Source organism: Oncorhynchus tshawytscha, linkage group LG11, assembly GCF_018296145.1.
Source record: "Oncorhynchus tshawytscha isolate Ot180627B linkage group LG11, Otsh_v2.0, whole genome shotgun sequence".
Classification (NCBI taxonomy): Eukaryota; Metazoa; Chordata; class Actinopteri; order Salmoniformes; family Salmonidae; genus Oncorhynchus; species Oncorhynchus tshawytscha.
In genome coordinates, this window is record NC_056439.1 from 35,590,888 (window position 1) to 35,810,488 (window position 219,601).

The 219,601-nt window shown below is 41.6% G+C and overlaps 9 protein-coding genes, 1 long non-coding RNA gene and 1 pseudogene across 18 annotated transcripts; 5 read left to right on the forward strand and 6 right to left on the reverse strand.

Annotated features, from left to right (window-relative positions):
- Nucleotides 1–14,113: 14,113 nt before the first annotated feature.
- Nucleotides 14,114–14,817, reverse strand: LOC112262175 (coiled-coil domain-containing protein 28B-like). The gene is made up of 3 exons (XM_042330427.1): nucleotides 14,802–14,817; nucleotides 14,515–14,709; nucleotides 14,114–14,352 (listed from the first exon to the last, which is right to left on the reverse strand). Exons 1-3 carry the CDS (start codon nucleotides 14,815–14,817, stop codon nucleotides 14,114–14,116), a joined length of 450 nt encoding a protein of 149 aa, XP_042186361.1.
- A 5,562-nt stretch (nucleotides 14,818–20,379) lies between these two features.
- On the reverse strand, nucleotides 20,380–25,645 carry LOC112261859 (transmembrane protein 39B). Its single transcript, XM_024437488.2, is given in 10 exon segments — nucleotides 20,380–20,760; nucleotides 20,899–21,019; nucleotides 21,232–21,419; nucleotides 21,857–22,190; nucleotides 22,515–22,669; nucleotides 22,924–23,007; nucleotides 23,690–23,708; nucleotides 23,710–23,907; nucleotides 24,409–24,626; nucleotides 25,462–25,645. Coding segments are annotated over 9 exon segments (1,464 nt in total). The 5' UTR covers nucleotides 24,540–24,626; nucleotides 25,462–25,645; the 3' UTR covers nucleotides 20,380–20,526.
- A 16,635-nt stretch (nucleotides 25,646–42,280) lies between these two features.
- On the reverse strand, nucleotides 42,281–52,550 carry LOC112261861 (KH domain-containing, RNA-binding, signal transduction-associated protein 1). Of its 4 annotated transcripts, XR_006084570.1 has the most exons (12): nucleotides 52,202–52,549; nucleotides 49,877–50,004; nucleotides 47,612–47,728; nucleotides 47,094–47,240; nucleotides 46,784–46,926; nucleotides 46,431–46,695; nucleotides 45,709–45,785; nucleotides 45,496–45,554; nucleotides 45,108–45,279; nucleotides 43,236–43,303; nucleotides 42,778–42,812; nucleotides 42,281–42,654 (listed from the first exon to the last, which is right to left on the reverse strand). XR_006084570.1 is itself a non-coding variant. In XM_024437490.2 (9 exons), exons 1-9 carry the CDS (start codon nucleotides 52,359–52,361, stop codon nucleotides 45,173–45,175), a joined length of 1,200 nt encoding a protein of 399 aa, XP_024293258.1. In that variant the 5' UTR covers nucleotides 52,362–52,550; the 3' UTR covers nucleotides 44,241–45,172. The 4 variants fall into 4 exon arrangements, 2 of the variants coding, with proteins under 2 accessions (XP_024293258.1, XP_024293257.1); XR_002955231.2 differs by having other exon boundaries at nucleotides 42,281–42,812; XM_024437490.2 differs by lacking the exons at nucleotides 42,281–42,654; nucleotides 42,778–42,812; nucleotides 43,236–43,303 and having other exon boundaries at nucleotides 44,241–45,279; nucleotides 46,784–46,923; nucleotides 52,202–52,550.
- Nucleotides 52,551–84,234: 31,684 nt separating this feature from the next.
- LOC112261862 (histone-binding protein RBBP4) lies at nucleotides 84,235–89,061 on the forward strand. The gene is made up of 10 exons (XM_024437491.2): nucleotides 84,235–84,373; nucleotides 84,853–85,000; nucleotides 86,526–86,671; nucleotides 86,807–86,980; nucleotides 87,066–87,181; nucleotides 87,280–87,440; nucleotides 87,588–87,714; nucleotides 87,829–87,906; nucleotides 88,038–88,283; nucleotides 88,481–89,061. Exons 1-10 carry the CDS (start codon nucleotides 84,358–84,360, stop codon nucleotides 88,541–88,543), a joined length of 1,275 nt encoding a protein of 424 aa, XP_024293259.1. The 5' UTR covers nucleotides 84,235–84,357; the 3' UTR covers nucleotides 88,544–89,061.
- A 117-nt stretch (nucleotides 89,062–89,178) lies between these two features.
- On the reverse strand, nucleotides 89,179–98,342 carry LOC112261863 (syncoilin). Of its 2 annotated transcripts, none has more exons than XM_024437492.2 (5): nucleotides 98,166–98,342; nucleotides 92,419–92,980; nucleotides 91,693–92,103; nucleotides 91,486–91,610; nucleotides 89,179–89,324 (listed from the first exon to the last, which is right to left on the reverse strand). In XM_024437492.2, the coding sequence occupies exons 1-5, from the start codon at nucleotides 98,264–98,266 to the stop codon at nucleotides 89,279–89,281; spliced, it is 1,245 nt and encodes a 414-aa protein (XP_024293260.1). In that variant the 5' UTR covers nucleotides 98,267–98,342; the 3' UTR covers nucleotides 89,179–89,278. The 2 variants fall into 2 exon arrangements, with proteins under 2 accessions (XP_024293260.1, XP_024293261.1); XM_024437493.2 differs by lacking the exon at nucleotides 98,166–98,342 and adding an exon at nucleotides 97,992–98,159.
- A 4,527-nt stretch (nucleotides 98,343–102,869) lies between these two features.
- LOC112261864 (uncharacterized protein KIAA1522 homolog) lies at nucleotides 102,870–151,205 on the forward strand. 5 transcript variants are annotated; one of them, XM_042330059.1, is made up of 9 exons: nucleotides 102,870–103,196; nucleotides 119,180–119,438; nucleotides 142,714–142,854; nucleotides 144,615–144,658; nucleotides 144,804–144,960; nucleotides 145,143–145,256; nucleotides 145,415–148,209; nucleotides 148,300–148,939; nucleotides 149,044–151,205. In XM_042330059.1, the coding sequence occupies exons 2-9, from the start codon at nucleotides 119,204–119,206 to the stop codon at nucleotides 149,109–149,111; spliced, it is 4,194 nt and encodes a 1,397-aa protein (XP_042185993.1). In that variant the 5' UTR covers nucleotides 102,870–103,196; nucleotides 119,180–119,203; the 3' UTR covers nucleotides 149,112–151,205. The 5 variants fall into 5 exon arrangements, with proteins under 5 accessions (XP_042185993.1, XP_024293265.2, XP_024293264.2 ...); XM_024437497.2 differs by having other exon boundaries at nucleotides 102,871–103,196; nucleotides 145,415–148,389; nucleotides 148,420–148,939; XM_024437496.2 differs by having other exon boundaries at nucleotides 102,871–103,196; nucleotides 142,717–142,854; nucleotides 145,415–148,939.
- A 622-nt stretch (nucleotides 151,206–151,827) lies between these two features.
- LOC112261868 lies at nucleotides 151,828–153,329 on the forward strand (annotated as a pseudogene).
- Nucleotides 153,330–153,338: 9 nt separating this feature from the next.
- On the reverse strand, nucleotides 153,339–157,246 carry LOC112261867. Its single transcript, XM_024437498.2, has 8 exons — nucleotides 156,648–157,246; nucleotides 156,444–156,553; nucleotides 156,255–156,358; nucleotides 155,949–156,123; nucleotides 155,709–155,826; nucleotides 155,442–155,521; nucleotides 155,079–155,167; nucleotides 153,339–154,941 (listed from the first exon to the last, which is right to left on the reverse strand). Exons 1-8 carry the CDS (start codon nucleotides 157,161–157,163, stop codon nucleotides 154,199–154,201), a joined length of 1,935 nt encoding a protein of 644 aa, XP_024293266.1. The 5' UTR covers nucleotides 157,164–157,246; the 3' UTR covers nucleotides 153,339–154,198.
- A 396-nt stretch (nucleotides 157,247–157,642) lies between these two features.
- On the reverse strand, nucleotides 157,643–180,923 carry LOC112261869 (sodium-dependent lysophosphatidylcholine symporter 1-B). Its single transcript, XM_024437499.2, has 14 exons — nucleotides 180,457–180,923; nucleotides 178,256–178,384; nucleotides 177,467–177,591; nucleotides 173,251–173,374; nucleotides 173,022–173,100; nucleotides 172,745–172,914; nucleotides 172,543–172,633; nucleotides 172,098–172,216; nucleotides 171,849–171,932; nucleotides 171,080–171,163; nucleotides 170,872–170,984; nucleotides 170,596–170,739; nucleotides 160,630–160,806; nucleotides 157,643–160,299 (listed from the first exon to the last, which is right to left on the reverse strand). The coding sequence occupies exons 1-14, from the start codon at nucleotides 180,544–180,546 to the stop codon at nucleotides 160,245–160,247; spliced, it is 1,584 nt and encodes a 527-aa protein (XP_024293267.1). The 5' UTR covers nucleotides 180,547–180,923; the 3' UTR covers nucleotides 157,643–160,244.
- Nucleotides 180,924–182,487: 1,564 nt separating this feature from the next.
- Nucleotides 182,488–184,776, forward strand: LOC112261870. Its single transcript, XR_002955234.2, has 2 exons — nucleotides 182,488–183,272; nucleotides 184,028–184,776. It is a non-coding gene; the product is annotated as an uncharacterized LOC112261870 (long non-coding RNA).
- Nucleotides 184,777–208,628: 23,852 nt separating this feature from the next.
- On the forward strand, nucleotides 208,629–212,284 carry LOC112261871 (protein L-Myc-1b). The gene is made up of 3 exons (XM_024437500.2): nucleotides 208,629–208,901; nucleotides 209,553–210,187; nucleotides 210,908–212,284. Exons 2-3 carry the CDS (start codon nucleotides 209,599–209,601, stop codon nucleotides 211,489–211,491), a joined length of 1,173 nt encoding a protein of 390 aa, XP_024293268.1. The 5' UTR covers nucleotides 208,629–208,901; nucleotides 209,553–209,598; the 3' UTR covers nucleotides 211,492–212,284.
- The last annotated feature ends 7,317 nt before the right edge of the window (nucleotides 212,285–219,601 follow it).

Consider the following 219,601-nt stretch of genomic DNA (forward strand, 5'->3'; position numbering starts at 1 on the left):
ACAAAAGTTTATCTCAATACTTTGTTATATACCCTTTGTTGGCAATGACAGAGGTCAAACGTTTTCTGTAAGTCTTCACAAGGTTTTCACACACTGTTGCTGGTATTTTGGCCCATTCCTCCATGCAGATCTCCTCTAGAGCAGTGATGTTTTGGGGCTGTTGCTGGGCAACACGGACTTTCAACTCCCTCCAAAGATTTTCGATGGGGTTGAGATCTGGAGACTGGCTAGGCCACTCCAGGACCTTGAAATGCTTCTTACGAAGCCACTCATTCGTTGCCCGCGCGGTGTGTTTGGGATCATTGTCATGCTGAAAGACCCAGCCACGTTTCATCTTCAATGCCCTTGCTGATGGAAGGAGGTTTTCACTCAAAATCTCACGATACATGGCCCCATTCATTCTTTCCTTTACACGGATCAGTCGTCCTGGTCCCTTTGCAGAAAAACAGCCCCAAATCATGATGTTTCCACCCCCATGCTTCAGAGTAGGTATGGTGTTCTTTGGATGCAACTCAGCATTCTTTGTCCTCCAAACACAACGAGTTGAGTTTTTACCAAAAGGTTATATTTTGGTTTTATCTGACCATATGACATTCTCCCAATCTTCTTCTGGATCATCCAAATGCTCTCTAGCAAACTTCAGACGGGCCTGAACATGTACTGGCTTAAGCAGGGGGACACGTCTGGCACTGCAGGATTTGAGTCCCTGGCTGCGTAGTGTGTTACTGATGGTAGGCTTTGTTACTTTGGTCTCAGCTCTCTGCAGGTCATTCACTAGGTCCCCCCGTGTGGTTCTGGGATTTTTGCTCACCGTTCTTGTGATCATTTTGATCCCACGGGGTGAGATCTTGCGTGGAGCCCCAGACCGAGGGAGATTATCAGTGGTCTTGTATGTCTTCCATTTCCTAATAATTGCTCCCACAGTTGATTTCTTCAAACCAAGCTGCTTACCTATTGCAGATTCAGTCTTCCCAGCCTGGTGCAGGTCTACAATTTTGTTTCTGGTGTACTTTGACAGCTCTTTGGTCTTGGCCATAGTGGAGTTTGGAGTGTGACTGTTGTGGACAGGTGTCTTTTATACTGATAACTAGTTCAAACAGGTGCCATTAATACAGGTAACGAGTGGAGGACAGAGGAGCCTCTTAAAGAAGTTACAGGTCTGTGAGAGCCAGAAATCTTGCTTGTTTGTAGGTGACCAAATACTTATTTTCCATCATAATTTGCAAATAAATCAATTAAAAATCCTACAATGTGATTTTCTGGAGAGAAAAAAATCTCATTTTGTCTGTCATAGTTGAAGTGTACCTATGATGAAAATTACAGGCCTCTCATCTTTTTAAGTGGGAGAACATGCACAATTGGTGGCTGACTAAATACTTTTTTGCCCCACTATATATATGTATGTGTGTACACCAATGCCTAGCTCAACTTTGGGTGTAAACCAATGATACTGGCTGAGTGTAACATTGAAACCAATTATCTTTAAACTAACGACTGATACAGAGACGGTGAAGCCCAGATCTGTGATTCTGTTTCAGTATAGTGCCAGTCTTAACGTAGCCTTTCACTATTCTATGTTTAAATTATATTGAAATAGTTTGTTAACGAGATGAAAGACCGACTGATATTTAAAGTGTTTATTTCTATAAACTATATGCTTTGTTTTTTTATTTATGTACTTTATTGCTTCACATCTTTGTTGTAAAGAGAACTTTCCTATGCTATCATTGTAATGCCTCAGCTTGTTGCCTTGTGTCGCCTAAAGGGGGAAAAGATGTGTGCTCCTGGTCTTTAACTGTCTTGAGGAAGAGGGGGCTGTAAGGTAAGGATCTATTTCCAATTAGTTGGATTAGACATACAAGATTGAGCAACTGAGTCGGTTATTAAAACAAGACAACTGTCACTGATTTACACGATTTGCTTTTATTTACATGTAAATAAATACAAAAATCAGTTTAGTTACATGACAAATAATAGCAAAGCAAAAGATTGTAGAAAATGTTAAGTTCCTTGAGAAGCTAGTTCTCATTGACATACAGTACCAGTCAAATGTTTGGACACCTACTCATTCCAGGGTTTTTCAAAAATGTTACTATTTTGTGAAGACATCAACTGAAATAACAAGAAACCAAGAAAGTGTTAAACAAATCAAAATAAATGTTATATTTGAGATTCTTCAAAGTACCACCCGTTGCCTTGATGACAGCCCTGCACACTTGCAACCAGCTGGAATACAGAAGATGGCCCTATTTAGTAAAAGTCCATATTATGACAAGAACAGCTAAAATAAGCAAAGAGAAACAACAGCCCATCATCATTACTTTAAGACATGAATGTCAGTCAATGAGGAAAATTTCAAGAACTTTGAAAGTTTCTTCAAGTGCAATCGCAAAAACAATCAAGCGCTTTGATGTAACTGGTTCTCATGAGGAACGCCACAAGAAAGGAAGACCCAGAGTTACCTCTGCTGCAGAGGAGAAGTTCATTAGAGTTTCCAGCATCAGAAATTGCAGCCCAAATAATTGTTTCACAGAGTTAAAGTAACAGACACATCTCAACATCAACTGTTCAGAGGAGACTGTGTGAATCAGGCCTTCATGGTCGAATTGCTGCAAAGAAACCAGTACTAAAGTACAACAACAACAAGAAGATACTTGCTTGTGCCAAGAAACTCTAGCAATGGACATTTGACCAGTGGACATCTACCCTTTGGTCTGAAGAGTCCAAATGTAAGATTTTTGGTTCCAACCTCCGTGTCTTTGTGAGATGCAGAGTAGGTGAACGGATGATCTCTGCATGTGTAGTTCCCACTGTGAAGTATGGAGGAGGAGGTGTGGGGGTGCTTTGCTGGTGACACTGATTTATTTCGAATTCAAGGCACACTTAACCAGCATGGCTACCTCAGCATTCTGCAGCGATATGCCACCCATCTGGTTTGCGCTTAGTGGGACTATCATTTGTTTTTCAACAGGACAATGACCCAACACACCCCCAGGCTGTGTAAGGGCTATTTGACCAGGAAGGAGAGTGATGGAGTGCTGCATCAGATGACCTGGCCTCCACAATTACCTGACATCAACCCAATTTGTTTAACACTTTTTTGGTTACTATATGATTCCATATGTGTTTTTTTTCATAGGTTTGATGTCTTCACTTTTATTCTACAATGTAGAAAATAGTCAAATAAAGAAAAACCCTTGAATGAGGTGTTCTAAAACCTTTGACCGGTAGTGTATTTTGATTTGTTTAACACATTTTTGTTTACTACATGATTCCATATGTGTTATTTTATAGTTTTCATGTCTTCACAAAAGAAAAACCCTTGAATGAGTAGGTGTGTCCAAACTTTTGACTGGTACTACCCAATTCACAAAAATGGTTCGCTCCTACAGATAGTGAGTCAGGTGCGCAGGTTTCATTATGCGCCAGTAATAGCCAGCCTCCTGGGCTTTTCACGCACGACAGTGTCTAGGGAGGTGATCACCAAGGCATTTGTAGATGATCACCAAACATTTCTGTAAAAACTACGATAAAGCCTTGTGTTTTGTGCTGTTGGTGTTAGGTGCACTTGATTCAGCAGCCATAGCAGCGGGAAGGCAAAGTGTCAGCATTTTGAACTATTGAATGTGTCTGCTTATTGCTTAGATCACTGTGTCTGCACAGTTTCCTCGAAAAAGAAGCCTCGAGCGCACAGCATAGTTGATGACTTGAGACTCAATGAATACAGCAAAGAGCTTCTAAGTACGTTCATGTTAAATTGTTATTCAGCACGGTCAACATTTTGTTCAACACTTTTAGGCCTATAAGCGTGTTCCTGATTTTGTGTCCCAAAGCTAGCGTTCCCACTACTTCCACTCACACTACAACCAGCACTGCAGCTGTAATGAATGAGTACAGCAAAGTGTTTCCAAAGCTTGCGTTGTTATTATTAGCGGCTTGTCCTTTTTAATATCGAGGAATATTTCACTGTCTCTGATCGGTCATCGGAGTGATAACATGAATCGCCATCAGCTGGAAGACTGTGTCCTCTTTTCTCAGCGGAGGGAGGGAGAGAGGAGGGAAGGTGAGTCAGGTGAGAGGCAACCTCACCAGTGCTATCGCCATCCCCTATCTGACATCAGATGCAGGCCATCAATTCAGTAAAAAAAGAAAAGGTAATGATTATGCTCACTCAGCTGTGCCTCACAAGTAATACAACAAAATATATATTACCGGTGTAATGGTCTGAGAAGAACTACATTGTCAGGGCAATTCAGGCGTTGCTGATATGCAATGATAATGTATTGGGCCTATAGCCTACTGCACAAACATTGCTACAGGACTGTTTTTAATAGGTTAATTCTGCATAGGCTTATTTTGCATAGGTTTTTTATGTAATTTGAAAACAAATCTGTGCGGTAGATCTCGGCTTGCTTTTGGACTCAGAAGGTGATCTTGACTCAGAGAAGGTTGGTAACCACTGGTCTAGGGTTTACCGTCAAGGATGCGACAAACAAAAAACATCCAATCAGCGGCAGTCCTGTGGGCGAAAACAGCTAGTTGATGAGAGAGGTCAAAGGAGAATGGCAAGAATCGTGCAAAATAACAGGCGGACCACAAACAGGCAAATAACGTTGCAGTGCTTTTTTAAAACTTTATACAGGTGTTATTAGGAACTTGTTGCAACATTTTCATTTTTATAGTGCCATGTTGGGGTAATCAGAGTAAAACATAATTAGATGGAAGTATAGGCTAACAGAACAATAGCCTACAGAATGCTAGCTCAATACATGACATCTCACAACATCAATCACTGTATCACTGTTCGTAAACCCTAGATCAGCCCAAATTAGTAAATTCTACTAGCTAACATACACAGTACAAAATTAATTTCACAGCCCATCTGTTTTGCTGCTACATTATTGCTTGCTGCTATGGCTACAGAGTATTCTTGGCACCCATATCTCTAATGAGCTGAAGGGCTTTCGCACCACACTCACACATACTGTACACTCACACATACCACACCAGAGCAGTGGATGCTAGAAATCAAACTAACAATGGACACATTTCACATTTCGGGCCTGAGGTCAAACTTTCTGGTCTGTCAGTGTATGCTGCCTCTCCACAGCCAACTACTGCGTGCCTGGATAGGATGTGAAAAGCATGCATTATCACATTTGTTGACTGGATGTTGTCCAAAAGACGTCAGTGTGATAGATTTTTTTTTTTATTCAAGAGCATCTGCTAAGGATGTAAACATGAATGTGTGGGAACAACCACACTCTGCTTATTTACAGACAGCATGTAAATAACCATTGCCCTTTTAAAAATATATATATATATTGAACCTTTATTTAACTAGGCAAGTCAGTTAAGAACAAATTCTTAATTACAATGATGACCTAGCAGAAGGCAAAAGGCGCGAAGCAGCCACAACTGTCAGTAAGAGTGTCCATGATTAAATCTTTGAATGAAAAGATGTAAATAAAACTGTCTAGTTTGAGTGTTTTTGAAGCTCATTCCAGTCACTAGCTGCAGCGAACTGAAAAGAGGAGCGACACTTGGATGTGTGTGCTTTGGGAACCTTTAACAGAATGTGACTGGCGGAACAGGTGTTGTATGTGGAAGATGAGGGCTGAGTGAGGCCTAAGAGGGTTTTATAAATAAGCATCAACCAGTGGGATTACATGTATACAGAGATGACCAGTTTACAGAGGAGTATAGCGTACAGTGAGTGATGTGTCCTATAAGGAGCATTGGTGGCAAATCTGATGGCCGTATGGTAAAGAACATCTGGCCGCTCGAGAGCACCCTTACCTGCTGATAAAAATTACCCTTACCTGCCGATATAAATTACTTCTCTGAAATCTAGCATGGGTAAGATGGTCAACTGAATCAGGGTTCGTTTGGCAGCTGGGGTGAAAGAGGAATGATTACGATAGAGCAGGTATTTCCAAACTGGGGTACGACAAATAAAAATGTGATTCACATTTCTTTTTTTATATATACAGTGAGGGGAAAAAGTATTTGATCCCCTGCTGATTTTGTATGTTTGCCCACTGACAAATAAATGATCAGTCTATAATTTTAATGGTAGGTTTATTTTAACAGTGAGAGACAGAATAACAACAACAAAAATCCAGAAAAACACATGTCAAACATTTTATAAATTGATTTGCATTTTAATGAGGGAAATAAGTATTTGACCCCCTCTCAATCAGAAAGATTTCTGGCTCCCAGGTGTCTTTTATACAGGTAACGAGCTGAGATTAGGAACACACTCTTAAAGGGAGTGCTCCTAATCTCAGTTTGTTACCTGTATAAAAGACACCTGTCCACAGAAGCAATCAATCAATCAGATTCCAAACTCTCCACCATGGCCAAGACCAAAGAGCTCTCCAAGGATGACAGGGACAAGATTGGAGACCTACACAAGGCTGGAATGGGCTACAAGACCATTGCCAAGCAGCTTGGTGAGAAGGTGATAACAGTTGGTGCGATTATTCGCAAATGGAAGAAACACAAAAGAACTGTCAAACTCCCTCGGCCTGGCGCTCCATGCAAGATCTCACCTCGTGGAGTTGCAATGATCATGAGAACGGTGAGGAATCAGCCCAGAACTACACGGGCGGATCTTGTCAATGATCTCAAGGCAGCTGGGACCATAGTCACCAAGAAAACAATTGGTAACACACCATGCCGTGAAGGACTGAAATTCTGCAGTGCCCGCAAGGTCCCCCTGCTCAAGAAGCACATATACATGCCCGCCTGAAGTTTGCCAATGAACATCTGAATGATTCAGAGGACAACTGGGTGAAAGTGTTGTGGTCAGAAGAGACCAAAATGGAGCTCTTTGGCATCAATTCAACTCGCCATGTTTGGAGGAGGAGGAATGCTGCCTATGACCCCAAGGACACCATCCCCACCGTCAAACATGGAGGTGAAAACATTATGCTTTGGGGGTGTTTTTCTGCTAAGGGGACAGGACAACTTCACCGCATCAAAGGGACGATGGACGGGGCCATGTACCGTCAAATCTTCGGTGAGAATCTCCTTCCCTCAGCCAGGGCATTGAAAATGCATTGTCGATGGGTATTCCAGCATGACAATGACCCAAAACACACGGCCAAAGCAACAAAGGTGTGGCTCAAGAAGATGCACATTAAGGTCCTGGAGTGGCCTAGCCAGTCTCCAGACCTTAATCCCATAGAAAATCTGTGGAGGGAGCTGAAGGTTCGAGTTGCCAAACGTCAGCCTCGAAACCTTAATGACTTGGAGAAGATCTGCAAAGAGGAGTGGGACAAAATCCCTCCTGAGATGTGTGCAAACCTGGTGGCCAACTACAAGAAACGTCTGACCTCTGTGATTGCCAACAAGGGTTTTGCCACCAAGTACTAAGTCATGTTTTGCAGAGGGGTCAAATACTTATTTCCCTCATTAAAATGCAAATCAATTTATAACATTTTTGACATGCGTTTCTCTGGATTTTTTTGTTGTTATTCTGTCTCTCACTGTTCAAATAAACCTACCATTAAAATTATAGACTGATCATTTCTTTGTCAGTGGGCAAACGTACAAAATCAGCAGGGGATCGAATGCTTTTTTCCCTCACTGTATATATATTTAATTTTTTTACATTTTCAAACAGTCCATTTCTATTTTCCAACTGGGCTATACATTTGGGTGAGATTTCTTTCTTGCCTGAGTAGCCTCGTTTCACTGCCAAAAATAAAATGAAACCATCTAGTGTTCAGTGAAATAACAACACAATGCCAAATACAGGAAGCCTAGTCAAATAATTAACATCCAATCACATTAACCGTTACTTTCTGGCAGGAATTCCAATAACGGTCCGTATGTAGCAAAATGTAGCTGCTGCTCATGTTAGTATCTGTACTGATGGCGCAAAAGCCATGACAGGGAGACATAGTGGAGTGGTAACGAACTTCACGTGGGTACACTGCAGCATCCATCAACAGGCTTTTGCTTCCAAGGGAATGCTTGACAGCTTGAAAGAAGTTTTGGACACAACAGTGAAAATGGTTAACTTTGTTAAAGCAAGGCCCCTGAACTCTCATATATTTTCTGCAATATGCAATGATATGAGCAATGAACATGTAACGCTTTTACTACATACAGAAGTGCGCTGGTTATCAAGGAGAAGAAGTTTGGTGCTCTTCTCTGTCTGCATTAACAGGGACAACACACAGGTCTTTCCATCATTGTATGATTTTTTTTGTGTGCAAATGAACTCAAGCGTACGGACAATGTCAAATGTGATATAAAGAAGCACCTGAGTGAGTTGGGTGCGCAATTACGCAGGTACTTTCCCGAAATGGACGACACAAACAACTGGATTCGTTATCCCTTTCAGTCCACTTACCAATATCTGAACAAGAGAGCCTCATCAAATTGCAACAAGCGGTTCTGTGAAAATGTCATTTAATCAGAAGCTACTGCCAGATTTCTGGAGTATCCTGCCTTGGCAAATCATGCTGTTAGGACACTGATGCCCTTTGCAACCAGGTACCTATGTGAGAGTGGATTCTCGGCCCTCACTAGCATGAAAATTAAATACAGGCACAGATTATGTGTGGAAAATGATTTAAGACTGAGACTCTCTCCAATACAACACACCATTGCAGAGTTATGTGCATCCCTTCAAGCACACCCTTCTCATTATTGAGTTATTCACAATTATTTTCGATGAACAAATAAGGTTTTATATGTAAGATGGTTAAATAAAGAGCAAAATGATTGATTATTATAATATTATTATTTGTGCCCTGGTCCTATCAGAGCTCTTTGTCACTTCCCACGACCTGGGTTGTGACAAAAACTCCCACTCATTCTTATGTTTAATAAATGTATCGTATAGTATGTGTATGGCAAGCTTACAAAAAACAACATTTGAGAGTACGCTGACCCTGGTGCTAGAGGGGTATGCAGCTGGAGGTTGAATGTTTGAAGGGGTACGGGATTATAAAAAGTTTGGGAACCACCCCCTTGGGTTGTGCCGTGGCGGAGATCTTTGTGGGCTATACTCGGCCTTGTCTCAGGATGGTAAATTGCTGGTTGAAGATATCCCTCTAGTGGTGTGGGGGCTGTGCTTTGGCAAAGTGGGTGGGGTTATATCCTTCCTGTTTGGCCCTGTCCGGGGGTGTCATCGGATGGGGCCACAGTGTCTCCTGACCCCTCCTGTCTCAGCCTCCAGTATTTATGCTGCAGTAATTTATGTGTCGGGGGGCTAGGGTCAGTTTGTTATATCTGGAGTACTTCTCCTGTCCTATCCGGTGTCCTGTGTGAATTTAAGTATGCTCTCTCTAATTCTCTCTTTCTCTCTTTCTTTCTCTCTCTCGGAGGACCTGAGCCCTAAGACCATGCCTCAGGACTACCTGACATGATGACTCCTTGCTGTCCCCAGACCACCTGGCCGTGCTGCTGCTCCAGTTTCAACTGTTCTGCCTGTGATTATTATTATTTGACCATGCTGGTCATTTATGAACATTTGAACATCTAGGCCATGTTCTGTTATAATCTCCACCCGGCACAGCCAGAAGAAGACTGGCCACCCCACATAACCTGGTTCCTCTCTAGGTTTCTTCCTATGTTTTGGCCTTTCTAGGGAGTTTTTCCTAGCCACCGTGCTTCTACACCTGCATTGCTTGCTGTTTGGGGTTTTAGGCTGGGTTTCTGTACAGCACTTTGAGATATCAGCTGATGTACGAAGGGCTATATAAATACATTTTATTTGATTTGATGTGCTGAAAGAAGGACAGTGTACCATCTAGCCATACTCCCAAGTACTTGTATGAGGTGAATACCTCAATCTCTAAACCCTCAGAGGTAGTAATCACACCGGTGGGGAGAGGGGCATTCTTCTTACCAAACCACATGACCTATGTTTTGAAGCTGTACAGAACAAGGTTAAGGGCAGAGAGAGCTTGTTGGACACTAAGAAATCTTTGTTGTAGAGCATTTAGCACAAAATCTGGAGAGGGGCCAGCTGAGTAAAAGACTGTATCATCTGCATACAAATGGATGAGAGAGCTTCCTACGGCTTTCAGCTATGATGTTCATGTAATTTGAGAAGGGAGTGGGGCCTAGGATCGAACCGTGGGGTACTCCCTTGATGACAAGCAGTGGCTAAGACAGCAGATGTTCTGACTTTATAAACTGAGAGAGGTAGTTAGCAAACCAGGCCAAAGACCCCTCCAAGACACCAATACTCCTTAGCTGGCCCACAGGAATGGAATGGTCTACCGTATCAAAAGCTTTGGCCAAGTCAATAAAAATAGCAGCACAATATTGCTTAGAATCAAGGGCAATGGTGACATAATTTAGAACCTTTAAGGTTGCAGTGACACATCCATAACCTGAGCGGAAACCAGATTGCATACCCGAGAGAATACTATAGACATCAAGAAAGCCAGTCAGTTGATTATTGACAAGTTTTTTCAACACTTTTGATAAACAGGGCAAAATAGAAATTGTCCATAAATAGTTAGGATCAGCTTGATCTCTCCATTTAAATAAAGGACACACCGTGGCTGCCTTCCAATCAATGGGAACCTCCCCAAAGAGGAGAGACAGGTTAAAAGGGTTAGAGATAGGCTTGGCTGTAACGGATATCGTCCTCTTCTGAGGAGGAGGAGGAGTAAGGATCGGACCAAAATGCAGCGTGGTAAGTGTCCATTATGTTTAATACAAAAAAACAACAGAACACTGGAACAAAACAAAATAACGTGCATCAACGAAACAGTTCCGTGTGGCGACAAACACTGACACGGAAGACAAACACCCACGAAAACACAGGTGGAATAAGGCTACCTAAGTATGATTCTCAATCAGAGACAACTGCCTCTGATTGAGAACCATACTAGGCCGAACACAGAAACCAAACATAGAAAAACAAACATAGACTGCCCACCCCAACTCACGCCCTGACCATATAAACAAAGACAAAACAAAAGAACTAAGGTCAGAACGTGACATTGGCGATGATAGGGGCCGCAATCTTAAAGAAGAAAGGGTCTAAACCTTCTGAACCAAATAATATTTGGGGGTCAAGTTTAAGGAGCTCCTTTAGCACCTTGGACTCAGTGACTGCCTGCAGGGACAAACTTTGTAGCGGGCAGGGGGAAAAGAGGGAGGAGCATTGGGGATAGTCGCATTAGAAGGGGTGGGAGATGAGGAAATATTGGACGGACAAGGAGGCATGTCAGAGTCAAATAGGAATCCTGACTTAATGAAGTGGTGGTTAAAGAGCTCAGCCATGTGCTCCTTGTCAGTAACAACCACATCATCAACATTAAGGGACATAGGCAGCTGTGAGGAGGAGGGTTTATTCTCCAGGTTTTTAACCGTTTTCTAGAATTTCTTGGGGTTAGACCCACAGAGCGAGAACTGCTCCTTAAAGTAACTTTGGCCTTCCGGATAGCCAGACTGCACTTATTTCTAATTTGCCTGAACGAGAGCCAGTCAGCCTGAGTATGCGTGTGCCGAGCGATTTGCCAAATGGAATTTTCGAGGTGGAGTAACGATCACGGTCGAACCAGGGGCTGAACCTGTTTTTAATTCTGATTTTCTTTATGGCCGCGTATTTGTTAACAATACTACTGAAAATATAAAAAGAAGGTCCAAGCAACAGAGGGGATCAAGCTGATTCTATACCAATTTACAGCAGCCAGATCATGAAGGAAGGCTTACTCGTTAAAGTTTTTTAGCAAGAGTCTATGACAAGTCAGGACAGGTCGTTTCACTGAGCAGCCATTACGAACACAGGCTGTAAAACAGTGATCACGAAGGTCATCACAGAAAACACCAGACTGATACCTATCAGGATTATATGTAAGGATAACATTAAGGAGAGTAGCCTTTTCTGGGTGTTTGGAGTCATACCTTTCGGGATTGGTAATAATCTGAGAAATATTTAGGGAGTGTGACGACCCTCCCACTCTGTCTGCCGTATTATGTCTTTGTTCTTGTTTCCTTATTAGGATGCCGGTGGGCAGAGTTGGGAGGGTCGTCAGCTTCATGGGAAACACCTGGGCCAGGTGTCTCCCAGGATAAATACACCTCTTCCACATTCATGGGGGAGACTCTCTCCATGCAGACGCCTTTGTAGATTGTGTTGTGGTTCTTGGTGGCCTTTTGTTTGTTTGCTTTGGCACCTTTCAACACCCTGCATTATCACATTCATGCATGCAAAACACTCACTTATACTACTGATTACTGATTACACACACCATTGTATATTTTCCTTAGTTGCTTTAGTTAATAAATATATATTTTGTTACTCCTTATCTCCACGTTGTCTCCCTTTGTTACGGGCTTTGAGCCGGTTCGTGACAGGAGTCCCATTGCTTTAGGACTTGGTCAGGTGGTTTAAGCATGTCCCAGTTTAGGTCACCTAACAGGACACATTCAGACTTAGTGTAAGGGGCCAGGAGAGAGCTTAGGGTACAGGCCGGTGCTGATGGTGGCCGATACCACCCAGCAACAGTCAACAAAGAGTTATTTGAAAGTTTGATGCGTAAAACCAGAAAATCTAATGGTTTGGGGACAGACTTGGTGGAGATAACCGAGCACTGAAGGTGTTCCTTGGTAAAGATTGCCACTCCACCGCCTTTGGAAGATCTGTCTTGCCGAAAAAGGTTAGAACCAGAAAGGTTCAAATCAGTGTTCAAAACACTCTTTCTTAACCACATCTCAGTAATGACCAACACATCTGGATTGGAGCTGTGAACCCACACTGTCCATTGATCCATTTTAGGTAATAAGCTTCTAGTGTCAACGTGCAGAAAACCCAGGCTTTTACGAGAGCAGAAGTCAGTGAAGCAGATATCAGAGCACAAATCAGAATTGGGGTGAGCAACAGTAGACGGGCCAGGGTGTATATGCACATTTCCAGATATAATCAGCAGTAATACAATTAGGGCACGACAGAGGACAGGGAGAGCGAGAGAGAGTTAATTTATAACATTTGAATGTGCATTAGATGGCAACAAGATCATATTGTACAGCAATTTCATCAGGTAATATGAATACAAAGCCGGCGAGAGGTGGTTAAAATAGAATGGGAGGCCAAGAGTCTGTGTAACCAATAGAGAGTCAGAGTCTCGAGTGTGGGAACAAAACATAGACTGTCCCACGGTTGGGTAAACAAGCAAGTTAGTCAACAAAGCACGCAGGAGTCATGAGGCAAATAGCATAAGGCACAAGCGAAAAATATAAGAACTTGGGGCTAGCCATTGTAAGTTCAGAGTCACTCGCTTCAACAGTGCGTGTGTGCTGGAGGTGAGCAAAATCTCAGAAGAGATGGGGGATAGTGACGGGGGTACCTATACCAGACAGGGGAGACAGGCCAGGGTAGATGGTGAACAGATAAACAGGTGGCATCCAAGCAGCAGTGCAGCAGGCAACGGGTGTAGGTGTCACACCCACTTGGGAGAAGCTTTTTTCAGGAGGCAGATTCCTTGTAGAAAATCCCAGCTGCTAGCAAGTCTCTGTCTGTCTTTTCCACATGGAAAGGGGGGTCATTAGCTAGCTATCTTTTCAGTATCCAAACAAAGTTGTCCTGTGGCTGTTGTATTTTGGGGATTCTGTGGAGGATATATTCTCTGCACAGATGGAGGAGTCTGTGAAACTCTCCTGCCATTGTTAGGCTCAAGAGTTTTCACACCTCTCACTTCACACTTCAGTGCTAATTTCAGTCAGATTATTTCCTAGCAGCTTGGTAGTTTAGTAGTATTATTTATTAAGCTTTATATAACAAAATTATAGAGATTATTGTCTTTTTCTTTTTGGCTTCTGTAAGTAGGTTCAGACTGAACACTACTCACTCAATTTTGTGTTGGATGGTATTTCCAGGTTCCGCTGTGTTTCTGCAAATGTTGTGTTTTTTCTTGATAGTTCTTGGTAGTAATAATCTATTCAGGTAATTTTGTCCAAAATCAAGGTTTTATATACGGAAATGTGGATTGGAATGAAGGTTTTGATATTGAGGTTAGTTTCCTGTATAAGTCCTTGCAAAAAAAATCAAGTTTATCTACATTTGTTCAACTCTAATTCTATATTTTGGAAGAAGAACTCAGGAGTCCATGCTCTCTGTGTCTATTCTCTCTCTCTTTTAGCAGTCCCCTTGACTACAGTGTGGTTCAACATGACTATGATCTGGGTAAGGACAGAAATGTGGTGAGCTGTGTACTGCAGTGGTGCTTATGTTGCAGAGCAGGTGCTCCAGGTTGTGGTCAGAGGTACACTTCCGCTGGTCCTCTAACATCTCCTCCACATGACTGTCCAGACTGAAATGTAGCCATGCAAGCTTCTCTTGTATCTCACGCATGTGCTCAAAGGAGCACACCTTCCCTGAGACGACACAGCAAAGGTTATTCACACCTTTACATACCTGTATAAAATACAGAACTTCCTATGTAACCATTGCACTATGGTATAATGTAAAACAAATGGCCACATTTCCACTGAATAACTGGGTCTCAGTATTCACAGGGATGTCCATGGTTATCTTACCAAAAGCCTGCAATTTTATGGAGTGGAAGTCATTGAGCAGGTTGAGGAGGCCTCCCTCCATCTCTCTCACATCAGAGATGTCCGTAAAGAAGGAGTGCTGCAGTGTAGGGTACTGGGCCAACTTACTGGTGGGCCCTGCTGGCTGGGGAGTCATGGCCTTCTCGTTATTGGGCCTGGTGAAAAGAAGCCAGACAACTGGAATCAACAGAAAACAGGAGTATAGCAAACATTAAGCTGGTCAAACCTGTACCCTAATACAACATTTATACAACCTCCATTTGACTGACCTGTAAAATTAGACATTGTGACTGTTCCAAAACTTGTTTGGTGTAGCTGCTATGTAGCTGCTATGACCACATATTTGACAGTCCTGCTACTCTGATGGACCTCTTGAGCTTGCCTCTGTTTTTTGGGGAGAGGGGGTTGGGGGAGGCTAAGGGAAAATGTGGCTGGAGGGGAGGACAGAGCTTGCGGGGGTTTACCAGGGGAGGAGGGGGCTGGAGGAGAAACACTTTGGGGCTCCACTTATTGCGATTGTCCTCCATGGCTTGTCAGTGTGAAGCCCTCTGGATAAGATGAGTGGCCCCTGCAAAAGCTTCAGGACGTCCTGTAACAACAACAAAGGTAGGAAGTCAGGATCTAGCGCTTCCCATCCCTGACAAGACTGGAGAGGGATTGGAGGATGAACATGGTGTGAGCTAAGGAAATGCATGTAAAGTACAATCATAACAGTTTCTCTATGGATTTTAAGCTAGGAAAACGGAAAATCAGACCTAAGAGGCCAAAAGTAATGAGTGAACCACCAGCCAACAGACATTTGACTTGGTAGACCTGCTGAATGTCAACTCAATGTAATTATCTCATTTTAAAAGGTAATACTTGCTGTATCTTGAATTCTGCCAGTCAATGTAGGCTGCTACATTAAAGTAGCCTCTTGTATCACTGACACACAATCCTCTGGAAACCAACACAGGGGTTAACTGCAGGAGGTTCATGGCTGGATGGCTGCCAGGGTGAAAGTACATGACCTAATACCCCCACCTGAGCTTTAGCTATATTCTCACATATTCAGCATTTTGACTAGCTTTGTACATTTTCAAGGTGAACAAGCTCACGCATCCAGGTAATAATATATGCTTGTGTGAAAAACGTCCAATGGGGAGGATTTAGAATGCCTGTCCCTGTACAACAGGCTTGTGCAAACAGTTCCACTGAGAGGTATTTTTAGAATGCATAATTTCCTTGTAATTGGTCTGACAACACATTGCAAACAAGTCTATCAACTTCTGTAGCTGAAAACCTGTGGACAATCATGCAGGTGTAATGATTTTACATACAGTGCATTCAGAAAGTATTCAGACCCCTTGACTTTTTCCACATTTTGTTAATTTACAGCCTTATTCTAAATTTGATCAAACCGTTTTTCCCCCTCATCAATCTACACACAATACCCCATTATGACAATGCAAAAACAGGTTTTTATACATTTTTGCACATTTATAAAAATAAAAAAATAAAATGAAATATCACATTTAAATAAGTATTCAGCTTCTTTACTCAGTCTTTGTTGAAGCAGTGATTACAATATTCTTGGGTATGACACTACAAGCTTGGCACACCTGTATTTGGGGAGTTTATCCCATTCTTCTTTATAGATCCTCTCAAGCTCTGTCAGGTTGGATGGGGAGCGTCGCTGCACAGCTATTTTCAGGTCTCTCCAGAGATTTTTTTCAAGTCCGGGCTCTGACTGGGCCACTCAAGGACATTTAGAGACTTGTCCCGAAGCCACTCCTGCATTAGGAGTTTTTCCTAGTCACCGTGCTTCTACACCTGCATTGCTTGCTGTTTGGGGTTTTAGGCTGGGTTTCTGTACAGCACTTTGAGATATCAGCTGATGTACGAAGGGCTATATAAATACATTTGATTTGATTAGATTATCTTGGCTGTGTGCTTAGGGTCGTTGTCCTTTTGGAAAGTGAACCTTCACCCCAGTCTGAAGTCCTGAGCGCTCTGGAGCAGATTTTCATCAAGGATATCTCTGTACTTTGCTCCGTTCATCTTTCCCTCGATCCTGACTAGTCTCCCAGTCCGTGCCACTGAAAAGTCTCCACAGCATGATGCTGCCATCACCATGCTTCACTGTATGGATGGTGTCAGATTTCAGCCAGACGTGATGCTTGGCATTCAGGCCAAAGAGTTCAATATTGGTTTCATCTGACCAGATAATCTTGTTTACCATGGTCTGAGAGTCCTTCAGGTACCTTTGGCCAACTCCAAGCGGGCTGTCTTGTGCCTTTCACTGAGAAGTGGCTTCCGTCTGGCCACTCTACCATAGAGACCTGATTGGTGGAGTGCTGGAGAGATCTTCAGAGTGACCATCAGGTTCTTGGTGACCTCCCTGACCAATTCCCTTCTACCCCGATTGCTCAGTTTGGCCAGGCAGCCAACTCTAGGAAGAATCTTGGTGGTTCCAAACTTCTTACATTTTAAAATGAATGAGGCCACTGTGTTCTTGGGGACCTTCAATGCTGAATACTTATGTAAACAAGCTATTTTTTAATATTTTTTTTAATACATTTGCTAACATTTCTAAAAACCTGTTTTCACTTTGTCATTATGGGGTATTGTGTGTTGATTGAATGTAATACATTTTAGAATATGGCTGTAACAACATAATGTCGGAAAAATCAAGGGGTCTGAATAGTTTATATTACCTGTAAGTGATGTGTGACATCTTGTAGGCCTACATTTCACTGGTACCAAGGTTCTTTATAATTTCAAGAAATCAAATAGATATAGATCGATCCCACGAACACATTGCTTTACATTTATTAAAAGGGCTAACACTTTCTGACAGATGGCTGCGTGGGTAAGCGGAGTCAGAGATGACAGTGGATTGGATCAGACACCAATGTGGATGTCCAATTACTTGACGTGTTTATTCTAGGACTTTGATTCGCACCGTTCTTCGTTTTATTATAGTCTACTCTAGCCCAGATACTAGACACTATTATATTTGGGTTTTTTTGTATTACAATGGTTAATTCATTTTATCTTTCATACACTAGTTATTACGGATACAGAATGGGCTATATAGCCATCCTCCAACAGAACTTGAATCAGTGGACTACTATGGTCCAAAGATGGTCACTAACCACACTGTCAACTTGTTCACCACCACGCTGTAAAATACATTAACTCACTCGCAATATTGTAAACTAGAAGTAAGAAAAAGAAGTGCATAATATAAATAAATATAAATGTCAATGGCGCATTTGCAGTAAACCATGTCAATGACATGAACAAATGAATGCGTCTATCGGAAGACAATGGATCACTTACCGAATGTATAACGCACAAAATAATCTGTTGAATGAACGCCTAGTCAGTTTTCCCAATAAAATGTTTCTCATTGAGGTTGTCTAATTGGGAAAAAACGACAGTAGACTTGTGTACAAGAGCCCCATAGAACACCTTAAATATACTGAACACAAATATAAACGCAACATTCAACAATTTCAACGACTTTACTGACTTACAGTTCATACACATTTCTGCTGTCCGGGTGGTCAGTCACAGAGGTGAAGAAGCCGAATGTGGAGGTCCTGGGCTGGCGTGGTTACACAAGGTTTGCGGTTGTGTGGCTGGTTGGACATACTGTCAAATTCTCTAAAACGACATTGGAGATGGCTTATGGTAGAGAAATTAACATTACATTTTCTGGCAACAACTCTGGTGGACAATTCTTCAGTCAGCATGCCAATTGCACACTCCCTCAAAACTGAGACAACTGTTGCATTGTGTTGTGACAAAACTGCACATTTCAGAGTTGCTTTTTATTGTCCCCAGCACAAGGTGCACCTGTGTAATGATCATGCTGTTTAATCAGCTTCTTGATATGCCACACCTGTCAGATGGATGGATTGTCTTGGCAAAGGAGAAAAGCTCACTAACAGGGATGTAAACCAATTTGAGCACACAATTTGAGAAAAACAAGCAATTGGTGCGTATGGAACATTTCTGGGATCTTTTATTTCAGCTCATGAAACATCGGACCAACACGTTACATGTTGCGATTATATTTTTGTTCAGTATCGAATCCCAAGCGGGGTACATGGAGCGCACTGAGACATCTTTATCTTGCATTTAAAGTCGCAATATGTAACTTTTTGGGCGACCGACCAATTCACATGGAAAGTTAATTTATAGATCTGCCATTCTCATTGAATGCAAGACTAAGAAGCGGTAGAACTGTTCTATTTGTGCTATTTCTATGCTTCCCGTTCATAAGTTTAGTTTACTTTCAGTTTTGTACACCAGCTTCAAACAGCTGATAATACAATATTTTTGGTTATTAAAAAAAATATTTCACAGCTGTCTAGATGGTACCTTTAAAAGGCGAAATATACAGAAATACACTCTACCATTTCCTGGTTGCTAAAATTCGAATAGTTCGCCTAATATCAGGTTATGTGACAAAACAAGCAACAAGTGTAGAGAATCATTGTACCATTTAAACCATGGTGAAATATATGTTCAATAACCCAAAATGTTGTATTTTCAGTTGTTTGAAGCTGGCATACAAAACTGAAAGTAACAGACAGGAAGCATAGAAATAGTACACATAGATCTACCACTTCTTAGACTTGTTTTCAATGATAATATATCTATAATACACATTTTTATGTGAATTTGGTGGGGTCACCCAAAAAGGTACATATTGCAGCTTTTAAAGGGCCAGATACTACATTTTCCCCAATTGGAATGGGATCCAATGAGTGGGAACATACACTATAATTGAGGGGATTCTGATTGTTTTGATCCAGGTGCCCAGGTAGGCGTGTTTTGCAACGGTTGAAAGTTGATTGCATTTGGAACCAGGCTGCCTCCCGGCATGAGCCAGATGCCCCTTTCAAAGCCCATGGTGAAGTTGTCTCAAAACAAAAGTGATGTAATTAAGCACATGGACTAATGAGTAGGATTCTGTTTTCACATGCAAAACTGATTGCTTTTGATAAAAACGCTTTATCTGGCTTCCTAATTAAAACTAATTTGAAAATGTAAAAACATTAATTTTATGGAAAAGAGATATTGAATGTTTCTGGACAATGTAACATAATGCCTTGTTGATATGGCCGGCAACGAATATTACTGTTCGGTTTGAGAAGGGTGCTTCTCGCTCACCACTTTTGCCCGTTCATGTCGTGGGCCATAGACTGGTGCCCTGCGGTTCAGCATAATCAAATCTACCCATTGTCATATTATTCTAAGGGTCTCACAAGTCTGAGTGGTCAAGCCCTGGATGGAGTGCAAGCCAGGTAATTGAGGTCCCATGGGATTGTTGTTGGAGGATGCTCAAGTGCATTCAATGTGGCTCAGTCAGGTAGACCTGCTTGCCAAGAAAAAGGGGTGAATTGAAGATTATTTTGCAAGATACCCTTGGGAAAATACCAAAACTCTTTTGAGAAAAATGTCACCCGCCTGTAGTAGAGAGTTGAGGCCCCTGAAGAAATTGTAAAATGTTTGAATTGTTCACTTAAGTTATTAGCAGCTTCAGGGAGCCCTGTCTTCTGCGAATAGGCAAAAAAATGTTAAAGAAAAAAAAGAAACACAGCCTAGCTATATATAGGGGCCCTTGGGGCCACACTTTCTTTGTCAATTGTTCACTCTTTGAATATATTGAAATGCTGCATATCTAATATCTATATTGAGAAAATAATTATATTGACATCTGTTGGTGAAAAGAAGTATAGAGTTGTAGGGAGTGGTACTGTAAAGAGCCCTCTAGTGGAAAACAGATCATGGAGACACCAGAGAGCACAGTTAACTCAAGAGTTCAACTATAAAATAATCACAGGCACAACCTTGAAAGGAATACAAAAATATGTTTATTTTTATTATGGCAGATCAGAACAAAAACAACAGTGACACAAAATGCAGTTGTAGAAAAAATACAAAGCTTTCATGCGTGTTTTTCTTGTTCCATAATAAATGACCAACAATAGCTTATCTTTAACTTATCTTCTGGTCAGATGAGCTGTTTGTATATGAGTATGCCTTGCCTAAGACTATTCTGTCTCTGAGAAGCTTGAAGAAGGCGTAGTAGTTGCTGAAGAGAATTAAAGCCAAGGATATCGTCTGATGCCACTTTTCTGAGCATATCAACGAGTAGAGCTGGTAGAATATCATAGCACCTTCCAAGATGATGAGGATGTTCAATATTCGTAAGGGCTTGTTGAAGAAAAACTAAAGGATAAAAATAGAAGAAGAAAAAAAAGGAGGCATGTTGTTATTAAACAAACAATGTCTGGAAGTGCAACCAGTCCTTTAGCGGTGGCTGCCTGATGCTCAAACAAGAACCGTCTTGCAGTTGGTGTTACTTACATAGAAGCGATAGTGGGAGACGTCTGAGGGGACAGCCACATTGTAGTGCCCCATGGCCTTGTAAACATTCTTATTGTGTTTGACCAGGACACCCTGGGGCCACATGTACTCTTCCGTCCATCTGTAGGAGAGAAAGGGTTCAAATACCAGATTAATGATTTATATTCAGTTGTTATACCGGTGTCATAGCATTGTAATAACTGTAGTAATATACAACAATTACTAACATGTTATTACTAGAGTAATTAGTGTTATAGTCCCTCCCAAAACACTGAGGAACACCTATCATTACTGCTCCTCGGGCCGTGATGCCACCTCACTAGTGGTACTTACATGTGCTGCAGGACGTTGGAGCAGAGAGAAGGGTCTACTTTGTGCCAGCAGCCCAAGTGTGCTGCGGCCTTGTGGAGCAGGTCACAATATCGCGGGGGCAGTAGGTGCCTCATGAGGATGACTGAGGTACTGACAGACACCAGGATGAAGAGCTCACAGGACCAGCGCTTGTCCACGTACTGTGTGCTCTTCAGAGGACCAGCACACAACCAGAATCCGAAGACAGAAAAACACAGCACCTCAGACATACATTACATTATTATTTGTTTAACCTTTATTAAACTAGGAAAGTCAGTTAAGAACAAATTCTTATTTACAATGACAACCCATCCCGGCCAAACCCTCCCCTAACCCGGACGATGCTGAGCCAATTGTGCACCGCCCATTACAACTGCAGGCATTAAGAAATGCAAGTATTCCATCTAATGATGTTGACATAACTCGTTGGCAACATATAACGCTGCCCTATGGTGCAAAACAAACAGCTCTGACTACAGACCATCATTTCTGAAATCTCAGTCAGCGCAGCACACAACTTCATAGGGAATTGGACTAGCGCATCCTGCAACATACATAACATGAGGCTTCTAAGTTGTAACAGTGGAAGTCAGTTATAGGTACTCACCTTAACAAACCATACAGGTACGAAGGCCACGTAGTAGGCACTGAGCATGGAGCTGACCAGCACCTCCTTCATCCTCCAGTTGAAGTCCATCTTCAGGTACTCCACCTCCTTGCGGATGAGGTCTGGGGAGAGGCAGCAGGCGTGTGTGGGCATGGCCTGGACCCCGTACAGCTGGCTGGTGTGCTGCTTCCACGTCTCCTTCAGCACCGTCAGGTAGTCCCGCCCGCGCCCCACGCTGCCCACCTCCTTCGACCCGATGCTGGTGATGGGTGAGAGCGGCCCCACCCGGCGGAAGTCGCAGTTCAACCGGAAAAAGGGAATGTACATACCGAACCTATGGAAACAGGGGATTTCAGAAATTTCAGGTCCCAATCTATTCCAAACTGACAGGGGTATATAATAGTCTATTCAGATCATAGGAATCTAATCTGGAGTTAGTCGGTACTGTGATGACTAACTTTGAACTGTATAGGGAACATCACATACTGTGGCTCTGAAAAATTGTGGAGCTTGACAAATGCTCTGAGCTCTAGTGAAGGTTGATACTAGTGATGTGGTTGTTTGGCAAGTAGTACGCTATGTATGACTCTCTCGGAGTCATTGTGAAGTCTGGCTTGAATGGTTGTGATACTGAGGTCTGACGGCTGACCATACTCACGGGTAACAGAGGAAAAGCAGGCTGAGGACAGAGTAGGTCCTGAATAGGTATATGAGGGAGCGACACAGACTCCAGCCCGTCAGTGTGAGCACAGCAAACCGTGCCATCACTAGGAAGATGGAGTGAGGGAACGAGAGCTTCCCACTCTGGGATGCCTGGAGAGGCAGAGAGAGAGAGGCAGAGTCAGACAGACATGATGTTTGTTATGCCAATAAGGTACTATTCACCTGAGAGACAGAAACAGACCTGAGCGGTTTGAGAAAAACAGAAAGAGATAGAGGTGCCGGAAAAAATCCTACATTGACAAATATCACACAATAACACTTGCATTATTAAAGAGATGCACATTGGTGGAATTGTTTACAACAAATCTATAATATCAAACTTGCCAAGTGGTGTGAATTCCTACCTCTTTTACAATCGCTGCAATCAGCCTGCGAGCCAGTATGATGACTGTGAACACCAGCATGTTATAGTCGATGAGGTGGAAGTTCTGCATTAGACAAAACAAAATATTTTATAATGATGTATTACTTACTGGAAATGAAGTTAGCATGCCATGAGAAGTGAAATCATTTATAACAGTATAGTGACAACATTTGGAAAGGAATCCCTTTTCAGATGTCATTTGTAAGATGTCGAAGTACAAAGAATGGAGACGGCAAATATGCACACCTGGACCTTCTCCTAAACAGGACAGTTATAAAATCTGCAAGGAACATTATCAAAAATGATACTATCTCCATTATACTTTTATTTAACTAGGCACGTCAGTTAAGAACAAATTCTTATTTACAGTGACTGTCTTACTCGGCCAAACCCTAACCCGGAAGACGCTGGGCCAATTGTGCGCCACCCTATAGGACTCCCAATCACGGCCAGTTGTGATACAGTCTGGAATCGAACCAGGGTCTGTAGTGACGCCTCTAGCACTGAGATGTAGTGCCTTAGACCGCTGCGCCACTCGGGAGACCAATGTGGTCAAATACAATCAAACCCTCACACAATGGCAATGAAATCACCACACAACCAAACAAACAAACTCACACAAAATCCAATTACCTCCCAAAGTGAGCCACAAACAAACCCTAACAGACAGATTACAGACAGACAGCAAACCGCAACACAGTCAGATAACATCATCAGTCAGTGACAGTCTGAGTGGGGGGACTCACCAGCGAGGTGTGTGAGGGGGTGTGAGGGGGGGTACCACCAGACAGTCTTGTAGATGTTGACATAGTGGACAAAAAGGGCGATGAGGTGGCAGAAGAACAAGTGCAGCTCAAACAGCACATTCCTGTCCATGGATAACTCTGGGATCTTACAGTGCTTCAGAGGAACCACCGTATGGGCTGCCAAGGGGGGGCTAGAGATGCCCGTTCCTGAGCCATTCCTAGAACACACACATGATCAGGGGCTTACAGAAATACTTTGTGTTACTACATGTTCATACCTAAAGACTTAATAGCCTTTAGCTATTATCACCCTCCATAATGACATGACTGTGGTATAGGCCTACACACTGGGACAGTAGTTAGCCTGGCAGGTAGGAGCATTGGGCCAGTAACCGAAAGGTTGCTGGATCGAATTCCTGAGCTGACAAGGTAAAAATCTGCCGTTCTGCCCCAGAACAAGGCAGTTAACCCACGGTTCCCGGGTGCCGAAGACGTGGATGCCGATTAAGGCAGCCCTCCGCATCAATCTGATTCAGTGGGGTTGGGTTAAACGCGGAACACACATTTTAGTTATATGCAATCAGTTGTACAACTAGGTATCCCCCTTATCCTTTCCCTATGCAACATAAACAAATTACTCTCACAACAACATTACAACCACATATCACAGTGCTCTACACAGAACCCAGACACCCCATACTATGCCCTTGTCCTCTCACCTTGTCCGAGACCGCACCCCTGTAACTGGGGAGCTGGTAGAGTGGTTGCCATTGCCGACCGAGCCTGGCTCACTGCTCAGTGGAGACCTGCAGTAAGCAGTGCGGTTCGCCCCTCTTCGTCCGCCTGCCATCGCAGAGACTCCCAACGTTTCTTTGTCTTGTGAGTTTAAGTTTGTCTGAGCGCTCCTCTTTCTCTGATCACAGTGAAGGAAACCACCCTGATGATTTGAAAAGTTGGTTAATTTTCTTAGTTCTATAGGCACCACTGCTCAAAAGTTATGCTAAGTCAGCTAAATGTATGATATACTCCAAACTGGTGATGACATGAACGGTAGTCAATCCAGATTGGGGCTTTACATTTCAATCATAAAAGGTTATTATGCATTTATAATGCTCAAATAACAGATCATGTTTATATATGACACTATTAAGGAAAACATGTACAGTGACAGATCATGAATGAATGTCAGTGACAGAAACAATATCTCCATTTGAAATGTAGATGAGCAATTTATTCATTCCAACCTGACCTGATAATAACGTGGCCTGAGTACAATGTGACCAAAATACTACACAAATCTTGAAATATCTGCTAACCCATGCATCTCCTATAAGACAAGCTAAACTACAGCTAGTTAAACACATTTTTTTTGTAGTTGGTAGCTATTGCGATGCATGTTTTGGGTTTTGTATGTAAACAGCTAGTTGATTCCATGTGCTCCTTCCCAATGCAGCTAACTAACTAGTTAAACAAGTTTGCTGAATTGTATTGGCATCAACTAACTAAACACATTTACTGAGCAAAGACCAACACCTTTTGCGGAAGCTGACATACAAAACAGATAGTTGCATCATTATGAAGTGACAGGTCATAAATATATTTAAAAATGTAATGCATCTTATCGTTGCGTGTACCCGATAAAACGTGTATTTTCCGCCAAGACGGCAAATGCATGCTCGACGAAATACAAAAGACTGCGGCCTAACGTAACCACATAAACAGGCTAGCTGATAGCTAGCTAGCAACCCAAATCATACAACATTTAGGCTTACCGGAGTTTGGACAGCGATTTTATCTTAGATGCGGTTGCAGTATATGAAGTAGCAAGTTACACAACACAGATTTTCTGAGCCTTTGTTGAAAAAAATGCGCGTTTTCCATTATAATAAACGAGGTTGATCATTGTGTTGACGTGATACTACCGCTGTGTGATAGAGATGGGACGCGGACGTGATTGAGGACATCACGAGGGAGGGGGAGTGTTTCTTTACTTTAAAGAGATCATGTAATACCAAAGATTTGTATAGCTCATTGTTCTATCGGTGATAATACTACATTTACGTAATACATCCTGATAATTTACATCTGGAGATGCAGGAGTTAACAATTTTACCACATTGCTATGATATAAAAGCTTTTATATTTTAATCAAAATATGTTTTATATAACTATATAACTTATTGTGTTTTTGCAAGTGGTACCAGAGTAAATTAATTTAATCCATACATTTTACAGTGCAGTATGAACACTGCTTTGCTTTCATGATTAGATCAACATAATATGTAGTCTATATTGTTCAATGCATGAATTGGCAAAGACCTTACTGTAAATCCCATTCTCATCAACCGAAAGATGCTTCATTGCGTTTCTGCATCCCCTTTCATTTATTTCTGGTAGGACAGGACAGGTGGATGGCTCCTGGAAATTTGTTTTCGCTTGTCAAACTCTTTGACATCTATCAATATGATTGGACAAGAACCCACTATGTGAAAAGCTATGTTATTGTAATTATTTTCTTACCACTAAGTGTCAGCATTTAGTTAGCTGTGTTCTAGGAAAAAGTTATACTGTATATAGGAACATGTCTGAAAAACGGGAATTTGATTGGTAATGGGAAAGGCAACATTTTTAAAATTTGAATTATGTATTTTATGAATCTCCAGATACATATGCTTTTGATCCGAAGCATAATAAACTAATCCTCAAATGTAATCTTGAAAGATCTAACCTAATCAGCAGCATGTCCCTAGAGCCATTTGTACTTTTACTGAACCCTTCCACTTCTACCTCACATTTTAGGTTGTCAAATTGATGAACTTAAATAATCAGCATTTCACCATGCATGTGCAATTCTTTGCAGGTAATAAGTATGGTAATGAGTTAACTGCCTGCAGTTTTCTAATAGGGCACATATTGGTGAGAAAAAAAGGTGTGTCATCACTGTGGAAAAAGCAGTATATTGTTTCTGACAATGCGCCTCAGAAGATCAAATGGCTGATAATGCCTTCATCCATTCTGAGACAGATATCGTGCATGCTTGCAGTTTTTTTGATGGCTGATTATGTCACAGGGGGAAAGGGTACAAGGTGTGAGAAATGATAAGAACCTTTGAGAGATATAGCATTATTGTTGATATGCATTTGGAGGCAGGTTGGGCTCAGAGGAAAATATATGTACATATTTTCATTCCTTTCAAAGGTCACAGATGATTCCCCAATATATTTATTCAAAAATGATCTATTATATTTACAAGATAGTCGCGTGAGTCGTGTTTCTGAAAGTTTCCAGAATACCACATGCATTCACTTATGTCAGTACATTTGTAACAGACTACACATTACGAAACTTGTATTAGATAAAATAAACATCACGTAATTCGGGACTCTCACAAACCATACAAAAAAGGCTTATCTCACGGGGACAGAATTTGGGCAGGGTAAATCCTCTCACTTCCTCTCTGATTTATTTCCATCCAGCTGAAGTGCCCTCCAGTTGAGGAAGGTTTCCATTAGTTACCACAGCCACAGAGTCGGAATGGCAAATCGAAAACATTGATGAAAAGAAAAATGTGCTTTTTGGTCTCAATTTAAGGTGAGGGTTAGCAGTGTGGTTAAGGTTAGGTTCAAAATCACATTTTAAGAAGATGCATTGTAGAAATAGACGGGGTTTATGACTTCGTGGCTGTGGTAACTAGTGACGACTGTTCAGGCATCTGAGGAACTGCTTAGCCCCAGACAACAGGAGCTTTATAAAACGTTTTTTATTAAACCTTTATTTAACAAGGAAAGTCAGTTAAAAGAAGTCTTATTTACAATGACGGCCTACCGAAAGGCAAAAGGCCTCCTGCGGGACGGGGGCTGGGATTAAAAATACACATCATGACAAGAGAGACACCACAACACTACATAAAGAGAGACCTAAGACAACAATATAACATGGCAGTAACACTTGATGACACAGCATGGTAGCAACACAACATGACAACAACATGGTAACAACACAACATGGCAGCAGCAAAACATGGTAGAAACACAAAACATGGTACAAACATTATTGGGCACAGACAAGAGCACAAAAGGTAGAGAGAACAATACATCACGTGAAGCAGCCACAATTGTCAGTAAGAGTGTCCATGATTGAATCTTTGAATGAAAAGATGGAGATAAAACTGTCTAGTTTGAGTGTTTTTTGCAGCTCGTTCCGAACTGCTGCAGCAAACTGAAAAGAGGAGCGACCCAGGGATCTGTGTGCTTTGGGGACCTATGTGACTGGCAGAACGGATGTTGTATGTGGAGGATGAGCGCTGCAGTAGGTATCTCAGATAAGGTCGAGTGAGATCTAAGAGGGTTTTATAAATAAGCATCAACCAGTGGTTCTTGCGACGAGTATATTTAGAGATGACCAGTTTACAGAGGAGTATAGAGTGCAGTGATATGTCCTATATGAAGTATTGGTGACAAATCTGATGGCTGAATGGTAATGAACATTTAGCCGCTCGAGAGCACTGTTACTTGCCGATCTATAAATTACATCTCCGTAATCTAGCATGGCTAGGACGGTGATCTGAATCAGGTTTAGTTTGGCAGCTGGGGGGAAAGAGGAGCGATTACTATAGAGGAAACCAAGCCTAGATTTAACCTTAGGCTGCAGCTTTGATACGTGCTGAGAGAAGGACAGTGTACCATCTAGCCATACTCCCAAGTACTTGTATGAGGTAACTACCATATTTCCTCCAACATTATAATGAAAAGGTGCCTCTCGGTTCCAAAACACATGTTTTCTGGAGACTTGTGGGAGGAGTACTGATGAGGTCGCTCACTGTATGCACTTTCGGTAGAGTGACTCTGTTCAGACTGAGGAGAAATCTGCACACAAATTATACATCCCAGACCACCTCCTGAAGTGGTCAGCCAGATCTGAACACAATCAGACCACAAAGTGTTCTTTGTATTCTGATAGGGAGTCTCACTTACATGCGACTTCTACTATGTACAAAAGGCTGTGAAGTATTTGTAGTTAATCATATCAGTAATTTTAGCTTATCATATCAGAGCTGTAGCTCCACCCACCGGTCAAGTGGAGCAGAACATGCTGGGCGATCTCAAACTCAAGAGAAGAAGATCAAGAGGAGTCAAGTGAGAGAAAGTTCCAGCCATCCTTGTTTTTATATCAGTTAGCGTTCATTGTGTTAGCCAAGGCCAGTGTGCGTCCTTGTTGATATATAAATACATATTTCATATCTTTCAGGTGTTTATGTCTGAAGATGCACTCTGTGACAATAATTACATATTTATGATAATACTACTTAGTAGTTTCTACTGCGAGCTAGCTATTGTAACTTGGCCAGGTCTGTTTTGGTTGTCATATAATTTTGTACATTTAACCCTGTATTTGTATAGGATAATGTCCCCCAGTGCTTTGTTTATATGCCCTGTAATTGTATAAGTAAAGTAGGGCAAAAAAGTATTTAGTCAGCCACCAATTGTGCAAGTTCTCAGACAAATTGAGGAAAAAAAATCCTGAAAATCACATTGTAGGATTTTTAATTAATTAATTTGCAAATTATGGTGGAAAATAAGTATTTGGTCAATAACAAAAGTTTATCTCAATACTTTGTTATATACCCTTTGTTGGCAATGACCGAGGTCAAACGTTTTCTGTAAGTCTTCACAAGGTTTTCACACACTGTTGCTGGTATTTTGGCCCATTCCTCCATGCAGATCTCCTCTTGAGCAGTGATGTTTTGGGGCTGTTGCTGGGCAACACGGACTTTCAACTCCCTCCAAAGATTTTCTATGGGGGTGAGATCTGGAGACTGGCTAGGCCACTCCAGGACCTTGAAATGCTTCTTACGAAGACACTCCTTCGTTGCCCGGGCGTTGTGTTTGGGATCATTGTCATGCTGAAAGAACCAGGCACGTTTCATCTTCAATGCCCTTGCTGATGGAAGGAGGTTTTCACTCAAAATCTCACAATACATGGCCCAAATCATTCTTTCCTTTACATGGATCAGTCGTCCTGGTCCTTTTGTAGAAAAACAGCCCCAAAGCATGATGTTTCCACCCCCATGCTTCACAGTAGGTATGGTGTTCTTTGGATGCAACTCAGCATTCTTTGTCCTCCAAACACGACGAGTTGAGTTTTTACCAAAAAGTTATATTTTGGTTTCATCTGACCATATGACATTCTCCCAATCTTCTTCTGGATCATCTAGCAAACTTCAGACGGGCCTGGACATGTACTGGCTTAAGCAGGGGGACACGTCTGGCACTGCAGGATTTGAGTCCCTGGCGGCGTAGTGTGTTACTGATGGTAGGCTTTGTTACTTTGGTCCCAGCTCTCTGCAGGTAATTCACTAGGTCCCCCCGTGTGGTTCTGGGATTTTTACTCACCGTTCTTGTGATCATTTTGACCCCACGGGGTGAGATCTTGCGTGGAGCCCCAGATCGAGGGAGATTATCAGTGGTCTTGTATGTCTTCCATTTCCTACTAATTGCTCCCACAGTTGATTTCTTCAAACCAAGCTGCTTACCTATTGCAGATTCAATCTTCCCAGCCTGGTGCAGGTCTACAATTTTGTTTCTGGTGTCCTTTGACAGCTCTTTGGTCTTGGCCATAGTGGAGTTTGGAGTGTGACTGTTTGAGGTTGTGGACAGGTGTCTTTTATACTGATAACAAGTTCAAACAGGTGCCATTAATACAGGTAACGAGTGGAGGACAGAGGAGCCTCTTAAAGAAGAAGTTACAGGTCTGTGAGAGCCAGAAATCTTGCTTGTTTGTAGGCGATCAAATACTTATTTTCCACCATAATTTGCAAATAAATTCATTAAAAATCCTACAATGTGATTTTCTGGATTTTTTTTCCTCATTTTGTCTGTCATAGTTGAAGTGTACCTATGATGAAAATTGCACAATTGGTGGCGGACTAAATATTTTTTTGCCCCACTGTATTTGGTACATCATTATATGAGTATTACATCAGTGGCATCCTGTCCTTCAGGGCAGGTGGGACCGAGCCACATCTGTTTTGAGGCCCACATTTTTAGGTAAAAAACAACAAAGGGGTTTACCTGTTTCACATGTTATTTTGGCATTAATAAGTTGGCATTTATCATTGAAACGATCTGCAAAAATCACTGAAGCTGGAGACTCATATCTCCCTCACTAACTTTAAGCACCAGTTGTCAGAACAGCTCACAGATCACTGCTCCTGTACATAGCCCATCTGTAAATAGCCCATCCAACTACCTTATCCCACATACTGTTATTTATTTTGCTCCTTTGCACCCCAGTATCTCTACTTGCACACTCATCTTCTGCAAATCTATCACTCCAGTGTTTAATTGCTATATTGTAATTATTTCGCCACTAATGGCCTATTTATTTCCTTACCTCCCTCATCCTACCTCATTTGCACACACTGTATATAGACTTTTTCTATTGTATTATTGACTGTATGTTTGTTTATTCCATGTGTAACTGTGTTGTTGTTTGTGTCGCACTGCTTTGCGTTATCTTGGCCAGGTCGCAGTTGTAAATGAGAACTTGTTCTCCACTAGCTTACCTGGTTAAATAAAGGTGAAATAAAAAAAAATAAAAAATGTAGGTAATAAAGCCGCATACAAACATGGTCTATTTTTTGATTTCTTGAGTAAGGCAGCTCCAAAAGGCAGGTGTTTCAGCCTAGCTCAGTGCTTTCTGTGGCGGTGGGACAGCCAGAGGAAAATACAGAGTGTAGGTGTTGGTAATGTTCACAAGTTGCGCCATGATTAGCTCAGTGTTCTGTCACTCCTGGCGACAGTAAGTCACTGCCAAGTCTAAGGGTAGACTTAGACGAAAATTCAAGCCCCTTGGGTGCTGCCATAGAGTTACATTAGAAGTGCCTATCCAATAAGGCTCAAGGTCATTGGCCACAGATAAAATTGTCATATCACGTTATATCTACAGTAGCTTTGATTGGACTGATCATGTCAAGATCATACTTTCAAAATTCAAAAGCCCCTCGCACATCTGAGCTATCTTTTTTGCAGGTGCATGGTAACAGTTGAATAACATGAGAAAAAAGAAAACCGCACACCGCTCTTAATAGTAAAGATCATTCAAGAACATTGATACTATCGGCCACAGGCCTTCGTCAGAGCTTTGTGAGTTTAAAAAAAAATGAGCACCCTTATGTAGACATAATCGAATGGGGTTAGAGTCGAGGGAAAACAAGTGCGACCAAATATAACAATGTGCATTTCATAAATATTCGAATAAAGTGTGTACATAAAACGCATGTAAAACCCCAATGAGTACATCGACCTACCAAATAGGTTTTCATAAAACATTGGGTACAGCGCAAGAAAAACGTGAAATGGGGGCATAATTCATGTTCACATTTACAACATAACATACATAGGCATTTCATCATTAAGACCTCTAGGAAATGAGTGTGAAAATCCCAAAACATTATCTTTTGCTCAGAGTATTTTTATATCACCTCTCCTGTCTGATATCTTAACTTTCTCTATGCCACAAAATCTAAATCTTTGCCACAAAATCTAAAGGTCTAATCTAATCTAAAGGTAAAAATGTAATGTTTAACTCATTAAAATGTACTGCGACGATAATCCCTGTTGTTTCTCCTGATTGAACTTTTATGTAAACACATTCTCTGTTTGAGAGAACGAGATGTTTTATCTACATAACACAGCCCACGTGGACATTTAATCATGTAGATAACATGGGCGTTGGAGCACGTAATAATGCAATTTATTTGGAACCGTTTTCCTGTATGTGGGTGGCAGAAATATTCACACTTCATCACATTGCACTGTGCGCAACCTCTGCATTTATATCTACCATTCGGAAGAGGGCGTAAAAGAGCCTGGCTGATTTTCTTTTGTGCCTAGCAGTTCGCTTCGACCAATTTATCGCGTAAATTGCGACCTCTCCTATATACACGTGGTGCATACTTAAATTCTGCTGGCAAAGCTCGGTCCGATGTTATGACATGACAGTGTTTCTTGACAGCATATCCCACTTTTCGCGAGTTCGAAGTATATGTGGTGGCGAACATTACAGTGTTCTTTAGCTCTAATGGGTCTTTTTGTAGCAGTTAATCTCGTGTTTTCCCCAATGCCAAATTAAGAGCTTCATCCACACATTGTGGAGAATAGTCTCTATTGCGTGTCTCCGCTGCTTTTCTAGATAGTCCTCTGTGGAGTGGCATATACGACTCAATGAAAAACTAGCTCCTTCAAAGTCCTCAATGTATCGATACCACTTCAGGATTTTATTCAAAAATAGATTTTCGTTTTCATTGTTAACAAAACGTTATTAAAAAAGACCCACATAAAGGTCAGCATAGCTCGGAGCGAATCATCATCACACCTGAAATACTTATATGTCAAATCATATTCAGCCAGCTCTAGTATAACATTTGTTGGTGGGTATTCGTTAGGGCTGCCAACCCCCGTATGGGGAATGCTGGTATATAGACTCTCGACATCTAATGTGACCAAATTGCAGTGTCCTGTTAATCCCGTCATTTTTGAGATCTTGTTTATGAAGTTTATAGAATCTTTCACATATGATGGTAATTCTTGCCCATGAGATTTAATAAAGGAGTCTACGAAGGAAAGACAATGGCTATAGTACTGAGCCTATTCCTGCAACCACTGGTCTGTCTGGATAATTGCCTTGTGTTTTAGGTTTGTGTAATTTCGGCAGAATGTACAGGCATGGATTTATGGGACATTTGCAGCAAAGGTATTCATATTCAGGTTTTGAGATAAGGTTATTTAATAGGGCTCCAGATTCGAGCAAATATCCCTTTGGAACACCTGTGTGGGATCAACACTCAATTTTCTATAGAAACATTAATTACTGAGTTGTCTCTGAATCTATTCTTTGTATTTTTCATAGTCTAAAACGACCACAGCCCCCCTTATGTGCAGGTTTGATAACCAAAGCTGACTCTTTCATTAGTTCATGAAGTGGCTGTTCTTCTGTCCTAGTGAGGTTCTTCTGAATGTGGTTTGTTTTTCTCCTATATGGCTTCTTGTTCGACTAACCTAATCGAAAAGTTTTTAACTATAGGGCAGAATTTGCTTTTGGGCTTAAAATGGGTACCAGTTCTTTGTTGGGTTTCTAGGCCTGAAACAGTGTTTTCAGAAAACATGTGCTTTAGTTTAATGCTGTGAAATAATTTAAACAGATCTACTTTCATATCAAATGGTTTGGGCGTCAGTGATCTCTTTTTTTAAAAGTTTCATTACCGCGTCCTGCTGTAGCTTTCAAAGTCTTACGCTTCGAACACACCGATTGTGTTTTTGCGTTTTGTTACACCAGGGGTACATTCATTTCCAATGGAACGCTGCGTTTACCTTTCTGCATTGCGTTGCAGAGTCAGTTGCTGGACGTTCTGTGTGGTGCATATGGTGAATTTATCGAATGTATGCATCAAATTGTATGGTAGACTTGACAGAAAGTAGCAAAATGTGAATGCTGAATATGTGTTACACACATATCCAGTAAAAAAATGTGGGATAACATAATAAAACAAGTTTTACTGTAGAATTTCTTTACATGTTTTATTAATTTATTTGCCAAGTATATTATTTTTCGATGACATCCACATATTCATTGTGAGAGCCTATAATATAATTTCCCTCCAAAATGCAATAAATAGTCAAGATAGCAGTAGGCACTTTCAACAATGAGACCAACGTTGAGGAAGGGGGTCTTGATCGCGTTGTTGGGCCGGGACCAGCCCCGCCGAAAGCGCAGGTCTGTGTGGTTCCAGAGATGGTTAAAGTCCCGAAAGCAGACAGGGGAGTTCCACCGTCTCATTCAAGAGCTTCGAATGTTTGGAGAGGAATTCCGAAGTTACTTTCGTCTGGACCGAAGCCAGTTCAATCACCTGCTCCAGATGGTTGGAGCCAGGATCGCCCGGATGGATACCAACTACCGAGAGTCCATCAGCCCAGTTGAACGCCTGCCGATTTGTCTCCGGTAAGATTTGTCTCTAGTACATTTTTAAAGCCTTTGATACCATAATTGATTGATATTTGAAATGTTTTTTTTATGTGCAACCTAGCTAGCTAAAGGGCTCTCTGGTTAATAGTCTCTATTTGATCAGATGCACTTTTACAGAATGTTCATTAGGCCTATAACTTTTCCCAAAGTTGGTTTATAATCATTTTTTAATTATGCAATGTTACCAAATGAAAAGAAAGGTGCCTTCTGCCCTGATGAAGGTAGGCTAGTCTTCTCCAGGACCCATTGTTGTTCAAGACAGTTACAGTCATTCATTACATTCTTATTGGACTCACATACATTCTTGGAGAAAAAGGTTCCAAAAGTGTCCTTCTGCTTTCCCCATTCTGGTTCCAGGTATAACCCTTTGGGGAAAAGGTTATACATGGAACCCAATAGGGTTCTACTTGGAACCAAAAGGGTTCTACCTGAAACCAAAAAGGGTACTACCTGGGACAGCCGGAGAACCTTTTTAAGTAGATAGTACCATTCTTTCTAAGAGTAGAGTTGACCTGTGCTACAGTTTAATGATATAGTCATAGACTGAATTGTACTGTTTCAAGGCATTGTTAATGACGGTTACAATATAATTAGTAGAGCATAATAAACAGTAATGAGGTAGCTATATGAGTATATATAATATGTGGGTGGAATTCAAGTTACACACAATATTGATAATTATATTTCAGATTCTTGGCGACAGGGGACTCCTACAGGACCATCAGATTCAGCTTCCGAGTTGGTCGGTCCACGGTGGCAGGCATTGTGTCAAGGTGTGGGTGTAGCATTGGAAGTCAGGCGCAGGAGAGCAGAGATGAGTGGACAAGGCACTTTACTGAGGCAATATATGAATAGAACGCAACCGCGTCACAAAAACAAATGCCCTTAGAACAGGTGAGGAAGCACGAAGTACAAAATAACAAGGTACAAAGTACAGGCTGTCAAAAAGCATGGGTGTAAAATAGAACCCACGCAAACCAGCCAGAAGAGTGCCAACCTGACAAACAATTACACACACAGACATGGGGGGAACAGAGGGTTAAATACACAACATGTAATGAGGGAATGAATACCAGGTGTGTGGGAAAACAAGACAAAACAAATGGAAAATGAAAGGTGGATTGGCGATGGCTAGAAGACCGGTGATGTCAACCGCCGAACACCGTCCGAACAAGGAGAGGGACAGACTTCAGCGGAAGTCGTGACACACTGTCCCCTCTGTGGCACAAGCCATTTGGGACTGTCTGGTTGGTGAATACATGCCTGTCCCCAAGGAGGAAGACTGGAGGGCCATTGCTGCCGAGTTCCTGGAGAGGTAGAACTTCCCCAACTGTCTTGGCTCCATTGAAGGGAAACCTGTAGTAATCCAGGCTCCACCATGCTCGAGTTTGCAATTCTACATCTAAAAGGGTACATATTCAGTTGTACTCCTGGCTGTAGTAGATGCCATCTACTGTTTCCGTGTTGTCGATGTTGGTGCTTACGGCAAGGGAAGTGATGGCGGGACCCTCCGGGACTCTGCATTCGGCCGGGCACTTCAGGATGGCACCCTGGAGATTCCACCACCTACATCACTCCCTGGGGTTGAAGACCTAGGACCCGTTCCCCACGTCTTCGTCGGCGACCAGCCCTTCCCTTTGAGAACCAACCTCATAAGGCTCTACGCTGGATGCCAGCTGCCTTTGCCAAAGCCTGTAAGGATCTTTACCAAATGACTGTCCAGGACAAAGTTAGTTACTGAATGTGCCTTTGGGAATCTGGTAGCCCGGTGGAGAATGTATCGGAGAGTGCTTGGTCTCAGCCCCTCAAATGTCAATGCCTGCGTGAAGGCCATATGTGTTCTCCACAACTACCTGCAGAGGTCATTCCAGGAGCCACTCCGGATGGAGATGGGCACACCAAATGGTCACACCAAATGGTCACCTACCTGATGTCACCAGGGCAGGTGCCAACAACGCCCCCAGACAGGCACTCCAGGTGAGGGAGAAGCTGACCACCGGCTTCTTATCGCCAGCAGGTGAAGTCCTATGGCAGTATGCCGTGGAGTGAAACAGCTCTTTTAAGAACCATCCACCATTGTCCATAAAATTGCATTTTTCCCCCAGATTACTTTATGTATCATTGTCTCTCTTCATTTGGAAGTTATATTTAAGTAACATTTGGGAGTAAAGACCACATCTTAACCCCTTTCCTCTCCCATTAATGTCAGTATTATACACACCTGGCATGGTACATCAGATGAGCTGGAGCACTAATTAAGGTTATACGACATACAGTTAGTATGATAAAAGGGAAAGGCTAACCTAGGGTCCATACAAATAGTACAGTTTACCACCATGTTCACTGGCCTGACAAAATACAGGTGGAACTAATTAAAAAGAGAATGTGTTTTTACTTTCATCTGGTCTTAGATCGGCAAAGGTGTAGGGAAGAAATAAGCAGATGAAGTCTAAATGAGATATTAAGTACAGGAAAGAACATTACAGGAATGTGTGCTGTAAAAATGTCTTAAAAATTAATTGAACTATTGAAGGTGGTGTGTGTGTGTGTGTGTGTCTCTGAAAAAAAGAAAATAATAGCCATAACACAGCTAAACAAACAAATGGCCCCTGGACTTCATGGATGCACCAGTGGTGACAACACTTGTGGATGACGTAGTAGAGGGTCTGGCTGTAAAATTGCCACTCGTTGCTCTAGGCACAATAAATGGATCCAGAAAAGAAAGAATGTGGCAGAAGCGCCAAGGCTGCTGACCTGAAGCTGCTGACCCAGACCTCTTCTTCTCTTTCTCTGCCCTTCTCTCTCATACCTGTCCCTGAGTCCTCACCACTTCCTCCTACAGTCTTCTTCTACATAGACATGAACATGATAAGCCAAACCATTAGATAGCAATCATGGACATGTCACCTACTGTACACATAGACACACACGGTTATCTGACCAAATTATCAGGGATACAACGAAGCTCAAAACAACTTTTAACCCAGAACTGCAGTCTTGAACTCACTGAAGTCAAGTTAACTGGGAATTCTGAAAAAAAACAAGCTCCAACTGAGAAATACATTTTGAATGGTCATCCAACTCAAAATTGTAAAATAGGGAACTCGGGCTTCTTTCTGGAGCTACGACCTGAAGATCAATGACGTAATCGTTATTCAACCTTGTTTTTTCCGAGTTACCAGTTGTCTTGAAAGCACCATAAATCCAGAGAATGCCAGACTTTGATGATAAAATTTGACCACGAAGGACTGCCGTGCCATCTTCCTGTTCAAGTGAGCACAGCACAAGGAGAGTGCAAAAATGTATTATATGCTGCTGCATAAATTATGTAATATGTCAGGGAGATATGTATACTGTAGCTAAGAAAGTATTACTAAGTGTATGTTGTGTAGTAAGCCGTTAGTATCCCATGTGCCTCACCCTAACAATTTGGTCTATTTACCCCTCTTAATTTAATCTACTGTTCTGATTTAGTGGTGCACATGTAGCCTATAACCTGTTTTAGAGAAATGTAATCATTGAATATTGTAAGAGCTTGCATTGTCTGCTTATATGCCCCCTTTATTTAACATACAGTTCTGACTTGGTGTACAGGGAGAGCACTTTAAGAACAGCCCATGTTCTGAATTCTGTTGATGTACATTTCAAAAGTGCTAAACAAATAATTATATTGACTATGTCCATCCTAGCTCACTAATTAGTCTTAATTGAAATTACAAATGGCCTCTTATTCACTTGTTGTCCCCTCATGCTATAGTTTGTACATCTCAATTGTCATTAGAAACCACATTTGTTTAAGCAAGTAAGCCATGGGGCGGCAGCGTAGCCTAGTGGTTAGAGCGTTGGACTAGTAACCGGAAGTTCAAACCCCCGAGCTGACAAGGTACAAGTCTGTCGTTCACCCCTGAACAGGCAGTTAACCCACTGTTCCTAGGCTGTCATTGAAAATAAGAATTTGTTCTTGCCTAGTTAAATAAAGAAAAAATACATATCAACTATGTTTTTTTTAAAGGCAGTAAATGAGGCTGAATGAACTGCTGCCAGACAAAGCTCCGCTGATAACGAGGTGCAGCAGTGGTAAGATATTGGGACAGCTTTATGTAGGCCCTAACAGTTTGTGGGCACTGTTATAGTGCAATTAATGTATTGTTTAGTGTTGTGTAGTGGCTCTGCTGGCATGCATCCCACTTATTGTTTAATTTTTTTTGCCCCTCCACGATTTGCATGCTAAAATCACCACTGTTTTACATCGTATTTCACAGTTGAGGTTTTCAAGTTAATTGTGCAATTGTATCCCTTTACTGAAGATGGTACTATTCTTTGTAGTACACGTGCTGCAGCACCCCTTTGATCTCACATTAGTGCAGTCACAGTCACATTTTATTGCGCTGTATGGTCCAGTATAGCATTGTCATCATATTCATGTTAAAGCCATGCACATTGTTTATAAGAGATGTCAATTGGAGATTGTATTCTGTCATTCACTATTGTATCTTTAGCTCTCTTTACTTGCAGACCACACACACTTACTTTGGTTGAAGGAAGATGCCAAACCACTAAGTGCCTTAGCCCATCCAGACTACATACACAGTGCCTGTGCATTTTCAAAGTTATCAAACCACCTCAACTGGAATCTTACCTGTCTGTCATCTGTGCCCTTACCAATACACTGGAGTAAACACAAAAACCCAATTTAAATAATATACAGCCCAAGTCATCACTTAATCCCTATGTGATTACTGACTGTATTAAATAAATCATCCAATGCCAAACAAATAATTCTGGATTCTGTAATTTATAGACAACGGTTGTTCCCAGTCAGACAATTACTATTAAAAATCTGTTCCTCAGTGCAATGTTTGGTGAATGTATGGTGTTGTTTTGTCCTCAGCCCTCTTTTGAATGTGGTGTACTGATTCAGTTCTAAAATTACCATCAAGTCCATCCTTCTCTTCCATCACTGTAACGGATTGTCCGGGCTGCTGAGGGTCATTGCCTGCCACCTGCCCTCCATCAAGGTTCTGCACAACTGCAGGGCAAGGAAGCATGCAGGAAAGATCACCGCCGACCCCATTCACCTCCCCTTCCTTGGCAAACGGTTCAGGTCAATCACGACCAAAACCTACCGTCACCTGAACAGTTTCTTGTGCTGTGGCCCTCACCAACCATCCTCTCCTCCATGGACTTTGCATTCTGCACTACTCATCCACAGACTCTGCAAACTAACAGTGTGGAAAGTGAATAGGGACACGCAGAAAATCTTAAATTAAATAAATACAATATTTGCAGAGAATTTAACTTGGACTATAAAACAATGAAAGATTGTAAATATGTAATTACTAAGGCCTTTTGGAATCCACATTTTACACTAAATAAGTGATATATCCTGGGGACATAAAGGCACCACTTTGTAGGAATAACTCGGCAATCTTTCACTGTCCAAAATCCGATGAGCACTCAAGTCGTGATTGGTACAGAAAAAAAACGGACCAATCGCGTTTCAGTAGACTGTTACGTTCATTGGCTAGCATTTCCTCAGATATAAATGTATATATAGTATGCAGTTGCGAGCGCAAAATAGATTTGAGAGCAAACTGAAAAATTGGTGAGGTGAAGAAAATGCATTCGTGTGGGGACGCTCCTTATTTGTGAGTGCGACAATTTGATTCTTAATAACATGTAAGAACTTCAGGCAAACACTTCTACTCTCAAATTAATGTAAGGCTACTGCGAGCAGAATTGCAGTTCTGCTCGATCACAAACTCAAGTTTAATTTTCGCTTGCGGCACCCGTCCTCTGCTCGCTCGACCACATTTCTTCTCTCGACTCAAGCGCCATTTCGTGCCCGCTCGATTTTTGAATCCTACGGTAAACTACGTATATCCTCAGTGGTCACCAACCGGTCGATCTTCAATGCATTCCTAGTCGATTACCAAACATTTTAGAAAAGCCAACGATAAAGGAATACGCTCATACTAAAGGGAGTGTATACATTTTCATATACTGGTCTGCCGTGGGAATCGAACCCATTACCCTAACATTGTAAGCGCCATGAGCTACCAACTGAGCCTGATATCACAAACCACTTGTTCAATGTACTCAATTACTGTATTGTACATTGTTTCCTCTTCCTGGTGATAAATTATACAGGTACAAACCTAATGACCAGCCTATGTACAATACAGTAATATAAATGTACATTAAGTGGTTTGTAAGGATACATTAACTGTACAAATTAGCGGTTGTTTTCCATGTTATATCGTCAAGAAAAATATTACATTTTATATGGAAGTTGCGTCTTTGCCCATAACTTGGCACAGGACTGTGTTCGTTCTTGACTATTTGAATGACAACCGCAGAGGGCAACAACTCTTACAATTCAAATTATTGGATCCTGCAAGATACTGTTCTTAATTATAACTACCTTTCTTGCCAAAGTGGAGGTGTTGGAAAAAAATTGCCTGCTCTAGACGTTTATATCGTTCCGATAATACTAATAAATACCCAGTGCACTAACTGAAAATTTTTGTGTTTCTGAGCACCCCTACTTCCCACTGCTTTGCCTTTGTCAATATTCAGCCTTCCCATCCTCCTGACAGAATGGGGCCAGACATCTCCCAGCATAAGACAGTGGAGGGAAGTGAGATCTTGAAAGAGAAACCAGACCAGAGCAGCTGCTCTCACAATACTGCCATTAGATACCTGGTCCACAGAAATATGCTGTTTATTTATTTAGAGTGAGAAAATAGATGGGACAAGGGAGCATGATACAAGAGCTGTGTAGTCAATGTTGAGTAACCAAGTTCATATTTATATTGAACAAAAATAAAACGTGTAAAGTGTTGGTTTCATGAGCTGAAATACAAGATCACAGAATAATCCAGTCACCTGACAGGTGTGGAATATCAAGAAACTGATTAACAGCATGATCATTACACCGGTACACCTTGCACTGGGGACAATAAAAGGCATCAGGCCTCTAAAATGTGCAGTTGTCACAACACAATGCCACAGTCTCTCAAGTTGAGGGAGTGTGCAATTGGCATGATGAATATAGGAATGTCCAACAGAGCTGTTAATTTCTCTACCATAAGTCTCTCAAATTATTTTTTACGAATTTGGCAGTATGTCCAACCGGCCTCAACCCCAGAACACATGTAGCCACGGCAGCCCAGGACCTCCACATCCAGCCCTGGCTCCCAAGTGGGTGGGACAATGCACTCCCATGGCTGCGCCTCTACCCAGTCATGTGAAATCCATAGATTAGGGCCTAATGAATATTTAAATTGACTGATTTCCTGTAAGTCAGTAAAAGGGTTGCATTTATATTTTCTATCAGTATAAATAAGGGAGGCAGCTGAAGGGTTGAACTTATATACAAGCCTCAAAGCAGCAGGTTGAGCCCATTGGGCCAGTGACCTAGTTTGCTGGTTTGAATCTGAGCAGACTGAAAAGTCAGTCAATATGCCATTGAACAGAGCACTGAACCCCAATTGCTCATGTAAATTGCTCTGGATAAGTATCTGCTAAATGACTAAAATGTAAAACATAATTTGACAAAAAGATAGCTTAATCAGAATATTGGGATTTATTTAAGAAAGGAAAGTTATTCTGCACAGAAATGATTCAAGACCTTCCTGAGGCAACTACAATTTTACAATCACAAAAAAAACAAGTAAAACAAGGTAAAAATAAAGTCAAGGAAATGTAGCAATTATCATTTTAGGGGTAAGATAAGTTTTGATATTGCAGATTGTGCCTTCTATCAATGTAATTGTCTGCATCATTTCCCAGAATACGACTCAGTTCCTTTTACTCCAAGCTGCTTTGTCAGGAACCAGTGCATTTACTTCATCCTCTCAAGTTGAATGCACTGTAAGCCTCATGTTCTTTCTCTGGAGACTTGCAGACATTAAGCAGCCATGTGCCATTATCCATAAGTGCTGGAGCGAACACACATCCTCATTTATAGCAAACTGATGGGCATATCTTGTGTAAGAAAAGCCTTGTGGCAATCCTGACAGTTAAACCCCAAACAAAACATGGGGCTGCCAGGCTTAAGTTACCTGTGCAGTCTTCAAGGCCTTTCACTGGATTAAACCTGTTGAAATGATAAATTCACAAGTCACCCTGTTGCGCAACTAAAAACGGAGCACTTCCCAAAACCTGATTGAGAACAAAATTGGAGATCACCAACATTTCCACCCGCCTTCCTCCAGTCTAGCAGTAAGTACTTTGTCACAACACTGGTTTGATCTTCTACTACAGCTGGTAAAGACCGACAAAATTCAGCTTGAGGGTCCATTACAAAAACATTGCAGTTAGTTATGAAGAGGACTAGGAGCTTTCTGGCCAACTTCAACAAGCACACGCAAAATGAGGAATACTCAGGTGGATGGCAGACTTTGTTCACTCATCGTTTCATCAGTTTTCCTCAATTTAAGTAATAGTAAAACCTAAAATACTATAGCAGCTTTAGCCAGTCAAATTCCATGACATTGCTGAAGAGTAATGGACAACTTACCCAGAGGACTTTATTCAGCTCAAGTCCGATGCCTTTCTCAAACCCAGAGAGGGACTTACTCGGAATACCTGGGGACAGAAATACAATGAGACCCCTGCGCAAGTGCTGTTGACAACTAACATGTACTTGAAAACGATCATTCATGCAAGACTAATATTTCACTGCAAATGTCATGCAACTCAAGCGGAGGTTGTAAGTCTTTATAACCACGACTTATTGAATTATTTTAACATTATTCTAAAAATAACAAACAAAAAAAGCCAGGGAGGGCAGTTGAAATGATTGGACCATTAACTGTTTTCAAATTTTAGCAAGAGTTGCATTACAATCATTTCTAATAATTTTGTACAGCTATTTTGTTTGAAACAGGTCATCATAGCATATTATGCAGGTATGTATTTTTGGACAACTGGTTTTGGATGACTAGCAGGTTCTAGCATTTTGTGCATAAGACAAAAAAATATCTAACAAATGACAGTTGGGGTTTGTTTTACCTTCTTGACGTGATCTTTAGGCTTTTAGCATCCTCTCCCCTGCGATATTTTTCTTTGATGCAAAGTCATGCTGGCTGGTTTTATTAAAGTCAAGTAAGAATCCTGCAAGCTTGACTTGAAATACTGTTGAAAATCAGTTATTTCAAATGACTAAAAATACATGGATCATTGGAAGCTTGAGGAAGTGGGCTGTCGTAACAATTGACTTCAAATAATACAAGTCCAGGCACTATCATTGTCAGGCGAAGTATTTGGAAATACATTACCTTAAGGAACCATTGTTATTTTACGTGACATAATGGGTCTCTTCTAGATCCTCTATTAAAGAGAGAGATGAAGAGGATGTGCTCTTTATCAAAATAGAGCAATGTTCTTTTTGGTTGCTTTTGTCTTCTATGTACATGCAATAATCTGGTGATTGTTTTTGAGTTTTGTGAAGAACCTCAAAATGAGGATCAGTTTTATTAGTGGAAGGCATTACTATACAACAAAAGCAAAATACCAGGTTTAGTTGGATAAAAAACAAAAACAAATGAGGCTTTATTGATACAACGCACTGCAGCAAAACATTTGTGGATATATTTAGTATCCTATTTAGGCAAGAGTACACATATAGCACTATGCATTTTGGAGACTGCACAACTTTAGATAGCAATACAATTGTCCTTAGTTTATGTACATAATATTGAGTTGGCTGCAGTTCTTACATAAAGACCATGTCCAAATCTTGGTAGGACACAAAATAGAGTAATTCACCAGAATTTCCATCAGTCAGCCCAATAAGATGTAGACTAAAGTAAGCCAATCGCAAAAGATATCTATAGTAGAATGTACTACACAATCAAGTCAAATTGAAATGACTCGAGATATTTTAGGACATACCGTCTCAAGTGTCTAATAAGGATGGATTTCAAAACTCAATAAGAAAAATAAAAAAATTGAACCTATGGAATTTTAGATTATACAAAAAAAAAAAGTCCAGAAATGTATTTAGGTTCTTCCCCATTCATTCTAAATTGCCGATGTTACATTGACGTCATTGATCAAGTTTATTAGCTAAAAATACTTTTGAAATGCAGCCTAAATGAGACTGCAACTGCCACTGAATCCTCTCATGACAGACAAACTGAAATAACATTTTTGAACATTAAACTACACAAGGTATCAAGTTTTTTTTTTTTTTTTTTTTTTTTTTTTTTTTTAAATCTTCAAGCAACCATTAAATGAGCTCTTAACTCAAAGATGCAGTGGAAACAAACATTGAATGAAACGTTTTATCAAAATCCTTGCATTTGCTTGCTACGCCCACTCGATGCGATACATCCAATTACCCTGCTCTCAAACCATTTTTAAAAAATTAAAGAAAGAGGGAAATTACTTCAGAGAGTTAAAAGTGATTTACAACGGGAGACAGTTGCCAGGGCAACCCTCTACCCGAGCCGTTCAGTATCTTCCGTATGGATGCTCTCTGTAGGACCCCCGCTTATCCTGCCTTGCAGGAGGGGCTTTGCCTCCAGTGGTGGGCCACGAACCCTCCCAATCGTCCTGGGCTACGAGAGAAAATGCACACAAAAGTCCCAAACAAAGGTCAATGATTGGATACACGCAGTGTGGCAATAAAGAGCAATGGTCAATTCATTCAGTACAAAACATTGACAGATGACCAGTTTGGCCCAATTATGTAATTTCAATATCTGAGAATGTATGTGAAAATAAGAACATTGGTTATACCAACTTTCACCACCATTAATTTACTATCATCTTACCATAGGGTTCAAAGGCCTCCTGAGCCTCTCCATGTCCATAGTCATAGTACTCTGTATCCCTGAGAAGAGAAGGTCAAACAGTCTTCCACCATTTTGACACTACATTGAATATTGTGAGAGGAAATGTCTGCGCTCCTACACTGTCCTGAGGATTGGCCACTTCATTGTTTAAAAACTCACAATGAACCATTATACTATGAGATAGAAACTTACGCTTGTGGAGGTTGTTGACTGTAATAACTGTCATAACCTTCATATGCAGGCTCAGCATAGCTTTCTTCGTAGGCAGGCTGGGGAAAAGACAACATAAGCAATTAACCACAGAATGACACGGTACATGTACAACGCTAGAGTAATGTCAGAACAAACACCTCAAGTGTACTAGAAAGGTTCCATTGGGCTGATACCAATGATTTCTATAAACCCTGGATTGCTGATGCTATACATTGGGCATTGAGACTGAAGCAGCTGCACTCCCCAGTAGTAGCAATCCTCCTTAATAAATGGGATTTTACAGTAGTTCAATAAATTCTCAAGGACACAAGCAGTTGTATTTAAGTTTGTGGGGTCTAATATTACTAATCGAAAATTAAAATGCAAGGAAAATTTGTTTATGTGTAAGCTCACATATGCACCACAGTGTACAAAAGAACAAGTGTGGCAAAAACAAATGTAGACAATAATTTAATGCGCCCAAAATATTTTACAATGTTAGGAATGCCAAGATGGAGGCAGTTGATTCAACACAGCACCCCCTATCAGTGATCCAGTGTAGAAAAAAATCAATGGTAGCTAACCATGAATGAAGAGGTGACATGTCAGCCGTGATAAATAGACCTATAATAAATACGACCTTAAACTGACAGCTCCTCTTTAGTTCTGAAAGAGACTAGGTACACAACACAATGACTTAACAATTGAGTGGTTTGACGTACATATTCATCATAGGCCTCAGCCTTGGGTGGTTGCGCATGTTGGTGCTGCTGATGGTGCTGCTGGTGCGAGTGGGCTGGGGACGGGAGCATCCTTTGCGTCCCTTGTGCGGGGGGTCTGGAACGTTGTGCTGTGCCTCCTCTAGCGGGTGTGGAGGGGGGTCCACCCCGACCAGCTGGAGCCCCTCTGGTGGACCCACCCCTGGGTGGCCCTCCTCGGGAAGCTCCACCACGAGGGACTCCTCCACGAGGTGGCATTCCTCGCCCCCTGAAGAAAAACAAAATATTTGTAAATTTAAAGTTGGAAAGATTGTGGTCTTGTAAAATAAGGGGTTGCCAAAGGCACTGAATCCTACCTGGCTCCTGCAGAGTTGGGTGGGGGTGCTCCCCTGCCCCTGCCTGGGGGGCCCCCTCTTCCCCTGGATTGTGAGTCCTGACCTCCATTTAGGTAGCCAATCTCCATGAACTGATCCTGGCAGATACCATCCATGGTGTCCTGCTTATAAGTAAAGAAAGTAGGAGCTACATTAACATGGCAGGTCCGTGATTAGAACATGGCAGCAGCATGGAAAATCTTGGGCCATTGCTAAGCCATCATAAATCAACCCATAGATCACAACTTTAAAATGTCTGTGGCTGAAGCAGGATGCTCTCTGGGATACTTACAGGGATGAGGAACTTCTTGACCTCGTCCATTGCATGAGCCATGCGCAGGTATGCCTCAGGTATGGGGGCAAACACCTCTATGAAGACATGCAGTTCCATGCCCAGATGAGCATATTTGGGCTCACCGCCCTTTCTCAGCTCTTCCTCCTGAAATTAACGTACAAAATTACATAAACTAGGTGGTTCGAGCCCTGAAAGCCGTATACCACGGGCATGACAAAACCTTTAGTGCTTTAATCACATTGGTAATCAGTTTATAATAGCAATAAGACACCTCAGGGGTTTGTGATGTATGGCCAATATACCACAGCTAAGGACTGTGTCAAAGCGCACCGCGTTGCGTCGTGCCTAAGAACAGCCCTTAGCTGTTGGTCATATTTCACAACCCCTCAGGCCTTATTGCTTAAATTAAGTCCAATGCTACTCAGTAGATTTCCCACATATATATTTGATTGCTAAATGTTTGTTTCAAAGGGACTCCACGCATGTACCTGGTCAGCTCCTCCTGACATTCTTACCTTCGCCTTGTCTCTCATGGAACCTTTGCCCAACACAGAGATCTTTGCTCCAGTTTCCTCCTGGAGTCGCTTGATCGTGTTCCCCTGGGGTCCCAGAATCTTACCAACAAAGTTGAACTGAAAAAAATAATTTGAAAAGAGATGACAAATAGCCTCTGTTGATGCAGATTGTTTAATTCAGAGTCATATATCATGTTGCTAGGCTGAGGAAGATATCGTAGCACAGCCTATCCAACCTATAGTGTGATGCACGCCTTTCCCACCCTAGCTAAGGGAGATCAGGGACAGTCAGTCTGCTGCCCGAGACAGTCATTAACATTAATAGATTAATTTGTCACTCAGGCACTCTAACGTGATAGCTAGGGCCATTTGGTTTCTCCTAACCCTTTTTCCTTACTCAAATGAAAAAGAGGGCGAGAGCCTGCCGAGGAGACTGAGATCGGTCCATGTTTAATGGCGGTAGATATGAGAGCTGTTTCATCGAAATTAAGAAGAATGAATTTGAATTATCAGATGGTCAAACCAACACCGCTCTTTCTGCAATTGCCCATTTATGTGGGACATTTTGTATTAATTCATATCTAGACGCCTTAAGCCTTGCACATGTGTCAGACAAATTCTGCTAGGTGAACAAGCGAGCTTGCAAAACGACAATAGTACCACTTGTCCATCTTGAAACGCAATAGCCAGTAAACACACCCTCGAAATAGATTAATTTACCATAACTCAACATCTGTCATTAATTGACATTTTTGCAGAAGAGATCTTCAAATTTGACATCCAACTAAGATGTTTGGTATTTCTCAAGTGAAAATTTGCACAAATGACAATGCTTCATTGAACAATCTCCATTGTTGACCAATCACCAACAAAGAGACATGTCATAGTCATAATATATGCACGAAGGTCCAGAATGGAATGATGTGGATGTCTTTATTCTGCATATCTGAATGAGCACTGTGACATATCATTTCAACTTCACTCCCCTGAAATTAAAAAGCATCATTCCACTACATGCAGTCATATCCATTAAAGTTGGTCACTGAAAAGCCTGAGGGGTGGAAGTTCATTCCACGTCAGTGACGAGTCCCTTGTCAGTAAAGGCGAACCAGACGAAGTAGAGCAGGGTTGCCCCACTGGCGGACAATTTTATTTGGCTTTTCAAGTTCTGAGCAAACCCCCCCCCAAATTGGGGGGACAACGACATGAAACCAGCACCAAGTGATTTCAATTTTGGAAATCTGTTCTAAATTATTCCCACGCATAGAGATATACACCAGTTAAGGTACACCACCAAATTCATGAAAACAGTTCACACCTACGGAGTGAGTCACATGGCCTGCTATATAAAGCAGGCAGACAGGCATCCAGTTACTGTTCTATTGAACATTAGAATGGGCAAAGCGAGTGACCTAAGCAACTTTGTGTCGTATAATAGTCAGTGCCATCTGCGCTGGTTCCAGCATCTCAGAAAAGTCCAGCCTCCTGCTATTTTCACATACAACCGTGTCCAGGGTTTACCGAGAATGGTGAGAAAGTGTGCTTTCCGCTGACTGGAAAACATCCAGTCAGCGGCAGTCCTGTGGGCAAAGACAGCTTGTTGATGGGAGGTTGAAGGAGAATGGCAAGAATCCGCAAGCTAACAGGAGGGCCACAAAGAGCGCAGTACAAAAGTGGTGCGCAGAATGGCATCTCAGAACACACAACTCATCGGTCTTTGTCGCAGATGGGCTATTGCAGCAGACGACCACACTGGGTTCCACTCCTATCAGCTAAAAACAAGAAGCGGCTCCAGTGGGCACGCAATCACCAACAGTGGACAATCGAGCATGAGTCTATGGCCCCATCCTGCCTGGTGTCAACAGTACTGGCGGCAATGGTGTAAGAAATGTTTTCCTGGCACACGTTAGGTCCCTTGACAACTGAGCAACGTATCCATGCCCTGAAGAATTCCAGCTGTTCAGGAGGCAAAGTGCGATCCGACCCACTACTAGATGGGTGTACCTAGTGAACTGGTCACTGAGTGTATGTAACCATATACAAACAAGGTTTGAGATGATGTTCTAGTACAATATTATATCCATTTGGGCTTCCTGCAGTCTACAAATGTGTAATTATGCCCCCCCAAAAGTAATCACATTTTACACACAATGGCCCAAACTGCATGATTCTATCATAAATCTTTCAGATGTTAGGCTAAAGATTGAGGGAAAAAAAATAAAATTACAGACTTTCGTTGGAGACCAAGAAAAAAACTTTACTCACCCTTGGGTACTGCTTGACGGGAATTAGCACACGTTCTTTGACCTTGATGTTCTTTGTGGTAAACAGGTCCAAGTATGTTTCTCTTTCTGCCTCTTTCTTTGACTCTCCTTTCTGAATCCTTTCAATCTCTACAGACAGGAAACATGGGTTTTTAGTTTGACTAAATCATTACTGTACCTTTGATAATGATTGAACGTATTGCAAGTGCTTCATTAAATGTTCATAATTCACAAGCAATTAGCAGAGCTTGGTCAAATCCAAGTATAAATAACTAAAGTAGCGACATCTGAGCATTGCCCTACTAGAGAACATCCCGGAGTCACGACAAAAGCCAACTGATCTAGACATTTTAGCACCTGCATTTCCTCAAAGACAACTGGCATAGAACAGACAGTTGTGTGACAATTGGTCTCTAATCCTCTACAACACAGATGCCCCAACAGTGAAATGCTGCAGGCATTAGACATTGCACAACCGCCAACATCCCAAAACATTATGGGGAAACTGAGCTCCGCTCACTAGATAAACACCCGTATAATTATGAAAGCCTCAGAACTGGCAAACAGGCCTCAAAATCCTACTGAAAATGACAAGTTGGCCTTTTGTCTTCAACCCTGATGCTGTAATTGTTACAATGGGGTGCAGTGGGGCTGTTAAGGTGAGTCTCAAGAATCAGAGGCACCATTAATTTGACATAATTAACAAAAATGGCTGATCAGACTGTATAATCCAAACTTGTAATGCACACTCCTGTTTAGTTTGAGACAGACAGGTAATGGGGAACTGTCTGGTAGAAATTGGTGCTAGGGGTGAGGCAAGCTGCGATAACGCAGTTAACTAGCACTGGAGCAGGATGAAGCCGTTTATAACCTGGTCTGACACTTAGCCATGACATTGCTGGCAGAGGTCCCAACATACGTAACAATTTCCTGCCTAAAGAATTGTACAGTAACTTTGCAGCAGATATCAAATTGCAGATGTGCACACTAGCTGGTGTCTACTATCAATTTCAAATATCTGCCAGAAATTCAGGAATCGAACTGTAAATGCTGGATTTACATAAGTCATTTAGTAGACTCCCTTATTCAAAGCAGCTTACAGTTAAGTGCATTCATTCTAGATGAGACAACCAGTCATGGTTAACTAAGTCGAGAAAAAAAGTGATAGCTACTAAGGTTCGTTATTAACTACACATTTTTACAGCACTAACAAATAAGCAGCCACATTTCGTATAATGTCAGCCAACTAGCTACTGTTCCAAACAAAAACTGCAAGCCACGGCCAGTTGTGATACAGCCAGGGATCAAACCAGTGTCTGTAGTGCCGCCTCTAACGTTGAGATGCAGTGCCTCAGAAGCCCAATTTGCGAGCAGTCGGAAAAAATGGCAGGGATGTGTATTGTCTTAAAACAACTTCCCCACTATTTTCAGACAATTTAGGATATTGCACACCCTTGGCTGAAGGTGGGGGCAATTGTGTTTAATGAAGGCGATACACGTTTCCCGTTTTTCCCCTGTGGTTCGCCATTAGATGGCTGAGGGAAAGTATGCCTTGCAGTCTGAATGAAGGATGCTTTTGTCTGAGCGGGTCTACACGCGTACTACCGGGAATGCACAATCCTAGATGCGCAGATCTAGCGCCAACTATATGTTGCCTCAGCAACATTCAATCTGGCCGGCAGGTTGGAGTAAAAAAAATTTTTTTTTTTTAAATGTGCACATTGTTCCGGAAGAATGAGAACATCGGTGCAGCCCTCTGGATATTTTTTAATCCCCATGTGGTCCTCTAGACAAAATTATGGCCCAGCCCTGCCATAGAGATGTTCACATGCTGCTACCAACCTTATATTTTTTATATATCGTTCAATTGTTACTTTACACAATAAATCACAGAAATCAGTGGTTTAGGGTAGATTATCCCGTTAACGTTAGTTACATCACTACACCCCCCACTTGGTGCCATGCCTCTACCTTAGAACCTCGTGCCAACATGCCTCTTTCCATATCAACCATTGTCCAAGGGAATACTTAAAAATAAAAAATATAACTATACAGTACAGAGCGGTGTGTTTAACCAAAGCCGTTTCATTTATGACAAATATGAACGAGATGTCAACGTTTAACAAATAATTTGTGCAGTAATCAATGGGTTAACGTTACAAACCAGAACGGTTTGACTACTAGCTAACGTAAGCTACAGTACGTTAGCTAGCCATCGTCATTCTTTCAACTAACGTTACCCCAGAGATAGCCTACTATAACTAACAAACAAATTCAGGAGTCACTGCGAATGTGCATTTCAACCAAAATATTTGTGATATATTACCTGCAGATATCAGTTTCATTGCGTGAGTAAATGACGAATCCAGGCTGTCTTTTTCTGCCAGAAGCTCGGGGAGATATTTGCTTTCATTCTCCATTTTGCCTTTTTTAGGCTCGGGCTTAGCGTCGGAACTCATGTCGCTCACGTTCTGCAAAGCTTTCATTCACTTAGTTTCAAAGCAGTCGGCAGTACCCCAAAACAACACACTGTATGACGTTTACTAGCTTTATGTTATTCCCCGGTAACTAGCTAGATACACGTTGTCCGTATTTTAGCGGTAACCGAGAGCGGGCCGTGAACAAAAGAGGTTGGTAGAACAGACGACGTTCTTCTTGTGCAACAAAAAACAATTACGTCACATGTTTTATAAATCGGAAACGAGGCTGCCTAGTGGATTTAAAGAGGCAGTGTTTTTTAGTTGATGGCCAGTGAGTCGGCAAAGTTCAAATTTTGCCGAAGATTTATGTCAAGAAAGCAAGAATAGAAGCTACTTATTTTGTTGTTTGTGCCCTAATTTGTGGTTGGCCTGTACAGGAAAAACAACGGTTTATTAGCTGATACCTAACCGAACAACTCTTTGCAGAAGGCTAAGTGCATCCTTGTTAGTTGAAAAAAAATCACAGATCTTCTTAGGCAGAATATTAGTTAGTTAACCTCAAACTGACAGTCCCCGAAATCAGGCACTAGAATTACTTAAACATATATGTATATGTTTACATTACTTGTTTTATAGATTTCCCACCGTTTTATAATTCAGAAGACAACCATCCAGACTTTCCTATGTCTCTGTCAGCGTCCTCTGTCGAATGAACGGGTATTTGCCTCCCTCTGGTGGTCGGCTGAATCATTAAGTCCCTTTATATCGCTTCACTGCAACGTTACGTCTACGGGAGTTTTTTTTAATGTATTTTTATTTATCCAGCTCGAATTCTTCACTGCACAAGACATGTCAAAGCAACTTGCTGAATAGATATTGAGCAGGTGAAAATAGATACACTACTTTCATAGCTCTAAGATAAAGAGAGAGAGCTCTCTTCTTTCAATCTAAAATAATTAAATAAGTAATTTTGAGTGGAAGTCAAACATTCGTTTTTATGTCGGAGGCAGACACATTGCATATGGTCAGAATGTCAAAATCAAAACCCTTTACATAGCCCTTCTCCCCGTGTATATGGGTAGGATGCAAGCTGTTTAAATGGCCTAAAACAGATTATAACTATATATGGACATACTATAAAATATGAAAAGGCTTATTCATTCACATTTTTCTTGCCCTCTTGCTAGATTAAAACCACAGCGAAACAGTGCAAGACTGAGGGTTTAGAGCTTGAGGTAGTCACCTCATACAAGTACTTGGGGGTATGGCTAGACTGTGCACTGTCCTTCTCTCAGTGATGCCAACTCAGCAATTTTGTTGCTAGATTTAGCAACTTTTTAGACTACCCTGGCAACTTCTTTTTCAAACAGCACCTAGCAACAAATTTAGCTACTTTTAAATATTTATTTGGAGCTTTTAGCAACTTTTGAAAGGTGACTCAAACGCTAAAATGCACGCATTTTCCCTCTAAATGACACACAAAAAAATTATTCTCTGTCACACACTCAGTCACAACACACGTGCCTGGCAGCAAAAGTGCATTGTGAGTGACGTCAGCACCAGGCGCTCAGCTCGTGCACAGGCAGCCAGTGTTGCCAACTTAACGACTTTGTTGCTATATTTAGCGAGTATTCATACCCCTTTAGCAACACATTTTCAAAAAAATCGACTAGCGACAAATCTAGCAACTTTTTCTGGTGTTATTGGAGACTTTTGGAGTCTCTGACGGTGTCGTTCTTACTCTTCTCAACGAGCAGCGGGTGCTGCCGTGGGCCCCATCCCCGTCCCAAAGCACTCACAGGCGGCCCAGTCCTCACGCAGCAGTCCCTCCCAGCTGCAGTCAGATCAGGAGATGTTCACCCTTCCGCGTGTCCAGACTGCAAATTAATCGAGCATGCGGGAAGCCGCAGTAAATGTAAAATGTTCTTTGTCTAAAATAAATCACTGCACAAAAATAAATCACTGGGGGATCACGTGACCCTTGAACGAGATGGCCGCATGAACTAAGAGCTCCGCACAAGTAGTTTCCAATTCCTACTCTTACCTCCACTCCAAGTTCAAACTCATTTAGCTTTAGTAAAAAAAAGTAATGGCGGCTACTAAAGGCGACACAGGTGACATTTTTACCCGGACTCGAGCATTAGCGACGGAAAAGGCCTCCAAGAAGAAGCTAGCTTCAGAAAAAGCTAGCGCCATTAGCCAGGAGCAAGAGGACCCGCTCCCCCCCCCGAGGCCCAACGAATGCCAACCTCGCACTCTGTCAAAGACATCCTTTCTGAGTTGAGTTCCCAACGTACAGAACTAAACACTAAATTAGATGCCATTAATTCTCAGCTCAGTGCGTGCGATAGGGGGCAAGGTGACAATCCTGGAAAAGCTTTGCCTGATATCAACAACAAGATAACCATAAACCCGGGACGCCTGGACGAGGCAGAGGGGCGAATCCTATCCATGGAAAACTTATTGACAGAAGCCATGGAAACAATAGCATATGCGAAAAAGAACATAGAGCATCTGGAAGAGAAAACAGGGGGCGAAGGAATAATTGTGTTCTATTCAATCTGGGCGCAAAAACAGAGGGAAACATGCCACTGATACGCTACCTGCAAGACAAAATTCCTGAGTGGCTCCACCTGTCCACCGACAGGCCCATAGAACTCGAAAGAGCTCACCGAGCACTGAGGCACCCACCAGCAGCCAGACAACCACCGCGCCCAATCACCATACGTTTCCTGAGATTCACCGACAAGGAACGAGTCCTACAGGCGGCGAAAAACAACACAATCACAGTGGGAAACGCCAAACTCACTTTACACCAGGACCTGTCAGCTGGAATACGCCGAAAGCACAGAGAGTTTGACGAAGTGAAGAAATACTCAATTGACAGAGGCATCTTCAGGGGATTCAAATACCCAAACGAGCTCAGGATTCTTCAACAAGGAGCCTTGCGACACTTCAAAACTCCCGAAGAGGCAAAACGTTTTTTGAAAGACAATCCTGGTCAATGAGAAATGGACCAATGACTAAATGCGATTAATGCTATTACTAAAGGAGGTAAGACAACATATAGCCGATATCCAAAGACCCACCCGCCCCGCTAAATGTCATTATACCGTCCAAATTATATTTATTTTCCTTTAGCTGAGGGATCCAACGGGATGTGTCGAGTTGTTTGGGAACTCGGCTGGGGTGTTCAGAGATTGTTATTTTATGTACAACATTTATTTTCCTTTTATGTGAACACAGCTGTAACTACTATCCACTTTTACCCAGCGATGACTTGCACTAAAGTTAGATTACTGTTCGATGACGATGACTAGTACCTTAAATCTATTGACATGGAACTGCCATGGTCTAGGGCATGCAATAAAACGGAAAAAGATACTATGTGCTCTAAAAAAGGAAAAAGCAGACATTGCGCTATTACAAGAGACACACCTCTATAGATTACATTTTTATCCCAAAGAGTTTCATAAATTCAGCCACATGTACAATCGGATCCATAGCACTTTCAGATCACTCCTTCGTCCACCTCCGCTTTGACCTCTGCAAAAACATCCCGAGGTCAAAGAGCTGGAAATTCAACACCTCCATGCTATCAAACGAAGCGTTCCATACATTGGTAACTACATGGATAGACAACTACACACAAGACAACAAAGATTCTCCTGTTTCTCCGACCACAATGTGGGACGCTGCTAAAGCCACACTAAGAGGTCATCTAATTGCATATGCTTCCTCTAAGAAAAAAGTAATGGAAGCACACAGGCTAGATCTTGAGAGGGAGCTGGAATGCTGTGAAAAAATACATAAACAATCCCCAGACAGCACATCCTGGAGTCACCTTAAAGCAGCCAAAGCTAAACTGAATTTGGACTATACTCGGGAGATTAAAAAAAAAGTTTTCTTTACTAAACAGAAATACCATGAGTATAGCAATAGGCCCAGTAGATTGCTTGCTTACCAATTAAAAAAGGAGCAGTCAGAGCGTACAATCATGGCTATCCGAACAGCAGAGGACGAGGTCACATATGACCCCAAAAATATCAATTGAACTTTTCATGATTTTTACTGCAAACTATATACCTCTGAGAAAAAACACACGGAGGCAGAACTCCACTCTTTCCTAGAGGGAATCTCGCTACCTAAACTATCAGAGACCGACCAAGAAGATCTCAACTCCCCCTTCACTCCTGAGGAGATCCTAGAGGCAATTACCTCCAGGCCCAGATGGATTCCCCAGAGAGTTCTACAAAGCTTTTTGTCCCGAGCTTAGCCCTATCTTCATGCTAATGCTGGAGGATTTTTGCAAAAACGGAGTTCTCCCAGACTCAATGCACACAGCTCGCATTACAGTGTTGCTCAAAAAGGACAAGGACCCCCTATCCTGCTCGTCCTTCCGGCCCATAAACTTGTTGGATTTCGACTATAAAATAATTACCAAATTGCTCGCCAAAAGACTAAACACTCTTCTTCCCAAAATAATAAAAGCGGACCAAACTGGATTTATTAGAGACAGATACTCTTCTGATAACATTCGCTGTCTTTTTGATATTATTGATCAAGTAAACGCACAGAAGACCCCTGTCCTGCTGGCTTCACTGGATGCTGAGAAGGCGTTTGACAGGATGGAGTGGAGCTTTCTGTTTTCAGTCTTAGAAAAGTTCAATATGGGCCCAAATTGTATTAAATGGATTAAATCACTGTACTCTCATCCAAATGCCATGGTGACTACTAATGAACTGAACTCTGACAGATTCCCTCTGGAACGGGGCACAAGACAAGGGTGCTCGCTGTCCCCCCTGCTCTACTTGTTCGGGGCGGAGCCTCTGGCAGAGCTGATAAGGAGCAATCCAAGTGGCATAGCAGTTCAGACGTCTTTTGTCCTCGTCTTGTCGTGTCCTGTATATATATATATTTACAACTTTTTTCACATACATTTTATTTTTATTTTCCATCAACTCATCTTCAAAACACTCTCCTGCAACCCGCCTCACCAATTTATATTTATAAAAAAGTATTATTTACCTCAAATCTGTAATCCTCCAAGAAGCTAGCCAGAAACTCCAAGAAGCTAGCCTGAAACTAGCCAGAAGCTAATCCAGAAGCTAATCAGAAGCTAGTTCAGAAGCTAGTTAGCTTCTTTACTGGCAAATCGTTAGTATTCAGCTAACCACGGTTTGTTATCATCAGCTATCCTTTAGCTCGAAAATCTATCGCCAGTTCTGTACGGTCAGCGTGGAACGGAACATACCGGACCAATTTTTCTCCATGTCCCTGGGGCACTGCTCTCTGGACATTCATACCCGGATCTCACAGCTAGCTAGCTGCTATCCGTGTGACTATCGGCCTTCATCGATTCCGGAGCAAACATCAATTATTCCGGAGCTAGCCAGCTCAGCTCCGAAATCACTCCTGAGTTCCATCAATCACTCCTGGGCTGCAGTCACCTATCCGGACCCGTTTTACTGCCTACGCTAGCCCCACCGGGCCTTCACAACTGGACTGCCGAGTTATCTACCCGAAGGAGATCCGGCTGGCTCCTCCGTCGCGACACCCCAGACGTTACCTGAACGCCCATCTGCGGCCTGCTAAAGTTAGCTGTCTTACCGGCTGCTATCTGAATAGGCAATCGGACAATTTATTTATTTTTATTATTATTATGTTTTCTTCTTGGGCCTCTATAACTATATCTATTGTTTTTATTTTTGTTGTTGTTGTGTGATTTGGATTAATCCCCTCTACCACACGGAACCCCACTAATCTACTGAATCAACGCAAGAGGTGGCTAACAACAGACCTCCATCCTATGCTAGCTTGCTACCGATGGCCTGGCTAGCTGTCTAAATCGCCGTGTCCCCCAACCAACCTCTCCACTCACTGGACCCTTTTGATCACGGTTAGAGGCAGAGAATCCCAGTGGAAGAGGGGAACCGGCCAACTAAGCATGCCTCTCCTTAATGTCAATATGTCTTGTCCATTGCTGTTCTGGTTAGTGTTTATTGGCTTATTTCACTGTAGAGCCTCTAGTCCTGCTCACTATACCTTATCCAACCTATTAGTTCCACCACCCACACATGCAATGACATCTCCTGGTTTCAATGATGTTTCTAGAGACAATATCTCTCTCTTCATCACTCAATACCTAGGTTTACCTCCACTGTATTCACATACTACCATACCTTTGTCTGTACATTATACCTTGATGCTATTTTACCGCCCCCAGAAACCTCCTTTTACTCTATGTTCCAGACGTTCTAGACGACCAATTCTCATAGCTTTTAGCCGTACCCTTATTCTACTCCTCCTATGTTCCTCTGGCGATGTAGAGGTGAATCCAGGCCCTGCAGTGCCTAGCTCCACTCCTATTCCCCAGGCGCTCTCTTTTGACGACTTCTGTAACCGTAATAGACTTGGTTTCATGCATGTTAACATTAGAAGGCTCCTCCCTAAGTTTGTTCTATTCACTGCTTTAGCACACTCTGCCAACCCGGATGTTGTAGCTGTGTCTGAATCCTGGCTTAGGAAGACCACCAAAAATTCAGACATTTTAATTCCAAACTACAACATTTTCAGACAAGATAGAACTGCCAAAGGGGGCGGTGTTGCAATCTACTGCAAAGATAGCCTGCAGAGTTCTGTCCTACTATCCAGGTCTGTACCCAAACAATTTGAACTTCTACTTTTAAAAATCCACCTCTCTAAAAACAAGTCTCTCACCGTTGCCGCCTGCTATAGACCACCCTCTGCCCCCAGCTGTGCTCTGGACACCATATGTGAACTGATTGCCCCCCATCTATCTTCAGAGTTCGTGCTGCTAGGCGACCTAAACTGGAACATGCTTAACACCCCAGCCATCCTACAATCTAAACTTGATGCCCTCAATCTCACACAAATTATCAATGAACCTACCAGGTACCTCCCCAAAGCCTTAAACACGGGCACCCTCATAGATATCATCCTAACCAACTTCCCCTCTAAATACACCTCTGCTGTCTTCAACCAAGATCTCAGCGATCACTGCCTCATTGCCTGCATCTGTAATGGGTCAGCGGTCAAACGACCTCCACTCATCACTGTAAAACGCTCCCTGAAACACTTCTGCGAGCAGGCCTTTCTAATCGACCTGGCCGGGGTATCCTGGAAGGATATTGATCTCATCCCGTCAGTAGAGGATGCCTGGATATTTTTTTTTTAAATGCCTTCCTAACCATCTTAAATAAACATGCCCCATTCAAGACATTTAGAACCAGGAACAGATATAGCCCTTGGTTCTCCCCAGACCTGACTGCCCTTAACCAACACAAAAACATCCTATGGCGTTCTGCATTAGCATCGAACAGCCCCGTGATATGCAGCTGTTCAGGGAAGCTAGAAACCATTATACACAGGCAGTTAGAAAAGCCAAGGCTAGCTTTTTCAAGCAGAATTTGCTTCCTGCAACACTAACTCAAAAAAGTTCTGGGACACTGTAAAGTCCATGGAGAATACGAACACCTCCTCCCAGCTGCCCACTGCACTGAAGATAGGAAACACTGTCACCACTGATAAATCCACCATAATTGAGAATTTAAATAAGCATTTTTCTACGGCTGGCCATGCTTTCCACCTGGCTACTCCTACCCCGGTCAACAGCACTGCACCCCCAACAGCAACTCGCCCAAGCCTTCCCCATTTCTCCTTCTCCCAAATCCATTCAGCTGATGTTCTGGAAGAGCTGCAAAATCTGGACCCCTACAAATCCCCTATAAAAAATCCCCCTATAAAATTATCTGCCGAAATTGTTGCCACCCCTATTACTAGCCTGTTCAACCTCTCTTTCGTCTCGTCTGAGATTCCCAAAGATTGGAAAGCAGCTGTGGTCATCCCCCTCTTCAAAGGGGGGGACACTCTTGACCCAAACTGCTACAGACCTATATCTATCCTACCGTGCCTTTCTAAGGTCTTCGAAAGCCAAGTCAACAAACAGATTACCGACCAATTCGAATCTCACCATACCTTCTCTGCTATGCAATCTGGTTTCAGAGCTGGTCATGGGTGCACCTCAGCCACGCTTAAGGTCCTAAACGATATCTTAACCGCCATCGATAAGAAACATTACTGTGCAGCCGTATTCATTGATCTGGCCAAGGCTTTCGACTCTGTCAATCACCACATCCTCATCGGCAGACTTTAACAGCCTTGGTTTCTCAAATGATTGCCTCGCCTGGTTCACCAACTACTTCTCTGATAGAGTTCAGTGTGTCAAATCGGAGGGTCTGCTGTCCGGACCTCTGGCAGTCTCTATGGGGGTGCCACAGGGTTCAATTCTTGGACCGACTCTCTTCTCTGTATCAATCAATGAGGTCGCTCTTGCTGCTGGTGAGTCTCTGATCCACCTCTACGCAGACGACACCATTCTGTATACTTCCGGCCCTTCTTTGGACACTGTGTTAACAACCCTCCAGGTAAGCTTCAATGCCATACAACTCTCCTTCCGTGGCCTCCAATTGCTCTTAAATACAAGTAAAACTAAATGCATGCTCTTCAACCGATCGCTACCTGCACCTACCCGCCTGTCCAACATCACTACTCTGGACGGCTCTGACTTAGAATACGTGGACAACTACAAATACTTAGGTGTCTGGTTAGACTGTAAACTCTCCTTCCAGACCCATATCAAACATCTCCAATCCAAAGTTAAATCTAGAATTGGCTTCCTATTTCGCAACAAAGCATCCTTCACTCATGCTGCCAAACATACCCTTGTAAAACTGACCATCCTACCAATCCTCGACTTTGGCGATGTCATTTACAAAATAGCCTCCAATACCCTACTCAACAAATTGGATGCAGTCTATCACAGTGCAATCCGTTTTGTCACCAAAGCCCCATATACTACCCACCATTGCGACCTGTACGCTCTCGTTGGCTGGCCCTTCATACTCGTCGCCAAACCCACTGGCTCCATGTCATCTACAAGACCCTGCTAGGTAAAGTCCCCCTTATCTCAGCTCGCTGGTCACCATAGCATCTCCCACCTGTAGCACACGCTCCAGCAGGTATATCTCTCTAGTCACCCCCAAAACCAATTCTTTCTTTGGCCGCCTTCCTTCCAGTTCTCTGCTGCCTGTTAATGACTGCGCAACAGCATCTTTCTAAAAATAAAATTTGAAAATGGAAACACTTATCTCCCTCATTAGCTTTAAGCACCAACTGTCAGAGCAGCTCACAGATTACTGCACCTGTACATAGCCCACCTATAATTTAGCCCAAACAACTACCTCTTTCCCAACTGTATTTAATTGTAATTTATTTATTTATTTTGCTCCTTTGCACCCCATTATTTTTATTTCTACTTTGCACATTCTTCCATTGCAAAACTAGATTCCAGTGTTTTTTGCTATATTGTATTTACTTTGCCACCATGGCCTTTTTTTCCTGGGAGAGTTGTGCCTCCCTTCTCACCTCATTTGCTCACATTGTATATAGACTTGTTTATACTGTATTATTGACTGTATGTTTGTTTTACTCCATGTGTAACTCTGTGTCGTTGTATCTGTCGAACTGCTTTGCTTTATCTTGGCCAGGTCGCAATTGTAAATGAGAACTTGTTCTCAACTTGCCTACCTGGTTAAATAAAGGTAAAATAAATAAATAAATAAAAAAAGTATTATGGGTGTTTCTGCAGGCGGCCTGCAGCACAAGATTTCGCTTTACGCGGATGATGTCTTGCTCTACATATCCAACCCTGAGAAATCCCTCCCTCTCATTTTACACACAATTGCTCAGTATGGCAAGTTTTCAGGTTATAAGATCAATTTGAACAAATCCACTGTCTGCCCTCTCAATATTACACTCACCAGCTCTATGAAGACACGGTGTCCTTTCCAATGGTAAACACAGGGGTTTCAATACCTCAGGATCTTCATAACACCAGATCTGAATTTCCTTTTCAATTAAAATTATCTTCCACTCCTGGATCGAATCAAGAATGATCTACAAACCTGGATCTCCCTCCCAATTAGCTTAGTAGGAAGAATGAATGTCATCCGTATGAACGTCCTCCCAAGATTGAACTACTTATTTTAGATGCTCCCATGCTATCTTCCAGTCTCCTTTTTCAAAACAACTAACCAAAGCATCACCAAATTTATATGGGGCAATAAAAAACCTAGGATCAAGTTTTCCACTCTATCGAAACCTGAATCTAAGGGTGGTCTTGCCCTTCCCTCCCTTCAATTGTACTACTGGTCTGCCCAAATCCGCAACATGCTAACATGGATCACAAACAGACAAGAGTCAACGTGGATTCAGATAGAAGCCCATCCTGTGGTTCATTGCCCTTAAGCTCAATTATATTCATTAATAAATTTAGTGAAGTGGGCAACATAGCCAAAACCTTTGTGATTTACAGTACCCTACTAGCGTGGAGGGACTGTAAGAAATACCTGGGCATTTCCTCCTAAATATGTTCTCACTCGCCTATAGTAGGCAACCCAGACTTGCCAAAAGCCCTGAGGGATGCCAACTTTAATCTTTGGCATACTCTAGGAATCAGGACCTTTTCAGACCTATTTCAGCAGAAAGCCACTACACTGAAATCCTTTCAAGAGCTTTGCAGTGAATTCAATGTGCCAAGATCCCTTTTTTTATATCTTCAAATTAGACATGTCATTTCCTCATTTACCTCCAAGAGGAGGTTTAGAACTCAGTTGAAACCCTTCTTGTCACAGGACAATCCATTAAAGGCTAAATATCTTACATCTATAGACTCCTTTCTGAGAAAGGAGGCTCCTCCTTTACTCCTCTGAAAATAATCTGGGAAAAGGACCTTGGTTTGACTATCAGTGATGAGTTATGGGCGGAGGTTTGCAACAGTGTTAACTGCACCTCTACTAATGTAAAAATGAAAGAATCTAATTACACATTTTTGTACAAATTTTATTACACTCCTTTGAGACTCCATAAAAGATGTCCCTCTGAAAGTGGAACCTATATGCATGTATTTTGGAGCTGTAGAGAGAATGCCAGATTCTGGCAATCTATACATACTGCTGCACAGAAAATACTAGATGTACAGCTTGATATGACCCCGTGTATCTATCTTCTTAATGCCCAGCAGGACTTTGTTCTTGATCCTGACAGAGAACATTTGCTTATGACTATTACATACTTTGCTAATAAATGTATTCTTCTATTGTGGGCCTCTAATACCCCTCCTACATTTAAAATGTGGATTGACCAGATTGCTGACTTTCTCCCTCTTGAAAAGCTCACTTATGACCTCCACAAGAGACAGCCCAAGTTTGATAGACTCTGGTCTCCACTATTCAACTATATTTCAAACTGGACAGAGTGAACGGGGTGACTAGGGAAATGTCCAGATACATGTTGTGTAAGGTGCTGTAAAATCTAAAAACGAATTATTGGCTTGTCGTCTCAGCGAAGGCTAGAAATGGCTGATAAGAACCTTGATAGTGCTGCTGCAAGTTTTATATATGTTTTTTGCATGTTTTAAAAAACATCTTTGTGAGTACGTGTAGGTATGTAGGATATGTGGTTGTGTATGGGTGTGAATGTATTTATGTACAGTATGTGTATATATGTATGTATGTATATATATATATATGTGTGTGTGTGTGTATGTATATATGTGTGTGTGTATGTGTACATATGTATATATATACACCAACAAAAAAACAACTTTTATTATTTTTCTTAATCTTTTATTTTAATTGGATTTTTACATTTTTATTCATTATTATTATATATTTTAACTTCTTTTTTTTCCTTCTTTTTTTTAAGCCTGTCACATCTGTGAATGTGGAATGTGTTTTGTTGGTTGATTGAAAAACAAGAAAACTTAATAAAACTTTAAATTGAAAAAAATAAAAAATAGCCTCAGACACCTAGTCCACTGTGTGTGTGCCTCTCTGTGACATAAGCTGACATCTAGCTGGCTAGCTCATCATGTCTCAGTCTAAACTGTACACTTAAAAATACACAAAGGAGTGGGAATCGAACCCTGAATTCAAAGGCTGGTTGAAGCCGTTTATTGCAGATGATACACGGGCATACTGCCTGTATTGTAAGTCTGATTTCTACGCCAAACTTAGTGATGTAAAAAAACACATGACAACTCAAAAACATATTCAAAAGGCAAGAGGCCTTATAACAGTTCCACGCCATTTATGGTAAAAAAAAATGACTCTGCAAAAAAGGCTGAGGCCACCATGGCATTAGCTATCGCTGAACACTGTTCTATGCTGCCATGTGATCACATTGGAGAAGCATGCAGAGCTGCTTTCTCAGACTCCACTGCTGCTACCCACTTCAAAATGCACAGAACAGAGTGCACAGAAATGATTAATGCTGTTCTAGCACCATACTTTCTGAAAAAGTTGGTTGCAGATGTGGGTGACCAGCGTTTCAGCCTCCTCCCCGATGAGTCCATGGATGTGGGTGACCAGCGTTTCAGCCTCCTCCCCGATGAGTCCATGGATGTGGGTGACCAGTGTTTCAGCCTCCTCCCCGATGAGTCCACGGATGTAAGTGTTTCTAAGTACCTGGGGGTTGTGATAAGGTACTTTGGTGACATCAAGCAGACAATTGTATCAGCATTTCTGGGGCTTGTTGAGTTGGAGGGAGGAGATGCCAAATCTATAGCCCGTGCTGTTGTGGCTTTCCTCGAGAAGTGTTGTCTTAAAAAAGAGAATCTCCTGGGGATAGGGATTGACAATGCCTCTGTTATGACGGGGATTAACAATGGGGTCAATAAAGTGCTGAAGGAGGAGTATGGCCTAAAATATCTGGTTCTCATTCGCTGTGTGTGCCACTCTCTGCAGCTTGCTCATTTGTAGTTCTAAACATATTTAGAGTGTTTTTTACTCACTTTTTGTCTCTCCCACAATGTTATTCCTCTCTCCTACAGCGTCCATCACAATTACATGCGCATGGTCAATTATGCAAATTAGGCGATGACGTCATTTAGCGACTTTTAGGACAGCCAATAGCTACTTTCCTTACTGAGGAGTTGGCAACACTGCTGGCATCAGCAGGCCAGCAGCAATTTCAGCAAATTGCAAATCATTGTTGGCTGACTGCAGCAGCAGTAGTATGCGTTTTACGTGACAAACCCAATGAATATAGTTGGTCCCGAATGTTTGATCTTGAACAGAACTTACAACATCAATTAACATGTCTCAATCAAAATTGTACAGTCAGAAGTACAGAAAACAGTGGGAGTCTGTACTTGAATTTAAATTGTGGCTGAAGCCAGCAATTGGGGATGATTGTCGAAAATACTGTGTGTACTGCAAATCATATATGCTTGCAAAAATGTATGACATCAAAAAACGTGCTACAGCAAAGAAAATAAATAAATCAAAACCGTACAACCCTGCAACACAGTCTACATTACCACAGTTGGTTAAGAAAGTGGATAACTGCAAAAGCGCAGAAGCTACTATGGCAACGGCCATTGCGGACCATTGTACGCTGCTAGCATGCAACCATTTAAAGTATGGCTTGCAAAGCTGCCTTTTCAGATTCTGTGGCAACAAACTTCCAAATGCACCACACAAAGTGCACAGAAATTATTAGGGGAATACTGGCTCCTTTTTTTTCTCAAAAGGGTAACATCAGATGTGGGGGATGAGAAGTTCAGTCTCCTTTTGGATGAGTCCATTGATGTCAGTGTCTCGAAATACCTGGGTGTGTTGATTCTGTATTTCAGTGCTAAAACAATTACCGTTGTGTCCACATTTCTCTGGCTGGTTGAATTGGAGGGGGGCAATGTCAGATCAATATCAAAGGCGGTAGTTGAGTGTCTTGAGAAGTGTAACCTTAAAAAGAGAATCTTCAGGGTATTGGCACTGATAATGCATGGGGTGCACAATGGGTGCACAAGATTTTAAAGCAAGAATGTGCATTGCCCAATTTGGTACTCATTCGCTGTGTGTGCCATTCTTTACAATTGGCTGACAGTGCAGCATCCAAAGAAACCATCCCTATGAGTGTTGAGTACTTAATCAGGGAAACCTACAACTGGTTTTCGATTTCCCCAAAATGGCACGAGGCATACAAAGCAGTGTATTCCACCATTAATTGTGGCCAGAAACTCCTGCAGATCACCAAAGTGTGTGCCACACGTTGGCTATCGATTGAGCCTCCAGTAACTCGTATATTGAGCCAGTGGGAAGAACTGAAGCTCCACTTTGAGTTGACAAAAGACAGTGAGCATTGATACATGGCGGATGTGCTCCACGCCATGTACATGGATAAGACCAACTATGTCTACCTGACATTCTTGAAATCAACCCTGTCCGACGTACAAGTTGCAGTGAAGTCATTTGAGGGAGAGCAAACAGATCGTGTCAAGCTTTTGGACAATCTGGTACACCTCTTAACATCGATTTGCAGCAGAGTAGTCAACCCTATGGCAAAAATTGATGTCCTGAAGGATACCATTGATGGACATCTCAGTCCATCACCATACCTTGGGTATCTTTTAGAGAGCACGGTGTACCAACTCAGTCTTGTGCCAGAGGACTAAAAGGTCATTCATAGACAGTGTATCAACTACATTGTTGCTTTAAGCAAGGAGCTGCAAGCAAGGCTACCAGACAACCTAGAAGCCTTTTGAAACATGGCCTTGTTCAGGTGTTAAGGAAACGCTAAAGCACAATAAAGGCACCACTAAAATGTTTAAAGTAGCTGAGCTACTGAGATACCAGACCCAAACAATTGATAAAATTGTTTCCCAATGGAGAAACATCCATCTGTTTAGGTGGGACTCAACTGAAAATACAGTCAAGTTTTGGAGTGAAGTGAATGACTACATGGACTCTTCTGGGTCAAATCCATTTGAAGAACTGTGCAAAGCTGTGCAAACTGTGCAAAGCTGCACTCGCTGCCCTCTCCTTGCCACACTCAAATGCGGAGGTTGAACGGCTGTTCAGCCAAATGAGTGTGGTCAAGTTAAGAAATAGAATGTCACTGCACATTCTCAACTCCATACTCCTGGTGCGGTATGGACTGAAGCTCGCCGATGATGCCTGTCACCAGCATAATCTACCAAATGATGTTCTGCAGCAGTTTGGCACCACAGCAGCTTTAAGGCCACTCCATCCTCTTCTGCTGGTTCCAGCTCCGTGACAATTCAGTTGGACAGTGAAGATGAAGAGGATTTCCTTGCCAATCTATGATTCATCATATTTACAGTACGTATGCAAGGAGTGGACTTTCTGGAACTTGCGGAAACACACAGCTGATGGTGGCAGTGTGCACTGCAGTGTCAGTGAGAACAGTGGCAATATCTGGAGGATACCATTGAGCAGCTAGCCAGGAAAGCAGCACAACAACCTTGAGAAAGCTGGAGAGAGATGCCTCATTTTTTGAGTTAAGTTGCTTGTTCAATAAGATAGCATATGTTGTTATTAACTTGTACCTATAATTGTTGATCAGTTAGGTAGCATGTTAACTAACTACCAATACACTGCTTCAAACTATAATTGTTCAGAATGTGTAGGTTTATTAGTTAAAAAGCAAATAAATAAAATGGAATTGTTCAATAATGTGTAATGTGTAAATGTTCAATAATTCAATGTGTTGTGTTTAAAAATGTAAATATATGATCATATAAAACGTGTTGTGTTTATATTACTTTTACAAATACAAATGTGATAATAAACAAACAAATCTAAACGAACAAATGTCAAATCATATTTTTCGCAGAGATGGCCAGTCAATTTGAGTAACGTTATTGTGTATTCTACGTAATGACACAGTTTTCCGTTATAACGTAATGACGTCATCACGCAATAACATTACAATGTAATTTAGCTACTTTTTAGCAACAAATCGACCTGCCTCTAGCAACTTCCCCTGAAAATTAGTTGGCAACACTGATCTCAGCACATATCAAAGCTGCAGGCTAAAGTTAAATCTAGATTTAGTTTCCTCTATGGTAATCGCTCCTCTTTCACCTCAGCTGCCAAACTAACCCTGATTAAGATGACCATCCTACCCATGCTAGATTACGGAGACATAATTTATAGATCGGCAGGTAAGGGTGATCCCGAGAGGCTAAATGTGCTTTACCATACGGCCATCAGATTTGCCACCAATGCTCCTTATAGGACATATCACTGCACTCTATACTCCTCTGTAAACTGGTCATCTCTGTATTCCCATCGCAAGACCCACTGGTTGATGCTTATTTATAAAACCCTCTTAGGCCTCACTCCCGCTATCTGAGATATCTACTGCATACAACACCCGTTCTGCCAGTCACATTCTGTTAAAGGTCCCCAAAGCACACACATCCCTGGGTCGCTCCTCTTTTCAGTTCGCTGCAGCTAGTGACTGGAACGTGCTGCAAAAAACTCTCAAACTGGACAGTTTTATTTCAATTCAGACTAAATCATGGACACTCTTACTTACAGTTGGTGCTGCTTTGTATGATGTATTGTTGTCTCTACCTTCTTGACCTTTGTCCAATAATGTTTGTACCATGTTTTTGTGCTGCTACCATGCTGCGTTGTCATGTTTTGCTGCCTTGTTATGTTGTCTTAGATCTCTCTTTATGTAGTGTTGTGCCTCTCTTGTTGTGATGTGTGTTTTGTCCTATATTCATATTGTATTTATTCTTATTTATGTTTTCATCCCAGGCCCCGTCCCCACAGGAGGCCCTTTGGTAGGCCATCATTGTAAATAAGAATTTGTTCTTAACTGACTTGCCTAGTTAAATAAAGGCTAAATAAAAATACATGCAAAAAAGATGGCTATCAGCTCAACTGGTTTTAATAGTCCTGGTTGAATCCCCAAAAGAAAGTCCTTATCCAGTAAAGAGCAAACTTACTGTAGTGAGCAAGAATGCTAAAAGTATCCCATGATAATTCAGATCACTGCAGCAGCTTTGGTAAGTTATTAGGATGCATTCTCACATTATCCTTCCGGTAGTACTAATATAGTCTGTCCCTGGAAGAATTACACACGATGGATCATGTTGGAGATGACTAATCAATTCTTACAAAGGAACCTGAAACCAATTATTTGTTTCTGACTTTGCTAAGTGAATGGGAAAATAGCAGTGTTCTCAACAGCAGCTCTGGTAATAATCTGGCATGCCTCTTTAGCTGGATGGATTTCTCAAAAGCCAAACTCAACCAAAACAGCACATAAAGGCCAACAATGGTCAGAGTAAAATAGAGATGGAAACAGACGAGTAAGCAGTCTTTAGACTAGATGTGTAAAGTAAAGGAGATTATATTTCTCCACATCTTTTACACTGAGTAGCATAATTTTCGTTCTCGAAAATGGCACATTGATGGATGCCTGCTCGGAGTATCAACAAAGAGGCCGTAACTTGACCTCAAATTGTTGTGCTCTGGACAGACTGTGCCAGTGGTGGTGAGCTTTTGTGGCTCTCACCAAACAATGCCTGGTCTCCCTAAGGTTGGTTAAACAGTGATATTTCACCACAGCTCAGCCCTGTGAGACATAATGGTGTCTATGGATGGATGTACCTTCCCATTAGGGTTACAGTTTTAGCCCTTAAGATCAGCCCTGAGGACAGACTGATTGAATCGTGTCACAGAGAACCAACAAATGACACTATTGATGGCACGCAAACAGATTTGTGCACTAGATGATCAGAGGGATTTGTGCTGTTGATCTGAAAGGAGAAGCCTAATGGTGAGAAAATGTACTCTAGAATGTTTCCACTGTTTCAGTATTATATACAGCAATGATCTCTGCCAGTTGTTACAGTAGATATTGAATTAACTATTCATAGAGTCTGATACCAGTTTGAGATTATAACTTTATTCCCAGGCTCTGGAATGTTCATCTAAAGTGAACAGCAGACAAGACAAATGCCTAAATACACTTAATTAAATAGGCTTTGTGGGAGCTGGAAGCACAAAGGTGGAGTGTATTGAGACGACACTAAAAGATACACAGAACCAGTATCCAACATGTAATGTATTCGCAGGGAGTCAGAAAGCAGGTGCAGAAGGTGTGTTTAATATGGAATAGATACACAAACATGGACCGCATACTGAACGTGCAAGAAAACCAATAACAACCAAAAACTGATCACAACGGAAGGCTAAATAAAGGGGGAGTAATCAGGGTAATGATGAAGTCCAGGTGTGTCTAATAATGGGGCGCAGGTGTGCATAATGATGGTTGCCAGGTGTGCATAATGATGGGTTGCCAGGATGAGTAGTTAGTAGACTGGCAACGTTGAGCGCCGGAGTGGGGGAGCGGGAAATTTGCACTATTGTATTTACACACCTCACAGGGCGCAGACGTCAGTGCAACGATTTTGATTTAGATTTGATTGAGTTGTCAACTAACATGAATTCAACATGAAATCAAGAAATGTTAACCATGTCATTAGATTTTGGTTAAAAGCTGGGTGAAAAAAAGAAAAAAAATCCATTATTATTAAAAGATCTTGTCACTTGATTTGAATGAACAAAAACCCACCGGCCCACACGGGACCGAGAGGGCGATTAAAAGCTTCCTGTCACACTGTGCTCTGCTCCCTCTTCCACTACTACAGGCAGGAACAAGCTCCTCTGGTCTCCATATTGATTTGACTAATGCCCTTTTAGAGTGCATGCCTATGTTAGGGAATTTTAAAGGGTTTAAAAAGGGAAAAAAAGATGCACACATAAGTTACGTTTTGAGGTAATGCAATGTAAATATTGATTGCAGTGCATTATCTGTTGAGGAATTGACATCAATGCTTGGGATATCATTGGCATATAAATAATTGAGCTATACATAATTAATGGCACAAGAGGCTAATGGAATAGTTGGTATAATCAATGCTATAATCAATGTTTCGCATTACTGTATAATGCAGCAATGTACAAGGTAACTATTTTTTCTTTGATGGTAAAGTGACTGCACCCTTGATTCAGCAAAGTATCTACGTTTCTCTCTCTTTCACATGCACATGCACACATACACACAGAGACACACACAGGGAAAGGCATCTGCATCTTCCAGATTATGGGAAGATCTTGAATCTCAGGGGGAGGGAGCATTCACATTGAAATGGGGAATAGAAGCTCAATCAATATCACAGCGCACCAGCTCTAAGCTTTAATGACTAAACAAAACAACATGTCTCGATGCTCACTAAACAGTCATATTGTTCATCTCAGAGAACAGAGCATTCCGAGACTGACTTATGTAAAAAAGGGGAAGAAGAACAAACACTCATTTTGTTCTTTGATTCATCATTGATAACAGCCTGACTACAGTAATAACAGTGCAATCAAGACAGAACATGTCATGGAAAATATTTACAGGGAAGAGAAGTTCTTTGTGCTATTTTGAGTTTCATTAGAATGGGCGCTGTAAAAATTCAGTCAGTTTATCTTGGACTCGTTTATCTTTGTTTTTGTATATCCATTCCTCTCCACAGAGTAGGATGTCAGAGGATCCTACAGTATGTAAATAGTACAGTCAAATAGCAGCACATCATCAGTACAGTGATGTGCAAGGACAATGCCATTTTGGTGTGCTCGTTTCAATCTACTTCATCCACATGTAACTGGCTAGACCTATGTGCAGGCCTAATTGATTCTCCATGCACGTAGTGTACTGTCTATTTGTTATTGTGAAGCAGAGCAGGACTTTGATTAGCAGGATTCTCCTTAACTCTAATGGTCAGAGAGGCTAATTCCCAGAATATGAATGAATGAAAGACTGTTGGGCTCTGGGAGTGACAAGACAATAATTGGGCAGCACAGTACACCACCTCTTCCTCTGTTTAAGAGTTGAAAGAGTGGAATATTCTTAAGCAAAGCCTCACAATGATACATTACCTTTATTTTGATGGGGCCCATCAATCACCAAGTAGTGTTGTGCTACCATAAAGCTCTCTGAAATAGTACTCTTCTGCCCTGTAGTGGACAGAAATGTATACCGCAAATTAAGGTTGTGAAGGTAAAGAATAATAAATATCTCTAATACAGCAAAAAAAAGGAAGATAAAGAACTTAATACCAAAACATACATTCATACTTGTTAATTTATGTGTGAGATTTGCACATAATCCACAGTACATCTCCATCAACTAGTTATTCCAGTTCCTCCACTTCAATTCAGCCCTCTCCTCAATTAGGACATTGGTAGGAGAATAAATAGCAATGGTTTTGGAATAGTAATTTCAGATCTTATTTGCCAAAAATAATATTTCCTGTACATATTCTTAGAATTCTTCCCCAGGTAGAAAGACAGTCTTCTAATCCAGTGTTTGATTCACTAAAATGTTCTGATACACTCCCATAACACTATGTAAATATCACTCCCTCCATAGATAAGAGTTCATCACTGGGGATGGAGCTGCATGGGGAAGTGTCTACGTTTGTTCTTCTCCTAGGGGAGGACTTAGCGAAAGAAACTTCAGTCTAGCAGGTAGCATCAGATGTTTCAAGTTTTTCACCATTTTGAAATGGAGCAGCCAAATCAAACGTTTATTTTTCTGTCGTTAGATTTGCGTTTGACAGTTCATCCACTCGGAAAAATGGACAAAGGTTCAAATACGGAAGCTGTTATTGCACTTACTGTGTGTGGACTCTATTTCTATTGGATTCATTGCATTGTGTTTCATTTATGTTAAACCCCATTAAAACATTGTGTCATAGATTCAACAAAATTCAGAAAACCTGTGTGACATAAAATAGCATTCAATGATGGTCCAATGGGGTTGAACATGTCATGTCCGTAAAGTACTCGTCTTCCAATGGTCTGTATGATTAACATTAAAAGTCAAGCATGCATTGAAAACATTCACAATATACTGTATGTCTGATGCTTAGATACAGATAAATAAACATGTTAAGTTCTTTAAATATCTAGCAACACAATACCATTGATTGGATAACACACTCATATAGAAAGAAGCCTGTTAAATGTCAAAATAGGCAACACCCATGTTTTACTAACCTCTCTCGAGGGTATTTTAGGATGTCGTTTACCTCACACTGTGGTGATCCCAAGCACCAGCAGACTGAAATGACTGAAAACATGCACCTTGTAGTGTGGAAAATAATTTTATTATAAAACGAATTGCTTAATTGCAAACAGATACACTTATTTAACTAAAGTATCCAAAGATCACTTGTGATTTGACTATTTACAATGAGTAGTGCCCAGCATGAATCCTTTAAGTATCTGTACCACTGAGAGGTGGCAATTGAAATGCGTAAATAAATATCAACCTGTAAAAAACACAGTACATAATACCAAAAATATGTATTAGTCAACAAGAAGGGGTATACGTTCATGTTTAAGTTCCATAGTAGTAGGCAAACTGGATTTATTGTGATGATTCTGTCTCATCTTGAAAATTCTGAGATTAATTTGGGATACATAAAAATTCTAACAAAAATCTTAATTATTGGCATTCCTCAGTAAACTCTAGTCAGACAGCTAGATTACTATGAGCAGCTATAATCAGCATGTATTAGGACCGGGTTTGCTTTCTGACGGGGAAAACATCACACTTCACAAGGTCATTATCAAAACCCATGCTGTTGCCCTTAATCCAATGTCCATTCACACAGGCATGCTCTGATAGTCCTGTTCCCGTCAGACAGCTTCTCTGTAGAAAAATCTCAGATATCGATGATGGCAAAGATCTCAGGCTTGTCGATGTCATGGACCTGCATGGCTGAGTAAGTGATGGCCTTCACCTCTGTCCCCTGGAGAGAAACAGATGGTTAAGTGACACTTTCAAAAACACTAAAATACAAAAACATTTGTATTCAGAAATGACTTGTCTCAATCAATGAAAACAGTCATCATGTATCTTGTTTTAGTAATAGAACACAAATCTCAAAACAAACTGTTTTGGATACACATTTTCATCAGGGCATAACAGTAATTATGTCTTATGTTCAGGATAGTCAGACAGCAGACCTCTGTGTGGTCAGTTCACGCTAGAGAAGTTGAAATATATCAGGATTATCTCCCATTTGCTTACCTGTGGATGCTTGACCAAGCTGAACTCTTCTCCCCACCTACAACAGCAGAGGAAAACTGAATGATAGGCATGGAGGGAAGCTGAGAATGAAACAGAACTCCAGGCATAGAAACTAAGGGAGGGATTAATGATAATATGCAACCCATGTCTTTCTCAGGGGTAGAAGAAAGTCAAATAACCTAAAACCAACCCACTATATACCCTCACACAGTTTAACCTAGGAGTAATGTAAGTGGCTCAAAAGAGGACCAATCACAAGCAAGTGTAAATTAGTAACACCCAGTGAGAAAAAACGGTGAAAACTAAATCCTGACGTGTGTAACTTTAGATCAACTTACCTAATAGAGTGGATTTTAAAATGTGCAAAACTTTTACTTCCTAGAAGACAGAATTTATGTTAGGTAATACCTTATTATTGTAACTTCTAAATTAAATTGATAGTTGCCATGATGTCTTTTTTAAAGCGTATTACATTTGAAGCAGGAGATATTTGAAACAAACAATGGCTCATTGGTAATTAAATTATCTGTGAGGAGGGATACAAGATAAATGCACACTTGTGGTGAATGTAATAACATGTTACCTTCCAGTTGTAATTATGTTTCGAACCTGAAAAATGTTTTTGCAATGCAATTATACAGACAGGCACCAAGAAAGCTAAACATCTATTGATGGGGGTAGGAGAGAGAGCGAGCTCCATGAAGTCCCACTGGCTAACATGACTAATCATTATTATGTTGAAGGCCCTTACTCTGGGAATGAAGAATATATCTGCACTTAATTTGAATAACTAGTCATCAAGGAAGTGGAAGAGATTCCATGTCATCACCTGGTCAAGAAATAGAGATAAATTATAAGAATGTATTGAATGCAATGGTATTTAATACATTGTTTCATTTATGGGTCAATCTGCTTCATGAACTCCCCCTATGAGTATTATGCCTGTTTTTAATCCATCTGTAAATCCATCACACCTTCTGACTCCACTTCTACTGTGTCAATAGGCTCAACTGTCTCTGTCATGTACCCAAACGTTGCCATGGCACACTGCTCAAAGGCCTCCTCCAGCAAGTCTCCCCAAGAGTGGAGCCTAGGAACATACATAAGAGTGATGACACACATGCAAGACAAAGCTGCGGAATAGGGTAAAGTTACAGATCACTGATCTAAGGTGCTCTGCATTATCAGGTAGGCTTTGTGAATTTCACAATAAAGGTGTTGCCAGTAGCCACCTTACACTGTTTAAGGGTAGTAGCAGCAGTTGCTGTAGTTCAGGTAATGTAATCAACTTACTGTACATCATCAGTGTGGTCCAAATCTAGAGAGAAACCAAATGAGTACATAAATAACTCATGTTTTGGCGCCGATGACGTGGATGTCGACACGGAACACAAACCGGCTGCGCGTTTGCGCCATCGTGCATACATTTATTTTGTCCCCCTACACCAGTGCTTCTCAATTATTTTCTGTTACGCCACTCCTAGGAAGTAAACATTTTGCGCCCCCCAACTCTCCGCCGTGACTATAAATAGTATAATTTGTCTATAAAATTGTTATAAGTACACCTCTGCATAACATTGTATCCTTATTAACATTAAAGAAAAGAAAAAAAGAAAGAAATATAGATCAACCTACAACAAAGAATTTAATTTAATATTTATTTAACTAGGCAAGGCAGTTAAGAACAAATTCTTATTTTCAATGACGGCCTAGGAACAGTGGGTTAACTGCCTGTTCAGGGGCAGAACGACAGATTTGTACCTCGTCAGCTCAGGAATTTGAACTCGCAACCTTCCGGTTACTAGTCCAACGCTCTAACCACTAGGCTACCCTGCCGCCCCTAACTTTATTTACATTGTTTTTTAGTCTGTAACAGAAAAGACTTAAAGTGCATCAATTTTCCTTGAAAAAATTAATAAGAAATCAAACCTTATTTAAACTGTAAACATTTTTTTTACCATTTGATACTGAAAAATAAAATATAATAATAAATTCAAATTGATCAGCAACATTAACTCAGGAGCACAATATATTAAACACTTTGACCTATAAAACAAAAATGAATAAAACTATTTGTGATGATTTAAAAAAATCTAAATTAGGAAGTCAGGATTAATGGCTACAATGAGCACGTTTTGCAGAGCACAGCTTTTTGAAGCGGAGTTTGAAGCATGATACTGCAACTCTCAGCTCCTGCTCAATGTTTAGCTGGGACGTGTACTTGGTCTTCAGTGCAGCAACAGCAGAGAAGCCAGTCTCACAAAGATAAAATGTTGCAAAAGGAAGAAGAATGCCCATGGCCCTCTGCCCTAAGAGTGGATACTGCCTCTCTACACTCAGACAGAATTCACTCAGTGTCTGTGATGTGAACCTCAGTCTCAATGTGGAGTCAGACGTCATATCAATGAACTGGTCCTCCTCTGCAGAGCTGAAACCAGTTGGAGCTGGTGCATTGAAAGGATCTCTCACCCAGTCATATTGGGAACTGTTTTCAGGGAAGTACTTTTTAAAGAATCCCATCAGTGATGAAATATGCTCCTTAATATATGGAATCACTGAGGTGGCATCATAGTCAGTAGTGTCAACAAATTCATGCAGGTTCTCGAATGAATCAGTATTTCCTTCATCAAGTCGACTGCCTCCCATTTTAAGCTTTTGAGTGAAAGAGCTGATCTTGTCTGTGACCTGAGGGAGGTGTTTATCTTTCCCTTGAAGCTGTAGATTTAGTTCATTTAGCGACCAGTTTTGCCAGGAAGTTCTCATCACTAAATTTTTCTGCAAAGTCATACTTGTGCTCCTGCTCCGAAAACATTCTTATCTGGTCTCTGAGCTCAAAAACTCGGGACAAGACTTTTCCTCGTGACAGCCACCTTGTTTCACTGTGAAACAGCACAGCTTGATGTTCACCTCCCAACTCCTCACAGATAGCAGAGAAGACTCTTGTTTTTGTGGTCTGGTCATTATAAAATTGACTACACCTACAATATCAGTCATAACCTCACTTAATTCAGAGGAAAGGTGCCTTGATGCCTGTGCTTCTCTGTGTATAACACAGTGTGTCCACTCAGCATTAGGTGAGGCCTTCTTGATGAGTGCCCGAAGTCCTTTTCTCATCCCTGCCATGGTCTGTGCACCATCACTGCAAACACCAATGCAGTTCTCCCACTTTAGCCCATTCTCAGTCAGGAAGCAGTCCAGCATTTTGAATAGCTCTTCAGCTGTGGCTCTGTCTCTGACATATTTACAAAACAGTAGATCCTCACACAGGGAGTTTGTCATGTCAAAACATATATAAGTGATAAACAAACAGTCTTTGTTGCTGTCAGTTGCTTCATCGAACTGTAAGGCAAAACGTTTGTCTTTGAGTTTATCTACCAGCTGTTCTTTAAGATCGTTAGCAATGTCATGTATACGTCTGGCGACAGTGTCATTGGACAGAGGGATATTTTTTATTTTTGCAGCACTTGCGTCATCCAGCATGACAGAGACCATGTCTAATGCTGCAGGCAGTATCAGCTCCTCTGCTATTGAGTGGTTTTTTTTGCACTGAGCAATTTGGTACGCCACCTTATATGATGCTAACAGTGCTCGCTGGTTTACTGAAGTAGCATTCACAAAGCGGGACGATTGTTGGCAATATTCGGCACGTTTTCGCTGAAAAAACTCAAGCGGCTTATCAGCGTGATTGGGGTGTAATGTCTTTAAGTGATGCCTTAATTTATTTGGCTTCATGCTGTCCGCTGCCAACATTTTTAGACACAGTAAACATACCGGTCTTTCCACGTCTCCCACCGTAGTCACAGTGAAGCGAAGCGCTACATAGGCGTCGTCATATTTCCTCGTCTTAGCTTTCAGGAGACTTACGTTTGTCTCATTATCTCCGTCTCTCTCCGCCTTTCTTTTCATCCCTGTTAAATATTTTTCCATGGTGTCCCTTAAGGGTTTGTTATCTGCACTTCATATCTCCTGCTCTGTGCTGTGTGCTCTTCTTTCTTTTCTATTTGAAACACCCCAGGAGTGGATGTAACATCGTGTGTTCTCATGAATTCTGGATAATCATATAGTTGTCCATCATTATTCAGTAATTCTTTAACCCAGGTAATGCTGTTGTCAAACCAGATCTAGAAAAATAGACTTGTTTTTGTATTTTATGTCTTTATTATTCCAGATTGTATATTTATATATATATATCCGACGATCGCAAATGCAAGATATATTTGTTACTTCCTGAAATGTTGTTTCAACAGCAAGTACAGTGGTGATTTCAAGACAACTGGAATCTCGGGGAAAAACTAGGTCAAATCCTGACGTCGGTGATTTTCAGGTCGGAAGGTTGGAGCTCTATAAAGATGCCCCAATTTCCGACTTGAAATTTAGAGTTGGATGAATATTCAAAACGATTTATCACAGTCGGAGCTATTTTTTTTCCAAGTTCAGTGGTCTTGAATGCCTTGAAATCTGAGTTTTCTGAGTTCCCAGTTATTTTGAATGCGGCATACCTTTCAGTAGCCTGGCTGACACGCGACCCATGTGACTACACAGCGATGTGATGTTGCTGCATTCAAGTGCTAGTCTGAACTAGTAAACTCGGAATTTCCGACCTGCTAGTTAGTTGTAGTTATACACATGCGTGTTAAAATATCAAAACAAACTCTGAACCAATTACATTAATTTGGGGACAGGTTGAGAAGCATTAAACATTTATGGCAATTTAGCTAGTTAGCTTGCACTTGCTAGCTACTTTGTCCTATTTAGCTAGCTTGCTGTTGCTAGGTAATATGTCCTGGGATATAAACATTGAGTTGTTATTTTACCTGAAATGCACAAGGTCCTCTACTTCGCCAATTAATCCACACATAAAACAGTCAACCAAATCGTTTCTAGTCATCTCTCTTCCTTCCAGGCTTTTTCTTCTCTTGACTTTATTTAGCGATTGGCAACTCATAAATTAGGTGCATCACCGCCACTGACCTCGTTTGTCTTTCAGTCACCCACGTGGGTATAACCAATGAGGAGAAGATGGTTAGTTAGTGAGGAGATGCTAGTTAGTTGTAGTTATACACATGCCACGTTCAACCACTTTTAGCGACTCGGACATGTCGGGTTTCTTAGTTCCAACTTGCACATGAACGCGGCATACGACTCATACGGATCAAATCAACTAAAGAAGTCGACAATGAATGATCGTGAACTTGATCTCAGAGTCACAGAAAGCTACCAAGTCAAAATACCCGGCGATCAACAAAAAGTATGAATGGGAGTTGTGTAGCTAGCTAATGTTAAGAACATGCATGGTGGTTAATTGAACTATACTTTAGCTAGCTAACGTTAGTCTGATTTGTTCACCGACATAAATGGGTTTCTGTTAAAACGTACAATGGAAGAGAATCTTTAGCGGAGGAGACACTCACTTGCCGACCACCAGAAATTGCTTAATTGACACATTGATATTGTAGGCCTAGTAGATGAATACCCTGGGATATTGAATTGAATGTTTACCTTAGCCCACTCTTGTTAGAGTTGTGTCAATTCGAATCTGGTATCAGGATAAATATGACAATGAGTCACCGATTGTACAGTGCCTTGCGAAAGTATTCGGCCCCCTTGAACTTTGCGACCTTTTGCCACATTTCAGACTTCAAACATAAAGATATAAAACTGTATTTTTCTGTGAAGAATCAACAACAAGTGGGACACAATCATGAAGTGGAACGACATTTATTGGATATGTCAAACTTTTTTAACAAATCAAAAACTGAAAAATTGGGCGTGCAAAACTAATGATGATAAATACAATCCACCTGTGTGTAATCAAGTCTCCGTATAAATGCACCTGCACTGTGATAGTCTCAGAGGTCCGTTAAAAGCACAGAGAGCATCATGAAGAACAAGGAACACACCAGGCAGGTCCGAGATACTGTTGTGAAGAAGTTTAAAGCCGGATTTGGATACAAAAAGATTTCCCAAGCTTTAAACATCCCAAGGAGCACTGTGCAAGCGATAATATTGAAATGGAAGGAGTATCAGACCACTGCAAATCTACCAAGACCTGGCCGTCCCTCTAAACTTTCAGCTCATACAAGGAGAAGACTGATCAGAGATGCAGCCAAGAGGCCCATGATCACTCTGGATGAACTGCAGAGATCTACAGCTGAGGTGGGAGACTCTGTCCATAGGACAACAATCAGTCGTATATTGCACAAATCTGGCCTTTATGGAAGAGTGGCAAGAAGAAAGCCATTTCTTAAAGATATCCATAAAGTGTTGTTTAAAGTTTGCCACAAGCCACCTGGGAGACACACCAAACATGTGGAAGAAGGTGCTCTGGTCAGATGAAACCAAAATTGAACTTTTTGGCAACAATGCAAAACATTATGTTTGGCATAAAAGCAACACAGCTCATCACCCTGAACACACCATCCCCACTGTCAAACATGGTGGTGGCTGCATCATGGTTTGGGCCTGCTTTTCTTCAGCAGGGACAGGGAAGATGGTTAAAATTGATGGGAAGATGGATGGAGCCAAATACAGGGCCATTCTGGAAGAAAACCTGATGGAGTCTGCAAAAGACCTGAGACTGGGACGGAGATTTGTCTTCCAACAAGACAATGATCCAAAACATAAAGCAAAATCTACAATGGAATGGTTCAAAAATAAACATATCCAGGTGTTAGAATGGCCAAGTCAAAGTCCAGACCTGAATCCAATCGAGAATCTGTGGAAAGAACTGAAAACTGCTGTTCACAAATGCTCTCCATCCAACCTCACTGAGCTCGAGCTGTTTTGCGGAATGGAGGAATGGGAAAAAATTCAGCCTCTCGATGTGCAAAACTGATAGAGACATACCCCAAGCGACTTACAGCTGTAATCGCAGCAAAAGGTGGCGCTACAAAGTATTAACTTAAGGGGGCTGAATAATTTTGCACGCCCAATTTTTCAGTTTTTGATTTGTTAAAAAAGTTTGAAATATCCAATAAATGTCATTCCACTTCATGATTGTGTCCCACTTGTTGTTGATTCTTCACAAAAAAATACAGTTTTATATCTTTATGTTTGAAGCCTGAAATGTGGCAAAAGGTCGTAAAGTTCAAGGGGGCCGAATACTTTCGCAAGGCACTGTATACTATGTATTTTTTATTAGCTAAGCAATAAGTGGTAAATGCAATTTTCATATATACGGGCTCTCTGTCCCACCTCGCAGGGCAAACAGAGAACTGACTTGTTCTTGACAAAGATATTATAAATATACCCTGACAGAAAAAGTTCCTGCTTCCGAGCCGGCCTGTCAGAGTATAGACTGGGCGTGGTTTAGACTCACCCAGCATATCGTTGATTGTTGTCGTACGAGCTGGTACCAGCCCCTGGGCGTTCCAGTTGATAGATGTAACTTGCTGTGTTGAGTATCTATGCGCTCATGCTCGATACCGTTATCTCGCACCTGGCTCCTGTTATCTAACAAATGACCGTTTGTTCTCGCAACACTACGTTCTGAATGTGCCCCCCCCAACTCATTGCACAGTTCCTGTCTTCATGTTATTCTGTATTTTTCCATCATGAGAAAGGCCCAGGTCCCTGAAAATGTTAACAATGTTTCAAGTCAGCTATGTTGCAAAACACATACATACATCCACACAAGCCAACAGCAGGTAATATTCAATCACATATATGATAACGGGCTATTGTGCATAACACAGAATCCTCATACTCTACTGTATTGCAGTACAGTAAAAACGGAAAGGAGGATACCTAGTTAGTTGTACAACTGAAGGCATTCAACTGAAATGTGCCTTCCGTATTTAACCCAACCCGTCTTAATCAGAGAGGTGCAAGGAACCCTAAACCGCTTGTGCCATCGTGTATACATTTTGTCCCCCCACACCAAACGCGATCACGACATGCAGGTTATAATATTAATAAATGAGGAGATGGCACGTGGGTACCTGCTTCTATAAACCAATGAGGAGATTGGGAGATTTATTTTGCAATGCACGCGACGGGAGCGGTGTGGTCAGCCTGTTATACCCGACACGAGCGTTGCAAAATACATGTAGAAATCTGTTATTCAATTATTGCACCCACACTGCTCGAGCATGCCAACAAGCGTCTGCCTTGCCGCTCATGTCACATGCCTGAGCGTTGCAAAATAAATTTAGAAATCAATGTTATTCAATTATTGCACCCACACTGCTCACGTGCGCCAACGAGCGTCTGCATTGCCAAGGGCTAAAATAGAAATCAGTTCTATTTCTGACGCAGATCGCTCTGCAAGTCCTGCCTCTCCTATCTCATTGGTTTATAGAAGCAGGTACCCACGTGCCATCTCCTCATTGGTTATACCTATGTGGGTGACTAAAAGACAAACGAGGTCAGTGGCGCTAATGCACCTAATTTATGAGTTGCCAATCGCTATATAAAGTCAAGAGAAGAAAAAGCCTGGAAGGAAGAGAGATGACTAGAAACGATTTGGTTGACCGGTTTATGTGTGGATTAATTGGCGAAGTAGAGGACCTTGTGCATTTCAGGTAAAATAACAACTCAATGTTTATATCCCAGGACAAATTACCTAGCAACAGCAAGCTAGCTAAATAGGACAAAGTAGCTAGCAAGTGCAAGCTAACTAGCTAAATTGCCATAAATGTTTAATGCTTCTCAACCTGTCCCCAAATTAATGTAATTGGTTCAGAGTTTGTTTTGATATTTTAACACGCATGTGTATAACTACAACTAACTAGCAGGTCGGAAATTCCGAGTTTACTAGTTCAGACTAGCACTTAAATGCAGCAACATCACATCGCTGTGTAGTCACGTGGGTCGCGCGTCAGCCAGGCTACTGAAAGGTATGCCGCATTCAAAATAACTGGGAACTCAGAAAACTCAGATTTCAAGGCATTGAAGACCACTGAACTTGGAAAAAAACAGATCCGACTGTGATAAATCGTTTTGAACATTCATCCAACTCTATAATTTCAAGTCGGAAATTGGGGCATCTTTATACAGCTCCAACTTTCCGACCTGAAAATCACCGACGTCAGGATTTGACCTAGTTTTTCCCCGAGATTCCAGTTGTCTTGAAATCACCACTGTACTTGCTGTTGAAACAACATTTCAGGAAGTAACAAATATATCTTGCATTTGTATATATCTTGCACTTGCACTTTATTTTTGATCCAAATGACCCCAAATGAACTTTTATTGTTAATTTGTTTATTTTTCGTGGAAGATTCTTTATCCATCGAATGAAATGGGCGGAGAACAAACCCTTCTTCACATTGTTTAAGATAGAATTGAAATTCTCAGTAAGTGTAAAAAAAAAAGCAATTTCTCGACATTTAATACCACTGTATATTAGGATAAGTACTCTTGTTTGTATATTTCTGTTTTATTGTTCATAATAATACAAGTAATACAATAATAATAATAATAAATAAAACAGTTTTGCGGTCGTCACTAGTTACCACAGCAAGTCATAAACCCCACGCATTTCTACCATTTATTATTTTCAACCAACCCCTAACTTCAATCCTAATCTTAACCACACTGCTAACCTTATTCCTAACCTTAACCTTCAATTAAGACCAAAAGGCATTTTTTGTTAGAATTTTTACGATATAGCCAATTTTTACTTTATGCTGTGGTCAGCGCAACCCGGGATCCTTGGGACCTACATACCTCTAACCTTACCGTAAACTGTACCTTAATTATTTTAAAACGTAGTGTAGGTTAGTGACGTCCCAAGGATCCCGGATAGCAAGATTTTGGATAACTAGAAGGGATTTGTCATATTCACGTCGGATTTGCCTTTCGTAGCAGGTTAGGATAATTATGTTAAGGTGTTGAAAAGGCTTAGGGTTAAGGTTAGCTAAAATGCAACATTAAAAAAAAAAAAAAATTTGACAAAAGCTTCAGACTCCAGTTTTTCTTTAAAAAACGCAAATACTACGTTTTCCGGTTTAGTTGACGCTGATTGGCTATTGGATCACTACGGAGTTCCCGCCAAGGTAGTCCAGCTGCCTTGTTTGCTCTCAACAGAACCCTAATCCTGAAAACATACTTTCGTAATATTATCAACGCCATGGCTGATAAAGAAGGTAATTCGGTGAAACGTTACGTCACAATTTACTTCAACAAGAATAGCGCCCAGACCACTTGGGAAAACTAGCTAGCTACCAAGGTAGGCCAGGGTGGAAGGACAGGTTCTCCCGGCTTATCAATTGTGAAGATACTTAATTCATTATTTTATACAAATGAGCTCGCTAGTACTAGTAGCCCACTAACGTTAGCTAGTAAGCTAGTTAGATACTAACTTTAGCTTTGTTCTATGTCAGAGACACAACCCCTTTTTGCGGGAGTAATGAGCTAGCTAGCTCGGTTGATCAATGCTAACACAACTGTGAAACCCTGTCAGTGTTAACGGAACGTAGCTACCTAGCTAACTTTACCGAACACTTGCTCAATGTTAATAGGGTTCCCCTTCTCAATCACACCTATATTTCCTTACAATGGGTTACTTCTAATATACTTTACATTTAAACCTCCTGTCTCACATGACTTTCATACTATTTTATAGCAGCGTTTGATGATGCTGTGGAGGAGAGGGTGATAAATGAGGAGTACAAGATATGGAAGAAGAATACACCCTTCCTCTATGACCTGGTGATGACCCACGCCCTGGAGTGGCCCAGCCTCACTGCACAGTGGCTACCCGATGTCAACAGGTGGGGTTCACTGTCTGGGCACCTTTATAGGAATACAAAGCTACAGGAGCAGTGGAAGTAGGCGTGGGGCAGGTGCGGCTGCAGCCCTTGGTTTGCGCACCTTTTGATGTTCAAATTAGTTTCATTGAATAGTAACTGGAGACTGACTGTAACTCCCACATGTAGTCTTATATAATATAAATTCCTGCAGAATTATTTATTGCTGTAAAAGTATACACCCAATGGAATTATATTTTAAACGTTTTAAATTTGACTAGGCAAGTCAGTCAAGAACAAATTCTTATTTACAATTACGGCCTACCAGGGAACAGTGGGTTAACTGCCTTTTTCAGGGGCCGTTTACTAGCCCAACGCTCTAACCACTAGGCTACCTGTCTTGGGAACAGGAATGGAGTAATTATTTATTGCAGACTCTTGAGAGAATGGAATGCGCAGTAGGTTGTTTTAACCACAAAAAAATATGTATCCAAGACAAACTGAAATCATGTTGGATTGTTTTCACAGCTTTTATTTCCTTAACCTTTGAAACGGATGTTAATTGGACATTTTGCCAGGGAAATATGTCTGCTGTTTTAGGCCATTGCATTTTCTCCCCGGTCTCTACACATCCTCGCTCTGCGAGCAGAAATGAAAGAACTTTACTGATGTCAACTACTAGATTATTGTTGATGCTTTCATTCTATCGATTAATGGCTTTCTGCTTTATTTAGTCTTCAAGGTCAACAAGTAATTACAGAAGAGAAGCTGGATGTATCTACTTATTAACAAGTTGACAAACAAATAGTCTAACAAATGTTGGAAATTATAAGCAGAAAAATATCTAAATAAGGGGTGAAAGTAAGCTGGTTCAGAGTGCTGGCAAAATAAATGGTGGGGGTAAAACATGAGCCTATCACAATTAAAACAAAGATGGCAAGAAAACTAGGCTATTACACCACAATGTGTCATTACTGCCTGTCAACCACATGCAAAACATTAACAGATTTACTTAAAAATGGGTGGTATATGCTCCAAAATGGGGTGTGGTTCGACATGAACACTAAATGTTTTACTTATATACTCATCTAACCTGAGCACTAACATTTTGCCATGGCAGAGTTGACTGGACCGTGACGCTCGCAGATCACAGTGGATGCATCAATCAATTCAGGCTGCAAGTGTGCCTAATGACGAATGCTGAATGTCATTACACATATATATTTATTTTTGTCATTACACTATTATATGCATTTTATTTTTTACACCCCATGTCCAATTTTTTTTATGTTATCCCAGCATATCTAGCTATAATTCCCAAGAATACCAGATACTTGTGCCGATCAAAGATTAGCCTGCCTTTGCAACATTACTGGGAGTGGGAAGGTTTCTTCAGGAAAATTGTTTTCAGTCTCCATATGTGTTGTTGCAAAGAATAATCCTTGTATGTACCACATTGAGTTTCTAGCTAATGCCCCCTACATATCACAAAAGTGTTTATTTAAATGGACCTATTTGTCTTGTAACATATTTCTTTCTATCCTTTTAGACCTGAAGGGAAGGATTTCAGCGTACACAGGTTGGTTCTTGGCACACACACCTCAGATGAACAGAATCACCTGGTCATCGCCAGCGTGCAACTGCCTAATGACGATGCCCAGTTTGATGCCTCTCACTACGACAGTGAGAAAGGTGGTGAGGGACAATGTTTTTGCATCAATTACAACCTTTCTACATGTTTTCAGTCTTTGGATCATTCAAAATATTTTAACTGGTGATATATGTTGGTCCTTATCCCTGTAGCTAATTTCTCTGCCTCTCTCCCTTCAGAATTTGGAGGCTTTGGCTCAGTCAGTGGTAAGATAGAGATTGAAATCAAGATCAACCATGAGGGAGAGGTGAACAGAGCCCGCCACATGCCCCAGAACCCCTGCATCATTGCCACCAAAACCCCAACCAGCGACGTGCTCGTCTTTGACTACACCAAACATCCCTCCAAACCAGGTGGGTATTTAGAGGTTGGTCAGGAAGTCCCAGTCTTCCTTTCTCATTTCTTTTGAAATAACATGCTATTACCTCTGTATTACAGATCCATCTGGAGAGTGTACCCCAGATCTGCGTTTGAGGGGACACCAGAAAGAGGGCTACGGTCTCTCCTGGAACCCCAACCTGAGTGGCTGCCTCCTCAGTGCTTCTGATGACCATGTCAGTGACTTGTCACTTGACCCAAAGCATGTGCTTGAATAGTCTTCTTCCCTCCATGTCTTTCCTCTCACCTTCCCTTGTTTCCCATCTGTCTGCAGACTATCTGTATGTGGGACATCAGTGCCGTTCCTAAGGAGGGAAAGGTTGTAGATGCAAAGACTATCTTTACTGGACACACAGCTGTAGTGGAGGACGTCTCCTGGCATCTACTGCATGAGTCACTCTTTGGATCTGTAGCTGATGACCAGAAACTCATGATGTAAGGCTCCCTGAGATGAGCAACTCCCGCAGTGGATAATGGATTTGAGTAGAAAAACAATTTACTAAGCTCGTGTGACTAAAATTAGTTGCACCATCCACATTGTTCAATAAGCAACACCAAACAATAACATTGTTTACTGTGCAGTTGGGACACGCGATCCAACAACACGTCCAAACCTAGCCATGCTGTGGACGCCCACACTGCTGAGGTCAACTGTCTGTCCTTCAACCCCTACAGCGAGTTCATCCTGGCCTCGGGCTCAGCAGACAAGGTAGTCTGGATCTCTTACTGCTCTTAATTTTCCCAAGATTATCTTTCATAATGTAGTGTTGATCTAACTGGTTGTTGTGGTGGTGGTTGTAATTGATTGGTTCTCCCAATTCAGACTGTAGCCCTTTGGGACCTGAGGAACCTGAAACTGAAACTGCATTCGTTTGAGTCTCACAAAGATGAGATCTTCCAGGTATGTTAAGTCAATAAGCTGTCAATTATTCCCTATGAAGTTTGTTTTGCAAAAGCTGTATGTTTTGAACCAGATTTTGTATCTATTACTAGGCCTCGTCAAACCCACCTCACCTCCTTTCCTCCCTTTAGGTCCAGTGGTCTCCTCATAATGAAACCATCCTGGCCTCCAGTGGCACAGACAGGCGACTCAACGTGTGGGACCTCAGTAAAATCGGAGAGGAGCAGTCGCCAGAGGATGCTGAGGATGGTCCACCTGAACTGCTGTTCATTCATGGCGGTCACACGGCTAAGATCTCTGACTTCTCATGGAACCCCAACGAACCCTGGGTCATCTGCTCTGTGTCCGAGGACAACATCATGCAAGTTTGGCAGATGGTGAGACCCCAGGACAGACTGGGCTCTGTCATACAGTGGGAGGCTATAGAGAATAGTTAAATGTATTCTGTTCATATTTATTCATTTCATGAGGCATAAGTAAGTTTTGAAAGCTTGGCAGAAGTGTTCTACTGTAATATGTAGAATCACAATTATTTCTAAGGAGGAGTACTAAGAATGTCTTTCCATTTTTTAAGGCTGAGAACATCTACAATGACGAGGACCCAGAGGGAGCAGCAGACACTGAGGTCCAGGCATGAGTGACATCTGTCAATCACACAACACCCCTCCCTTGATCACATCCTCAAAACAACATTCATATGTCTTTTTTTTTTATGCATAAGAGTCAGTTGTTATTTTGCAGTTTTGTAGAGGGAAACATTAAGTGCTTGTTTCACTATCATGGCATCAAGGTTTTGCATATATTTATATAAGAAAGGATCCTACTCTTTGATATGGTGATAATGGTAGCTACGCCATTCTTTGGTCAAATTTTTACCAGGGAGACAAGCACCACAGTTGAGTAGGCACCCAATTATTGTTTTTCATGTTAAATTATGCTCATATTCTTAGAAACATGAGTCATTTAAACTAATTTCCAGTTTCATTTTATAAGAAATTGTACATAGATTTTATTCCCATGATATCTGAATTGTAGATTTCCACAATCAGCTTTCAAGCTGTATGTATATCATCCCTATGTGTCTGTTTTCTTTGTATGCTGCATCGGATTCCCATGTTTTGTAAGTGTATTCATAATAAAAATGTATTTACGGTAGACCTTAAATGTACAGTTAAGACAGGCTGCTCTCATAGTTGAGGTCAACTGTCATAACACCATTGTTGATGCACTAAGAGCAGATTAAGTATACCAATAGATGACATTGGCTAAATGCACCATCAAGGATACTCGCAAACACAGTAAAACATGTTTGGTCTGAGGGGTCCTGGATATTTTGTCAATTGTTCTACTTCCATTGATAAGTATGGAAAAGTTAGGACTCCCTTTCAGCAGTTGTTTCGCTCACTTCAATACAGCCCCTGTAAGTAAAAAAAAAAAAACAGCATGTTGAGACTCCCTCGGATATTTATTCTACATGTTTGTCTATATATACTGAACAAAAATATAAATGCAATATGCAACCATTTCAGATTTTACTGCATTAGTTAATATTAGGAAATTAGTCAATTTAAACCAATTCAGCCTTAATCTATGGATTTCACATGACTAGGCAGGCGTGCAGCCATGGATGGGCCCTCCCTTCAGCCAATCCTACAGGTGGAGAAGCTGGATGTGGAGGTCTTGGGCTGGCGTGGTCACACGTGGTCTGCAGTTGTGAGGTCGGTTGGATGTACTGCCAAATTCTCTAAAATGACATTGGAGGCAGCTTGTGGTAGAGAAATTAACATATCTCTGGCAACAGCTCTTGTGGGCTTCCTGAGGTCAGCATACAAATTGCACGCTCAACTTCTGTGGCATTGTGTTGTGTGACAAAACTGCAAATATTAAAGTGACCTTTTATTGTCCCAGCACAAGGGGCACCTGTGTAATGATCATGCTGTTTAATCAGGTTCTTGATATGTCACACCTGTCAGGTGGTTGGAATGTCTTGGCGAAGAGAAAGGCTCACTAATGGATGTAAACAAATTTGGGCACAACATTTTAGAGAAATACACTTTTTGTGCATATGGAACATTTCTGGGATTTTTTATTTCAGTTTATGAAACATGGGATCAACACTACATGTTGCGTATATATTTTTGTTCAGTGTTTAATGGCAATTGTAAGTAGTCCAGACATCAAATATTAATTTAATGTATTCAATGAAAACTGTCAGATTCCTTAGGGTCAAAATGGATGATCTCTACTTCTCATGGCCAGATACAGTGCATTCGGAAAGTATTCAGACCCCTTGATTTTTTTCCCACATTTTGTTACTTTACAGCCTTAATCTAAAATGTATTGAATTGCCCACTCACCAATCTACATGCAATACCCCATTATGACAAAGCAAAAACAGGTTTTTAGAAATGTATGAAAAAAAGGTGAAAGACCACAATTTATCTAAGTATTCAGACCCTTTACTCTGTACATTTGATGAAGCACCTTTGGCAGCAATTACAGCCTTGAGTTTTATTGGGTATGACGCTACATGCTTGGCACACCTGTATTTGGGGAGTTTTTCCCATTCTTCTCTGCAGATCCCCTCAAGCTCTGTCAGGTTGGATGGGGAGCGTCGCTGCACAGCTATTTTCACGGTCTCTCCAGAGATGTTCGATCGGGTTGAAGTCCAGGCTTCGGTTGAGCCACTCAAGGACATTCAGAGACTTGTCCCAAAGCCACTCCTGCGTTGTCTTGGCTGTGAGCTTAGACGATTTGTCGTGTTGGAAGGTGAACCTTCATCCCAGTCTAAGGTCCCTAGCACTCTGGAGCAGTTTTTTATCAAGGATCTCTCTGTACTTTGCTCCGTTCATCTTTCCCTCGATCCTGCGGGTGAAAAACCACCACAGCATGATGCTGCCACCACCTTGCTTCACCATAGGGATGGTGCCAGGCTTCCTCTAGACGTGATGCTTTGCATTCAGGCCAAAGGGATAAATCTTGGTTTCATCAGACCAGAGAATCTTGTTTCTCAAGGTCTGAGAGTCCTTTCGGTGCCTTTTGGCAAACTCCAAGCGGGCTGTCATGTACCTTTTACTGAGGAGTGCTTCTATCTGGCCACACTACCATAAAGGCCTGATTGGTGGAGTGCTGCAGTGATGGTTGTTCTTCTGGAAGGTTCTCCCATCTTCACAGAGGAACTCTTGTCAGAGTGACCATCGGGTTCTTGGTCACCGCCCTGACCAAGGCCCTTCTCCACCAATTGCTCAGGTTGGCCTGGCGGCCAGCTCTAGGAAGAGTCTTGGTGGTTCCAAACTTCTTCCGATCTAAGAATGATGGAGGCCACTGTGTTCTTGGGGACCTACAATGCAGCAGAAATGTTTTGGTACCCTTCCCCAGATCTGTGCCTTGACACAATCCTGTCTTGGTGCTCTACGGATAACTCCTTCGACCTCATGGCTTGGTTTTTGCTCTGATATGCACTGTCAACTGTGGGACCGTATCAATTTTAGAATAAGGCTGTAATGTAACAAAATGTGGAAAAAGGGATGGGGTCTGAATACTTTCCGAATGCACTGTAAGTAGCATACAACACCCTACCTGTCATAGTTCAGCTCACTCAAAAGTCCCTTCTTCAATTCTTCCAATTGTCTGTTTGCCTTTTTCTGAATGCAAAGCTCCAACTTCAGCTTCCTCATGGTCTCCTCAAGCGAGTCCACAGTCTCCTGATGAGAAGAAATTAGAACAATTACAATCACCACACCTTTACGGGCTACAAAACAGCACATGTTCCTAATCCCCCTGTACCTTATACTGTGCCACTCTCTCCACCCTCTCCCTCTCCATCAGAGCAATCCTCTCCTCTAGACAAGCTCTCTGCAGCTCCAGCCTCTGGGTCTGCTCCTTCAGGGGCCCCAGTCTGGCCTTAAGGTCTCGGCCCACATCCCTGCTCCTTCTCAGGGTCTCTTTCCCAGCCTGCCTCCTCCGGAGGAGGGCTAGCAGGCGTGGCTCATACCAGCCTTCTAGATTCCTCATGCTGCCACTGAGGCGCTTCTGCAGGTCCAGGGATGCTCGTCGGCAGTGAGTGACATCGCTCATAGCCCGGGGACGGGATGGTTGTCTGGCCCGGTCCTTTAGGGTGTTCAGCTGGTTGTGCTGGGCTTCCTGAAGCTGGGCTACCTCCTCTGTAAGATTCTGGACGTGGGCCCGGAGCTCCTCCTAGGGGCAGAAAAAGCAATGACAGCATAGTTGGCCCTCATACTAACACAATGATGTGTGATTAACCCTGGATGACAAACAGCCATGAATACAGCAATAACAATTATGTGGTAGCACCCATCAACAATATAACATGTCAACACTGAAACATTACAACAAAGGGAAGACAAAGAACACACAAAAAAATAGCACAAATCACAGGAAAATGTCAACACCCCTCATACTGTTACCCCTCACTCAGTATGTTAATGGTACATTAACTGCATTCTCACAAAAGCTTATATGCAATGCTGTGGGGTTTCCACTCTACCTTACCTGCGTGATTGCAGCCTGGGCCACCTCATACTGCCGTGCAGCCAGCGCTAGCTGGCTCTGGATACAGTCCCTGGCTGTGACAAACAGCTTACTCTTTACTTGTCCCACCTCTATTTGCAGATGAATAAACTCCAATTGGACACTGGTGAGAACTCTACGTGCCTCTAACAACTGTCCCCTCAAGGCCACAGTAGCTTGCAGCATGGGCTGCTCTAGCTGCAACAGCTCCAGTATCAATTCATCCCTTTGACTTTCTAGATGGCCCACCTTCTTGATGCACTCCTCAAAGAGCAGCCCCACACTGTCCATGGTCCCCTGCATCTGGACAAAGGTATATTCCACACACCTCTCCATGGGGCTTACTACCTCAGTGATGTGTGCTTGAGCCGCAAATCCGGCACCGTACATGCTTCTCTCATGGTGGGTTAGTGCTGCCATTAGGCTGCTCTCCACAGAATGTGCCTCCTCCATGGAGTCCTCTCCAGAGTGCAAGTTCTCTCTAGACTCAACTTCCCTCCTTCTCTGTAGATCCTCAACAGCCATTGGTGTCTCCATCACCTGTCTGAAAAGTTGAAGTAGGAGAAGAAAGGAGGGGAAAGTTTGATAAGTTCAGGGGGGAACGACTGCTCCCAATGATTTCCCCCTCTCAAGGACCTCAACCACGGCCTGTTCATCTGTTGCATCAAAGCTGTGACCGAGAAACTGAGAAACAGCTTCTATCTCCAGGCCATTGGACAATCACCACTCGCCGGCCTCGGACCAGTAGCCGGCCCTGAACCTTAGTCATTGTTCTAGCCGGCTACCACCCAGTAGTCTACCCTGCACCTTAGAGACTGCTGACCTACAGTGCATTTGGAAAGTATTCAGGATGAGGATAAAAATAAATCTATTTTAGATTAAGGCTGTAACATAACACAATGTCAAAAATTCAAGGGGTCTGAATACGTTCCGAACGCACTGTATTGAGTCATTGAACACTCGTCACATTAATAATGTTTACATACTGTTTCACCCACTTTATATGTCTATACTGTATTCTAGTCATGGCTCATCCTATATACAGTTGAAGTTGGAAGTTTACATACACTTAGGTTGGAGTCATTAAAACTCATTTTTCAATCACTCCACACATTTTTTGTTAACAAACTATAGTTTTGGCAAGTTGTTTAGGACATCTACTTTGCGCATGACACAAGTCATTTTTCCAACAATTGTTTACAAACAGATTATTTCACTTATAATTCACTGTATCACAAATCCAGTGGGTCAGAAGTTTACATAAACTAAGTTGACTGCCTTTAAACAGCTTGGAAAATTCCAGAAAATTATGTCATGGCTTTAGAAGCTTCTGATAAACCAATTGACATCATTTGAGTCAACTGGAGGTCTACCTGTGGATGTATTTCAAGGCCTACCTTCAAACTCAGTGCCTCTTTGCTTGATATCATGGAAAAATCAAAAGAAATCAGCCAAGAACTCAGAAAAAACATTGTAGACCTTCACAAGTCTGGTTCATCCTTGGGAGCAATTTCCAAACACCTGAAGGTACCACATTCATCTGTACAAACAATAGTATGCAAGTATAAACACCATGGGACCATGCAGCCGTCATAGCGCTCAGGACGGAGACGCGTTCTGTCTCCTAGAGATTAACGTAATTTGGTGCGAAAAGTGCAAATCAATCCCAGAACAACAGCAAAGGACCTTGTGAAGATGCTGGAGGAAACAGGTACAAAAGTATCTAGATCCACAGTAAAACGAGTCCTACATCGACATAAATTGAAAGGCCGCTCAGCAAGGAAAAAGCCACCGCTCCAAAACCGCCATAAAAAAGCCAGACTATGGTTGGCTCCAGGTCATCTATAAGTCTTTGCTAGGTAAAGCTCCGCCTTTTCTCAGCTCACTGGTCACCAATAGTGTACCAATACCCGTAGCACGTGCTCCAGCAGGTATATTTCACTGGTCACCCCCAAAGCCAGTTCCTGCTTTGGCCACCTGTCCTTCCAGTTCTCTGCTGCCAATGACTGGAACAATCTGCAAAAATCACTGAAGCTGGAGACTCATATCTCCCTCACTAATTTTAAGCATCAGCTGTCAGAGCAGTTTACAGATCATTGCACCTGTCCATAGCATCTGTAAATAGCCCACCCAACTACCTCATGCCCATATTGTTATTTATTTATTTTTGCTATTTTGGAAACCCAGTATCTCTACTTACACATTCATATTCTGCACATCTATCACTCCAGTGTTTAATTGTTACATTTGAATTATTTTGCCACTATGGCCTATTTATTGCCTTACCTCCCTAATCTTACCACATTTGCACACACTGTACTGTAGATAGACTTTTCTATTGTATTATTGACTGTACGGTTGTTTATTCCATGTGTAATTCTGTGTTGTTGTTTGTGTCGCACGGCTTTGCTTTATCTTGGCCATGTTGCAGTTGTAAACGAGAACTTGTTCTCAACTGGCCTACCTAGTTATAATAAAATGTAAATAAAAAAGATTGATGAGGAAAATTATTAATTTAGTCCATTTTAGAATATGGGCGTAACGTAACAAAATGTGGAAAAAGTAAAGGGGTCTGAATACTTTCTGAATGTACAGTGCCTTCAGAATGTATTCACACCCCTAGATTTTTTCCACATTTGAGATGTTTTTGTCACTGGCCTACACACAATACTCCATAATGCCAAAGTGGAATTGAGTTTTTAGATATTTTTACAAATTAATTAAAAATGAAAATCTGAAATGTTTTGAGTCAATAAGCATTCAACCCCTTTGTTGTGGCAAGCCTAAATAAGGTCAGGAGTAAACATTTGCTTAAGAAGTCACGTCACATAATACGTTGCATGGACTCACTCTGTGGGCAATAATGGTGTTCAATATTACTTTTATGACTACCTCACACATACAATTATTTGTAAGGTCCCTCAGTCGAGGCTTGAATTTCAAATACAGATCCAACCACAAAGACCAGGGATGTTTTCCGGTGTCTCATAAATAAGGGCACCTATTGGTAGATGGGTAAACAAATATGCTTGTCATGCTTGTCATCAGCAAGAACTAGGGAGTTTTTTCAGATAAAAAACATTAAAGCTTGGTTCAGTCTGCTTTCCAACAGACACTGGGAGACAAGTTCACCTTGCCAAGATTACATTTAATGTTCCTGAGTGGCCTAGTTACAGTGTTGACTTAAGTCGACTTGATAATGTCTGTCTAGCAATGATGAACAACCAACTTGACAGGGCTTGAAGAATGAAAAAAAAATGGAATGTGCAAAGCTCTTAGAGACTTACCCAGAAACACTCACAGCTGTAATCACTGCCAAAGGTGATTCTAGCATGTATTGACTCAGGGGCGTGAATAGTTATGTAAATGAGATATTTCTGTATTTCATTTTCAAAAAATTAGCAAACATTTATCTAAACATGTTTTCAATTTGTCATTAGGGGTTATTGTGTGTAGATGTGTGAGAAAATAAAATGTATCTAATACATTTTGAATTCAGGCTTTAACACAACAAAATGTGGAGGGGTCAAGGGGTATGAATACTTTCTGAAGGCACTGTATATTTATATGTATATATATATTTATATTCCGGTCTCTGACATTGCTCATTCTGATATTTCTTATTTTCTATTTTTCTGAATTATGTGTGTATTTTTAAAATGTTATTGGTAGGTATACTGTTATAGCTAGAAACACAAGCATTTCACTGCATCTGCGATAACTTCTGCAAATCTGTGTAGGTCATCAATAAAGTTTGATTTGATTGGGGATGTAAAGTTCAAGGCCGACTGGGGTACTGGAGGTAATGTTTTCAAAAAGCAGGATCCTCCATTACACTGCAGGCAGAAAATTACCCTTTAACTTCGGTGTGCAATTTTAATATAATCAGTTCAAGGACATACATCTTGATTGTTGAGTGTTGATCCCACACAGGTGTTCCAAAGGGATATATGCTCTAATCTGGAGCCCTATTAAATAACCTTATCTCAAAACCTGAATATGAATACCTTTGCTGCAAATGTCCCATAAATCCATGCCTGTACATTCTGCCGAAATTACACAAACCTAAAACACAAGGCAATTATCCAGACAGACCAGTGGTTGCAGGAATAGGCTCAGTACTATAGCCATTGTCTTTCCTTCGTAGACTCCTTTATTAAATCTCATGGGCAAGAATTACCATCATATGTGAAAGATTCTATAAACTTCATAAACAAGATCTCACCTATAACAGGATTAACAGAATACTGCAATTTGGTCACATTAGATGTCGAGAGTCTATATACTAGCATTCCCCATACGGGGGCTGGCAGGCCTAGCTTGCTATTTGAGAGACAGAGATACTAACGAATACCTACCAACAAACGTTATTCTAGATCTGGCTGAATATGATTTGACATATAACTATTTCAGGTTTGATGATGACCTTTATGTGAGTTTGATGACCTTTAAGAAAGTTTTGTTAACAATGAAAACGAAAATCTATTTGTATACCCATAAATATTGACCATGAAGATGGCCATACTCATTGACTAGTACCCCAGTCGGTCTTCAAGTTGAGATACTCAATGAGATGGGGCAGCACTAAGCTAACCTGCAATGTCACTTCCTAGAGTAGCTCAAACATATTATGCTATCAGGGATCCTTGGGATGTCACTACCCTAAACTCTACCCTCACCTTAACCCTTACCTAACCTTAACCCTTACTGTAATCATTTTAAATGTCAACTTCAATGGGGTAGGGGCATCCCAATGATTCTGAATAGCAAGTAATCAAATTGCCCATGAAACAAGATGGCAACAAGCTAAAACAACACTTCATGATCTTCAAATGAGTCATAGGAAACATTGGGCTGACATCATCAATGGCTTTGTCCATTCTTTTTACAGTCAATGGATACAGTCTATGGATAAGCCAGATAATTTTGTGATCCACACAGCCCAGTGAAATCGCAGGACATATTAATGGGAATAGGAACACTATCAAGGCTGACCTTCATTTATAAGATTGCACAAAAATAGACTGAAGAGTAAGATGACCCAGTCAATGTTAGAGATTTTCCTTGTTTGTGTTTTCATTCGGAGCCTCTATCTAGATATATCTAATCATCCCTTATCACTGTATATTCCTGATTGTGCCATCTGTCTATTCTTACCACTATCTGTTCTTGATATGATGACAGTGACATTCTCAGACATTGTTATATTCATGAATTGTACAGGCATGTCACAATTTTACCCATATGTATTTTCAAAGAAAACATAATCCCCTATAATCACGTTTAATCCGTTTAGTACACGGGTTTTTAAACCTCTTTTCATGGACCCACAGCCATTCCATGTATTTGAACTGTTCCACAGCACACCTGATCCAACTTCTCAACTAATCATCAAGCCCTTCAATATGTGAATCAAGTGAACTAGTTCAGGGCTACAACAAAATGGTGAAACGTCTGGGGGTCCCCAATGAGAGGTTAGAAAACCACTGATTTAGTAAGTACATTTGAGATAAAAAAAAAATATTCTGAACAAGGGTTGTAAAAGTGTCACTCACCTTAAACTTCCAACGTAAAAAGAAAATAAAAAAAATGTAAAAGTCATTCAGACATTGCCCAGTCACGACACAGACCACCAAACTCAGACCAAGGATATAATAATAAAATGTTCCGTTTTTAGAATTACAGTGTTGCAAAATCACCCATCTGAAACGATTAGCATTTCAACTCACATTCTAGACAACGATGCAGAGAAGTGTAGATAGCAACACAGACAAACAGTTTCCTCTTTAGACCACCTTTTCTGTGGAGCTGCTTGTCTAAACATAAACATATATTCTGTTTGTGTTCATAAATAAGATACGAGGGAGCGGAGAAACACTATCCTTCCCCCGAGGTAGACTTTCTCATCTCCCACATGGTAAACTGAGGTCACTCACTGTGTCAGTGAGAGAGGCTAAGATGTTATTGATGCCATTGCTGACACATATCTGGGCCAGCCTGTGCAGAGCTAGATTATATTTAGGTTTTTTATGGCCTGTCATTTATAAACAACTAAGATAGAGTCTTGATCTCATGGTGGACTCCATGCAGAGCAGTCTTAAAGAATCAGGCACCAATGGGATAAAAGGATGTTCTGCTGTTTGATCATTCCCACATTAGATGAAGAGTATTGGTTCTGAATTATCTGGTCATTGTACGTATATACTAATGTGATGTTAATGATATGAGATAGTGTAATTGTCTCTAAATAATTTTTTAATATGTCATCCAGGATAAATAATGCAATATTCTGAGAAATGTAATTGTAATCATTCTGATAGCTGTCAAAAAAAGAAGTTACACTTTATTCATTTTTTGTCAGAAGTATATCGTGCCAGTCTAAAAGTCTTATCTACACCCAACAAGTGATAATGTAATCTTTGCATTATCACCATACCCTTAGCTAACCCTAACCTTAACCATTTTAAATGGGACATCCCTTTGGTCAAGATCTGTTTCTTGCTTTGCTCTTAGGAAAATGGTGAAAGTGAAAGGAGTGATTTCTGGGGCAGTGTTAAGTGTGGAGGTGGAGCAATTAAAGTTGAAGATTGCCGGTGTGTGACGCCTGCCGTTTGGTGCAACGCAGACCTGTCATTGCCAACAAAGGGTATATAACAAAGTATTGAGATAAACTTTTGTTATTGACCAAATACTTATTTTACACCATAATTTGCAAATAAATTCATAAAAAATCCTACAATGTGATTTTCTGGATTTATTTTTCTCATTTTGATGGTCATAGTTGAAGTGTACCTATGATGAAAATTACAGGCCTCTCTCATCTTTTTAAATGGGAGAACTTGCACAATTGGTGGCTGACTAAATACTTTTTTGCCCCACTGTACATTGTTTGTCTTCAGGAAGGCAGTGAGTTGCCATGCAACAGCTTTTTCAATTTGTTTTGAGAGGAATGGAAGATTCGAACTAGGCCGATAGTTTTTATATTTTCTGGGTCAAGGTTTGGCTTTTTCAAGAGAGGCTTTATTACTGCCACTTTTAGTGAGTTTGGTACACATCCGGTGGATAGAAAGCTGTTTATTATGTTCAACATAGGAGGGCCAAGCACAGGAAGCAGCTCTTTCAGTAGTTTAGTTGGAATAGGGTCCAGTATGCAGCTTGAAGGTTTAGAGGCCATGATTATTTTCATCATCAGAGATATAGTCCTAAAACACTGTGTGTCTGAGTCTCTCTCTTAAAACACTGAGTGTCTCTCTTGATCCTAGGTCCTGGCAGAGTTGTGCAGACTCAGGACAACTGAGCTTTGGAGAAATACGCAGATTTAAAGAGGAGTCCGTAATTTGCTTTCTAATGATCATGATCTTTTCCTCAAAGAAGTTTATGAATTTATTACTGCTGAAATGAAAGCCGTCCTCTCTTGGGGAATACTGCTTTTTAGTTAGCTTTGCGACAGTATCAAAACGACATTTCGGATTGTTCTTATTATCCTCAATTAAGTTGGAAAAATAGGATGATCGAGCAGCAGTGAGGGCTCTTCGATACTGCACAGTACTGTCTTTCCAAGCTAGTTGGAAGACTTCCAGTTTGGTGTGGCGCCATTTCCGTTCCAATGTTCTGGAAGCTTGCTTCAGAGCTAGGGTATTTTCTGTATACCAGGGAGCTAGTTTCTTATGACAAATATGTTTAGATTTTAGGGATGCAACTGCATCTAGGGTATTGTGCAAGGTTAAATTGAGTTCCTCCGTTAGGTGGTTAACTGATTTTTGTCCTCTGACGTCCTTGGGTAGGCAGAGGGAGTCTGGAAGGGCATCAAGGAATCTTTGGGTTGTCTGAGAATTTATAGCACGACTTTTGATGCTCCTTGGTTGGGATCTGAGCAGATTATTTGTTGCGATTGCAAATGTTATAAAATGGTGGTCCGATAGTCCAAGATTATGAGGAAAAACATTAAGATCCACAACATTTATTCCATGGGACAAAACTAGGTCTAGAGTATGATTGTGTTAGTGAGTGATTCCAGAGACATGTTGGACAAAACGCACTGAGTCGATGATGGCTCCGAAAGCCTTTTGGAGTGGGTCTGTGGACTTTTACATGTGAATATTAAAATCACCAAAAATTGGAATATTATCTGCTATGACTACAAGGTCCGATAGGAATTCAGGGAACTCAGTGAGGAGCACTGTATATGGCCCAGGAGGCCTGTAAACAGTAGCTATAAAAAGTGATTGAGTAGGCTGCATAGATTTCATGACTAGAAGCTCAAAAGACAAAAATGCAAATGTTTTTTTTGTAAATTGAAATTTGCTATTGTAAATGTTAGCAACACCTCCGCCTTTGCGGGATGGACGGGGGATATGGTCACTAGTGTAACCAGGAGGTGAGGCCTCATTTAACACAGTAAATTCATCTGGTTTAAGCCATGTTTCAGTCAAGTCAATCACATCAAGATAATGATCAGTGATTAGTTCATTGACTATAACTGCCTTCGAAGTGAGGGATCTAACATTAAGTAGCCCTATTTTGAGATGTGAGGTATCACAATCTCTTTCAATAATGGCAGGAATGGAGGTCTTTATCCTAGTGAGATTGCTAAGGCGAACACCGCCGTGTTTAGTTTTGCCCAACCTAGGTCGAGGCACAGACAGGGTCTCAATGGGGATAGCTGAGCTGACTACACTGACTGTGCTAGTGGCAGACTCCACGAAGCTGGCAGGCTGGCTAACAGCCTGCTGCCTGGCCTGCACGCTATTTCATTGTTGCAGCACAGCTATCCTCGCCGTAAGGCGATCGTTCTCCTGTATATTATGAGTACAGCGACTGCAATTAGAAGGCATCATGTTAATGTTAATACTTAGCTTCGGCTGTTGGAGGCCCTGACGAACCATGTCCAGATAAAGCATCCGGAGTGAAAAAGGTGAATGAAAAAAAAAGTTGAGTGAGGGAAAAACTAAAAATATAAACGGTAATTAAAAAGTAAAAACTGTAAAGTTGTCAGGTAGCAAAGTAAGGTTGGCAACAAAACGCAGGAAGCCGATTATAGATTTAATTTTGGATTGGAGATGCTTAATGTGAGTCTGGAAGGAGAGTTACAGTCTAACCAGACACCTAGGTATTTGTAGTTGTCCACATATTCTAAGTCAGAACCGTCCAGAGTAGTGATGCTGGACAGGCGGGCAGGTGTGGGCAGCGATTGGTTGACGGAAGGAGAGTTGTATGGCATTGAAGCTCTTCTGGAGGTTTGTTAACACCGTGTCCAAAGAAGGGCCAGAAGTATACAAAATGGTGTCGTCTGCGTAGAGGTGGATCAGAGAATCACCAGCAGCAAGAGCGACATCATTGATGTATACAGAGAAGAGAGTCAGCCTGAGAATTGAACCCTGTGGCACCCCCGTAGAGACTGCCAGAGGTCCGGACAACAGGCCCTCTGATTTGACAGACTGAACTCTGTCTGAAAAGTAGTTGGTGAACCAGGCGATGGTCGGTGATCTGTTTGTTACCTTGGCTTTCAAAGACAGGCAGGGTAGGATAGATACAGGTCTGTAGCAGTTTGGGTCTAGAGTGTCTCTCCCTTTGAAGAGGGGGATGACCGCGGCAGCTTTCCAATCTCTGGGGATCTCAGACAATACGAAAGAGAGGTTGAACAGGCTAGTACTAGGGGTTGCAACAATTTCGGCAGATAATTTTAGAAAGAGAGGGTCCAGATTGTCTAGCCCAGCTGATTTGTAGGGGTCCAGATTTTGCAGCTCTTTCAGAACATCAGCTATCTGGATTTGGGTGAAAGAGAAATGGGGAGGCTTGGGCATGTTGCTGTGGGGGGTGCAGGGCTGTTGACTGGGGTAGGGGTAGCCAGATGGAAAGCAAATGGAAAAATTGATTTATTGGTGGTGACAGTGTTTCCTAGCCTCAGTGCAGTGGGCAGCTGGGAGGAGGTGCTCTTATTCTCCATGGACTTTACATAATGATGGAGCTTCCATGGCTGCTCCTGTACTAAGTGGACCTAATGTCAGGACTGGTATTGCTGCTAGCCCTGGTATGGTTTTGAGACCTGTTCAGAAATCTTGACCTCCTGAATGTGCTATGTCAAAGGATACTTTGACTGTGAATAAAGTTAACTTCATAGCTTTCATTAGTAAGGTTATCTACACGACTTGTATTGTGGAAAGCAGAAATGGCAGGTCGAATTTATAATACATTTATAAATATATATATATATATATTTTTAGTAGTACATAATTAGACAGACCATGATTTCTCGCACACTCCAGCACAGTAGGTGGCGGCATGCACCTTAACGTTTGTTTGCGGACCGCCATGATATCAAGGAAGAAGAAGTGCACATTAATCGTTTGTAAAATTCAGCTACGAAGGATATTTTGCCCGCCACCAGGTGGCCGTCACAGCGCGCGGACATCAACATCATAGATCATCCCTATCATTTTTTCACCTGTGCGCGCACTGCAGCCACAGATAGGACAGCACAAGACGTATGTATTGTGTAATTTGGGGGAAACCATTGGAGCGTTCGTGCGAAAAACCGATTGAGCCAGTTTGTGGAAAACAATTCATGGAGTGTTTCGGTCAGCAGAAAATACCACTATAGTCTCCTCCTGTGGCACATTTAGCGGAAATGCTTTACCTGGTGTTTCAGTTCGGACTGTGAACCACTTTGGAGAGGAACGCAGTGGAAGCGCTTCAAATGTAAAGCAGATGAGGCAGAATTTGACCTATCAACTCGGGATTTAAAAGTATTTAATCCAAAGGTAAACATATTCCGAATGAATGATTTTTTGCTGTCGTCTGCAGGCCCTTTCTGTATGGCAAGTTTCTAATACTTTATAGTCAGTGTGTTATGTGTAGTGTAGCATGCTGAATTTGGCAGTTGTGTGATGAGGGGAACGTGAACTCACGTGTCATCATAATGTCATAACTTTTTTATGAGCTCTGACATATGCCGCGGTCAAATACTTGTTGGAACTAGGAAACTCTGAAATGTTCTAATGGTTGTAGCCTAGTTATACGCGTGCCGCGTTCAACGAATCAGCAATTCGGACATTTCTTAGTTCCGACCAGCATATGAACGTGGCAATAATGATAAGTGTCATATATTTCATAACTTTCATCCTAAAGTTGAACTTTCCTACTAAACAATGAGGAATATAAGATCTCAATGACGTATCAATATCTTGCCTGGACAACCAACGTTGAATTGCATTGAATTCTACATCGGGCAGAAATGATCGTTTGAATCAGGAAAGTTTCCTCTCACGACCTCTACAAGCCAGAATGTTGAATACAATTCTATTTTAACATACTTTACAGTTTGGCCTTGTGGTTAGTCCTTTTGATGGCAGGAATGTCGCACAATCGGCTATATCAACAGGGAAGTATAATTACATAAACTTTTCAAAGGGCTGGTAGTGCAGTCATATTTCTATCACCTGAAGCATGTGCTGAACCATGGAAACACGTGCACGAGCTCAGCAAATCCTGCATGTATTTTTATGTTGTGGGCATGCTTCAGTTGATAGAAATCGGAATGCACAACAAGCGCTTCGAAAAGTTGATGTAATTATACTTTCCTGTGGATATATTGTCTCACAGTCCTACCACCAAAAGGACCAAACGGTAAAGTACATTAAATATCATTTTATTACACTTTCTGGCTTGTAGAGGTCGTGAGAGGAAACGTTCCTGGTTCAAATTCTCATTTCTCCCCTTTGTAGAATGCAATGCAATTCAACATAGGGTTTCTAGGCAAATCAAGATCATGCTTTTAGAACTATGTGAGGTAGGCCTAATTTGACATAGGCTACATGATTGGCAATCAGTGGTACAGTACAGGTACAGCCAACTTGGCATGCAGGGTCAGGGTGGTGGATAGCCTGGAGACCCAATGTTGAATTGCATTGGAACTGTCAAACAGACAGGTAAAAATACATATAATCTTAAACATGTTTTACGAAAGAGATATTTACAATGAAAGACATTTAGTTTTCTATTAATTATCTGAGCAGGACTCATGGACACTGACATAGCGCCAACCTACCTTACCATAACACTATCTCTCCCAGTCAATAGCCTCATGGCAGTCTGATACATGTATTTCCTATTTCCTTTATCTTGAGTGAAGATTATTTATTAACCTGACTGGAGATAACCTGACAGACTCAGTTCTCGAGAGGGGACTTCTTCTGTTTGTAGACATACTGTACATTGCCTGGCCATGGACTTAGAACTGAAAGCTGCAAACAAAGTTGTTTTGACTGCAGATCAATTGTGAAATGAAACAGGACTCCAATTTATTCACATCTTTCTATGGATAAAGTCCTTTTGGAGACAAATTGGCCAGATTTCAGTCGTTTTAGACGTTGTCACATGATATGTCAGTTGCTTGTTTTGTCTCATTAATTTGATTGTGGACAACTAAAACCTGATAATTACCAGTAATTACCAGTGCAGTCTGCTAATAAACATTGGCCTATAGTTTATTTTGACAAAATTGTCCTGATCATTTCAGAACACCCCTCTCTAACCTCTGCCCCTGATGACTTCACCATGACTTCTGAACTGGAGTGGAGACAATATACTTTTGTTTAGGAAGGGTGTGTCCTGCACTGGTGTTTCTTCCTTCTCACTCGGCTGCCTGCCAAGCCAGGGCTTGTACCCATGGAGATAACAGGTGCCTTATGTAACCACAGATCCAGGGGGAGATTCCTCTGCACAACTAGGGCCCTGGCCTTTCTTCCAGCATGGGACTTGACCTAGAAAAACTCAGGGCCCTAGGAATAGAGGGATGAGGGCATGACAGATCAAGAGGATCTTAAGAGAGGAAGGATAGCTCAGTCTAGACAGTGGTTAGTGTTTGGGAGAACTCAGGGGAAAATGACCACAGTGACCAGTGGGGAGGAGGGCTAGTCAGTAGAACTTAGTTCACAGCAGTGTGGACAGATAACGTCTCAGTATTATGATGGGCTGTAGACATTCTAGCCTCAGTCTGGAATGGGCGGCAGTCCTGTGAGTGTGGTGAAATCAGCAGTGACTCAGGTCTGTAGTGTAGTGAGAAGCCTCCTTTGTGTAGACAGAGTGGTAGACACTATGTTTAATCAGTGGGATTGGTTTACTTACTCATCTGTAATCATTGAACCATTGATCAGCACTAATGGGAAATCCAATCAGTCAAAACGTTAGCCACGCTAATGTGTGTGTGAGCGTGTGTCTCATGTTCTCAGGCCAACATTCCTAGGTCGGCGGACTGTGTTTCAGTAGTAGTAGCCAAACGGGACAGGCCTTCTTTTAGTAGCCTATTTAGGCACTCTAAAATGCCAAAACAGTTTACATAGAGAACATTTGCATTTGTCCACTGCTGGAATAGTCTGCTCTGCTCTGTCTGCATGTCTGCTAACCCTAAACCATCTAGTCCTTACTATAAGATTTCCCAGTCCTCTCACCCTACATAGTGCTTAGTGTATGGCAGTCTGTGACTGATTGAGTGAGTGTGTGTTATTGTGGTTGGGGCACAGAGGGCTTGTTTTGACTGGAGAGAACAGAGACTTCAGAGATGCCAGTGGCAGAAGAGGATGTTTTTTAAGCCACAGCTGTGTTTATCCCAGCAGTCACTAAGTCACTACTGTCAAAAGACTTCACCTCCCCTGGTTTTGTTCTCTCAGACTAGGGTCTTCATCCCCATAGATACAGAGGTCCAGGCTTAGGCCCACGGCAACACTTATATGAGGTCTAGAAACGGGCAGATTCAACAGCCCAGTCTGAGAAACTCAAGAGTCTCTCACTATTGAAACATGTGAACAATATGAGAAAGTAATGAGGGGTACCGGTAACTTTAGCCTGTGCATAATTAGTTTTAAAACTTTATCTTACAATGGTATTCTCTTATGGCCCTTGCCATTATGTTTTTATGACTCTGGTTCCTAGGCTACTGTATAAGTTCTCTGTCAGGCAGAAAGAGGGAGGGAGGTAGGTGGGTGGGGGTGGGGGGGGGGGGGAGAACAAGAGGGAGAGAGGGGGTGAAGGATATTTGGAAAGAGGAGTTCCTCAGTAATTATCAATCTCTCAGGAATGCAGGCTCTACTCTTAGACAAGCTGCTGCATGGCTACAGTGGCCCAACAGCACTCAAACTTGAACAGATCTGTCCACGGCTCCACATATTCACCCTTACAGCAACAATGACCCTGATTCACTGTCGACTGACCTCATTTCAGTTGGGTCTTATCCAACTCTTTATGTATGTTTAGTATTGGCATGTATTGTTGTGTTGAATTTATTTCTATCAATATCCTGATCCACATATCCTTTATTATAGCAAACAGAATCTTAGGTAAGGTTTTGCCTCAAGAAAAATGCATATCTATATATTCTTGAAATACTAGCGTTCAAACTCACTGTCTCTTTAGAAGGCCATTTGTGTCTTGTCGGATGTTTTTTAATGTTTCTTCTTTTCCACTAATTTTACAAAAGTCCATGGGAAGACCAGGAATTGTCCAGAGCCATTTGCATAAAATGCTTTTGAAAAAATGCATTGGGAAAAAAATATGATTTGTTAACGCAATGTTCTGACATTTGCCTTGTACAACGTACCTCTATGTGTTTTGAGCTCTGAAGTTTTTGTAACTTTGAGTGAAATCATCACATTGAAAATAGGCACATTCCTTTGGTCTTACCTGCTGTCATTGCTTATTAATGTGACAATCCTTTTTAGGAGATGGATTTCATTGGGTTGTTCCAGTTTTCCCCTAGTGGTGACTCACATACATCATGTACATACAGTTGAAGTCGGAAGTTTACATACACTTAGGCTGGAGTCATTAAAACTAGTTTTTCCAAACACTCCACAAATTTCTTGTTAACAGAACAATAGTTTTGGCAAGTCGGTTAGGACATCTATTTTGTGCATGACACAAGTCATTTTTCCAACAATTGTTTACAGACAGATTATTTCACTTATTCACTGTATTACAATTCCAGTGGGTCAGGAGTTTACATACACAAAGCTGACTGTGCCTTTTAACCTGCTTGGAAAATTCCAGAAAATGATGTCATGGCTTTAGAAGCTTCTGATAGGCTAATTAACATAATGAGTCAATTGGAGGTGTACATGTGGATGTATTTCAAGGCCTACCTTCAAACTCAGTGCCTCTTTGCTTGACATCATAGTCGCAAGAATAAACACCATGGGACCATGCAGCCATCATAACGCTCAGTAAGGAGACGCGTTCTGTCTTCTAGAGATGAACATACTTTGGTGCGAAAAGTGCAAATCAATCCCAGAACAACAGCAAAGGACCTTGTGAAGATGCTGGAGGAAACCGGTACAAAATATCTATATCCACAGTAAAACGAGTTCTATATCGACTTAACCTGAAAGGCCGCTCAGTAAGGAGCAATCCACTGCTCCAAAACCGCCATAAAAAAAGCGGTTTCCAACTGCACATGGGGACAAACATGGTACTTTTTGGAGAAATGTCCTTTGGTCAGATGAAACCATGGAGCAATGGGGTGGCAGCATCATGTTGTGGGGGTGCTTTGCTGCAGGAGGGACTGGTGCACTTCACAAAATAGATGGCTTCATGAGGATGGAAAATGATGTGAATATATTGAAGCAACATCTCAAGACATCAGTCAGGAAGTTAAAGCTTAGTCGCAAATGGGTCTTCCAAATGGACAATGACCCAAGTTGTGGCAAAATGGCTTAAGGACAACAAAGTCAAGGTATTAGAGTGGCCATCACAAAGCCCTGACCTCAATCCTATAGAAAATTTGTGGGCAGAACTGAAAAAGCATGTGCAAGCAAGGAGGCCTACAAACCTGACTCCGTTACACCAGCTCTGTCAGGAGGAATGGGCCCAACTTATTGTGGGAATCTTGTGGAAGGCTAACTGAAACGTTTAACCCAAGTTAAACAATTTAACGGCAATGCTACCAAATACTAATTGAGTGTATGTCAACTTCTGACCCATTGGGAATGTGATGAAAGAGATTAAAGCTGAAATAAATCATTCTCTCAACTATTATTCGGACATTTCACATTCTTAAAATAAAGTGGTGATCCTAGCTGACCTAAGACAGGGAATTTTTAAATGTCAGGAATTGTGAAAAACTGAGTTTAAATGTATTTGGCTAAGGTGTATGTAAACTTCCGACTTCAACTGTACACCGCGCCTCTGGTTCAAAACGTGCATGTGTTCTAATCACCTGCCTCACTGTAGAATGCCCTTCACTTGAGTGGTTCTGCTCTTCTTTATTTGATAATGCCCACAGAATAGAGGCATACCCTGATTTATGAAATATCAGTACTAGAGGTTGACCGATTATGATTTTTCAACGCCGATACCGATTATTGGAGGACTAAAAAAAGCCGATACCGGTTAATCGGACGATTTAAAAAAAAAAAGAAAAAGAAAAGTATTTATTTATAATAATGACAATTACAACAATACTGAATGAACACTTATTTTAACTTAATATAATACATAAATTAAAATCAATTTAGCCTCAAATAAATAATGAAACTTTCAATTTGGTTTAAATAATGCAAAAACAAAGTGTTGGAGAAGTAAAAGTGCAATATGTGCCATGTAAAAAAGCAAACGATTAAGTTTCTTGCTCAGAACATGAGAACATATGAAAGTTGGTGGTTCCTTTTAACATGAGACTTCAATATTCCAAGGTAAGAGGTTTTAGGTTGTAGTTAATATAGTATTTATAGGACTATTTCTCTCTATATACCATTTGTATTTCATATACCTTTGACTATTGGATATTCTTATAGGCACTATAGTATTGCCAGTGTAACAGTATAGCTTCCGTCCCTCTCCTCGCCCCTACCTGGGCTCGAATCAGGAACACATCGACAACAGCCACACTCGAAGCAGCGTTACCCATCGCTCCACAAAAGCTGTGGCCCGTGCAGAGCAAGGGGAATAACTACTCCAAGTCTCAGAGCGAGTGACGTTTGAAACGCTATTAGCGCGCACCCCGCTAACTAGCTAGCCGTTTCACATCGGTTACACCAGCCATTAGGCTGATAGGCTTGAAGTCATAAACAGCGCTGTGCTTGTGAAGAGCTGCTGGCAAAACGCACGAAAGTGCTGTTTGAATGAATGCTTACGAGCCTGCTGCTGCCTACCATCGCTCAGTCAGACTGCTCTATCAAATGATAGACTTAATTATAACATAACACACAGAAATACAAGCCTTTGGTCATTAATATGGTCGAATCCGGAAACTGTCATTTCGAAAACATAACGTTTATTATTTTAGTGAAATACGGAAACGTTCGGTATTTTATCTAACGGGTGGCATCCCTAAGCCTAAATATTCTTGTTACATTGCACAACCTTCAATGTTATGTCATAATTATGTAAAATTCTGGCAAATTAGTTCGCAATGAGCCAGGCTGCCCAAACTGTTGCATATACCCTGACTCTGCGTGCAATGAACGCAAGAGAAGACACAATTTCACCTGGTTAATATTGCCTGCTCACCTGGATTTCATTTAGCTAAATAAGCAGGTTTAAAAATATATACTTCTGTGTATTGATTTTAAGAAAGGCATTGGTGTTTATGGTTAGGTACAGTCAGCCAACGATTGTGCTTTTTTCGCAAATACGCTTTTGTTAAATCATCCCCCAGCGTTGCATCGATTATATGCAATGCGGGACACACTAGATAAACTAGTAATATCATCAACCATGTGTAGTTAACTAGTGATTGATTGATTGATTCGTTTTTTATAAGATAAGTTTAATGCTAGCTAGCAACTTACCTTGGCTTCTACTGCATTCGCGTAACAGGCAGTCTCCTTGTGGAGTGCAATGTAATCAGGTGGTTAGAGCGTTGGACTAGTTAACTGTAAGGTTGCAAGATTGCATCCCCCGAGCAGACAAGGTGAAAATCTGTCGTTCTGCCCCTGAACGAGGCAGTTAACCCACCATTCCTAGGCCGTCATTGAAAATAAGAATGTGTTCTTAACTGACTTGCCTAGTTAAATAAAGTTTTTTTTTTTTAATCGGCAAAATCAGTGCCCAGAAATACCGATTTCCGATTGTTATGAAAACTTGAAATCGACCCTAATTAGTCGGCCATTCCGATTAATCGGTTGACCTCTGATCAATCAGTACCGTAAAGCCACCTTTCACATGAGTAACATGTTGACACTTAATCAGTTATTACAGCAGCACGCGCCATTATTTCACATAATGTTCACTCTATTCAAAACTGTACATGGGCAGTTCCATCAAAAGTGGCCCACGAGCACCAACATGTGAAGCTCATAGCAGCATATCATATTGGGTGTCAAATTAAAGCTGAGTCTATATTTTTAGGAAATGAAGGCATAGATACATTTTTCAAACATTTCCATCTAAGGAATATGGCATAACTTAGTGCTTTGACAAGTTCACAGAAGTAAAAAAACGTGTGAATCCGTTACCAAATTGGTAACAGATTTACCCCAAAAGTGTAACGGAATTACTGCAACTGAGTTAGCTACAATGGTCACAAACACAGTTGGGTCACTTGCTCCTGTCCTCCCTTCCATGGCATACTGTTATGTTCAGCTCACAACTATTTTCTTTGTCTTTCTGTTGTCTGGTGGTCAAACCAAGAGTGTTAAAACAGCCTAAGTCTTGACAACTCCTCCCTCTCTCTCTCCAGTTAATATCACCTCTCCCAGCTCTTACTGACACCTACCCATGAGCCCCCTCTTTCCATTTACTATAATCAACATCCTCACCCACTGAGCACCAACTAACACCAGACCTCCATTGATGTTGAAAATGTGTAAAAATTTGGTCAGTTCACCCTGGCCTTGATGTTAACGTCCACAGACAGACCGGACTGGACCTATCATAGACATGTTTCACAAGTTTGCATAGCACAAGTACAGTACATCGAGTAGAATACATTACTGTACAGTGAGTTGAGCACAGTAGTCCAATACACTAGTACAGTATATCTACTGTACTGAACTACTGAGCTGTGCTGTGCTGTGATGTCCAAAGTTGTGAAACATGAGGAGAATAATTATGCATTTCTGTGTCGTAGAGATCAGGGACCCATGATGTAATTCCATTACAGTAATTCCGTTACCATGTGTAAATCCACTAAACTTAAGGTAGGTGCCTTCTCATAACCAAAATATATATATTTTTAAACTCAAGATGCCATGTCATAGCTGAAAACCCATCTTTTTTATTTGAATTCTGAGCAGATATTTTAAGAAATTTTGGAGAATGTGGTCGCATAAAACACTGAGGGAGATTTTACCGTAATTCTGTCACCAACGTTTGCATCTGCACAGTTCTTCCACTAAATTAGTTAAAAAATAAAAAATGTAAAACAATTATTAAAAGTAGTCGTTGTGCATAGAGTTTGGTTTGTTAAACTTTGAAATCAATGGTTTTAGTTTGGCATACATTTTCAAGTGAAAAAATCTGAGTAAAAGTGTAATTCCCTTATCATGGAATTGCCCACATTATACTACCCTAAGAAGACATTGGGTTTGAGGGGGGATCTATGTCCCACACTGATCTCTGAAGGTGGACTAAATGTTGACTAGAACCTTGAACACTGCTCTGCCACTTTAAATCCCAGTGTCCAGACTTGGAGGTAAATGTGAATGTGCTCTTGTTTAAACTAAGCTATACTCACTCTCTTTAAACAAAGGTGTCTGTTTCACTGCCACACCCTCCTGTCTTTGACTTGTCCCCACGGGCGCATGTACCAGCCAGGTTTGCTTCCTCACCCTGAGTCACTTTTGCAACAACTCCTGTAGTGTAAACTTATTCCAATCTTCACTTGCACAATACTATGACATTAATATACAGATTGTGCTGTTGCATTACAATGGTCTGGATGTGTCTGCCACAGCAGGGAGGGTGTATGATATTTATGCCTCTATCATTCTCACTCAATATTCACGATTTAAATCATAATAAATATTTAATCATGGTAGCATCCACATTAATGAAGTTTTCAGAAACATATTCTATTCTTATTTAAAATAAAATGAACTCTAAAATGACACAGTACATTATTTACCATTCATTTATATTGGGCACAACAAGGGACTAGATCAAGTGCATGAATTTCTAAACGGTAAAAGAGACATGAAAAACCCTTATACAAAAGGAGGCACTGTACTGCCGCCTCATAAAGCATTTGATCTTAAATCCAATGCTGGAGTATAGAATCAAATTCAAAGTTTTAGCGTCACTGTCCAAATAAATACATAGGGGAGTGTACAAAGAACTGTGTGGGTCTGATGTTTTCTTCAGGCAAAGCAGGTGCCAGTGCCTTAACTCCCCAGGCTTACTCTTATAAAACTGGAGACCTACATATCCCATGGAATTTATGCTCTGGCAGCTTCATTAAATAATACCCGCAAAACACCCGTCTTAATGTCAACAGTGAAGAGGCGACTCCGGGATGCTGGCCTTCTAGGCGGAGTTCCTCTGTCCAGTGTCATATTAATCTTTTATTTTTAATCTTTTATTTTTATTGGCCAGTCTGAGATATGGCTTTTTATTTGCAACTCTTCCTAGAAGGCCAGCATCCCGGAGTCAACTTTTCACTGTTGACGTTGAGACTGGTGTTTTGCGGGTACTATTTAATGAAGCTGCCTGTTGCGGACTTGCGAAGCGTCTGTTTCTCAAACTAGACACTCTAATGTACTTGTCCTCTTGCTCAGTTGTGCACTGGGGCTTCCCACTCCTCTTTCTATCCTGGTTAGAGCCAGTTTGCTCTGTTCTGTGATGGGAGTAGTATACAGCGTTGAGATCTTCAGTTTCTTAGCAATTTCTTGCATGGCATAGCCGTCCTTTCTCAGAACAAGAATAGACTGACGACTTTCAGAAGAAAGTTCTTTGTTTCTGGCCATTTTGAGCCTGTAATCGAACGCACAAATGCTGATGCTCCAGATACTCAACTAGTCTAAAGAATCAGCTGTTTCCAGCTACAATGGTCATTTACAACATTAACAATATCTACACTGTATTTCTGATCAATATGATGTTATTTTAATGGACAGAATATGCTTTTCTTTAAAAAATAAGGACATTTCTAAGTGACCCCAAACTTTTGAATGGTAGTGTATGTATAGTGGCTTGTGAAAGTTTTCACCCCCTTGGCATGTTTCCTATTTTGTTACCTTACAACCTGGAATTAAAATATATTTTTTGGGGGGGGTTGTATCATTTGATTTACACAACATGCCTACCATTTTGAAGATGCAAAATATTTTGGTGTTGTTAAACAAACAAGAAATAAGACAAACTGAAAACTTGAGCGTATATAACTATTCACCCCCCCAAGGTCAATACTTTGTAGAGCCAACTTTTGCAGCAATTACAGCTGCAAGTCTCTTGGGGTATGTCTCTATAAGCTTGGCACATCTAGCCACTGGGGTTTTATCCCATTCTTCAAGGCAAAACTGCTCCAGCTCCTTCAAGTTGGATGGGTTCTGCTTCTGTACAGCAATCTTTAAGTCATACCACATATACTCAATTGGATTGAGGTCTGGGCTTTGACTAGGCCATTCCAAGACATTTAAATGTTTCCCCTTAAACCAGTCGAGTGTTGCTTTAGCAGTATGCTTAGGGCCATTGTCCTGCTGGAAGGTGAACCTCCGTCCCAGTCTCAAATCTCTGGAAGACTGAAACAGGTTTCCCTCAAGAATTTCCCTGTATTTAGCGCCATCCATCATTCCCTCAATTCTGACCAGTTTCCCAGTACCTGCCTATGGAAAAACACCCCCACAGCATGATGCTGCCACCATCATGCATCACTTTGGGGATGGTGTTCTTGGGGTGACGCGAGGTGTTGGGTTTGCACCAGACATAGAATTTTCCTTGATGGCCAAAAAGCTACATTTTAGTCTCATCTTACCAGAGTACCTTCTTCCATATGTTTGGGGAGTCTCCTACTTGCCTTTTGGCGAATGCCAATCATGTTTGATTATTTTTTTCTGGACACTCTTCCGTAAAGCCCAGCTCTGTGGAGTGTACGTCTTAAAGTGGTCCTATGGACAAGATACTCCAATCTGCGCTCTGGAGCTTTGCAGCCTCTTCAGGGTTATCTTTGGTCTCTTTGTTGCCTCTCTGATTAATGCCCTCCTTCCCTGGTCTGTGAGTTTTGGTGGGCGGCCCTTTCTTGGCAGGTTTGTTGTGGTGAAATATTCTTTCCATTTTTTAATAATGGATTTAATGGTGCTCCGTGGGATGTTTAAAGTTTCTGATATATTTTTTTAACCCAACCCTGATCTGTACTTCTCCACAACTTTGTCCCTGACCTGTTTGGAGAGCTCCTTGGTCTTCATAGTGCCGCTTGCTTGGTGGTGCCCCTTACTTGGGGATGTTGCAGACTCTGGGGCCTTTCAGAACAGGTATATATACGGAGATCATGTGACTCTTAGATTGCACACAGGTGGACTTTATTTAACTAATTATGTGACTTCTGAAGGTAATTGGTTGTACCAGATCTTATTTAGGGGCTTCATAGCAAAGGGGGTGAATACATATGCATGCACCACTTTTCAGTTTTTTATTTTTTAGAATTTTTTAAAACAAGTTATTTTTTTTCACTTCACTAATATGGACTATTTTTGTGTATGTCCATTACATGAAATCCAAATAAAAAGCAATTTAAATTACAGGTTGTAATGCAACAAAATAGGAAAAACGCCAAGGGGGGTGAATACTTTTGCAAGGCACTGTATGTATCTATGTACATTTAGTTATTTTGCTGCTGTTTAGTACTGTTCAGGAGATGATTCTCTTGGTTGACGTAAAAGCACCACATCTATTGTGAGGGAAATGTAAACGGCATGTCAGAGCACAGGCCTGCTTCAGTAGCATTGGGCTGGAAAACCACAGCGGAAGCCAATGGTGTGTGGCTGCAGTTAAATAAATAGTCCCAATGTTTATACCTTCAAGGAATTCTCAAGGAACTTTTGTCCTTAAACCTCTTTTTGTTGGTATTATTATGTGTGTATTGTTTCTGTTTCAACACCCAGCCACCATTGAGATGTGTGGTTAGGAGTCCTACAATTTCCGTGCCAATGAAGCAACTGTGTAATTTTGGTAGGGGAAACTTTGTGAGAATTTTATTTTCCTGATCCTTAATTTGTGTGTGTGTGAGAAAGAGGGTCTCTTAGGCATATTCTGAACAATTTAGTTGGGAAGTTACCAAAGTGCTCTGTTGTATGCTTAGGCAAATATTTATTTATCTATGGAAGGCCATGCATCAAATACGAGCAAATCAATCACAGCTACAGCATTGTGCTAGATGCACTGGAATTATATACAATGTTGTCATGAATGTTGTGATTGTTGCTCTGATTTGTAGCACCTTCTCATTTTGAAATGCATGGTCCATTGTTGGACCTAACTTAATCTTGTGTAATGTGTGCAAATTAGGGTTGGGTGGTATCCAGATTTCCATATATTCATACCATGCCTGTGCCGTCCCGTAATATAAGGTATTACCAACAGTGTACAAAAGGGGCAGTATTTTTTGCGGCGGAGTATTTCTGTCTGTAAAAAATCTCTTTTGTGGGGAAAAAATCATTCTGATTGGCTGGGCCTGGCTCCCCAGTGGGTGCACCCATGGCTGCACCCATGTCCAGTCATGTGAAATCCATAGATTATGGCCTAATGAATTTATTTAAATTGACTGATTTCCATATATGAACTGTAACTCAGTAAAATCTTTGAAATCGATGCATGTTGCGTTTTATAATTTTGTTCACTATAGACGGCAAAGCAGGGATCTTAATCCAGGAGGGGATTATCTCTGCTGCTCTTACCAACGCTAACAAGTTAGCAAAACCCAATCTTAGTGAATTTAATAGTTATAAGAGATATAGCTGGCAAACAGTAGTGAATGTCATACAAGTGTAACTTGATCACCTCATTTAAGTTGCACTGCAGGAGTGACTCATCTCACGAAGCTTCCGTTTTGCTCATTGTGCTTCTTTGTAAACAAACACATGTGACTGGCTGTTTGTGCCAGTAGACGCAACATGCAACAATAAACGCAACATGCAACAATTTCACGTACTTTACTGAGTTACAGCGAATAAGGAAATCAGTCAATTTAAATTGATTCATTAGGCCCTAATCTATGGATTTCACATGACTGGGAATACAGATATGCTGCTGTTTGTCACAGATACTGTTTATTTTACATTTTTAAGCAGGGGCGTGGATCAGAAAACCAGTCGGTATCTGGTGTGACCACCATTTGCCTCATGCAGTGCGACACATCTCTTTTGCATAGAGTTTATTAGGCTGTTGATTGTGGCCTGTGGACTGTTGTCCCACTGATCTTTAATGGCTGTGTGAAGTTGCTGGATATTGGCGGGAACTGGCACAGATCCTTGCGACATCTGGCTGTACATTATCATGCTGAAAGATGAGGTGATCGTGGCGGATGAATGGCACGACAATGGGCCTCAGGATCGTGTCACGCTATCTCTGTGCAATCAAATTGCCATCGATAAAATGCAATTGTGTTCGTTGCCCGTAGCTTATGCCTGCCCATACCGCCACCATGGGGCAATGTTCACAATGTTGACATCAGGAAATCGCTCGCCCACACAACGCCATACATGTGGTTTGCAGTTGCGAGGGCAGTTGGATTTACTGCCAAGTTCTCTAAAATTGCATTGGAGGCAGCTTATTGTAGAGAAATGTACATTCAGTTCTCTGGCAACTGCTCAGGTGGACATTCCTGCAGTTAGCATGCCAAATGCACGCTCCCTCAACTTGAGACATCTGTGGCATTGCGTTGTGTGACTAAACTGCACATTTTAGAGTGGCCATTTATTGTCCCCAGCACCTGTGGAAGGTGCACCTGTGTAAAGATCATGCTGATAAAACAACTTCTTGATATGCCACACCAATCAGGTGGATGGATTACCTTGGCAAAGGAGAAATGCTCACTAACAGGGATGTAAACAAAGTTGTGTCCGAAACTTGAGAGAAATAAGCTTTTTGTGCATATGGGAAATTTCTGTTTTATTTCAGCTCATGAAACATGGGACCAACACTTTACATGTTGCGTTTATATTTTTGTTCAGTATATTTAAAATGTAATTTGCAAATAAATTCATAAAAAATCCTACAATGTCATTTTCTGAAATTTTTTCTCCTCATTTTGTCTGTCATAGTTGAAGTGTACCTATGATAAAAATTACAGGCCTCTCATCTTTTTAAGTGGGAAAACTTGCACAATTGGTGGCAGACTAAATACTTTTTTGCCCCAGTGTATGCAACAGTTTGGGCTGCCTAATTTGCCAGAATTTTACGTAATTATGACATAACATTGAAGGTTGTGCAATGTAACAGGAATATTTAGACTTATGGATGCCACCCGTTAGATAAAATACAGAACAGACTGAACCAAACATGGATCAATCAAATTAGACAAATTTACACTCCTGAGCTCTTCTCCAGCCATCCTTTTGATTATTTCACTGAACATCCATGGGAAAGTACACAATTTCCTATTAATACATTCATGTGATATGAGCTTGTCTCTCTTAACATTCCTTGTGAAATACTCTGCTTGGGATAGCAGAGCCAAGCAGTACTGTGGTGTTAGTTCAGTGATGGTCACTGTCTGTCTGGGTGGGTGGGGATGATGTTCCCCATATTCCTCCATTTAAGAGCATTCAGAGATTCCAGTGGTTGAGTGCTGACATTCCTCTAGGAGATTGGAGTGATTAACGGTTAATTTATGACCAGTGTGAGGGGTGTCTGGCAGCCTGCATCTGCTGCAATCATTTAGCTAGTGTTTTAGAGCCAAACCAGGGCCTTAGTTACAGTACACTACATCTCATCCTAAATCTTTCAATACTTTAAAAGGATATTTTGATAATGGAGCTCTGTTAGAGAAGAGCCCATTTATGATAATTTTGAGACCCATCTTAGAGAGGGATTGCAGAGGCCAAAGGCTCCTCCTGGACATTTTGGCATTAGGGATGGATGGCAGTAGAGGGGCATCTTGCCAAGACTCAGTGATTTGGGGATTTTTATGTGTTGGTTGCATGCCTCAAACACACAGATTATCCCTGAAGAACTGACTCTTGGCTGATATGCTTTGCATGTACTGTAACTTAGATGGAGTCATATCTTGCTCTATTGAGATACCTGCCTTAGAGGAAATAAGTTTGGCAGGGCGGAAGAGGGATGGAAGAGAGGGAGGGTGATGAGCTCATTGTGTCAGGGTGTTGAGATGGAGCCAAATAAAGACAATAAGAGACAGCGGGAAAGAAAGTGAGCTTGTGTTGGAGATCGATGCGGTTAGTTCTCTGGTAATGTGTGTCTGTGTTTCTGGATATGTGTGTGTGTCTGTGTGTGTGTGGCTTCGGGTGGGGCACTGTGCATTATGACTACATGTTCAGGAATGAAGGGAGCAGTGCCAATTCTTTGCAGAGGCAGTGAAGTTTGGTTGAGAAGCAGGCAAGATGGGTCTGAGTTGGCTGGTTGTGTGGTCTGGGCTCTGCTCCCCCACACCCTAACACAGAGAGGGGCATGATCAAAAGAGTTGAAGTCGAATTAAACCAATGGTGCAATGCTTGTGTACTATTGATGTAGCAATTGGAATGGACAATGGAAAAGTATTTATGCAAATGTTTTCCTTAAATTAGTGGAATAGCTAGGATTTGGTTACATAAATATGTTTCTATAATTGACTCCCTCTCTTTTCTCCTTCTCTCTCTCTTAGGGAGTAGGTCCAGTGTGAGGTGGGATGTCTGGCCGTGAGTCTGTGGGAGACCTGATCCCCCAGGACGTTGCGGAGGTGTTTGCCCATGAGAGGCAAACCAAAGGGGGCCGTAGGAAGAAGCGTGGGGGCTCCCTGGGTCGGGCCTTCAGCTGGTTCAAGGGAAAGAAGAAGAAGGAGGTCAATGCTAATGGACAGATCCAGGACTTTCATTCAGTTGGTCCAAAGACTGGCAAGATCTCCCCACAGGGCCACAGCCATGGTAAGAATAACCTAACAGGTTATCCACTATGTGGAGCAGGTTGCCGTTTATTGGGATGAGTCTTGTTCTTGAGGAAGAACTGAGCGATTTCCTCTAGATGGGCCAGCTGCAAAGTACAAAGTTGGCTATATTGTAAAAATGTATGAAAGCAAAAATGTGATTTTTGGTCTTAATTTAGGGTTAGGCATTAGGGTTGGCAATGTGGTTAGGGTTAGGTTTAAAATGGCTTTTATGACGTTGTGGCTGTGCCAGCTAGTAACCACTGCAGAGCTGCCTCCAGAACAATATTCATGATGAAAAACATTAACCCACCTATGTGGATCCTCACTCTCCACTATGTGATTGACTATGTTTTAACATTGTTTAGCAATCAAAATATGTTTACTGATATCTCTCTTTCTAGACTGTATGTGGCTCAGAGATTATGGCACAGACTGTAGCTTGCTGTTTGTGAACCAGGTTGTTTGTTTATTGATATAATTTCAAGTGGGGCTAGGTAGCTATAGTCTAGTCTCTGGATTGTGGTGTTGGGTGTTCAGAAACAGTTCAATATATTGGTCTTGCACACCAAAGCATGTTTGCTCTCTGGAGGACAATTTCTGACTCGCCAGCTACCCTTTGACCTCCCCAGACATTGTTTGCCGTGAAGAACTCTTGTCAGTCCTGTTCTGTGATACCCAACCAATCTCCAGCAGTGTTCAGGTTGCAGACAGGTCCAGATTCCAAACTGTCAAACATTGACGTAGACTCATAGAAGGGATGAAATATGGCTCACTTACTTACGTTTGGTCATACAGAAATATACATATGTTAAGACATACAGAAATGTACATTTAGACATAGAGAAATTTACACAAGTTAAGACAAAGAAATATACACACATTTAGACATAGAGAAATTAATAGCTTATTCACATAGAATGCTCTTCAATCAGAGGCACCGTGATGAGATTGAAATTTACATAGCTATATGTACTATATATGAGAGAATGTTGAACAATATCAGTAATTCCTTGTTTAGTCAGTGTACTGTATCACGTGGTATTGCCACGTTTTTGGTTAAGATGTTTTCAATGATTAAGAGTCGCTGTAAGTACCAGCTTGACTTTCATTCCTGCTAAATGTAATGTTTGGAAAATCACACCAACAATCTAAATGATGCAAGCAGCACAACACAGAAGCACAAACACACACAGGCCAACACTTTTGTTTTCTTTGGGAGCCCATTTGTTAATTGTCATTTATTTCCGCTCTTGCAAGAGCACAATAGCACTGCTCGGTTTAGTAAGAGCTGTTTTATGTTTGTTTATCTGTCGGTTCTAGTGTAGTCTTGGCTAATTGCTCCAAAATAGTGCCTAGGGATTAGTGCTTTTTGAGGTCGCTTTGGTTAGATCATGAAAAACATAATCGTGTTTTTTTATTTTTATGAAATCCATTATGAAAAAATGACTTAAATTATTTTAGAGCTTTCCTCAGCCATCATCAGTCTTTTTCCTGACACTGACAGTGTGTTGAATAGTGTAACACAGAATGAAACAATTAATAAGAGCCCCATGATGGTAGTGAATATACATTACTGCTTATCCAGTGGCGTAAAGTACTTAAGTAGTACATTAAAGTCATTTTACTTAAGTAATTTTTGGGGGTATCTATAATCTACTATTTATATTTGACAACTTTTACTTTTACTTCACTACATTCTTAAAGAAAATAATGTACTTTTTACTCCATACATTTTACCTGACACCCAAAAGTACTCGTTACATTTTGAATGCTTAGCAGGACAGGACAATTTACCATTTCACACACTTATCAATACAGCACATTGTCATTCCTTCTCTCTGATCTGGCAGACTCACTAAACACAAATGCATCTTTTGTAAATCATGTCTGAGTGTGGGAGTGCGCCCCTGACCATCCATACATTTTAAAAACAAGAAAATGGTGCCGTCTGCTTTGCTTAATAGAAGGAATTTTAAATGATTTATACTTCTACTTTTACTTTTGATACTTAAGTATATCTTAGCAATTACATTTACTTTTGATACTTAAGTATATTTAGAACCAAATACTTTTAGACTTTTACTCAAGTAGTATTTTACTAGGTGACTTTTACTTGTGTAACTTTCAATTAAGGTATCTTCACTTTAACTCAAGTATGACAATTGAGTACTTTTTCTACCACTGTGCTTATCACATATCAACCATAATTGATTCACATTTCTTAGTTTACTTTAAGAAAATATTTCAATTTTGTATATTACTTATTTTTATTATTACTTATTACTTAGTTTTTATTAGATGTCTTTATTATTTGTCCATTCCTTAGTCATCATCTCCTGCTCATGCAGTAGCAGCCAGCCAGACTGGCTGTAATGTTATTTCTGTGCTCCCCATTGAACAAGTCATCCTATATAGCTAAGCTAGTAGCTAGCTGGCTGACAATTATTTTACTAGTTCTTCAAAGTAGATGAGGCATACTTTCAAGACTGCTTATTGCCAACTACCACAACTATCAATTGGGTAGAGCTACCTCATGAGCTGTCTCTATCCCTCTCGTCGTTGTGTAAATTTCCTCTCTCATGAGGTCTCATATATTTTAGGGGCGAAAATAACTCAAATGGTCTGTGTGTACCCACCCTGGCCTACAACTACAACTTCCAATCAGCCCAGCGTCCCACATAGTACTTGACAAAAAATGTATTGTGAATCATTTGATTTCTCTCTAGAGAAACGTCGCGTTAAGCTCACAAAAAACGAAATGGTTTTCAAGTAATTGACCCGACTTCAGTTAATTAGTTGTTTAATTAACCGAAAGCCCCCCCGACATTTTGGTTAATCACTCAACACTGCTCCATAGACCTTGGCCCGTATCCATAAAGCATCTCAAAAAAGGTCATAGGAATTCTGTTAAAACCTGTTTTAAGACAAAAAAACTCCCAGCTCAGAGTAGGTTATATTAGGATGTTAAGACACTGCCCAGACAAACTCTGAGCCAGGAGTAAAATCAACTCATAAAAGTTTATCTGAGCTTGTAATCAAGACAGTTTGAGGTACCACAAAGGAAAGATAGTGGTGATGCTCATTAACGTTGCAAATGATGTGGAATAACCAATCGCAATGAGGCATCGGCAGGTGTGAACTCTATAACACGGTTCAGACAACCACAGTGAATGTGACTGTACATCAAATGTTGCAATGGTAAAACGTTTGATATAATTTTCGCCAGACATGATCACTTTGCCTTCTCTTAATTATTGCCTTATATGTTGACATACATAACCTTATTTTTTTTAACCAATTCTGCTGGTTGTTAAAAGCAGAGTTTTGACAATATTACCATTATATCTGCTAAGAGTTCTGTGAGAGAATGTAAACTGTGAGCGGGGGAGATAAGGTATTTCTCCCCTGCCAAGGTCAGCACGGGCTACCTCCCACATTGTGCATAGCAGGGCACAGGCCTCCCCTGGAAGATTTTCCTCAGTTTTCCCTCAGATCTCTTTGAATCCAGTTCAGAGTGCGCATAGTGTTCCCATTTGGGTTACCAGTAGGTGGGGCTACTAACTGAATGGACTGCTCTCCAATGGTGTACAACTGTAACACCTGGAAATGTGATATAATGTTTACCTGTCTGGTGAAGGAGAATTAGAAGTGAATTTGATACATTTTACTCACCTTTTGAAACACTTAATTGATTCAGTATGGTTGGGTATTGCTGTTGTGTGAGTGGATTACCCACTGATGCAGCCGTAATGAGAGGGAGGCCACAAAGCTTCCCTTCAGGTTATATATATCATCATAAACTAGGAAGTATTCATTATTCTGTATTCATTATATTCCAGATGTTATTTTGCAAGCCAAGGCATTGAGCCCTCAGCCATGAACACGTGGTGTGTTCTGTGTTTGCGCTGGCAAGTCACTCCAAAAGGCAGTTTGCTTTTACCAACAGCATGACTGGCTCAAATAAGAAAGCAACTGACGATTCTATGAGAAAACATCCAGAGGCATAGTACCAGGCATCAGATACTGAAATGCTCTTGGAAAAGCTCACAATAAATTCCTGCAGGTTAACCATATTAAAATGAATGCCAGCTCATTCTGATGGTGATTCACAGTGATACCAGAGAGGATGGGGCCCATCACCCACCCCACCTCAGCCTGGCCTGGGCAGAGGGCTGCTGTTGGTATGCACCCAGTTAATTAAAGCCCCAGCCAGAACAGTTACAGTAAATAGGAACAAGGGGTTCTGTTTCTTATGACCCAACCTCCCTTCACATAGATCCCTCCCTCCTCACCCTACTATGAATGAGATGAAATAGGTTTCTATCAGAGATCAGTGTCTGGCTGGGGATTGTGTGTGTTGGTGTATCCAAACAATGCTAATATAATAAACCTCAGTCTGACAGATAGTTGATGTGTGTCTTGAAATAATATCCTCAATGGATGGGGAATGAGAGGGGATCTATGATGGTTGGTTTAGAATTTTTTTTAGGTTGTCACGGGCATATGGCCTCTTGTTCAGAACTTTCGGTGAGAAATTGAGGATGTCTTTTGTTAAACAAATCCTTCGTCCAGTGCAACCCCCTCAGAAGAGTGTTTACCCCACCTTTGCTCTTGGTGGGAATGTATTGGTAAAAATGGACCATGGAGTTTGACCCAGACATCATGTTTGAGTGCACAGTAGCTAGCAGAGATAACGATATGCTCCTGGACCTGTGTTGACACATCCTCCCGTGATGTCCTGCGATAACCAGGACAATGACTCACATGGGCCTAGGGCACAGAATTACATAGGCTACTGACCCATTGGGTGGTTGCTGGCTGTGTGATTTACCTGTGTGCCCTGTATGCTTCACCTGCATGTGTCTCAGCACTCCTACAGTGTGTTATTTGCCTGCAGTGCTTTTGGCCCAGTTGATCCTGTAAGTAACCTAGTCAAGCCAAGCTGTTAGCCAGCCTAATGCTGCTGTAGTCTCTCATATCCTGTGTTCTCTACAGTGGGACTTCCGCAGGCTCACACTAAGCTGAGTGAGAGGGGCATAAGGAGACTGAGGATATGCCAGAGTTATATGGTGCTGCTGTAAACCTGGCACCTGTAGAAGGTCACCTGGATTCTTGATCTGTAGACTTTTGATCTGTAGACTTTATAGAGATTCCATGCATTCCTCAGCACTATACACACTTATCCTTAGAGCCCAGGCAATGGTGTTCCTTTGTACGTGTGTGTGAGTGCGGTGTGTGTGTTTGTTTAAGAAAAATAGGGAAGGTCAAATGTTCTCAGCGATTTGTTCTTCTAAAGATTGCACAGATTTCACCACACCACGGCCATGCCCTGCAGTATTATAATTTTACAGAGGAATGCTGTACAGTATTTCATTTATGACTTTCAATGTCTACACTCAGTCTGTTGTTTTTATGAAATAGTTTTCATTAAATAGTTTTTAATCATAACAACACCAACAACATCTTTAACCTCTCTTGGTTAGGGGGCAGTATTTTCACCTCCGGATGAAAAGCGTGCCCAAAGTAAACTGCCTGTTACTCGGACCCAGAAGCTAGGATATGCTTATAATTTTGGATAGAAAACACTCCAAACTGTTAAAATAATGTCTGTGAGTATAACAGAACTGATATGGCAGGCAGAACCTGAGAAAAATCCATCCAGGAAGTGGAATTGTTTTCATGTGGCTGTTTTTCAACTCAATGCCTATAGAAAATCCAATGGGTTAGGAATCAGATTGCAGTTCCTATGGCTTCCACTAGATGTCAACAGTCTTTAGACATGGTTTCAGGCTTTTATTTTGAAAAATGATGAGTAAACAGCCATTTTGGTCAGAAGACAGAGGAACTTTGCAGACCTGATTGTTATTTTTCCATTCTACTGAAAATGGTATTGTGCGGTTGAAATATCATTGATTATAAAGACAATAAACAACCTGAGGGTTAATTATAAGTATCGTTTGACATGTTTTTATGAACTTTACTGGTACTTTTAGTATGTATTCGTCTGCCTGCTGTGACCGCATTGGAGCCATTGGATTACTGTACAAAACGTGCCAACAATACAGAGATACAGACATAAAGAGGGACTTTATCAAACAAAACTAACATTTACTGTGTAACTGGGAGTCTTGTGAGTGCAACCATATGAAGATCATCAAAGGTAAGTGATTAATTTTATCGCTATTTCTGACTTTAGTGACTTCTCTACTTGGCTGGTAAATGTTTGTATGCTTTTTTACATGGGGCGCTGTCCTCAGATAATCGCATGGTATGCTTTCGCCGTAAAGCCTTTTTGAAATCTGACACAGCGGCTGGATTAACAAGAAGTACATTTTTAAGCCGATGTATAGCACTTGTATATTTTATGAATGCTTATTATGTGTATTCCTGTTTTTTTAATTTGGCGCTCTACAATTTTACCGGATGTTGGTCAGGTGGGACGCTAGCATCCCACATACCCTAGAGAGGTTAACCATTAGAAGTTCTGATAGCTAAGGATTCCGCAATGCAGTTAGCTTGTTCGTATCCCGGATTCCTGCAAAAAAAAACACAATAGTTAGCAGTTAACCATCATGCTACCAGAGCAAGATAACGCTAGCAGTGCTAGAGTCAAAACACCAGTGTTATGTGTCTACGTCTGGGCTCAAATAGGCTAGGTGTGAGATGATATCTGCGCAAGAGGAGGAAAATAAGGTAAAACTGATAAATTAACTTAAATTCTTTGTCTGTTCCAAATGTATCATCATCAAGCAGCTTAGGGAGGAGATTCTCTGGCTGCTAGCTCAGCTGCGGGAAAAACAAGATGTGCTTTCTAAGTACTTTGATGCAGCCCAGGCACACAGAATGTCAGTTTTGAATGCCTCCTTCAGCCAAGGGGTCAATGAGTCAGGCGGTACGGACCTGTTCCAATCCACTGGACAGATGGTAAGCTCAACTCCGTGGCCAGAGGGAGACTGGACACTGGCAAGGCAAAGGAAGTCGGGTGGGAGGTAGTCTGGTCGGCCTCCATATATCCTAGAAGATCAGATCCAGCTATTAAACCGCTTTGCCCCACTGGAAGCGGACGTACTGGCCCCGGGAGTCAGCTCTGATCCTGGGAGTACACCAACAGCCGTCCAGTGGCACGATCCACAGCTCAGCCGGTTGCTAACCAAAGGAATCAAGGTCTTGGGCCCTCCTCCATCTCCCCGAAGTTTCTGACGCCATCTGCTTCTACTGGTACATGTGCGGTGAGTCAGGCTGGCATGAATCAAAGCACAACTCCTCCTGCCCAAGGCAAACCGTTTTGTCCCCCCTCTTTCTTCCCCATTGGATTCCATCATAACCACCGTCGTGGACAGCTCGATAGTGAGAGACTTTGGCCTGGCTGCGGTCTGTGGTCCGACCAAGGTCCACTGTCACCCAGGCGCCCATGTCCAAGACATCAACTCTCTCCTGCCCACAGTTCTAGCCAACTACTCTAATATTGGCACTATTGTCACTCATGTTGGATTTAACGACATTCGCTTTCGAAAATCTGAGGAACTGAAGGACTACAACATTCTCTTGAACACCCTTGTTTGCACAGGGAAGAGAACTGTCATCTCTGGCCCCCTGCTGTACTATAGAAGGGGTTCATAACGTTACAGCCACCTCGCTGCCCTAAATTAGTTCCCGAAGAGAAATGGCAAAGACAGGAATGTCTCCTTTTGTGACAATTTTGACTTGCTGTAGGAGAAACCAACACTTAAAAAAAGCCCAAATGTAGCCTGAGAAATAAGGTTAATGAAATTGACAACTTATTAACATAAAAAAAATATTAATATTCTAGCCATCTCTGAAACACACTTAGATAATTCCTTTGATGCAATAGTAGCTATACATGATTCGAGAATATATCAGACAGATAGAAATGCAAATGGAGGAGGTGTTGCCATGTATGTCCAGAGTCATATTCCTTTTAGCCTGAAAGAGGATCTCATGTCAGATAATGTGGAGGTAATATGGCTACAGGTTCTTCTGCCTCACCTAAAGCCTATTGTCGTAGGAAATTGCTATATACCAACAAGTGCTAAAAGTCCGTATTTGGACAATGTGTGAAAAGTTGGATAATGTATGTGATCTCAACAGAGAGGTATATTTTCTGGGTGACCTACTGTAAATATTAACTGGTTGTCATCAAGCTGCCCACTAAAAAATATGCTTCAAGCTGTAACCAATTCCTACAATCTGGTTCAAATCATCAGTCAACTTACCAGGGTATTTAAAAACAGAACAGGAACTAAATCATCCATGTTTATTGATCACATCTTTACTAATGTTGCCAAAATCAGCTCTAAAACACTATTCAAACCCATCGGATGTAGTGATCATAATATAATAGCCATATCCAGAAAGAACAAAGTTCCAAAGACTGCCCCTAAAATGATGTATAAATAATAATACAAGAGGTTTTGCAATGATTCCTATATCGAAGATGTGAAAAATATTTGTTGGTCTGACGTTGCTTCTTCCGGTTACTGATAGGCATGCGCCCATCAAGAAACTGACTGTTAGAACTGCCAAATCCCAATGGATAAATTGTTAATTGAAAAACTATGGCTGAGAGGGATGAGGCAAAGGGAATAGCAAATAAGTCTGACAACACTGCGGACTGGGAAACATACAGTAAATTGAGAAATCACGTAACTAAACAACAAGAAGAAACTATATTCTACTATGGAACAAAGATCCATAATATTAAGATTGATAGTAAAAAAGCTTTGAAGTACTATAAATAAAATTCTAGGCAAAAATGAAAACTTGGCTCCATCCTTCGAGGCAGATGGATTGTTCATAACATAACCTTTTGATATTGCCAACGTCTTTTAATAACCTTTTTGTTGACTAGATTAGCAGACTTAGGTATGACATGCAAACAACAAATGCTGAGCCTTCATATTCATGCATAATGGACCAAATAATGAAAGACAAGCGTTGTAGTTTTGAGTTACACAAAGTGGGTGTGGAAGAGGGGAAAAGCCACATGGTACTGACAACCGGGATGGTAAATTACTTTGGTTGATAGCGGAATAAATTGTGACTCCTGTTTGCCACATCTTCAATTTAAGCCTAGAGGATGGTGTGTGCCCTCAGACATGGAGGGAGGAAAATGTCATTCCACTACCACAGAATAGCAGAGCACCCTTTAAAGGTTCAAACAGCTGACCAATCGGGCTGTTACAAATGCAAAGCAAACTCTTGGAAAAAATGTTATTTCACAGAAAATAAATTAACAGCACACTTTCAGCATGCATATAGGGAAGGGTACTCAACATGCTCGGCACTGACACAAATGACTGATGATTGGCGGAAAGAAATTGATAGTAAGAAGATTGTGGGCGCTGTTAGGCTTCAGTGTAGCTTTTGATGTCATTGATCATAACCTATTTCTGAAAAAATATAGGTGTTATGGATTTGCATTCTCTGCCTATTATGGATTAAGAGGTAACTATCTAATAGAACAGGCTTTTTGTTCTATGGAAGCCTCTCCCATGCAAATACAGTTGCATGTGGTGTACCGCAGGGCAGCTGGCTAGGGCCATAATTGTTTTGTGTTTTTACGAATGACCTTCTATTGACCTTGAATAAAGCCTGTGTCTATGCTGATGACTCAACAGTGTGCATGTTGGCTGTAACAGTAAAATAAATAACTGAGACCCTTAAACTGACTGGAACTCTATGTTTAGAATGGGTAACTAGCAATAGGCTGGTGCTAAATATCTCCACTAAAATAATAATTTTGGAATAAATGACTCGCTCAATGCTTAACCCAGTTTAGATATGTTATTGAATAATGTGGCTATTGAGAAAGTTTTAGGAGACTAAACTGCTGGGTATAACCGTAGATAACAAGCTGTCATGGTCAAAACATATAGACTCAATGGTTACTAAAATGGGAAAGAGGTCTGTCCATGATAGGGCGTTGCTCTGCTTTCATGACATCTCAGTCGACTAGACAGGTCCTACAGGCCCTAGTTTTGTTGCACCTGGACTACTGCCCAGCTGTGTGGTCATGTGCGGCATAGAAGGACACTTAGATGTGCACGGAGGGAAAGTGTCAGTAACATGCAAGTCAGTCTTTCCTGGCTCAAAGTTGAGGAGAAATTGACTGCATGCGTCACTGTTGATCTTTCTGTGAGGTGTTGATGTGTTGAAGATACCGAACTGTCTGTTGAAGCAGTTGGCACACAGTTCGGACACTCAAAAGACATGCAACCAGAGGTACAACACAAGACATGCAACCAGTGGTATATTCACAGTCCCCAGGCCCAACACAGAGGCTGGGAAACGCACAGTATTAAATGGAGCCATGACAATGCCACCCCAGGTAACTCAAGCTAGAAATAAAAACAGTTTAAAAAACAGAGAAAATAACACCTTAATGCACGAAAGGGACTGTAAAGAGCCACAGTCGTTTTATTTTTCTTGTATTGTAATTTGCACTGTACTATGTATTAGACCTAGATATTTGTTTATGTACTGGTATGTAGGCGATGTGTGACGTTATACATTCATGTATTTCAGTCCCTGACTAATAATGTTCTGTATTATGTCATGTTTCATGTGGACTCCAGGAAGAGTAGCTGATGCTTTTGCACCAGATAATGGGGATCCTAATAAATACCAAATTTTGTGTTAAATAAAGTTGATTAGCTGCGCTAATACACTGTTTGCCATGACATGAAGTTTCATAATGTGTGGGTGTATAAACCTCTAAGCATTAGCTTGGTTATCCCATAAAGGCTGGGGAGAGCAGGAGAACAGTTTTTTGAGCCTGGATACTGTTTCTGTTTCCACAGTTTATGGCAAGAATCAAACACACTGCCCTCCTCTGCATTGTTATGTTGCCCCCAGACTGCTGCAGGAGTTCAACTGAACTTCCTGTGGTGGGCGCGTGCTTTCGTATGCGTGCGCGTCAGTGCAGCTTTGCCTCTTAATGACAAATAGATTTTTATCTTAATGAGACTACCCTGGTTAAGTAAATCTAATTTAAATTTGTCACACGCGCCAAATACAACAGGTGTAGTAGACCTTACTGTGAAATGCTTACTTAAAAGCCCTTAACCAACAATGCATTTAAAGAAAAAGTTAAGAGATAAGAAAATATTTACATAAATTAACTATAGTAAAAAGTAACAATAAAATAACAATAACGAGGCTATGTACCGAGTCAATGTGCGGGGGTACAGGTTAGTCGAGGTAATTTGTAAATGTAGGTAGGGGTAAAGTGAGGGGGGGTCAATGTAAATCGTCTGGGTGGCCAATTGATTAATTGTTCAGCAGTCTTATGGCTTGGGGGTAGAAGCTGTTGAGCCTTTTGGACCTATGCTTGGCGCTCTTGTACAGCTTGCTGTGTGGTAGCAGAAAGAACAGTCTATGACTTGGGTGACTGGAGTCTTTGACAATTTTTAGGACCTTCCTCTGACACTGCCTAGTATATAGATCCTGGATAGCAGGAAGCTTGGCCACAGTGATGTACTGGGATGTACGCACTACACTTTGTAGCGCCTTACGGTCGGATGCTGAGCAGTTGCCATACCAGGCGGTGATACCACCAGGATGCTCTCGATGGTGCAGCTGTAGAACTTTTTGAGGATCTGCCAAATCATGCCAAATCTTTTCAGTCTCCCAAGGGGGAAAAGGCGTTGTTGTGCCCTCTTTACAATTTTCTTGGTGTGTTTGGACCATGATAGTTTGGTGATGTGGACACCAAGGAACTCAACTCTCGACCCGCTCCACTACAGCATCATCGATGTGAACCAGAGCGTGTTCGGCTCTCCCTTTTCCTGTAGTCCACGATCATCTCCTTTGTCTTGCTCATGTTGGGGGAGCAGTTGTTGTGCTGGCACCACACTGCCAGGTCCCTGACCTCCTCCTTATAGGCTGTCTCATCGTTGACTGTGATCAGGCCTACTACTGTTGTGTCATCAGAAAACGTAATGATTGTATTGGAGTCATGCTTGGCCACGCAGTCGTGGGTGAACAGGGAGTACAGGAGGGACTAAGAACACACACCTGAGGTGCCCTCGTTTTGAGGATCAGCGTGGCAGATGTGTTGTTGCCTACCCTTACGACCTGGGGGCTGCCCGTCAGGAAGTCCAGCGTCCAGATTGAGGGAGGTGTTTAGTTCAAGGGTCCTTAGCTTTGTGGGCACTATGGTGTTGGACGCTGAGCTGTAGTCAATGAACAGCATTGTCACATAGGTGTTCCTTTTATCCAGGTGGGAAAAGGCAGTCTGGAGTGTGATTGCGTCATTTGTGGATCTGTTGGGGCGATATGCGAATTGGAGTGGGTCTAGGGTTTCCGGGATGATGGTGTTGTGAGCCATGACCAGCCTTTCAAAGCACTTCATGCTGACCGACGTGAGTACTACATGGCGGTAGTCAATTAGGCAGGTTGCCTCACTTTCTTGGGCAAATAAAAGTTAGATTAAAAAAATCCTTTGGACATTGAGCTGGAGGTATCCATTATGTTCTCTGCAACAGGTCAAGCACAGTCTGTCGCTTGTACAGCCTGGTCTCATAGACTAGTACATTTAAATCCGGGACACTCAAATTTGTATGATGTTATGTTTGGTATGGTTGCATAAGATAGAAGGTTACTACAAAAAAAACAAAGTAAGGTGGTTGGTCGGGCGTATCCCAAAGGGTACGTGTTTGAATCTCAACACGGACAACTTTAGCATTTTATCTAGTTAGCAACTTTGCAACTACTTACTACTTTTTAGCTACTTTGCAACTGCTTAGCACATTAGCTAACTATAACCTTCTAACCTTAACCCTTATTCCTTAACCTTAAATGTAACCCCTAACCTCAAGCTAATGTTAGTATTAGCCACTTAGCTAACATTACCCACAACATATTGAAATTAGCATCACATTTGTTTTGCAAAATTCAGAACATATTGTTTTGTTTACATTCAATAGCATCTATGCATCACATGATTATGCATAGTATTGACATCAGATGGAAGGACCAAGGACACGGATGGTAAATAAATTATTCTGGCAGTGTCTGTTTGTGCGAAGTTGAGGATCTTAGACTTGTATGTTATGGTGCTGGCAAGACAACTGGGAACTCAGGAAAAAAATGAGAGTGAATCATGACGTCGGTGTCACGCCCTGACCGTAGACAGCTTTTTATGTCTCTATTTTGGTTTGGTCAGGGTGTGATTTGGGTGGGCATTCTATGTTTTTCTATGTTTTGTATTTTTTTGTTTTGGCCGGGTATGGTTCTCAATCAGGGACAGCTGTCTATCGTTGTCTCTGATTGGGAACCATACTTAGGCAGCCCTTTTCCCACCTGTCTTGGTGGGTAGTTAACTTTGGTTGCGGCACATAGCCCTTAAGCTTCGCGGTTGTTTTGTATTGTTTATTGTTTTTGTTGACGACATTTACAAAATAAAAAGTAATGTACGCTCACCACGCTGCGCTTTGGTCCACTTCCTTCAACAATGGCCGTGACAGTCGGGGATCTTCAGGTCGGAAAGTCGGAGCTCTAGAAAGAGGCTTGAGTTCTCAATCTAAAATTCAGAGTTGGATGAATATTCAAAATTAATTTCCCCAGTCGGAGCTCTTTTTTATTTAATTTTTTTCAAGGTTCCCAGTTTTCTTGAAAGCACTGAAGCCCGAAGCAGGAGATTTCCAACTTCCCAGTTGTTTTGAACTCGGTATTAGACTCAACGTTCATGTCTGTTGATAGAATTGGTTTCAGACTGTTGAAGGTACAAGGACCAAGAACCAGGATTGTTGCTGTTATTGTACCGTGTGACTTACTGAACACTGGAATTGTGATATAATCATTTCCAGGCCGGTTTAGAGAAAGCAATTGTATCAGTAGAGAATGTACAGGAAAAATGTGTGGGGGAAAAAAGAATTGCTGCAGTGTAGCCGTTAATGTTGATGATGATTGAGTACATGATGCACGGAATGTTAAGGCATAAGTGTATGAAAGCTTTTATTCTTATTTTAAATGTATGTAGTTCTGTCCTTGAGCTGTTCTTGTCTTTTAATGTTCTGTATTGTGTTGTGTTTTATGTTTTGTATGGACTGTGGACCCCAAGAAGAATAGTTTCTGCGTTAGCAGTAGCTAATAAAAATCCTAATAATATAGTATGGCGAAGCATGTAATAACATTTACATTTGAATATTTGGGAATATTAGTCAGCACACCCTGATTTTGAGGAGATCAGATTGTGTCTATACAGTGCCAGCATGCATGCCCTCTAGTCCTATCTGTATGATGTGTTGGGGTTGGATTTCATCAATCATTGAGTCTAATGCTTAGTTTAATCATTATCTGGCCAAGCCTCGTGGCGTTCAACAACCGTTATTATTTATGAAATCATACAGCATTTATTGTAATGTTACACAGATACGTTACACTTTCTTCTCACACACTACTGTCACGGCAGGAAATGTATTTAAAACTCCAGTCCACAAACTAGTTTCATGATGATTGCATTATAGGAAGTTGTGAGTCTTCAGTGGACATTGTGGTGGTACTTTAATCTAAAAAGATATACATATTTTAATGCACGACTTCATGCATGGCATGCTAGAGAAATAGAGCAATGCAGCTTTAGTTTATGTCAATTCCACTCTGACAAAATGGTCACTTAAAGTCGAGGTGGTTACTGGGGTAATTGTTTTTCCTTCCCAGAACGCACAGTTTTTTTCATGCCCTCAAGGCATGAGGTAGGGATAAGCAGCATGTACATGTGCACACAGAGAGAGACCTGCCCAGTGGAACCTCGCCACCCAGCATTCCCACTGTGCTGCTGCTTCTACACCCGTTGCAGGTTACTGAGAATACTGACTTCTGCAGGCATTGTGCATGGAGGAGTAATGGTCCCAGATCAGTTTATTCTGCTTGTCTTAGATACACTTAAACGGAGGTCTGGGGTATCTACCACGGTGTATTACATATCTGTGTTGTACTACACATAGACCTACAATAAACATAATGCATTCAATTATGGTCAAGCAGTGTTTGTTTTAGTATTACTAATAATGAAGTATTTATTTTCCTGAATGTTTTTCTAAAACAGCTTGCCATAGGACATCTGTAAAGCATGGAAGCTTAACACTTGTCCTTGAGGGCATAGTGTCTCTTGACAGTCTGGAAAGTTCTCCCTGCTGGTCTAGTAATGTAAATGTTGAGCTCCTGAGTGATTGTGTGACTTGTATAGCTGTGCCTTGCTGAAATGTGCGTGCCCTAGCAAGTCTGACTGAATTTTTCACATTCTCCTTCGTTCTCCTGCATTCTTTTTAATGGGCTTTTATCTGGTGCTTATCACTAGCTAAGCCCTTTGCTGTGGTGCTGCCTGGCAGGGATGTGGGGAACACTCCTGACCTTTAAGTGTTTTTAATTAGAGAACGACAGGGAAGTACTCTGGTCTGTTACACAGGATCTCTGGCTTTAATTGATGTAATTACTGTGATTATCACATTTACTGTGTCTGGCTACTAATTCTGAAATTTGTGTGAGCTCAAGTCATTAGGGGTGTGTGTGTAGTTGAATGTGTTTATTCACGGCATGCATGTGTGCTGACATGTTAAAACCTGAGGGATTGTCATGGCCTGTAGTGTCTGAAGATGAAATGAACTGGAATGAGGCAGACCAGACATCTGCAGGTATATCTATTACACAGGCTCATATCTGCCTGCCTACCTCGTAAGAGAAGTCTTCTTCATCGTAAGAGGGCACTGTTGAATGTTTGTTCCTAGTTTCACCAGAGGCCAAGTGTTGTGTAAAACTCAGTGGGCCACAAGCTTAGACCTGGCCTCATAAATTCTCTCACACAGTAGAGGTCGACCGATTATGATTTTTCCAACGCCGATGCCGATTATTGGAGGACCCCCCAAAAAAAGCTGATACCGATTAATCGGTCAATTTTTATATCTATATTTGTAATAATGACAATTGCAACAATACTGAATGTGTCCAGTTCTGACCTTTATTTCCTTTGTTTTGTCTTTATTTAGTATGGTCAGGGCGTGAGTTGGGGTGGGCAGTCTATGTTTTGTGTTTCTATGTTAGGTTTCTGTTTCGGCCACCATAATTTGCAAATTAATTCATTAAAAATCCTACAATGTGATTTTCTGGATTTTTTTGGGGAGAACTTGCACAATTGGTGGCTGACTAAATACTTTTGCCCCACTGTATGTGGGAACTCCTTCAAGACTGTTGGAAAAACATTCAAGGTGAAGCTGGTTGGGAGAATGCTAAGAGTGTGCAAAGCTATCATCAAGGCAAAGGGTGGCTACTTTGAAGATTCTCAAATATACAATATATTTGGATTTAACACTTTTTTGGTTACTACATGTTATTTTATAGTTTTGATGTCTTGACTATTATTCTACAATGTAGAAAATAAAGAAAAACCCTTGAATGAGTAGGTGTGTCCAAACTTGTGACTGGTGCTGTGCATAAAAAATAAAATGTCTGAAACTATTTACAAATGGTGTTAGTTTTACATCCCAGGTGGGTTGGATTTAACTTTCACCGTTTCATTTCACCCCTCCCTGTGTTTTGTGCAATGCTTGCACTGCTTCCCTTTGTCTTTTGGCATGTGTGTTGTGGAGAAAGAAAGCATTTTACTGTCCACAAAGTGGAGGGGAGCTGGTAGTAGCCTATCATATAGGTTGACACCCCCCATGCTGGCATTGTAGGCCTTCACAGAAACAGGAATGGGGACATTCTTCCTTTTTTACTGTCCTTGACAGACATTGTTGTTATTGAATGCCTTATGCTGTGTGGTGAGCATGGTTACTTCCCTAGTGTCCTTCCATTTCACAAAAAGCTGATTCTGTTAGGACGAATGGTGCCACAGACCCTATTGTCTTTTTCAAGAGGTCTATGAAAGTGGATGTAGAATCATCAGACGGGGTGATTGACATAGCAGCGGGGGGGTGAAGACCTTGATCGGCGGGGGCGCTTACTGGAGAGGGGTGGCTCCCAAATGTCATCATCCAAATCCTCTACATCCTCCGCTCTGTGGTGAATAAAATAAAGGGACATATTGTTGTAAGACACAGAATTACAGTTGACTAAATTTACAAAACAACATTACTGTAATGTAAAAACACCAAGCCTAAACTTTATCTGTACAGTGACTCACATAGGTGTGAAGCACACACACACAATGCAAACAGTAACACCTTGGAGACAAAGGCAGAGGTGAGAACCACAAATAAACAATGGCTATGAGAGTTTAGTGGCCTCTCCAAAGTTACAAGGGTGAAACTTAGAACAGCAAACAATGAACTAATATGAAACATTGACAATAACTGGCCAGGTCGCAGTTGTAAATGAGAACTTGTTCTCAACTAGCTTACCTGGTTAAATAAAGGTGAAATAAAAAAACATTTAAAAATTAAAAACTACTTTGGAATTATATAACGTAGGCCAACGTAACAAGTAAATTCTATGTAAACTAAATCCAAAGCCCAAAAAGCAGACAACTTAATATCGTAAATTAGCTAATATAAAGTCATGAAAATAATTTACTTACAGATCTAAAAGTGGATCCAAACCTTCTAGAAAGCAATCTTCATCGGCCGTGTAAAAATACTAGTTCTCCCAAATCGCTCCCCTGTTCCGAACCAGTATTGTATTTAAAGCTTCTGTCAGTATACTTAATCATAGCTGCCTTTTTTTTAGCTTCCTGTTCAATATTCTTAGTTTTACGATTATTTTCCCCCCTTGAGAAGCAATCTTTTATGCTAAAGCAATGAAATATGTTTACAATGTAGCGTACAATGTAGCGAGTCAGGTAGCAATAGTTCGCATTAAAGGTTCTAGGCCTTGCTTTGTCCCACCCAAGTCAACTGCATATCCCTGGAAAGCGTATCTCATTGTCTACAAGACTGTCAATGTGCCATAGTAGCCAATCCCCTGTGTAATGGATGCCTACGGCGCGTAAGTGGGCAACGTCATATTTTTGATGCGCAAAGATATAGTCACTTGGGGGACGTTCGATGTTGCCATTAAGTCATACATCATCAGATAACATTGGTAATAGGCTAGATTTGTTCATACCAACCTAAGGATTCATTTTATAATCTCCATGTAGCTATAGCTCAAACACAGACCAAATTGAAGCTTACCTTGTAAGATCTCAAACTGCTCTTAAATGCTAGTAAAACTAAATGCATGCTTTTCAACCGATCGCTGCCCGCACCCGCCCGCCTGACTAGCATCACTACTCTGGACGGTTCTGACTTATAATATGTGGACAACTACAAATACCTAGGTGTCTGGTTAGACTGTGAACTCTCCTTCCAGACTCATATTAAACATCTCCAATCCAAAATTAAATCTAGAGTCGGCTTCCTATTTCGCAACAAAGCCTCCTTCACTCACGCTGCCAAACATACCCTCGTAAAACTGACTATCCTACCGATCCTTGACTTCGGCGATGTAATTTACAAAATAGCCTCCAACACTCTACTCGGAAAACTGGATGCAGTCTATTACAGTGCCATCCGCTTTGTCACCAAAGCCCCATATACCACCCACCACTGCGACCTGTATGCTCTCGTCGGCTGGTCCTCGCTACATATTCGTCGCCAGACCCACTGGCTCCAGGTCATCTATAAGTCTTTGCTAGGTAAAGCTCCGCCTTATCTCAGCTCACTGGTCACCATAACAACACCCACCTGTAGCACACGCTCCAGCAGGTATTGGTCACTGGTCATCCCCAAAGCCAACACCTCCTTTGGCAACCTTTCCTTCCAGTTCTCTGCTGCCAATGACTGGAATGAATTTCAAAAATCGCTGAAGTTGGAGACTTATATCTTTCTCACTAACTTTAAACATCAGCTATCTGAGCAGCTTACCGATCGCTGCAGCTGTGCACAGCCCATCCTATCGACTTACCTCATCCTCATATTGTTTTTATTTACTTTTTTGCTCTTTTGCCACTAGCATTTCCGCACACACTGTATATAGACTTTTTCTATTGTGTTATTGACTGTACGTTTGTTTATTCCATGTGTAACTCTGTGTTGTTGTCTGTGTCGCACTGCTTTGCTTTTTCTTGGCCAGGTCGCAGTTGTGAATGAGAACTTGTTCTCAACTGGCCTACCTGGTTTAAATAAAGGTGGAATATTTTTTTTTGCTGTTTGGTGAAAACGTGTAAAATAAACATTTTGACTCTTGTGGCTGGTGATCAATAACAAATAAGGCCTCATCATGATCTGTGGAGTCCTGGCTTTCGGTGTGAATCGACGGGTTCCGTCTTTATTTTGTTTACTCTCCAGAACTCTAAACGGAATTTAAGTTGTAGCCATCTTGAAATGAGGTCCTCGGCTCGGCCTGCTCTTATATATTCGTATGGCCAAATATGGTAGTAAGTCACACCAGGTGTACATCAATAGCCAAGATACTCAGCTTTCCGCAGACACCCTGCTTTTGCAGATAGGGGCTACCGTTCTCATAGCAGACTGAATTGAATAAATCAATCTAATAAGGTCCCCAAATATGGGGACATTACATTTAGGAGGTTAAAAGTCTGTAGGATCTGGCAGACAGCAGCAGATCAAACATTCACAGCAGCAAAGAATGTCTGTCTGTCTGTCCATTGCTTTCTCAAAACACAGAGAGGCATGTTAGGACAGAGTCAGCTGTGTTTGTGTGCACCATATGAAGTCTACCTGTGTCAGAATGTATCAGCGCCAACCTGATGACTGCTAGATCCTGGGTAACAGGCGAGAACTCATTCTGATGATTTCCCTCTCGCCTAATCTGACTCATTAAATAGACTCTGTTACTGGTTGAATAATCATGTCATTGACTTAATTCCTGAAAGACTAATACCTACCCTTCAGAAAGTATTCGTACCAGTTGACTTATTCCACATTTTGTTGTGTTACTGCCTGAATTCAAAATGGATTAAATATTACTTTTTCTTACCCACCTACTTACCATACCCCATACTGAGTGAAAATGTGTTTTTAGAAATGTTAGCAAATGTATTGATAATGAAATACAGAAATATCTAATTTATATAAATATACACACCACTGAGTCAATACTTTGTAGAACCATTTACCAATAGTGGCCCTTCTTTGCGAGGCATTGGAATACCTAGCTGGTCTTTGGTTGAATTTGTCTTTGAAATTACAGAGATGGTACAGAGATGAGGTAGTCATTCACAAATCATGTGCAACACTTATTGCACAGAGAGTGAGTCCATGCAACTTATTATGTGACTTCAGCTCATTTTTACTCCTGAACTTATTTAGGCTTGGCATAACAAAGGGGTTGAATACTTATTGACTCAAGACATTTCAGCTTTCAATTTGTAATTCATTTCAAAATCTTTCTAAAAACATAATTTCACTTTTACATTCTGGGCGATTATGTGTAGGCCAGTGACACAAAATCTACATTTAATCCATTTTAAATTCAGGCTGTAACACAACAAAATGTGGAAAAAGTCAAGGGGTGTGAATTATTTTTGAAGGCACTTTACCATTAGTTTGCATTATTGACTAGAGCTGTAACTGTAATGCAAAGGGACATAGTTAAATGCTCAGCATTGTTCTCTACATTCAATTATGTGTCAAATGTAGTGTACATTCATAATATCACACAATCTCACATGTTATTTGTATTTCATTGAGTCTGTAAGCTGATCTTTGATGTCAGAGCATTAAGCTGTTGGGTATCATACATATTAGATTGGGTATTGGCACTGAAATCCCTGGAGTAAACATCAGTTTAGGGGCTCACAGGATCAGCCTCCCTCTTAAATCCTACTGGTGTTCTATTAGACTCCAGTGACAGATGGGTTACTACTGTGATTTAATATGAACTGAATTACAATAGGAACGAACAAAAGGCTGTGGGACATCATCAGACCCTCTCCAAATGCTGTGTCTGTCTGCGTGTTTATGGTATTACTATTTCCTATCTGTGTTTCACTGGTGTATTTATATTGTAAATCTATTAGTGATTGTGGCTGTACTTACATTTTTCCATTTCCTCCTCCTGTTCCTGTTTTGTCCCGGTCTACAAAGGGCTCATTTCTCGCTTATCCATGAATGACAATGTCATGTTGCTATAATCATAATCAAACAACCAATCTATGCAAAATATGCTGGTAGAGCATAGACAGAGCCACTGATGGTCCACATGATTCATGTTGCCTAAGTTCCATTCATCCTGGTGAAATACCTAGAGCACTGTGTGAAGGTCTGAGTCATACAGCATGATGATAACATGGAAATGTTTTCTGTTTGCTCAGATGTTATACATTCCTTGTCATGTTTGCTCACTGCACAAGGAGGTAAATAGACAATTTTCCCAGGTTGAGATGAAGTTTGTACATTACAGTAGTACACATCTTCAGACATGCCCCATGGGAAGTAAGGAGCATCAGTTGCAGATTTGCTAAAGGGATGTAAAGTAGTAAGAGATATTAGCCTCTCCACATAATTCTTGCCAGCAGTAAATCGCAGGGAATGATGTATTCAGTTTATTACTTCAGTCCAGTTAGATCCCATTGACCGTGTTGATAGATAGAAGTAGTTAGGTACATGATTTCATTGTGTAACATTTATTCTATTGTGTATTCTCTCCCAACAGGATTGATCTTGTTTGAAAACTAAAACCTTCATAGTTTCTAGCTCCTTTACTCCACCTTGTGGTTCAGACTTCAAAAGGAACTCATTCTCCAAGGATTACTAGATCTCCTCATCTCCTCTGTCAGTTAGACCAGAGTAGTTTTCAGAAATGGCACAGTAGGTAGTCAATATGATAAGTGGCTGCTTCAAGCAGATAAGAGCTTCAACTGTCTAACCACTTTTCCTCTTTCCCTTTGTGTTTGTCTGATCCCAGCATGGTCGGTGTCATAATCACGTTCTGACCAATCCAGGGTCAGCATGTCCACAAACAAGGAGCAATGGGATCAGTTGCCTGGGGTATGAGGAGGGGGGTGTTTGCGTGAGGGATGGGCAGAATTAGGCTGCTGGGATTAGTGTCTGAGCTCTCATTGTCTAGTGATGGAAGTGTAACCACTAGAATTGGGGAATAATAACAACAACATCAAGCAAGATCTTTTCTACCCGGTTCACTGAATTATTTTGTCTGTATTGGATGTTGATCTACCCTGCATTTTTAGTTCTACTCACTGGGATAGTTTTGAATTCCTGTCATTTTTCTAAGGATAAGATCTGTTTTTCTAAATTTAAGGGGGATTATATTACCATGGTGTCTCAGTAGCCATGGTGTTACTTTTGTCTCAGAATGTTTGTCTGCCAGTGCCTTTGCTTTTCAAGAGGAAAGGTGAGTTACAGTATATAGGCTAAGTACATGGGTTGAGTCCTGGACATTCTCAGACAGGGTTTTCATTGATTATACATACCTTGAATTATTGAAGTTGAAGTTTTATGGTCAAGCGAATGTTCCTTCTCTAGGAGATACGGGCAGGGTTAACTGGTTCAATTGATATGAGTTAGAGTGAATTCATTAGTGAATACCTGTTGTCATAAAATGTATCAAACTGTTTGCTATTGGTGTGATACAGAGGCTTGGTAAGCCCTGAAGAGCCATTCTAAACTATCTCCCCTTATGATGTTAAAATGTTGTCTAAATGTATTTTGGTGACTCTGTCACTGAGAGGTTGTATTTACTTAACTGGGATACTGTAACTGTCTGAAAAAAATCTAATTCATCAATCATTCTGACTGAATTTACAGTTTGTGTGAACTTGCTATTGTTAGGAGGATAAAATTAAAGTGGTCAAAGAGGGTGTATTTCCAGGGTGAACAGTCAGAGATGGTGCTTTATAGCAGGGATCGCTCAGAGCACATGGTCCACAGGACTAATTCCAGCATGGTCTTCCTAGCCCCACAGAACATGTACAGAACATGGCTAAATATAAAGCAGCTTTGATTAACTAAAGATTGCAGGCTTACCACATGGCCACGGCTGCCCCTCACTCTCAGCATTACTTAACTGGTTATCACCTCACTGATCCTAGATCTGTTCAGGACTGCTGTCCTCAAGGTACACTATCCTGCTACTGTCCTCATGATAACCCTATGACACTGCTACTCTGGATTATATGAGAGGAGGACTGTTTGGGGAATATAATGTCTGGTTATGTCAATGAAGCCTGCTGGGATTTGTGGTTCATTTATCTTGATGCAATGTAGTTTTGTCAAATGTATTGTTCATTTGTTTACACATTTCTTTATTTTGTATTATATATCCACTCACATTCTATCTCTTTCTCCTCCCAGCAGTCCCAAAGCAGGAGGATGAGGGGACTCACGTCCCTTCACACGTCCAGGAGAATGTGTTCATCGAGGGCAGCCGGCCCAAGTACCTGGAGGACCTGCACACTGAGGCCCAGGAGGGACTCAAACTTCAGCAGCAAGAAGGTACTAAAGACCCCTTCAAATCCCTCAAAATACTCACACTTAATCCAACACCTACAGTGCCTTGCGAAAGTATTCGGCCCCCTTGAACTTTGCGACCTTTTGCCACATTTCAGGCTTCAAACATAAAGATATAAAACTGTATTTTTTTGTGAAGAATCAACAACAAGTGGGACACAATCATGAAGTGGAACGACATTTATTGGATATTTCAAACCTTTTTAACAAATCAAAAACTGAAAAATTGGGCGTGCAAAATTATTCAGCCCCCTTAAGTTAATACTTTGTAGCGCCACCTTTTGCTGCGATTACAGCTGTAAGTCGCTTGGGGTATGTCTCTATCAGTTTTGCACATCGAGAGACTGAAATTTTTTCCCATTCCTCCTTGCAAAACAGCTCGAGCTCAGTGAGGTTGGATGGAGAGCATTTGTGAACAGCAGTTTTCAGTTCTTTCCACAGATTCTCGATTGGATTCAGGTCTGGACTTTGACTTGGCCATTCTAACACCTGGATATGTTTATTTTTGAACCATTCCATTGTAGATTTTGCTTTATGTTTTGGATCATTGTCTTGTTGGAAGACAAATCTCCGTCCCAGTCTCAGGTCTTTTGCAGACTCCATCAGGTTTTCTTCCAGAATGGTCCTGTATTTGGCTCCATCCATCTTCCCATCAATTTTAACCATCTTCCCTGTCCCTGCTGAAGAAAAGCAGGCCCAAACCATGATGCTGCCACCACCATGTTTGACAGTGGGGATGGTGTGTTCAGGGTGATGGGCTGTGTTGCTTTTACGCCAAACATAACGTTTTGCATTGTTGCCAAAAAGTTCAATTTTGGTTTCATCTGACCAGAGCACCTTCTTCCACATGTTTGGTGTGTCTCCCAGGTGGCTTGTGGCAAACTTTAAACGACACTTTTTATGGATATCTTTAAGAAATGTATTTTTTCTTGCCACTCTTCCATAAAGGCCAGATTTGTGCAATATACGACTGATTGTTGTCCTATGGACAGAGTCTCCCACCTCAGCTGTAGATCTCTGCAGTTCATCCAGAGTGATCATGGGCTTCTTGGCTGCATCTCTGATCAGTCTTCTCCTTGTATGAGCTGAAAGTTTAGAGGGACGGCCAGGTCTTGGTAGATTTGCAGTGGTCTGATACTCCTTCCATTTCAATATTATCGCTTGCACAGTGCTCCTTGGGATGTTTAAAGCTTGGGAAATCTTTTTGTATCCAAATCCGGCTTTAAACTTCTTCACAACAGTATCTCGGACCTGCCTGGTGTGTTCCTTGTTCTTCATGATGCTCTCTGCGCTTTTAACGGACCTCTGAGACTATCACAGTGCAGGTGCATTTATACGGAGACTTGATTACACACAGGTGGATTGTATTTATCATCATTAGTCATTTAGGTCAACATTGGATCATTCAGAGATCCTCACTGAACTTCTGGAGAGAGTTTGCTGCACTGAAAGTAAAGGGGCTGAATAATTTTGCACGCCCAATTTTTCAGTTTTTGATTTGTTAAAAAGGTTTGAAATATCCAATAAATGTCGTTCCACTTCATGATTGTGTCCTACTTGTTGTTGATTCTTCACAAAAAAATACAGTTTTATATCTTTATGTTTGAAGCCTGAAATGTGGCAAAAGGTCGCAAAGTTCAAGGGGGCCGAATACTTTCGCAAGGCACTGTACCCCTGATAAGATTAATGCTTTAAGTGAAGTACTGTGTGGTACTGTATTTGAAATATTTTGACCTTTATTTCAGAAACAAATAATGGGGTGGATTACCAGGATGACCAAAGCATCGCTGTAAGTTTCCCATTCTACATTTCATCCACGGTTCTACATCAAATCACTAAACATTGTCATCCCATCACAAATTCACACCATTCACAGCTGCTTTAATTAAGTGTATACTAATCATTTACTTTGGAATTTTCTGTGATTTCTACAGTCAACAGTGACCCGGCAGCCTGACGAGACTGAGAGTGACAGTTACAGAGAGAGGAGAGGCTCTTTGTCAGACAGCACTATACTAGACACCATGTCCCAGGTCTCAACGCGCTCCGCTGTCTCCACACGGTCCTCACGGTCAGGACTGACCCGCCAAGGTAACATGACATGACCATAACCAGAAAACAATTCATACTGGAACCACTATAAAACCTTTTTCAACCAGTTTGATTTTCTTTGTATTCAATGTGTTTCAGAGTAAACACTGGAGGGAAAGCGGCTGTTGGTTTTTGTTGATTTTGACCTAATATTTCTCCTGCTTTTTGTCTCGTTCCACCAGCATCAACCTTCAGGCCCCTGAAGTCAGAGAAGAAGCCAGAGAAGACCAAGGCCAGGAGGAGACACAGGAGAACCACAGTTATGGGGATACCACAACACATCCAGAGGGAACTGGGTACGCTACTCATTATTCATGCTCTAAATTCATTAAAATGTCAATATAGACCATTGTGAAGATACCTGTGGATAATTTCACCTTCAATAAAAGCTTCTGTGCTTGTATTTGCTTGTGTAGCTGTTTATTCTGATTTGTCCTGTTGTTCCTCACTAAAGGGCTGGATAGAGCATCATGGGCAGCTCGTCGGGTTATAGACGAGGACGGGCTCCATAACGGTGAGAGCCTGGACATCCACACCATTGATGGGCCTCACCTAGCTGATTCCCAGGAGGGTGTGAGGATATATCTCCAGTCTGTAGAAGGCCTGCAGCCCGTTAGTGAGGACCAGGTTCAGAAGTTCCCCTCCCGGGCCGGTCACACAGATGACCTGGCTCTCCTCCAGCGCATGGGCCCCCAGCTGTGCGGCCTGAAGAGGCCCAATTCCCTGGCCGTCCCCTGGATGACCACGGTGTCCGGCCTGCCGCACCATCCCCCCAGCCCCGTCATGTCCATGTCCCCCCAGGCCACCTATATGTCTAAGATCATCCCCAATGCCGTGCTGCCACCCTCCATCGACGTGGTGGAGATTAGCCATAACCGCAGCCGGAGCAGTGTCCGTACCGTCAGTAAGAGCAGACTGCTGCTGGCCAGCCCTGCCTCCTCCAGAGCCTCCTCCCGCGCCTCCGCCATGTCCTCTGCCTCACGATACAACCCACCACACTTCTCTGACAGCTCTGGATGGAGCCACTCTGAGTCCTCTGAGACCCTGGTGTCTGACTCCTCCACTGTCTCCTCCAACAGCACCACCAGACAGGGGGGGGATGGGGAGGGCTCATCCAGGGAGATGGCCTTGGACAGAGAGAGTATCCACTCCTCTGTCAGTAAGGCCTCCAGGACCTCAACCATCAAAGGCAAGGGGAAAGCCAGAGGGGATGATGGCAAACAGGAGGGGCCCTTCATCCGAAGCCTATCTGTGATGAAGTCCAAGAGGGCACCGGCCCCACCCAGCCGCTCCTACTCCTTACACAAGGACAAGATGAAGCGGCGCTCACGAGACCTGACTGACATCAGGGTGGCTGCCCCTGCCCAAAGCAGCCCAGTCCGTGGTGGGGAGGCTAAGGCTGTCAGTGCTGGGGAGACCGGCTCTTCTGCCATGCCCTCCAGCAACAAAAGTAGCCCTGGATACACAGCAGACACCAGCTCTCTGGATGAGTCCTCGGGCTCTGTGACCACCAACTCCTTTAACACCCGACAGCAAGCAGCCAGGGAAGAGGAGAGGAATGAGCAGCCAGGCTCCACAGGCTTCTCTCCCCAGAAACAGACCCCCCAGGAAAACATCCTGAAGAAGACTGTTTCCCCCTCCAGCTGCTATCCCAGCCCGGGTGGCATGCCCACCCTCCCCTCCAAACAGACCCATAACTCATCCCCAGGAAACAAGAGTGGCATCCTGGCTAAACTAGCAAGTATTTTCCCCAAGGCACCATCCCCATCACCTGTTATTCAGCCACAGGCCTCTGACAGCAGCAAGACGCCTCGTCCATCCCCTCCAGTCGACACTGTAACTTCCTCACCTTCAGTCATGGCACTCAGAGAGCTGTTCAACATCCCTCCCCCACCCAAAGTGTGTGCCCCCTCTCCTCCTCCACCGGAGGTATGGGCACACAACAAGCGCACTTTTGAGCTGCTGCTAGGTCCCCCGGCACCCAACAACACGGATACGGTGGTGCGAAAGAACCCAAAGGATCGACGACAGCAGAGGCAGTCTTCTTCCACATCAAGAGAGGCTTCTGAGTCTGCACCAGAGCAGGAGGCAGGAGGTGTGCTAGAGAGGGTCACTGAGCATCTGTCTAAAGAGCAGACCAATAATCCAGCAGCACTAACATCTGTGTCAGGAAACGGTCAGGAGAGTCCAAAGTTCCAGGAAAAAGATGGGTTGAGTCCAGTGGTTATAGAAGTGGGAGATAAAGGACCGACTCAAATAGAGCCTTCTGAAGGTATGAAAAGGAATAGTGAAGTGGCACAGAAAGTTGAACAAGAGAGGGTACAAGGAAGTCAGTTGGTGGTTGAACCAGAGAAGGTCAAGGTAAGTCAGATGATAGGTAAACTAGAGAAGGTCCAGGCAAGTCGGTTGGTAAATGAAAAGTCAGTGAACGCCTCAGTAGCTCCAGGAAGGGGTCTAGGAAAAGTAAATACAGAAATACAGACTCCTGCTACAGAGAAAAGGACTGAATCTCAACTTAAAATGGACACGTTGTCTATGCTTAGCCCTGCTCTAGCACGCGTCTTGTCATCTCCTTCTCCTCCCCCAGCACACTATCCTCCCCTTCCTCCTTCCAAACAGACCCCGCCAGTGCCCATACTTGGGGTCCCCTCAGATTCTTCACCCGCTCCAGAGCTCCCACTAGTCTACCCCACTGGGGAATCCTTCTGGCCTCCTCCCCCACCTCCCATGGACTTGGCCACCCTTGGCGATGAGCTTGACCTCCCCTTTCCCCCACCACCCAGTGGTTGTGAGGAGGGAGTTATTATGACAGAACCTGTGCCCCCTGTTTCAGAGGGGACAGTGGGTGCTCCAAACCCTGCCCGACCTGCACCTCAGGAAGTTTCATCTGTACCCCAGGGAATACCGCAGCCCAGTCCAGGGATCACAGAGTGCCAGAACCAAGAGAAGATGTCCCTCAGCAAGAGCTCTCCCACTCCCCCAGAGGAGGCCCCCACTCCTGTGGTCACCCCCTCCCTTCTGCAGATGGTCAAGCTGAGGTCTGTCAATAATGGTGACCAGGGTCTGAAAAAGGACCAGAGTCAGGGACAGAACCATACAGAGGTCACTTTGAGGGCCAAACAACCCAGTAATGGGGAGGCTCCACAGAAGCCTATTCGAAGATCTCTGATCATGACAGCTCCCCCTCCCACTGTCACATCCCCACCTACTACTGTTGTCTCACAACTTCCCACAGCCACTGTCCCAGAGGCAGCCCTAACCTCAGCCACTGTCCCGGAGGCAGCCCTAACCTCAGCCACTGTCCCAGAGGCAGCCCTAACCTCAGCCACTGTCCCAGAGGCAGCCCTAACCTCAGCCACTGTCCCGGAGGCAGCCCTAACCTCAGCCACTGTCCCAGAGGCAGCCCTAACCTCAGCCACTGTCCCAGAGGCAGCCCTAACCTCAGCCACTGTCCCAGAGGCAGCCCTAAACTCAGCCCCAACCACAACCACAGCCAAGTTCCAGCCCAGCATAGTTAATTTACCATCAAAGTCCTCTACTGTCACCTCTCCTACAAGTAAGTCTCCTTCTGCCTCAGCCACCATGAGAATGCAGGAGGCCATTCGCTTGAGGACAGAGGCCAGAAGTAAAGAGGGGCCTCCCTCTCATCTCAGCCTGCACTCTCCAACTTCCCCAACAGGTCTCAAGTTCCCCTCATCTACCGCCAGTTTCATCTTCGCCAAGAGCACAAAGAAGGTTGTCATAGAAACCCTCTCAACCCCTGAGGCCCAGGCCAATCTCACAAAGAAGCTGGTGGCAGAGCTTTCATCTATGTCCAATCCATCCAAGTCCATAGAAACACAGAAGGAGGTGGCAGTCAAGGTTCCGCCACCTGTGGCAAGGAAACCCAGGCTTAAGGTCACAGATGCAGAGCCCAGTGTGGAGACTGAGCATGTGCAAACTGCGGGACAGGAAGCACAGCCAGCAGACAACACTGAGGGTAAGGGATCTGTGATTCTGACACAACCATACTTAGCCTCCTTTGTTACAGCTATTATCCATTCATGTTGATCTGATCTGACTTATCTTTCTCTCCTGTCAAAGGTGCTCCAGAGGCTCCAAACGGGACAGCAGTTAGTGTTGAAGTGTCACCATCATCATCATCCACATGAGCAACACTGCCACTTGGCAAGGACTAATCATTCACAAAGACAGACTGACTTTTACCTGTAAATTGAGAAGACCCAATGTGTCAAACACCATATGTCAATCACAATATGCAAGAGGGAGAGAGATGGATCAAGGGGTGAGTGGATGAGAACTACAGAGCCTTTTGAAGGCAAGGCAACAGGACAGCTAAATGTTGCCCTGTCAACAACAACAAAAACAATCCTTTGAGTTTATATGAAAATGGTGTTGGTCTTTCATTTCTCTAATACTATTTTTTCTATTTTAGAGTATTTTTCTTTGCCAGAATGACTTCTTACTGGTCTGATTAACAATAGACAGCCATGGACAGCATTCTGGTCTAGGTACAAGTCTAGGTTGCCCTCTAGTGTCAACTATGGAATGTTACAGCTACTGCCGTTTGGTACACAAAACAATGAGAAGTTTTATAATCCACTTGTCTGGATTATATACCAGAATGTTGTATTTTTATATATTCATATCATTATAAGATCATGCACTATTACATTGTGTTAAGTTCCCATTTCATCCTTCATGTTTTTGCATTAAACATTATTTACCTAATATCTTTTTCCTGTAAACATCTTACATTGCATTTTGGGAGAAAAAAAAAGTAATGTTTTTTTATTTTGTTCTACGTTTCAATATATGTCAATATTTTATGAAGTCATCTGATGTCATCATATTTTCTTAACTCCCTAGCAACTAAAATGATGTCATCAGAACTGGATGATGTCATTTGTTATGAGGATGAGAATCATATTCATGCTGAGAATCCCAATTTACATGTTCATGTTTTGTTTCTCTGTTGTTGATATGAATGTTCATAGATTTGTACTGGAAGCTCACCCTTTGTGTAAATCAAATCTCAGTCTTTCACTAGGAGTATTTGGACAAATAGGTATTTGTCTTGTTTTTAATTACTTGTCCCTCAGATTTAGATTCACTTCCTTTCAACCAGATAGGAGCTATATTATACATTGCATTTATGTTGCTAAATTGTCCAGAAATTGGGATATTCCTCAACTGAATGAAATCTGCTTTGGAAGTACTAAATATTATTCAAAGTGATTTCAATGATAAAAGATTATGAAAAATTATTAAGTATAGTTTCACTTATTTCAATATAACCGAATAAATTGATTTATTCACAATGAATGAATTCAGCCATATCATTATTTCTACCCTGTTTCTGAAACATTTTGAGAAAAGTTCTGTCAGTATTTTATCAGTCAGTTAGATCCATTTATGTGAGACACACACACACTTCCTGCTCTCGGGTTTCCCCCAGGTTTGTACCTTTTCCATCTTATCAGGATGTTGAAACTTCACATTTACACACGTCTGGTTTTCCAGTGTCCATCTTAGACGCATCTTTTGACAGTCTGTTGACAGTCATAATTTAGACTAATTATTGAATAGATTGACTGTATGTAATGCATATTTTAATATTGTTATTATTTAGATTTGACATAATATATTGTTTATGTTTGAATGTTTGTTTTGTCTGTCTCCTGGGTAATGTGTCAAACCTTGACAGGGGTAACAAAATAATCTGTTACCTTTGTCGAGGTTTATTTTTAAACCAGATGTTTATTGTATTATTGTTGCTGAGCTGCTATATAAACTCTTATTAGAGGGCATGTCTGAGAGAATCCATGGGGAATAAGGGATTGAATTTATGTGAGTGGATGGATCTCTGTTGTGGCTTAAAACTAAATGCCTTGATATGAATTGGGGTGGATCTTGATTTACAATGACAAATGAATAAGCAGGTCATAGAAGATACTAGAATAACTTCAAAGTTTATTTGGCAACGTCCTTGTGTCACTGACGTTGTGTGTCATTTGGCGGACTCTAGCTTCTGTCACAGGCTTTCACCTCATCGAGAGGGAAGCCCGGGCTAGGCGGAGTCAGTGACAAAGAGTTACAGTAAGTGCATGGAGTATCAGTAGGTCATTCATTCCTCAGCATAAACTGTAAAATACCAGTGCCTGGACTGCTTCTGATTCACTGAAGGACTTATTTTATTGTGTAGCATTGCTGGTTGAATAAAGTCAACTCTGTCATGACCTGGACATCATGAATCACTCAAAGGATTTTTTGTTTCTCTCCAGTTATTTAAGACAGTGGTTCACAAATGTTTTGCTTCGTGACCCACCAATTTAAGTGTCTGAGTTGTAACCCAGCATAAATGGTTGAGTGGTGAAAAAACATACCCAGACCATAGAATAAGTATAGAAAAGGTATTAATAAAACCCTCAAAACATTACTGAATGTAGATTTGAGTATGGGTTCTATAGACAAAAAAAAATAAAAAATACTATATAATAATGGCATTGTAAAAACGCACAAAACATGCTCAGACATGAGCATCTGCAGAAGGTCTTCCTTGAGAAATAAGGGATTGGAATGGATTCATGTGGATCTCTGTTGGGGGCTAAAAACTAAATTCCTTTATACGATCAAATCAAAATCGGTATGGATCTGGATTTACAATGATAACTTAATAGACAAGTCATACAATAAACTACTGCCTGCTATGTACCTGAGTGTCATGGAGCCAGTGTCAGAATGAAAGATGAGTGGTTCTTTCATTTTCAAAATACATTGCATGACACCAGTGCCTGGACTGCAGCTAATTCATTGAAGGACTTACTTGAATTTGACAAATACTGATTGAATACAGTAAACTCTGTCATGAGTTGGAAATCCTGGGTCACTCAATTATGTTTTGTTTCAATCCTGTTCTTCAAGGGATCTTATTCTGGTATACACATTTCTATGGTACTCTTCTTTTACTGTCAATGGTAACTACTTAAATGTAAGGAGTAATGTGTATCTGATCAAAAGTGTCACTGTAATCATGATATCTTAGATGGGGTAGTGAGACTGTCTGTGTACCTGTCTGTCTATAGTTGAATTTGAGATCAAGGTTCCCAGTGAGCTCCAGCTTTCCATCGTGGGGCAGCATGCGGTACTAGACTGCAGTTTTCCTGTGGGAAAGGTCTGGGACCTGGCCAGCAGTGTGATCACGTGGCAGAGAGGGCTGGAGGTGATCCACAGCTTCTACTACGGTCATGACCAACTGGACAGACAGAGCAGACATTATGCCAACAGAACAAGCCTGTACCACTCAGATGAAGAGGGGTAATGCCTCTCTCATGCTGGACCATACCAACCTGGGGGACAAAGGGGACTATACCTGCTCTGTGAGCACAGTGCCGGGCAGTCAGAAGAAGACCTTTCCCCTGAAATTAGCAGGTGTGATAGCGTATTAAACATTTTCCGCTTTGTGGACTGAAAATGACTGATGTCCTAGAAAAGCACTGTTCCTTATTACACCAATTTGGGTTTCTTGTGATGTAAAATGCTTACTGAGATAGTTTAATTGCATGAAAGAATATAAAGTGTGTCCATGACCCATTTCAGCATTCTACCCAGAGCCACACCTGGACTTCACAGCATCTCCAAGCAATGTGGAGCTAGTCTTGACCTCAGAGGGAGGGTACCCCCGACCGTTGGTGCAGTGGCTGGATGACAGGGGTGATGTCACTGATAACAGTCATACATCTTTTAGAGGACACACATGGACTATATTCTGTCTTCAGTACACTGACCCTACAGGGACCTGTCAACAAGACCGTCACTTTCGTCCTGAAGAACAAGGACCTGAGACAGATCAGAAGAGCGATCACACTTCAGAGGCAAATAGACAATATCCTGGATTTGAAAAACCCTTGACATTGCCTCTACTGCACAAATGTTGAGACAGAGAGAAATATAGAGTTCTGTTGTTTAGACAGAGTATAATCGCAATGGTCAAACATTTTCTTCCCAGGAAACGAGAGGTCAGTGGAAAAAAAGCAGAATTTCTGAAGACAACAGAAAAAGATGGACAATTCTTGTTCCTATAGTGACATTTGTACTGCTGTTTGTACTATTAATATCAGCACTGAGAAAAACATGTGGGCCAGTGGAAAATATAAATGTAAGAATATATATAGATGAATGGAGTCTGATTTGAGACTGTCGGCAATGCTGCCCAGAGTACTTTCCCCAAGAAGTTACTGCCATATTACTTTATAGTTTACCATGTACATTTGGGTGGTACTTAAGTTCTGAGATACCGACATGTGCCAATATTTGTTGTTTTGTTTATTTGAGACAATGATGCAATGGATGCTGTTGAAACAATGAAAAATGCCAAGTTTCACTGACTATAATGAAGATTGTAATGGTGGTTGTACTGGAACTGCTGGTCGAGCAGTAACAGTGACATTGAGATCATGCTAAGTCACAAAAAAGTTAACACAAATATAAAGTATCAAAATCATGTTAAACTCAAATTATCTGCCTTAGTGGATGAATAGATTTACACTAGATAGGTCATGATATACTGAGAATACAGCAATAGTCTGAAAGTGAGTAATACAGTCTCCATGTCATGTTAATGGAATGTAAAAAATATCACTCATAGCTTTCTGTACCAGTCAGTTTATTAGCTCAATCAAGGTGAGGCAATGCAGTGGGTGTGATCTGGAACATTTTCAACCAAAGCTTCTCAGTCAGTGTGACAGGGAAACAAACATTAACTCCCTCTATAGCACCTATGACACACTTAGCGGAGATATTGTGGATACTGCTTGAATAGCAGTGGTTGGTTTGTTATCCCATGTTCACATTTTACAATGACCCTAGTTAGCATGCTCAGAAAAATCATGTAGTATGTACAAACATTGTGGGGCAAATTTATTAATGTAATGTCTGACTGGGAAAACAGTGGGCCTATTGATGTCATTACCTTATCAGTATTATTCACCTACCGTTATGTGCATTTCCTGCTTTGAGATAAAGACAAGGAAAGGATTTGTAATTTTGGCTGAAAAGTTTACTTCCTCAAATGTTTAAGTCAAACAAATCTTGTAGAAAGACTTCCCATTCCATCTGGTGATTAAGAAATTAAGAGTTGCATTGACTATTTATTTCAACTGTGTCAGTAGTGTACCGTAGTAGAAGTCTATGGTTAAGATTAGAATGAACCACTGTATGGTCTCAGTCACTGACCCCATCACCACTTGAAAAGCCATACCATGGGCAGGTCTTTCCCACCGTCAATCCCAGACTCTACCAGCCCGTCAAAATCACTAATGATCTCCTCACCAGTCTCAGAGAAGAGTGGAAACGTCTTGTCATCCTCATCTGTTTCCCCAGACTCCACTCTTCCTTCCCTCCCCTCATCCTCAGGAATCACAAGTGGTTGCGCCTCACCCACCCCAAATCCCCATTCCTTCATGGACTGTGAAACCACCTCTTCTTGTGATACAGACATTCCCCCCATCTCTGATCCCAGGGGGGACTCCTCCTGTGGATGCATCCATTGCCTTACAATGGAGCCCTCCTCAGTCAACACTGATCCCTTACTTTCCCATGGATTCCTCTCTCTCAACTCTGCCCTCTCCCATGGAAACTCTAGTCGAAACCCTGACCCCTCTCCCCTTATCAACTCTGAATCCCTCACACCTGACCCCTGTGTGCCCTCAAATATCTCCCCCTTTCTAAACACAGTCTGAACCACTGACTCCTCACCCTCCAACGGCACTGATTCATCCTCCTTGGAACGAGTATAACCCTCTTCCTTATCACAATACTTCTCCACGTCAATGGTTTCCAGTCGATCTGGGTTGTCAAACTCATCCATTTTGGTCTCAAACCAGACAGTGTCTTCAACTAGTGAGGGACTGACTGGTGGGAAACCACCCTTTGGTGCGGATGGCTGATCTAAGAGCAGTAGAGGCCCACTGCTGGCAAACCCTACAGGATATGGAAATCAACAGGTTAGAAGTGTCATCACTACTGGAGGCCTCATCACCATGGCATATTTGAGCACAAGGGAGATGTCAGTGCTGTATACCCAAACCAGTGATTATAGGTTAGGTTGAGTCACTTACCCTTCACCATGGATCTTCTGGGTTTCGGTGTCACACATTTGGAGTCACAGCAGTCACAGATGGAATCCTCTCCCATGACAGCTTTCCACCTACAGAAGGGGAATCAGAGACTACTTATATTTGTAATTTAGCAAACGCTCTGATCCAGAGTGATTTGCAGTTATGGTATTCAACTTAAGATTGTACTAAGCAACGACAACCACATCTTAGACATAGTAAGTAAAACTTCTCAAAGCAGCCATCAGCAAAGTCAGTACAAAAAGGCAAGTGTTAGGGGTGTAAAGGTCTTGAGTGCAAGGAGGAAGTAAGTTCAAGAGCAGACTACATTTCCCACAGTGCAACATCTTACTCCTACCAGCATACCTGTTCTCTTGGTAGGTGCAAGACTTGTGTATGGGGCCAGTTTCCTCTGATGTCACATGCAGTTTACAGTGAAGGAAGACCTAGAGGAGATGAAAAGATGAACTCTGATAAAGGAAATTGAAAAATTAATGTCAATTATTTTATTGCTCAAAGGCCGCAATTAGTTTGCTTATTTACAATAAACAGCCCTGTTAATATGCATACATGCAACAGAAAAGTCCAGAGTGATTGAGATTCAGTGATAGGGTACAAGTCTCCCATACTCACCGGTGTGTCTGGGTCAGAGGTGAACTGGAAGGCACTGAGGAAGAACCGGAGGGTGTCATCAGTCCTGGGGGAGACAAACTGAGAGCCACCAGGGTTCTTCTGGCTCTCCAGCATGCAGCTGTGGATCAGAGAACAATGAGTTTACACTCAGGTCAGCGTAATGTGTAGGTTTATATTCCTCCTATCCAAGTCCTTATCAGGTGCAACCCAAAGGAATCTCTGTTCTCCATGCGTACATACCCAAAGTTGTCAATGACAGTGAACTTGAGGGATGTCTTAGAGTCTTTAGATGTTGTGGCATAACAGTGGTTGATGAAAAGCTTTCCTCCATGGGATAGATTAAGTGCAGAAACCTGGAAATTAATGGTCTGTCCCAGCATGTACACCTGGGACTTGGCTGGCATGGCCCATGCATCTAAAAGACATGAAACAAAATACATATTGCTGAATATGTCAAAACATGTCACAACTGGTTTGCATTAAAAGTCATTATAAAAATCTATTAAATCTTGAACCACTCATAACCAACCACAACATTATCCTCACCGTCCATCAGCTGGATTCGGAAGTTAACGCGCCCCTTTAGCTTTTTAAGCACGGTGTGTGTTTCCCACGTAGGGCGCACCACCAGCTGATAAACATGATGATACCTGTGCAGAAGGATATGGTTTATCGGGTTATCGGTTTAGTGATATTGTGGATATAGCCGCATCATTAAATTATGAGGCGACTAACCTTTGAAACCGACACTCGACCTGCACGTTAAAGCGATGCGCTCTGCGTGGGAACCAGGTCAGAGGCGTGTAATGGAGCACAAATGTATAGATGAGATATCCCGGTGGCATCTGTCAGTGATGAGATTCAAATGTTATAGTTTCATACAAACAAGAACGTTAACTCCAACAAAACGATCAGTTTAATCACCTTGAACATTCTTACCTGCCGTTTGCCATCACACTCCATCAATGGATAAGAGAAGAGCAAGTCACCATAAGGCATGAGAACACCGTTACTCTTGCAGGTGCTTCCCAGCGTCAACTCATCTGTGTCGGCCTCAAAACCATAAAAATCCCGTTTGACCCGGACCACGAAGTCACCACTGGAACACGTAACCGAAACGTCCGGGAGCGTAGCAAAATCACGTTGAGACTTTGGTACAGGCCTATTGAGAAGCGTAGGGCGCTGGATCTGGGGTGGTGGAGAGGAATATATCCTTACAGGCGCTGGTGTGAGTTGGGGTGTTCTGAATGAGATACTGTGAGAGAGTATCCTCGGGCTTGATTTTCTGTTTGCTGTGGATAAGTCACCAACGCCTTGTGATGAGCCCAGTTTGAGGATTTTTCTCCTGCCAACTGGACGTGAAACAGATGGAGACCCATAAATACCCGATGCAGATATTGCAATACTAAGTGAAAATACTCTCCATAAAATACAGAGCCACCACTTTATTTTCATCGCAAGAAACGTGATGTTTCGTCTTCCACCTTTCTGTAGACACGGATGTCCTCTATACCGAACACAGCTTGAGGTGATTTGTCATTAGGTAGGCTGAACTGGGACGATGTTCCAATATGTAAGAAATACACCCTTGCTTGAGTCCTTCCTTCCTTCCTTGATAAATGCCCAATCACTGATCTAACATGATTGTACCTGAAAGTATGAGTTCCATTAAACCAATCCAGTCATGTGAGGTCAGTGATTATTGGAACGAATGATGGAAAGGAAGGATGCATCTTTTAGGTATTGGATGTGGGGTCAGCCCTTTTAGAGTTAATTGAGTGCAATTAGCTGAGAAGAAAGGAATGTCTGAAATATTGGCATGTCTTTTCAACTTTTGCAGAAAGAAAAACATTGTTCTATCAGGTCAAGTGACAGTATGTCTGAAAATATTACTGAGTCTTTACATTTCAAACTCTGTCAGAAATGATTCCTGAGTTACACCAATGTCATTTTATTATTGTACATATTTTTTAGCAGCTGTCAGTGCTGTAAACTTTATCCAGTTTCAAACATATTTACAATTTACAAACAATATATACACAAAACATGTACACCAAAACAGCACCATACTGGAGTGAGGAGCACATTGGAGAAAGCTCTTAAAAACCTCTTAAAATGTAATCTGCATAATCCCCAAAAGTAATTATTCATCATGCAAGGACCATAAACGATAACTAATAATGCTGCATACTCCAAGAAAATGTTAAAATCTCAACTTTCTGGAAATTAAAAAATAAATAAAAATGAAATGCTGAGGTGTAGTCCCTTTTGAGGACACAAGCTCAAGTACATTTTTGCTGTAAATATGTAATTTTCTGACATTTACTATTCAACAAAACCGTATGAATAAAGCTTGAAATGACATATGCTTTATACAGTATAATCAAATTATAAAACCAAGGACTAAGATTTTACCTTCCTTTTAACTGTAAAATACATATTTGTATGTTTAGTGTGAGAAACTGTGCATATTTTCTAAAGGTCTCTCTGCCCCACAGCTGTGATCACACAGAGCTCTAGCTTGGCTTCCTGAACTCATTAGGAAAGCGCCTTTCATCACATCTATGACAGTGTACTGGTTTAAAATCTATGAATTATTTTAGATGAATGGCTATAAATCGATCTCTGAATGTGCAATAATGATGAAACCACTGTCTCCTGCTGCACTACGATGTAAGGATGGCAGGTATGTGCTTTGTCAGTGGCTGTGATGTAGGGTTCAGGCAGGAGTTGGACACTCAGAAGAGCGAATGAAATGGTAGGAGGGACATCCCAGCTTCTAGTGGTTTCAGATTTCACATCCTATGTCGCACAGGCCACTGTGTCCCTGGGAACAAGGGCCATCGCTCAATGCAAGTCATTTCAATCTACGGTGTTCACAGATCAATTTACAAGCATAAATGTCCCAGAACCACGCAGGTCACCTAAATAGGGGATTTTACATCTAAGAGGTTATGTACCCATTGTAGGCTACTACCCAAAGAAAATACTCTGTTTTTAGATATCTAGATACGGCTTAGGATTTGTCAAGGTTGTTCAATATTACAGTACTTGAGACATTCAAGAGTAAAAAAAACATTTGAGTTCTGAATTTTGATTTGTCTGATAAATAGAAAACTTGGCTTTGGTCTGATCAAAAAGATTCATAACAAGAGTACAGACATTAAAAAACTGATTGTTGGTCACATTGCACACAGCATAAGATCAGGACACAGCCTCAACTGACACATTATCTTTAGAAAAGACTTTAAATGATATGAGAAACAAATTAAGCCTATCATGTGTTGACAGTCAACTAATCATTCTGATGATCATACAACATGTGTGTGGGTGTTTAGTCATATACTGTGTGCACACACACAAAATGTACACATCCATATTCACACAAGTGTATATAGAATTTGATTATCTGCAATGATTATTACCAAATTAGTACTGTGTGCTTTCATCGAAACATAACTAGTTTAAAATAGTTAGTGAAGATTCTGTGCTTTGGGCCAAGATGGCTTCTAAGATGTACATACAGTTGAAGGCATCAAACATTAAGTTAGGCGTGAGATAAGTTGTTAGTCTCCCCACTAGCCTTTGGACTCACCAAGAAAGACGGCTTTTTAATAAGGAAAGTCTTAGTATCGTGGGAGAAACAACTTTGACCAAATAGAATTGTTCAAACTTGTACAGAAAATCTTATTGCGACAACAAGGTTTACAAAGTACAACTCTACAAGCCGCGCTGTTAAGCCAGTAATTATGGTGGTGGAAATCAGCTAGCCTAGCTATAGTAAGTCTGAAATCTAGACACATTATTGGCAATGTTAATGAGTTCATTAAGGTTAGAGTTTCTTTTTACAAGGTTCCTTGTTTCTTTTCCCCATGAGACACAAATATAATTCCAGTGGATAAGATTGTAACAGTTATGTGCTCTCCACATCCCTAAAGAGGAGTACTATCCTCTTGAAATTAGTTTATTTATGTTTTGTTGTTGTAAATAACCATATAAATCCAGTGCAGTTACTGATATGCTCCAAAAAATGAATGCTGGAATCTTCCCTCTATGAGGACCATCCTTCTGATTGGAAAGTATTGTTTTAGTGCAGAGAAAGCTTTCCCACCCTTTGACCTAATATTCTTGGTTCAGGTAGACAAACATCTCATTAAAAAAATCTTGAATTTGATGGGTAAATGCATGATTAACAATACCAAACTAATGTTTGTCATGTAAAACAAACAAAACCGATAAACCAGTACCACGAATCATATACATAGTACAGTACAGTACAGTAGGTACTCTACAGAGAGCAATGACTCAAAATGTCCACTAGGGGTCTCTGTAACCTGTGGAATCCTGTGGAGACGAGGGCCATTGTGTTCATGTAGCAGTAGTGTGGTCTGTGGTTTCTCCTCCGTTAGTCCAGCTTAACCCAAAACTCACAAACTCTGTCCAGGCTCCCCAGTGGCCTCATCACTCCAGCCTGCCAATGCAAACACGCAGGACAGCGGTGGCCTTTTGGTTGGTCGCCCTTCTTTCCCGGGACTCCTATACAGCGCTCCCAAGCTCTGTGGACTCTGTCTCGGAATCCTGATCGCTCTCCCTGTTTCAGAATGGGAACACAGCCAAGCGTTAGAAACAAAGGACTTAGCTTGTTCTAGAGGGTCCTTATTCATCGCAGAGTGGCTAAGGATTAAAGTGTGTCCTTTGCATTTAGCTGAAGTATAGAGAAAGATGCCAGAACGGAACTAAGTTTAGTGTCCCCCTGTGAAGAGATTGGTCACTGGATCGCTTAGCTCCCCAGTACACTCGGTTACTTAATTTAGGAGGAAATAGCTTGTGTCCTGCATGAACCCTGTTCTATTACAATGAGTGTCTGGCTTAGATAGCCTCAATCAGCCCTAATCGTGTGTGCGTGTTTGGTCTAACTCACCGCATCTCCTGCAGTAGTTTCCGGTTGCCTTGCCTCCTCTCCTCGTCGATGGGGTAGGTCTTGAATATAAACAGCCCCAGGAATATCAGAACAACAGGAGCAGGAGAGACCAGCACCTTCAGCGTTAAATTCACTGCGTCGGGTTGCGAGCAGCCTCTGGTCACATAGCCGGCAAAGCTGCAAAAACATTTCCAGGAAGAGAAGAAAATAAAAATAGCATAAAAAAGGTGCAGTTTGGTTTGATTATGAATGTGGATTGTGTTATTGTTCACCACAGGACTGCGCCGGTGAATTAAGAAAATTAAGCTAGGTAATCTTTAAAAACGCAGTTATCATAGGCCCTTTCATAAAAAATACACACAAAAGTATAGTGTACACCCCTTCACATTATTGGATTCGGCTATTTCAGTCACACCCGTCACTGACTGGTGTGTAAAATCGAGGACACAGCCATACAATCTCCATAGACAAACATTGGCAGTAGAATGGCCTCACTGAAGAGCTCAGTGACTTTCAACATGGCAAGGTCACGCCACCTTTCCAACAAGTCAGTTCATCAAATTTCTGCCCTGCTAGACCTGCCCCAATCAACTGTAAGTGCTGTTATTGTGAAGTGGAAACATCTAGGATCAACAACGGCTCTGGCGTGAAGGGGTAGGCGTACAAATCGTCTGTCCTCAGTTGCAACACTCACTACAGAGTTCCAAACAGCCTCTGGAAGCAACGTCAGCACAAGAACTGTTCGTCGGCAGCTTCATGAATGGGTTTCCATGGCCGAACAGCCGCACACAAGCCTAAGATCACTTTACAATGTCAAGCATTGTCTGGAGTGGTGTAAAGCTCGCCGCCATTACTCTTGAGCAGTGGAAACGGTTTCTCTGGAGTAATGAATCACGCTTCAAATCAATCAAATCAAATTTTATTTGTCACATACACTTGTTTAGCAGATGTTATTGCGGGTGTAGCTCCAACAGTGCAGTAATACCTAACAATACAAACAATCTAAAGTAAAGGAATGGAATTAAGAATACATAAATGTTTGGACGAGCAATGTCAGAGCGGCATAGACTAAGATACAGTAGAATTGAATACAGTATATACACATATGAGATGAGTAATGCAAAATATGTAAACATTATTAAAGTGGCCAGTGATTTCAAGTCTATGTATATGGGGCAGCAGTCTATGTGGGGCTAGTGATGGCGATTTAACAATCTGATGGCTTGAGATAGAAGCTGTTTTTCTAGTCTCTTTGTCTCAGCTTTGATGCACCTGTACTGACCTCGCCTTCTGCAGGGTGAACAGGCAGTGGCTCAGGTGGTTGTTGTCCTTGATTATATTTTTTTGGCCTGTGACATCGGGTGCTGCGTTGGGCAGACTGCACCACCCTTTGGGCCAGCAGCCTTGCGAGGGTTAACATGCTTAAACGTCTTATTCACGCCGGCAACGGCGAAGGAGAGCCCACAGTCCTTGGTGGCGGGCCACGGTCAGTGGCACGGTGTTATCCTCAAAGCGGGTGAAGGTGTTTAGCTTGTTCGGAAGCACGTCAGTGTCCGCGACGTGACTGGTTTTCCCTTTGTGGTCCGTGATCGTCTGCAGACCCTGCCATATACGTCTCGTGTCTGAGCCGTTGAATTGCGTCTCAATGTCGTCTCTATACTGACCTTTTGCCTGTTTGATTGCCTTACAGAGGAATAACTACACTGTTTGTATTCAGCCATATTCCCAGTCACCTTGCCGCTTTCAGTTTTGCGCGAATGCTGCCATCTATCCACAGTTTCTGGTTAGGGTAGGTTTTAATAGTCACAGTGGATACAACATCTCCTATACACTTCCTGATAAACTCAGTCACCGTATCAGTGTATTCCTCTGTTGATCTCGAAGGCTACCCAGAGTACTACAGTCAATGTGTTGATAGAACTTCAGTAATGTTTTTCTCAAATTTGCTTTGTTAAAATCCCCAGGTACAATAAATGCGGCCTCAGGATATGCATTTTACAGTTTGCTTAAAGTCCAGTGAAGTTCTTTGAGGGCCGTTGTGGTATTGGCTTGAGGGGGAATATACACGGCTGTGACTATAACTAAAGATAATTCTCTTGGGAGATAATACGGTCGGCATTTGATTGTGAGGTGTTCTACATCGGGTGAACAAATGGACTTGAGTTCCTGTATGTTGTTACAATTACACCGTGAGTAGTTAATCATGAAACATACACCCCTGCCCTAATTCTTCCTGGAGAGATATTTATTCTTGTCTGCATGATGAACTGAGAACCCAGCTGGCTGACCGGACTCAGACAGTATATCCCGAGAGTGCCATGTTTCCGTATAACAGAGTATGTTACATCCCTGATGTCTCTTTGAAGAAAATCCTTGCCCTGAGCTCATTAGCTTTATTATCCAGAGACTGAACATTAGCGAGTAATATACTCTGAAGCGGTGGGTGGTGTGCGTGCCTCCTGAGTCGTACGATAAGTCCACTCCGAGTACCTTTTTCGCGCCAGCGGTGTTTTGGAACCGATTTCTGAAAAGGATCCGATTTTGGAAAAGTTCTATTCCTGGTTGTAATGCTGGTGAGTTACTGCCGCTCTGATATCCAAAAGTTATTTCCGGCTGTAATAACACAAAACATTTCATGGGCTAATAATATAAGAAATAACACAGAAAAAAAAACTAAATACTGCAAAGTTTCCTAAGAGCTAGAAGCACAGCAGACCAATCCGTTGGTGCCATCTTCACCATCTGGCAGTCCGCAGCCGAATCTGGGTTTGGCAGATGCCAGGAGAACGCTACCTGCCTGAATGCTGTGCTAACTGTAAAGTTTGGTGGAGGAGGAATAATGGTCTGGGGCTGGTTCGGGGCTAGGCCCCTTAGTTCCAGTGAAGGGAAATCTTAACGCTACTGCATACAATGACATTCTAGACAATTCTGTGCTTCCAACTTTGTGGCAACAGTTTGGGGAAGGCTCTTTCATGTTTCAGCATGACAATGCCCCCATGTGCAAAGCGAGGTCCATACAGAAATGGTTTGTCAAGATCGGTGTGGATGAACTTGACTTGCCTGCACAGAGCCCTGACCCATCAAATACTTTTGAGATGAATTATAAAGCCGACTGCAAGCCAGGCCTAATCACCCAACATCACCTCACTAATGCTCTTGTGGCTGAATGGCAGCAAGTCCCCTCAGCAAAAACATCTAGTGGAAAGCCTTCCCAGAAGAGTGGAGACTGTTATGGCAGCAAAGGGGGACCAACTCCATACTAGAGAGAGGGGCAGCTGAACACCGTATGCTGAAAAACACCCCGTTTGTTATTTTTTATTAAAACAAAACCGCAATTAATTAATTAAGAATACCAAACATGTTTAGCTTTTAACAGCTAGGAAACACCGCTAACCAAACAACAGTGCTAGATGGCTGTACTACAGACACCTGTCGTCGTCGTCGTGTGAAAGACGCATTGTTAAAAAACATTTTAAACAACTGGTTGCAGTAAAGAGCCAACCTGGATACTAAGGAGATCCTGAGGGAAATCGAGAAGTACCAACAGCTTTACGCTATGGAGGAACAACATACACCATCATGGAAAGAGCCGACTACCTCACAAAAGGACTCGAACCAAACACGGACGATTTACTTACCGTTGAAGTAGAGGCTAGTGCTCTGGCTGGAATCCATGCAACACTAGACATACAAAGTCGTAGCATGCGTGAAAATCTATTATTTTCTGGGATTCCTGAGGACGTATCCAATAATCCAGAGGGCTTGATAAGAGAATTCATGCAAACCGCCTTGAAACTTCCTCTAGAGACTAAACAAGGTGGCGTTCCACTGTGTAAACAGACTTGGAGCGACAAGACCAAGGGACCCCGACCGATCATCGCACAATTTGAACACTACCAACAAAAGGAACTGATCAAAAGCAGGGGAAGGGAGCTCAAAGGGACCAAATTCTGTCTCAATGACCAATTTCCCCGGGAGATAAACAAACATCGCAAGACACTGTATCCTGTACAGAGGCAACAGAAGGAGAGGGGTACACGTGCCTTTCTCATTGTGGACAAACTCTTTATAGATGGACAGCTATTCCGAGACAGCTCCATAACACCATGGCCGTACTAAATTCTACAGGGATTTCAGGTTACGAAAAAAAGAAAGTATGGGAACTGTAAAAAATATAAAAACACTATGAAGTGGATATGAATACACACATACTCAATTACATGTTCACTTACACACTTGATCCCGCTCTCTACTCTCCCTCTCCATTGTCGAGAACTGTTGTATAATTTAATATATATATATATATATACATACATACACACACACACACACACTTACAACAAGCAAGGGGAAGATATCAGAATAGGGGCATTGGGAATAATAACATATTGTATGGAATACATTAGTACTGTAGTGAAGCCGTCTCTAGAGTAACACAAGGTCTCTTTCATGATCATGTGAAACGTCAATTGCTATGGAAATGCTGGGAGGTGTTTTTCAATGATGTTAAAGGTAATTATGATGCAACTATGATGGTGATATGATATGGATTACAATTATCATCATGAATATTAAGGCTATGTGCACTACGTGTTACACACAGACATTCAACCATGCAAATTGGCGGGGTTATTTATTTGGACATCACACATTAGTCTTATACAGACATCGTACACACTCTCACTAAATCACATCCAATATCATACACATCAACTTACTCAGATTTACTACACACATAATATCTTGGCTCAATTTTCTAACATCTGTGGCATTGGCTCACAGGCAAGGGAATAAAACATATTGCGATCCTATTTTTTGAATTCTAAATATCAAACATTTGTAAGCTCTAATTTTGACTGTCATAATACCTCTGAAGCACTGATTATGATCCATTTAGACTGAGAATAGTTTCTAGTTATGGTAAGGGCTCAAATAAGTATAGCCAATTATAAGTGTAACAGTTTAGCAGATTATAAAAAAAGATCAGTCTTTATGTGGCTAAAAGAAAAGCAATAACATATACTGTTTACAGGAAACTCATTCTACATCCTTTAGATGAAGCGTGGAAAAAGGAATGGGGTGGTGAAATAATTTTCTGTCATAGACAAAGGAACTTAGACAACAAATGATCAAATCATTATGGTAGGAGACTATAACACACCGTAAAGGAAATCACTCTACAAACTATCATCACCAGATTCAGATTGTTTCACAAATATTATGGCACATTAGAAATAGTGGATATTTGGAGACTAAAAAAACCCAGACCTAGTGAGATACACATGGAGGAGACTTAATCAAGCTGGTCATCTTGACTACTTTCTTGTCTCTTTCTCTCTTGCATCAAAGGTTAAAAAAGACAGAATGCGATCAGATCATCATCTAATTGGCCTTCACATAACTCCTATAGAATTTCTACGTTGACAGGGATATTGGAAATGTAATCAAAGTTTATTGGAGGACATCTTATTTTTAACTAAGACAAAATAATATATTACTTAATTTTTCCAGTATAATATAGGAACAGCAAATCCACTTATTGTTGGGATACCTTTAAATGTACCTTCAGGAGGACATTCAATTCAATATTCATCAATAATAAAAAAGCAGTTTCTGGCTAAAGACACAAGACTAACATTAACTAATAGTACAGGTAGATAGCAATAAAATGATACTACAGAGGTAAAATAAGTTAGAGGAAAAACAAAAAGAACTTGAGGAACTTATTCAAGACCAATCTAATGCAATCTATTACAAGAATAAAGCAAACTGGATGGAATATGGAGAAAAATGCACAAAATTCATCAACACAGGAACTCTAACAGAAATGATTTGCAGAAACTCGTTACTGATTCTCTGAATTATATTTTAAAAGAGGAAGCTAATTATTTTAGGCAGATGTTCTCTTTTCCGTCTGATCGTCTCCCACTGAATGAAGATTATGGTAAGGAATTCTTTCCAAATAAAACAAAAAATGGAAAATTAACAAATGTACAGAAAGATCAGTGCGAAGGTCAAATTATCGAGGCAGAATTTGAGGCTATTAAATCCGTACAGTCTGAAAAAACCCCCAGGGCTTGATGGCATACCGGTAGAGGAAAATCAAGTATTATTTAATATACTAAAAGCTCCATTGTTAGATTGTTTTAACTACTCCTATAGAAATGGTAGTCTGTCAGGTACTCAGCAGGAAGGTCTGATTTCTCTATTATTAAAACAAGACCCAGATGGCAAATATGAAGATTCCGTGTAAAATAAACTGGAGGCCTCTTACACTTCAATGTTGTGATGCAAAAATACTAGCGAAATGAATAGCACTCAGAATTAAAAGGGTTTTACCAGGTATTATTTATCCTGACAGGACAATAATAGAACATCATGAAACATCTAAGAAGCCAGGCCTGGTATTTTCAATTTTGGTGAATCTCTTATAAAATGGGTAAACGTAATGTATAGCAACCCCAGGTGTAAAATAGTAAATAACGGCTACTTCTCAGAGAGTTTTGAATTGTCAAGAGGAGTTAAACAACGGTGTCCACTGTCACCATATCTATTCGTAATGGCCATTGAAATGCTAGCTATTAAAATCAGATCCAATAACAACATTAGAGGATTAGAAATCCAAGGCTTAAAAACAAAGGTGTCCATGTATGCCGATGACAAAAAATGTATATTAAGTCTGCAAGCTAGATCCCTGTAATGTCTCATTGGAGACCTAGATAACTTTTCTGGACGAAAACCTAATTATGATAAGTGTACAATATTACATATTGGATCTTTTAAAAAATACTACGTTTTATTACCCTGCATTTTACCTATAAAATGAACTGACGGTGAAGTAGACATACTTGGCATTCATATCACAAAGATATATGCTCTCCACAATGAATTTCAATAGAAAACTTGTAAAAATAGACAAGATCCTGCAACCATAGGGAAGTAAATACCGGTCTATTTATGGAAAAATTGCCCTGATTAACTCCTTAGTCATATCTCAGTTTACTCACTTATGGCACTACCTACTCCTGATGATTCGTTTTTCAAATTATATGAGCAAGAAATATTTTGCTTTATCTGGGACGCTAAACCAGACAAAATAAAGTTTGCCTATCTCTATAATGAATTGGGTGGATTGAGATTATTAAATATAAAAGCACTAAACTGCTCTAAAAGTTTCACATATTCAAAAGTTACTTGAACCCTAAATGGTTCTCAAGTAGACTACTAAGAAAAGCTCATCCATTGCTTAAAAATGGCCTTTTTGCCTTTGTGCAGATTGCCATGTCTCATTTTCAATTAATTGAAAATTATTCTTTTTTAAAGAGTCTCTATTTTTCAAACAATTTTACCTTTATTTAACTAGGCAAGTCAGTTAAGAACAAATTCTTATTTTCAATGCCTAGGAACAGTGGGTTAACTGCCTGTTCAGGGGCAGAACAACAGATTCCTACCTTGTCAGCTCAGGGGTTTGAACTTGCAACCTTCCAGTTACTAGTCCAACACCCTAACCACAAGGCTACCCTGCCACCCCCAAAGAAACATTGCAGAGCTGGCTACAATTTCAATTTCATCCCCCTGAAAAGATAGAACAAATATTATGGCTGAACTCAAATGTGCTGGTTGATAAAATTGCTGTATTTATGGGAAAGATTTTTGAAAAGGGTATTTTGTTCTTAAATTATATTGTAAATTGTAATGGTAGAGTTACATATTTCATGGAGTTATCAGAATTGTATGGGAAGGTCTGCTCAATCCAAGAGTACAACCAATTGATTAGAGCATTACCCCAAAAATGAAGTAGGCAGGTGGCAGTGGGAGGAGGTAGGGGACAGGTCTGTCTGCCCAATGTAACGGATCAAAACTTGCAGGGGAATAAAAATAGCATAAATAGGAAAATATACCTTCTCAGCTAAAATTATTATATAGAATTCTCATCACCGACATGTTGAGTATTTGGGGCATGAAATCATCGAAACTCAGCAGATTTTGTTGTGAGGATACAGATTCAATAGACCATATATTTTGGTATTGCACTCAGGTAGCTTGTTTCTGGTCTCAGGTTCAGGAATGGTTGAAAATGCATAACAGTGATCTAAAATTGACCCTAGAAATAGTACTGTTAGGAGATCTGGAGAGACTAAAGGTCAGTCAATTATTAATATTCTAATACTCTTAGTAAAAGTATTTATCTTCAACTCGCAATCTGTGGATTCTATTTGATTAGATAGATTCAAATTGTATGTTAAACATCACTGCATAGTTGAAAGGTACAGTTGAAGTTGGAAGTTTACATACACTTAGGTTGGAGTCATTAAAACTCATTTTTCAACCACTCTTGTTAACAAACTATAGTTTTGGCAAGTCGGTTAGGACATCTACTTTGTGCATGACACAAGTCATTTTTCCAACAATTGTTTACAAACAGATTATTTCACTTATAATTCACTGTATCACAATTCCAGTGGGTCAGAAGTTTACATTACACTAAGTTGACTGTGCCTTTAAACATCTTGGAAAATTCCAGAAAATGATGTCATGGCTTTAGAAGCTTCTGATAGGCTAATTGACATCATTTGAGTCAATTGGAGATGTTCCTGTGGATGCATTTCAAGGCCTACCTTCAAACTCAGTGCCTCTTTGGTTAACATCATGGGAAAATCAATAGAAGTCATCCAAGACCTCAGAAAAAGGCTGGTTCATCCTTGGTAGCAATTTCCAAATGCCTGAAGGTACCACGTTCATCTTACAAACAATAGTATGCAAGTATAAACACCATGGGACTACGCAGCATCATACCGCTCAGGAAGGGGACGCGTTCTGTCTCCTAGAGATGAATATACTTTGGTGCGAAAAGTGCAAATCAATCCCAGAACAACAGCAAAGGACCTTGTGAAGATGCTGGAGGAAACAGGTACAAATGTATCTATATCCACAGTAAAATGAGTCATATATCGACATAACATGAAAGGCCGCTCAGCAAGGAAGAAGCCACTGCTCCAAAACCGTCATAAAAAAGCCAGACTACAGTTTGCAACTGCACATGGGGACAAAGATCAAACTTTTTGAAGAAATGTCCTCTGGTCTGATGAAACAAAAATAGAACTGTTTGGACATAATGACCATTGCTATGTTTGGAGGAAAAAGGGGTGGATATATTGAAGCAACATTTCAAGACATCAGTTAGGAAGTTAAAGCTTGGTCGCAAATGGGTCTTCCAAATGGACAATGACCCCAAGCATACTTCCAAAGTTGTGGCAAAATGGCTCAAGGACAACAAAGTCAAGGTATTGGAGTGGCCATCACAAAGCCCTGAACTCAATCCTATAGAAAATGTGTGGGCACAACTGAAAAAGTCTGTGCGAGCAAGGAGGCCTACAAACCTGCCTCAGTTACACCAGCTCTGTCAGGAGGAATGGGCCAACATTCACCGAACTTATTGTTGGAAGCTTGTGGAAGGCTACCTAAAATGTTTGACACAAGTTAAACAATTTAAAGAAAATGCTACCAAATACACTCAATTAGTATGTCAACTTCTGACACACTAGGAATGTGATGAAAGAAATAAAAGCTGAAATAAATAATTCTCTACTATTATTCTGACATTTCACATTCTTAAAACAAAGTGGTAATCCTAACTGACCTAAAACAGGGAATTATTACTAGGATTAAACGTCAGGAATTGTGAAAAACGGAGTTTAAATGTATTTGGCTAAGGTGTATGTAAACGTCCGACTTCAACTGTGTATGTATGTAAGATTTTTTTTCTTTAAATGCCCATAATTTTGGAATGAGATGTTCGAGGAGAAGTTGTTCTCATACTTTCTGTGATGTAGTGTGTTTCAAACTTTTAGGAAATGCAAAATACAGTTTGATTTCAAACTAAGCTCATTAAATTGTCAACATGCTAAGTTTTTACAACGTCAGTTTATCATGTACAATACCTGCAAGAGAGAAAAACAAACTCACTCTAGACTGAGAGTAGAGATGCCGAGGGATATTCCTGAGGCAAACTTGGTGAAGAAGACATAGAAGGAGTAGAAAATGGCCTCGTGGCCACTAGAGTCTGGATTCTTCACTTTGAAATCATCCACCACATCTGGAAGCATTGACCTGAGAAACAAGGAAATATGTGAATGGATACCAAAAGGCAAGCCGCACCACAGACTGGATAAAAGTAAAGAGACACTGGAGATAGATAATCTATAGGTGGGTGTGCTGAGGTACATTCAGTAGTCTGTTTACCAAGGTAGGAGGAAAGCTGCAGCCACACTGACTCCTGCAGCCACAGAGACCACATAGGCCACAATGAGACTGCTTTCTATGCAGACGATCAGGATCATGAAGGGCACTGCCCACTGCAGAGAGAGACGCATAGGATAGACATGAAATGAGGCATGAGAGAGAGTTCCATAACACAGCATGAAACTCCACACCAACACACACTACTCACCGTGATGCCAATGTAGACGGCAGTCTTCTTCCCGAATCGGATCAGGAACCACTGCCAGAATGGAATGGACAAAGTCCCAGAGAGCTAGAAATAAAACACCAAAGAAGAGCATTAAGATATTTAACTTTTAAACAATTTCCATAAAAATGAATAGAAATACTTCTCTGCGCAATGTGGGAACAGAATAGGTCAGACTGACCGATGGGCTAAAAGGTCATGGGAGAAGGACAATGTGAAAGGGCCCTTTATTTAACCCTGCTGGGGGTACATGACCCCTGAACTCTTATAGAGGTGTGGTCAACCGGTGTGTCAAATGATCACACAAGGATTAGCGAGTGGCTGAGCAACTAGCACTATGGGAAATATCAAACAATTCATCAGTGCTGACCAAAACCAGCAGCATCTAAGGACCTTTGAGGATTTGGCTAAAACACAAACAGATCTGGTGACATCTCCTGCTCCAGTAGCCAAGCCAGGGCAGGGCAGCTCTAGATCCTACTCAGGCAGATAGAGGCGACGGTGCAGAATAGAAAAGCGAGGGTTCCCATGGTGGTGCTGACAGATCGCCTGGGCAACAAAGACCCCTCTGTGCTCCTTTCTCTCACCGATGGAGTGTGTGAGAGGGGGACAGGTTCCCAGGGGCCACAACAACAACACCTCTAACCCCAAAAATGTGCCCTCTCATCCCCATGGCAACACGTCTCCTTGCGTGAAGAAAAAACAGGGGGGTGGGGGGTGATTTTCTCAGAGAATAATAGACTACACTCACCATAATGACTAGCAGAATGTTCTGGAAGTCATTTCTAAAGCCCAGGGTGTAGGTGATGAACAGGGCAAAGTTCCCCTCCAGGAGCTGCCAGGAAGAGAGCAATACAATACACCTCAAACTGAATGAACAGGAAGTACATAAAGAAAACTAAACACCAAGGTTACACACCCTATAGCTAGTCATAAAGAATAGTTTGTTTGGTTGTTTATGTGTGTGCTTAACTGTAGCCCATCTCTGAGTGGGACTCACCATGAAAGCCAGCGAGGTGAAGAGGAATCCCATGACCAGTTTGACATACGGCCCATATCCCATCACCATCCTCACGCCCTCAAAGAACGACATGGGTTCTGTCTTCAGACGCCCACACTCTAGGACCAAAACAAAACTGGCGATTAAATCTGATTAGGTGCACTGTGCCAAACATCAGCTGAAGAAGACTTATCTGATATGATTTCTTATCCCTCATCCATGGCATTTACAGACTGCCAAAATATGGCCCTCTCCTAGTTACTTACAACAAAATAATTATTGGAACATTTGCGGGTTGAGAGAAAGTGGAAAAGTTTGCTTGTTGGTAACAAACAGAAATTGTTCCTACTCTAAATATGAGAAAACTATGTTTGAAGTACGTCATTGTAAAGATATTCTGATAAGAGACAAACATTTAAAATAAAATCAATGAATCAATTCCCACCTTCCTGCTCTCTGACTCCCAGGAACAGGACTGCAGCACAGAGAACGTACATGGTACAGATGACTGCTGAGGCGATGAGGTAGGCTTGTTTCTGTTAGGGGGACAGGAGGAGCAGGGGTAGGGGCACATTCCACTTCTAACGTTACTATAACAGTGTTATGCCATGTTATACAACATGACATCCCTAGGGTCCCCCACTCACCGTTTCATCTAGGGAGATGTGGGTGATGTTGAAGTCTGACCCCAGCAGTGTGGAGTTACCGTTGTCAAGGACATCCAGGTCACCTGGGAGACAGGGGGCGATCGCCCCGCCCACAATCTGCCCCTGGATTGCTGTGCCAACCACTGTTCCCAGCACCTCCACTGTCATACCTGAACAAGAGAGTGGGATGGGGAGAGTGAGAAAGAGCAGAATGAAGACCTTACATTACAACTACATGAGATGCTACATAACCGTAAAGATGTCCAGGTTGACATACGGTAGGCAGTGGCAGAGTCCCTCTCTTTCTGGTCCATGCTGATGAACATGGTGAGCGCTGAGTACGGCACATGGAAGCACTGCACACAGAAAAAAAGCATCAGCATTGCTGGCACAATAACCATGAAACCACATTACAGTAACAATCAATAGGGATTGAGTAACAATGTATTGTAACATGTGCCCCTTCTTATCAATAAAACAAGAGACTGTGTAGAGGCGAGACTGACCGTCTGCAGAGACTGGAAAAGGCAGTAGAAGACCAGGTACCACAGGACCTTCCCCTGCTCCACCGGAGGGACATACCAGATCAGGAAGTAGGTGAGCACTGCAAACGGAGTGGAGATGAGGATCCTGAGGGAAAAACAGGAGAGTATCAATACAATGTAATGATGGATGAGCATTTAAAATGTGTGGGTGTTTGAGTAGGCTATTTAATCTCTGTGACTGGAAAATTATAGTGAAATATTATACAAACACAATTTACTACAGTATTGAAGAAGTTAATATTTCTTATCACAATTATGATTTCCATGAGTCCCTGCCAGATGACATAAATTAGTGACACCTGTGTGACACTTGGTAGTGATGGCAGTAGTGGTAGCAGAGTTTGGGCCACTAACTTACATCATCTGCACAGGGTTGAGATTTTTAAACTCTGTAAAGTAACTAACATGAACCCCCTCTCTTTCTCATTTTCTTACATCCACACTCTTTCTTTCTTTCTTTCTTTCTTTCTTTCTTTCTTTCTTTCTTTCTTTCTTTCTTTCTTTCTTTCTTTCTTTCTTTCTTTCTTTCTTTCTTTGCATTGAAAGCAGGTATTTGTGAATAATCCCTTAATTATCTGTTGTTTGGGGCTGTGTGTGGAGAATGGGCTCAGAATGGGCTCAGTGGGGAGTTTCTCTGTTCACTGTGCCACCTGGGAGACTGTGGTGGGCTGTACTTATGGTGGCACCATACTGACCCTGCCTCACCCCACTCTACAGCCACAATCATACAATACACCTGAAAAGCACACCAATCCATTCCAGCTAGAGTAGCAGAACAACCATAGAGAACTATGGATCCACTACTGGGTTTCCAGAAGACAAGTCAGCTCGAAAAATAGACTTTGGGGGCATTGCTGGAATGGTATTTTGGAGACAAGTATCTACTGACTAAGACATTTCTATGCCAGCAGGGCAGTGGGTGTTAGTCTTAGCCCCGCACTGGTCTCAGCAAAATACACAGTTGAGAACAGCAGTCACTGTAACATTACATGCTCATCTGCCAAGTGTATTAATTACTACAACAACATTAATACTGTACAACAATATCTTTGTAATAGGTCATGTTTCTTTCCATCAGTCCTCTGTGTTTGAGCCTACAGTCCCCAGGGAGACTATCTCATTGAACTGAAAATGCGTGTTTGTGTATGTTACACGACACATGTCGACCCCACTCACGCATGGCCAGTCAATGGGAGTGGCAATCCTCTGTAGCCAACATCCACTGAACTGGGGAAGCACCATATAAGCACCCTCTGTCTGCTTCCTTCGCGTACATGGGCTGACTGAATGGGGTTAATAAGAGTCAATAGACTGATCTGACTGGAAATAGAGGTCAGATATCTCCTAGATTGTCTGTGTTTTGTACACTGTCACTATGGTTGAATACACAAAGCTCACAGCAAGAGCACGACGGCAGCCCCACACCAATGACCTTGAGGTGACGCCCTAGCTACACAACTACGTAGGCAGGACAAGAGGAAAAGGCTCAAGGTTTTATTCTGCCAACAGACTTGATCACCACCTGTCTGTGAGAAACATTACTGTGCTTCTTCAAGTTAGGTCAACATTGACTTATCAAGCTCCTAATACTTCAGGGAGAGAGACTATTAAAGTACTTATCAGAGTCCATTAAGAGAACTGTGTTCTCTATTACAACAATTTTATGTTATTTTTGTGACATCCAATCTGATAAATGAATTACTCAGCTATCCGTCTGTCTGGCAGGCGGCTACATGGAAGTAAAAGGAAGGCTGTCTATTTTCACTGTGTATGACAACAATATTCACATTCTAGAGAGGTCTAGAATTCCACAGGCTGTTTATGACTCAGTAATACAATTCTGGGAAAAACCTATTCCACTAATAGCGCTAATTAAAAAGGCAGAGGCATTCAGAAGGGGAAATAGCTTTAGTCAAGGTTTAGTTAAGTGATGCATCTCCTTGTCTGTGTTCAGGCTCTGATAAGAATTCGCTGGGGGATTTGTAGTGGTTTATACAGACCAGAAACCTAACAATGACCTCATTGACATTCAGCCAATAATCTCCCCTCTACTTGACCTGCGGTAACCTCTCTCTGAATCAGCCAGCCCACTCCCCAACTGCCATCTCACACACACACAGACACACACCCATTGGCCTAAATCTAGTGGTGTGTTGAGGGCTGGACCAATCAGAGAGGGTGATGCCGGTTTTCTCCCTCTACACTTGCAGCTCAGGCACACCAGGCAGACTATTGTACATCACATGCCCAGGGTCTTAAGATATCAAGTAAATCCAGTTGTTACCACCATGAATAAACCTCCTTTATCGATGCCATTCCTAGCAAGTCACAGTATTATGCCAAATATGAATTGCAACCACAAAAGGTCAATATCTCCTTGTATCAGAGTATGTGAAATTAACAGGTGTGCCTTCTTAAAAGTTCATTTGTGGACTTGCTTTCCATCTCAATGCGTTTGAGCCAATCAGTTGTGTTGTGAAAAGGTAGGGGGGTATACAGAAGATAGCCCTATTTGGTAAACGACCAAGTCCATATTATGGCAAGAACAGGTCAAATAAGCAAAGAGAAATGACAGTCCATTAAGAGATGAAGGTCAGTCAATGTGGAATATTTCAAGAACTTTGAAAGTTTCTTCAAGTGCAATTGCTAAAACCATCAAGTGCTATGACAAAACTGGCTCTCATGAGGACCGCCACAGGAAAGGAAGACCCAGAAGGACCTCTGCTGCAGACAATAAGTTCATTAGAGTTACCAGCCTCAGAAATTGCAGCCCAAATAAATGCTTCACAGAGTTCAAGTAACGGACACATCTCAAAATCAACTCTTCAGAGGAGACTGCGTGAATCAGGCCTTCATGGTCAAATTGCTGCAAAGAAACCACTACTAAAGGACACCAATAATAAGAAGAGACTTGCTTGGGCCAAGAAACACGAGCAATGGACATTAGACTGGTGGAAATCTGTCCCTTGGTCTGATGAGTCCAAATTTGAGATTTTTGGTTCTAACCGCCGTGTCTTTGTGAGAAGCAGAGTAGGTGAATGGATGATCTCCGCATGTGTGGTTCCCACCGTGAAGCATGGAGGTGGAGGTGTGATGGTGTGAGAGTGCTTTGCTGGTGACACTGTCTGTGATATATTTAGAATTCAAGGCACACTTAAGCAGCATGGCTACCACAACATTCTGTAGTGATACACTATCCCATCTGGTTTGAGCTTAGTGGGACTATAATTTGTTTTACAAAAGGACAATGACCCAACACACCTCCAGCCTGTGTAAGGGCTATTTGACCAAGAAGGAGAGTAATAGAGTGCTTCATTAGATGACCTGGCCTCCACAATCACCCAACCTCAACCCAATTGAGATGGTTTGGGATGAGTTGGACCGCAGAGTGAAAGAAAAGCAGCCAACAAGTGCTCAGCATCTGTGGGAACTCATTCAAGACTGTTGAAGAATCTAAAAGATCAAATATTTTTTGATTTGTTGAACGCCTTTTTGGTTACTACATGATTCCATATGTGTTATTTCATCATTTTGATGTCTTCACTATTATTCTACAATGTAGAAAATAGTAAAAATAAAGAAAAACTCTTGAATGAGTAGGTGTGTCCAAACTTTTGACTGGTACTGTATGTCACCCACCACTAGGCTTAGTCTTGCTTAAGGCATATGGGGCACAAGCAAAGAATTCCAAATCTATTTCTATGGGCACAGGCTTCAAAGTACTCAGAGCCTTTGGTGGAAACATCCAGTGCCAGCACAGAACAACAAAGCAAAAAGCACCTGGGCATTCCAGAACTAAATGAGGTCCTCTGGAGCTAAATAAGACAGCCTTGTTCCAGTCTTTCCTGGTTTGCACCCAGATGAGAAGGTAAAAGCTACAACAACCTAAGACGGACAGTGGCCAACAGCAGATAAAGATCGAGTAGGTAGCGACTGATGTAAAATAGAGAGCAAATTAGACATATCACTGCGATTCAGTGACAGCCTGATCTCTCTATTCAAACTGTTCCACCTCAGCATCGTTGTCACGATTACCGCCCATATTTCAATTACAACTACTGTTTTCCCTCTAGTCGTGACGAGAGGTTTTGCGTTAAAAAAAAATCTAATTTCCTCTCCTCTTTCATTCCTGCCTACTGTAATATGTCTGCTGGGTGACCGAGGCAGAGGCACCTACCAGGGCATCATCCGGCCACACCTGGTCCATCTGCTCCGACTAACCAGGAAGCCCACCGTTGGGTCCGTCACTGCATCCCAGGCCCGGCCCACAAACAAGATGATAGAGGCATATAATGGGTCCAGCTATGGAGAGACAAAGATAAAGGGAGATAAATAAGGTGTGTGTGTGTGTGTGGGGGGGGTAGAATATAAAGAATTTGAGTCATTGTCTGTCAGACCACTACAATCACAGACATCAGCCATCACCTCTCCAAAAAATGGCTATTGAAACAGAAATAAAACAGAGGCATAACTCAGTTGGATTGCATCTTAGCAACAAGATGACTAGGACAATATTGGAAAAGTTGCCACAGTCATGTTAAGAAATGATACATGGCCAGGCCACATTGGCAACATTACCATCTGAACAATGTGGTGTTTAAGTCCATTCCAATGAGCTCATTAGCTCACTGGTTGAAAGAGTTATATTCAGTGAGAGCACTACAGTGAGCACAGTGTACAGTCTATCACTTGCTAATTGAGTGACAAAGCAAAGCAGTGTGAGTCAGAATTAATTTGCTTCCCTAGATGAGTTATGCCAAAGTCTATTAAAATGATACCAGATCTTTGGCCTTGCCCTTAAAGTCATCTTGAGAAGCTTTTCAAGTATAAATACAGTAAAGTACACACACTAAAGGGTAAAACAAAATATGTTTTGAGCATGTTTAGACAACTGCAAATTTCAAGGAGTTGGTCTGATGGTGACTTTGTGATGTCATTGGTTCCATTTGAATCCCATCACACTCACCTGGGCCACATCCAGCAGGTAGATCTGGAGAAAGAAGCCCAGCGCGCTGCCTGTTATCTGGTAGGGAGCCCCTCCGATGGCATAGCACAACTTACTGCACATTGACAGACGGCCATTGTTGTCCCTCCGCTGGAAAATGGGGAGAGAAGAAGCACATAGCATGACAATAGTACACATAGACTAAACATAGACTTAAAAAGAAAATCAGAATATTGTGAAAGCATTGGATTTTTAGGGGTTGCTAAAGATGCACAGTTTAGCTGTTGTGATACAGGATCTTTGTAGGTCTATATCCAACTCTGCCTTTGTATTAAAAACTGACAAAATGTTGGAGGCATCACTTGGGTATTTGAGCATCACTTCTTTGATCATGTAGAATTTCTCTGTGCAGGATCTAACTGTACAGGAAGTGGATTTGATCATTGAACTGGGTCTTGATTGCTCAGTTGAGGTAAATACACATCTGGCCAAACTCACCCACTTGACTCTTTGAGTGTCTGGTTTATTTCAGAGACTTCTGGCCCAACAGCGGCTAGTAAAACAACATGTCTCATTGTAAGCCCAAGATTGGCCAATGCTCCTCACCCCACCATTGAATGTCAGATTAGTACTAAATCCCTCTGACTATGCAGTCTGGGCCACTACGAGTTTAGAAAGTGGTGTGAGACTGGGAGGCCACTGTAGTTCAGTCACTGTACAACTCTGCCTGGTGCCGGAGGCAGCGATTGGCTCTGGCTATGGGATGATCAGGCATTCTGAGATTCCTTCAGTGGCCTGAGCGGAGGCCACCAACAGTCAGCAGACAGTCAGGAGTGCACACACCCCCATCCTTCCCATCACAAACACATCCTGCTGGTCAATGAGTAAATACACCCAGTCCAACAGCCAATCATTGTAATGAGCATCTAGCCAGTCTGACACCATGTGTTCTGTCAGTATTGAGAGCAGACACCTGGTTTTACATGCTCCTCTGACCTCTTCATGGTAATTTCCCTGGTGAAATATACCCCCATAGAACAGGAATTATGTCCCATATTGCCTTCAGGAATGTGGCCTAAAGATATCGTGTGTAGGACAAATTGTATGGAAAATCCCATATTACAGTGACACCTCTAAAATGGTTTTGAGGTGACACACATGGCACCTCCCTGACATGCAGAATGAAGGGTGAATAGCCTTTGAGCTCCTCAGGCAGACCTGACTGACCAGAAGGTTAAACCTGAAGAAGCAAGTCCTGCACTATGGCCAAAACGAAACACTACACACTGGGAATACACCTGGTAAAAGAATTCCAGACATTCTGTCTGTATGACAGCACATCGGTGAGCCCCATAGAGACATCCAGTACTGACGTCGTGTCAGGGAACATCAGTAAAACAGACTTATTATATGCATCTGTTTCTTTTTTTAGGTCATTTTAGCAGACGCTTGACCCATAGAGACTTACAGTAGTGAGTGCTTACATTTTCGTACAGGTCTCCGTGGGAATCGAATCCACAACCCTGGCGTTGCAAGCGCTATGCTCTACCAACTGAGCCACATGGAGGGATATAACAGTTTGTCTACATCAGCCGACATTGGAAACATTATTCTTCAGACAAAATCCCATTCATAGCTAAAATACGGGTTAAATGAAGGCATGTCCCTTTAAAACCGGTAAAGTTTTTTCCCTCTGAACAGCTGCACCAAGACAGATGGTCTAGCGTGGTGAAAATCAAGCCCCATCGATGAAGCTAGAGAATATTTGGTGTGATGATGTCCAATCATGTAATATATGGTTTAGCCACAGTTAGACCATTATAAACCACTCATTGTTAATGTCAATCCCATGAAGGCTATTTGGGGCTTGAACCGGGATTGAAATATAAGTCATTTCAATAGCCTATAATGGCATCGCATGCCTTTCTGCCAATTAGGAAAACTGTCCGATTGGGAAAACCGTTAGTTTCGCTGTTAATAGCGTAACTATATCAAACCCGCCTCAATTGTATACTGTTTCATTGTTAAAATATTTTAGTGAATTTGTGTGCGTTGAAAACTCCATTATAATAATGCCTACGGCTACAATAGACTACCCATATCCCTCCATGTGATGCAAATTAATAGATTGCTCGTCAAATAATAATCTGCTGATATCTATAGTCTAAATGAAGATAATTTATTTTGCCACAAATGAATAGTCCTACAATTATCGTACTTACCTTGGCAATTTTGATTCCATCTTGATTTATTGGTTTTGTTGGTAATAGACTTGCCGCGGCATATTGCTCCGCGCCTTCTCCTTTTGCCATATCGTTTTAAATCGATACAATTTTAAAAGCCTTTGATGTTTCTATTCTCCTCACTGAATCTTGAAACCGCGCGAGTACCTTAAGTAGCGGTTTGAGCTCTGAGTTCCACACTCAATTTGGTACGCTGGTGTCCTTGGCTTGACGTTGGATACATTCATTTTCAATGATTGCACGCCTGAAATGTGCGGAGGATTTTGGGAACATGGGCGACAAGACCGCTGCTAGCAGAGCGGGTTCTAAAAGTTCAGCTCTTGCCAATTTTATGAAAATGTAATGCGGCCACTGCTGACTATAACCAATCAGACGAGGAGTAGATGTTTGCTTGATAATCTTCATGAAACATACCCCATTCAAAACAGAAGATGTGATATGTTACCTGTAAAAAAAAATGTAAGGAAATATTTAGATGACCCCCCTTTCAAATAGACTTAATTGACCACTTATTTGCAGGTATAGGCTACCTTTTAAATAAAACCTAGCGGTCAAACAGGGAAATTGTTCCACTCATTTTTCCACTATTTACTATCCTCTATAGCGTAGGGTATTTTAGGAACACTTAAAATAAAGGCTGTGTTTTGTGTAGGATTTACCCTGGTGTGACTATTTGGTAACCCTGTAAATCATTCTAGGACAAGCTGACTTTTATTAATATATTCGCCTGTTTTCCCCGCAAAAATGAAATGCTAATTAGCTGCTAATGTGGCATTCATAAAGAACAAATGCCAAGATGCTCCGGACAAGACTACCGAATCAAGGCAAAGGTCAAAATCTCTGGATTAACTATCTAATGTTAGCTAAATGTAGTAATAAATACATCGGCTAAATTTCTTTAAATGGACAATTCTGTAGACTGTCTTGTGCAAGTTTTAAATTGACTCAATACCTGTAAGCAAATGTGTCAGCCAGAGATGGCATGCAGGAGCTTGCGGACATTTGCAGTTTTGCATCATGTCTACTTTGATGCTAATTAGCATTTTCAAATCTGAGCGTAAATAGAGCCGAATATATTGATAAAAGTCACGTTGTCCAAGAAAGATTTACATGGTTGTCAAACTTCACGCCAGGGTAAACCTGCACGACCCACAGCCCTTATTTGAAGTGTTCCTAAAATCCTCTATGGGAAAAATTAATGTTGGAAAAACGGTTGGAACCGTTTCCCTGTTTGACTGCAATGTTGTATGGGTATTATGACACCACTGCGGGGTTCTATAGGGGAGATGTTGTTAAAACATGGGGGCTGTTTGCAGTTCAAATTAGGACGGTGTTAAACAATGGAAGTGTTAATGAATTTACCTGCAAAAAAAGCCATTCACACAGACCCAATACCTAGAGTTTGGTTACAGGGCCTGCGAAAATGCAGAAATCATGACTAGGTCTTTAGTAGGCTACACCTTCTAACCCAATACTTTCCCCAGGCAACTTTGGCATCCCGCCAACTTTTTTGCTGACTTTTCTTTAGCTATGAAAGGTATTGCCAGCGACAAAGCATCTACTTTTATTTCCGCCAACCGACCTAGTCATGATTGCGGTAAAGTTCTGCCAAATATGAAATGTAGCTGTAATGCTGTGGCGGCATTGGCAATCACAACGCTCATAAGCTCTTGATGATTGCTCGGCAGCACCTGTTACTACTGTTCTCCTGGCAGTTCTAAATTTTGGAGGCATGTCACTTCACCCATCTCTTCGCATAGCTCACCACATGCAGTGTTTTCTTAAGCACAACTGGATGGATCCATAAAGAATTACTGTAGGAATAAATATCACTCCTTTGATGAAATGATTGTAATAAAGTAGGCTAATGTGTGCCGCAGTGGTCTAAGACAGTGCATGTCAGTGTAATCGCAGTTACTGCGATATCTGGTTCGAATCCAGGCCTCATTACATCTAGCTGTGATTGGGAATCCCATAGGGCGGTGCACAATTGGCCCGCCGGGGTAGTGTAGAAGATAAATAGAACGCAGTTTAGTTTTACCTTATTTGCCCTATTACCACAAGCTGAGCTGTTATAACACGTTACACCCTCCTTCACACATACTCAAGGTCAACACACACAGACACTGGAACATCCTGTTCTCTACATAACAGCGAGCGGCCTAACCACAAAGCGCCATTGAGGGGTTGCTGAGTCTGATACACTATCTCGTGACAAACACCAGCTGCAGAGGCACCCCAACCCTGAGAAAGAGGAACACACACACGCACACACCTAATCTCCTTTTTAGCTGAACATTGTGTGACCAAGGACAGGTACGACGAGACTCTATGATGACGGATGGTCCAACTGAGCCAATACAAGAAGACTACACTCCAGCCTGAACCAATCCGAAGACCCGATCTTCTAGAATCAACCTACTTTCTGTTCTGTATATAATACATGTGCACACTGTTAGCGGGGCTTCTTTCTGGAGGTTCCTTATGAGCTGAATGAACGGGCCCGTATACGCTGTACCAGATATCTTCACTCTGAATAAACTGTCGCTTGTCATACAATCTACCGCTTTGTCCGAATCGATCCTTGACCGGCTCACTCACCTGCACATCCCAGTTATCAACAGAATCTTGGTAGCAGAGGATGGTTTACTAACGACCCAGTCCTGAGTGGTTGATGTGGGTGTGAGGGGGCGAGTTGGTGAAAGGACGATTCGAGGAGGACGAGTGTCAATTCGGGGGTGGACAACAATTCTGCTCAACTCGGGAAACTGATCTCTGGTCGACCACAAAATAAGGTAAGCAAAAACCTGTTAAATCAAATTTTGCATATTGTCGTATAGTCATACCAAATTACGATCAGTAGTACCGAGAGTGGGTAAGAATTTTTGTGTAAATTTAACGTAAATAATTGACTTGAAATTGACAGTGAAGTGAACATATGTGGTAATTAAGGTAGACCTAAATTGTGTTAACGACCTAGAATATTCCGATAGTCCGGCTTGAGAACGGTCCGGCTGTGTCCGGTAAGGGATAAAATAGTCAATATAGAGTTGCTACCGATAGTCCGGCTAGTGACCGGTCCGGCTTGTGTCCGGTAAGGTGATCTATAATTGGACAAATAGACCAACCAAAGGGAGGTCTAACAAATAATAATATAATACAATTTGACGCATAACAGAATCCAAGATGCCGGCTGTGTCCGGTGAGGTGTCTACATAACTATTTACTGTGTTTGGGAATTTGTAATCAGACTGTAGTGTTAATCCGTTTCGATTGAATTGCATGACTTAGAAATTACATTGAAAAAGTGCCATTACTGAATGAAATGTGTTATGTGCAGGAACCAAATTGACTTGGGTGGAAGCCCTGCCCCTGGCATTGATGGCCATGAGGTCCTCACCAGGTGCAGGGACCCACCTTTCACCCCATGAAATAATGACAGGCAGAGTAATGCCAGGGCCGCCAAGAGAGGGAGGTCATATGCCCCCTCTTGATGTGCACCAGATATGCATGACTGACTATGTAAAGAAATTGACGGAACTTTCTGCAGCTCTCTCCAAACAGATACACAGAGTCCAAGAGGGGGAGCTGACGGGAGATCCAGAACAACCAAGGGTAAAGGTCGGAGATTGGGTAAGGATCAAGGTCCACAAGAGAAAGTGGCAGAATCCCAGGTGGACTGGACCGTACGAAGTGAAGGAGGTTACTTCACACTCAGTCCAGGTCAAAGGTAAATCAGGGGCGCCTTGGCACCACTTGACTCATTGCACCCCAGCTTCGATTCCCAACAGAACACTGACAGAGGTCAGGGTCGACTTGAGCGACTTAAATTCGGCTCCAATACAACCCGATTAGCAGGTGACGATGTGGACCAGACTCCCATCGGCACCGGCTAATGGGCCTCCTAGGGATAGGGGTTATCCCTGGACTAGACTGGGCATATCTGGCCCCGGTTTATTTGTGTGTTTGTAAATGCATATGTCTACTGAATGATAAATTGAACGAATGTTTAGACAATGTTTTAGATGTGTTGACTATATTGAGTGAATGTTCAAACGATGTTTTAGATGTGCTCTGGCGTAAATGAAGATTTGTGAGACTCAAATCGTGTGCATGAAATACGCTTGATATTCAGTCGGGGACTAATATCGGTATGAATGAGGTCGGGGACCAAGCGAGTGTGGTACATTAGGTATTTCAGTTGGAGCTGGTACCGGTGAGAATGTTGAAAAAGTCGCAGGCTTGCTGATGAGAGTTATATCATAGAATATTGAGGGGGTGTGCATGACTGTTGGAAAAAGTGTTAAACTCTATTAACGTAAAATTATTTTTGTAGATTTATATTATGAGGTTTGAACTATACTAATATTGTAGAATTACATAATCAACATCTGAACATACTTACGTTAAACATTAATTGAGCCACTGAGTAATAGATAAGATATACACTAGGTACGGGGCGACGGGTGTGGTCGATGTAAGACGGGAGTGGTGTTCTAACCAAGTGCTGAGAAATAAGGTAGATTTATTTAGTTCTTTTAATTCATTTATACAAGTACTTCCCGGTTATTGATTTTGGTTTGATTGTTCAGATAACATCATTGAAATTAAACAGGAGGTCAAGGTATACTAACATTAGAATCTGTTTTCATTATGGGGAACAATGAAAGGCCCGCAGAGTGGATTGCAGGCTGAGGTTTTTATGTTAAAGGGACAGTGCACATTTATCACAGTTGTGTGTGTGTCTAATGGCTGGGTATTTAAGAAGTATTTTGGGGAGACAATTTGGAGAAACACGAATAAGACATGAAACATCGAGACAAATTATTTGAGTTTGAGGGGATTATCATAATTATAAGGGAATTTCCATGTTCCCAGAGACATGATATTTTAAAGAGGCATGCTCACATATGGAACCTTTATGAGTTTTTTATTTTATGAGTTTTAATTACACGAGTGATTTTTATTTTATTTTAAGGATAAAGGGTTCTTTAATATGTCTAATATGGTATGGAACACGGAATGTAGGGGGATGGTGTAACCTTTGACCTGCTTTCATGGCTCTCTCGGGTGGTCTGATCAGCCACAAGGGGGTGCCATTTGAATAATGAATCTGTGGTCATGGGTAATACTGTTTAAAAAAAAATAATAATAAAAAAAAATGTTTTTGAATTTAATTTATTTTTTAAGGTAACTTAATTATAGTGGAGTTTAATTAACCTATATAAAGACTTTAGAAATTGCCACCATAGACATGTTTTTCTAAAAAATAAAAAATAAATAAATAAAAAAATATTTAAAAAATCCATGAGTTTAGATAAAGCCAAACAGTGAGACATTTAGTTAAAATGTGGAAACATGGGAAAAGGCAGACAGAAGAGCCCTCCCCCGCACTGCAGAGACCTTGAAGGTTGGAGAGCAGAGAGGAGAAGTTTTAGAAGGGAGCCAGGACGAGCAAAGATAACAGAATGTGTAGATAACAGTCACTGAGTGGAGACAAAAGGGAGAATTGGACATGTGGAAAATTAAAGGGGCGCTCCTACATGATAATGTCAGAACAGAAGGATAATATACTAATCTTACCTAAGTCATTATTTAGAGTAGGTAAGGTTGTTACCTGGGCAGAGCCAGGTATCAAAAGGGGGATAGGTAAATTGTGGTCTAGGATAGGATGGGGCCTATTGGATAAGAAACAATTGTGGTCTAGGATAGGATGGGGCCTATTGGATAAGAAACTAATAATAAAAAATAAAAAATGTAGCTAAACAAATGGGCATAGAAGGTAAAGATATAATCAGATAAAACATATGAGAAACTGTTTGTTAACCAAGCCTGTATGTCCAGCATTTTATGCATTATAGGTGAACTACAGGTGAAGTCACTCAATCCAGTCCCAGAGGCTTGTTGGGGGGACCATACCAAGGTCTCCTGGTGACAGCCAGCTGAAAGAGCTACCCGGATTCATATCGCACGGCGGGAGGGTAAGACACGTTTACACTGTCGAACAATAAACAGTGTTCGAGAGGAGAACTGGAATTAACAGAATTCCGGGGGCCATCTCTCGAATGAAGTAACCCTCCCTGTCCTGTCACCCCTGTTTTTGTTCATAGAAGTGAGGATGTGTCTGGCTCTTGCTGAGTGATGTGTTCTCGGGGAAAGGGTGGGGCTTCACATGGAAGCTGTTTGTCTGAGCTGTCTTATCGTGGGTGACATCCCAAATAACACAGCTCCGGACGAATCAGTGCCCGAAGCCTCAGCTGGTTTGACCACCCTGGCTCACGGGTTGACAGAAAACTCTGGGGTGGATACTTCTCTGATTAATTGGGTTTGATAATATGTTCAGAAAATGGGGAAAATATTATGATCACTGTATTATGGGCTACATTCACCTGTGTGACTGTTTTAGTTTTATGGAGCTGTTGTCTAATTCCCTGTGTATGAGGCCCTATTTCCAGGACTCTGGAGAAATCGATGGAAATAGATGGTGATGTACCAGCGGATTCCAGGTTCTGACCCGTGGAGTGCTGAATGTATGTCTACAGAACAAGTGGACGAAAATTATAAATTCAATTATATTAAATTGGGAGGGTGTCCGTATGGGGATTACATGATAACCGACTTGGGACAGTTCTGGGATTGGAGAAGAGGGTATCCTTATAGCATAGGGGATCCCACAAAGGTGGATAGGTTTTCCATGATATGGGGAAAACCTGGGAGCACTGTTGAACTTTGTAAAGGTGATGAAATCCTACTAACCATCAAAACTATTAAGCTCTCTGATGCAGACACTTACACCCTCGGATTACAAAGGACCGGGACAGACACGATGGGTGTGTTTTCTATTAAGGTGCTACCAAAACCAGAGGTCCCAGACGAACCAGGGCCAGACACACTCCTCTACCACCCCTGGACCGAACCTGCCACCACTGTGTTAAAAATCCCATTCAGGTAATTAATGTTAGAGACTATTCAGCTATTGATCAATTAGGCACTGAGACTGGTTTTGATGGTAGGGACAATTTGTGGCTGTCTTATATGAGGTATACAGCTAAGACCCTGAAAAGAAAGGACTGCATGAGTTACATGAAACATTGGTCATGCTAGACCTGTTCTGGCTACACACCCATTTGCTGTAGGAGAAGGAGAGGGGTGGTTGGGTATTCTGAGAGGTTTTTACCAGGTTCAGCCCAATTCAACTCTCTGTTCCTCTTTGAGCCTTGTGTCTCCTACAGTACCTCCTCATCGGGCCCCTTGGGGTGTTAAGGCATATGGGGGCAATTACAGTTGCATCACGGGTACAGGTAATGGCATTGATTATGAGAGATTGCCTGAAGCTGATTGCAGTAGTAACATAACCATTAATTCCACTTGGCCAGTTACAGGCCTAAACCAAACTAGTGGTCTGGCTGATGTGTGGTGGATCTGTGGACCCAAAAGAGTGCTGAGACCCATTCTTAGAGGAGACTGGCAAGGTACGTGTGCACTGACCAGTTTGATAATTCCACTGACCATTGTTGATGTTACTGCTGAACAGCTGTTGGGTTCTGTATCCAGGGGACCTGAAAACATTCCATTCCATGGGAGACATAGACGTAGTGCTACATGGACAGAGGATGTAGTTGACATACACACTAACCTGTTGGGAGTGCCAGTGGGGGTTCCTCATGAGTTTCAGGTCTTGGGTAGGAATGATGGATTATAGGTCCAGCCGTAGTGGATGCAAGGCAGACTGCATGGACTCATTACATCTACTATGATCAACAGCGTTTTGTTAATTACCCCCCGTGATGCACTCACTGGTATGTCTGAACAGTTTGAGGCCACATCTAGGGTTGCCAGACAGAATAGACTTGTTTTGGATATGCTTCTTGCCAGTCAGGGGGGCGTCTGCAAGATGTTCGGTGAACAATGTTGCACGTATATTCCTAATAACACCAGTCCAGATGGTAGTATATCTAAGGCCCTTAGTGGGCTTGATGCACTTGATGCACTATCTGCTGAGATGAGGACCATGGCGGGGGTGGAGGAGTCTGGCCTGTTCTCTTGGGTGGGAGCCTGTTTTGGTAAGTACACTAGTATGGTGGTTAATGGATTTCTGACCCTAATTCTTGTATTTTTGTTATTGATGTGTTGTGCTGCTTGCATCATACCGTGTTTTAAGAAGTCTGTTACAGATGTGGTGAAGGCTTCAGGCATGATGATGCCTTTGCTTGATGCTCCAGTTGGAGATGCTGATACTGAAGCATGCTTTCAGGGGAGGATGAGACTGACTGAGGATGACCCATGGTATGCTGTGGGTGAGGTAGTAGAATAAATCTTACACCACCACAGTTCCTTGTTATACATTTTTTATGATAGGTTTTCTTTCCAGTATGTTTGTTCTCCCTGTTGTGAAGGTTTCGAGTCCCTGGGTGGCATGACGCCCAACTGGTGCAGGATAGGAGTAGCTGAGAGGACCGGATGGTTTATAATAATGCTTTGCTCTGCTTTACTCTGTTTTCCATGACCAAAGTTTTATCCTGTATCTTACATGTCAATAAACAATAAAGTGTTATCCTGCTTTTGCTGAGTGACACCCTAGCGGGTGTCAAAAGGGGGACTTAAATTTCACACCATTTTCTCTTACCACTAGGGTTATCTCTAGAGCTATTGACCCTTCCTCCCCTTCCCAGATGTTTCCTCTGCTTGCCAATGACCTGCCAGAATTTGAGGATGAGGTTGAGAGTGCCTACTAGGTTTTGTCACATCTCTTTGGAGATGTGAAGAGAGGGAATCACAACTTTTTCCTTCTGGAAAAAGTTTACTATGCCATCTACTCTGGTTCACGGCTCTTAGGAGTCGTGAAGAGAGGGATTTGTAGAAGATAAATAGAACGCAGTTTAGTTTTACCTTATTTGCCCTATTACCACAAGCTGAGCTGTTATAACACGTTACACCCTCCTTCACACATACTCAAGGTCAACACACACAGACACTGGAACATCCTGTTCTCTACATAACAGCGATTGTCATACAATTGTCATACAATCTACCGCTTTGTCCGAATCGATCCTTGACCGGCTCACTCACCTGCACATCCCAGTTATCAACAGTAGGCTGTCATTGTACGTTAGAATTTGTTCTTAACTGACTTGCCTAGTTAAATAATGAAATTGTTGTTTACAGAAACCCCTAAGTCATCCAATCGTTATAGCCTAATACGTTCGAAGTAAAAGCCTACCCACGTGTAGACTTTTGATAAATCAATCAGTCAGATTTTTCTTTTCACTGAACCTTCATTTGGATATTGGTTAGGCTACAATGAGGCTGTGGAAATGTATTAGTGTTGATCAGAACATTTTGACAGCATGTTATCTAGCTTAAAGATGCATTATGTAGAAATCACTTTGCGATTCCTGGTTGCTAAAATTCTAATAGTTCGCCTAAATTCAGTTTATGTGACAAAACAAGTATGGTGTACTGTAGAGAATCATTGTAACATCTAAACCGCTGTGAAATATATTTTCCATAACCCAAAATATTTATTATTTATTTATTTATTTATTATTTATTATTTTTTTTATTATTAATATTTAGTATTTTCAGTTGTTTGAATCTGGTGTGCAAAACCGAAAGTAAAATTTGCAAAAAGTTAACGGGAAGCATAGAAAAAACACATTTTCAAAATAACTTTTTTTGTATGACAGTTCCACACGTTGTCCTGATGCAAGTTGTGTGCGAAACATCTTATTTGTATTTTATTCTGTTATATTTCATTATATTCTTAGCATACTCTAAAATATATGTGTTGACTGTGATCAAATCAAATTCTATTTGTCACATGTGACAAATACAAACCTTACAGTTAAATGCTTACTTACAAGCCCTTAACCAACAATGCAGTTTTAAGAAGAAAAAAGGGTTAAGAAAGTATCTACTAAAATAAACTGAAGTAAAAAATGTATATAAAAAAAATGGAAATAAATAAATAATTAAGGAGCAACAACAACTAAACAGTAGCGAGTCTATAAACAGGGGGTAACGGTACAGAGTCAATGTGCTGGGGCACCGGTTAGTTGAGGTAATTGAGCTATGTACATGTAGGTAAAGTGACTATGTATGGATTAGAAACAGAGTAGCAGCCTGCGTAAAAATGGGGGTGGGGTGGGGACAATGCAAATAGTCTGGGTAGCCATTTGATTAGCTGTTCGGGAGTCTTATGACTTGGGGGTAGAAGCTGTTAAGAATACTTTTTTTTTTTACCTAGACTTGGTGCTCCGGTACCACTTGTGTGTTAGCAGAGAGAACAGTCTATGACTAGGGTGGCTGGAGTCTTTGGCAATTTTTTGGGCCTTCCTCTGACACCGCCTGGTATAGAGGTCCTGGATGGCAGGAGGCTTGGCCCCAGTGAAGTACTGGGACATACACACTACCCTCTGTAGTGCCTTGCGGTCGGAGGCCGAGTAGTTGCCATACCAGGCGGTGATGCAACCAGTTCTCTTGATGATGCAGCTGTAGAACTTTTTGAGGATCTGAGGACCCATGTCAAATATTTTTATTCTCCTGACTGACTGAAAATACTTTTCAGCCTAAGTGCATCTTGTCTGTTTAATGAACAAAATGACTATTGATTTTGTTTGCATGGTGCGGGCTGCACAGACCAGTAACATAATTAAAATATGATAATAAAACATACATTTGATTAGTCTTATGTAATGTTTAAGAACCTGCCTAAAATAAATTAATAGTGGATTTATTTGTGATGGTGCATATTCAATGGATGTTTTAAACAGTTAAATGCAACTAAATGTCATTGAAAATGTAATCTATGTAATCCCTAAAAGTAATTACGACAGGTCAAGGCAGGCAGGGGTCGATAATCTAGAGTAGTGGGGCAAAGGTACAGGACGGCAAGCAAACTCAGGTCAGGCAGAGGCCAGTAATCCAGAGGTGGGGAAAAGGTACAGGAGGGCAGGCAGAGTGGTCAGGCAGTCGGGCTCAGAGACAACACAGGCAAGGGTCAAAACCATTAGGTTTTGAGAAAAAGAGAGACTGGGGAAAAGCAGGAACTGAGACAAAACGCTGGTTGACTTGACAGACTGTCAACAGACAAACAGAGAACACAGGTATAAATAAATACACAATGGATAATGGGGAAGATGGGTGACACCTGGAGGGGGGTGGAGACAATCACAAAGACAGGTGAAACAGATCAGGGTGTGACAATCATGAGAGGGACAGAAACAATAACTCGAAATGCTGCATACTCAAAGAAATGTTCTAATCTCACCTTTCTGGTAAAGATAATTATAAATTGCTGAGGTGTAGTCACTTTTGAGGACACAAGCTCAAGTCCACAGTACAAATATAATAAAATATGAAAATATGAAATATTTTGTATGATATATTTCCTATTCAACAAAACTGTATGAATAAGGCTTGAAATGACTTAATTGCTTTCTAAATATAGCATCATCAAATAATAAAATGACTAACTATGAGGTTTCACCTTCCTCATGACTGTAAAAGGCATATTTGTATGTTTGGTGTTCAAGAAAATGTGCATATTTTCTAAAGGTCTCTCTTAATTAAAACCTCTGCCCCCATCGCTGTGAACTTCTCACATAGCTCTAGATTGGCTTCCTGAACTCCTTAGGAAGTCTCCGTTCATCTCATATTAATCTTGTCCGCCTATGACAAACAGAACGTTTTTTGTTTGTTTAAAATCTATGAATTATTTTAGATTAATCTCTGAATGTGCTACTGTGATGAAACCACTCTCACCTGTTGCGCTATGATGTAATAATTGCAGGTATCTGCTTTGTCAGTGTCACACCCTGACCATAGTTTGCTTTGTATGTTCTATGTTTTGTTTGGTCAGGGTGTGATCTGAGTGGGCATTCTATGTTGTGTGTCTAGTTTGTCTGTTTCTGTGTTTGGCCTGATATGGTTCTCAATCAGAGGCAGGTGTTAGTCATTGTCTCTGATTGGGAACCATATTTAGGTAGCCTGTTTGGTGTAGGTGATTGTTTCCTGTGTTAGTGCCACACGGGACTGGTTTTTTGGGTTTTCACGGTTTTGTTTTGGTTATGTGTTCAGTTTTCTAATTAAAAAAACCATGGACAACTACTGTGCTGCATTTTGGTCCGCCTCTCCAATAGAAGAATCCCGTGACAGTCAGTGGCTGTGATGTAGGGTTCAGTCAGGAGTTGATGGACGGTCGGAGGAAGAGCAAATTAAATGGTAAGAGATCCATCCCAGCTTCAAGTGGTTTCAGATTTCACATCCTATGTCGCACAGGTGCAAAACATACTACCGTGTCCGTGGGAACAGGGGCTATTGCTTAATGCATGCCATTTTGATCTATGGTATCTACAGATTTATTTATAAATGAAAATGTTGGTCAGAACTAGAACCACACAGGTCCCTTACATTCAAGAGTTATTAACTCAGGGAGTGTCACCGGTAACACTGGCACATTTGGGACTTCTAACCCATTTTAAACTTTTTGTGTTTGAGCTATTTCTGGGTTGCAACATTTGCTTTATCTATGTACTCTGCATCTGTAGATGCCATCCAGTAGTCTGTGTGAATAATGGGGGCTGAGCCAGAGTGGTGTTTGTGAGACAAGGGCGAATCCCGACGTGGTCCTAAGCTGGATCTTTTTACAAAAACGCCTGTAGAGTCTGAATGGTTAGAGCTACAAATACTATTTATGAAAAGCTGAGACTCCCACGAACAAGCACATGTAACAAACTACACGAGCCATTAGAAGGTACTGTGTCTATAATGCTGTAAGCTCTCACAGTTGCCGTCACAAACTCAAAACTCCACACAGTTGGCAATGACTAGTTGGATTTATTTTATTTATTTTATTTATTTTACCTTTATTTAACCAGTTAGGCAAGTTGCACAAGTTCTCATTTACAATTGTGACCTGGCAAATAATTCCCAACTGAGCAAACCATTTCAGTACCTACAGCATTCATATAAATTAGTGTTTTTGGTCTGTGTATGAAAGGGATAATAGTTCTGCCTGTAATTTGTTCCAGGTAAGCAAAACCAAAAAACATGTCGCAAAAGCCAATCACTGTCTGGTTTTCCAATTCTATTTGATGTTTCTTTGCTAGAATACAGGGACAAAATCAGGTCAATGGCATGGAGAAAAATTGCAGAGATTGTTGGTGAAGATGGTGGGTGAAGAGATATTTCCCAATGTTTTCTTGTGCTGCTAGCTATGAATCTCAATCAACCTAAACTGTTATCAAAGCCACCATTTGTGAATGTGTACACTAAATGAAATTGTGAAATTTGAACACCAAAGGATAGAATTCACCAGTAACACACATTATAACATTGTAAATGAAACACCTAAGGATGAAATTCCCATGTAGTGTGCTGCTATATTATCCATTATGATTGTCATATATTATAGCTATGGCTCTTTCATTATACCTGTGTCATGACATTGATGATTATAGCTCACGTCCTGTAAAATACATAGGCCTACATGTACACTACCGGTCAAAAGTTCTAGAACACCTACTCATTCAATGTTTTTTTAGTTTTTTACTATTTTCTACATTGAAGAATAATAGTGTAGACCTCAACAAATGCCAGGAGTGTGCAAAGCTGTCATCAAGGCAAAAGGTGGCTTTTGAAGAATCTCAAATATAAAACATATTTGTTTAATGCTTTTTTGGTTACTACATGATTCCATATCTGTTATTTCATATTTTTGATGTCTTCACTATTATTCTACAATGTAGAAAATAGTAAAAATAAAGAGAAACCCTTGAATGATATCCATACTGAAGACAAATATAAACGAAACATGTAAAGTGTTGGTCCCATGATTCATGAAATAAAAGATCCCCGAAATGTTCCATACACACACAATGTACATCCATTTTAGTGAGCATTTCTCCTTTGCCATTATAATCCATCTGACAGGTGTCATATCAAGAATATGATTAAACAGCATGATCATTACACAAATACACCTTGTGCTGGGGACAATACAAGGCTACTCTAAAAATGTGCAGTTTTATCACACAACACAATGCTGCAGATGTCTCAAGTTGAGGGAGCATACAATTGGGATGCTGACTGCAGGAATGTCCACCAGAGTTGTTGCCAGATAATTTACTATTTATTTCTCTACTATAGGACACCTCCAACGTCATTTTAGAGAATTTCGCAGTAGGTCCAACCGGCCTCACAACCACAGACCACGTGTAACCACGCCAGCCCATGACCTCCACATCTGGTTTCTTCACCTGTGGGATAGTCTGAGATCAGCCATCCTGACAGCTGATGAAGCTGTGGGTTAGCACGACCAAATAATTTCTGCGCAAACTGTCCGAACCCGTCTTAGGGAAGTTCATCTGTGTGCTCATCCTCAACAGGGCCTTGACCTGACTGCAGTTTGGCATCGTAACTAACTTCAGTGGACAAATGCTCACCTTCGATGGCCACTGGCATGCTGGAGAATTGTACTCACGGATAAATCCCGGTTTCATCTGTATGGGGCAGATGGCAGACACTGTATCTCAGTTGCTTGCAACTCCAGGGTTGTGGGTTTGATTCCCATGTGGGATACGTTACAAAAAATGTATGCACTCAGTACTGTAAGTCGTGCTGGATAAGAGTGTCTACTAAAATCGGTGGTTTGCTGACGTCAACGTTGTGAACAGTGTCCCGTGGGATTATGGTATGGGCAGGCATAAATGAAGGACACAATTCCTGTGATGAGATCCTGAGGCCCATTGTCGTGCCATTCATCTGCTGCCATCACCTCATGATAATGCAAGGATCTGTACTGGAGGTCAACCGATGAATCGGACTGGCCGATTTAATTAGGGCCGATTTTGAAGTTTTCATAACAATCGGAAATCGGTGTTTTTGGGCACCGATATAGAAAAATTAATTAAAAAATATATTTTTTATATAACTAGGCAAGTCAGTTAAGAACACGTTCTTATTTTCAATGACGGCCTAGGAATGGTGGGCAGAACGACAGATTTTTACCTTGTCAGCTCGGGGGACCCAATCTTGCAACCTTACAGTTAACTAGTCCAACGCAATAACGACCTGCCTCTCTCTCGTTGCACTCCACGGAGACTGCCTGTTACGCGAATGCAGTAAACCAAGGTAAGTTCCTAGCTAGCATTAAACTTAACTTTATAAAAGACAATCAATCATAATCACTAGTTAACTACACATGGTTGATATTACTAGTTATTATCTAGCGTGTCCTGCGTTGCATATAATCTGACTGTGCATACAAGTATCTGACTGAGCGGTGGTAGGCAGAAGCAGGCGTGTAAACATTCATTCAAACAGCACTTTCGTGCGTTTTGCCAGCAGCTTTTGTTGTGCGTCAAGCACTGTGCTATTTATGACTTCAATTCCATCAACTCCCGAGATGAGGCTGGTGTAACCGAAGTGAAATGGCTAGCTAGTTAGCACGTGCTAATAGCATTTCAAATGTCACTTGCTCTGAGCCTTCTAGTAGTTGATCCCCTTACTCTGCATGGGTAACGCTGCTTCGATGGTGGCTGTTGTCGTTGTATTACTGGTTCGAGCCCAGGGAGGAGCGAAAGCTGTACTGTTACACTGGCAATAATAAAGTGCCTATAAGAACATCCAATAGTCAAAGGTTAATGAAATACAAATGGTATAGAGGGAAATAGTCCTATAACTACAACCTAAAACTTCTTACCTGGGAATATTGAACACTCATGTTAAAAGGAACCACCAGCTTTCATATGTTCTCATGTTCTGAGCAAGGAACTGAAATGTTAGCTTTCTTACATAGCACATATTGCACTTTTACTTCTCCAACACTTCGTTTTTGCATTATTTAAACCAAATTGAACATGTTTCATTATTTACTTGAGGCTAAATTGATTTTATTGATGTCTTATATTAGGTTAAAAATAATCGGTATCGGCTTTTTTGGCCCTCCAATAATCGGTATCGGTAACTGCGTTGAAAAATCATAATCGGTCGACCATTAATCTGTACACTATTCCTGGAAGCTGAAAATGCCCAAATCTTCCATGGGCTGCATACTCACCAGACATGTCATCCATTGAGCATGTTTGGGATGCTGTGGATTGACATGTTTGACACCATGTTCCTACCAATATCAATCAACTTTGCACAGCCATTGAAGCGGAGTGGGACAACATTCCACAGGTCACAATCAATAGCCTTATCAACTCTATGCGAACAAGATGTGTCGCGCTGCATGAGGAAAATGGTGGTCACACCAGATACTGACTGGTTTTCTGATCCACGCCCCTACTTTTTTTTTTAAAGATACTCTATCTGTGACCAATAGACGCATATCTGTATTCCCAGTCATGTGAAATCTATAGGATAGGACCTAATTTATTTAATTTGACTGATTTCCTTGTATGAACTGTAACTCAGTAAAATCTTAAATTGTTTCATGTTGTGTTTATGCCCACTATTGAACTTGTTGACATTTCAATTACCATACAAATTGTCAGCTCCTTATTTTCATGAATACAAGGTTTGGATACTAAACAATTGTCAGAAAAAGTAATGTAGAAAATCAGGCTTATGGTTAGCTTCATATACATTATCTACTGGTATCCTTTTAAATTGAGAACATATAGCTGGCTCAACAATGTGTGACAAGGGTGCATTGCACATGCCCATAAGGCCAGTAATGCCATACTGTAGGCCTATGACTGCATTGGTGATGCATGCCATTATGATAAACTGAAAAATAGGTTCACATGCCTGATATAATGAGACAGTGACAATCAAATAAAACAGAGTGGAGAGCTCACAACTGGACAAAAAGGTCATGTTCATTTGAGAAAGCAACTCAGAAGCAAAGACAAATTAGAAACAGATCCCCTTCACCCCTTTTTATTGAGAAATTGTAATCTTCATTTTCCTGATTTAATAACCAGCTGGCTTGCTTTTTTGAAAATACTTTCAACATTCTCTGTAAAACTCAGCTTGTCATCAATTTGCAGGTATTTGACACACTCAACCACCTCCACTGGTTGGTCGTTCAGAGAGAGTGGTTGGGACATTGGCAAGTTGTTGCCATTGGTAATCAGCTCCTTTGTCTTTTCCACATTGATGTGGAAGGCACTTGATCAGCACCATGCTTGAAGGTTGTTGGCCTGTTTAAAATAGCTGTCCCCATCTGACGTTGCTTCTTTAAGAAAGAGTCCCACCAGAGCCATGTCATCCGCACTTGAAAAGGCTCACATTGTTTCCTTGGATCATCATCTGATTAGTGTCGATAGAGAACAACAACGGTGAAAGGACACACCCCTGGGGCGCCCCTGGTCAGGGTAGCATCCTCAGTCCCCTTCTGTGCCTAATAGGCAAACTAACGGGTCCAGTTGATCTGCTATGGACAAGGTAAGGTGCTTACTGACAACCCTTTCCATGTATTTGGCCAGAAGGGGAGTGAGAGCCACAGGTTGAAAGTCATAATAATTTTTTACATTTTTCAAAATGTATGTCACTTACTTGAATAGGTTCACGCCTACGCCGATGACCACGAAGCAGACAATCTTTTGGAGCAAAGCATTGTCAAGCGGAGGCACCAGTTCTGGTCAAAAATCACTGTTAGGCTAAAGCCTCTACACACAGGCTGAGTAAGGGTTTGAGCTTGGCTAATGGAATGAGTTTTATAGCCTCAGTTGATACATACTGACACGCTGAGAGGATTTCACACCAATACATGTTCCTCTTCCGTATTAGTATATCTTACATATATTACAAGTCTCCACAGTAGTCAATGTGTCAGCAGAAAGATGTAATACCATTGTCCCACATGACTGTGTCTGTAAATAGAACTGAGTGACTGGCAGCACCATTCAGCTAGTTCCACTTTAGTGTTCCCAGGACCCACTGATGAAGGATCTAGAGAATAGCTGTTCACACCTGTGATAAAAGTAGGCCTGGTACATAGTGAATTTACACTGAAATCAATCCTAAACACCATTATATGAGGTCAAGAAGAACACCACATGTGGTCACTGCTTATCAAGTTGAGTGTCACTATTTTTATTGGTCCATTGGCCATTGCCTGTGACACAGAAAATGGATCCTCAAAGGTGTAATAAGTAGTGCAGTCCTCATTGGTCAATACCAAACACACCATCTAGATAGATGACCTCAGTGAGGGGATCTGGTCAGTAGATCTGTTTGCTTTCTATTCCTGAGTCTGACATTTAGTGCCCGTCCTGTTCAACCCTTCTCTGCAAGGAGACTGAGGAGCACATGGTGGGTGTGGGGACCTGAAATCATACACCCTCTTTCCCTAAGAACCCTACGCCGCAAAACTGGGACTCATGTTACCGTAATATTTATATAATGGTATAACCCCCGCTGTAACCATGGAGGTTGAAATGCCTCATACGGTCCAGTGCATCATGATTTCATGAAAAGGATGGCTCCTTGTAGGGGAACATCTTGTATTCCTATAGCTCCTGTGGTTTTTGTGGTAACATTATTTGCAGAAGGCTCCTTGTTTTTATTTCTTGGACTGGCTCAGACTCCTATTCAAAACTGATTATAGTTTTTACATTGGCCTAGTTGCACATTGGCCTAGTCTGTAAGGTGCTTGTCAACACAAAGCCTATGACTTCCGAGCACCAATGTCAACTATACACATACACATATGCTACTTCCTCCTCCTGTGGTCATGTTTTATTAGGAAACTCAAGCTGTATGGAAACTGTGAGTGATAGGCATGCTGTATGATCTATGTGCCACGTGATAAGTCTTTCCGTATGGAGATGGGAGGCATGCTGTTAATGTGGCGTGAGGTCCGGCCCCGTCTCCCGTCACACCACCGACGCAACACTTCTATTTCAGACATCAGCTGATCTAGATGACAGAAGGGAGAGAAGCATCGGAGGTAACCACACATGGACGGAGGGGGAGTGGACAGTGGGACTGAAATTTGGTTATAGAGGGGCTGTTATCACACACCAGACTTTAATGCAGTCTGTGTGTGTGTGTGTTTGTGCGTGAGCTTGCATGTGTGCCTCCGTGTGTGTTTTAGTGTGTCAGACAGAAATCAACCCTGAGAATAACTTAAGAACGCCCACAGTCTCAGTGAAGAAAATATCTTAATGTCTGTTGGACATTGATGGCATTTCTAAAATACATTCTGGCTGAGAGAGTGGGCAGTTTTACAGTGATTGCAGTTTTACTTTACACAATCCAATATGCTGATGTCTCAGAAAATAATGGGGAAAACATCTAATTCATCTTAATAGGTGTACTTGTCTACACAAAGGGAATGAAATGCCATGCATGTCATTTTCTCTTCCTACATTCATATTTTTAAAATCGTTTTTGGACTATTTTCACAAGTATGTGGTACATTTTCACAACTCTTAGTACAAAACTCAAACTTGTCACACGCAGCCAGTTTTTCATTCAGAACCTGTCATTGTGCATTCATTTGGATTGTAAAAGTCTCTCACCACATAACCATTGATTCAACATATGTTTATTGGGAACTGTAATGAGAACATTGGTTTAATCACAAACACAACATGATATCTTTTCAATTTAGTCGTTTTAACTACCAGTTAATCCAATTGCAAACAATGCGAGATATGTGTTTCAAATCGCCCTTAGAAGTGCTGAAAGTTACTGTATATGCTACAGTACTGTAAATAACAGTAGATTACAGTTTACACATTAGGCAATACACTTACACTACCCAACAAAATGGACAGAATCTATAATTTCCATAATATCTAATGTATAATCAAAGGTGTGATCAATGAAGACATCCTCTACAATCATTCATGCAAAAAATATTTTTCAGATATAATTGCAACATAGGTGTACTGTCTGTAATCAAATGTAAAACATTATATGAAACAAATTAAATGAATGAAAATAAAACATAACATTCAGCATGCATTAAAGCCTGTCTTGAGCATTTGTACATAAATTCTTTCCCACATCACAGTGAATGTCCCCATTGTTAATATGCACAACAGGAAACCTTTTGGCGTGGTGAATCGAAGTTTTACATTGGTCTGCAATGATGTTGTCGCATGCCTCATCCTGAGTGACGCAGCGGTTCAAGACACTGCATCTCAATGCAAGAGGCGTCACTACAATCCCTGGTTCAAATCCAGGCTGTATCATGTCTGGCCATGATTGGGAGTCCCATAGGGCAGCGCACAATTGGCCCAGCGTCGTCCGGGTTTGTCCAGGGTAGGCAGTCATTGTAAATAACAATTTGTTCTTACTTGTCTAGTAAAATAAAGGTTCAATAAAAACTAAAAATCCATGGCTAGGAGGAGGGTGGCACACTCATGGGGATGGTGTTCGTACACCTTCCACCTCCATGCTGAAAAAAAATTACTCACTAGGGTTGAGGAAAGAAGAGTATAGGGTCACGAATTGGGGATGGGCCCGAAACCATGCCTGAACCACCTCTGAATGGTGGAACCTGACATTGCCCACACAATCACATAGGTGACCCCTTCACCTCGACAGGCCTGCAAAATTTCATTGAGAAACACAATGAGGTGTGCACCGTTGTAGGATCCAAGTAATGGCCTATGTCCTACAACACCTTTTTCAGAGATCGCTGCACACATGGATATGTTTCCCCACGTTGTCCAGGAACTTGGACGATTGCCCCTTGGCCGATGAGGTTCCTCCCACGGCATCGAGTATTGGCCAGGTTGAATCCCGCGTTTTCAACAAAGATATACTTGTGATGGTTCACAGCAGCATCAAGAACCATCACCCTCTAAAAAATATATTTTGGTTAGTTATTTTTACAGTATAGTTCCAATATGATATTGTGAAGTAGCATGTGCATCAAATAGTAACAGTAATACGGTATATAGTGCTGTACCTGAACATACTCGGCCCGCAGTTGTTTCACCCAGTCGTTGTTTCTCTCAAAAGGCACCAGGTAAATGTGTTTCATATATACCTGGTGCCTCTTCAAAAGGCGGTTGATTGTTAGGCTGATGGATGCCACATTAGCAAAGGTGTAATCGTTCTCCTCAATGGCCTGCTTTATTTCGGACAGCCGTATGTCATTCCTGTCCCTCACCACCACTGCCCACTCCTGCTGGTCGGTCAGCACACCAGCACGGCAACCACCTTGGGGTCTTCTGTCAATTCTGAGGGTAGAACAGAGTATACTGTCAATAGATCATACTGTAAGAATACTGTAACATGTGTTGTGAATTTACATGCCTTACAATATGTAATTTACTGTAAATGTAATGGTAAAGCATAGTCTGCAGGATATGCACTGACTGGTTTTCTTGGCTAAATGTTCTCGTGATCGAATTGACAGTTGATCGTTTCAGATTGGGGTGAATTAATCTGGCAGCCTCTGCCATGGTAAGACCTCTGTTTACCACATGGCCAACGACAATGGCCTGGACTTCATTATACACAACAGTTCCCTGCTGTCTGCCTCCCTCTCTCTGATGTCTTTGACAGGGCCCATGTCCACCTCTTTGACCTGTTTGATGGGGCCCATGCCCACCTATCGGACGGCCCCTTGTCCACGAGCTCTTTGATTTCTTCCTTTCCCTTGCTGCCTATCCTGTTGAAATCTATTAGCAATAACCGGTAGTCATTATGTATGGCTATCATGTATCATACATGTAATTTTGATGTTTATACTTTACAAACACACATTTTATTTCTGTAGTTCTCAAAATCCATATATAGGGGGCAAACTACCTGCCCTCCAGGACACCAACAGCACCCGATGTCACAGGAAGGCCAAAAAGATCAAGGACAACAACCACCTGAGCCACTGCCTGTTCACCCTGCTATCATCCAGAAGGCGAGGTCAGTACAGGTGCATCAAAGCTGGGACCGAGAGACTGAAAACCAGCTTCCATCTCAAGGCCATCAGACTGTTAAACAGCCATCACTAACATAGAGAGGCTGCTGCCAACATACACACTCAAATCTCTTGCCACTTTAATGTAATAAATGGATTTAATATCACCAATCACTTTAAATAACGCCACTTTAATAATGTCTACATATCCTACATTACTCATCTCATATGTGTGTGTGTATATATATACTGTATTCTATACAATCTACTGCATGTTGCCTATGCCGCACGGCCATCGCTCATCCATATACAGTTGAAGTCGGAAGTTTACATACACTTAGGTTGGAGTCATTAACTCGTTTTTCAACCACTCCACAAATTTCTTGTTATCAAACTATAGTTTTGGCAAGTCGGTTAGGACATCTACTTTGTGCATGACACAAGTCATTTTTCCAACAATTGTTTACAGACAAGATTATTTCACTTATAATTCACTATCACAATTCCAGTGGGTCAGAAGTTTACATACACTAAGTTGACTGTGCCTTTTAAACTGTTTGGAAAATTCCAGAAAATGATGTCATGCCCTTTTAGAAGCTTCTGATAGGCTATCTGACATCATTTGAGTCAATTGGAGGTGTACCTGTGGATGTATTTCAAGGCCTACCTTCAAACTCCATGCCTCTTTGCTTAACATCATGGGAAAATCTAAAGAAATCAACAAAGACCTCAGAATTTTTTTTTTTTAGACCTTCACAAGTCTGGTTCATCCTTGGGAGCAATTTCCAAATGCCTGAAGGTACCACGTTCATCTGTACAAACAATAGTACGCAAGTATAAACACCATCGGACCTCGCAGAGTCATTCTGCTCAGGAAGGTGATGTGTTCTGTCTCTTAGAGATGAATGTAATTTGGTGCAAAAAGTGCAAATCATCCCAGAACAACAGCAAAGGACCTTGTGAAGATGCTGGAGGAAACGGGTACAAAAGTAAAAAAGCCAGCCTACAGTTTGCAACTGCACATGGGGACAAAGATTGTACTTTTTGGAGAAATATCCTCTGGTCTGATGAAACAAAAATAGAACTGTTTGGCCCTAATGACCATCATTATGGTTGGAGGAAAAAGCGGGAGGCTTGCAAGCCGAAGAACACCATCCCAACAATGAAGCAACATCATGTTGTGGGGTTGCTTTGCTGCAGAAGGGACTGGTGCACTTCACAAAATAGATGGAATCATGAGGAGGAAAATTATGTGGATATATTGAAGTAACATCTCAAGACATCAGTCAGGAAGTTAAAGCTTGGTTGCAAATGGGTCTTCTAAATGGACAATGACCCCAAGCATACTTCCAAAGTTGTGGCAAAATGGCTTAAGGACAACAAAGTCAAGGTATTGGAGTGGCCGTCACAAAGCCCTGACCTCAATCCTATAGAAAATGTGTGGGCTGAACTGAAAGTGTGTGCGAACAAGGAGGCCTACAAACCTGCCTCAGTTACACCAGCTCTGTCAGGAGGATTGGGCCAAAATTCACCCAACTTATTGTGGGAAGCTTGTGGAAGGCTACCTGAAACGTTTGACCCAAGTTAAACAATTTCAAAGCAATGCTACCAAATACTAATTGAGTGTATGTAAACTTCTGACCGACTGGGACTATGATTGAAAGAAATAAAAGCTGAAAGAAATAATTCTCTCTACTATTATTCTGACATTTCACATTTCATAAAATAAAGTGGTGATCCTAACTGACCTAAGACAGGGACATTTTCACTCGGATTAAATGTCAGGAATTGTGAAACTGAGTTTGAATCTACTTGGCTGATGTGTATGTAAACTTCTGACTTCAACTGTATTTATATGTACATATTCTTATTCATCCCTTTACATTTGTGTGTATAAGGTAGTTGTGAATTTGTTAATTACTTGTTAGATATTCCTGCACTGTCGGAACTAGAAGCACAAGAATTTCGCTACACTCACATTAACATCTTCTAACCATGTGTATGTGACAAATAATATTTGATTTGATTTAGTAGATAAACAGTTAACCTATAGATTTTAAGTGATTAATCGCAGTTGGATTAATTGATGGTCAAATGTTTTTAAACAAATAAGAGACATATGAAAAGTACTGTGAGCATTGCATTGTGAAAGGCTTTATATGAAAGGTATTTCTAGATGAAACACTGATTCGTTTTGGTGAAAAAGTTACTGTGTGACTTAGTGTGTTCTACTTAGTCAATGGAAAATGTGCTTTAATTTTTGAAAAACAGCCTTTTAATGTTCTATTTTGAGTGTTGTGCTGACTAGTGAGTACCAAAGCGATTTAAAAAAAATTGTGTTAACCAATAATCAACACCAGATGGCAGTCAAACTCAGCCAATGCAGACATCAAGTTGAAGACATCTCTCTACCTTTACATGAACCTTTTCTGTTATTTGTGTTACGATAATTGTCTATAACATGATGTAAGCTGCAAACAATGACTTCTGACTGACTGAGACTTCAATTACAAATCTCTCTCTAATGTGCAACATTTTCCAAAGGTGCCTTTCTAACTTTGTAAAAAAATATGTTTTATAGACACTTTGGAATGACCAGTATATTCAGCTCTTATTTTCTTCTGGTGGAAATGTAAACTGATGTTTGTGTTCTTGTGCAGTACTCTATGAATGATCAACCTAGTGTTCTATTAACACAACAGACGAATCAGGCAATAGTTTGGATAGAAAGATAAATACATTTTTTTATCTATCCAAATATATGATTCCAATCAAATCTTCAAGATTTTTATATTCAGTATTCATACCATTATTATACCGCGCTAGAAATTGTTGCACCATAAGACGTGGATGCCGATTAAGGCAGCCCTCCGCACCTCTGATTCAGAGGGCTAAATGCAGAAGACACATTTCAGTTGAAGGCATTCAGTTGTAAAACTGACCAGGTATCCCCCTTTTCCTTTCTCATACTGATCAAGATCACACCCTACTTAAAGGGTGTGGCAGAAAATGGTGCAATACCTCCCTTGGGAGCAATACTAGTTTTTTTTAATCGGGTTTTCTCTATGTAGTTGGTGAAAGGGTACCTTTCAATCTGTGTTTGATGGTATCTATTGGGGTGGGAGGAGAAGGTCAGGGTGTCAAATGGGTCATGGGGAATGGGAGGGTACAGAATGGAGGGACACTGAATTCCAGCAGTGCATTCTGATGTCTCTGCCACTGTGCCCTCCATCTCTTTATGGGTGATTGAGTGTGGGTGTTAAATGTGCACTTCTTGACTTCTCTCCAAAGGTGAGTTTCCTCCCCCACCCCGTTCAGCACCCCCGCCCCATGTTGTCCTCCTCTTCACACACATATGCTACTCTGACCATACAGGACAATGGGAGACACTTGGAGTGAAGCTGGAATTGACTTGGGGAGCTACCCCCATGAGGCTATTGTTAGTGTTAAGCATTGTTACGCCAACAATACTCCTGCTGAGGAAAAATTCTACATTTACATTCCTTATGAAGGAAGAGGAGGAGTAAAGGCCCTTATTGGAATTGTATGGGTCCGTAAGGCTTTTGTTCTTAGTAGTGGGGATGCATTTCTCCAGAAGTAACAGATTGGAGGGTGGTCCTCTTTGAATAGCGTGATGATCCTGAGTAGGGTTTGTGTTAGACTGGTCCTGGCTCCAGTGCAGAAGAGATTAGCTAGTCCACACAATCAGTTCAACATGCAGACTTCATAACTACATTTAGATCTTACATTTTAGTGATTTAGCAGACACTCTTATCCAAAGCAACTGACAGTGCATTCATATTAAGATAGCTAGGTGAGACAACCACATATCACAGGCATAAGTAAGTACAATTTTTCCTCTATTAAAGCAGCTATCAACAAACTCAGTGCTAGTAAGAAAAGACAAGTGTGCCTATTAGTGCATAAAGGCAAGGGTGTTACATGTGATACATTCAGGGACACAAGTGGACTCCTAGTGAACCACATGATCTGACAGGAGAAGCTTGGGTCCCCGTGGATCTTAATTTGGACAGCAGGAGTGGACAGGAGCCACACTGGGACAGCGACCTGAGGATCCCACTGGGAACGTCGTTCCCTCTGGCTTGGCGTGGTGACACCACAGGGTAGATGTGTGTTTGACCTCAGGCTCGTCTCTCACAACAGATGTCCATCACTAAACAATGTCATTAACTTGTACTTGATGGACAAGACCCATGGGGATCTCCCCTCTAATGCAGAGATATATCATTAAGGAGAAGATGAGGTACGCCAAGGTCTGCTCTGATCAATATGATGGGTGGAGGAGGGAAGAGGACAGTGTTTTGTGATGGTGACCTTGTCTTGTCTCCTTGGCAGACGTTGGTGACCTTTGACCCAAACCCTGTGAAAAGCCAGAATCCGACTCAACATTTATCTCCCCTTCACTGACTGCACCCCAGATCAGAAGCCAAATGAACCCAGGCTAGTATGTTGCTACCACAGCCATAGCAGCTCACGGAGCAGCATCTATTTTACCAAAATATTTAAAAGACTTGATAATTGGTTTAAAAAGAGGATTATGTTTCAGAAGTGGTTAAACATTAACTTCTAAATAACAAAACCCCTAATGTTTCAGAAGTGGTTACATTCACTTTTATAATTCAATTCATGGGAAGCAGTATTTATGCTGCAGTAGTTTGTGTCGGGGGGCTAGGGTCAGTTTGTTATCTGGAGTACTTCTCCTGTCCTATTCGGTGTCCTGTGTGAATCTAAGTGTGCGTTCTCTAATTCTCTCTTTCTCTCTCTCAGAGGACCTGAGCCCTAGGACCATGTCCCAGGACTACCTGACATGATGACTCCTTGCTGTCCCCAGTCCACCTGGCCGTGCTGCTGCTCCAGTTTCAACTGTTCTGCCTTATTATTATTCGACCATGCTGGTCATTTATGAACATTTGAACATCTTGGCCATGTTCTGTTATAATCTCCACCCGGCACAGCCAGAAGAGGACTGGCCACCCCACATAGCCTGGTTCCTCCAGGCTTCTTCCTAGGTTTTGGCCTTTCTAGGGAGTTTTTCCTAGCCACCGTGCTTCTACACCTGCATTGCTTGCTGTTTGGGGTTTTAGGCTGGGTTTCTGTACAGCACTTTGAGATATCAGCTGATGTACGAAGGGCTATATAAATAAATGTGATTTGAAGCTTGAAACATCCCCCTGTGTCTTTCCCTCATCTCTTCACGGTGGTAACGAGCATTTCAATCTGAAATCCAAACAGAGGAGTCTTATAAAGTGAAAATAGGAAAAGTGATTTAGAAAGAATGTTTATCTTTCTGTTGTTTTTGATTGTGTTCTGGTTGGTTCTTTTGTGTTCCTAAGCTCCTGTTCATCCTCCAGTCTCAAGGACCCACATTTTAACAGTCTCAAATCACAAACAGATGTCAGCTGCACAAATTTGCAACTCCCCCACATCTGAATTCTCCAATATCCACTGCGTGAATGGTTTGCAAATAGATGGATGTTCCTTGCATATACTGCACAACTATTTACATTGTCTTTAGTCAAGTGATGGATCTGCCCAATGTCCTCCCATTGCTTGTCTTGTAGAATGCAAAAAGAGGTGATCAGCACCACATTCAAACCTTATCACTTTTCACACATTTTTGGGCAATCAACTGAATAATCCCTTCATCTGGTATGGACACAAAGTACCTGATAGATTATGATATTTTTTTAAAGAGGTATTTTTTTGTTCAACCATCATCAGATACATTTAAAATGTCAGGACTTCCAGTGAGTGACGTTTTTTAAACTTCTATATTATACCAGAAAGCTCTGCAGTGTGTAGATCGGTGGGAGTCGTACTGGCATGGCAAATTGGGTGGGTGGGGTAGAGTGCAGGACCAACTCAAATTTGGTATCAGGGTTAGCCCACACCCGTCCTCAGCCCAGGATAACCAATATTGGTTATTGATCATGGGGATTATAAAACAAGAAGGACACCAGGAGCTGTGTAAAGACACACGCCGCCCTTCACTCAGAACTCCCCATCTGGCACTGACTCAAGCTGTTCCACGATATGATTTAGAACACATCAATGGCTCAAAAAAATTAATTATGGATGCAAAGAAAAGTTGTAGGTTTTTCAAAAGCAAGTTAATGACTATTACAGTACTGAATAGCCTAAATATAATTTCCTTGATCGACAAGAAGGCATCATCTCATCCATAGGAATTTGCATCTCCAAGTCCTATGAATTGTAGTGGCTTTGCGTGTAGCTTTAACTGGGCGTACCCGTTTATGCTAATGAGCCTAGGGGTTCACCCGGATCTAGCGCCAGTGCAGATATCTACTCCCTACTTTATCGTCTTCACACTGGCGCGAAAAAACGCATTGTGTGGCTACTATTTATCAGACTGTGGGCGGAATCAATTGAACCACTTTTTCACACACCCTGCTAAAATAAGTAGCTACCGAATTTATACTTTAAGTACATTTCGTTCGGCGTGATCTCTTACGGTTTTAACCCATTTTCTCCGAGGAGTTCCAACTACTAGTATACCAGCTGATACGGAGAGACTCCAGTGCCAGGAATTGCAGTGTGATCCTTAGATAAAGCGGTGAGTGTTTTAGACAACTAATCTAGCTAGCCTCATGAAGCGATGGCCTACAAACATCTCAGAAGATGGAACTTTATATCTGTGTAATTTAGTGGCTGCTACTTCGTTCCGTTTTAACATCCAGACAAAGCGAACATAGGCTAGTCTACTTCACTGAAATCGGCTATTTTGTTTTGTGTCAATGCGCTTTCGGCAATTAATATGGCACGAAGCAGCACACCTACAAAACATTGAGGTTTCTACCCATTGGCTAACCTAGGCTACCGGTAGTGGGCATTGGCCAATTTACGCAATTACCTGTAAGGAGTCTTGTTTTTCTCGATTGTTTTAGAAGGTTAAACCGGGGCATAAAACTAGATTACGTAATAGACTGCATGTGTCCAGACAAGGCCAGATTATCACCGCCCACAGGAAGAAATCAATTATTAATTTAGTCTAATTTGTAGGAGGCACCAGGCTAAGATTAGAATGCACTGTTACAATGTTTAAAGGACCTGGATGGTACTGATAATTGTATAACCGTGTTTAAAGGCGCAGCATTGGATGCGCCAAGATTATTTATTGTGTATTTTAAAGACAATGTGTAGATTAGTATTAATGTAGCAGAAATCTTCAAAGAATAGGACTGATGCACTACTTTGCTTTTTTTAGGTTGTGTGAAGATTTTCTCCAATATCGGAGTCGAGTGTGATCATCTATGCTTGGAATAAACTCCAGAGTATCACGTTGTGACAGTTGGGAGATGGAGTACGACCGCTATCAGCACTATTTCTTAGATGACCTTGACAAAGAGGAGGACTTCTACAAGTCAACCGCACCAAGTGAGGACATATGGAAGAAGTTTGAGCTACTGCCCACCCCTCCCATGTCTCCCACCAGGACATTAGGTGGTAACATGCACGTTCCCCCGGGAGACAAGTTCGGCTGGCTGTCCAAGGTCTTGGGTCAGGATGAGGAGTACGAGGGACCTGACACCGAGGAGCTTTTTGGGAACATGAGTTCCATTATTATCCAGGACTGCATGTGGAGTAGTTTCTCAGCCAGTCAGCACTTGGAGAAAGTCAACGAGCGCCTGTCAGCTGCAGCGCAGGCTCGTCTCTCCCCACCAGCACCCCAGAACTTTGCGACTGTGAGCAAAGTGCAGTGCACCCTGCCGACCCCACCTGATGCGACACTGCCCAGCACCGTGGCAGAATGCGTTGACCCAGCGTCTGTGCTCACCTTCCCAGCCATCAGCTGTAGGAAACCGGCATCATCGGGCTCTGAGTCTCGCTCCGATTCCTCTGGTAAGAAACTGATGTAGTAAATAGATTCACCTCTGCTAGATGTTGCCTACTCAATGCGTCAAGCTGAGGCCGCCAGGGGAACGCCCGCACTAGGCTGGACGTTGACATTTGCTGAGTCAAAGTATTCAGCTTTACTTAAGCCCTTATCTCCAGCATAAACTATAATCTCTCTCACTTTCAGAGAATATCTCTTTTCCTCAGCCAAGATTTGTAAACGGTTGCTGCAAATGCTTAGTTCACAGATGCAGGAGTCCCAGTAAAATAAAAAAACACCTCCCTACAAGCTTTGTGCACCAAGCTTCCCTCCTAGAATTGTATGACAAAGTGTGGGAGGTGGGGTTCTTGGAGATTTATTATGTGGCGCCAGGCCGCATGACGATAAACTTTCTGCCTGCTGAAATTGGCGTTGGTGCAATAACTTTAAAAAATACAGCATTTTGGCATGACATGAATGACCAAAGCTTGATTAACTCTAAACTAAAGCAGGTCTTCTCCTTTGCTCATGCGAATATAGATTGTCCTTTAATAGTTTAACCCCAGAACACCTCCCCCAAACGATTTAGGACACGTACTGCCACATCCTTCAATAGATAATTTTCCAGTGTTCTCTCCACTAACAGCCTGTCAGAGGTCTGAGGCTTTAAGACTCCTCTTTATGGAAGTGAGAGAACTCCTCTGTGCATGTGTAATGATGTGTGGTTGTTTCTTTTGATGTAACAGATGATGATGATGACGATGAGATTGATGTGGTGACTGTGGAAAGCAAGCAGAGCCGAGCCCGACTGTTGGGAAGCCGTAAGGCTATGACCGTCACTGTCCGCGCTGACCCCTGCCCACAGCGTTTCCACATGTCTGTCCACCAGCAGCAGCACAACTATGCAGCCCCTTCCCCTGAAAGCGACCCGGAGGAGGAGGATGAGGAACCACAGTGTAAACGGTTCTGTCCAGACTCCAGCCACCACCAGCAGCCAGACTCCCCAGCCTCCATCTCCCCCCAAGGGTCCTCTGCAGACAGCCCCCAGAGCTCTGACGCTGAGGACACTGACCGCCGGAAGAACCACAACTTCCTGGAGCGGAAGAGGCGGAACGACCTTCGCTCCCGCTTCTTGGCACTGCGGGATGAGATCCCGGGCCTGGTAGAGTCGGCCAAGACTCCCAAGGTGGCCATCCTGACCCAGGCGACAGAGTACCTTCTCCAGCTGCACAGCAGAGAGAAGCACCAGGCCCAGGAGAGGAAACGCCTCAAAGCGCGCCAACAGCAGCTCCTCCAGAGGCTAGCCACCCTCAAACGGTCCTTAGGATAGAAACAAACTATGCAGTGGACTCTTAATAAATCAATAGCCTCATTCTAAAAAGCCATGGACTTTTCTCTTTAAGCAAACTGCCACTTTCAAAAGGCTAGGACATTTCCTCACTCAATGCCTCATGCAAAAAAAGATGCGTACGAAATGCCTCACTCATTATGCTTTGGATTAGGTGGATCTCAGCCTGTGAACCAATGGTGGGGAGGCTGGCGTTAAGGACATTTCTGTGTTAGTCATGTTTTCTCATTTTGCACATTGAGTGATGACAAGGCGGTAGTTGACATGTGGTGGTGTTGATTCCTGGTGTGCATTGATGGTGATATTTGTAGATTTCACAGGAACAGGTGAGAGGATGCTGTGATTAAACCAGAATGAAACTTACTTCCAAATGTCATAAGTGTCTCATAGCTTGTCAGTTCATTTTATGGCCTTGTCTTGTGTATCTAGGTTGTAAAAGTCTTTCTTTGATGAATTATCAATGCACACTTGGATTGAAGTTTAGTAGCGACACCTTGTGTACACAGAAAGTGAGTCACTCATCGTTTGTTTTTTTCGTAGCTGGTTTATTTGATGCACAAATTGTTATGTAAATAATAGCATATTGCTCTGTTAAGGAGACATTAATGTTGTTCTTCTCTAAAACAGCCTTCAGGGAGCCTTTTTTTTTTTGTATAAATGTCAAAGTAGCACTGCTGTACTTTATAATTACATGTCACTTTGACGCTATTTTGACTGCTTGTTCCTCTGTTTGAGATTTGATTTCTGTATTCATAAAATTTTGATAACATTTGTGTATAATTGTGATATTTGTCCTTTTTTGATGGTTCTATCAGATTATATGGCAACATGGTTAACATAGGGAATTGAAGCAGTGTATTCTTATTGAAAGAACAATCCAATGTATTAACTGTATAATGACTCATGAATGCATAAACACACGGTCACTTCTGCAATACAGATCAAGTGTCTCAGAACATTCTGATTTGGCAGCTAGAGTGTTCTGTTTTAAATTCTCTTCATCAGTTTCCATAACCTATCAAACAACACTTTCTCAGTCCGTCAAAAGTTTCCCATAGGATGATACTCTGGGACCCTAAACCGTAGAGACATGCCCTATGGAAGAAGTGCATGTATTGACTTTGAAGGTAGTATTTGTTTTAACTTCCATCTTGCCAGATTGCAGCATGCAGAATCTGGATTTAGAGGGAGTGTGTCCTTGAAATGTGTGATACCTTGGGGGATCCTCCCCTCTGCAGTGGCTGCTGCCTGCAGAGCACTTGATGTGCTCTCAACTAGGTTACGCACAATCTTTAGAACAGTCCCTGGTGTGTGGCGAGGGTCTCTGTGTGATCTCCTATCCTGAGATGGGTTCAGTCATCCTATTATAAACAAGTATGTAGTGACTGAGAAGCCTTGCTCTTAATCGACCTATGCATGTGTGGTAGAGAGCGGTTTGAACCTTGACTGCAAAAGGAAAAGCTGCTGTGAATGGTCAAGTGGAGAAGCTGATGTAAGAAAGGAGCTCGGTCTCTGCTTTAGTTTCCAATTGGTCATAAATATTCTACACTTCTAGGCAGGGAATCAGAGTGCAGTTGATCTGTAGGTTACATTTTTTAAATCTAACTAGGCAAGTCGAGAACAAATTCTGATATACACTGATGGTCTACCAAAAGGCCTCCTGCGGGGATGGGGGATTCAAAATAATATATAGGACAAACACCACTATATAAAGCGAGACTTAGGACAACATAGCAAGGCAGCAACACCCCCAGCTTGTGTATGTTTTGTGACGAGTCTGTTGGTACCTGGTCCTTTGTTCTTCCACCCATAAAGTGTAGCTAGGTGTCGTGTGCCATCCTGCCATAATTCACAGCTGGTTCTGTTGTATTATGCTTGAGAAACACATAGAATGAGGCAAAACTTAGCTAAGCATCTAAGGCCAGTTAGCACTTAGCTGTTCTTAGCATAGCAAGCTGGAACAGCGTGTTGCGTTGATTCTTGATTTAACTATGGCCCACAAAGAATTCTGAAGCAATATTTTACCCTATGTGAGCTTCTTCCTCAGTGAAGTAATCCAGGTTGCCATTGATGTCAGTAACCTGTCTGAACAGGAGCACAGTGAATGTTGGAAATTTGAGGATTAGGATTTTTATTGCACTGTAGCCTGATAGACCAGTCAGCCACACCCTCAACCGTCTCACACCACACAGCCCTTTGTCCCACTGTTGACGGTTGGTAGTTAACCTGCATTCATTGAGCCCTAGGGGCATCCTTTTTCTGTCCCCATTTTGTTGTGAATGTGTTCTACACAGTGTACAAAATATTAGCAACACCTGCTCTTTCCATGACATAGACTGACCAGGTGAAAACTATGATTCCTTATTGATGTCACTTATTAAATCCACTTAAAATCAGTGTAGATGAAGGGTAGGAGATGAGTTAAAGGATTCTTAAGCCTTGAGACATGGATTGTGTATATGTGCCATTCAGAATATTTAAGTGCCTTTGAACAGGCGCACCGGACCGAGTCTGTCCAGAACTGCAACACTGCTAGGTTTTATGCTCAAGAGTTTCCTGTGTGTATCAAGAATGGTCCACCACCCAAAGGACATCCAGCCAACTTGATAAAACTGTGGGAGGCATTGTAGTCAACATGGGCCAGCATTCCTGTGGAACGCTTTCGACACCATGTCGAGTACATGTCCCAACTAATTCAGGGTGTTCTGAGGGCAAAGCGGGGTGCAACTAAATATTAGGAAGGTGTTCCTAATGTTTTGTACACTGTGTATATGGACTTTCTCAAAGAAGTAGAACGTTCCAGAACATTTCAGATAGAAATGTGTTGAGTAGAGCTGCTGCAATTCTCTATTTCATACGGTTGTGAGTTAGCCCGGTCCAAGATCTTCAGCCAACTCACCTGATTATAATTGTCACAACACATAAAGAATAAAGCACTGTGGCTCCCCCAACGATGTGACCGAGGAAAGCCACTGTTTGGAGCGTCAGCCACGTCCAACCAGCATTGTAGGCTGCAGCGCTACACCCACACCTGAGACCACTCAGCCTTGTTAGGCTGCAACGCACCTGGGACATTTAAGGTGCTGCAGTAGTTTAGCACAGAGAGCTTTACAGACATTTGTTTGAAGCCCCTGGACATTGAGTTCTCTACAGGAAGGAGTAACTGGACTACAAGTGAAGCTGGTAAACTTGGTAGCAGCCCAGCTAGTTTCATTAGTCTAACTTTAGGTTCTGTTAAGGACAGCGCTTTGTTTTCAGTTAGTTTGAGGACAGTCTTTGTTAATCTTTTATTTTAAATAAATATGCCTGGTTTAAGCTGTGCTTCTGTGTGTTGGATGTCTGTCATTGTTTCTTGTTGTTGCCATCCTACCAGACCACACCTAGTGCGTTGGTTACTGGCCCAATGCTCTTAACTGCTAGGCTATCTGCCGCCCTACACTTCATGGGAAAGCAATATCTTTTTCTAGAGAACCCACTTTTCTGTTTACAGTTGTGTTTTAATTTAGTGGTTTTGCGATTAGGCATAAAGCAACTAATATGCAAAGTACTCATCCCACAGTCTTTTACTGAGTCACTGGGGGCGGTTTCCAACTGTTACTGCAGTACCTAATGATAGTAATAAAGATGAGTGAAAATGCATGTGCAAACACTGTTAAAAGTCAAGTATACGTCTCAAGAGTGTCTCCCTCCATAGCGTCAGGATCTTTTACATGTAGTAAGTGGTGATGTAAGATGATCTGTTTGTCCCGTGAGCTGCTCTGTTGTGTTGGGGCCCCTGACGGTTAAACTCTACTGGCTTGTCCAACTGGCTTTTCTGGTCTGAAGCCACGCCCACACAGCAACCTCTGAAATACTGCATGTGTGATCACTTCCACACATGTTTTTGAGGTGGCCTGGTGTGTGTTAAAGATCAAATATTTCATTCTCACACGTGTTCTACAGTTATCCCTATTACAACCAGACTCTTAACTGCATGCGTGTCGGTTGTCTTGCATGTGTCTGGTGGTGTGAAGTCATTGTGTCTGTGGGCATATCATGTACTGTATGTGTCATGGAGGCCTGTGTTTCCTGAATCTGTGTGTATTCCCCAATAATTGATATTTTGAGCAATCACAGATCTTCTTCCTCTCTGATCTGATTGGACAAAAGGCCAAGTAGATCAGATCTGAATTGTGCTGCCTGTTTAAACGCAGCCTAAGTGAGCTCTAGTGGTGGTCAGACCACAGTGTATGTCTGATCAGGGTGATGATTCGGTCAGTTGGTGGTACAGGGAACTCTGATCTTCCTGATTTATAGATCCTCTCCTCAGAACACTTTGTTATTCCTCTCCCTTGTTGAAATCTCCCTACACAAGCAAGTATCCTCATTACACCGTCATACTACTCTCCTCACGTGCTTCCATCACGTGGACTGGGATATGTTTCGTATTGCGTCAGATAACAATATTGTAACGAATACGCTGATTCGAATACGCTGAGTTGGTGTGCGAGTTCATTAGAACGTGCGTTGAAGATGTCGTTCCCATAGCAACGATTAAAACATTCCCTAACCAGAAACCGTGGATTGATGGCAGCATTCGCGTGAAACTGAAAGCGCGAACCACTGCTTTTAATCAGGGCAAGGTGACTGGTAACATGAACGAACACAAACAGTGCAGCTATTCCCTCCGCAAGGCTATCAAACAAGCTAAGCGTCAGTACAGAGACAAAGTAGAATCTCAATTCAACGGCTCAGACACAAGAGGCATGTGGCAGGGTCTACAGTCAATCACGGACTACAAGAAGAAATCCAGCCCAGTCACAGACCAGGATGTCTTGCTCCCAGGCAGACTAAATAACTTTTTTGCCCGCTTTGAGGACAATACAGTGCCACTGACACGGCCTGCAACGAAAACATGCGGACTTTCCTTCACTGCAGCCGAGGTGAGTAAGACATTTAAACGTGTTAACCCTCGCAAGGCTGCAGGCCCAGACGGCATCCCCAGCCGCGCCCTCAGAGCATGCGCAGACCAGCTGGCCGGTGTGTTTACGGACATATTCAATCAATCCCTATACCAGTCTGCTGTTCCCACATGCTTCAAGAGGGCCACCACTAACATTGAGTGGCTGCTGCCAACACACTGACACTGACTCAACTCCAGCCACTTTAATAATGGGAATTGATGGGAAATGATGTAAATATATCACTAGCCACTTTAAACAATGCTACCTTATATAATGTTACTTACCCTACATTACTCATCTCATATGCATACGTATATACTGTACTCTATATCATCGACTGCATCCTTATGTAATACATGTAACACTAGCCACTAACTATGCCACTGTTTACATACTCATCTCATTGGTATATACTGTACTCGATACCATCTAATGTATCTTGCCTATGCTGCTCTGTACCATCACTCATTCATATATCCTTATGTACATATTCTTTATCCCCTTACACTGTGTATAAGACAGTAGTTTTGGAATTGTTAGTTAGATTACTTGTTGGTTATTACTGCATTGTCGGAACTAGAAGCACAAGCATTTCGCTACACTCGCATTAACATCTGCTAACCATGTGTATGTGACAAATAAAATTTGATTTGATTTGATTTGGACTTTTTTCTCTCCACAAATATGTAGTTCACGTAAGTCGCTACATGCTGGTTCTCCTTCACCTCTCCTTCCACTACACTGCTAATCAGCACCACCAACACATCCACTTTAGTCGACATAAACACTTTGACCTTGTGCCATCGATGCCTATTTAAATCAAGAATAGAGGTCTTCCCAGCAAATCAGCTCACATACAGTAGGCAATGACTAGGAGGGCTGACTTGACGATCTTAGTGGTTGATTGAAAGGCTGGGGATAATTTACTGTGTGGATAATTTGATAATTGTGGTTAACAGGATGACCAGGGCAAGGGTCAGTGGCCTTATATCAGAGAGAACACAATGGGAGAGCAGAGCGTCTGTATCTGCTCTTTTGTCAATGGGCCAATAGTATCCCAGCTCAGAGAGAGAACAGATAAGTGTGTGTGGGTGTGCACTAGGCTGCAGGATAGTGTTCTAGGGTAGCAAACAGTCCTCTATGATGTGCTACTCTGTGTGTGTGTTACGGTTCATTTTCACACAATTGATTACTCAAATAGATAGATTCCCTCATCACTGAGCTGAACAATAATCAGTCTGGCTAACCCAGTGCATAAACGTTAGCCCAACCTCCTCACAGAACAGCACAGAGAACAGCTCTATGAGGAATGCTGCCAGGTTATCCACCAGCATAAATGCAAATAATATAAAGTACTTCCGGAGCCAGAAAGGGTTGTGTGACGATTGCAACACACCTCAGTAAACATTGAGCAGTAAACATTGAGCAATATCTGAACAACTGCATCTCTGTTCTTGTCGATGAAAGTTTCGTAACATCCCTCAGCTGTCGTGAGACATTCCATACCTTTGCACTTTAACACAGAGAGATATTGGGCAATGTTTTTTCTGCCATGTTAAGTCATTATATTCCCCTGTATTCTTCTCACTGGCTTGGTTATGCGGAGTTTACATAGTGTCTTTACATAGTGATTCAGAGAGGAAGTCGACTAAAAGCACAATAGATCTTGTTGAAACGGTTCCTTATCAGGTCGGAGCCCATCTGACCCAGATGTTGTTAAACATGCGGCTTTCTTTGGTCTTTTGATTATATTGTCTTTACGGTGCTGCAATCACACATTTGACTGCCTCTCCCTTATGCTTTAACTTATGTCTACTTTGAATGTAAGATTGGAGATCTTCTGGGACATTGTGTTTTGCAGTTTCTTTCCAGTAAAATAGCAATAAAATAATAGAAGTTCAGCTGGAGAATGGAGAGAATATTGCTGGGTGGACCTACTTTGATTTCTGTAGTTTTTAATTTTAATTTCTTTTTTGTAATTTTTTAAAAACCTTTATTTAACTAGGCAAGTCAGTTGAGAACAAATTCTTATTTTGAATGACTGCCTAGGTATTACTTAACATCAACACTTTTTAGAACACACCTTTTCCCAAGTTGTATTTTTAAGTGACTGCGATGGCAGTCAAGGGAGAGAGAAGAGGAGATTTTGCCTGTTTTACATGGACACACTTGAAAATAAAAAGGAGAGCCGCAAACTAGGAGCTCAGATGCAATAATTTAATAACATAATAACCAATGTTTCGACAGACAAGATGTCTTCATCAGGGTATAAAATGGATATGGACACACTCACATGCACACACACACACACACACACACACACACACACACTGTCACTCTCTCTAGCTTTATTTATCACTTCGTCTCACCGTCTGTTCGTTTCTCCATCTCTATTCCCATCTCCATGTCTCCCAGTCCCTCTATCTTTCTCTCACCAACAGGTTCTTCCTAGACTCCAGCCCTTCCCTCAGGTCCATATTTCTGTGTTTCTAGTCCTCTGTGATATAGGCCAGAATCATCAGCCCCTTTCTGTTTCTCTCTCACTCTGTCTCATCCCAAGGCCAAAGTTACATAACAGGAATGATTCAGTCGGAACACGCTGTCTCTCTACATCTGGCCCTTGCTAATTTGTGACATACATGCATGTTCTGCATTTGAGCTTTGCAACTCTATCATCTTGTTCTATTTAAATACAAAATAAACAGTAATGGGTTCACAGAAGAGTAGGACTTTCACCCTTTATGCAGTGAAATTACAATATCAAGCTCTGACTGTTCTTGGCAAATCTTAATAGAGGAAATAGTGTAGATGCCCATTGTAGAGTAGTGACTTGGTAGTGACTGGGGATGTTATTTGTGAAGCAGCAGTCCTGTGATGGTGGGGAGCTGGCCTCTCAGCTCGCCTGTCTAATATGGAGACAATCCTAATCCCGTTAGTCTAAACACCACGGCCATCTGGCCCCAGACAGACCCCATCGCTGAGAATAATGAACTCGTCATAAGGTCCCCTGACCTGAACAACGAGCGCAGCACTACCTAGCCCAGGCCTAGTAGAACCTAGAACCACTCTGAACCAGGGAGCTGTAGCCTGAGACCAGTCTGACCATACGGGGTCAAAGATCAAATGTCCCGCCTAGTTCCATATTCAAA

Excerpts from the sequence above, each read along its gene's own strand:
- LOC112262175 (XM_042330427.1), bottom strand. Across the intron at positions 14,353-14,514 it reads CATAAAATTGCAGGCTTTTG|GGAAGGTGTGCTCCTTTGAG; the intron begins GTAAGATAACCA and ends GTGTCGTCTCAG.
- LOC112261861 (XM_024437489.2), bottom strand. The coding sequence starts at position 52,361 with ATGAAAGCTTTGCAGAACGTGAGCGACATGAGTTCCGACGCTAAGCCC. Across the intron at positions 47,729-49,876 it reads CCGTCAAGCAGTACCCAAGG|TTCAACTTTGTTGGTAAGAT; the intron begins GTGAGTAAAGTT and ends TATTTTTTTCAG. Across the intron at positions 45,786-46,430 it reads CTGAGGCCTATGATGAATAT|CCTGCCTACGAAGAAAGCTA; the intron begins GTACGTCAAACC and ends TCTTTTCCCCAG.
- LOC112261862 (XM_024437491.2), top strand. Across the intron at positions 87,907-88,037 it reads ACAAAGATGAGATCTTCCAG|GTCCAGTGGTCTCCTCATAA; the intron begins GTATGTTAAGTC and ends TCCTCCCTTTAG. Across the intron at positions 88,284-88,480 it reads TCATGCAAGTTTGGCAGATG|GCTGAGAACATCTACAATGA; the intron begins GTGAGACCCCAG and ends CCATTTTTTAAG.
- LOC112261863 (XM_024437492.2), bottom strand. The coding sequence starts at position 98,266 with ATGTTTATGTTTAGACAAGCAGCTCCACAGAAAAGGTGGTCTAAAGAG. Across the intron at positions 92,104-92,418 it reads CCCAGGCTGCAATCACGCAG|GAGGAGCTCCGGGCCCACGT; the intron begins GTAAGGTAGAGT and ends TTCTGCCCCTAG. Across the intron at positions 89,325-91,485 it reads AGTGAGCTGAACTATGACAG|GGGCTGTATTGAAGTGAGCG; the intron begins GTAGGGTGTTGT and ends TTTTACTTACAG.
- LOC112261864 (XM_024437494.2), top strand. The coding sequence starts at position 119,204 with ATGTCTGGCCGTGAGTCTGTGGGAGACCTGATCCCCCAGGACGTTGCG. Across the intron at positions 144,659-144,803 it reads AGGATGACCAAAGCATCGCT|TCAACAGTGACCCGGCAGCC; the intron begins GTAAGTTTCCCA and ends TGATTTCTACAG. Across the intron at positions 145,257-145,414 it reads ACACATCCAGAGGGAACTGG|GGCTGGATAGAGCATCATGG; the intron begins GTACGCTACTCA and ends TCCTCACTAAAG.
- LOC112261867 (XM_024437498.2), bottom strand. The coding sequence starts at position 157,163 with ATGAAAATAAAGTGGTGGCTCTGTATTTTATGGAGAGTATTTTCACTT. Across the intron at positions 155,827-155,948 it reads ACTGTCATTGACAACTTTGG|CTGCATGCTGGAGAGCCAGA; the intron begins GTATGTACGCAT and ends TCTGATCCACAG. Across the intron at positions 154,942-155,078 it reads CAGAAGATCCATGGTGAAGG|GGTTTGCCAGCAGTGGGCCT; the intron begins GTAAGTGACTCA and ends CATATCCTGTAG.
- LOC112261869 (XM_024437499.2), bottom strand. The coding sequence starts at position 180,546 with ATGGCAAAAGGAGAAGGCGCGGAGCAATATGCCGCGGCAAGTCTATTA. Across the intron at positions 171,933-172,097 it reads TCACCTCGCTGGCTTTCATG|CTCCTGGAGGGGAACTTTGC; the intron begins GTGAGTCCCACT and ends TCTTCCTGGCAG. Across the intron at positions 170,740-170,871 it reads GCAGCTTTCCTCCTACCTTG|GTCAATGCTTCCAGATGTGG; the intron begins GTAAACAGACTA and ends CTTGTTTCTCAG.
- LOC112261871 (XM_024437500.2), top strand. The coding sequence starts at position 209,599 with ATGCTTGGAATAAACTCCAGAGTATCACGTTGTGACAGTTGGGAGATG. Across the intron at positions 210,188-210,907 it reads GTCTCGCTCCGATTCCTCTG|ATGATGATGATGACGATGAG; the intron begins GTAAGAAACTGA and ends TTGATGTAACAG.